The 288,358-nt window shown below is 41.8% G+C and overlaps 17 protein-coding genes and 3 long non-coding RNA genes across 31 annotated transcripts; 11 read left to right on the top strand and 9 right to left on the bottom strand.

Moving 5' to 3' along the window:
• Window positions 1-6,769: 6,769 nt before the first annotated feature.
• Window positions 6,770-9,577, bottom strand: LOC125374723 (vegetative cell wall protein gp1-like). Its single transcript, XM_048385995.1, has 3 exons — window positions 9,517-9,577; window positions 7,968-8,392; window positions 6,770-6,853 (listed from the first exon to the last, which is right to left on the bottom strand). Exons 1-3 carry the CDS (start codon window positions 9,575-9,577, stop codon window positions 6,770-6,772), a joined length of 570 nt encoding a protein of 189 aa, XP_048241952.1.
• A 3,616-nt stretch (window positions 9,578-13,193) lies between these two features.
• Window positions 13,194-15,749, bottom strand: LOC124127090 (thrombomodulin-like). Its single transcript, XM_048391845.1, has 4 exons — window positions 15,451-15,749; window positions 14,438-14,560; window positions 13,829-13,993; window positions 13,194-13,402 (listed from the first exon to the last, which is right to left on the bottom strand). Exons 1-4 carry the CDS (start codon window positions 15,515-15,517, stop codon window positions 13,293-13,295), a joined length of 465 nt encoding a protein of 154 aa, XP_048247802.1. The 5' UTR covers window positions 15,518-15,749; the 3' UTR covers window positions 13,194-13,292.
• A 3,933-nt stretch (window positions 15,750-19,682) lies between these two features.
• On the top strand, window positions 19,683-43,285 carry LOC124131082. Its single transcript, XM_048390274.1, has 8 exons — window positions 19,683-19,852; window positions 31,314-31,504; window positions 32,217-32,325; window positions 33,381-33,500; window positions 39,323-39,495; window positions 39,870-40,149; window positions 41,062-41,220; window positions 42,881-43,285. Exons 1-5 carry the CDS (start codon window positions 19,756-19,758, stop codon window positions 39,355-39,357), a joined length of 552 nt encoding a protein of 183 aa, XP_048246231.1. The 5' UTR covers window positions 19,683-19,755; the 3' UTR covers window positions 39,358-39,495; window positions 39,870-40,149; window positions 41,062-41,220; window positions 42,881-43,285.
• LOC125374720 (repetitive proline-rich cell wall protein 2-like) lies at window positions 39,430-42,948 on the top strand. The gene is made up of 5 exons (XM_048385989.1): window positions 39,430-39,495; window positions 39,870-40,149; window positions 41,062-41,210; window positions 41,528-42,581; window positions 42,881-42,948. Exons 1-5 carry the CDS (start codon window positions 39,430-39,432, stop codon window positions 42,946-42,948), a joined length of 1,617 nt encoding a protein of 538 aa, XP_048241946.1.
• A 12,358-nt stretch (window positions 43,286-55,643) lies between the features above and the next one.
• LOC124131080 lies at window positions 55,644-68,276 on the top strand. Its single transcript, XM_046494173.2, has 3 exons — window positions 55,644-55,901; window positions 64,945-64,987; window positions 65,626-68,276. The coding sequence occupies exons 1-3, from the start codon at window positions 55,858-55,860 to the stop codon at window positions 67,210-67,212; spliced, it is 1,674 nt and encodes a 557-aa protein (XP_046350129.1). The 5' UTR covers window positions 55,644-55,857; the 3' UTR covers window positions 67,213-68,276.
• A 13,805-nt stretch (window positions 68,277-82,081) lies between these two features.
• On the top strand, window positions 82,082-84,904 carry LOC125377810. 2 transcript variants are annotated; one of them, XR_007219832.1, is made up of 3 exons: window positions 82,082-82,501; window positions 83,064-83,156; window positions 83,462-84,904. It is a non-coding gene; the product is annotated as an uncharacterized LOC125377810 (long non-coding RNA). The 2 variants fall into 2 exon arrangements; XR_007219831.1 differs by having other exon boundaries at window positions 82,082-82,505.
• A 1,543-nt stretch (window positions 84,905-86,447) lies between these two features.
• LOC124131166 lies at window positions 86,448-88,317 on the bottom strand. The gene is made up of 2 exons (XR_007219830.1): window positions 88,155-88,317; window positions 86,448-87,218 (listed from the first exon to the last, which is right to left on the bottom strand). It is a non-coding gene; the product is annotated as an uncharacterized LOC124131166 (long non-coding RNA).
• A 5,316-nt stretch (window positions 88,318-93,633) lies between these two features.
• Window positions 93,634-100,290, bottom strand: LOC124131164 (alkali-sensitive linkage protein 1-like). Of its 2 annotated transcripts, none has more exons than XM_048391844.1 (3): window positions 100,219-100,290; window positions 95,989-96,127; window positions 93,634-94,372 (listed from the first exon to the last, which is right to left on the bottom strand). In XM_048391844.1, the coding sequence occupies exons 2-3, from the start codon at window positions 96,114-96,116 to the stop codon at window positions 93,706-93,708; spliced, it is 795 nt and encodes a 264-aa protein (XP_048247801.1). In that variant the 5' UTR covers window positions 96,117-96,127; window positions 100,219-100,290; the 3' UTR covers window positions 93,634-93,705. The 2 variants fall into 2 exon arrangements, with proteins under 2 accessions (XP_048247801.1, XP_046350222.1); XM_046494266.2 differs by lacking the exon at window positions 100,219-100,290 and adding an exon at window positions 96,347-96,418.
• Window positions 100,291-103,200: 2,910 nt separating this feature from the next.
• On the top strand, window positions 103,201-104,873 carry LOC124131163 (von Willebrand factor C domain-containing protein 2-like). The gene is made up of 2 exons (XM_046494265.2): window positions 103,201-103,508; window positions 104,677-104,873. The coding sequence occupies exons 1-2, from the start codon at window positions 103,280-103,282 to the stop codon at window positions 104,820-104,822; spliced, it is 375 nt and encodes a 124-aa protein (XP_046350221.2). The 5' UTR covers window positions 103,201-103,279; the 3' UTR covers window positions 104,823-104,873.
• A 4,805-nt stretch (window positions 104,874-109,678) lies between these two features.
• LOC124131162 (von Willebrand factor C domain-containing protein 2-like) lies at window positions 109,679-110,863 on the top strand. The gene is made up of 2 exons (XM_046494264.2): window positions 109,679-110,034; window positions 110,691-110,863. The coding sequence occupies exons 1-2, from the start codon at window positions 109,761-109,763 to the stop codon at window positions 110,834-110,836; spliced, it is 420 nt and encodes a 139-aa protein (XP_046350220.2). The 5' UTR covers window positions 109,679-109,760; the 3' UTR covers window positions 110,837-110,863.
• A 1,332-nt stretch (window positions 110,864-112,195) lies between these two features.
• On the bottom strand, window positions 112,196-114,262 carry LOC124131161 (von Willebrand factor C domain-containing protein 2-like). Its single transcript, XM_046494263.2, has 2 exons — window positions 113,894-114,262; window positions 112,196-112,437 (listed from the first exon to the last, which is right to left on the bottom strand). Exons 1-2 carry the CDS (start codon window positions 114,183-114,185, stop codon window positions 112,265-112,267), a joined length of 465 nt encoding a protein of 154 aa, XP_046350219.2. The 5' UTR covers window positions 114,186-114,262; the 3' UTR covers window positions 112,196-112,264.
• Window positions 114,263-129,087: 14,825 nt separating this feature from the next.
• LOC124131079 (von Willebrand factor C domain-containing protein 2-like) lies at window positions 129,088-132,902 on the top strand. 2 transcript variants are annotated; one of them, XM_046494170.2, is made up of 2 exons: window positions 129,088-129,384; window positions 132,722-132,902. In XM_046494170.2, exons 1-2 carry the CDS (start codon window positions 129,114-129,116, stop codon window positions 132,865-132,867), a joined length of 417 nt encoding a protein of 138 aa, XP_046350126.2. In that variant the 5' UTR covers window positions 129,088-129,113; the 3' UTR covers window positions 132,868-132,902. The 2 variants fall into 2 exon arrangements, with proteins under 2 accessions (XP_046350126.2, XP_046350128.2); XM_046494172.2 differs by lacking the exon at window positions 129,088-129,384 and adding an exon at window positions 130,136-130,427.
• A 1,313-nt stretch (window positions 132,903-134,215) lies between these two features.
• LOC125377809 lies at window positions 134,216-136,967 on the bottom strand. The gene is made up of 2 exons (XR_007219829.1): window positions 135,213-136,967; window positions 134,216-134,395 (listed from the first exon to the last, which is right to left on the bottom strand). It is a non-coding gene; the product is annotated as an uncharacterized LOC125377809 (long non-coding RNA).
• A 519-nt stretch (window positions 136,968-137,486) lies between these two features.
• On the bottom strand, window positions 137,487-142,400 carry LOC124131159 (von Willebrand factor C domain-containing protein 2-like). 3 transcript variants are annotated; one of them, XM_048391842.1, is made up of 2 exons: window positions 142,081-142,400; window positions 137,487-137,667 (listed from the first exon to the last, which is right to left on the bottom strand). In XM_048391842.1, the coding sequence occupies exons 1-2, from the start codon at window positions 142,367-142,369 to the stop codon at window positions 137,528-137,530; spliced, it is 429 nt and encodes a 142-aa protein (XP_048247799.1). In that variant the 5' UTR covers window positions 142,370-142,400; the 3' UTR covers window positions 137,487-137,527. The 3 variants fall into 3 exon arrangements, with proteins under 3 accessions (XP_048247799.1, XP_048247800.1, XP_046350217.2); XM_048391843.1 differs by lacking the exon at window positions 142,081-142,400 and adding an exon at window positions 139,247-139,539; XM_046494261.2 differs by lacking the exon at window positions 137,487-137,667 and adding an exon at window positions 140,241-140,424 and having other exon boundaries at window positions 142,081-142,399.
• A 1,956-nt stretch (window positions 142,401-144,356) lies between these two features.
• LOC124129938 (von Willebrand factor C domain-containing protein 2-like) lies at window positions 144,357-145,394 on the bottom strand. The gene is made up of 2 exons (XM_046493294.2): window positions 145,075-145,394; window positions 144,357-144,529 (listed from the first exon to the last, which is right to left on the bottom strand). Exons 1-2 carry the CDS (start codon window positions 145,319-145,321, stop codon window positions 144,402-144,404), a joined length of 375 nt encoding a protein of 124 aa, XP_046349250.2. The 5' UTR covers window positions 145,322-145,394; the 3' UTR covers window positions 144,357-144,401.
• A 3,078-nt stretch (window positions 145,395-148,472) lies between these two features.
• Window positions 148,473-198,853, top strand: LOC124131078 (golgin subfamily A member 4-like). 2 transcript variants are annotated; one of them, XM_046494169.2, is made up of 24 exons: window positions 148,473-148,667; window positions 153,888-154,100; window positions 156,331-156,594; window positions 156,780-156,827; window positions 157,217-157,372; window positions 158,722-158,862; window positions 159,739-159,879; window positions 161,457-161,694; window positions 162,631-162,809; window positions 164,779-164,898; window positions 165,627-165,806; window positions 167,693-167,800; window positions 168,132-172,536; window positions 174,104-174,234; window positions 175,237-175,434; window positions 177,953-177,997; window positions 183,872-183,996; window positions 184,218-184,368; window positions 184,965-185,033; window positions 185,440-185,556; window positions 186,468-186,515; window positions 188,024-188,110; window positions 188,881-188,911; window positions 192,535-198,853. In XM_046494169.2, exons 1-23 carry the CDS (start codon window positions 148,587-148,589, stop codon window positions 188,884-188,886), a joined length of 7,251 nt encoding a protein of 2,416 aa, XP_046350125.2. In that variant the 5' UTR covers window positions 148,473-148,586; the 3' UTR covers window positions 188,887-188,911; window positions 192,535-198,853. The 2 variants fall into 2 exon arrangements, with proteins under 2 accessions (XP_046350125.2, XP_046350124.2); XM_046494168.2 differs by lacking the exon at window positions 188,881-188,911.
• A 71-nt stretch (window positions 198,854-198,924) lies between these two features.
• LOC124131077 (RNA-binding protein 45-like) lies at window positions 198,925-223,030 on the bottom strand. 6 transcript variants are annotated; one of them, XR_007219505.1, is made up of 14 exons: window positions 222,838-223,030; window positions 219,595-219,692; window positions 218,887-219,012; window positions 217,775-217,898; window positions 216,916-217,002; window positions 213,584-213,883; window positions 212,968-213,141; window positions 212,347-212,488; window positions 212,152-212,188; window positions 211,128-211,368; window positions 209,900-210,083; window positions 201,557-201,623; window positions 199,500-200,391; window positions 198,925-199,426 (listed from the first exon to the last, which is right to left on the bottom strand). XR_007219505.1 is itself a non-coding variant. In XM_046494167.2 (12 exons), the coding sequence occupies exons 1-11, from the start codon at window positions 222,998-223,000 to the stop codon at window positions 209,917-209,919; spliced, it is 1,659 nt and encodes a 552-aa protein (XP_046350123.1). In that variant the 5' UTR covers window positions 223,001-223,029; the 3' UTR covers window positions 206,224-206,981; window positions 209,900-209,916. The 6 variants fall into 6 exon arrangements, 1 of the variants encoding a protein (XP_046350123.1); XR_007219510.1 differs by having other exon boundaries at window positions 199,573-200,391; XR_007219512.1 differs by having other exon boundaries at window positions 198,925-199,937; window positions 200,011-200,391.
• Window positions 223,031-223,219: 189 nt separating this feature from the next.
• LOC124131076 (cell division cycle protein 123-like) lies at window positions 223,220-228,679 on the top strand. Its single transcript, XM_046494165.2, has 3 exons — window positions 223,220-223,297; window positions 225,678-226,577; window positions 228,199-228,679. Exons 2-3 carry the CDS (start codon window positions 225,683-225,685, stop codon window positions 228,381-228,383), a joined length of 1,080 nt encoding a protein of 359 aa, XP_046350121.2. The 5' UTR covers window positions 223,220-223,297; window positions 225,678-225,682; the 3' UTR covers window positions 228,384-228,679.
• Window positions 228,680-244,709: 16,030 nt separating this feature from the next.
• Window positions 244,710-253,422, top strand: LOC124131157 (helix-loop-helix protein 13-like). Its single transcript, XM_046494257.2, has 2 exons — window positions 244,710-245,435; window positions 251,737-253,422. The coding sequence occupies exons 1-2, from the start codon at window positions 244,940-244,942 to the stop codon at window positions 251,844-251,846; spliced, it is 606 nt and encodes a 201-aa protein (XP_046350213.1). The 5' UTR covers window positions 244,710-244,939; the 3' UTR covers window positions 251,847-253,422.
• Window positions 253,423-265,197: 11,775 nt separating this feature from the next.
• Window positions 265,198-266,085, top strand: LOC124131114. The gene has a single exon (XM_046494208.2). The coding sequence runs from the start codon at window positions 265,198-265,200 to the stop codon at window positions 266,083-266,085; it is 888 nt and encodes a 295-aa protein (XP_046350164.2).
• The last annotated feature ends 22,273 nt before the right edge of the window (window positions 266,086-288,358 follow it).

The raw sequence follows: 288,358 nt of genomic DNA, 5'->3' as shown, positions 1-288,358 counted from the left end.
ATTACAGGCATGTCGGGATGTCACCGTTTCTAATCTTTCGAGTAGAATTTTCTCAAAAAGCTTACAAAGGCAAGATGTAAGCGTAATACCTCAATAATTGACAGAGTTTGATTTATCTATTTTACCCTTATAAATAGATATAATTACCCCGTGTCTATAGGCTGCGGGTGTGTACTGAAGTCAAAGAATAGCATTGAATGATAGTGCTAACTTCCGTACTAGCAGCTCACCACCAAACATCACATGTTCCGTATTAATATTGTCGGGGCTAGGTGATTTGTTCCTCCTCAGATTCGGTATATATCTAGTGACTTCCTGAACTGATATTTCAGCACATAGTACATTATCAACACATGAGTTAGATTCATTACATTCATTTCATAGTCAATACCATCTTTAAAGTCTTGATCGAACTGTTCAGAGTCCTATGGTTTTGCTAGATAAGTATAGTACCTACCCCAAAGCTGACATATGTCAGATGTGTGTGTTAAATTACGGTCATCATATGTAGGTTTATCAACTCCAACTTCTCACAGACTTAAATAACGTATTCACATCAGTCTCACAAGTTTGTTTTTCTAATCAGAACAAAATTTCCTGGAATAGGCCTACTTTGACTGTGGAGCGACGTCGGAATTCTCACCCTACCTGCTTGTATGATGTATAAGGAAATTATACAAACCCATCCTACACCAAACCCACCCACACCAACCCCCCACCCCTTGGTTTATCCTCGGATACCCATCTCCGCCTTGCAACTCGCATGTTATAATGGTCTTGGTGTAGTCCATCCTGTTTCCAGTAAGGCTTTAGATGAGCCTTGAAACTAACTTCTTGTATAGACTGACTACTGGCACCAATCATACATTTACTGATCCTTGTATTAAATGATTCAATTTCATTATGTGTATCTATTGTCTATCCATTCATTCTCGGTAAATTGAATTATGAATAAAATAGTTTTATTGTGAATTGTTTACATATGAAGGAGCACGCGTGGCAAATGAATTTAAGATTTGCTTTTCATCTCACAGGCTAAACGACTATCAGTATTTGTATCTTTACTTAGCCCTGTACTCCAAGCTTTAAGATGAGTACTAGATATCGTTTATCAACTGACAACATAACAATCATCAGTTACAGTGGGTATCAGTTCATCCTTTTATTTCCAGAACCTAATTTAGACCCTAACCAAGTGTTAAAACTCACCCAAAACCCGTCAAGATCCGATGAGAATTGGTCTTCGGCAATCCATGCTTGTTGTAAGAGGCGACGAAGGGGATCGTCTTCATATACCCATTGCGTGGATCGATGCTGATGATGTCAATCACTGGATTGACTTTCAAATGTTAATAGTTCCTACGTCACAAAGTCCATTTGGAACGTGCAAGATTACGTCCTCTTTCCTGACCCACAGATGTCCATTATTTAGGAGATGAGTAAAATAATAGATGTTAAGGGATCTTCAAGAAGCGTTTTGCTGATATTTGAACATCAACAATGATTAGACCAATGGCTGAATTAATTGTAAGGTCAAGATGAAGCTAATACAAACATTTGGTAAATATTTTATCTATTTATTTTGTTGGATTCCTCTCGAACTTACGGCAAAGACTCAATTTACCATCGCCTATGTACTTGATCAATGAGTACATAACTTGCAAGTGTAAGAAAGAAAAGAAGGTTGTTGTCAGTCATAAGAACATATCCTGTGATATTCTTTAGAATATGAGAAAGTAACTTTAACATGGGACATGTCCTGTGGCCTAAAAGTATCTTCTGTCACAGCATTTTGTATATTTCATGTTGTTATCGTAAATAATTGAATGTTTGAATGTTTGATTTCATCTTGAACATGAAGATTCAAATTTGGATATACGCTATTGTTTCAAGAACATTGAAGTTAATTGTTCGAACGATGAGGATTGAATGAGGTAGTTTTTTCTCAGGTCTCTGCTCTTAGGAATATTCCACAATATCGCTACATATGACACCGTGAATCACTGTCACACACTGTACTCATTTTGGAAAGGACCCATTGATCCAGTGTGATGAACCAGGAGGCTGCCATACCGCCTCAGTACTAAAGGAAATAACTTAAATGCTCAAAATAATCGTATTCTTAATCTGAGTTGAACGATATGAGTTTAAAAAATTATAAACTGAGGGACAATAGAGAGAATACCGAGTTTGGTTTTATAAAATTGAAAATTGAACAAAAAAATGTTTATTAAATTTGGTTATGTGTATTTAACATCACTAATTCCTGCAATTTGTAATACGTAATCTGTAGCTGGGTAATTTTGAGTGAACATAAATTGGTTCAATGAAGACTGGGATGACCGACATTTGTGCCGAAAATGTTGGAGATACTGGCACAGTGCACGACACGAAAGGAAAGTTCTATTGGAAAGTTTTAAAAAAAGGTCAACGCCTGAGAATATTTTACCAATCTCGATTATCCAACAAATCAGGTCCCATTGGGCGTTGTCACTCTCAATCTTAATGCATATATGTAAAGATGACACATATTACCTTATATGTAGGGTCGACACAATAGGGTATCTCAGCCTGTGGGAAAGACGCTTTAATCCCGTTATATTTCACGTTATATACTAGTATTGCATATATGATTCACGTTTTTTTTGTATATATGAACATTCTAAAAGAATGAAAATGACAAGCTCACTCAGCATGAGACGTATATAAACTGCCTCATTTGGGGCACTTGTCCGCACCACAGAGTTTACAATTATATGTCAACGTATGCATATATCATGCATATATGATGTGCATACATATTGTTCTATGGTTCTAAGAGGTTTTCAGTGTAACATTCATGTGTTGCTTTCATTACTGTTAAACAATATACTGTAAATGTCGCTAAATATCTAAGCAAGGGTACCATGATTCCGTGACGGATGACTTCGGCTTGATTACTTTTATTAAACCGCCTGTAGATTATCTCCTTTATTTTAAGACAGAAACGTTAGTTCGTCCATCTTTGGCATGCGTATTGTCAGTTGTCCGTTGTCTGTCCGTGAAATGTCGATTAAACCAGATGCCAGGTCTGCAGACAGACGTTTATCACAAAGAGCTTGCGAGTCCAGAGTTCACATGGTAAAGCGTGTACCAGAATGACTTAAGGGATTATTTCAGTGCTTGCTGAACATGGCGAGGGGACACGTCAAAGCAACCAAGGAGGCCGTCGGGAACAGTCATTAACCAATCACCATGTGGATCGGAAGCGACATATTAATTCAGCTGTATTGTTTGTTTGTTGTTTAACGCTGCACTCAACATTATTCCAGCTATATGACGGCGGTCTGTAAATAATCGAGTCTGGATCAGACAATCCAGTGATTGATGTCATGAGTATCGATCCACGCAATTGGGATAAGATGACATGCATCAACCAAGTCAGTGAGCCTGACCACCCGATCCCGTTGTCGCCTCTTACGACAAGCATAGTCGCCTTTTTTTCGGCAAGCATGGCTTCCTGAAGACATTTTTAACCCGGATCGTCACGGATATTCTCCTTAAAGTTTCGCCATCGGTTCGTTGATCGTTGATAGGATATGACTATATATACTGAACCGCAAAAGAAACGTCACCATGGATAGATATTTGAGAAACCTTATTTGTGGAAACACTGTAAACATATTTTGGGACATATTAAAAAGATGAAAATTGGCAAAACTGATGATCAAGGTTGAAGTTAAAGTGTCAAATGTTCTTAAAGTGAAACACAACACTAGTCTCTGAGAAAATGGCATCACAAGTCAGTATCTCGTGTGTCCGCCATGTGCATTTATGTCTGTCGTGCAACTTCGATACATGGAATGGATGAGGCGGTTGATGAAGGCGATAGGCATTTGAGCCCACACTCTGAGGAACGCCTGACGCAGTTCAGCTGCAGTTGTCGGCTTTGGTCGGACGTCATTCAGCCGTCTTTGAATCTCGTCCCACAGGTGCTCAATGGGATTTAAATCAAGACTGAAGGCAGGCCACCTCATGGTTCTGACGCCATTCTGCTGGAAAAAGTCTCTTGTTGCTCTCGCAGTGTGGGCACGGGCGCTATCATGCTGAAACCCGTGGTTGCGGCGACGTGCCAAGTGAGGTATGGCGAGTGGTCTCAAGATTTGATCAATGTACCGAGCTGCTGTGACACCATTGCCTCACCCTGTATCGACCCTCTGTGCCGACCCTCTGTGCGAGACCAATTCCACCCCACGCCATAATGCTCGGACCACCCCACGAGTCTCTCTACACAACACAAGCATCCGAATACCGTTCCCCACGGCGTGGTCAGACTCTCTCTCTCTGCCGGCTCTCGTCTGAGAAGAGGACTCTTCTCCACTGCTGGTAGCGCCAATGCTGGTGCTGTGTTGCCCACTGAAGACGGTCCCGGCGATGACGTGGTGTCGGAATGGGTCCTCGGTGTGGCCTGTGACAGAGGAGGTGTCTGCTCGTCAATCGTCGACGCACGGTGTCCGCACTAATATGTCGCTGGTGTGTCCCCATGGTCTGTCGAGCAGTTTCCTTTCCGCAACAGTAACAAAGCGAAGATGCTATCGCACAATCTGACGATCCTGACGTCGGGTGGTGACCCTTGATCTTCCACTATGTGGTCATCTGTAGTGTTGGTGGTCTGATACCGTTGCTGGAGCCTTATATGGTCCTGACGTGGACTTGAAATGCATTGGCTATTTGCCGGGCGGTTTGTCCAGCTTGCAATCATCCAAGGGCTTGGTGTCGCTGATTTCTTGTCAATCTTGGCATGTGGTAGCAATTGAATTCAAGAATTTCAAGAAATGGGGGAACGCATGTGCATTTCAATTTGCACGGAACTCACGTGCTTCGGGTTACCACGGCCGTTGCCGTGATGCGTTTTATTGTCATCTGCTTTGTTTTTATCATCAAATCGCATTTTTCCGGACAAGGTAATGTTAAATTTTAGAAACTTTGACAAAAACTACCCAGATATTTAAATGACAACTTTTCATGCAATGTTACTGGGGTGACGTTTCTTTTGCGGTTCAGTACATTAGGCACACATATGATTCTCCTTTATCATTATCGTTTTTTGACAAAATGGCGACAATGAAAGAACACGACATTTTGTAATGTCAAAATATGTGGCGTTGTCGCATTGTCGCGCCATTTAAAATGTGTCAAAAAGGCTTTACACTGTGTCACAACGCCAATGGGACATTGCTACATATGCCTATTGACGTGTCGTCATTCAATCCATTACTGGTGCAAATGTGTAGTCCCTGACCTTAGCTGAACATGTGCAGAAATGGTTACACTCCTTTTTCAAATAGAAAGGTACTCTTCTTTACTCCAGTGATTCCGAGTAAGTGAGTATGGTTTTACGCCGCTTTTAGCAATATCCCGGCAGGGGACACTAGAATTAGGCTTCACATATTGTACCCATATCGGGAATCGAACCCGGGTCTTCGGCGTGACGTACGAACGCTTTAACCACTAGGCTAAAACACACACACACACACACACACACACACACACACACACACACACACACACACACACACACACACACACCGTATTCTGAAACAAAGTATCAATGACATGGTTACAATGTGTGAAGCCCATTTCCGGTGTCCCCGGCAGTGATATTGCTGTAACACGTAAGCTGTGTAAAGCCACACTCACTCACTCACTCACTCACTCACTCACTCTGGTTCAAATATTTTCTAGACGTTTTCTGGAGACCTCCTAACATCTGTTATTAACTCATTTCCTAACTAATGAACATTCTGTGAGTCAGAAAAGGGGACTTCATTGAACTCGGGACTGCTTCCAGACTCTTTACTGAGAAGTGTGAGCGAGTGAGTTAGAATTTTAACTCACATCGGCAATATTTCAGCCATATCGTGACTATCAAGGGTTAAACATAATAAATACATTACATAAAAACGAAGGACAGTAAAATTACTAGACTTATCACAGAAATATACTTGCGTTTGCAAGCATGTCTGACGCAAGCATATCTGACACCATCTTCTTCGGAATTCAGTTGATACCGGCTTCAACTGATGTAATGTTGCTGGTTGATGACAATGACATTATCTATGAACGTTCTTGCGCACCTTAAAGCTGTAAATTCCAGTTCAGTGAGTGAGTGAGTGGGTGAGTGAGTGAGTGAGTGGTTGGGTGAGAGAGTGAATGAGTGAGTGAGGTTTTACGCCGTTCTTAGCAATATTCCAGCAATATCAGGGCGGAGGACACCAGGAACGGGCTTCACAAATTGTACCCATGTGGTGAATTGAACCCGCGTGGAGGCGAACGCTTTAACCACTAGGCTATCTGATCGACCTCCAAGTTAAGATGCAAATACTGACTGATAGTCATCTAACCTGTGTTTAAGATTATAATATTGTGAATTCATTTTGCCACCAGGGCCAGGGATGTTAGTGTTCCTTCCACTGACACACCCCAACACAGTACAAGGAAATATGCAAACACATCACAATTAAAAATATTTAATTAATACTCCAGATGACCCGAGAATGAAGAAATATTGATTGTAATCATTTGATAATGTTAATTTAGGGTGAGTGAGTATGGTTTTACGCCCCTTTTAGCAATATTCCAGCAATATAACCAGAAATCGGCTTGACACATTGTACCCATGTCGGGAATCGAACCCGGGTCTTCGGCGTGAAAGGCGAACGCTTTAACCACTAGGCTACCCGACCGCCCCGTTACATTTAGAATAACTGGGCGAGCAGGAGCTGGGTTATCAGACTTTGATAGAAGTGTTGCTGTTGCTGTTGCTGTTGCTGTTGTTGTTGTTGAGGTTGTTGAGGTTGTTGAACAGGCAGGGCTGTAAAACATCAAATGTCAAATAAAAACATATTTGTGGCTTATTTATACTAGTTATTTGCAGTGTATGGACTTTTTATACCGAGAACACTTCTATGCCGGCAATACCATTCCGCATCACCTTAAGCCAACAAGCACTGGGATTAAAGTGTTTATTGGTTGGACATCCACCCACACAAAATTTCTATCCCAGTTAATAGTTTGTTCAGTGACATTACTTACGGAGTAAGTGAGTGAGTTGGGTTTAACGCCGAGTTTAACATTATTCCAGTTATATCACGGCGTGTCAGCTTAATGTGGGAGGAAAGCCCGAAGGAATGCAGGTCTCAGACGTTTACCACTTCGGTGAAACCCACGAGCACAGGTATGGTGCTGACAAACCTAGAAACATAATTGGGGCGAACCCACAATCATAGGTTTCTGGCGTGCCCAAGGGACGCAACTCTGCACAGCGAATCGCGGCGCCTTAGACGACTGGGCCACCCGTGCCCCCCATTACTAACGGAAACAGGTCTTGTTGTCGAATGATGGCAGGGCCACGTTGGGGTTGCAGAGACAGGTGAATGAGCCTGGGTTGTCGACACATCTCCCACTGGAGACATACCTGCGGAGATATGGCTCATAACTCACCCCAAAGAGGTTTTTTTTGTTCGAACACTCGTCAATATCTGAAACAAGTGAAGTTTTATTTTGAATTTCAGTCACAATAGTAAAACCTAACGTATCCCCTTATTGTTGGTGGAAATGATAAAGAATGTGTTATACTAAGTTGCGTGACATAACCTATATCATCCCTCTGCTTCGTGTTAAACTATTCATTCTAATTAGGCAAATAATTAATTAACATTGATTGACATTGTAGTTAGCAATAACGCCTTTTGTCAAAGAGCCTTGTATTTCAATATTGTAAAAGAAAGACAATCAGTCAGGTCCCATTTAGTAACCACGGGTCCTCATTCTAGTCGGCTATTACGACATACGTACAGATACGTACCTCGTTAGTATGGTAAGTACTTTGCGTAGCTCTCTAGCGCGCAATATACATAATTGAAATGCGTTGTGTTTGTGTTATTTCTTGGTTATTAGTTGTGTGAAATATAATTACTGAAGCAAACATTCGGGTCGGCGACAGTCAACTGGAAACCGGCAGTACAGTTGCAGGCGGGGGAAGGTACAGTTGGTGGCAGGATACAGTTGCAGGCTGGGGAAGGTACAGTTGGTGGCAGGATACAGTTGCAGGCGGGGGAAGGTACAGTTTGTGGCAGGATACAGTTGCAGGCTGGGGAAGGTACAGTTGGTGGCAGGATACAGTTGCAGGCGGGGGAAGGTACAGTTGGTGGCTGGATACAGTTGCAGGCTGGGGAAGGTACAGTTGGTGGCAGGATACAGTTGCAGGCGGGGGGAGGTACAGTTGGTGGCAGGATACAGTTGCAGGCTGGGGAAGGTACAGTTGGTGGCAGGATACAGTTGCAGGCTGGGGAAGGTACAGTTGGTGGCTGGATATAGCTGCAATTGACGCAGCCAAGAGTGCCGCATTGGACTGTCAACCACAGGAGGTACAATCTTAACTCAATTTGCAACCATGTTTCGTGACGACAAAACTTTCAAGATGACTCAACAGCAATATTTGGATCGCCACTATGCCTATCACTTAACAGTCAGTGACAATAAAGGGAGACGAAAGACGTAGGCGACACCCAACATTCTGTTTTTTGACGTCATAATGCCTTTGGCGGCTGTTTCCCGTGACATGGGCAGTTACCGCCAGATTCAAACATTAGTTCCCTGAGAACGGGAAGACATAGTTGGAACAATGCGGGTTTGAAATGAAACCCGAAGACATGAAATTTGTGAAACCCAGGCGAACGGGGAAAAAACAGGCGAGCGAGCCTGCACGGTTGCTGTTTCATTCCTTCTCGGCCTCGGTCTTCAAAGGGTTGTTTGGATAATGAAAATGCATGAATTTCGCTAAATGTCCTGTGCACGTCGTCACACGTGAGCAGAAAGGGAATTCCTTCGACTGTAATGTTGGATTTCCCGACATTCCGCAGTAATAAAAGCAGTACGCCTCGGTGGGCGTGTATTTATTTCTTACATTCGTAGGGAAATAAATGCAGTAACACGTGACCAATTCAGCTTATCAGAATGCAAGAATTCCTGTGAAAACAACGAGCATGTAATTATTATGGTGTGAGCTCACAAATATACATTGAACTACATAGGGAAGTTTTGAAAATTATGCTTTTGAATTAAGCTTAGGTTTCATATGCCTAATGATCATGAACATATGTTCTTTTTCCATTCGTCAATGTTTATCAATTGGTGTGTGTATGTAATGCATGGAGTATGAAAGGTTCAGTATCCTTATCCAAATTGAGTTCCTGAAAGGTGTATTTGTACAGATATCTGCAATTAACTAGCCTATAGTAAGAAGTGAGTGAGTTGGATTTCACGCCGCTTTTAGCAATAGTCCAGCAATATCACGACGGGGGACACCAGAAATGGGCTTCACGCATTGTACCCATGTCGGGAATGGAACCCGGGTCTTCGGCGTGACGAGCGAACGCTTTAACCAGTGGTTTACCCGACCGCCCCTCTATAGTAAGGATTCGTGTGTAAATTGCCATGACAAAGTATGACGCGAGGAGTCACGTGTTTACTTACGATGAGGCGCAGTTGTCGGCTGCATGTACACCGTGAAGACAATGTAGAATAAGAAGTGCATTGTGTAGAGGGGCGAGTGTCAGTGAACAGTGCATCTAAGGTAGACAGTCACGGGGGTTATATAGCTGCCCCGTCGCACTCCTATCACCGGAAAATGTTTTGTTTACATTCTTCTCGTTATGAGACATCGCGTATATCAATGGCTGTCAAAATATTATACAGAACAATAGTGATAGTCAATGGCTGTCAAATTACCATACAGAACAATAGTAATATATCCACAGTTATGTGTGTACAAAAGTCATTCGTAAATATGGCTGAGACTGTCCCAAGGTTAGGTTTTTTTTAACTACAGGTCACTTATTGAAAAAACGTCCAGAAAGGTAAATGACAGTCACGTGACTCAGTGACCGACACAAGGGTCAGGTCATGGAAAAACAGATTCTCATTATTTTATCGGTATTCACAATTTCACATATACATGTGACTTTTTATATATCTTTGAATGGTATAGTCCCTTTTGCGATCTCTAGCCCGTTTTTATGTTTCGTTTAATTATCGTTTATTCTTTTAAAAGTTCTCAAACTGGTTTAAAAAAAAATCTATTATAGTTTAGTTATTAGTCTGAAAGGTTCTTATGCAGTATCAGTGTATGTATTATTAATGCATAACCTTGCGTGTGTCTGTTTGTACAAGTTGGGACTATTCCTCTCGTCCGACGTGTCTTAGTGTTATCCCCTTAAAACCGAGAACCAGGGTAACAACAAGAACCATCTTTAAACGTCAGTATGGTTGGACGCGGCCGATGATCGAACCACCGACCTTCTGCTCCAAAGTTAGTCAATGCGGAGTGGGTCAGTATCAACTAGTATTGATATGTATTGTTGGCGAAAGGGAAGGGGTAGGGTAGGGGGTGGGCGGTGTGTCCTGCCTCACCGGTGGCCCCGTCACAAATTGGGATTTGCATCGGACATCATTTTGGTCACTGATGTGTCGAATTTAGAAACGTCCTCCACATGTCCACCATCAAACTTTTTCGAATGCCTTCAAAAGACCTTGAAATGCTGTAAATAAAGCGACAAAACCCTTTCCATATCCGGGGGCACGGATGGCCCAGTCGTCTAACGCGCCGCGATTCGCTGTGCAGAGTTGCGTCCCTTGGGCACGCCAGAATCCTATGATTGTGGGTTCGAATCCCGATTCGCCACGATTATGTTTCTAGGTTTGTCAGCACCATACCCGTGCTCATGGGTTTCATCAAAGTGGTAAACGTCTGAGACCTGCATCACTTCGGGCTTTCCTCCCACGTTAAGCTAACTACGTGATATAACTGTAATACTGTTAAAATCGGCGTTAAACCCAACTCACTCACTCACTCAGTTTCCATATCCCACAGAAATATCTGCTTTGGGCAGAGTCGATTGTACGAGCATAGTGATGATACAAGATGTTCGCTAAAAGGTGAGCGTATCCTGCCCCACCGGTGGCACCCTTCAAACACACATGCAAAGGCAAGTCAAAAACACGGGAACAACCATGGTACAAGTGAAAATAAGGAATTGCATCGGACATCATTATTGTCACTGATGCGTCAAATTTGGACCCTCAAAAACCTCTTAAGCAAGAGTCGTATGACGCTCGAAGGAAGAACATGCTCGATTGTCCCTAGAATGTGGGCACCAAAGGCGAGACTAACAGGAACAATGCTATATAGGGAAAACTATTAACTATTGGAAACCTGAATATAAAACGTCAAGGCCTGTGAATATTTTACTTGTCTCGGTTATCCGTCAAAAACAGATTCCATTCGGCGTTGTCACTCTGAATCTGAGTAGCATAGATCTAAACATAAAAAAGGAGAGACGATGTTTGGTTTCACGACCTACTGAAATATTACCTTATTATTTTTGTATACACGAGATATGCCTTCGTTAATTTTTTTAATCTCGCGGTTGCGGCCTAGGATATCATATGGTCCGATATATGACGTACTGTATTTCCTCTATTAGACGCCCGGCCGTCTATTAATTTCGTGAGATCCGTTGACCTGGTGTGTATAAGAGACCTAGCTTACACATGTATATTAGAGACCCAGCGCCTGATGGAGGAAATATCGATACGGTATTCAGTTCTTATGGGTGATCGGCGGTCATCTTATTAAGGATCGATATGTAGGCTATGGATGTAAGTGCGAAAAGGCTTAATATATTTAAAAGAGCTTTCTGTAGCTAAAAGGAAAAGTTTTGAACCAATGAAAATCAAGCATTCCTCAATATCATGGTAGAATGTAGGATGACTGATACTTGGACCGTCTGTAAAAGATTTCCAGTACTCCAAGACATAAACGATAGTTTGTCCATCTTGGGCTTAAGCATTGTCAGTTTTCTGTTGATCCCCATAATGTTGATTAAATTAAATGTGTTGTCCAAGGCGATACCAAGTCGGTACACAAAGATGTTGCTACTCCAAAGTCGACATAGTGAGTGTGTGAGTGAGTATGGTTTTAAGCCAGCAATATCACGGTGGGGGGACACCAGAAATGGGCTTCACACATTGTAACCATGACGGGAATCGAACCCGGGTCTTCGGCGTGACGAGCGAACGCTATAACCATTAGGCTACCCGTGTGCCGGAATTGCATAAAGGATTTCTACGAACGGAAGCCAAAGTGTCAGTACGACAATTATTCATTTTGGCCATTCTTTTTGTCTCATTACATGCTATATTTTGGTTTATTTTTAACAGGGGTGGCAATGCGAGGTCAGGGTAAAAGAAATTCATGTTGTCGCAATGTCATCCCATTTAAAATGTGTAAAAAGGATTTAAACTGTCACTGTATGACAACGTGACAATGCGACATACTTAGTATTCACCATGTCACCTATTGGCATCGTTGGTACGAACGTGTAGTGTAGTTTATTAAATAGTGTGCAGTAATGGTTATACTCCTCTAAAGGTCCTCTGTTTTACTGAAATTAGTCTGAAAGCCAGTGTCCATGGCAACAGGCTAGGTGTTGCTTTTTACATAATGAAACAAATCATTTCGTTACAACATTCAAGGCCTCAGTAAAGCCTTCCAAACGTTTATGGTAGGCATTTGGAGGACATTCAAAATAAATTTGACACTTCGGGAATAATTATGTCCGATGCTATTCCCTATGTTTACTTGTACCACATGCACCTTCCTGTGTGTTTTTTCAGGTTAGCAAATGACTAGCCTTTGCGTGTGTTTGTGGCGGGTGACACAGGCTGGGCTCCCCTTTTCTCGAACACCTGGTATCAGCACTATTTAATATTTATAGTGTGTTTAACATTAAGTCATCTTAATTCATTCTCCCACCAGGGCCAGGTATACCAGTGTTCCTTCCATTGGAGACCCATGAAGATCCGGGGTAGAATAGGTCTTCAGCAACCCATGCTTGCCGTAAGACATGACTATGCTTGTCGTAAGAGGCGACTAACGGGGTCGGGTAGTCAGGCTCGCTGACTAGGTTGATGCATATCATTGATCTTAATTGTGTTTATCGATGCTCATGACATTAATCAATGATTGTCTGGTCCAGACTTGATTATTTACAGACCGTCGTCATATAGCTGCAATATTGCTGCGTGCGGCGTTAACCAACCAACCAACCACTGGGATACTCTAATACAGTACAAGGAAATATGCAAACGGATCACAACAAACATATTTTATTAAAAATTCAATTTACACGAGAATATATAATTATAGAAGCTTCAAGATACATGCAGTAATCATTTTATGATGTTACATGTTATAATTCAGACTGGGTGAGCAGGAGCGTGGATATCAGACGTTGATAGAACTGTTGTTGCTGTAGTTGTTGTTGCTGTTGCTGTTGTTGAGGTTGTTGAAAAGGCAGTGCTGTAAAACATCAAATGTCAAATCAAAACATATTTGTGGCTCATGTGGAATCTAGGAAGCTATTTGCAGTGAATGGACTTTTCATAAATAGAACACTTCTATGCCAGGCAATGCTATTTCGCATCACTCCATGCCAACAAACACTGGGGTTAAAGTGTTTATTGGAGGGACAGCCACACACACCCTGCCAAATATATATAATTGAGTGAGTGAGTATGGTTTTACGCCGCTTTTAGCAATATTCCAGCAATATCACGGCGGGGGACACCAGAAATGGGCTTCACACATTGTACCCATGTCGGGAATCGAAATATATATAAATAATATAATATTATAATATAAATATTAACCAATATATATTGGTTAATATTTTTATTCAATGACATGGACTGAAGTCCGATGTGAGAAGCACATGACATTACTTACGGAAACAGGTCTTGTTGTCGAATGATGGCAGGGCCACGTTGGGGTTGCACGTACATTCATATGAGCCTGGCTTGTCGACACATCTCCCACTCGAGACATACCTGCGGAGATATGGCTCATAACTCACCCCACAGAGGTAATTGAAGTAATAACACTCGTCAATATCTGAAACAAAGGAATTTAATTTTAATTTGAGTTGTATTTTGAGTTTACAAACACAAAAGCTAAACGTAACGTTTCCCTGTATTGTGGTCAGGAACATTAAAGAATGTGTAATACATATAATGCGTGGAATAAAAAGTATCATCCCTCTGCTTCGAGTCAAAATATTCAATCTAATTAGACAAATAATTAATTAATATTCTTTGACACTGTTGTTAGCAATAACGCCTTTTGTCATAAAGCTTTGTACATTTACATTGTAGAAGAAACACAATCAGTCAGGTCCCAATTTGTAACCACCGGTCCTCATTCTAGTCGGCTATTACGACATACGTACCTTGCTATTATGGTAAGTAGAACCTAAAGCGCAACATACATAATTGGAATGCAATTTTAATGTGTTTGTATTATTTCTTTGTTATTTGTTAAATGTTAAATATAACTTACTGATGCAAACATTCGGGTCGGTGAGGGTCAACTGGAAACCGGCAGTACAGTTGCACGTGGGGACAACTACAGTTGGTGGCAGGACGCAGGCACCATTGAGGCAGCCAACAGTGTCGCACAGGGCTGTCAACAGGTGATACAATCTTAGCTCACTTTGCAACCATGGTTCTTGTCGACAACACTTGTACTTTCAATACGTTCTTATGCGATCAGTTCATAAAACGTTATGATATGTATTACGATTCACAAATGAGCATTCAATTATAATAAAGATGTACATATTAATTTCTTTCACTCACACATTTACTTATATATAACACATAAATATATTCTAATTATATATATATATATATATATATATATATATATATATATATATATATATATATATATCGCAAGTTTAAGGAAAGAAGATGACAATATATAGATAACTTAATTTTGTTCATATCATTGAAGTTCATACGAATACTTTGAGGTGAAACGTATAGACACACAATATATCACATTTTGATAAATATTATCTTTCGATGACAATTTATTGATAGTGTTATTAATATCAATAATATTACATTCATGAATATATGGCATGTAGTATGAAGAGCTCATTATCTCTGTCAAAACTATGAGTTCCTATCTATCTATCTATCTATCTATCTATCTATCGATCGATCTATCTATCTATCTATCTATCTATCTATCTATCTATCTATCTATCGATCTATCTATCTATCTATCTATCTATCTATCTATGTCCGTGTGTGTGTACATATCCATATCTATCCTAGCCTATAGTAGGGAAGTCCTGAGACAACACATTGAGTGAGTGAGTGAGTGAGTTTCACGCCGCTTTTAGCAATATTCCAGCAATATCACGGCGGGGGATACTAGAATTGGGCTTCACAAATTGTACCCATGTCGGGAATCGAACCCGGGTCTTCGGCGTGACGAGACAACACATTGGCGTGTAAATGCCCACTACAGTGTATGGTGTGAGATGCCCGACGTTTACTTACCCTGAGCAGATGTCGGCTGCATGTACACCGTGAAGACAATGGCAAGGATAGAGTATAACGAGTGCATGGTGAAGAGCAGAGAGTATCAGTGAACAGTGCATCTATGGTAGACAATCAGGGAGTTATATAGCTGCCCTGTCGCAGTCCGAACAACAGAATATGTTTTTTTTACATTCTTCACATTATTGAACATCAGATATGTCCATAACTTTCAAATAATAATAAAGAACAATAGTAATATATCCACAGCAATGTGTAGACATCCATCATTCCTTGAAAGAAATACGGCTGTCATTACGCCAAGGTTTGGCTTTCTTTACTTGAAGAGTAATAAAAAACTGTCCAGTGAGGTAGATGACCGCCACGTGACTCAGTGACTGACCTCCCGTTCACACTTCATGTAGGAAGGGATGTTATGAGGGCCTGAGGATATACAAACCACGTTATTGATAGTCCAACGAGGTGAGGTTAAATGGGGTTTAACGTCGCGTCCAAGATTGTTGCACTTATATAGCGACGTGCAGGTACGTGTGTGTGTTTGTGTGGCCTCTTGTACTAGTCCGGACTGGTGCCGATTTATAGTACTAGCTCACTGAGATACCATGCCGCAGTTTAACATGAATACCCCACTCAGACACAGTATACTGACTCCGAGCAGACCAGTCCTTGTTTTAGCCCCTTAATGCCGAGCCAGACAGGGTAACAACAAGTACCATCTTTTAACGTCTTTTGGTATGACGCGGCCGGGGATCGAACCCCGGACCTTCCGCTCTCCGGGCGGACGCTCTACCACTAGACCACGGAGGTGGTCGATATGGTCTAACGAATATGCTAGCCAACAATTGTTTTATTGTCTCCCAAAGTCGACTTGTGACTAAAAACGTTATCACAAAAGACTGGCTGTAGAGATTATCAGCTGAGTGTGTTTTAACTTCTTTGAGAGGAATTTAGAAGTTGGAGTACTATGTAAGAATACGATATATAGATGAACAACTTCTTTATTACAATTAGGAGCGACGTTACCGTTATCAAGCAAGTGATGTACAGAGTATGGTTGACAAGTGTATATACAGGATAGGAGGCAGTGTTTATACAGTTGTGTAGGTTTAAGATGCAGTTACACTGCTGGAGAGGAGAAGCCTGTTATGTAAACAGAAGGTTAAAACATATTGGCCCGTGAAGCCAGTAATAAAATCAACAAAAGGATTATGACTAATTTGGGTCTTTGATGAGCTGGTGGTACGCCGGTTGTATGTAGTAGCCTTGGTCACGGATGATTGGTGGTTGGAGTCTTTTGATGTTGATTGCTTTTTGTAGTTTTCTGATTTTGAAGTCTTTGAGGTTGGTGGTGAGGCCTTTGACTTTGTCCACTGGATGCTGTGGCTTGGGTTGTCACGGATATGGTCTGATAGAGCTGATTTTGAGTCCACACTTGTAGCATTTTCTCCTATTTTGAGATATCCATTCATCCGGCCGTTCCATACAATGGCTCAATATTTTTACAATATGATTGGGAAGAATATCGTATATAGAATAAGGGAATTAAACATTGAATGATAAAAAACAATGATTTGGTAAATTTAACAGAACTTGTCAAAGTTTTCGTCCTGACGCAATATCAGGCAAAACGACAACAGTATTTATCGGCATTTCTGACTTATTTCTCTTGGTTACAATGAGGTGAGGTGAAATGGGGTTTAACGTCGCGTCCACGATTATTGCACTGGTACAGTGACGTGCATGCACGTGTGTGTGTGTGTGTGCCTGCTTGTACCAGCCACGACTTATATCGATTTATAGTGCTAGCCCACTGAGATGCCTTGCCGCAGTTTAACATGAATACCCCACTCAGACACAGTATACTGACTCCGAGCCGACCAGTCCTTGTTTTCATTAACCCCTTAATGCCGAGCGCAAGACAGGGTAACAACAAGTACCATCTTTTAATGTCTTTTGGTATAACGCGGCCGGGGATCGAACCCCTGACTTTCCGCTCGATCACCAGTTATGATGTCATACAACATATGCTATTCGTATTTGGTAATTTGTTTGAGGTGAAGTTCGGGTGAAAAAAATAGTAATAATTATTTGAGTTTCTTTAATTTATGGAATTGGAACTACTTTGTTTTGTGTAAGTGTGAAGAATATACCTGCAATTGGGTCACAGCATCCCAATGTATCCGGCAAGGTAAACCGCCTAAAATGTGCGTCATAGTAAAATGTGCATCCATTAAACTTAAACAAAATACGAATGTCTAAGAAATGAATTTCATATTGTGTTGGATACTGGAGTGTGAACTCTTTGAACCCAGCAAGTTAAAGGGGCACTGATCTCTAGCTTCTTCTGGGGTTCGATTTGCTCGCTAACGCAACTGAGCGTGACAAGAGACTGGGCTACCGTCTGTAAATAAACTTCGAGGCAATATTTGTTTTACGCATTTTTGAACACTGATTGGTAACCAGTGATATATAAAGATTTCAACAAAGGGCGCATGTTAATTAATTTCTTCAGCCTAAACATACATACAAAAAGAACGGCGGAAGCTCATCGGAAGTCGTCATTTGGAAATACCCCTGATGGTGATAGTTTAATAATAAAAAAGGTATCCCTGCAGTGAAAGAAATTTCGGATTTCGGATTGCGTGGATAATACCATTACTAGTCCCTTGTTGTCATCCACGTTTTCTGGTATAACCCTACACTTGTGTATTTGTCGTCATTCACTTGATGCTCAGTTAATGAATTTATTACAGGTAAAATTAGTGGTAGCACCACTCAGATTACCTGATAAAGGTTCCCATTTGGTATTCTTGTGTCTGGTTAATTAATTATTCTAAATCCGGGTTTGAAGTGAGTTGAAATATGTGTTATGTAATATGCACGTGGCAGCCCAGCAAGAGATGACTGATCAGATGATTTACTTTTTTGTAAATCAACGGATCATTCCGAGCCATCAAAGGATTAACAGAATCTTGCACAGTGGATATATCAAAGTAAGTGTTTACATGTCTAGATTTACTGAAGCAAAGGGAATACATTCATATCATGGCGTGAAGTGCCGATGTAAAACCAACATACATGTACTTTGTTTAAAGGGTTAACCAATAATACGTTTTTTGAGTTTTCATTGTTATCAAACTCAAAGGATTTTTTAAGAACCATGGATATTATGAAAATAGTTGTATAGGTGGGCTTTCTCAGCTGACCTTTGAGACTTGGCACCTATGTGAAACACCTGAAACAAACAATTGATCAGTTGAGAAACGACCACGGGTTATCATATACCGGAACGATATATATATTTTAAAATATTTGATTGTTACATAGAGACGTGATATGGAATACCTTTCTTTGTACAGCTGCAGACGTGTGGGATATTGTTCCTCTATGTGGATATTCACGGATACATTCTTCGAACAAGGAAGCTACCTAAATTTATACATATAAATTTGGTAGGTTGTAATTATGATATTTGTATTTTGCTTTCCTTCATTTGCTGTAACATGGAACATATTCATTCTGGTTCCTCTACGTCTTGGTTGGGAAATTATTCGATGCGTGATAGACGTTGTTTTCACAAGTCTTTTCCTTAGTAAGCGTGTATATATTACAGTCAATTTATGAAAAGTGAGTCTCTCAGGCAGTTTATAAAATATCTAAATATTTCACTTGTTTTGACTTAAACATCTGTCCATCTTTTTGACAGATTAACTAAAAATGATTTAGACGGTCAAAAGGGCTTAATTATGCTAGGATTAGAAGTCAAACAATATAGAAATGTACTTCTAACATTTTCAGTCTCTTGGTGATGATATAAAACATAAAAATGTTTGGAATTCGTTATCATAATAATACCGATTGACATATTTTTTCAGTCAATTTGATAATAACTGAATATTTAGGCGTTTAATAAATTTCCTAAGTGAAAATTTTGCACATTTTGACTGTAAAAATATAAACACGATAAAATAAGCAATGCTCAGGTAAAATATTTACTTTGTATCAAAAGTAAAAATAGTGTACCAAGCCAGTGACTTATCAAACCTTCGTCACCATTACCGATGCTACCCACAAAGATACCCACATTTCCTTATTATTTCCAAAACTGTATTTCATTTTGTAAATCAATGTGACCATACGCCCTTATACTATAAGAGAGTGATAATGCGCTTACGAATGGCGCAGCACAGATTGCGAACTAGTCTAGATCCGGGTACTCACGGGAAAAAAAACAAAGGCAACAACCAGTCCCAGGGAATTGCTTTCGATCAGTGCCAAGTATTTGAACTGAGATGGATCGGATTAATGAAAGTCCATTCATCCGTTTCAAAGGCCAAGGCCATATCGCCATCCCGCCTCGTCAACACGATGAACACACTCGCACACTTGGTCGTTTTCACAGGTACGTTTACTGTAACATGTACTTTATATAAACACTCTGTAATATATTATCATTTAGCATGTTAACGTTCATGTCGACCTGTATACAAGTTATGATCATTGTGCTTGTGTAACTAACAGTCAAAATCTCCTTCTGAAGCGAATCCGTGAAGATCCGGGATAGAATTCCCACACTTGCCGTAAAGGCGACTATGCTTGTCGTAAAAGGCGACAAGCGGGATCGGGTAGTCAGGCTCGCTGACTTGGATGATGCATGTCATCGATCCCAATTGCGTAGATCGATGCCCATAATATCGATCACCAGATTGTCTGGTCCAGACTTTATTATTTACAGACCGCCGCCATAGCTGGAATATTGCTGAGTGCGGCGGTAAACAACCAACCAACCAACCTTCTGAAGCGATCGGGACGCCATTAAACTTTCAGCCTTATGTACTTGTTCAGGTGTAAATACATAATTACAGTGTACATTGTACGTCATTTCGTTGGAGGGGAGGGGGTGCAATGGGTTAAAGCCGTGTGTGGATGGGTGTTGGTATTGGGACATATGTCGAGGAGGGGAGGGGTATTGAAATGTGAAGGGGATGGAGGTTAACGTTTGTTTTGTTAACGCCGCACTCCAGCTATATGGCGGCGGTCTGTAAATAATCGAGTCTGGACCAGACAATCCAGTGATTGACATCATAACTATCGAAGTCAGCGAGCCTGACCACTCGATCCCGTTAGTCGCCTCTAAGGACAGGCATGGTCGCTTTTTAGGAGGTTTAACGAGAACTGTTGGATTGGCATTCTAGGAGTTGCTGAGTAAATAAAAAAACATCCAACTTTATGGATAACAACTTCTGGTTTATTGCATTTAGCGACGTTTCGAAGTAGATTGTTACGTCGCTATCCAGCTTGATTACAGTATACGAATCCAGATCAAACGTCGCTAAATGCAAGAAACCAGCTGTTATCCAGAGAGTTCTGTTTTCTTATCTAACGAGGACGATACCCGTGAAGATCCGGGGTTGAATAGGTCTTCAGCAATCCATGCTTGCCGTAAATGGCGACGATGCATTTCGGAAAAGGCGACTAACGGGATCGGTCAGTAATTCTCGCTGATTTTGTTGATGCATGTCATCGTATCCTAGTTGCGTAGATCGATGCTCATGATGTCAATCACAGGATTGTCTGGTCCAGACTCGATTATTTAGAGACCGTCCTCTTATAGCTGGAATATTGCTGAATGCGGCGTTAAACAGCAAACAAACAAACTAACTAACGAGGACGTTATAACTGAGTATTATATCAGGTCATGCCGAGAATGTCACCGTATTGTTGTGTAACGTGTTGAAAGACACGTATGTCGTCGCCCGCTCTGTCCCATACACGTGTGGTTCACATTTGCTCCACTGAATAATCGTTGAACAATAGATAATTGGAGTAATCGTTAACGAAAAAGGCTTGTACAGATTTGTTGGATATCCGTCCACGTACACAAACTGTAGTATACGCTTTCAGAATGAATATATATATCACGCTCAGCATGTCAAACAAGGTCCGATCAAAACGATTCGTGTCAGAGTGTTTACGAACTTTCGTGGCGGAGTCACACCCTGGGGTCTGACATATTTCTATCTCACCCACAACGGGTTTACATTCCTGGCTTTGCAAATAAACCTGAAATCAGATCTGTCTTAAACAAGCAGATTTGAGCGGAAGACCTCGTGTGACTGTATGCCTAACATGCGCTGAACAGTCGGATAAACAACAACGTTGAGTTCTTTATTAAAATTCCTGCTGATAAAATTTAATTATTTACAAAAAAACCTTTCCCATAAGCATTTATTAACTTCTTCAACGTAACATGATGTTATTGTGCCATCCAATAAGTGCTTTATGGGTTGACAACTCGTATATTGTTTATCAGGTCATTTATCAGTTATCAGTTCCTTATTCAGTTGACAGATCCGGTCGCAGGGTGACGGGTCCTTTATTGGTAAAAAACGACACCTTAAATGGATATTACAACTTCTTTAATTACTGTAAAGGCGACGTTTCGGTATAGATCCTTATACCCTTGTCTAGCAAGGCTTTGTCAGTCGTTAACCCGTTTATAAAAGTATTGTCGGATATGCTAGAAAAATACTTTTTGCCCAACAAGATTTTTAAACAAGATAGAATGTCTAACAGACTGTTGCCATTGACATATCGAGTAACTACCCATCTCCTACCTACCGTGTGTAGTATTTCAGTCACAATGATTTCTATCGACAATTTTGCAGGAGCAAAATTCGAACGAAAATAGCAAGTTCAGATATATTACAATAATTCTGAAAAGAACTAAAGAAATATGCGACTGTAATAATAATGTAGTCTGTAGGAATTCACGGGTCGGTGTGAGGTCATCACCTCGGGACAGGTGTAAGGTTATTGCCCGCGGCTGAAGGCCGTTTCATCCATGCGTGACAACACATCTTTTGAGTTTATCATCACTTTACCTGTACTTTTTCAGGCTAATCACAGTGTCAATGGGGAAAGGCTAGATTAGGTAGACTTGCTTTATCTTGATATATGCTATGTTGTTTCGTATTTATGAAATGAAGCCGGAACAACGCATTTCTTGCCTTTCCGAGAGTACTTGAGTTACAAGTCCTTGACCCGGCGTTAGCCACTTAACTGTTCCGTTATTTGACATCTACGCCGCCTATAATAGTGTTGCCAGCTTCTGTATCAGGTGTCAGCTCAGTTCATAATTGTCATGTTTCATCTCACATAATTAATCTTTATTAGTCTTGTCAGTTCCTTTATAATACGTCAGCTCCTCTGTCAGGTGGCAGCTACTCTATCAACAAATATTGTCCGCTACTTTATAGGTTATCAGTTCCTCCATCATTCGTAAGGTCCTTTATCAGTCATCAGCTCCTTATCAGTTGTTAGCTACTGATAAAGGAGCTGATGATTGATCAAGGAGATGATGACTGATAAAGAAGCTAACAACTAATAAAGAAGCTGATGATTGATAAAGAAGCAAAGAAATGATAAAGAAGCTAACAACTGATAAAGGAGCTGATGGTTGATACAGTAGCTAACAACTGATAAAGGAGCTGATGACGAATAAAGAAGCTAACAACTGATAAAGGAGCTGATGACTGATTAAGAAGCTAACAACTGATAAAGGAGCTGATGACTGATACAGTAGCTAACAACTGATAAAGGAGCTGATGACTGATAAAGAAGCTAACAACTGATAAAGGAGCTGATGGTTGATACAGTAGCTAACAACTGATAAAGGAGCTGATGACGAATAAAGAAGCTAACAACTGATAAAGGAGCTGATGACTGATACAGTAGCTAACAATTGATAAAGGAGCTGGCGACTGATAAAGGAGCTGACTACGGATAAAGGAGCTGATGACTGATAAAGAAGCTAACAACTGATAAAGGAGCTGATGACTGATACAGTAGCTAACAACTGATAAAGGAGCTGGCGACTGATAAAGGAGCTGACTACGGATAAAGGAGCTGATGACTGATAAAGAAGCTAACAACTGATAAAGGAGCTGATGACTGATAAAGAAGCTAACAACTGATAAAGGAGCTGATGACTGATACAGTAGCTAACAACTAATAAAGGAGCTGATGACTGATACAGTAGCTAACAATTGATAAAGGAACTGATGACTGATAAAGGAGCTGATGATTGATGAAGGAGCAACCAAATGATAAAGGATCTGATGATTGATCATGGAAATGATGACTGATAAAGAAGCTAACAACTAATAAAGGAGCTGATGACTGATAAAGAAGCTAACAACTGATAAAGGAACTGATGACTGATACAGTAGCTAACAATTGATAAAGGAGCTGATGACTGATAAAGGAGCTGATGATTGATGAAGGAGCAACCAAATGATAAAGGATCTGATGATTGATCATGGAAATGATGATTGATAAAGAAGCTAACAACTAATAAAGGAGCTGATGACTGATACAGTAGCTAACAACTGATAAAGGAGCTTATGACTGATACAGTAGCTAACAATTGATAAAGGAGCTGATGATTGATGAAGGAGCAACCAAATGATAAAGGATCTGATGATTGATCATGGAGATGATGACTGTTAAAGAAGCTAACAAATGATAAAGGAGCTGATGACTGATAAAGAAGCTAATGATTGATCAAGGAGATGATGACTGAAAAAGAACCTAACAACTAATAAAGGAGCTTATGATTGCTCAAGAAGATGATGACTGATAAAGAAGCTAACAAATGATAAAGGAGCTGATGACTGATACGAGAGCAACCAAATGATAAAGGAGCTGATGATTGATAAAGGAGCTGATGACTGATACAGTAGCTAACAATTGATAAAGGAGCTGGCGACTGATAAAGGAGCTGACTACGGATAAAGGAGCTGATGACTGATAAAGAAGCTAACAACTGATAAAGGAGCTGATGACTGATACAGTAGCTAACAACTGATAAAGGAGCTGGCGACTGATAAAGGAGCTGACTACGGATAAAGGAGCTGATGACTGATAAAGAAGCTAACAACTGATAAAGGAGCTGATGACTGATAAAGAAGCTAACAACTGATAAAGGAGCTGATGACTGATACAGTAGCTAACAACTAATAAAGGAGCTGATGACTGATACAGTAGCTAACAATTGATAAAGGAACTGATGACTGATAAAGGAGCTGATGATTGATGAAGGAGCAACCAAATGATAAAGGATCTGATGATTGATCATGGAAATGATGACTGATAAAGAAGCTAACAACTAATAAAGGAGCTGATGACTGATAAAGAAGCTAACAACTGATAAAGGAACTGATGACTGATACAGTAGCTAACAATTGATAAAGGAGCTGATGACTGATAAAGGAGCTGATGATTGATTAAGGAGCAACCAAATGATAAAGGATCTGATGATTGATCATGGAAATGATGATTGATAAAGAAGCTAACAACTAATAAAGGAGCTGATGACTGATACAGTAGCTGACAACTGATAAAGGAGCTTATGACTGATACAGTAGCTAACAATTGATAAAGGAGCTGATGATTGATGAAGGAGCAACCAAATGATAAAGGATCTGATGATTGATCATGGAGATGATGACTGTTAAAGAAGCTAACAAATGATAAAGGAGCTGATGACTGATAAAGAAGCTAATGATTGATCAAGGAGATGATGACTGAAAAAGAACCTAACAACTAATAAAGGAGCTTATGATTGCTCAAGAAGATGATGACTGATAAAGAAGCTAACAAATGATAAAGGAGCTGATGACTGATACGAGAGCAACCAAATGATAAAGGAGCTGATGATTGATAAAGGAGCTGATGATTGATCATGGAGGTGATGACTGATAAAGAAGGAAACAACTGATAAAGGTGATGACGATTGATAAAGAAGCTAACAACTGATATAGGAGCTAATGATTGATCAAGGAGATGATGACTGATAGAGAAGCTAACAACTGATAAAGGAGCTGATGACTGATAAAGAAGCTAACAACTAGTAAAGGAGCTGATGACTGATAAAGGAGCTGACTACTGATAAAGGAGCTGATGACTGATAAAGAAGCTAACAACTGATTAAGGAGCTGATGACTGATAAAGGAGCTGATGATTAATGAAGGAGCAACCAAATGATAAAGGATCTGATGATTGATCATGGAGCTGATGACTGATAAAGAAGCTAACAACTAATGAAGGAGCTCATGACTGATAAAGGAGCTGATGACTGATAAAAGAGCTGATGACTGATACAGTAGCTAACAACTGATAAAGGAGCTGGCGACTGATAAAGAAGCTAACAACTGATAAAGGAGCTGATGACTGATAAAGAAGCTAACAACTGATAAAGGAGCTGATGATTGATACAGTAGCTAACAACTGATAAAGGAGCTGGGGATTGATGAAGGAGCAACCAAATGATAAAGGATCTGATGATTGATCATGGAAATGATGACTGATCAAGAAGCTAACAACTAATGAAGGAGCTGATGATTGATCATGGAGATGATGACTGATAAAGAAGCTAACAACTGATAAAGGAGCTGATGATTGATAAAGAAGCTAACAACTAATGAACGAGCTGATGACTGATAAAGAAGCAAACAACTGATAAAGGTGCTGATGATTGATCAAGGAGGTGATGACGGATAAAGAAGGTAACAACTGATAAAGGAGCTGATGATTGATCATGGAGATGATGACTGATAAAGAAGCTAACAACTGATAAAGGAGCTGATGACTGATAAAATAGCTGATGATTGATAAAGGAGCTGATGATTGATATAGGAGATGATGATTGATCATGGAGATGATGACTGATAAAGAAGCTTACAACTGATAAAGGAGCTGATGATTGATAAAGAAGCTAACAACTAATGAAGGAGCTGATGATTGATCATGGAGATGATGACTGATAAAGAAGCTAACAACTTATGAAGGAGCTGATGACTGATAAAGAAGCAAACAACTGATAAAGGTGCTGATCATTGATCAAGGAGGTGATGACTGATAAAGAAGGTAACAACTGAAAAAGGAGCTGATGATTGATTAAGGAGCTGATGATTGATCAAGGAGATGATGACTGATAACGAAGGTAACAACTGAGAAAGGAGCTGATGACTGATAAAGAAGCAAAGAAATGATAAAGGTGCGGATGACTGATCAAGGAGCTGATGACTGATAAAGGAGCTGATGATTGATAAAGAAGCTAACAACTAATGAAGGAGCTGATGATTGATCATGGAGATGATGACTGATAAAGAAGCTAACAACTGATAAAGGTGCTGATGATTGATCAAGGAGGTGATGACTGATAAAGAAGGTAACAACTGCTAAAGGAGCTGATGACTGATAAAGAAGCTAACAACTAATAAAGGAGCTGATGACTGATAAAGAAGCAAAGAAATGATAAAGGTGCGGATGACTGATCAAGGAGCTGATGACTGATAAAGGAGCGGATGATTGATCAAGGAGCTGATGACTGATTAAGAAGCTCACAACTGATAAAGGAGTTGATGACTGATACAGTAGCTAACAACTGATAAAGGAGCTGATGATTGATAAATAAGCTAAAAACTGATAAAGGAGCTGATGATTGATAAAGGAGCTGATGACTGATAAAGGAGCTGATGACTGATAAAAGAGCTGATGACTGATAAAGGAGCTGATGATTGATGAAGGGGCTGATGACTGATAAAGGAGCTGAATCCTGATAAAGATGCTCATAACTAAATAAGGAGCTGATGACTGATACAGTCGCCAGCTCCTTTATCAGTTGTTAGCTACTGTATCAGTCATCAGCTCCTTTATCAGTTGTTAGTTTCTTTATCATTTGGTTGTTCCTTTATCAGTCATCAGCTTCTTTATCAGTTGTTAGCTGCTGTATCAGCCATCAGCTCCTTTATCAGTTGTTAGCTTCTTTATCAGCCATCAGCTCCTTTATCAGCTGTTAGCTACTGTATCAACCATCAGCTCCTTTATCAGTTGTTAGCTTCTATATAAGTCACCATCTCCTTTATCAGTTGTTAGCTTCTTTATCAGTCATCAGCTCCCTTATCAGTTGTTAGCTTCTTTATCAGTCGCCAGCTCCTTTATCAGTTGTTAGCTTCTATATCAGTCACCATCTCCTTTATCAGTTGTTAGCTTCTTTATCAGTCATCAGCTCCTTTATCAGTTGTTAGCTTCTTTATCAGCCATCAGCTCCTTTATCAGTTGTTAGCTACTGTATCAACCATCAGCTCCTTTATCAGTTGTTAGCTTCTATATCAGTCACCATCTCCTTTATCAGATGTTAGCTTCTTTATCAGTCATCAGCTCCTTTATCAGTTGTTAGCTTCTTTATCAGTCGCCAGCTCCTTTATCAGTTGTTAGCTACTGTATCAACCATCAGCTCCTTTATCAGTTGTTAGCTACTGTATCAACCATCAGCTCCTTTATCAGTTGTTAGCTTCTATATCAGTCACCATCTCCTTTATCAGATGTTAGCTTCTTTATCAGTCATCAGCTCCTTTATCAGTTGTTAGCTTCTTTATCAGTCGCCAGCTCCTTTATCAGTTGTTAGCTACTGTATCAACCATCAGCTCCTTTATCAGTTGTTAGCTACTGTATCAACCATCAGCTCCTTTATCAGTTGTTAGCTTCTATATCAGTCACCATCTCCTTTATCAGTCATCATCTCCTTGATCAATCATCAGCTCCTTCATCAGTCATCAGCTTCTTTATCAGTCATAAGCGCCTTTATGATTTGTTGGCTCCTTTATCAGTCATTAGCCCCTTTATCAGTCATCAGCTCTTTTATCAGTCATCAGCTCCTTTATCAGTTGTTATCTTTTTTATCAGTCATAATCTCCTTGATCAGTCATCAGCTCCTTTATCAATTGTTAGATACTGTATCAGTCATCAGCACCTTTATCATTTTTGGCTTCTTTATCAGTCATCAGCTCCTTTATTAGTTGTTAGCTTCTTTATCAGTCATCATCTCCATGATCAATCATCAGATCCTTTATCATTTGAATGCTCCTTCATCAATCATCAGCTCCTTTATCAGTCATCAGCTCCTTTATCAATTGTTAGCTACTGTATCAGTCATCAGCTCCTTTATCAGTTGTTAGCTTCTTTATCAGTCATCAGCTCCTTTATCAGTTGTTAGCTTCTTTATCAGTCATCAGCTCCTTTATCAGTTGTTAGCTTCTTTATCAGTCATCAGCTCCTTTATTAGTTGTTAGCTACTGTATCAGTCATCAGCTCCTTTATCAGTTGTCAGCTCCTTTATCAGTCATCAGCTCCTTTATCAATTGTTAGCTACTGTATCAGTCATCAGCTCCTTTATCAGTTGTTAGCTTCTTTATCAGTCATCAGCTCCTTTATTAGTTGTTAGCTTCTTTATCAGTCATCATTTCCATGATCAATCATCAGATCCTTTATCATTTGGTTGCTCCTTCATCAATCATCAGCTACTGTATCAACCATCAGCTCCTTTATCAATTGTTAGCTACTGTATCAGTCATCAGCTCCTTTATCAGTTGTTAGCTCCTTTATCAGTCATCAGCTCCTTTATCAGTTGTTAGCTTCTTTATCAGTCATCAGCTCCTTTATCCGTAGTCAGCTCCTTTATCATTCGTTTGCTTCTTTATCAGTCATCATTTCCATGATCAATCATCAGATCCTTTATCATTTGGTTGCTCCTTCATCAATCATCAGCTACTGTACCAACCATCAGCTCCTTTATCAGTTGTTAGCTACTGTGTCAGTCATCAGCTCCTTTATCAGTTGTTAGCTTCTTTATCAGTTTATCAGCTCCTTTATCAGTTGTTACCTTCTTCATCAGTCATCATCTCCTTGATCAATCATTAGCTCCTTTATTAGTTGTTAGGTTCTTTATAAATCGTCAGCACCTTTGTCAGTTGTTTGCTTCTTTATCAGTCATCAGCTCCTTTATTAGTTGTTAGCTTCTTTATCAGTCATCAGCTCCTTTATAAGTTGTTAGCTTCTTTATCAGTCATCAGCTCCTTTATCAGTTGTTAGCTTCTTTATCAGTCTTCATCTCCTTTATCAATCATCAGCTCCTTTATCAGTTCTTAGCTTCTTTATCAGTCATCAGCTCCTTTATTAGTTGTTAGCTTCTTTATCAGTCATCATTTCCATGATCAATCATCAGATCCTTTATCATTTGGTTGCTCCTTCATCAATCATCAGCTACTGTATCAACCATCAGCTCCTTTATCAATTGTTAGCTACTGTATCAGTCATCAGCTCCTTTATCAGTTGTTAGCTTCTTTATCAGTCATCAGCTCCTTTATCAGTTGTTAGCTTCTTTATCAGTCATCAGCTCCTTTATCCGTAGTCAGCTCCTTTATCATTCGTTTGCTTCTTTATCAGTCATCATTTCCATGATCAATCATCAGATCCTTTATCATTTGGTTGCTCCTTCATCAATCATCAGCTACTGTACCAACCATCAGCTCCTTTATCAGTTGTTAGCTACTGCGTCAGTCATCAGCTCCTTTATCAGTTGTTAGCTTCTTTATCAGTTTATCAGCTCCTTTATCAGTTGTTACCTTCTTCATCAGTCATCATCTCCTTGATCAATCATTAGCTCCTTTATTAGTTGTTAGGTTCTTTATAAATCGTCAGCACCTTTGTCAGTTGTTTGCTTCTTTATCAGTCATCAACTCCTTTCTCAGTTGTTACCTTCTTTATCAGTCATCATCTCCTTGATCAATCATCAGCTCCTTAATCAATCATCAGCTCCTTTTTCAGTTGTTACCTTCTTTATCAGTCTTCATCTCCTTTATCAATCATCAGCTCCTTTATCATTTGTTAGCTTCTTTATCAATCATCAGCTCCTTTATCAGTCATCAGCTTCTTTATCAGTCATCAGCTCCTTTATCAGTCATTGGCTCCTTATCAGTTGTTAGCTGTTATATGGTAGTGTAATTGATTGTTAAACAATGATTGAAACTGTCGTTTCTGTGAAAGTTCATTGCATTGTATTTTGACAATGATTAGTTGTCAGGAATAATTATTATTCTCGTCATTGTCATTTCCACTGCTCTCACATTTGATACTGCCATTGAATATTGCACTACCACTCCATTGTGTCCGGCCACTGTAGTTGCTGTGCAGTAATTTGTATTGATTTGAAAACCTAGTGAATTGTGTGATCCAACGGTTGATTGTATATTCATGGTTTCACACTAAGTTCTTTTACGTACATATTTCTGGGTTAAGATATTGTTTTAATTTGGGAATCAACACGCAACATAGCACCTTTATCAGTTTTCAGCCCTTTATCAGTTATCAGCTCATTCAAGAATTTTGTTACTTTTTTTATCATTTATCAGCTCCTTTATAATAATGTCACCTTCCTTATCATATGTCACCCCCTTAATCAGTTATCAGTTCCATTATCAGATATCGGGTCCTTTATCAGTTGCCAGCATCTGTATTAGTTGTCATTCCTTTTTCAGCTGTTACCTTCTTCATTAGTTATCGGTTCCTGTATCAGAAATAAGTGAAGCCCATTTCTGGTGTCCCCCACCGTGATATTGCTGGAATATTGCTAAAAGCGGCGTAAAACCATACTCACTCACTCACTGTATCAGATGTCAGCTCTTTTATCAGTTATCAGTTCCTTTTTCAGGCGTGAGTGTTTATGTCGAAGTAACGTGATGGGGTGATATACCAATGATGAAAGTAAATGCGAATCTTTAATCACAAGATCTCAGCTCGCATACGAGTTGCGCGCCCTGGGCCCCGTTCCACAAAGCGATATTAGTGCTAAGATGATCGTAACTCCCATTCTTTAGCATAGGCTTACGACAGTCGCAGCGCTATGATCGCTTTGTGGAACGGGGCCCTGGTCTCTCCGGTGACTCGTGCCCCGATATAAAGATTTGTTACAAATGAATCATTCAAGTTTTGAAACAGTACTTTCACGCCACCTTTTTCAGTTACTGCTACAGTTGTCATAGCTGCGGGGGACTCGTCATTTATCCGGACAACTCTTCAGGAGCATTTTTCACAGGCAAGGCATCACGTGAGCAATCCAGGTTATAAACTCAAAAGCAGAGAATTCATTTTAAACGAATTCAAGAAGTATGGCCTGGAGACTCACGAGCACAACTTCACGGGGGAAAATGAGGTAAGATGTATTTGGGTTACGATAATAACATGTCCTTCACCTATCTACGTGGGTGCCATACCCGTCCTGAAAATAACTGGCAAAATGAGACGTGCAATATTGTACCTGAAGCCACGTCTGAATTCTGATTTGGAAAAAAAGATTAGAACCCCATACACTTTCTTCGTAAGAGGCGACTTGCAAGAAGAGCACGTGGTGAAAATGTGTCATCTGACTGATCATACGTGGACCTTTCTTCATGCTATCAACCACTGGTTTGTTTAATAACATTATTAGTCAGCAGTTGTGATGAAATGAAGTAATAGTGCTGATGGCTGCCTATGATGATTCGAAAGGTTATAACCTCAAAGTAACTTGTTAATTCAACGTCACGATAACGGGGATCCCATTAATATTAATTCAGGGTGTAAGTCTAATTCACTAGCACCAGCACAGGTACAGTGCTAAAACTTCAAGGATAATAATTGGGGTATCGGAATAATTTTGGACAGATTATGTTGTGATAATTAAGATGGGGAACTGTTTGTTTAAGGCGGTGTGCAAAATTGCCTCCCTTTGATCCCACATCTGCCCTGATTTGAGCCCCATACCCTGAAACTGGCGTTAGTTCCCACTCACTCACTCACTCACTCACTCACTCACCCAAACCACTCACTCACTCACTCACTCACTCACTCACTCATCTGATACCAACGTTACCGTGTTCATGCAGGTTGCCGCTGTCAATGTTATCGGTATCCATAGGGGTGCGACGTTCAACACAAGGGATGACAAGGTCTTCGGTATTGGCGCTCACTACGACACCATGCGCAACACGACAGGTGAATAAAGATTGCCAATTTAGCACTATAAAACAAAATCACGACATGAACACCAGAGATGGGCTTCCCTCATTGTAAACATGTAAGGAATCGAACCTTGGCCATCGTCGTGATGAGCGAACGCTTTAATCACTAGGATGCAACATGCCGATGTTGATGATGCAATAACCGCATTCATGGAATCAAATTCCCAACTCCTAATCTTGTCAAGAGGGGGCTTAGATCTTTGATTTGAATATCATAGATCTTGATGTCTGCTGCAGCTTCTCGTTGCAGCTGATCTTACCAGTACATCCCAGAACAGAGCTAGAGCAACCTCGGTCAGACAACCGACTATGATAATTTTTATTTCCAAAGGTGGTCAACCATCCAAATTGGTTTCTTATAGGAACTCGTGAAGGTCAAGGTAAAAGACAACAAACGGGATCGGGTGGTCAGGCTCGCTGACACAGTGGATGCATGTCATCGTATCCCAGTTGTGTTGATCAATGCCCATTGTGTCATTGTGTCAATCCACTTCCAGTTCAATTTGGCCCCACTGTGCAGAGTTGCGTCCCTTAGGGCACGCAAAAAACCGAGTCTCTTTTTATGGAACAAATTTATACCCAGTTACAGATTACTTTTAACAAACTGTTGCAGGAACGTGTGATGGTTTAATGGACATAATCAACTTTAACAGTTCTTTCAAATTTCCGGTTACTAAAAACAAAACTCGGTATACTTTCTTTTGCCTCTCAGTTTGTATGTGTTTTGTCCAGTTAAGATCCGGTTGGCACTTGTCTTCAGCAGCCCATGCTTGTCATAAGAGGCGAATAACGGGATCGGGCGGTCCGGCTTGCTGACTTAGTTGATGCATGTCATTGTATCCCAATTGCGTGGATCGATAAAGGATTGTCTGGTCCAGACTTGATTATTTACAGACCGAGGTCACCTAGCTGGAATATTGCTGAGTTCGGCGTTACAATACAATCAATCAATATTACAGAAATACAATATCTGTTTATATCAGAAGAGTAAATGATGTTTGTTACATTGGTTTCTGTTGTCTTTACAAGGTGTGGATGACAACGGAAGTGCAATGGCTGCCCTGCTGATTGCTGCAAAGGCTTTGTCTACAAGTCAGAGGGACTATACTATCATGTTCATGGCATTTGACCTTGAGGAGTGGGAGGAAGGTCAGTACTCGCTATACACCCTGTCTGACTGAAACATTGTATTATAGTTATATAGACTCCCAACATCTTCTCTAGCTTAAACATTGTAGTAGTGTTACCCAGAGGTCCTACACTATCCAGCTAAAACATTGTAGTAGTGTTTTCAGAGGCTTCAGACTGTCTGGCTGTCTGAAATATTTAAGAGTGTTATACAGAGACCCTGCACTGTCTAGCTGTCTGAAAGATTCTAGTAGTGTTATATAGAGACCCTGCACTGTCTAGCTGTCTAAAAGATTCTAGTAGTGTTGTACAGAGGCCCCACACTGTCTAGCTGTCTGAAAGATTCTAGTAGTGTTATATAGAGACCCTGCATTGTCTAGCTGTCTAAAAGATTCTAGTAGTATTGTACAGAGGCCCCACACTGTCTAGCTGTCTGAAACATTTTACGAATGTTGTACAGAGGCCCCACGCTGTCTAGCTGTCTGAAAGATTTTACGAGTGTTATATAGAGGCCCCACACTGTCTAGCTGTCTGAAACATTTTACGAGTGTTATACAGAGGCCCCACACTGTCTAGCTGTCTGAAAGATTCTAGTAGTGTTATATAGAGGCCCCACACTGTCTAGCTGTCTGAAAGATTATAGTAGTGTTATATAGAGGCCCCACACTGTCTAGCTGTCTGAAAGATTCTAGTAGTGTTATATAGAGACCCTGCACTGTCTAGCTGTCTAATAGATTCTAGTAGTGTTGTACAGAGGCCCCACACTGTCTAGCTGTCTGAAAGATTCTAGTAGTGTTATATAGAGGCCCCACACTGTCTAGCTGTCTGAAAGATTTTACGAGTGTTATATAGAGGCCCCACACTTTCTAGTTGAAACATTGTAGTAGTGTTATATAGAGGCCCTAAACCGTCTCGCTGAAACATTGTAGTAGTGTTCTATAGAGGCCCTACACTATCTAGTTGAAACATTGTAGTAGTGTTCTATAGAGGCCCCACACTATAGAGCTGAAACATTGGGGTAGTGTTATATGGAGGCCCCACACTGTCTAGCTGAAACATTGTAGTAGTGTAATATATAGGCCCCACACTCTCTAGCTGAAACATTGGGGTAGTGTTATATAGAGGCCCCGCACTGTCTGGCTGCCTGAAACATTTTAGTGTTACCCAGAGGCCCTGCACTGTCTAGCTGAAACATTGTAGTAGTGTTATACAGAGGCCCCACACTGTCTACCTGAAACATTGTAGTAGTGTTATACAGAGGCCCCACACTATCTAGTTGAAACATTGTAGTAGTGTTATATAGAGGCCCCATCATGTTTAGCTGAAACATTCTAGTAGTGTTATACAGAGACCCCATACTGTCTACCTGAAACATTGCAGTAGCGTTATACAGAGGCCCCACACTGTCTAGCTAAAACATTGTAGTAGTGTAATATAGAGGCCCCACAGTGTCTAGCTAAAACATTGTAGTAGTGTAAAATAGAGGCCCCACAGTGTCTAGCTGAAACATTGTAGTAGTGTTATATAGAGGCCCCACACTGTCTAACTGAAACATTCTAGTAGTGTTATACAGAGACCCCATACTGTCTACCTGAAACATTGTAGTAGTGTTATACAGAGGACCCATGCTGTCTAACTGAAACATTCTAGTAGTGTTATACAGAGACCCTAAACTGTCTAGATGAAACATTTTAGTAGTGTTATACAAAGGACCCACACCATCTAGCTGAAACATTGTAGTAGCGTTATACAGAGGACCTACACTGTCTACCTGAAACATTGTAGTAGTGTTATACAGAGGACCCACGGTGTCTAGCTGAAACATTGTAGTAGCGTTAAACAGAGGACCCACAATTCTAGCTGAAACATTGTAGTAGTGTTATATAGAGGCTCTAAACCGTCTCGCTGAAACATTGTAGTAGTGTTCTATAGAGGCCCCACACTATCTAGTTGAAACATTGTAGTAGTGTTCTATAGAGGCCCCACACTATCGAGCTGAAACATTGGGGTAGTGTTATATGGAGGCCCCACACTGTCTAGCTGAAACATTGTAGTAGTGTTATATATAGGCCCCACACTCTCTAGCTGAAACATTGGGGTAGTGTTATATAGAGGCCCCGCACTGTCTGGCTGCCTGAAACATTTTAGTGTTACCCAGAGGCCCTGCACTGTCTAGCTGAAACATTGTAGTAGTGTTATACAGAGGCCCCACACTGTCTACCTGAAACATTGTAGTAGTGTTATACAGAGGCCCCACACTATCTAGTTGAAACATTGTAGTAGTGTTATATAGAGGCCCCATCATGTTTAGCTGAAACATTCTAGTAGTGTTATACAGAGACCCCATACTGTCTACCTGAAACATTGCAGTAGCGTTATACAGAGGCCCCACACTGTCTAGCTAAAACATTGTAGTAGTGTAATATAGAGGCCCCACAGTGTCTAGCTAAAACATTGTAGTAGTGTAAAATAGAGGCCCCACAGTGTCTAGCTGAAACATTGTAGTAGTGTTATATAGAGGCCCCACACTGTCTAACTGAAACATTCTAGTAGTGTTATACAGAGACCCCATACTGTCTACCTGAAACATTGTAGTAGTGTTATACAGAGGACCCATGCTGTCTAACTGAAACATTCTAGTAGTGTTATACAGAGACCCCATACTGTCTAGATGAAACATTGTAGTAGTGTTATACAAAGGACCCACACCATCTAGCTGAAACATTGTAGTAGCGTTATACAGAGGACCTACACTGTCTACCTGAAACATTGTAGTAGTGTTATACAGAGGACCCACGGTGTCTAGCTGAAACATTGTAGTAGCGTTAAACAGAGGACCCACAATTCTAGCTGAAACATTGTAGTAGCGTTATACAGAGGCCCCAGAGTGTCTAGCTAAAACATTGTAGTAGTGTAATATAGAGGCCCCACAGTGTCTAGCTGAAACATTGTAGTAGTGTTATACAGAGGCCCCACAGTGTCTAACTGAAACATTGTAGTAGTGTTATATGGAGGCCCCACACTGTCTAGCTGAAACATTGTAGTAGTGTAATATATAGGCCCCACACTCTCTAGCTGAAACATTGGGGTAGTGTTATATAGAGGCCCCGCACTGTCTGACTGAAACATTGAACTGGTGTTATTATGAGGCCCACACTGTCTGGCTGCCTGAAACATTTTAGTATTACCCAGAGGCCCTGCTCTGTCTAGCTGAAACGTTGTAGCAGTGTTATACAGAGGCCCCACACTGTCTAGTTGAAAAAATTGTAGTAGTGTTATACAGAGGCCCCACACTGTCTAGCTGAAACATTCTAGTAGCGTTATACAGAGGCCCCACACTGTCTAGCTGAAACAGTGTAGTAGTGTTATACAGAGGCCCCACACTGTCTCGCTGAAACATTCTAGTAGTGTTATACAGAGGCCCCACACTGTCTACCTGAAACATTGTAGTAGTGTTATTCAGAGGCCCCACACTGTCTAGCTGAACCATTGTAGTAGTGTTATACAGACGCCCCCACTGTCTAGCTGAAACATTGTAGTAGTGTTATACAGAGGCCCCACACTGTCTAGCTGAAACATTGTAGTAGTGTAATATAGAGGCCCAACAGTGTCTAGCTAAAACATTGTAGTAGTGTAATAGACAGTCCCCACAGTGTCTAGCTGAAACATTCTAGTAGTGTTATACAGAGACCCCATACTGTCTAGCTGAAACATTGTAGTAGTGTTATATAGAGGCCCCACACTGTCTAGCTGAAACATTGAAGTGGTGTTATTATGTGGCCCACACTGTCTGGCTGCCTGAAACATTTTAGTGTTACCCAGAGGCCCTGCTCTGTCTAGCTGAAACGTTGTAGCAGTGTTATATATAGACCCTACACTGTCTAGCTGAAACATTGTAGTAGTGTTAAACAGAGGCCCCACACTGTCTACCTGAAACATTGTAGTAGTGTAATACAGAGGCCCCACAGTGTCTAGCTAAAACATTGTAGTAGTGTAATATAGAGGCCCCACACTGTCTAGCTGAAACATTGTAGTAGCGTTATACAGAGGCCCCACACTGTCTAGCTTAACATTGTAGTAGTGTAATATAGAGGCCCCACAGTGTCTAGCTAAAACATTGTAGTAGTGTAATATAGAGGCCCAACAGTGTCTGGCTGAAACATTGTAGTAGTGTTATATAGAGGCCCCACACTGTCTAACTGAAACATTCTAGTAGTGTTATACAGAGGACCCACGCTGTCTAACTGAAACATTGTAGTAGTGTTATACAGAGACCCCATACTGTCTAGCTGAAACATTGTAGTAGCGTTATACAGAGGACCCACACTGTCTACCTGAAACATTGTAGTAGCGTTATTCAGAGGACCCACAGTGTCTAGCTAAAACATTGTAGTAGCGTTATACAGAGGACCCACACTGTCTACCTGAAACATTGTAGTAGCGTTAAACAGAGGACCCACAATTCTAGCTGAAACATTGTAGTAGCGTTATACAGAGGTTCCAGAGTGTCTAGCTAAAACATTGTAGTAGTGTAATATAGACGCCCCACAGTGTCTAGCTGAAACATTGTAGTAGTGTTATACAGAGGCCCCACAGTGTCTACCTGAAACATTGAAGTGGTGTTATTATGTGGCCCACACTGTCTGGCTGCCTGAAACATTTAAGTGTTACCCAGAGGCCCTGCTCTGTCTAGCTGAAACGCTGTAGCAGTGTTATATATGGCCCTACACTGTCTAGCTGAAACATTGTAGTAGCGTTATACATAGACCCCATACTGTCTACCTGAAACATTGTAGTAGTGTTATACAGAGGCCCTACACTGTCTAACTGAAACATTGTAGTAGTGTTATACAGAGGCCCCACACTGTCTAGCTGAAACATTGTAGTAGTGTAATACAGAGGCCCCACAGTGTCTAGCTGAAACATTCTAGTAGTGTTATACATAGACCCCATACTGTCTACCTGAAACATTGTAGTAGTGTTATACAGAGGCCCTACACTGTCTAACTGAAACATTGTAGTAGCGTTATACAGAGGCCCCACACTGTCTAGCTGAAACATTGTAATTAGCGTTATACAGAGGCCCCACACTGTCTAGCTGAAACATTGTAGTAGTGTAATACAGAGGCCCCACAGTGTCTAGCTGAAACATTCTAGTAGTGTTATACATAGGACCCACACTGTCTAACTGAAACATTCTAGTAGTGTTATACAGAGACCCCATACTGTCTACCTGAAACATTGTAGTAGTGTTATACAGAGGACCCACACTATCTGTGCTGAAACATTGTAGTAGTGTGATACAGAGGCCCCACACTGTCTAACTGAAACATTTTAGTAGTGTTATACATAGACCCCATACTGTCTAGATGAAACATTGTAGTAGTGTTATACAGAGGACCCACACCATCTAGCTGAAACATTGTAGAAGTGTTATACAGAGGACCCACACCATCTAGCTGAAACATTGTAGTAGTGTTATACAGAGGACCCACACCATCTAGCTGAAACATTGTAGTAGTGTTATACAGAGGACCCACACTGTCTAGCTGAAACATTGTAGTAGCGTTATACAGAGGACCCACACCATCTAGCTGAAACATTGTAGTAGCGTTATACAGAGGACCCACACTGTCTACCTGAACATTGGAGTAGCATTAAACAGAAGACCCACAATTCTACCTGAAACATTGTAGTAGCGTTACACAGAGGACCCACACTATCTAGCTGAAACATTGTAGTAGTGTTATACTAAGATTCAGCAGCCCGTCAGCAGCAGAAGACGATATTATTTCTTTACCTAGTATTTTGGGGGTGATTAACATTGAAGTGGTTAACATCAGATGCGGACAAAGCGTGTTCTGAAACTGGGTGTTGAAGTGAAGCCTTCATCACCTCCTGGATCCCTACCTACTGGGCAACACCCCCAGAATTTGCCGGCTTCATCGTCATGGACACAATCATGAACTTCAACGAGACCCAGGAGACTCAGGCTCTGCCACACCTTCTAAGCTTGGTGAGAACATAACTCAGGCCTAGTGTTCCAGACGCCTGCTCAGTTTTCTGGTTGGGCAACACTCTAAGCAGCTAAATATGTATTGTTCACTTCTCTAAATCAGTTTTTACAAGAAGTACTTGCTCGTGTTTGAATCCGCTGTGCAGAGTAGTCAGGAGCAAGTTATCATGGGTTCGAATCCCGGTTTGCACTGATTGTTTGTTCATGTTTATCAGCACCATTGCCGTCCTCGTAGTGCATCAAAGTGGTAAAACCTGCAACACACCAGGCTTTCCTCACAGATTAAACTGACACGCCGTGATATAACTGGAATACTGTTCCAAGCGGCATCCAACTCACTCACTCAGCTCATAAAATGCATTCCTTTGTTACAGCTGTTTCCTAACACCACACTGAGCATCGCCTCTGATAACCACCAGGGGGACTTTCTAGCTTGCATCTCACGTGGCTACGATGCTCCTTTGGTCCGAGTATTTGAAGAGGCGTTCAAGCAATCGGGAGAGGCGAAGTTTGAGCTGGAGGTTTTCGTCATTAAATCCTTGCAGGAGAAGATGCTATCGGCTGTTGATGCCCAAACCTACTCAGTATTGCTCCGAAGTGACCATGCGCGGTTCTGGAAAAAGGGAATAACAGCAATATTCCTGACGGACACAGGTAGGACAACACCAGGATGGGTTAGAAGCTTCATGCGTGAAAAATGAACCTTGTGCGATGATTCTTGTCATCATTTCTGGAATATTTCGAATTTATTTTTTGTGCAAATTGTCCCGGTTATTACTGATAGGGAGGGACATGCAATCCCTTTACATCTGGTGTCATCACTGATTTTCAGTGATCCATTCATATAATTTACACCGCTATTTTGTGTGTGTGTGTGTTGATGATGATGTTGGAGATTTAACAAGCGCTTCCTGAGGCTTCCTTCCGATTTCTGGTGTGTGTGTGTGTGTGTGTGTGTGTGTGTGTGTGTGTGTGTGTGTGTGCAACTAGCTTGTAAAAACATCTTACAAATCGGACAACAAACACGTCAAAAATATCATTGCCACAAACGATACAGAAAAAATAAAATCACGATGCCTGTTTATTTATCATGCCTATGAAAGAAGAAAGTATTATTAAACACTGTTTAAAATGATGTATATTGCCACTACCATACTTGTAAATTGTTATTTGTACATGGGCCCATGGCCCACATACCGAATTCAGTATTGATTGATTGACTGACAAAGCACAGCTCTACTCTTGTCATGCGACGGCGGCATCTGAACGAACCAGAAAATCAAGTGATGACCAGACATCCAGTCACAATCAGTTGCCTTGTAAATTCAAGGATTTGTTCCATAATCCAAGGCCACCAGATCCATAACATTTCTATGGGTTGGTATCACCAGTAAACACTGCAATAACATTTCGTACACAATAGAGTATACACACGGTGGAACACAAATTTATAATTGAATAACATTGGATGTCTTGGACATGATGTAAGTGGGGATCTAAGATACCCATAAACGTTGTAACGACTATTGGTATACAGCATTAGTTTTTGATACTCTTTTGCTTCAGGGAACTACCGAGGGTATATGAGTACTTGCTACCATCAACAATGTGACAACATGAGTCGCATAACGGACGACATGATCATGTCAGTTGCCAAGACAGCTCGCGCCCTCGTAGCAACCGGAAACAAAATGGCGCCTCCCCTTCCTGGTGACGTTGGATCAGGTAATTCATAAATGAAAGATGATAATTTGTTTGTTTACCAATAAAACTCCGCAAAGGAGTGTGAATTGGTCTTTAGAAATCTGTGCTTGCCATAAGAGGCGACTAACGGGATCGGGTGGTAAGGCTCCCTGACTTGGTTGATGCATGTCATCGTATCCCAATTGTGTGGATCGATGCTCATGATGTCAATCTCTGGATTGTCTGGTCCAGATTCCATTTTTACAGACCGCGGAATAGCTGGAATATTGCTGAGTGCGACGTTAAACAAAAAACAAACAAATCATTGCTTGTGGTCAAATTTGGGTAGGGTTCGTTCCGAAAGCATCACTCGTTAACCGTTCAATATGCCTTCATCAAAATTTGCATACACATCACGCAAGTACTGAAAGGTTTATTTTCTCAATGGTGTATCTTTTGCCTTCCCAAGGCATCTACCATCCCTCCTACCATCCTCCCACCTACCATCCTCCCACCTACCATCCCCACCTACCATCCTCCCATCTACCATCCTCCCACCTACCATCCTCCCACCAACCATCCTCCCACCTACCATCCTCCCACCTACCATCCTCCAACCTACCATCCTCCCACCAACCATCCTCCCACCTACCATCCTCCCACCTACCATCCTCCAACCTACCATCCTCCCACCAACCATCCTCCCACCTACCATCCTCCCACCAACCATCCTCCCACCAACCATCCTCCCACCTACCATCCTCCCACCAACCATCCTCCCACCTACCATCCTCCCATCTACCATCCTCCCACCTACCATCCTCCCACCTACCATCCTCCCATCTACCATCCTCCCACCAACCATCCTCCAACCTACCATCCTCCCACCAACCATCCTCCAACCTACCATCCTCCCACCAACCATCCTCCCACCAACCATCCTCGCACCAACCATCCTCCCACCCACCATCCTCCCACCAACCATCCTCCCACCAACCATCCTCCCACCTACCATCGTCCCATCTACCATCCTCCCACCAACCACCCTCCCACCAACCAACCTCGCACCAACCATCCTCCCACCCACCATCCTCCCGCCAACAATCCTACCACTTACCATCCTCCCACCAACCATCTTCCCATCTACCATCCTACCACCTACCATCCTCGCACCAACCATCCTCCCACCTACCATCCCCACCTACCATCCTCCCACCTACCATCCCCACCTACCATCCTCTATCTACCATCCCTCCCATCTACCATCCCTCCCACCTACCACCAACCATCCCCCACCTACCATTCTCTCACCTACCATCCTCCTACCTACCATCCTCCCACCTACCACCTACCATTCTCCCACCTACCATCCTCCTACCTACCATCCTCCCACCCTACCACCTGCCATTCCCCCCCCCCACACACACACACACACACCTACCACCCTACCACCTACCATCCCCCACACACACACCTACCATCCTCCCACCTACCACCACGCCCCCCCCCCCCCCACACACACACACCTACCATCCTCCCACCCTGCCACCTACCATCCCCCCCCCCCCCCCCCCCCCCCCCCCCACACACACACACACCTACCATCCTCCCACCTACCACCCTACCACCCACCATCCTCCCAGCTACCATCCTCCTGCCTCTTTACCTCAAAAGAACTTTAATTCAGACATTTGACTTTCAGCCGAACGCTTTGGGATGTCCAGTCTCTTGTGGCTTCTTGTGATCATCCCGGGGTTGGCCTACATATAGAAATATCTACATGACGCCATGTTGTCATAAGTGCAGTACCTGTGTTATGCTCGCAGAGGTCGTCCCAATTGCCTATATCGATGCTTTATGGTGTCAAACACTGGATTATCTGGTCCTGGCTCGATTATTTACAGACCGCCGTCAGGTAGCTGAAATATTGCAGAGTGCGGCGTTAAACAACAAACCGTCAAACAATTTTGAAAGAGAGGCCCTTTCTCTTTTCCACAGTACTATGATCGTGGGGTTCGAATCCCAGATTTCCTCCGATTATCACCCCTGTTTTAACCAAACCGTCAAAAACGGAAATACTATTCGAAGCGGGTTATAAACTCCAAACTCTTATGCTGGCGAAACCGCATTATCGGTGGTTCGAGAAGGGAGCTAACTCCGTTTGCCTAATCGAATGTTCGAGGTGGGCCCACATTCGAAACTAAACGCACTTGTTGTTGAGAATATATACTACGTAAACAAACCCGCATAACGAACTCATAATTTGTCTATTTAAAATATAATTGGATTAAAATGTACAAATAAGATGGCAATACAGCAGAACTCACTTCTACGAACATCGCCAAACTAGGTCGTGGGGTTATTAATATTCATGAGTTATTCCTTTTATGGAACAAGTTCTCGGAAACGTCTGAGGCTTGTATCATGTCCGAGATCAATTCAAGTGTAGACATATGTTCAGGCTTATATCGCCACCAATACTTATGATTAGATTGATGTGTTATACTGGAAAAGGTAGAATGAGTGGTATTGCCTCTGTAATTTTAATTTGAAGTAGATTTATGTTTCTTGCTTGGTAGCTATTTTTGTAAAACTAGTGTGGTCAGCTATGACGCAGTTATTCAAACTTCAAAGACTTTTGTGCCTTTTATGGAATTAATGTCACACGAAATGATTTATAAAGATATTTCCCATCAATATTACAAAATATGAATAATATAAAATGTCACATAATGACAAACGTGAGCCCAATAGCCTAAATGACTTCGTCAACCTTAAGAAACCCAGCGATTTAAAAATGTGGGCCCACCTGTTTCGATCACTATAAGACGGGAACAATGTGGGCCCACATTTTAGAAAATGGTTATAAGTAAGCAAAGCTAATGAAGCTAGCGATTTTTTTAATGTGGTCCCTCCTTTTGCAATCACTATGACGGAAGAACGTCTACCCACTAGGCAATATACAAATGTGGGCCCACTTGTTTCGATCACCATATATGACGGGAACAATGTGGGCCCACATTTGAGAAAATGATTATCAATATTTAAGTAGAATTTCGCGATTAATAAATGTGGTCCCTCCTGTTGCAATCAATATGACGGAAGAACGTCTGCCAACATTTAGGGATTGATTATCAGAACTAACGAAACAACCTCACGAAGCTAGGCGAAATACAAATGTGGGCCCACTTGTTTCGAACACCATAGATGACGGGAAAAATGTGGGCCCACATTTTGGAAAATGGTTATCACCACTAAACCAATCTTAGAAGATGTACTGATGGAAACATAAATATATAATGCATTCAAACATTTAATTACCTTACGTTTTAATAAGCTGGGCATTTAATAGCTGGACCAACAACGTGCAGCGTGGGTGACGCCATTTCTCGCAAATACGAAAACAACGGAGATAGCTCCCGTTTGAAATTAGAGTGACCTCCCTTTCCCAATATGAACCACTGATAATGCGGTTTCGCCCTTATTCTTGTCGTAGTTATTGTATTTCTATTTCTAAGACTCGAAATAAAATCAGCTGAAACAGATCACAGAAATGTTTTGTTTGATGAATAAAATACGACCTGAGGAAACATGCATTTGATCCATACAAGTACGTATACTTGTAACGGTGATACTAGTATGTGGCAAACCTTACGTGGCCCTTTCGATATTGCAACATCGTTTGTGCAACGGTCTCTTCCTGAATGAGACTAGGGCAGTGACACATTGCAAAACAACATCCCAGCCAAACCCACTCCGATTGATGGACCTGGTCAGTACCGTCTGATTCGTTTACATCAGGGGCGATCGGGTAGCCTAGTGGTTAAAGCGTTCGCTCGTCACGCCGAAGACCCTGGTTCGATTCCCGACATGGGTAAAATGTGTGAAGCCCATTTCTGGTGTACCCCGCCGTGATATTGCTGGAATATTGCTAAAAGCGGCGTAAAACCATACTCACTCACTTACTCTGAGATGCCATGGATCCTCGTGTTCGACAGTGACCTCATCCCCCTGCAGATTTCTTGCTTACTCCGGATTATATTGGGGGTCGTCTCCAAAGCAAAGAGTAAATAAGTAAAGGTTCCCACAATTAGATAGAATGACATAACCAACACGAGCGTGTACGGTTCATTTTCATTACAATATCCAACCTGGCAAGGTGTATATATTTTGAATGTTGTAACCATGATCAAACAACGTTTGTTCAAAAGACGTATGACGTTCTTTGAAATCTTCTTAAAAAGAGTATGATCCATTGTACCTCGACATTTGTGAAATGTAGACACCAAAGGCTGGCGCTGCTGGAATATTGCTCGATATAAAGGGAAGATTGACAACAGAAACGCATGTGGCGTTGTGTTCGTCTTGTCATACAGTCTTGTGGAGATGTTTTGTGCATGCACTAAAATTTAGGGGCTATTCACATAAGACGGGTACATTTCAAGTGTAATTGAGTATTAGACATCACTGTCGTATTTCTTTAAGTGCAGAAAGTATTTCGAGCAGATTTCTTTGTTTGTCAGTCAATTCGTGTCCAACGCCTTGCGAAAACACCGGCATTGTTTGTGTTGACAAAGGAGAGCATGCATGGGGAAGCACTTCCCGCTTTCCGCATGCTATTAGCGTTGAATGACATGGAGCTGCTCAACGTTGACTCTTTTTATTTGGGACGGGTTTTTTCCTTCAGGGAACCGGTTATGTTTAAATATAACTAGGAACCTTCTGAATAATACGAATACTCTTGTCCTTCACCACGTCGTGTCGTGTATGGTATTGCGTAACACCGTACTGACGTGACAAGTTTACTCTCTCTATATGCAGTAGTAGTATTGGTGGTTACAGTTGTTGTGGTTACAGTAGGCGTAGTTCTAGACATTACCTGGTATTGTTTGTTTGTTGTTTAACGCCGCACACAGCAATATTCCAGCTATATGACTGCGTCTGTAAATAATCGAGTCTGGACCAGCAAAGCCATTGATTGATATCATGAGCATCCATCCACGCAATTGGGATACGATGACATGTATATCAACCAAGTCAGCGAGTCTGACCACCCGATCCCATTATTCGCATCTTACGACAAGCATGGGTTGCTGAAGACCAGCCTCAACCCGGATTTTCACTTGAGTGAGTGAGTGAGTTGGGTTTAACGCCGCTTTTAACATTATTCCACTCATATCGCGGCGTGTCAGCTTAATGTGGGAGGAAAGCCCGAAGTGATGCAGCTCTCAGGCGTTTACCACTTCGGTGAAACCCACGAGCACGGGTATGGTGCTGACAAACCTAGAAACATAATTAAGGCGAACCGGGATTCGAACCCACAATCATAGGTTTCTGGCGTTCCCAAGGGACGCAACTCTGCACAGCGAATCGCGGCGCCTTAGACGACTGGGCCACCCGTGACCCCTGATCTTCACTGGACAAAAAAACACATAAATTGAGGGGCTAAAGAAAGCATACCGAGTTGTTTTATGTAATTGGACGTTTGAAAGAACTGTTGTTAAATGTGCTAATGTCTATCTAACCATCACACGTTCCCCCGACAGTTTGTAAAAATTAATCTGTAGATGGGTACCATTGTATAAAAATAAATTTGTTCCATAAAGAGAGGCTCGGTTTCTTGCCTGCCCAAGGGACGCAACTCTGCACAGTGTGACCAAATTGAACCGGAAGTGGATGCCAACAGGGTATTATGGTCCAGATCCTCAACTTTGTAACAGTACATATCTGAAAAAAAGTAAAACCATGGGATTGAACGGGGTTTTTTTACATCTACAATTTATTTTGTAAGTGTTAATCGGCATATATACCAGAGAGTCTATATAATATCTTAACACTTGCTGAACACAAGCCAAACGTAGACAATGTGCTGCACCGTACTGTGTCAGCCCATCAAGTTTACCGCCTATTTCACAGTACCTGCTAAAACATTAGGTGAAACTAATGAAATAAATGTGGCTCTGCCTTGTATCATGAGGGGAATCGAACCCAGGTAATACTGTTTAACCAATAGTCTATACCATACCGTCCGAAGCAGAGGATTGAAATTTAGAGTTATGTCCCTTAGCATGAGGGTCCGCTTGATGGTATTCATTGCTGTTTGTTTGGAGAATTATTCGTAAACTGCGCTGATTCTTTCTCTGCCAACAGCAAATCTAGACTTAAATAAGTACTTCTTAATTCTCCAGTCATACAACACCAGTTAAACGGGATGAACCAGGCTGGGTCTTATCCTTGTAAAAAATCAACAGAATTATTTTTTTCTGAGCTTTAGGCTCTCGGCCCATAATACAAACAAGAAGGAAAAAAATAAATGTTAAAAAAGGCTGGAGTACAGTTCACTTTATGTTACGGGGATAGATGTTTTGTTCCTAATCTTTAATACTTGACAAAGAAAGTTAATCAAACATTTAATAATATGGATATTGTCCGTTGACATAAGTCTTACAAAGGGTTCAGTTGTTGGTGTATTGATGAGATGATTGTGAAGTATTCCCTTCTTGGTTGGGAAACGCTGTCACATCATACATGCACTTCATACTCAACACAATCAAGTTGTCTCGCACCGCAGAATGAAACAGAGGCGTTCTTCATATGGAGTCGTATGAAGGCCACATTCAATATCAAGTCTGAAGTTATTACACCGAAACATGGTTATTATTTTCCCTTGATAAGGGCTAAGGTCAGAGGTTAAAAAATTGTCTACATTTAGTAAATATTTAAACTGAGAATAATATCTGCATTATGATGAATGGTGGATGAGTGATGTGTAATTAAAAGAAGCAGTCATAAAATCTCTGTTTGACGATAAACCTTAATGAGTCGCAGCCAAAACCATATCAAATTGAAATATTTTTTTTAATAAGACGCTCAAGTATTTTTACCATTATCATCAAGAGTTTTAATCCTTTTATGCGCTTGGTAGGGAAATCTATGCTGTGGTGGGGCGGTCGGGTAGCCTAGTGGTTAAAGCGTTCGCTCGTCACGCCGAAGACCCGGGTTCGATTCCCGACATGGGTACAATGTGTGAAGCCCATTTCTGGTGTCCCCCGCCGTGATATTGCTGGAATATTGCTAAAAGCGTCGTAAAACCATACTCACTCACTCAATCACTATGCTGTGGTAGCTTAATCGATTTGCACTGTATGTACAGTGATATTGCGTGGAAACTGTGCCACACTTTCCAGAAATATTTCGCAATGATGATACAAAAAGTGGTTCCCCATATCCCAGATCCATAGCACAAAATAGGTGTGATCATATCATAGAAAATGTTAAAAAGATCATGATGACTAATATATCCAAAATGTGTCTGGTAGTTATTAATTGAGAATTCTGCTTTTTTTGCTTATCCTGCTTAATATGTTTCAGCCTTTGTCCATGACGATGTAGTTTTTGTTTGTTGTTTAACGCCGCACTCAGCAATATTCCAGCTAAAATCGACATAGTGTGATATCAATTGCTCTTCGTTCGTTAAATACCCGAGATGCAAAAAGCACTTTTTTATGCCACCAAACTCACTGTAAACGATGACGCCCCTTCACCAAACGCATTTAAATTGTCTTGTATGTCATACCAGACTCCATCTTTTCTCAGATTAAGTTCTTTGTTTCAATGGAAACATTACTCTTTTGACAAGATTTCAGTGATCGCATTTCACTAATAATTAGTGTTCGCCAATAGAGAAGGGGTTGGTGATTTCAATGATGCGTTTTCATGGATACTTCAACATCTCAGGTGAAACTAGTGTTTTATAAACATAATGGTAATACCAATGCTTGTGTGTTTAAATATTACCTACATTCGAGCAAGCATTATGTGAACAGTTACATTTTAGCAAGCATGAAGTGTTTTGCATTCACTCTTATTACTGAGAGGAAAAATGACCAAACCTTTTCCTCAATTATGAGAAAACTCTGTAAAGTAAATTCCATTGTACGATTCCGACTATATCATGAGCACCAGGTTATCGCGATAAGTTGGGCGAATCCTGCCGGACCGGTTGCACAGGTCACATACACATGCAAAGGCAAGCCAAGTATTCACCTGAACAAACACGGAAACAAGTCAACATGTGGAACTGCATTGGATATCATATGTGTCACCGGAATGTCCTCCACATTTTGAAAGCTTTTAAAATTTCTAAGGCATTGAATGTTGTAACCCTGATCAAACAACCAATGAGCAAGGGTCCTATGACGCTCTTTGAACTCTTCATACAACGCCCGGATGCGCCTCTGAGCATTTTATTAATGGTGTGAAGAATCATATCGTTATCCGACACTTGAGAGGCACAAAAGAAAAACATCGAGGTACTGTACGGGAATTGACCTACAGACTTGCTCGGCGGAGTGGTCTGTTCACCACACCTGGGTCTCAGCCATCACTTGAGTGAGTGAGTGAGTGAGTGAGTGAGTGAGTGAGTTGGGTTTAACACCGCTTTTAACAGTATTCCAGTTATATCGCGGCATGTCAGCTTAATGTGGGAGGAACGCCCGAAGTGAAGCAGGTCTCAGACATTTACCACTTCGGTGAAACCCACGAGCACGGGTATGGTGCTGACAAACCTAGAAACATAATCGGGGCGAACCGGGATTCGAACCCACAATCAGAGGTTTCTGGCGTGCCCCAGGAACGCAACACTGCATAGCGAATCGCAGCGCCCTAGACTACCGGGCCATCCGTGCCCCCCTCAGCCATCACGACATGTTCTCATTTGAACAAGGTCAAGATCGTGACCTCCGTATAGTAATACCATTCACGACAGGTGAATGTCAAAGTGAATGTCAGTCAGGACCACGCGGTGCTGGAGTCGGAACTGTTCAGGCGTTAGCAGATTCCTACCAAGGGTGTTCATAAATGGTCAGAATTCACCACACCCTCAGCTCCCTCGAAAGTACAAAATGCTTTTGGTAAATTGGAATGTCCAAAAGTGACGCGACGTCGAGACTTTTTTCTTTTTCATTTCATGATTCACTAACACCTTCCCGTATCGGTGCCAGAACTATAATATTTTGTTATACTCTGGGACCCAAAGGTATTAATAAAAATGCATCACGTGTGAAACTAATGTTATGGCACTTGATAAAACTATTTTCTTTTGCAACTAATGTTATAGTTGGGATAACTCTTTCTTAGTAAAGAACAAATTCTGGTACTCATTTGGGACTGAAATATGACCCAACAGTCGAGGCACGATCTCTCGCAGCTGTTATAAGGTTAAAAATGCATCTCAAAAACATTAGAAAATGGTAACCGTTATAGCTGCAATGAGGAGTTGCATTAGATATAGTTTGTGACAGAACTTTTAGTTTGAAAGGAATCAATAGATAAAAGACATTTCACATTTATCACAAGTGTATTTTGGACATTTCATAATTATCAATGGATTGGTTCCTGGTTATCGTCCATTAGTTAATGAAACAATTAGGGAGTTTCAAGGTATATTTCATTTGGAGCTTCCGGATGCGTGTCACAAAATCAATAGAGAGATCTGGCACGTAGGCTTCTGTATTTTGACACACATGAGTTCATGGTCAGATCTAACTTTTAACGAATCAAAATGAGGTATTGTGACATGTGACAAAGACAGGGCAGGCCCGAACACTATAAAATGATACCTTCAACATTAGGAGTGAAGAGCGCGGTTTGCAATCGATTGAGTCGAATCCCGATCGTTCTAAGTTTCCCCCATTTAATGACGAGTCTGGCCGGTCTGATCCTGTCCTGTATTGATAGATGGGCTGAGAGTAAGTAAAACTATGTGAGTATAAAACTGGAGTCGCGTTTCTTTATCATGCGTGTGTGAATGCTGATAGAGACAACTTGGAGTAAGTGTCGTTAGACCAATCACTCCTTGACGGAGCCGAGCCGCGGCGGACAAGGCGAGTGGCAATGTCTTGGCGTAATTGACCACGAGGACCAGGAACGGCAGTACATTTAGTAACTGTATTAGGGTCGCTCTGGACGCCTGAAAGCAGTTACGACACAACCAATCAATGTCTGACCTAAACCAACCAACCCTAGGGTGTACAGTATCGCGTATACATATTAACAAGATTTCCTTACGACATCGATGTGACATTTGGGGATAGGGCATTTAGGTAAGAAGTGGGCATCCCTGGTGAGCACCAGTTGTGCTCCTCTCCTTGCTGATCTCTTTCTTTATGAATATTTATCAGAAAGTCTGCTCGGATTGGCAAATTCGGCCAAGAAGTTGAACTATAACTTAAGATATCGTTCATCTATATTTAAGACCGCACACAAAGATTCCAAGAGGCAACAAACTGTCCACAAGAATGTATGGCAATATTCCACATGTCCCCGTGTTTGTTTAAGAGAATATTGGCTTGCCTTTACATGTGTTTGTGACGGGTACCACCGGAATGGCACGATACAATCAGCTTGTCCCGAACACCTGTTGTTTGTTTGTTTGTTTGTTTGTTTGTTTGTTGTTTAACGTCGCACTCAGAAATATTCCAATCATATGAATTCGGTCTGTAAATAATCGCGTCTGGGCCAGATATTCCAGTGATTGATATCATGAGCATCGATCCACGCAATTGGGTTACGATGACATGCATCAACCAAGTCAGCGAGCCTGACCACCTGATCACGTTAGTCGCCTCTTACCACAAGCATAGTCGCCCTTTATGGCAAGCATGGGTTGCCAATTAATATACACATGATATAGTCGGAATTGTACAACGGGCTCTACTTTTAGTCTCTGGTATGGGGGTTACATTGTGCACAAATATATTGCATCACGTCATTTATTCTGTGACGTCAACGTATTTTCAATTGTGTATCTGATGTATTCGACAAAATAACGCTTCCAACTGGGTCAATTTTAACAGGAGGCAAATTGTTTTCAGCTTTGATCTTGTAAATATATAAACGTGTTCCACAATGTTGAAGAAACCCTTACAAATGTTTGTTTTGTTTGTTTGTTGTTTAACGCCGATCTCAGCAATATTCCAGCCATATGACGGCTATCTGTAATTAATTGAGGCTGGACCAGACAATCCAGTGATTGTTATCATGAGCACCGACCCACGCAATTGGGATACGATGACGTGCCTCAACCAAGTCAGCGAGTCTGACCACCCGATCCCGTTAGTCGCTTCTTACGACAAGCATAGTCGCCTTTTACAGCAAGCATGGGTTGCTGAAGACCTATCCTACCCCGGATCTTCACGGGTCCATTACACATTTGCTCATTTTGTGGACATACCTAAATATATGGCAAAGTTCTACCTACAAACCCACTTTTCCATGCAAACCTAAACAAACCATTTCTCAGGAACAACGTTTAATGTCTCGCTGGCCCATACAAATCGTTGACCCCTTAAACCAGTTTCCTACCGACAGTGACCCTCTAGGGGGGCCCATGGGTCAAGTGTTAGTTGCAGACCAACGAGGGGGGTCCATGGGTCAAGTGTTAATGGCTGAGAGGTTTGTTCGCCTGACCGAAATACCTGAATACTGTACAGTACCTATAATAGATTTCAACGAAGGCCGCCACGCAGCCTATGTCCTCATTGATCTCCCTACCACACCTATACTTTCCGCGATCTGTGACGGTATTGGAGAGTCTTGTCACGGATTGTTACCAGATTTCACGCTTCATTGACCCTGTCTATGTGGTCAGCGTGAGTCATCGCTGCCTTTGTACAGTAGCATAATTACACAAACAGAAGAATACGCGCACAAGTATACGCTACGGCAAGAATGATAATCAGAAAGTCGATCTAGAGTAAGACTATAACCTCTTTTTACTTTCGGGGCGGTCGGGTAGCCTAGTGGTTAAAGCGTTCGCTCGTCACGCCGAAGACCCGGGTTCGATTCCCGACATGGGTACAATGTGTGAAGCCCATTTCTGGTGTCCCCCGCCGTGATATTGCTGGAATATTGCTAAAAGTGGCGTAAAACCATACTCACTCACTCACTCTTTTTACTTTCATGGCCAAGTTAACTACTGACTGATATTATGTGAAAATCGAACTGACAAATGTGGACCGGAGCTCTGATTGACCCGTATTGATCTTTTGAAAAAAACAGCAATTTTACTGTCACAATGTGACGTCACGTGTTGATCACGAGACGAACAATCGCAAATTTAGCGAATTAAATTAGAATATCGGCGAATGTAGAGATTATTTTAGTCTCTGACAACAGAAGCCATTTCAGGCATGGTCATAACGCTCTCGTATACTGTAATGTCTGTGTAGTTGGTTACGAATGTGGGCTAGTAAAAGCAGAGGACATATATGGCCTCGAGTAAAGGGAAGTAACTCTGTTAGAAGCTTGAGTAACTCTATGTTTGTTTCGGGTGGTGGGCTTAAGCTCCCACGGGAACTATTTTCCTGAAAACAAATCTTTCTTGTAATAATACATTTGGAACACTTTCGTGATGGACTCAATCGGAATTTTGCAAGTTAAACCTGATTAAATTGTTTGATTGGCATTTGTAGAAGTTGGTAAGTAATAGCAAAGACAAGATATTTTATGTATGAGAACTTCTTTATTTATTATGATGCGACGTTTCGGTAAAGATCCCAATACCGTTGTCAAGCAAGAGTATACCGAATCTATACCGAAACGTCGCACCAAAATAGAATAAGGAAGTTGTCATACATAAAATATCTTGTCTTTACAGTTAAGCATGTATACCGCCGCGTGCAATGGAGTCAACGCACGCCATCAGGTAACGAACGCATGTTACTTATCCAACAACCAAACTCGACTCTACGTAAAAGGTCGCAATCTTAATTGAATCTATACTGAACCGCAAAAGAAACGTCACCCTAAGGAACATTGCATGAAAAGTTGTCATCTGGGTAGTTTTTTGTCGAGGTTTCTAAAATTTAACATTACATTGTCCGAAAAAATGAAATTTGATGATAAAAAAACAAAACAGATGACAATAAAACCGATCGCCCAAACAGATCACGGCAATGGCCATGGTAACCCGATGCACGTGAGTTCCGTGCAAATTGAAATGCACATGCGTTCCCCCATTTCTTGCCCTATAAAAATCCACCCAGATCGGATAACATTCATTCGTTATTGAATTGCTACCACATGCCAAGATTGACAAGAAATCAGCGACACCAAGGTCTTAGACGATTACAAGCTGGACAAACCGCCCGGCAAGTAGCCAATGCATTTCAAGTCCACGTAATGACCATATACAGGCTACAGACCACCAACATTTGACACATGGTGCCGTACATGAAGTCACCCAACCTCTGCCTTGCAATAGCTTGACGCTTTTCAATGTTTATGTGTTTATGTTTTATTGTGGACATATATAATGAAATATAGTTGGGGAGGTGCAATTATTGCTCTTATAGCCACCTATGTGTGCGTGTACGTCTCTCATACATATCCCCCACTCCCAGTGGGTACTACCCACACCATGATACGTTAATCCGAATATGTTAATCCGGACATGTGTTTATCGTAACGATTCCATTGAAATATGTGCCGTCAGGGATAATGGAATTTCACTGTATTAGTTATAGAAAAAAATTTAATATCATAAATTGTTTTATACTCCTAAATACAGGAGATATTATTTTCTCCGAATCTTTATGTTAAGAATACATACATACTTCGTTACAAGTTAAAACTGATGTCAAAAGGACTTACTACAATTTAACCTAGATATTCTCTGTGTACTGCGTAGCGGTGGGGTAGCATCGTGGTTAAAGCGTTCGCTAGTCACGCCGAAGACCAGGGTTTTATTCCCACATTGGTACAATGTGTGAACCCACTCCCGGTGCCCCACGCCATGATATTGATGGAAAATTACTGAAAGAGGCGTAACACACTCACTCACTCTATGTACTTCGTCCACTCTCAACGTACGTGACGGTCACTGCGTATACAACCATGTATTTTGTATCCAAAACAACCACGGAGGGCCGAGGTGCAACAACATTAACCGATATTTATATGCGTGCTTGTAGATCTCACGCTATGATACAAATACGTCATTACATAGTCAGGCTCCAAGGTGGACATTAACCTTCAATACACGGCAATAAATTCAACTTTTCGAACTAAAGGGATATGAGAACCAATGCGACACTTTTCATATCACGTCATTCACAGCCATTGAACTGTCCGTATGAAAAGGTTTGATTCATAGCTTATGATCCATTAAATGCGCAAAATCTCTATTATCTAACAACAATAATATACTCCATAAAAAGGCGTGCTAGAATATTTCTTTGTCAGTTAACCCGTCAGCTCTGAAAGGAAGGCTAAACACACACCGACAATGATAAGCACCGAAGACGACAGCCCATGATCATCGTCTTCCTTTCATGTATAGACCGACGCTATTGATTGGACTTCAGTCGAGGTAACAACGAAATACAGCCACTCAGAGACGGCGTACTGTTCCAAGGTGAATGGCTGTCAGTAACTGATGAATCGATGGCAATAGGTCGCCAAAGTCAGTGTTGATTTGAGTACTTGACGAAAGTGGTTCTTCTACTCAGATGTATTGTACGGAAGTTTTTAAGACGAAGTGTGTTGCTGTAGGTTTTTAAACTTCGAGAATGATGTTTGAAACAACAGCAAGGTGCTGGAGACATGACAGGCGTTAGAGGAGACTTGTAATGGGCTGCAAGACAGGTGCGTTGTTCAGCTGACCGCGGGCACACAGACATGGCTGACGTCCGAACCTCCACTCCAAACTCCAGCAGCGCAGGGTAAGATGTGACACTTAGCTCTGTCAGCTCGCTGATTCCCGTGACACTAAGTGCATGTGTAACAACGTGAGTTGTGTAATATGAATGAATTATGCAGAATGGCTGTCCTCGTCCACTTGTCAAATGGGGCTATCTACATTGTCATTCTACTTGTCAAACAGGGCTATCTACATTGTCATTCTACATCTCAAAGGTGGCTATCTAAATTGTCATTCTACTTGTCAAACAGGGCTATCTAACTTTTAATTCTACTTGTCAAAGATGGCTATCTAAATTCTCCTTCTACTTGTCAAACGGGGATATCTAAGTTGTCCTTCTACATGTCAATCAGGGCTATCTAAATTGTCATTCTTCTTGTCAAACAGGGCTATCTAAGTTGTCATCCTACATGTCGAAGAGGGCTATCTAAATTGTCATTCTACTTGTCAAACATGGCTGTCTAAATTCTCATTCTACTTGTAAAACGGGGATATCTAAGTTGTCCTTCTACATGTCAAACATGGCTATCTCAATTGTTATTATACTAGGCAAACATAGTTATCTAAATTTGTCATTCTACTTGTCAAACAGGACTATCTAAGTTGTCATTCTACTTGTCAAACATGGCTCTCAATGTTGCCATTCTTCTTGTCGAAATAGCTGTCATTTTCTTCTCTCACAGCGAAATTCTACTTTTTAAACATGGTTATCTAACTTGCCATGCTGTTTACCAAACAGAGCTATCTAAATTGCCCTTACTAGTTGTCAAGTGTGGCTGTCTAAGATGAATTTGTTCTTATCTAAAAATAGTTAATAGCACATGATGTAATTCTTCACCTATGATAGTCTACTTATCAAACATCAGTTGTCGTTTCATGCATTGATATCCAAGGTATTCCAGTCACCGCCAGAGATGAGCATGTTAAGTCAAAGAATCAGACTCGTAAATTAAGATCATTTTATTTGTGAAACACAAATACTAATGAATGCGAGTTCACATCTCAACTATTTATATCCATGATATTTCACATATCAACATTGATACTCATGCGAGTTCACATCTCAACTATTTATATCCATGGGATTTCACACATCAACCATTAATACCTTCACATATCAACCATTTATACCCATGGGATTTCACATATCAACCATTAATACCTTAACATCTCAACCATTTATATCCATGGGATTTCACATATCAACCATTAATACCTTCACATATCAACCATTTATATCCATGGGATTTCACATACCAACCATTAATACCTTCACATCTCAACCATTTATATCCATGGGAATTCACATATCAACCATTAATACCTTCACATATCAACCATTTATATCCATGGGATTTCACATATCAATGATACCCATGTGAGTTCACATATCAACCATTCATATCCATGAGATTTCGCATATTAACAACTGACATCACAATCAAAACAGATAAAGGCACAGGCCCATTCTTCTGACACTGACGTATTTCAGATCCTGATTGGCAACGGTTTATGTGTGACTATCGGTTAATAGTTTTCTATTACTACAGATTTAGCTGTTATTATTGACTTTCTCTCCAGATGGAAAATGCATCTTTAACACACAATTTCGCTGAGAGTCATTTAATTGCCTTACTTAGTGCAAAGTCGCTGCAGGGAATCTGTGCATTATGCAATCTAGAAAACTCCTCTCACGACCTGATCAATATAAAAGTAATGTATAATGACACCTCAACATTAATAGAGTTCCATTTTCGATTTCCTTGAGCAATTCTGGATAGATTTTACGGTTTCTACGTAGAACGACAATGCTGAGTCGTATACTCAAGAACGGCGGTATTCAACATGACATCCATTACATGCAGCACGATAGTCACCGCCGTACTCGTGGACAGAACTGATCATTATTCCACTCCCAGTCGCTCAGCCATCGTTGTATAATACGATGACAAAGCACCATTCCGACACCAGGTGACTGAACTTCTTATCTCAATAGCTGAACGTCTTGTCCTTACAAGGAGTAGGTGTTGTTAGCTCAGCCATCATGTAGATGTCAGTATGATGTATTTCAACTTTTGTGTATGTGGCAGGTCATACACTACACATTTAACATATATATCTTCAGGTACATGATGTTTTATGTCATGTTAGATCATTACTCGTGTCATCTTCCCGAGGCAAGGGAATTAACTGACTGAAAAAGTCCTGTTTCCACCCTTGCCGTACTACACTTAAATTATGGAGTTATATTTTGGCTGGATTAACGAGTCTATGTATCGTCCAATCATATCGCGTAACGATTCGTCACTCGGTTCGTTAACAGTTTGGGTCTCTACGCTCTATTTCGGTCGGCTGTAGGATTTGCAAATATGTACCGCCAACTTGGGATCGACAGATAAGTTTCGAATCTGTTGTTTTAAACCAAGGTGCTCATGTGATTACATGCACTTCGTGAGTAAAGATCCTGTTAAAATGGAGTATATGGACTTTTAGAGTCAGGTAACTCCCTTGCCTCAGGAAGATGTGCTGGTATAGAAAGGTTTTCGCAATGTATACATATTTGAGTCACACTTGTGCAATTTATATTCATTTTAATAACGGAGGTAGGACACATATAGATAGTAAATGACTACACCCTAAGTACCATGTCAATGAGACATGAGGTGTGGTAGTGCGCTCGGTGGACGGTACTGTACATTGAACAGTGAGTGAGTTTGGTTTAACACCGCTTTTAACAGTACTCCAGTTATATCGCGGCGTGTCAGCTTAATGTGGGAGGAAAGCCCGAAGTGATGCAGGTCTCAGACGTTTACCACTTCGGTGAAACCCACGAGCACGGGTATGGTGCTGACAAACCTAGAAACATAAACGGGGCGAACCGGGATTCGAACCCACAATCATAGGTTTCTGGCGTGCCCAAGTGACGCAACTCTGCACAACGAATCGCGGCGTCTTAGACGACTGGGCCACCCGTGCCCCCGTACTTTGAACAGTCAGTCACTGCCACGATACGCAGTCTGCTCGGTGTTGTGGACTGTATTCAGTGTGATTATATGTCCCTCGAGGAAAGAACATGATTACAGTTCGCTTCATTGTATTGAACTGGGTAGTCTCGTGGAACAGAATATATTGTAATGCTACTCCCATCATCAGACCACATCCTTGATTGATCCCAGAATGGTTTCACGAACCACGAATCAGTTCTTGTGTGTAAAGAATCTCGCGGTTACAGGGGTATATAGTTGTACAGGAAATATATCAAAGCTTCAAAAAAATACACTTGAGCCGATAAGAATATTCAGTGTTTATTCATGTTGATGATTGCTAAAAATGAAACAATCAAGAAATGGATATTCGATGGTAGTGTGTCTGATACCAGTGTCATGGTTGTGTTTGGGATCTTAAGTTTGAATTGTTTCGGCGATTGTGTTTTGATCATGTTTGTTAGTTTTTGCAGATTATTACAGAATTGTGTCATGATGGGTCTGCTAGCACTGCGATAGACATGAAAAGCAAAACGTCAATGCTAACGGGGAAGCATCGCCCACCAACTCACCAACTCACTCAACCATTCACTCACTCACGCATCCACTCACTCCACCATCCACTCACTCACTCAATTCAGCAACCCATGTTTGCCGTAAAAGGAGACTATGCTTGTCAGGATCAGGTGGTCAGGCTCGTTGACTTGGTTGATGCATGTCGACGTATCCCAATTGCGTGGATCGATGCTCATGATGTCAATCACTGGATTGTCTGGTCCAGACTTGATTATTTACAGACCACCGCCATATAGCTGCAATGTTGCTGAGTGCGGCATAAAACAACAAACAAATCTCACCCATCCACTCACTCATACATCCACTCACTCACCCATCCACTGTCTCTACCAACCACCCACTTTCACCCTCACACACTCGCTTATTTCACACCTTCCTGACACGTTGACCTTCCCTATCACTATGGGTGACATGTCCTAACGGGGAAGGTAATACGCAGGCACCGCCCGTGGGAGACATAATCGATAATTGGCCAGAGTTATTGATCTACAACCTGTTTGATTGATCAGCTGTCAACACTGGGGAAGTTAAGTAGCGACAAGGCATTTCTGTTTTTAATCTTCTTATAGTATTTGACGGTGACGAGTTCATGATCGACGAGACGGGGTGCAGCGGCCATTATGTCGTTAGGAAGCTATCGCAGCCAGCAAATAAGTTCAGAGTTTCTGACATAACCTGAGGCGGAAAACAAACGATACCACTCAGTTGATTGTCTCAAATCAAAAACAATAATTTCGCGTGATACACAAATGCTGATGGGTATCTTAGAAAAGTTATCTTCAAAATCAACATTTCAAACCTGAAAGGGTCATCTGGTTGCAAGTTCATTTCATACACTAGTTTTCATTGAACCAATTTATTTTAACATAAGGGGCGGTCGGGTAGCCTAGTGGTTAAAGCGTTGGCTCGTCACGCCGAAGACCCGGGTTCGATTCCCGACATGGGTACAATGTGTGAAGCCCATTTCTGGTGTCCGCCGCCGTGATATTGCTGGAATATTGCTAAAAGCGGCGTAAAACCATGCTCACTCACTCACTCACTATTTTAACATAAAATTACTTATTTACATAGGATTGCATAAGATTACTTTCAACAAACTGTTGCAGGAATGAGTGATGGGTAAATAGACATAATCGAATTTAACAAAAAAATTCAATTACATAAAACATCAACATGCTGTGCTTCCTTTAGCTCCTCGGTCTAGCATTGTAATGACAGATATGTTGGTGAGTTGCGCCATTCTAAGCTTTACAGCTCACAATTAAATCACATTTGTTGAAGTGGACCTAAGCTATTTATAGTGAAGGAAAATTATTTATAGTGAGTGAGTGTTGTTTCACGCTGCTTTATGCAACAGTACAGCAACATCACAGCGGGAGACACCCGAAATGAGCCTCACACATTGTACCCATGAATTGAACACGGGCCTTCGGCATGACGATTGAACACATTAACCACAAGGCTACCCCGCCGTTCATGACAGGACAGTATTTCGCTGAACCTTTGAACCCCAAGGGGAGACAATCGTAGGGTTCTGGTGATTTCGGAGCCTCAAGGGAGACAATCATAGGGTTCTGGGGATCTCGGAGCCTCAAGGGAGACAATCATAGGGTTCTGGGGATTTCGGAGCCTCAGCGGAGACAATCATAGGGTTCTGGGGATCTCGAAGCCTCAAGGGAGACAATCATGGGCTTCTCGGGAACTCTGAATCCCCAGGGGCGAAAATCATAGGGTTCTGGGGATCTCGTAGCCTCCAGGGGAGACAATCATAGGGTTCTGGAGATCTCGGAGCCTCAAGGGAGACAATCATAGGCTTCTGGGGATCTCGGAGCCTCCAGGGGAGACAATCATAGGGTTCTGGGGACCTCTGAACCCCCAGGGAAGACAACCATATGGTTCTGGGTAGCCAGAGCTAGAATACCGAAGGTAGTTATTGGGACTGTCGTCTCTTGGCGTGACTTCAGTGTACTGAGTGGCATTGTGTTGATGACAGTGCAGGGAGAGTTGTTTGTGAGCTAATACTGGTGAACCCAGAGCACCACACATGTGTACATGTCAACGACACCAACACCAAATCAGAGCTTCATACCCATAGTGAAGTGTTCACGGTTCGCGTGACAGGATTGGTCCAACAGTTTGTTCAGGGTAGTCCACGTGTGCACAGTGCTGCGGGGAAACATTATGTGGCTTCACATGTTTGTAAAGACGGGCAGATGAAAGGAACCGTGGCAGGTGTGGACACAATATGATTTACTTACTTGTATTAATAAACGTATGCGTACGGTGACTGAAAACAATCAACACGTAGCATATGGATATGATGGTGTTATCAGCCGGCAATATACTACCTTTCATGTATTATACATGGAATAAAATATTTGACTGTAACACCCAGAAGACAGCTGGCTGTATGAAGCCTTTTGTCAGTCTATCTATCGTGCTGTCCCGCCAGGGCGTCAAAGAGACTAACTACAACAAGATTTTCTACTTAAGCATATTGTGTCCTTCTTAATCACAGGGTCTACCGAACTGATTCTCTGCTAAACGTTTATTCTTAAAGACTTATATCAAGAAAGTTCACAGGTGCAAACTGTATATCTATCGACACGCCATGCCTGTCTCCCAGTCCCTGAACCATTATATTTTCCTTTCCTCCCAGCCCTTACTAAAATGTTAATTTCACAAATGAAGCAAGTCTAGATTTGTTCATAGGTTCCCATCTCACTGGAACTCCTATTCAATTTAAATGTAGTTGCTTGTTTCTATCAAAGTTATATATTTTCATAGACTAAGACTTTGTCTACGCCGTCCCTAACGCGGACGATACGGTTGACAGTGAAATCGTTAGGATTGGAACATGTCTTGAACAACGAATTAATGGACTAATGTCTTTTTAACGACGACCTCCAGAAAAGGAAATATTTTCGTAGTCACAGAATACGTGCGTCTTGCAAATATCAAGATCGACTTAAGAATCATCTATAGTTAGCTTCGTCATAATGAACGCTGTTCGGCTATACATTTCAAAGGCAATAAATCTTGAGGACACATCAAAATAGAGCGATTAAAGTCGGCGAGTCCGCTTGTTGCAGTGTCACGGTATAGAAGTCAGTCGGAGACCCGTCAATGTTATCCATCGACTTCAGTGAAAACATGTTTACTATTACACACCTCAATCATGTAAACACCATGTGATCATGTAATGTGCAATGTTCTTTTACGGTGGAGGTTAGTGAGTTTTATGGGGCCCCACAGGGCTGTAGACAAGAAAACAGGGATTCTAAGCTATGAATACTGACTCCAAACTGTGAATACTGACTCCAACCTGTGAATACTGACTCCAAAATGTGAATATTCACTCCAAGCTGTGTCCTACTGATTTAAAGGAATAACCAGGCGAGGCATTGGTATTGGGTTGGATCGATTCTTAAAGAGTGACTATATGCGTTTACCGTCAGGAGTCCTGTTCTAGCCAAGGCCAAGACGTTTCAATTAGTGACATAGTGGGCAACTGACACATTGTAACTGTTTGTTTATTTGTTTCTTGTTTAACGCCGCACTCAGCAATATTCCAGCTATATGACGGCGGTCTGTAAATAGTCGAGTCTGGACCAGACAATCCAGTGATTGATATCATGAGCATCGATCCACGCAATTGGGATACGATGACATGCATCAACCAAGTCAGTGAGCCTGACCACCCGATCCCGTTAGTCGCCTCTTACGACAAGCATAGTCTCCTTTATGGTCAGCATGGGTTGCTGAAGACCTATTCTACCCCGGATCTTCACGGGTCGTTCTGGTATTGACATAAACTATGACGAGTAAGGAGACGAATGAAGTGTGTTTTATTTGTTTGAATAAAAAATGATACGAACCTATCTCCTTGTTAGAGATCTGAACAACCGGGCAAAAGAAAATATAAACTTGAAAATTGGATTTTTACAAATAAATTACAAATATTATCAAAACGTTACTGGGCTGATAACAGTCAACGAAACACTATAAAGGTCCAAAACACAACTATGATACCCTTATCAAATACATCCCCATCGAATAACCATTTCTTGTTTGTTTTATTTTTACCCACCATCAAACATGGTGTCCGATAGTTTGGGAGAGTTGTCTTCATGCTAAAAGCGTCTGCGGACTATTTGACATCTGATGTAATAAAGGTAGCTGTCAGTGTCCTTAATCCGTCCTTAATGTACACGGACAGGTAATACACACATTAAAAACAACAACAAATCCCCAAATCGCTAATGTTTCACTAAATCCTCGACAGGGTTCGAACGTACCAGTCAAGCCAGCGCCCTCTAACCTATGACGCCCCAACGTCCTATTTACCTGGACAGTCTCAATACTTGTTGCTTTGTAGGTGATAACAACTATAGTAATGAAGTAAAGAAAACTGATGAAAAGAGACGACTATTTTCGATACACATGAGATACTACAGATTTTTAAAAAAAATAAAAAATGTCAAAACCCTGTTCCTACCCATAATAAATCACTGCTAAAAGCAGAGTCGATTGTACCTTTCCGACTATATCATGAGCATGCGTCCATGAATCACCATGAAATAGTGATGTCACCATGTGTCCGACAAAAGGCGAGCGTATCCTGGTGGTGGTGGATTACTTGTGGGGGTGGGGGTGTAACAGGTCAGGGTGGAGTGACGTTGTCATGGTACGTATGAATGTCTCATCCGGACGTTATTGGTCCACGTGAAGAACCGTTTTATGCACACCCTTCATAAAACCTATTTTCTTGAGGACTGGAATAACGTTCATCGCGTGTTTGTATGACCCACTACCAGCGCATTAAAACGGCCAGTCCCGGACGGGCCTGACACTGACAAGGACTAAATCCCCCGCAGGGATACAATAACGTCCGACAATTGGGGGGATTTTCTCACAGTAACAATACGTCTGGAAATCAGACTGACAGCTTTCTCCTATATTCCTTCCATAGAATAGGATATTGTTGATTGTTCCACTCACAGGGACATCCACTCTTCTGGTTCATGGGGGTGAAATGTTGTTTTGTAGCCCAGTTCGACAACAAATCATTGTACCCAAGGTGGGGTGAAATGGGCTCTACCGTCACGATTATTGCACTTCAATAGCGACGTACACGTACGTGTGCATGTGCTTGACCACTGAGACACCATGCCCAATTTTGACAAGAAAACTCCACTCAGAGTATGCTGAAGCGACCAGTCCTTCCTTTATCCCCTCAACGCCGAGCACCAGGCAGGAAAACAAGAACCATCTTCTAACGTCTTTTGATATGACGCTAGCTGGGATAGAGCCGCCGACCTTCCGGTCTCCGGGCAGACGCTCTGTCAACACCTCCCCCTACCACCAACCCCCACAGAGCGAAAGAGAAACCATATCACGGTAAAATGTGGAGGTGTGAGTTTTATGTAACCTTTATTTATGGCTACGTATTGTACCCGATGTTTACGTCGAATAAATACAAATAATCTTTCATATTTGTTTCAGGTCCATAAAGATGGGCCGTGCACTGCAAGCAGAGAAACTCCAGGTAACTTTTAACATTGTCCTTTGATTTTGAAGTATGTACCGTTATTTTGGTGTGTCTTACACAGCTTGGTAAACCCTTGGGGATATCGGGAATGAATTCCCTAGCAACCTTGTCCCTAGCAACCAACAGGCTTGTAAGAGGCGAGTAAACGGATAGGGTGGTCAGTCCCGCTGACTTGGTTGACGACTGTCATCCTATCCTAGTTGCGTAGATCTATGCTCATGATATCAATCACTGGATTATCTGGTCCTGACTCGATTATTTACAAACCGCCGTCATTAACTGGAATATTCCTTATATTTAGTGCGGCGTTAAACAACAACAAACACACACCAAGCATGGTACTGTCACGAAAACGCACACCTTTTGCAAGAATGGATTGCTGAAAACCTTTTCTACCCCGGATTTTCACGGGTTTAGTATACCATGTTTTCACAGTGCTGCGACAAGGGATGTGGAAAAATAGGCGTTTGTAAGCAGTCTGCAGGTTTTAACAAAAATACATCTTCAGTTTAACATAACTGGTATCTGTAGTTAAGTTCCCGATATTTTTGTATGTTATCGTTGACATGATGTAAGATCTATTTTGTGCATTCGTTACAAGAGGGTTCGTTATATCCCGCGTTCGACTGTTTCAGCTGCGTCTGCTGATGATTGAGGACAGATACAGAGGTCAAGTGATGACCCACCAGGTGGACGCGTTCGAGGAGAAAGTGAACATGAGTTTCAAAAACTTTGACATCGACACCCTGGTAAATATGATACGTATTCTCAGAGGCCGCACTGATCCGCCACGTGTCATCGGTTCATTGGATAAGCTTCACAATGCTATGATCCAGGAAGCCAATAAAAACACAGTTGCCCGCAATCGCGAGGCTCGAATTCGAAATACCAAACCAAATATTGATGACAATTGTGTGAAATATTTCATGTGGTTTTTCGAATATGTGGACTACCTTCGTGACCTGAAAGTAAATTTCACAGACAGGATATTCCAGCCATTGTTCAAATATTTCTATGAGGGTTCCGATAGAGATGGTGACAAAAGAAGGGGCTCCTCGTCGACGTTGTCATTTTCAAAGTTTAGTCAGTTTTCCTCTGACAGTGGTGACAGTGGGGAGAATTTCGACAACAACGACGACCTAGACGATAGTGTCGCCACAGCTCGCAATAGGGCGCAGGAGAAAACAGCACTGATGATGCTGAGCAATGAATTCACGGACATCAAAACTCTGTACGATACAACCGAAGTCGACAAAGTGGCGAAAAGTCTTTCTTTAGTGAAAGAGCAAATGGAGTTTCTTCTAGACAATGAGGATTCCTTGGACTCTGACCTTTACAGCCACGAAAGTGAAAACTGTGTGTATCATTTGACCTTGGACAGCGCCACCGTGACCTTGATTCGGTTTGTCCCGGACATTCTGGCCAAGCTCCAGAAGTCCGCCCGTTTAGCCAGACGGTGGCTTCAGTTGGATAGCGTGAGAACAAAAGACTTGAACAAAAAGCTGGAGAAGATTCTTGAACTGGAAAAGAAGCTGAATCAGCGAGTTTCCTTTCTAGACGAGGACATTCTAAGGAACGAGGCGGAACTGGAGAAGGAGATGATGGAGCTACAGAATCTTCTCAAGAGGGAAGACAGGTCCAACGATTTGAGTCTGACAATCTTCGACCTTGACGATAGGATAGGGAAGCTCCACAACAAACTGGAAGGTCTGCGGAAGGAGAGAGACCGGATGACGGGGCGGGTCATGGATACCGTTCAGACCAGGAACAAACGGCATTACGATGAACTGAAGGTACGATACGAGTCCAACAAGCTTCAGCGTTACATGACTGAGCGGATGCTGGGGACCCTCCGGTACCACCGGGACATTGTAGAACAGGATATGAGGGTGGAACTCAGCATTAAACCGAGCATCATCCACAACACCAATAGTCTCCAGGACCACTGCGAGCGGCTGGAGCAGATCCTCACCCACGAGAAGAATGAGAAACATACGATAAAGACTGCCCTGGTTCCCATCGGCGAAGACAAGAGGTTTATATCTCAGCGGTTGCTTCAGAAGCGAATGTCGGAGCCACAACCTGACTTCACAATGGCGGATTATATTGGCACCAGGAGGAAATATCACAATGGGCAGGCGTTCTATGTGAAAACACATCGTCCACTCCCACCCGGGGCCAGACACGTTCGCACCTACAGACCCAGCACGCCGGACTGGTGACCTGTGACCTGTGACCTGTGACGTGTTGACAGACAATAATGACGTCACCATTGTTAGTGATGATGTCATAATACATCTACATTGAATAAGTGTTGCTCATACAACGGTTACCTAAAGACAAAGGGTCTGTAAAGATGTAACGATATTTGTCACCTCATGACTTGTGTAATATTGTATTTGTTTTTTGGACAACCACGACTAGAGGACATCATGTTTGTTCCACACTCTTAGTTTAGGAGATGTTTTCACCACATTGGTCCAGAAACCATCAGCATTTTACTCCACACACGAAAGCGTCAACAACAGCATACCTTATTGTACGAATTCAAAATATTTTTCAATCCGTAAGTGTGAGAACAATAGTTTAACATATTTCAGACGTTACCCACTGATCATGACAGTGCTGAACATGAATATATCGATGGCCTCACCCATCTTCTAATGACCTAAACTGTTCGCATACCAACAGTTTCCTTTAGCACCACCATACCAATATTATTCAAACAGTATACCAATACCAATAGAAAATATCTTTCATTTGGTCAAAATCAAATAAAAATGCTAAAATACTAAGTCGTGGTTATAACGCTTACCCTGACAAAATGGTTGCTCTTGAAATGATCACTACAAAACAAAAGTTAACTGTTCGTTGACTCCCTCCAAACGGAGCAACTCTTCATTTGAAAGAGGTCAATGGTTAGCGCGATTAAATGACGATAAACACAACACCCATATGTAATGATTTGAATATACAGCTTTTTTATATATACTACACTGTAATTGATAGGGATATCGGGAAGCAGGAAATGACGTTTTCCGTTACAGTCAGCAGTGCACGTGACGTTCTCAGCAGTGCACGTGACCAACATGACATGGGCGTGCTCGCTCTAGGTGCACAGGTCACTAAAGAAATCACTGCAGACTTGACAACATGTTACATTGAGCTCTGCAAATGGATTCTTTCCATCAACAGCGTGTGTCACATTACATTCCTATAACAACGACGTATGCATTATAGTGAAATCGATGCTAATCTGTAAATAGCTGTAAATAAAAAGTGTTCTTGCCTGTAAACATCATTCGTTTATTACTTTATATTATTATACTGATCACAATGGAAGGACGTGACGGACCGTCCATGGAGGGTAGCTTATTGTGAAGATACTGGAATATAGTACTCCACGCGGTGACTTATATTGTTGATAGGAGGCATTGTTAAACACATCAGTGGTTGTTACTCTGAAAATCACATTACACTCCGAAAAGTTATTCCAAAATCAGTGGGGGTACTGGTGGCACTGGCCAGTTGTCTAATGCGCGGCAAGTCGCTGTGCCCATGTTATCCTAGCCTGCACTGGACAAGCAATGAGATAACGCGAACAAGAGAGCACAGGGAGGGCGAGCGAGTCTGACAGTGATGCGAGAAGAGAGGTAAATCACCGTTATGACGCGTAGATCGACGTAAGCCCAAATTGATGACGTCATATGATGACGTAACTGGAAAACTGCACGAGCCGAGGTTGTGTTTATAAACAAACGCACATGGTATGGCGGTGCCAACAATAAAACAATTTAGCTGTTAACGCTAAATGCGATTATGTTTCCAAGTTTGTTCTCGTGATACCCGAGCTCGTGGGTTTCACCGAAGTGGTAAACGTCTTCGGGCTCTCCTCTCTGATAAAGCTGACACGCCGTGATATAACTGGAATACTGTACAGGGCGGCGTTAATAATAACTCTCTCATTTGCATCACTGGCAAATAGTACCCGCTTGATATTCTTGGAATCACCATTGGTCGATGGTGAAAACCTTTGGAGCTAACGAATTTAACCCGACATGCACCGACGTAGATTGTCGTCATGGATGTTACTGATCTTGGAATATACTCAAGTTGTTTGAGTACGTCGCCTTATCCGTGTGAAGTGTTTGATCAGAGAACACCATTGTGCAGTGGATACACCTGCCTCAAGCGTCTAGAAGGGGTACAGAGTTGCGTCCCTTAGATGTCCCGATCATGACCCTTGGGCTGTCAGCGCCAGACGTAAAATCCCTGGCCTCATTTAAGTAACGAATGTCTGGGACATCACAATTCACTCCTGTATATTCTCCACGGGACCTGACACTAGACTATGACATCCTATATGCTTATAGTGATTCATGTCAGAAATAGCCGCCTCCGTGGTCTAGTGGATATAACGTCCGCCCGGAGAGCGGATGGTCCGGGGTTCGATCCCCAGCCGAGTCATACATACCAAAAGACGTTAAGTCCTAGTACTTGTTGTTTCCCTGCCTGGCGCTCGGCATTAAGGGGCTAAGACAAGGACTGGTCGGCTCGAAATCAGTATACTGTATTCATTAAGTGCGGCATTGCACTATAAAATTGGCATTAGTCCAGACTAGTACAAACACACACACACACACGCACACGCACACGCACACGCACACACAAACACGCACGTGCATGCACGTCGCTATTATTTACAGGCTTGCCGTAACAGCATCCCTGTTATGGTAGGCGAACAGCTCTGTATGTATGACCTAACATCACGTCACCTAAATGGAAGTGGAAACATATGTGGGAATTATATATAAAACATAACATGGTTTAAGTCGGAGAAATCACTCAAATCTGTCGGGGATCGTTGACTCAACTTCCAGAATCAACAAATTATCATGATTTCTCCCTCACTTAAACCACTTCTGATTTGGAAAATTTAATGTTTTAGTGATTACAGGCGTATATAATAGACACATTAAAACTCAGCTTCTAAAAATACATGTGCGCTGATACATTACTGATTTGTATCATTGGATGTTTGCTTACACATATGTTTTGTATGCAATAACGAAACAAGGAGAATCTGTTCATTTCGGAAGGGCACGCCCCGCAGGTGCGAGTTGATTCTAATTCCGGAATCAACAGATGTTACGGTTGATTTATTGTGTCTCTATAATTTGGCATAATGACCTATAGCTGCGTCAGCTTTACTTGTATAAAACGCACGTTCAGAATATCAAATGACATAAATGCAACAAGAATAACGTGAGGTCGAAGAAATGAAAAAAAGAAAGAAAGTAAAATGTCAAGCATTTGGGGAAGTCTCTATGACCAACTCACCAAATCACCCACTTGTCCATCAACCCCCAGACTAAAACCTCTCACTCGCTCGCTCGATGCTCCGAAGTTGGGTATTTTGTACCCAACCAAAATTAATTAAGTGCTAACATTGATGTATTTACTACCGAGATTTTCCAGATTGTGAAATATGCTATGATCTTAAAATCCTAACCTCTGTAATAAAATATAGAGAACGTAGCTCCGTATTTAGAGTCCCAGTAAAGCCATACTGATAAGACGATTGATCAGTGACAGTCGATCGACCTGTGTACATTTGATAGAGCGGTTAACCGCCGAAACAGTCTAGCTAGAGTAAGCTCCCCTTGTTGTCAATGTAAACTGATAGCAAATATTGCCCTGAAATACACAGGTTGTGCAATAAAACTGCTGTGTTGACATCACGTGGGGAATTGCTGACGAGGGTGTTCCTAGAAGATATAAAAGCTGGTAGAAACGTCACCCATCTTCAGTATTGCTATCCCAAACCGAGAGAGATTGTTGTCGGGATTCCGCCCGGTAGCCGTCTTGTCGGGGTGATACTCGAGCAACATGTCGCCTACTTCGAAAATGATCATCAAGAGATACCACCGCTTACTTCGCCATTAGAATGCTTCCATGCATTCTGACAAGCACCATGTGACCTCGTCACAAACCCTGGTCTGAGGCGTGACATCCCCACAGCGACCGCGCAGCCACCCCTCGGGGTGCTAGGCGGTGGGGGTGGAGCGCCGAGGGCCCCTTCTGTCACAGGACTTGTGGGTGAAGTATGTACATATTCTCACCCCATACTTGTCACTGACGGGGCCGTGTTTTCAACGAAATGCGGTATATGTGTCCTCGGAAATTTCGGGAGGAAATATGTGCTTGTAAGTAAGTATATAGGAATGAAGGAAGAGAGTGTATGGATGTCAACTTCTTTATAGGAATTAATACTATTAATACTATTCATACTATATGTATTTATTTCATATGCGTATTCATATTGCAAGTACTTCCATGGCAACCTTTGTGTGTTTTTGATGCATTATTGCCCTGAAAGATGTCACTGAGTTCGTATTGTCTACATTTGTGTGTGTTAATGAATAAATATGATTAAATTAATGAGCAGCATGTGAAGTTATTGTTGACTTACTTATAATCCTGGCCGAAATATGGTCCCTTGGTTACTATGAATACTTGTTTCCTGGACCACAACAGGGAAATGCTTCCTATTTCCTGGAAACGAGGAACGGTTTAGTGCAGCATCGTCCCCAGACAACACTGAGAAGTGCTCCAATCTCATTAAAATCAGATCTTAGTTTTTGCTACCGCTAACATGGGATGTCCTCAGATCTTTGTTTAGCATAGCGAGAATTAAGATCTGATTTGATTGAGATTGAGAAGTGCTCCAGCTGTCTACCTCGGGTTTGTTTCGTACACCCGGTGGCACTACCCGATATACATACGACGCTCATTCACCCACTGCTCTCTACCGGGGAGCGGACGGTCGGGGGGTCGATCTACTGCTGAGTCGTACCAAAATAAGTTAAAATATGCTACTTGTTGTTACCCTGCATTAAGGGGATAAAACTAGGATTGGGAGGCTCGGGGGCAGTACACTGTGTATGAGTGGGGTATTCATGTCAAGCTGCGGCATGTTATCTTAGTGTGCAAGGATATATAAAATCTGGACAATCACGCACGGTCACACACACGGACACACACACACACACACACACACACACACACACACACACACACACACACACACACACACACACACACACACACGCACGCACGCACGCACACGCACACATCCATACACACGAAACGCATACATACACACACACACACACACACACACACACACACACACACACACACACACACACACCTACACATACACACAATTTTATCAAGGTGGATAGATGACACTGCTTAAAAGTGTCTGTGTGATGCGGATCTGTGGCGGATCAAGAAAGATCCAGTTTCATACAAAACGGAGAAGTAGAAACACTACAGCCATGTGTATTACTATAACACACAACCAGGAGAGGTAAACATTGAACCTTTTTCTATTTAATGCAGGTAAAACGCGTAGAACGTCAAACGGTGGTGCACAGTCATCATCAAAGCTGCATTATTGATTCGAGAGTAATTATATCAACAATCGTAAATTTAATTGCATATCAGAATACCTATATGCTATTAAAATACCTAGCAAAGTATATTCATTAAAATTAATTATCTATAACGATGACGTCACTGGGAGGCTGCTGACCAGAGTACCGCACACCAGGGGCTCATTGGATACAGGCAGAATATATTAGAATTTGAGTGGACATGTAACTATATAGAGATGGCTGATTCGCTCAGGTCATTCACATTTTTCATGGTATTCATGAAGCAAGTCAAAAGCATCTTTGTTGTTTAACACTCAGTAATATTCCAGCCATATGAAGGCGGCCTGTAAATAATCGAATCTGGATCAGACAATCCAGTGGTTGAGGTTAATGAGCATCGATCCACGCAAATGGGATACGATGACAAACATCAACCAAGTCAGCGAGCCTGACCACCCGATCCCGTTAGTCGCCTCTTTCTACAAGCGCTGTCGCCTTTTACGGCAAGCATTGGTTGCTTGGCACGCTAGAAACCTATGATTGTGGGTACGAATCCCAGTTCGCCCCGATTATGTTTCTAGGTTTGTCAGCACTATACCCGTGCTCGTGGGTTTCACCGAAGTGGTAAACGTCTGACACCCTCATCACTTCGGGCTCTCCTCTCTGATAAAGCTGACACGCCGTGATATAATTGGAATACTGTACAAGGCGGCGTTAATAAAAACTCTCTCATTTTCATCACGGGCAAATAACCGCCTCCGTGGTCTAGTGGTAGAGCGTCCGCCCGGTGAGCGGAAGGTCCGGGGTTCGATCCCCGACCGCGTCATACCAAAAGACGTTAAAAGATGGTACTTGTTGTAACTCTGTCCGGCGCTCGGCATTAAGGGGCTAAAACAAGGACTGGTCGGCTCGGAGTCAGTATACTGTGTCTGAGTGGGGTATTCATGTTAAACTGCGGCATGGTATCTCAGTGAGCTAGCACTATAAATCGGCATCAGTCCGGACTAGTACAAGCAGCCACACAAACAAACACACACACGTACAGGCACGTCGCTATATAAGTGCAATGATTTTGGACGCGACGTTAAACCCCATTTCACCTCACCTCACTGGCAAATAGTAGCTGCTTGATATTCCTGGAATCACCATTGGCCGATGGTGAAAACCTTTGGAGCTAACGAATTTAACCCGACATGCTCCGACGTAGTTTGTCGTCATGGATGTTACTGATCTGGGAATATACTCAAGCTGTTTGAGTACGTCGCCTTATCCGTGTGAAGTGATTGATCAGAGAACATCAACATTGTGCAGTTAATACACCTGCCTCTTGAGTCGAGAGGGGGTACAGAGTTGCGTCCCTTAGATGTCCCGATCATGACCCTTTTGCTGTTAGCGCCAGACGTAAAATCCCTGGCCTCACTCAAGTAACAAATGTCTGGGACATCACAATTCACTCATGTATTTTCGTCACGGGACCTGATACTAGAGTATAACATCCTATATGCCCATGGTGATTCATGTCAGAAATAACCGTCTCCGTGGTCTAGTGGATAGAGCATCCGCCCGGAGAGCGGATGGTCCGGGGTTCGATCCCCAGCCGAGTCATACATACGAAAAGTATTTAAATCCTAGTACTTGTTGTTTCCCTGCCCGGCGCTCGGCATTAAGGGGCGAAAACAAGGACTGGTCGGCTAGAAATCAGTATACTGTATTCGTTAACTGCGGCATTGTATCTCAGCTAGTTAGCACTATAAAATTGGCATTAGTCCAGACTAGTACACACGCACACAAACACAAACACAAACACAAACAGGCACGTGCATGCCCGTCGCTATCATTTACAAGCTTGCCGTAACGGCATCCCTGGAACTACACGAGTAGACTACCAAAAGACGCTGACACGTGTCGTTACCCCGACTGTCGCTCGGCATTAAACAAGGAGTAGTTGGTGGGCGAACAGCTCTGTCTGTATTACCGAACATCACGTGATATAACTGGAAGTGGAAACATATATCATGCAAAACTGAATTATATAGGAATTGCATACAAAACAACATGGTTTAAGTCGGAGAAATCACTCGAATCTGTTGGGGCTCGTTGACTCAACTTCCAAAATCAACAAATAGTAACTGCGGCCTTGTATCTCAGCTAGTTAGCACTATAAAATTGGCATTAGTTGAGACTAGTACAAACAGACACGCACACGCACACGCACACGCACACGCACACGCACACGAACACGAACACGCACACGCACACACACATGCACACAAACACGCACGTGAATGCACGTCACTATCATTTACAAGCTTTCCGGAACAGCATCTATGGAACCATACGAGTAGACTACCAAAAGACGCTGATACTCCTTAAACAAGGAGGAGCGGGGATGAAGGAAAGGAATAAAAAAACACACATACACACCTAGCATGCACGCACGCACATACACCCCGCGCACACACCACGCACCCCACCCGCCCACACACACGCCATCCATACACACACATACCCCCAGCCCCCTAACATCACGTGACCTGACTGGAAGTGAAAACATATATCATGCAAAACTTTAGAGGAATTATATAGGAATTATATATAAAACATAACATGGTTTAAGTCGGAGAAATCACTCGAATCTGTCGGGGCTCGTTGACTCAACTTCCAGAATAAACAAATCCTAACTGCGGCCTTGTATCTCAGCTAGTTAGCACTATAAAATTGGCATTAGTTCAGACTAGTACAAACAGACACACGCACACGCATTTGCACACGCACACAAACACGCACGTGCATGCACGTCACTATTGTTTACAAGCTCTCCGTAACGGCATCCCTGGAACCATACGAGTAGACTACCAAAAGACGCTGATACTTGTTTTTTTACCCTGACTGGCGCTCGGCATTAAACAAGGAGGAGCGGGGATGAAAAAAAGGAATAAAAAAACACAGATACACAACTAGCATGCACGAACGCACACACACACCCCGCGCACACACCACGCACCCCACCCACCCCCACACACGCCATCCATACACACACATACCCCCAGCCCCCTAACATCACGTGACCTGACTGGAAGTGGAAACATATATCATGCAAAACTGTAGAGGAATTATATAGGAATTATATATGAAACATAACATGGTTTAAGTCGGAGAAATCACTTGAATCTGTCGGGGCTCCTTGACTCAACTTCCTGAATCAACAAATTCTCATGATTTCTCCCTCACTTAAACCACTTCTGGTGTGGAAATGTCCTAGCGATTACAGGCGTATATAAAAGATACATTAAAACTCAGCTTCTAAAAATACATGTGCGCTGATACACTACCGATTTGTGGCATGGCGTGTTTGCTAATACATATTGTTTGTACAATGAGGATCTGTTGATTTCGGAAGAAGAACGAGCCCCGCCGGTGCGAGTTGATTCTAATTCAGATAACAACAGATGTTACGGTTGATGTATTATGTCTCTGTAATTTTGCATAATGACCTATAGTTTACTTGTTTAACACGCACGTTCAGAATATCCAGTGAAATAACCACAACAAGAATAACGCGACGTCGTCTTTTTGGAAAAAATAGAAATAAAGCATTTGGGGAAGTCTCTATGACCAGCTCACCAAATCACCCACTTGTCCATCAACCCCCTAACATAAACCTCTCCCCGCCTGCTCGATGCCCCGAAGTTGGGTATTTTGTACCCAACCAAACTTAATAAAGTGGTAACGTTGATGTATTTACCCCCGAGTTTTTCCAGATTGTGAAATATAAGTGAGCTATGATCTTAAAATTCTAACCTCTGTATCAAGATATAGAGAACGCAGCTCCGTATTTAGAGTCCCAGTAAGGCAATACTGATAAGACGATTGATCAGTGACAGTCGATCGACCTGTGTACATTTGGTAGAGCGGTTAACCGCCGAAACAGTCTAGCTAGAGTAAGCTCCCCTTGTTGTCAATGTAAACTGATAGCAACATATTGTCATGTAATACACAGGTTGTGCAATAAAACTGCTGCGTTGACATCACGTGGGGAATTGCTGACGAGGGTGTTCCTAGAAGATATAAAAGCTGGTAGAAACGTCACCCATCTTCAGTATTGCTATCCCAAACCGAGAGAGATTGTTGTCGGGATTCCGCCCGGTAGCCGTCTTGTCGGGGTGATACTCAAGCAACATGTCGCCTACTTCGAAAATGATCATCAAGAGATACCACCGCTTACTTCGCCATTAGAATGCTTCCATGCATTCTGACAAGCACCATGTGACCTCGTCACAAACCCTGGTCTGAGGCGTGACATCCCCACAGCGACCGCGCAGCCACCCCTCGGGGTGCTAGGCGGTGGTGGTGGAGCGCCAAGGGCCCCTTCTGTCACAGGACTTGTGGGTGAAGTATGTACATATTCTGACCCCATACTTGTCACTGACGGGGCCGTGTTTTCAACGAGATACGGTATATGTGTACTCGGATATGTCGGGAGGAAATATGTACTTGTAAGTATATAGGAATTAAGGAAGAGAATTTATGGATGTCAACTTCTTTATAGGAATTAATACTATTCATACTATATATATTTCATATGCGTTTTCATATTGCAAGTACTTCCATGGCAACCTTTGTGTGTTGTTGATGCATTATTGCCCTGAAAGATGTCACTGAGTTCGTATTGTCTACATTCGTGTGTGTCAATGAATAAATATGATTAAATTAATGAGCAGCCTATGAAGTTATTGTTGACTTACTTATAATCCTGGCCGAAATATGGTCCCTTGATTACTATGAATACTTGTTCCCTGGACCACAACAGGTAAACGCTTCCTGTTTCCTGGAATCGAGGAACGGTTTAGTGCAGCATCGTCCCCAGACAATACTGAGAAGTGCTCCCGCCCTCTACCTCGGGTTTGTTTCGTAACCGGGGGCACGACCCGATATAGATACGACGCTCATTCACCCACTGCTCTCTACCGGGGAGCGGACGGTCGGGGTTCCATCTGCTGCTGTCATTTCAAAAGAAGTTAAAATATGCTACTTGTTGTTACCCTGCATTAAGGGGATAAAACAAGGATTGGGAGGCTCGGAGGCAGTACATTGTGTGTGAGTGGGGTATTCATGTTTAGCTGCGGCATGTTATCTAATTATAAGTGAGCTAGGATATATAAAATCTGGACAATCACGCAAGGTCACACACACGGATACACACACGCACGCACGCACGCACGCACGCACGCACACACACACTCACACGCACGCACGCACGCACACACATACACCCACACGCACACGCACACACATACACGAAACGCATACACACAAACGAATACACACAAACGCATACACACACACACATACACACACTATTTTATGAAGGTGGATAGATGACACTGCTTAAAAGTGTCTGTGTGTTCGGATCTGTGGCGGATCCAGAAAGATCCAGTTTGATACAAAACGGAGAAAACGGAGAAATAGAAACCATACAGCCATGTGTATTACTATAACACACAACTAGGAGAGGTTAACACGTGTTTCATAACTTGACAAAGCTGTCATTGAACCTTTTCTATTTAATGCAGGTAAAACGCGTAGAACATCAAACGGGGGTGCACAGTCATCATCAAAGCTGCATTATTGACTCGAGAATATTTATATCAACAATCGTAAATTTCCCTGTTGCTAATCAGGATACCTATATGCTATCAATACCTAGCAAAGCATATTCATTAAAATGCTTGTATTCATAATACATAATAATAATAAAAATAAATTTCTATAACGATGACGTCACTTGGAGGCTGCTTGCCAGAGTACCGCACCCCAGGGGCTCATTGGATACAGGCAGAATATATAAGAATTTGAGTGGACATGTAACTATATGGAGATGGCTGCTTTGCTCAGGTCATTCACATTTTTCATGGTATTCATGAAGCAAGTCAAAAGCATGTTTGTTTGTTTGTTTGTTGTTTAACGCCGCACTCAGCAATATTCCAGCCATATGAAGGCGACCTGTTAATATTCGAATATGGATCAGACAATCCAGTGATTAACGCCATGAGCATCGGTCCACGCAAATGGGATACGATGACATACATCAACCAAGTCAGCTAGCCTGATCACCCGATCCCGTTAGTCGCCTCTTTCTACAAGCATTGTCGCCTTTTACGGCAAGCATGGGTTGCTGAAGACCTGTGCTACCCCGGGTCTAAAAGGCATGTAACCGAGGTATTATAACGTCTTGGTTGGAAGAACGCCGAAATCTTGTGGGTCGGAGTTCATGGGATTTATTCTGTCTACAGTTCAGTCGGGGATATGAAGATCCTATGTCAGCTCAGCTGAGTTGAGACATGTGTACCAAATGTGTACTGACATTCTGTTACTAGTGATTTAAAAATGGTGTTTGTCGTCGCTTTATTAGCATATTAACGGTTTGATTTGTGCAGATGAATTATAAATATCAAAATTAGAGAAGTGGTAAATATTTAAGACTTATTTAATTGCTATAAATATATATTTGGGTGATCATCTAGTTCTCTCAGATAACCGACCGCCTCCGTGGTTTAGTGCTAGAGTTTCCGCCAGGAGAGCGCAAGGTCTGGGGTTCGATCCCCGGCCGCGTCATAGCAAAAGACGTTAAATTATGGTACTTGTTGTTACCCTGTCTGGCACTCGGCATTATGGGGTTAAAGCAAGGACTGGTTGGCTTGGAGTCAGTATACTGTGTCTGAGTGGAGTATTCTTGTTAAACTGCGGCATGGTATCTCAGTGGGCTAGCACTATAAATCGGCATCAGTCCAGACTAGTACAAGCAGCGACACACACACACACACACACACACACACACACACACACACACACACACACACACACACACACACACACACACACACACACACGCACACACACGCACACACACACGTGCATGCGCATCGCTATATAAGGGCAATAATCTTGGACGCGACGTTAAACCGAATTTCACCTCACCTCACCTCTAAGATAACCCTACATATACCTCTGTGTTATGCCAGAGCCGTGTCACACACCTTCGTTCCATTGACAAGAGATAACTAAAATGAAATACTCGGTACTTGAAAAATATCAATAAATATTCACAACTATGTGATCGTTAATATACCACAATTCTAAAACGCAAAGATATATGAGATTCGAACGAATTATTTCGTGATTTGTAAAAGAAAACTCTCGAAGAAATATAGATAAGACATTGTTAATGAGAACTTAATGTAGTAAATACTATGGGATTTAATTGACCCTAATGGCGTACATATAGTCTGGTGTATTAAACCTGTAAGAGACTAGTATAATACTCCCACACGATTTAATAAGTTTAATACCAACTTTACCAAAGCCATTTATGTTATATCCAGCACACATATTGTACTCAGCTATACGTTCTTACATTACTTAACAAGATTGTAATTGAATACACAATGCCATTTAGAAAGTGGTCAAATGTAACAAATGTTATATTTGGGATTACACTTTCTTAGTAAAGTACACATTCTCGTACATTTTGGGGACTCAACCCAAAAAAGTACGAGAATCTGTACTTTACTAAGAAAGTATTATCCAAAATATAAAATTTGTTATAAGATTGTAATTCTTCCTTTTTTACAGCTTAAACTTGAACACCCTTTGAACATTGAAGCTTGTTTGTTGTTTACCGTCGCACTAAGGAATATTCCACCTTTATGACTGCTGCTCGTACATAATCTAGACTTCACATGGCAAACCATTATTGATAATGTAAGCATTGATCCACACGGTTGAGGTACGATGGTACCAGGTTACCGAGTCTGTTATCTTACGACAAGCATAGTCTACATGGGAATCACGGGGTTTGAATATTAACTTGGTCTCACTATGTCGTTGCTATATGCTTAATTAGAAATACTTCTATATATCTCTGGACATGGTGGATATGATATTCCTTCATAATTTAATTGTAATTATTTCATATAAAATATGTGTGCTATATGTTAAGGCTGTCCTGAAAAGGAGGGGTTCAGTCATGAAATAAATGAGTATAAAGAGATGTCCATCAAAGCATTGAAAAGACAATGTCAAATTTGCTACACTTAGCTGAACATGTCTAAGAAATTCAATGTTGAAATTAATGAAATCGACGACCCACCATACATTACATATCCAATACAGAAGGCATCTCCTGGTGTCAAATTTGCAACACTAAGCTGAACATGTCTTAGAAATTCATTGTTGAAATTAATTAAATCCCAAATTCACATTCGTCTAGTCAGTTTTCTTGAAGTAATTTTAATATCTTATTTAAAAATTAACAATTTGCAAATTTAAGATAAACAGATGGGAATGATTGAGTTGGATGGCTTGCCAAAATGGGTGGGACCAAAGATGTATTTTTCCACCACTGCTAGCCCACTGAGATCCCATGCCGCAGTTTAACATGAACACCCCGCTCAGACAGAGTTTACTGACTCCGAGCCGACCAGTCCTTGTTTTACCCCCTGTGTCCCGAGAGCCATGCACGGTAACAACAAATACCATCTTTTAACGCTTTTTGGTATAACGTGGCCAGGAGATCGAAGCCTCTACCTTCCGCTCTCCGGGCAGACGCGCTTCCACCTGTGGAGGCATAAGGAAATTCATACCAAAAAAAATAGTTTTTCCATTTGATATATTTTCAGTTACTTTCAAAACTCACGTTGGTTTTAACGCTGCTTCGGGCAGTATTTCAGTTAAATCAGGCATCACTGAATGGCTTCTCACACCATTAAACCATTGATGACGTCGGTTGATTGCTGCAGTTCATTCTGAACCAAGAATTCACTGTTCATTCTGAACGTGTATTTTAACAAGTAAAACTGACGCAACTATAGGCCTTTATGGATAATTATAGAGAAATTATATACCAAGCATAACATGGTTTAAGTCGGAGAAATCACTCGAATCTGTCATGATCATCGACTCGTTAATTCCATTTCCAGAATCAACAGATCCTCATGCTTTGTCCACTGGTTAAACCGCTACCTGTGTGTCAAGAGTCTAGCGACTGCAGGCGTAAAATATATTTTACAGAAAATATGACTAAGCTTTAAAAAAAACATGTGAGCTGGTATATTACAGAGTTGTGTCATGACGAGTTTGTTTACAAATATGTTTTAAATAAATGGGCAAAAACGTCAATGCAGTTTGGGGAAGCTTCTATCACCAACTCACCAAATCACCTCCCCTTCGAATTCCTAACACAACCTCTCACTCGCGCACTCGATGCCCCAAAGTTGGGTTTTACCTAGGAAAGCAAAATCAACAAAATCGTAACATTGATATACACCGAGTTAACTTTCCAGATTGTGAAATAGATGTTTATAGTGTTTTGGGTTCTAAAACTAGATTGACAATTGACAATGTAGCTCGTATACAGTCTCAGTGAACCAATAGTGATAAGATCATTGATCAATGAATGCTGATCGACCAATGTTCCTTTGATGAAGCGGTTAACCGCTGAAACAGTCTAACTAGAGTAAGCTCCCCTTGTTATCAAGTGTTGCAATACACAAGTTGTGCAATAAAACTGCTGTGTTGACATTCGTTCCTGATTAAGCAAACATGACGTGGGGAATTGCTGACGAGGGTGTTCCTAGAAGATATAAAAGCTGGTGGAAACGTCACCCATCTTCAGTATTGCTATCCCAAACCGAGAGAGATTGTTGTCGGGATTCCGCCCGGTAGCCGTCTTGTCGGGGTGATACTCGAGCAACATGTCGCCTACTTCGAAAATGATTATCAAGAGATACAACCGCTTACTTCGCCATTAGAATGCTTCCATGCATTCTGACAAGCACCATGTGACCTCATCACAAACCCCGGTCTGAGGCGTGACACCCCCACAGCGACCGCGCAGCCGCCCCTCGGGGTGCTAGGCGGTGGGGGTGGAGCGCCGAGGGCCCCTTCTGTCACAGGACTTGTGGGTGAAGTATGTACATATTCTCACCCCATACTTGTCACTGACGGGGCCGTGTTTTCAACGAGATGCGGTATATGTGTACTCGGAAACTTCGGGAGGAAATATGTACTTGTAAGTAAGTATGTAGGAATAATTACTATTCATATTAAATGTATTTCATATGCATAAATAAAATTTGTAGTTCATATTCAAATGTATTTCATTTCAACATGTCCTGGTATGTATATATACAAATAATGTTTTTTGTTCCTTTTTGAGTCATATTCACATCATACGTATTCATATAATGTGAATTTCATATTCACATTAAATATTTTATATTCACATCAAATATATTTCATATCCATATAATGTGCATTTCTAATTCACATTAAATATTTTATATTCACATTAAATATATTTCATATCCATTTAATGTATATTTCATATTCATATAATGTGTGTTTCATATTTATATATGCATATTATATGTGATGGTTAGTATATATGGTAGCATATTATATAGTTCATATGAATAAATTGAGGAACAGAAAATATATACCTATCAGTTGATTATGTCATGTTTGATTTTCATGCGTTAGCGATATTACGTGATTTTATTTCTTAAAAATAAATATACATGTAATTTGATTTAGCATTTACATTTTTTTTAATCTGCTGATGGGTATCGTAGACATCTTACACGACCATTCCAGGAGATAAAATGAAAAATGTTGAATCATTGAGGAACACACCAAATAAACCCTGGGCTGTGAATTATGTTAACGTAAGTACAATTGTTTACAGTTACATTTCATTGTCTATATCAGTGTTAATTGGTGGGGATTTTTTTGCTTTAAATGAATGCGAAGAATGTAGATCAATTTATATAAATCTATGTTCGTACCACGTTTTGTATTCAACCTGGTTCTTGATGTCTCTGAATGAATGTTAAAATTTGTTTCCATCAGACACTTGCATTATACATTATTGTTTGAATATTGATAAAGCCTTATCTCCAAATGAATGTTTCTCGTCATATAGTATCTTTCAAATACCTGCTCGAGATTTATTAAGTTGTTTGTATTTCAGGGAAGTGGAAGTGAACACCAAAGAAAGAAGATTCTGGCATTCAATAATTTCGAAAAGTGTATAAATTTTCAATTATCTAAAAATATTAAAATGTCAACACAAATGTGTCTTGGAGTTCTTTGCTGAATGGTGACTTCGCATGACTGAAAGTTGAAGTATACTATATGGAGTTGATTAGAGACCGACCATTTAATATTCAAGGGGGTGGGGACCTGGAACTTTTCTATGGAGATTACATTTTTTTCGGTCACAGCTACAAAAGCAGATATATGATTTTATTTAACTCTATGACCTTGAAGATAAGCACCTTGCAACTAGATCTATGTCATTTTTTGTGGCAGGCATTTTTTTCACCAGTCTGAACCGTAATTATTTTTGTCAAGAATTTTCGGTGACAATATATTTTTTCGATAAAATTCCAGGACCCGAACCTCCCCCGAAAATATCCTATGGTCAACCCCTTACAATCTCTGCCATTCTTATTTTGTTTCCGGCAGTACTTGCCTAAAGGGTAATGGTGTCTGACTTTGTTATAGTCATATCTATCTAGTTAACAGCTCAGTGGTGTTTTTACGTTTTGAACATTGTCAGTAAAACACGATCAAACTGTTAACTGGGCTATTCGACGCCCTGGTATTAAACATTGGTAAAAGGTATCTCGAATCATACACAATCACGTGACTAAAGCATATTCTAAAACATTTCCGGAACATGTTTGGGGTTGTTTTTACGACATTTTAGTAGGGAATGGTCACAACGTATTTCATCCTTCAAGTTGTAACAACGTTATTTCACGTCGTTGTGACAACGTCCATTGTAGTACACGGAATAACGTTGTAGGAACGCATTATTATAACGTTCCCTCAACGTAAAAATACAACGTTCCCACAACGTAAAATACACCGTCATCACAACGTTGTGACGACGTGAATATGACGTAACACAACGTTAGGCCATGACGTTGTGACAACATAAATGGGAGTCCACAGAATAACGTTATACTGACGTAACATCCCCAACGTTACCACAACGTAAACACAACGTTGTCACAACGTTGTCACAACGTTGTCACAGCGTGAAATTGTTAGCTTGGAGCTTAGAAAAAATACATTTCAAACACGGTAGGGGTCATGTGTTTGCAGATTCATTTCTTAACCCGGTCTTCATTGAACCAATTTATTATTGTACAAAATTGCCAAGCCACAGATACCTTTAAAGAAACTGTTGCTGAAATTAGTGATCTTTCTCCTTTTTTCAATTTTCTGCTACATGAAAAACAAAATCGGTTCACTTTCTTTTGCCCTTCAGTTTATATTGCATGTCATTCCATGGTACTGAATTGGCTAAACAATAATTTTCGCGTGTGTTGCAGTAATGCGCTGGATGATATCATGGACTTCGTATTGCTGTCTACAGTTTTTTGTGCGTTATTTATTAAATAAACCCTCTGTGAAGTTGTTATTTTTTACTTATTTATTAATAAAAGGTGACTCGGTTGATGTATGCCATTGTATCCCAATTACGTAGATCGATGGTCATGATATCAATCACAAGATTGTCCAGACTCGGATCATTTACAAACCGCCGTCATATAGCTGGAAAATGCTGAGTGCGGCGTTAAACAACAAACAAACCAAAGAAAACCAATTGCGTGGATCGATGCTCATGATGTCAGTCACTGGATTGTCTGGTCCAGACTCGATAATTTACAGACCGTTGTTATATATCTGACCTAAATATATATTTTTGCATTTATGGAGGTATAAACGTGAAAACCGATGTGCACACTTTGCGTAAATCCGCTACCTTACGCATACCGATTTTAACTTTTATACCTTCATAAACGCAAGGGGCGGTCGGGTAGCCTAGTGGTTGAAGCGTTCACTTGTCACGCCGAAGACCCGGGTTCAATTCCAAACATAGGTACAATGTGTGAAGCCCATTTGTGATGCCCCCCGCCGTGATATTGCGGGAATATTGATAAAAGAAGCGTAAAAACCATACTCATTCACTCACTCATTAACGCAAACATTATTCAATTCAATTCAGATCTGATTTTAATGAGATTGATACAGAACGTAGACCACTAGTAAATATACGAACAGCCATGTCATTTACTAACAAGACGACATCTTTTCATTTCAGAACGCTTGGATGACTTATTATAGGTAATCCGATACATGTACAAATTGACAAAAACAGGGAGCGATTATTAATATGCAAGATACTATTCGTCTCTATTTTTATTGAAAATTTGTGTATTGTCCGTTTATTGACAGCCTATTTGTAATCAATAAAATTAAATTCATTCACGTATACCCACACTAGTCCAGCGGATAAGCCCTCATTTTAGGGGTTATTGTTCAAATCGTGATAAAAGCATGAAACTTTGCACAAATATTCTTTGACAGAATTCCCTTCAATTAAGATCAAGACCCCATTCGGGTCCCGCTTTAATGCGCGGACATAAATATCTGAAAATGTTATTTTGATTTTTTCAATAATAAATTACATAAAATCCACACTTACTTTTGTCGATTTATGATCTTTAAACTCTACATTTCCTTACACAAATTCTTGTTTTTTTTATGTTGATGAGTGAGTGAGTGAGTTGGGTTTAGCGCTGCTTTTAACATTATTCCAGTTATATCACGGCGTGTCAGCTTAATGTGGGAGGAAAGCCCGAAGTGATGCAGGTCTCAGACGTTTACCGCGTCGGTGAAACCCACGAGCACGGGTATGGTGCTGACAAGCCTAGAAACATAATCGGGGCGAACCGGGATTCGAACCCACAATCATAGGTTTCTGGCGTACCCAAGGGACGCATCTCGGCACAGCGAGTCGCGGCGCCTTAGACGACTGGGCCACCCTAGCCCCCTTATCTTGATGATATTAAGCAGATATTTCATGTTTTCTTTAAAAACGTAATTCTGACAGATTCAGCAATACGAGTCTAAAAACGTAAATAATTGCATATAACATTCGGAATTTTTCCAGAATTATATTAATGTTACATAGAAATCATAAAATCAAATCAAGGCATTATAGTGTCATAACCCTGTATACGAAATCTAGACAGTATTTGGGTCATATTAAACTCTACACCCCCGGCAGTGAGTTGTACACGTGTCCTAGATACGTCAACTCAGATATGTTTGGTTTCAGCAGGTTGACAGCCGATGTGAGATAGTCAGTATCAGGCTGTCGGGTGATGTACCACGCATACCGGTATATGAATGGCGCCGCTTCAAGTCTAGGTACTATCTGCTTCATGTAATCCAGTTCTTTTTGCACAGACATTGTCTTCGGACAGGAAAACTCTGTCAGCCATATTTGTTTACCGTACCGATTGTACAGAGACTCCAGATAGCGCATGTCGTTATCCGGGTCACAATTGTATGTGTGCGCAGCCAGGAAGTCAACCCGGCAGCCATTACATGCCTTGAAAAACTCGTCCAGCCAATCGGTGGGTTCCTTGAAGCAAAGATGCCAGCCATTGCATCGAGCAGGGGCGGGGCTTACGAGCAGTTTGTCCTGCCCAAGTTTTTCGATTTCTGGCCAATGAGAAGCAGCAAGTTGAGGAGTGACATTTGATTGGTCGCGTTCATTTGGTTCGTTATATCCCAGGATGTAGTTAAACGAGTGAGATATATGCTGGGTGTAGTTAATCTGGAAACTCCAAACCATTGGAACGAACTCCCCCCTCGGAGTGCAGCCCTCGTGGATAAAGTCGATATAGTTCGTTCTCCAGTTGTACCTGCAACATAATATTATGTTATAGAGGCAAGGACACTACAACAGCGGAGGGGCGGTCGGGTAGCCTAGTGGTTAAAGCTTTCGCTCGTCACGCCGAAGACCCGGGTTTGATTCCCGACATGGGTTCAATGTGTGAAGCCCATTTCTGGTGTCCCCCGCCGAGATATTGCTATAATATTGCTAAAAGCGGCGTAAAACCAAACTCACTCACTCACTCACTTACAACCCCAGAGGGTAGGGGATTTGTGTCACCTTACCTTACACAAACGGCTTACAGAGTGGTGGAGTAATTTAGTGGTCAAGTCGTGCGCTTGTTACGAGGATAAATTGAGTTCAATTGGTGCAATGTGTGAAGCATGTGCCACCCCAACAAACACCCTTCATGAATAGTGCATAATTCAAATATGAAATGTCAACGCCAGATTATAACCAGTCTCGATTATCCACAGATTTCTTTAGAGTGAGTGAGTATGGTTTTACGCCGCTTTTAGCAATATTCCAGCAATATCACGGCGGGGGACACCAGAAATGGGCTTCACACATTGTACCCATGTCGGGAATCGACCCCGGGTTTTCGGCATGACGAGCAAACGCTTTAACCACTAGGCTACCCGACCGCCCCTTGATTTCATTGGAAGGAAAAGACAAAATAGCGCACGACCAGATACCAGTCGATCAGAAACAAACAAGCCACAACGGTGGCTCGACAATCGCGGGAATTGAAACTTGCCGTGAAAAGATTAAGAAAGAAGTCGAGTATTTCTAGTTCGGGAAAGTGACATCAAAATCATTTTTCAGACGAGATAAATCGCAAATATAAATTCCAATGTGTAATTGCATAAAGGCATGACGTATAACACCCTGAAGACGTATCGGGACTGTAGTCTGAATAGTAAAGGTGTTGATTGTGGATCTATAAAGAACGCTGCTATCTTACCACCATGACGACTCCGTTAACGCGTACGTGTCGTTACAGAGGAACACGTGGTTGTTGACGCCGTACCCTCTCTTCGTTGATGCTGCTGCCAGTGTAAACAGAAGGAATTATACAACAATAAACATGCTGACAACGACGCGAATCCAACCAGTCGCAAGGTCAACAGATCAGATAAGTCAGGTTTAGCAGCTGATAGGAGTGCACAACAAGACTCGAGAAATCTACACGAAATAACCAGCGGAACCTGAGATCCTAACATGGATGGAATTCACCCCTGTAAATCGTGTCGCTGTAAACATTGTGTGACAATAGTATGAGGATATGTTTTTATGTAAAAAAAAGTACGCTCTAAACTGCATAAGGCCCGTGAAGACGCCGGGGTAAAATAGGTCTTCAGCAACCCATGCTTGCCAAAAGGTAACTATGCTTGTCATAAGAGGCGACTAACGGGATCGGTGACTTGGTTGATGCATGTCATCGATCCCTGTTGCGTGGATCGATGCTCATGATATTAATCACTGGATTGTCTGGTCCAGACTCGATTATTTACAGACCGCCGTCATATAGCTGGAATATTGCTGAGTGCGGCGTTAAACAACAAACCAACCAACCAACCAACTTAACTGCAAAAGTATTTCGTATCAATTTTCTGTCCAAAATCAACAGCTTATTAATCAATATGACGTACGATAAGGAATGTTGCTCCCATTGGGAAATATCATATTATAAAACTTTAAATATTGTTATGAAAACTATCAGATATGTTCAAATGGACAGCTAACCATTTTTCTTTCATACACTTGCAATTTTGGAAATTACGCCTAAATTTTTGTTCTATCATTATTAGTTTGTCCCATACACATTTGCTTGGGTTAAAGACCTGCACGTGTTCGAGTAACCCTCAGATCAGCCTTTTCGACTCATGGCATACTTACTACTTCGTGTTGTGTTCAAAATAGGCAAATATTCAATGAACACATCTGATACTCCTCATAACAAAAGGTTTTCAGATATCACACATACTATATCTATGACCTCGATCGATATTATTTACCATCCAACTCGATGTGTAATTTTAACTACATGAAGAATATATGCACCATATTCTGTTTTATCCTGAAAACGACATGGTATATAAGTACAGTCGATAAGAAAATGAGGCCACAAGTCTGTTAATTATGATACGCTTAGTTGTACTTTCATGGGGTTTTTAAGGGCGGTGGGGTAGCCTAGTGGTTAAAGCGTTCGCTCGTCACGCCTAAGACACGGGTTCGATTCCCGACATGGGTATAATGTGTGGTATCCCCCGCTGTGATATTGCTGGAATGTTGCTGAAAGCGACTTTAAAGAATACTCATGGTTTTTTTTAAACAGAAACTAATGAGTAAGTTTGGCTTAACGTCGCATTGAACAGTATTTCAGTTAAATCACGGTGTGTTGCGATGAAAGAGGACACCCAGAAGTGATACAAGTCAAAGACATTTACCACTTTGGTGAAATTTACACGCGCGGTTGGTGCTGACAAGCTAGAAACATGGCCAGAGCAATGGGATTGATGGGATTAATTCGTACCCATCATCATAGTTTTCCGGGATGCAATTACTTAGGTGACATAGTTACCTTCCTATTATCCTGCAAATGACTTTAAGTCAGCGTCAGAGACAGCGTCAGAGGAAAGCCAAGGGGTCACAGATGGAAGACCTTTACAACGTTGGTGACACCCAGGAGCACATATATGGTGCTGGCATACCAATGATGATAATCAGAGAGAATGTATGGAATGTCTCCCAAAGCTGCGATGACTCTTGCGAACACAATCAGGAATCTGTCCTAGTTTTCGATGGCAATGGCTATGAAAATAGCTCTCCTTCTGTATCTTGGACACAACCAGGGCAGCAGTAGGGCAGGTGTGCCTGATGCTATGTGAGCATGATCTACAAATTTAAAGTGATACACATGAACATTAGACACTGTTCAGGTCTCTTTAGAAAGGATTAGCTTTTTGGTCGGGGTTCCATGCTCAGTGTCGGCCACGAAGGCCATATGTCGTCGGTAAAAACTGCGGGAATTCTGTTATTGCTAAATTCATATTGATCTTGAAACTACGAAATCTGTTATTTATAAAGTAAGGGTAATCTGCATATGCATGTAGACATGAAGAAATAGATACATTAACAATAATATTTTAAGGACCAAATACATGCATTTATAATTGATATGCCTAACATAAAATTGTATTATGGTTACGATACGAATAATTCTCCTTGCAAACAAATACATTGACTTGTTTCTGTAATAACATATAAGCAGAAACATATGTGTTTGTTAATCCTGATCATAATCGGTCATCAGTGACAAATCAAGAAGCCGCAAGCCATTGGCTAGAAATCGAGCGTCATGCTTCTTGTGAGTCCAGCTCCTTCCGGTTGTAATGGCGAAAGTAACTGCAACTCGATGAAGAGATGGATTTTTAAAGCGTGTCAAGGCTGCCGTGTTGATTTCATTGCCGCACATACATACTCCTGTAATGAAGACCGTGATATGAGATACTTTGAGAAGATGTACAATCGATAAAAGAAGAAGGTGTGGCTCACGGAGTCTGGTTGTCCACACACGTCCCACTCACACATCCTGAACTACATGAAACAGATCCTTCCGCGCCTGGAAAACGCTCACTTTGTTTACCGATACGCATGGTTCATCAAGTGCTGGAAGAATGATGGCTTCCTGTTACAACTTTATTCGTCCACGTCGAAACTGACAGCGCTGGGTCAGTACTACAACAACTTCCATCACAACTTGCCCAACAGGAAACAGTGTGCAACCATAGCGAAGCCATGACATGTATTGTGCACCGAATAAAACAGTCTGGGCCTTCAAATTATTTTTTCAAAACATCTTTTGTCCATAAACGGTATCTATAAAGGTTGAGTGAGTGAGGGAGTTGGGTTTAACGCCGCTTGTGATGAGCCCGAAGTGATGCAGGTCTCAGACGTTTACCACTTCGGTGAAACCCACGAGCACGGGCATGGTGCTGACAAACCTAGAAACATAATTGGGGCGAACCGGGATTAGAACCCACTCTGCACAGAGAATCGCGGCGCCTTAAACGACTTGGCCGCACGGTTGAGAATATAGGTTGAGAAAGGATTCTAACCCAAAATTATTTTTAGAAATCATAAATCACACATTACTTGTGTCTCCTTCTACGCCATCGTTGTGATACAAGTCTTCAGAACATATTCTGAGTACAGCCTATCCCAGATGGCATATTCACAGTTTATGTATTTATCTGAAGGCTGAAAAGTACATGGCAATATCTCGGCTGTAAATATGCTCCAGCCGCGGATCCTATAGAACCAGACATAGAAGGAAAACCTTCATGTCTTCAGATTTCATAAAAACAGTTTACTGTATCAGTCTACGTTTTCTGTGCCAGTTTTGTAAATACACATTGAGATACATTTATGACAACGTTATAAGATTGTTACATGTTATTGATACATAATAATATATTCAAACCGAATGTAGGTATAGGCCATCAGACACTTCTTATCAACAAAACAAAGTAATAACAGATATTTAGTTTTCGATTGTCGAACATGTTATGGCCACAAATGTCTTTATGCGTTCAAATGTGCAATACAATAGGAACATGAAGTAATGTGATCTATAGCAAGATTACAGGAGGAATATTGCCATGGAAACATAAATTTCCCCTACGTAAGTGTAAGATCTGCATCTATGGAAATCTATGTAAAACGATGATAACGAAACAGCCTTCATGTGTATCCATCTCGCCACGTTTGTACAGACCTTGGATGCAGATATTGACTATACCTTTACCACAGTCAAGTCGGACAGGGTTGTGACAAACATTGTTCACTTCACGTGGTACGGTGGATCCGCGAGAAGTAACGTCCCCAGGTTCATCAAACCAGATGCCATTCTCTTCTGGTAGGACAAGGTACCAAAGGGCGACTACTGGAGAGAAACCTACACCAGGGTCCAGGGACTGAAGCTGATGTACAGGGCAGCATCCGAGGTCCATCTGTGGGTGTTGAGCACTTCACGGATATAGTACGTCTAGAAGCTGTGTTGGAATATGGCGGAATGGATGCAATTCCCTATTTTTACATGTACCATATGTACCCGTCTTTTTTCAGCTGAACAATTGACTTGCCTTTGCATGTGTTTGTGATGGTGGGACAGGGTATGCCCACCTTTCGCGAACACCTGGTATCACTACTGTTTGATAGTGATTCATAAACACATGCTCATAATATATTCGGAATCGTACAACCGACTCTGCTTTATGCAGAGATTTCTATTGGATATGGAAAGGGTTTTGTCGCTTTATTAATTATTGAGATTTGGACGTAATTGTTGTCAAACATCTGGACCCTCTCCTCTACTGTGACGTCAGTATGGGTTATGAATCCCATTACCATCTATGCAAAGCTGTTATTGCCAAACCGTTGGCAGAGTTCTTACGGCCTTGGCCCCGAGGATATGCAACAATTGATGAGGGAGTATGGGTTTACTATTCAGTGCGACTTCCGGCCAGGCTGGCCAGGGCATATCCCCATATAATTTGCACATAGCAGGAGTTCATAAGTTTAATGAGCTGTCGCATGTCTTACCAAGATGGGAACCTATACGACAGGGGCGGGAATAAGTATGTTGTTCATCTGTGGATTCGGTACCACCCAGAGGAACACAGTCCAGCTGATGTCACGACACGGAGCACCACAGTCGGCCAGGTGTTCCGCTACATCTAGTGCGGGACTGAAGCATCAAACAGGAACACAGCCCAGCAGATGTCACGACACGGAACACCACAGTCGGGCAGGTGTTCGCTACATCTAGTGCGGGACTGAAGCATCAAACAGGAACACAGCCCAGCAGATGTCACGACACGGAACACCACAGTCGGGCAGGTGTTCCGCTACATCTAGTGCGGGACTGGGGAATCAAACAGGAACACTTGTACTGTATTCTCAAGGGTATATTCAGTAAAAGAATATTGACAAAATTCAAGTCTTTAACTTTCATAACATTGCGTTTAATGAGGTCGCAGGCAAGATCACAGATATAAAAACATGTCCGAATTTGAGTACCACAGTATTACTAGTTCCCAACAAAACGTTTTAAGTGAGAGATTGATTTATGAACATGGCACTATTTTGAGTCTGTAAGTGCACAAAGGAAAATGAGTAAAAAGGTGTGTTGCTGATTATATTAAATATATCAAGTGTTGTGTGTTTCTAGATCTCTTGGCGATGACTATTTGATGTCATTGCATTCATAAATGACAATATAATTCACCGCCGTCAGGTAACTACATATTTAATAAACTGATACCATTTTAATTGTGATATTGTGTGCATTTTTTCTATAAATTACAATATATGACCAATAAATAGAACCGTTTATGAAAAAAAATGGATTTATATAAAGATAATTTGAAGATCCAAACTCTTTTTCAACCCTTTATTCGGTGCACAATACATGTCATGGCTTCTTATGTTGCACACTGTTTCCTGTTCGGTTACTTGTGGCGGAAGTTGTTGTAGTACTGACCCAGCGCTGTCAGTTTCGACGCGGACGAATCCAGTTGTAACAGATCGGTAGCAGTGGTCAGGAAGCCATCATCCTTCCAGCGCGTGATGAACCATGCGTATCGGTAAACAAAGTGAGCGTTTTCCAGGCGCGGAAGGATCTGTTTCATGTAGTTCAGGATGTGTGAGTGGGACGTGTGTGGACAACCAAACTCCGTGAGCCAGACCTTCTTCTTGTATCGATTGTACATCTTCTCCAAGTATCTCATATCATGGTCTGCATTACAGGAGTATGTATGTGCGGCGATGAAATCAACACGGCAGCCTTGACACGCTTTAAAAAATTCATCCAACCATAGAGTGGAATTCATGTTGCAGTTACTGCCGCCATTACAACCGGAAGGAGATGGACTCACAAGAAGTTTGTTTTGAGCATGACGCTCGATTTCTGGCCAGTGTCTTGCGGCCTCTTGGGGAGATACATTCGACTGGTCTTTTTGGTTCGGCTCATTAAACCCAAGGACATATTTGGCCGAGGATGGTATATTCAAGTTGTTGCTGCCTGTAGAATTCCAACCCCATATCATTGGCACATATTCCTTGGATTGGTGGCACCCATGCCTCACCACTTCGTCCGGTGTGGGTTTCCAGTCATACCTGAAGGTAGAGGATAAATGTTATTATTACACAATATTTATACATTGAAGTGATTCCATGTCATTGGATTGGCTAACCAACTAATCAATATTCCCATTCACTGAAACAAATTGGACCACGCCAACTGCCTGACTACTGGGGCGCGATGTAAGCCTCGAAGCGCTTGCGCACTCTTCCAAAATGGCGGCGCAACAAATGGTTGTCTTGCCATGTAATAGAAGAGGCTCAAAGACGAACTGATGAAATCTATGACTACTTTGAAGATGTGGAGCAGACGAAAGATGTTGCTATGTTAGCTGCCTTTGATCATTTCCCAGGTGATCCAGTCAAAAATTTCTTGTTCCACTGTCAGATTCAGACGCCATTTTGGTTTGAGAACGAAGCGACCTCAGGCAGCGATTGTTGCGCTTGCAAGCGGCTGAAAGTTAGCGCATAGTTGTATGGCGAATCGCTGTGTTCGCTCGTCACGCCCAAGACGCGAGTTGAAATCCCCACATGGGTACAATGTGTGCAACCTATTTCTGGTGTGATATGGCTGGAATACTGCCAAAAGTGGAGAAAACCTCACAGAGGCCTCCATATAACACCCGAAGACATTGTGGGGAATATAACATTAGGAGAGGGCCTTGGCCTTCTCTATCCATAATACGTTTGCCAGTTCATTACTCAGTTTACTGAATTCTTTGTGGTGCAGTTAGTAACAAGAACAGGCCATTTTGAAGCAGGTCAGTGAAACATACGGTTTTCTGGTCCATATACTCATGTTTTAAAAGCACCAACACAATCAAACTAAACGTATTCTGAGCGTCACTGTATCACGCATCATTACAATCTTGTTTCGGGTTATATTCATGCATCAGCGTCTTCTTAGACTAACATTTAGTCTCTGAAATCTTATATTACACAATATCCTTCTTGACTCTAAAAATAAAAAAATTTCCCTATGCTGATTTAGAGCTAGCTTGAGCTGGCTAGACTTGCTTTTGTATGCATTTCTAGATTATTATTTTTTCATAAAATAAATATATTCCACGGTCATGGTGCAGGACTAGCGTATTCTGTGAGTGTTTTCTGTTAGTTAGTACTATGTCTATCATGTCAAGTTGAATATTGAATGTTCTCACGTGACCATGTCAATGTCCTCATCCGAGACCTCATTAAACAAAGCTATTTCATTGGCTGCTCCAAATTATATCGTGGTCTTGACCTTCTCACACGACAGGAAGGTCCCACAGGAAGGTCGAGGACATCCTCACCTGTGTCTCGTACGCATGGTTTTCTCATGGTAAGGTTTAAATGAAGATGTAACTTTTTCTTTTTGACTTGTATATTGTTACAAATGTGAATGGACACAATGCAGTCTGATGTGATTAAATCGAAACAAATAGTATTTGCTAGAGACAGAACTGTTTCCTCAATCCTAGAATATTCTAGCTACCTTCACATTCACGATGAAAGGTACTAACAGTGAAGCGTTCTCGTTTAATACTATCAGTTTGTACTGTTTTGACAGTATTTGCTTACAGAACGATTTAATATTGAATTCACCTAGCATTACGGTGATGACTTGGCATTGATGAATTATGACGTGTTTATAAAAAATAAACTGTACCTACCACCAGGTGGCGTCTGACAAGGTGTTCTCGTCATTACAGTTGAAGTTGACATAGTTCATTCCAAACCCTTTCTTCGGCGTCGAACAAGCTGTTCCTAACAGTAATAAGAGCACGACACAACCCAACATCTTGCTCAAACCTGTTGAAACATGGCACATTAATTGTCTCTGTGATGACAGATTGTAACCATATATGGAGAAAAGGGCTTGTCAATGCATTTGTCAATGGATGACACTTATTTTGATTGAGGTCAGAAGGAATAGTAGCGGCAAAGTTCAAGGACCTATTCAGCACTGTCCAAGAAACAATTTAATAATTCAAATGCCTATTGTAAGAAAGAACAAATATATATATTTACAGTGGTGGCTAACGTCCCTTAGATCAGCTCTACTGCAGTGACTGTCTTTCATTTCCCGATGAACGTCAGTATGTCACGTGATGATGATTACATAATCAGTAACTACTTTATAAACGGAGGTCGAACATGCACGGTTCACGATCCCGAAATTCTTTAGATTGCACAAATTCACCAAAAACGTATAATATATAAATGTTCAGGTAATATATGTAATGTCTGGTTCACGCAGGGAATATACATAATCCATACATTTTTCATGTGATATACGTATCCCCTGATTCAACAACACTTTTTTTAGACATATTCCCTGAAACTATTTCATTCATGGTTGTCTGAAGAATTATTCTCTCAAGTGTCAATATAACATCGTTAATGGGTTTATCAAAAGAAAGGGTTTTTAAAAAACATATGCACATGTATGTAGCCTGGTTGATGGAACAATCTGTCAACACAGTAATCGAAACAGCGTTAGTATAGGCGTGACAGCGTCCCTAACACTGAATAGGAGAAGGTAGACACAATTTTGTGGATGACAACTTCTTTAAAACTGTAAAAAGCGATGTTTCGGTATCGATCCTTATACCGCTGTCAAGAATGAAGGAATGAGGGACAAAGTACAGAACAGTATTAAAGAAGTTGTTATCCATAAAATTGTGTCTGCCTTGTCACCCGTCAGCTTCTGGGTAATGCCTGTCAAACAAGTTAATGAATACGAGGACACTAACTTATGTAACAACACATGGTCATAATTCATAGTTGTTAGAAAGTACAAACAAATCATACGCGTTGTTTTGGCGATATTCAAGGTATAAAGTTGCTGACAGTATGTACTCCCTCACATTTCTAAAATGGAGGGGCGGTCGGGTAGCCTAGTAGTTAAAGCGTTCGCTCATCACGCCGAAGACCCGGGTTCGATTCCCGACATGGGTACAATGTGTGAAGCCCATTCCCGCCGTGATATTGCTGGAATATTGCTAAAAGCGGCGTAAAACCAAACTCACTCAATGGAATTTGAGGAGGATTTTCGAAAGAACCTGGACATGCACTATGATGACAACAAAAGCGTCTTGATACCTAAAGATGTGCAGTTTGAATCCAACTGTGGTGGACAAGGTTTTACATGATGTAACTGTGTTGGTACCAAGAAATGCCAGACCAACGGGAGTAGATGATTCAATGTAATTCTCGTTGCCACACAAGCCTGTGTCAATGTGTCAATAAAAACTAAATAACAGAGATATTATTGGTCGCATGTTGATAACTTTTGATAACTTGCCTCTTCCTGCAAGGGTGACATTATTACGTTTGAAGAAGTTGGTACTGATGTATGCTAATTATATATGAAATCATTTGTCATTTCTTATTAATTATTATTGTTACTGTTACTTGAGAGAATAATTCTTCTAACAAACAGGAATGAAGTAGTTTTAGGGAACATGTCTAAAAACATTGTTAAATCCCCTCAATATGTATACTACCTGAAATCTTTTAGGGATTATGTATATTCCCTGCGTGTATCATACATTACACATATTCCCTAACAATGTCAGGGATTATACATAGTTCCTGATTTGACAGATCCACTGTAACACAGCGCACTGTTTAAGAGAACCTCTGTTCAGGCAATGACTGATCCAGATTCGAGCCGAGGAAGATAATACAGTAAACTACGGATATAACGAACACGCTTATAACGCACTTACGGATATAACGAACTTACATTTTTGGTCCCAACTATTTGCTGTAGTTATGCTGTATATATGCTTATAACGAACTACGGTTATAGCGAACTAAAATTAGTAGTCCCTTTGAGTTCGTTATAACCGTACTTTACTGTATTTATGTCAGGACACTGAAACGTCTATTTGTAGTTACAACAGAGATAACACGACATACCAAAAGACATGTCTCAGTTCTACACGATGCTCCATTGCCTCTGGAAATACCTCGACGTTGCCATACGCGTTGATGAACATTAGCAGCAGTACAGCGGCCATTTTGTTACTTGCCAGTCTAAGGGAGGTCACTCACAATCGAATATTAGGGACGTAGTAAACAACATTACAGTTCGCGTTATGTAATCATTTAATCTTCGAACAAGTATTATTAGAGGATTGTGTTTAAGTTATATATTCGATGGCGTTATTTCAGTTACAACTTTGCTCGCTGATCGACTGTCTCCATCTGCTGATGATCGTCAACAAATACCACTTAAGTCCTTAAATATACACTAAACAATCATTTTTAAAGAGGAACTTGGAATTGACGATTGTAGCAACAACCATTTAAAATGTACAATATTCACAATGAACGAGGCAGACAGTTTATACAATGGCGATTGCCCGCCACTCGTACAATCGGCATACACAATACATGTAATACGTCTCAGTTTCTCAGGTGTAGCTTGTAGAGCTACTTTAAGAAAGGATCCACAGCCTAGCCCCTTCCTATCTGCGTGTGGATCTTCTCTAAGAATGGATCCACAGCATAGCCCCTGTACCTAGCTGCGTGTAGACCTACTCTAAGAATGGATCCACAGCCTAGCCCCTTCCATAGCTGCGTGTGGACCTATTCTAATAATGGATCCACATCCTAGTCCCTTCCCTAGCTGCGTGTGGACCTATTCTAAGAATGGATCCACATCCTAGTCCCTTCCCTAGCTGCGTGTGGACCTATTCTAAGAATAGATCCACATCCTAGCCCCTTTCCTAGCTGCGTGTGGACCTATTCTAAGAATGGATCCACAGCATAGCCCCTGTACCTAGCTGCGTGTGGACCTACTCTAAGAATGGATCCACATCCTAGTCCCTTTCCTAGCTGCGTGTAGACCTTCTCTAAGAATGGATCCACAGCCTAGCCCCTTTCCTAGCTGCGTGTGGATCTTCTCTAAGAATGGATCCACAGCCTAGCCCCTTTCCTAGCTGCGTGTGGATCTTCTCTAAGAATGGATCCACAGCCTAGACCCTTTCTAGCTGCGTGTAGACCTACTCTAAGAATGGATCCACCGTCTGGCCCCTGTACCTAGTTGCGTGTGGACCTACTCTAAGAATGGATCCACCGTCTGGCCCCTGTACCTAGTTGCGTGTGGAACTACTCTAAGAATGGATCCACCGTCTGGCCCCTGTACCTAGTTGCGTGTGGACCTACTCTAAGAATGGATCCACTGTCTGGCCCCTGTACCTAGCTGCGTGTAGACCTACTCTAAGAATGGATCCACAGCCTAGCTCCTTTCCTAGCTGCATGTAGGCCTATTCTAAGAATGAATCCACAGCCTAGCTCCTTTCCTAGCTGCATGTAGGCCTATTCTAAGAATGGATCCACAGCCTAGCTCCTTTCCTAGCTGCATGTAGGCCTATTCTAAGAATGGATCCACAGCCTAGCTCCTTTCCTAGCTGCATGTAGGCCTATTCTAAGAATGGATCCACAGCCTAGCTCCTTTCCTAGCTGCATGTAGGCCTATTCTAAGAATGAATCCACAGCCTAGCTCCTTTCCTAGCTGCATGTAGGCCTATTCTAAGAATGGATCCACAGCCTAGCTCCTTTCCTAGCTGCATGTAGGCCTATTCTAAGAATGGATCCACAGCCTAGCTCCTTTCCTAGCTGCATGTAGGCCTATTCTAAGAATGGATCCACAGCCTAGCTCCTTTCCTAGCTGCATGTAGGCCTATTCTAAGAATGGATCCACAGCCTAGCTCCTTTCCTAGCTGCATGTAGGCCTATTCTAAGAATGGATCCACAGCCTAGCTCCTAGCCTAGCTGCATGTAGGCCTATTCTAAGAATGGAGTCTCGGCCCCTCCTAGCCGGATTCCCACTCCTGGTGTGCCAGTACATACTGGCCAGGTAGGCAGTTCACATTCTCGGTTACACCTACCTCACAGCTGTCGTGGTTTTGTCTGAGATAATGAGCAGGGAGCTGCTTATAACTATGTGAGATTAGTATTCCAAGGACTTGGGCCTGTATCGTTAACTACCAGGATCCCCTGTCTGACCTTTGTCTCTAGATCTCTTCACAGTAACCATGCCATTGGCTTTCATCAGAGAGATACACGCCATTACTGTGGACTTTCCCCAAACACTAAACTAACACGCCCAGGTATAACTGGGCTATTGTTAAAAGCGAGGTTCACAAAAGTGCCCTTCAAAATCCTTCATTGGGCCATTGGCGATATCTTGCTGTGTATTTGGCGATATCTGGTAGTTGGCATATAGTGGTCTTAACTAATATATTATTGGTTTCGTACTCTTTTAATTAAAATATGTACTACTTTGATTATTAACTTGACTTAGTGTAACAGCCATTTGTTTTACGGATATGACTACTCGAATGTCCGCTCTGTTAGGTGATTGTGTTAAAAAAAATAATCAATGGCTGATGTCAAACATAAAGTTGAGTGATCTAGATTTATATGTCAGTGTAATTTATTATTGAACGATGTTGTAATTGTTTTACCCAGTTTTTGTTGGCATTCAGGAGAAGTTCATAGAATAGAAAATATCATGCAAGAAATGACAATGTACCTACTCAGTGTTTTGCCACTCTTGTAGATATTGTATCAGATTGTGATGCTGATGAGAATTGTGACATTGTCAATTTTGATGGCATTGCTGACTTTGCTAGACCTAGGCTAAACAATTATGAAGATTTAGCTGGCTTAGATCTTATTTTAGGTCATTTGTCATCTGAGCAAACGGTTCTGTGTCAAAGTAAATTCAGGAGTTTGCTCTCTTGTTCACGGATGTATCCAGCCATACAGATTTAGTCTGTCATGATGTAGATGTAGGTGGCGCTATCGGATGAAGCCAATCAAGCTTGAAGCCCTGAAGGAGGAAGTTCAATAAAATTAGTGAATCACGTCATTTTGACTGGAGTTCACCTTGCAGTCTTGTGCCGAAACCTCGTGGTAGTTACCATTGCTGTACTGACATGAATCGGGTGAACGCTATTTCTAAAACTGACTCTTACCCAATACCAAGAAAAGATGACAGCATCAGCAGAATCGGTCAAGCCAAGTAACATCAGCAAGTTTGACTATTGAAGGTGTATTGGCAGATTCCCTGACTGACTCCAGATGGACTTTGTCAATACAAAGTGATGCCATTTGGGCTAAAGAACGCTCCAGCCACCTCCCGGTGTCTCATCAATGGCATTACGGCCAATCGTGAAGGTGTCACAGCCTACATTGATGGTGTCATCAACCATTCCATGGAGCGGGACGCAGACCTCAAGAGGATCAGCACCTTCTTCGAGTTTCACAGAAGTTCCCAGACACAAAAAGGAAGTTGTGAGATTTCTCAGTATGGATGGGTTCTACCTAAAATATTGTCAGACATTTCTCACATGTGGTCGCCGCTCTCACTAACTTGCAGGGCAAAAGGGTAAAATTTGTTTGGAACAGCAATTGTCAGGCTGCTTTTGAGTTATTCTCATGAATTCTCGCGTTCTCCAATCACCAAATGTTGAAAAACCTTTCAGATTGGCAGTAGATGCTAGCATGACTTTGGTGCTGATGCTGGCGCTGTCCTGATACAGGAGGATGCACCAGGCTTTGATCATCCCGTTTGTTATTATTTACGAAAATGTAACAGACATCAGATTATTCCACTATTGATAAAGAAACTCTTGCACTGTCGTTAGCTTCGCAACAAAAGAAGTGTATTTGGATACTACTTTGTTTTTATTCAAGTGTACATTGTTCACAGTCTACTGACCTTTATTCGTAAAATGAAGAACAAAAATCAATGCCTAATGACCTGCGCTCCTCTTAGCGGGAATTATATTTAGACATCAAGCATATTAAAGGCAAATACAACATTATTGCTAATGCATTATCACGAGTAGATTGAGGTTGATCAGTTTTGACTGCAGATATGGTTTGTATATTTGTGACAATTTTTCACGTGTATTGTTTACTATTATTTACCGTTCTTATCAGTTTTTGTACTTTTTGCGAATGGGGAAAGTCTCACATGGCAGTGTAATGTATTGTTGAACAATGTTGTAATTGTATTACATTGTTTATGTTGAGATTCATTAGAAACTCATAGCACTGTGTTTTAATTGGTTAGTTGTCAGGAATGTAGTGCTATATAATGTAAGCAGTGGTGTGGAATTTACTATATTTGGATGTGTTTTTTTGTAGTAAGTGTAGATTCTTCTGGAGTAGTTAGACTAATCCAGCACTGTATGGAAGCTTCAAGGAGGTATTTAGACGATATAAGGGGGCAAGGGTGTGCCTCATTTCATCTTACATTTCCTCTCACATTACATCAAGACTAGAGGATGTGTGAAGACCACTGAAGCTTGACCACTGTTGCTGCTAGGTGAATATTATTATCACTCATTGTTTGCTATCACCACTGCTATTATATTTTACACTGCCATTGAATTTAGCATTGTCACTTTATTGTGTACTGCCATTGTAATTGCTGTGCAGTAATTCAAATTGATTTGTATACCTAAGTTTATTTTTTTATACAATTGTTAATTGTATAACATTTGTTTGTTGTTTGATGGTTTCAGACCGAATTCTTGTAGGTATAGATGTCTGGGTTTACTTATTGTTTCAATTAGGAATTCGACACATGACACCTAGATACGTATGTGTACCCGTGGTTCCGTGTAGCATGGTGACATCTCGCTAACTCTATATCCCATGATTACCAGCTGGTTAGTGACAGAGAATCGGAGTCAAACGGCGGTGTGCAGAAAAGCTGCATGTACTGTGTCACGTAATTAGCAACAGTTAGAATATGGACTATTTGGATAAGACTCATTGCTCGTCTTACCTACAGGGTAAGAATATCTATTTCTACCTTATCTCGAAATAATTAAAAAATATGCGCTCAGGTACACCTGTCAGCGTCACAATTCCCACAATATTGCGTCCAAGCATTTCGACAATGCTGAACAGAACAACCCAATCCAAACCACAATGATCTACATGCTGGCACTTGTTGCCATACCAACGGTTGTCATGGCAGCAGATTACTGCATGTTTCTCGGGAAGCAGTACGCAATAGACGAGCAGTTCCATCCGTCTCCGTGCCAGGTGTGTCTGTGCGTGGCGCCGTCTGTGGCCTGCACAACCTTTGATTGTCCACCCGTCATGTGTGTGGACAGTGTCCAGAAGAAGGGGGAATGTTGTCGCACGTGTCCCAATGGTGAGTAGCAGTGAGTTAGTGAGGGAGGGGATAGGTGTGTATGTAGGTTTTTGTATAGCAAGCGTCATCATGAACACAGCTTTCTTTCAGAAGGGTTGGGAGTGTAATTCAAATATAAAAATGCAATATTAATTCAAATACTGGAAACAACTTGTGCTTGTGTCCAAAAACATTTGTCTAATAATTGTTATTTCTGTTGAAATTATGTCAGCCTATGATTCAGTTTAAACGTGAGTGATATGTTTAAAACAAGTGCGCCCTGCACCCCTATCCATGCATATATGGGTTGGCTGTGTGAGCGAGTGGTGTGAGTGAGTAAAAGATCTGCTTGAAGGGCGTGTTCTAACAATACAGGTGAGGTGAAATGGGGTTTAACGTCGCGTCCAAGATTATTGCACTTATATAGCGACGTGCATGTACGTGTGTGTGTTTGTGTGGCTGCTTGTACTAGTCCGGACTGATGCCGATTTATAGTGCTAGCTCATTGAGATACCATGCCGCAGTTTAACATGAATATCCCACTCAGACACAGTATACTGACTCCGAGCCGACCAGTCCTTGTTTTATGTTGAGCGCCAGACAGGGTAACAACACGTACCATCTTTTAACGCCTTTTGGTATGACGCGGCCGGGGATCGAAACCCGGACCTTCCGCTCTCCGGGGGGACGCTCTACCACTAGACCACGGAGGCGGTAAACAATACAGGAATGAGTTGTCCTAGTTAAAGATGGCGAGTATAATGTGAATGTTGTTTTACGCCGCGATTATCAATCTTCGATCTCTTTCTTGAGTATGGATATGGAGTGTAATGAAACGCCAGTAGCCAATGGCAGTCAGTGCACCACAGTTAGTCAAGCCAGAGCACCACAGTTAGGCATGTCACAGCATGTGTGTGGTAGCTTTGTGGTCAAGCCTTCACTCGTCACGCCGAACACCCTGGTTCCATTATCCACATATGTAGAATATGTGTAGCGTATTTGATATTGTTGGAAAATTGCTGAAAGTGGCGTAAAACCATACTCACTCACTTACTCAAAGCACATTAGCGCCTAAGGGGATGCAACTAAGGAAGTTGGGCAATACCTGACATCTGGTTAATTGTGTACCATCGTCCCCCGACCTCAGCCGCTCCAAACAATTGATCTGTTAACTGACCTTCTCCTCCAGGTCACAACTGCCAACATGGCGGCCACGTCATCAAGCACGGCGAGGTGTACAGGCTAGGAAACGGAACTCAGTGTCAGTGCAACATCAACCCGTACCAGCACAGCCCTAATGCCCAGGGCACCTTTACTGATGCTCTGTGCGATTAACATTTAACCCTGATAATATGATGATGATAATAATAACAAATAGCTGTCATTGGTCATTGGTCATTTGTTTTGTTGATCACCAGTATGGTCCAACCTACGTCTACCCACGCTTCTTACTGCTCAACTGACTGACTGACTGAGTATGGTTTTACGCCGCTTTTAGCAATATTCCAGCAATATCACGGCGGTGGACACCAGAAATGGCCTTACACAATGTACCCATGTCGGGAATCGAACCCGGGTCTTCGGCGTGACGAGCCAACGCTTTAACCACTAGGCTACCCGACCGCCCCTCTTACTGCTCAAGGGGCGGTGGGCTGGTCTAGTGGTTAAAGCGTTCGCTGAAGACCTGGGTTCGATTTCTCAGATGGGTACAATGTGTGAAGCCCATTTCTGGTGTTGCCCGCCGTGATGTTGCTGGACTATTGCTAAATGCGGCATATAACCATACTTACTCACTCTTACTGCTCAAAACGTTACAGCTTTAAATTCGCTTAGTGTTTTGTTTGTTTGTTTGTTTGTTTGTTTAACGCAGCACTCAGAACGTTTCCAACTGTATGACGGTGGTCTGTAGATGATCGAGTCTGGACCAGACAATCCAGCAATTGACATGAGCATCGATCTGCGCTATCTACGCAACTGACCACCCAATCCCGGTCTCCCCTCAGCATGGGTTGCAGAATATCTTAGTCAAAAGCAATTGTCAAATTATAGATCAGACTGATATAATCTGTTTGTCCTCGGGACATGCACATGTTCGAACCTACACCGACGCTCAGTCTCTGAAAATATATAATTTTGATAGAAACAAACAACTCCATTTAAATTGAAAATGCTTCATTTAGGACTATAGCTTTACAGTAAGGGCTGGACGGAAGGGAACATTTTTTAGGCTGAGGGACTTGAGACTGACCAGTATAAGACGTAATTATGGAAGGGAAGTAATCGCTGTGGGAGACACCGCTACCGTAAAGATTCTAAGGATGAGGAATGTTACCACGAGATTCAGATACTCGTTCCTACTACAAAGGCCAACAAAGGTTACTAACCCTTAATTTGTGTTCAAGTTTAATGCATTATTCGGGATACTCTGGGTGGACCAATCATCTGAATGAAAGACATCAACTGTTCTTTGTGATCTATTTTGTGAGGGTTCGTTTGCTTTCAGTGTAAAACTGAAATCGCGGTTTGTTGCTTGTGAAACAACCCGACGATTATACATATACTATGGACATGAGCTCGTTAGATTTGTTTAACGCCACTTTGAACAGTATTTCACTTATGACATGGCGTCTTCGCTTCATGAAGATGAAGACCCGAAGAAATGCAGATCCAGTTTGGTTTTACCACTTTGGTGAAACTCACGAAGACGGGTATGGTGCTGACAAACACATATACATAATCGGGGCGTCTGGGATTGGAACCACCGGTCATGTTTTTCTGGCATGCCTAAGCGATGCAACTGTGAACAGCAATATATAAAAAATAAATTAAAAAAATATGAATTTGAAATGCATATAATATGAATATGGCACACATATCAGTAAACAGACACATTATTCCCACATACTTACTAGTAGATATTCCCCCGGAGTTTCCGAGTACACATATGGGGCATCTCGTTGAAAACACGGCCCCGTCAGTGACAAGTATGGGGTGAGAATGTGTACATACTTCACCCACAAGTCCTGTGACAGAAGGGGCCCTCGGCGCTCCATCCCCACCGCCTAGCACCCCGAGGGGTGGCTGCGCGGTCGCTGTGGGGATGTCAAGCCTCAGACCGGGGTTTGTGACGAGGTCACATGCTGCTTGTCAGAATGCATGGAAGCATTCTAATGGCGAAGTAAGCGTTGGTATCTCTTGATGATCAATTTCGAAGTAGGCGACATGTTGCTCGAGTATCACCCCGACAAGACGGCTACCGGGCGGAATCCCGACAACAATCTCTCTCGGTTTGGGATAGCAATACTGAAGATAGGTGACGTTTCTACCATCTTCCCGGGGCAACGGAGTTAACTGACTGTAGATCCAGTTTCCACACTTGTCGGACTAAGCTGGAATTTCGTGGCTCGATCGTAGCACCACCAGTGGCTTTTACGAGTTGTGTCCCTTCTTTGTCCCTCCCATTGACCAATCAGATTCCATCTAGCATATTACTTGCATTTGCTTCAAACAAAATGTTGGCACCCAGTCAAGTCGGGCTGTGATCGATAAACAAGATCTGTATTGTAATAAAACAGATTTTATTTCGCGAAGTGCATAATATTACTGGATTACAAACACGAGAGGTTTTCGAACATTTATGTCGAGGACCATTTGACAGTATACATGCCTTGTAAATCCTGAAATCCTGCACGGCAGTTAAGGAATCGGATGTCGATTTCGTTAAGCGATTTTAATTGGACTGTGCACTCGTAAGCCAAGTCAAAACATATCAGCCAAGTTCGGCAAGGGTTGAAACTGGACTTTTACAGTCAGTTAACTCCCTTGACTCCGGAAGATGCGTTTCTACCAGCTTTTATGCCTTATAGGAACATCCTCGTCAGCAATTACACTCGTGATGTTTGCTTAAACAGTTTCTACACAGCAGTTCTATTGCGCAACCTGCGTATTATATTACCCCTTAAACCATATTCTGATCTCAGTTCACATTGACAACACGGGGAGCTTACTCGTGTTAGATTATTTAGGCGGTTAACCGTTTTATCAAAGGTATGTAGGTCGATCAGCTGTGATCAATGATCTTATCAGGGCTTTGTTGGAAATCTTAATGCGAGCAGAACATGAAAAGTGGTTTCTTGGTTCGTCTGCCTTGAGTGTAGTCACTTACTATAAATATTTAGGTCTTATGTTCTCCTCTAGATTGTCATGGTCTAAGGCATGTAAGCAACTAGCTGTTCAAGCGTCGAAAGCCATTATTGCATCTTTATAATTTATTCAGGAAAAATAGTCGCGTGTCTTTTTCCACAGCATGTACTATTTCTGAAGGCAAAATTATGCCTATACTTTTGTACAGGTTCTGAAATATGGGGTGCTAAGTGTTACGTTGCAATTGAAAAAGTTCACACTTCATATTTATAATGTTTTCTACGTGTTGGTAAGTTTGCCTTTAAACAGGTCAATCCTTGGTGAAACAGGCCGTAGTAATATTATTGTAGCCAGCCAATTAAGGGTAATTAAGTATTGGATTAAATTACTGAGAATGATGCCTGATAGATACCCATATCAGTGTTACAAAATGTTAGAGTTATTTGATGATAATGGTAAAAATAATTGGGTTTCAGATGTGAGAAATCTATTATTTATTAGTGGCTTTTCATATGTATGGATTTCTCAAGATGTGGGAGATCCACATTTATTTTTATATTCATTTAAGCAAAGACTGAAGAATATAATTTGTCAACAGTGGCACTAAAGTATTTCTGAATCACTTTATTACAATTACAGCAAAGTAAAATCATTGTTACAAACTGAAAGATATTTAACTTGTTTAAATGACAAAAGTTTAATCAGAGCTTATTGTAAACTTAGAATTTCATTGCTCTATTTTAATGTAAATGTATGTCGCAGGTCTAAAGACGGTGAAACTCTATTTTTACAAACCGTTTATCCGGAGAAGTAAAGGATGAATACCATGTCTTACTTATATGTGAAACGTGTTCCCATTTAAGGTAAAAAATTCTTCCCATGTTGCAAGTTATTTTTAAATGATAAATCTGCTAAACTGCTAAAACCTGATATGATCCATGCTGTTTCTGATTTTTTAAACATGTCTTTATAATGAGGAATGTGTAACTTGATTTAAAATCTAATCATGTACGTCACGTGACAAATATTAATATCCAATCTGCATTGTACTATGGGCCTTGATGCCTAAATTACTGAATAATGTGTCTAAATGCGAGCTAATTTGTCTGTAGTCTTTAAGACTTAATTATATTATCTAATTAGGCAGTATGTTGATAATGTCAGGCATTGTAGCTTTGTACTATCAGGAACAAGTGTTGTCCAATCTTCTAAGGCGCCCCTTCGAGGGAGCTGCGTCCCTTACTCGTGCCAGAATCCTATAATCGAGGGTTTGAATTCAAGATGTCCCGATTCCCCCGTTTTGTTATCTCATGAGTTTCACCAAACTAGAAAAAAACGTCTAAAACCTGCAGCACTTCTAGCTTTCCTATAAAAAATTACATACCTTGACATAACTTGAATAATGTTCAAAACATAGAAGAGCCCGCTTTGTTGATAATAGAACAGTTCATTCTATTGGTACATAGAACATCCCGGATGTTGATACATAGAACACCCCGGATGTTGGTGCAGAGAACACCGTGTATATTGATACATAGAACTCCCTGATTATTGATTGATACATAGAGCACATTGTATAGTGATGCATAGAACTCCCTGTATATTGATACACAGAACACCCCGTATATTAATGTATAAAACTCCCCGTTATGTTAACATTGGGGAATAAAAACTAAGTACACGTCGTACGCCTACTATTAAGCAGGGTAATCGTGAAAGGAGACTCTTAACTTTTGATAGAATTGTTGTAATGTTAAGGGGCCCAGTTCTAGTATTTTAATTCTTATACGCTGGTATAGTTGGATATAATAACATCTGGAACCCTAATCTTCAGATGATATCACTCCGTTACTTATACTACTGAAAGAAGTTAAGGACTACCCAATTCTTTCATATTACTATATGACTATAGTAATATGAAACAACCGGTCCTCCTTAACTTATTTTCAGTGGTATAACTAAGTGCCAGATCAGAACTGACACGCCTTATATGTCACGTGGCCATCTAACATACGTGTTATACCAACTCTCGCGACCTATATCTTGAAATCAAGATAAAGAATTTCACAGCGAAACCGTCATTTCTAAAGTTGGCCGTCCTTTCTGACCTGCTGCCCCAAGACTGGACAGATGATCAGAGTCTTCCTCCTCCTCCTCGGCCTGGTGAGCTCGGGCCTGACAGCCGTCATCAGCACCACCCCTCTCATCCTTACTACTATGCCAAACACATGCGAGCACCGGGGCATATACTACAAGATTGGACAGCATTTCAGTCCAACACCGTGTGAGAGGTGTTTCTGTGGAACTTCCGGTCAAGCAGTCTGCGCATACATGGACTGCGCACTTGCCTTGTGTGTTGATGCTGTGAAACAACCAGATCAGTGCTGTTCAACCTGTCCAAATGGTTCGTTAACTTACCTATCAATAACTTTCCCAAATAGAAATGTTTACCTGAATCCTGACCCTCCATCATGTCAATCTCTTTAAATCAGGTGAATCCTGCCTCTCCATCGGATGAATCCCAAGAACTATCCCAGAAACATTTTAACCTGAAGCACATGAAGCACCATCTTCAAAATAATTTACAGCTGCAGTTACAGCTTTCTATTCAGGCCTACCAAGGAAACCCCATAGAGAGCAACCAAACTATGGAATATGTAACAGAAAATATCTACACAAATAATAAACAAGCCACAATCCCGATAAGTTTGCCTCGTTATGATTAAAACCCGCCACATTTTCAATGGAGAGACGCATGCGCACTCGGTTTGTTGCGGTCTGCTTATTTTACTGTGTTTGATTCCATTGAAAAAGTGGCGGGTTTTAATCATTACGAAGCACACTTTAAGGGAATTGTGTCCTGTTTGTTATTTGTAATTTGTGTGAAGTGTGTACATACACCATAGTTCAGTTGCTCTTCTGGTTTCTTTGGAATGCCTGTTATGTATCTTCCGAAAATGCTTCAACTGTTATTTTATCAATTGTACATCATGTCGTGTTGCTGCCGTAATGTGCTAGTCATGCATCTGCTTCGCATACTCTCCATGTTTTGTCTTCCAGGCTGGAACTGCAAGCACGGTGACGTCACCATCAAGATGGGCGATGTTTATCACCCTGACCCTGCGACTTCGTGTCAGTGCAACAATGGTCCATCCCACATGGGATTCGGGAACATGGTCCTTAAGGCAGAATGCACCTCGGTGTGAATAAATATAGATTTGTATCACTTTTAACCGTTTTCTAGAAATGAATAGTGAGTTTAAATCACAGTTGTTCGTCTGTCAAAGTGTGAGAGAGAGTCTCATGGGCTTTAAGGGAAGTCCAGCCCCATCATTGTGGACAGAATGACGCTTGTACTATTGTCAACCAAATGGGTAAAGAACCCGGATGTTCTGCATGACGAGTCGTCATTTTATCCATCTATACTCCCCTACCTCCCCTTCCTACATCGATGTGTACCCATGTAAGGAATCAAATCTGGTTAATCGTCAGCGAAACAGAACTATTAAACCACATGATTACCCCGCCGTTCATCGTCTATCGAGGTCATGTAGTTTTTCCTGAATATGTCACTCCTAGGTTCGTCTGGACTGGTGTGATTCAGATACGAGAATGTAGGATATTGTAGTGCTCTGGTTTTGGCCTTCTGACCTTCTGACTTCTGGCCTTCTGGCCTTCTGATCTTCTGGCCTTCTGACCTTCTGGCTTCTGGTCTTCTGGCCTTCTGACCGTCTGGCCTTCTGGCCTTCTGGCAAATATATCTTTATGTTTTGTAGTTCTCCTGTTGTTGTGGCCATGTAGGCCCACTCGCGACATACAGCCGGCTAAAGGCAAAATGCACGACAGACATGAAGCCAATTGTCCGTGAGGAACGATCGAGTCTTCGACTTCAAACTTATTAATATTCAATCTAACAGCCATCTCGCGTTCAGAGAAACAAGTCCACGCCAGCATTATTCTCTTTCTTCATATACACCATAATCTTATTTTTCTGGTCTCCCGTGAAGATCCGGGTTAGAATTGGTCTTCAGCAACCCATGCTTGAAATCGAAGACTAAATGGGATCGGGAGGTCAGGCTCGCATACTTGGTTGATGCATGTTATCGTATCCCAATTGCGCAGATATAGACCTGTTAAGCTCCGGGGTAGAATAGGTCTTCAGCAACCCATGCTTGCCGTAAAAAAACCGACAATACGCTTGTCGTAAGAGGCAACTAACAGGATCAGGTGGTCAGACTCGATGACTTGGTTGATGTATGTCATTGTATCCTGATTGAGTGGGTCGGTGCTCATGATGTCAATTACTGGATTGTCTGGTCCAGATTCGATTATTTACAGACCGCCGTCATATAGCTTGAATATTGCTGATTGAGGCGTTAAACAGCAAACAAACAAAGCGTAGATATATGCTCATGATCTCAATCACTGGATTGTCTGGTCCAAATTCGATTATTAACACACTGCCTTCATATGCCTGGAACATAGCTCAGTGCGGCGTTAAACAACAAACAAAACAGTGAAAAAGTGGATCAATACTTAAAAAAGAACAAATAACAAGCAAGTAATTTGACTCAAATAAAACTTTTTTTCAAGAATCGGTGGGGTTCGCGTCTGGGGCAGTCAGATAAAAGTAGCTACACCACGTTGACGGCCTTGACGTCAGTAGCCCTATGCAAACACAGAGCTTCGTGTCCATGCGGGCCGAACAGGTACGAGAAGTCAGTAGAACAGCTGCACACAGTGTTGGGGTCCGGCTGGTACTTCTCCCCGGCTTTGATGATTACGTCCTTATATTTACAGTTGTTTCCTACAAGAAGATCACTGTAAACCACAAGCACATCACAAGACAGGGACACTAAACAATTCTACCATGACGCTGAAGAATGCTTGATTCTGTTTGGCCATCATTACATTAAAATTTGGTACCTCAAAACTACAAGACGATCACTGTAAACCACAAACACAGCACAAGACATGGAATCTAAACAATTCTACCATGACGCTGAAGAATGCTTGATTCTGTTTGGCCCACATAACATTAATACTTGGTATCTAATTCCATTAGATACCTAAAAACTACAAGACGATCACTGTAAACCACAAACACAGCACAAGACATGGAATCTAAACAATTCTACCATGACGCTGAAGAATGCTTGATTCTGTTTGGCCCACATAACATTAAGATTTGGTATCTAATTCCATTAGATTCCTCAAAACACAAGCCTTTTCACGCATAGGCTTTTCGAGTGAATACATCAATCTATCGATAACCTACACATCGATGCATATAAAAATGGTTTCTGATAACCCATTAGACCTTAATTGTCTGATATCAGGTGTTTATAGAGAACACCTACTGAAGAATGGCGCGTCACAGGTACTGAACAATGGCGCGTCACGCGAACTGAACAATGGTGCGTCTCAACTACTGAACAATCGCGTGTCGCACCTACTGAACGATGGCGCGTCACACGTACTGAACAATTGCGCGTCACACGAACTGAACAATGTTGCGTCACACGAACTGAACAATGGTGCGTCACACGTACTGAACAATATCACGTCACACCTACTGAACGATGGCGCGTCACACTTACTGAACAATGGCGCGTCACACTTACTTAACAATGGTGCGTCACACCTACTTAACAATGGTGCGTCACACGTACTGAACAATGTTGCGTCACACGAACTGAACAATGGTGCGTCACACGTACTGAAACAATGGTGCGTCCCACGTACTGAACAATGGTGCGTCACACGTACTGAACGATGGCGCGTCAGGTGTACTGAACGTCACACGTACTGAACGATGGTGCGTCACACGTACTGAACGATGGTGCGTCACACGTACTGAACAATGCCATGTCACGCGTACTGAACAATGGTGCGTCACACGTACTGAACAATGGTGCGTCACGCGTACTGAACAATGGTGCGTCACACGTACTGAACAATGGTGCGTCACGCGTACTGAACAATGGTACGTCACACGTACTGAACAATGGTGCGTCACGCGTACTGAACAATGGCGCGTCACGCGAAATGAACAAGGGGGCGTCACACGTACTGAACAATAGTGCGTCACATGTACTGAACGATGGCGCGTCACGCGTACTGAACAATGGCGCGTCTCACGTATTGAACAGTGGTGCGTCACACGTACTGAACGATGGCGCGTCACACCTACTGAACAATGGTGCGTCACACGTACTGAACAATGTTGCGTCACACGTACTGAACAATGGCGCATCACTCACCATCTGGGCAGGTCTGGCAGCACTGGCTAGGTTTCCGCACAGGGTTGACGCACATGGGAGGCGCACAGTCAATAGCCATGCACATCCTCCTCCCGCCGTCAGTGCACGTGCAGGGGGAACATGGGCTGGTATTCATGTGTTCCCCAATCTTGTACGTGTTACCTTTGTATACACAGCCCGCTACATCTTCGGAAACCTCGTCAACACCATTCTCATGGCCGATCACTGCGCCCTCTATTACAAAAGGGAATAGTCCCAAAAGAAGAACACAAACGTATGACCCAAATACCATATTACTTTTGTCAGTCTGCAGAGATTGTGTCTTCTTCTACTCGGATTGTACGGGAGTCTCAAATATCTTCTTATCAGAATTGGATCACGTGATTTTTCACACGTACTTGAGTCATCATTTTTCATTGGATAATATATATATATATATATATATATATATATATATATATTACAAATACGTTTAATGTATCAACATGACTGCTTAGGTTGCATTTAATTTAATATATATATATATATATATATATATATATATATATATATATATATATATATATATATATATTACAAATACGTTTAATGTATCAACATGACTGCTTAGGTTGCATTTAATACCTAAAACTGTCATTTATGTCAACAGTATTACATTGTGTTTGGACATCATACATTATTGCATCAAAATAATTATTTTCCTCCAGTTGACTTATATTTTTGTTTGTTCATAACATTCATTTTTGACATTATACCTTTTATGTGTGCTTTTTTGTATTTTAACACTCTCCTCATGTCAATAAACTACAACAGCATCTGTTTGATAAATATATGGGAATACTGTTAGGATACAACAATGATAAGTATACTTTAGCTTCCGGAGTTAAATCGCTAAGTGGTGCAAATATTCACCAATGGTAATAATCTATCAAACATATTTGATTCGAGACCCTTTCCACATAAATGGAGAAAATTAATAACACACTGCTAAAAGAGTTTGTGTAACTGTTCCAGTGATAGTGCTCTTACCCTTTTCGCGAACAACTGGCGACAAAAATTGAAAGCATTAATTTGTGTGTCAAAATATACGTAACAGTTCAGTTAAGTGTACATATTTGACATACAACTTCCTTTCATTTAAACAAAATATTATGCTCACATATGTGTTCAAAATGTCTCGTAAACACTTGCAATTCCTGTTCTTCTTCTCAGATAACCAGAAAATCTTTCTATAAAACGATCCTGCGAGATGTTCTATTGAATACTTGTAAAGCGTTTAATACAATGATACATTCAAAACTCCATCAAATCAAAGTCTACTGCTTCCATCTGCAACAAGAATACACACTCTTCTAAAAAAGAAACGCAAAGCCAGATTTGTGTGTGGTAAGAAAATACATTTATACGAGGAACCGTTCAAGGTATTGAGCCAAAATGTTGTGGAGAGAACACTTATCGGTACATAGGAAAAGTTTGAGGTGAAGGTCAGCCAACATCAATAACGCGTATGTTCCCCGTTGGAACAGATATCAGCCTGACATCTCCTGCCCATGGAAGAGACGAGTATGCGGATCACATCCTGGGGAATGGTTGCCCACTCGGCCTGCAACGCAAAAGCCAACTGCTGCAACGTCTGGGGTTGTTGTTGACGTCGACGTAGCAGTCTATCCAATTCCTCCCACAGGTGCTCTATCGGGTTCAAATCCGGGGACCTGGAGGCCCAGGGGAGAACATCAACGTTTTTGTTGTGTGGACAGGATCTTGTGATCCATGCTGGCGATGGTTGTCCTGCTAAAATACACCGTTGTCGTTGGCTGCAGTTGGGAGGACGTGAGGTAGGATAATTTCGTTGATGTATTGTTGAGCCGTAAGACTGCCCTGGTTATGAACCAAACTTGCCCTGCCATGATGAGAGATACCCGCCCACATCATAACGCTTCCCCCACTTAACCTGTCCACTGCCTGTCCGCAGTTCTCCCCAACGTATGTAGACCCGTGCTCTTCCATCCCCTCGACGGAGGAGAAATCTTGATTCTTTGCTGAACCAGATATATTTCCGTCGCAGTTGAGACCATACCCTGTGTTGACGACACCAATACAGTCGTTGTTGACTCCATATGACGCGTCGAACTGGACGTCTTGCTCGTAGACCTGTTGCTCTTAAGCGGTTTCGTACGGTCTGGTCGGAGATTATGCGCAGTTCGGGTCTTTGGGGAGCGTTTGAGGCGGCCGTAGTCGTCCTTTCACGTAGGTAACGATCTCGGCGGGGGTGGTTACTCTTGCTCGTCCTGACCTTGGCCTGTCACGTGTTGACCATACTTATCAATGCCACGTCATACGTCCTGAACAATGCCACGTTACACGTACAGAACAATGCCACGTCACAGATACTGAACAAAGCCACGTCACAGGTACTGAACAATGCCACGTCACAGGTACTGAACAATGCCACGTTACACGTACTGAACAATGCCACGTTACACGTCCTGAACAATGTCGCGTCATACGTCCTGAACAATGCCACGTCACACGTACTGAACAATGCCCTGTTACACGTACTGAACAATGCCACGTTACACGTCCTGAACAATGGCGCGTCACACGTACTGAACAATGCTACGTCACACGTACTGAACAATGCCACGTTACACGTACTGAACAATGCCACCTTACACGTCCTGAACAATGTCGCGTCATACGTCCTGAACAATGCCACGTCACACGTACTGGACAATGCCACGTCACACGTACTGAACAATGCCACGTCACGCGTACTGAACAATGCCACGTCACACGTCCTGAACAATGCCACGTCACACGTACTGAACAATGCCACGTCACACGTACTGAACAATGCCACGTTACACGTCCTGAAAAATGTCGCGTCACACGTACTGAACAATGGCGCATCACTCATCATCTGGGCAGGTCAGGCAGCGCTGGTTTGGCTCCCGAACAGGGTTGACGCAAAACGGTCATGCACACTCATCATCCCACTACCAGTGCACCCGCAGGGCGACATGTTATTGTCTTCATGTATTCCCCGATCTTGTAGGTGTTCCTTTGTATACACAACCGGTCACATCTTCGGGAACCTCTAGCGCTAGCGGAGTGAGTGAGTGAGTTGGGTTTAACGCCGCTTTTAACAGTATTCCAGTCATATTACGGCGTGTCAGCTTAATGTGGGAGGAAAGCCCCAAGTGATGCAGGTCTCAGACATTTACCACTTCGGAGAAACCCACGAGCGCGGGTATGGTGCTGACAAACCTAGAAACATAATCGGGGCGAACCGGGATTCGAACTCACAATCATAGGTTTCTGGCGTGCCCCAGGGACGCAACTCTGCACAGCGAATCGCGGCGCCTTGGCCACCCGTGCCTCCTCTAGCGCTAGCGGAACTTCCACACCATCATCATGGCTGATCATTGCCCCCTCTATTACATAGGGAAATAGTCCAAAAGAAGGGTGCAGACAGTTGACCCAAATGTCATCTTCTTCCACTCAGATTGATAGCAGTGTGTAGGAGGGTATCTCAAATATTTCCTTATCGTAAATGGAACACGTGATTGTTCACACGCACTTTGGTCATCATAATTTAATCTTCACTTGGTACAACACATACATATTAAAATACTATTTGGTATAAACATGATTGCTCAGGTTGCATTTAATACGCAAAAGTCATTTTTTTAATTTCTAAATTGTTCAATGAAAATCAATAGTTTCCTCCAGTCATCTTATGCCTTTTTCTTTGTTCATATTATTCAGGGGCGGTCGGGTAGCCTAGTGGTTAAAGCGTTCGCTCGTCACGCCGAAGACTCGGGTTCGATTCCCGAATGGGTACAATGTGTGAAGCCCATTTCTGGTGTCCCCCGCCGTGATATTGCTGGAATATTGCTAAAAGCGGCGTAAAACCATATTCACTCACTCACTCATATTATACACCTTTACCCTTGATGTGTATATGTTGTCTTTTAACACTTTCCTGATGGCGGGCTCTCATATTCATACATTATTCTAGCATTTGTTTGACAAATATATTGAAATAGTGTTATAATAAAAATAATGATACGGAAGCTTCCAATGAACAATAAACGGGGTAAAGGCAAATAATCACCCCCAGAAAATATCATCTTTGTACTCATTACCTATAAAACATCTCTGAGTCAAGATCTTTTCCACCGGTGAGATGGAGATGCCCAGTAATATATGGCTTATCGAGTTTGTGTTACATTAATAATAATACCCTTACACCTGGTGTCACCACTGATTTTCAATGATGTATTGGGCATTATTCACCGTTATTTTTCTTTTAACTCCTAATGGAATCTGTTTCTGCGGATAATCAAATATATTCCATATTTGAGGCACGGGTGGCCCAGTCGTCTAAGGCGCCGCGATTCGCTGTGCAGAGTTGCGACACTTGGGCACGCCAGGAATCTTTGATTTAGGGTTCGAATCCCGGTTCGGCCCGAATTTATTTCTAGGTTTGTCAGCGCAATACTCGTGCTTGTAGGTTTCACCGAAGTGGTAAACGTCTGAGACCTGGATTACTTTGGGTTTTCCTCCCACACGGTGACACGCCGGGATATAACGGAAATACAGCTAAAATCGGCGTTAAATCAAACTTACTCACTCTTTCCCCCTCAGACGACATGGTATGGTTAGAGGCATTGCTCTCACTTGTGGTCGTGGCTCATGTTTGTGTCCGCAGCTGTTTGACGGCAGGTCGTAAATAATCCAGTCTGAATCAGACAATTCAGTGACTGAATGGGTGGGTGGTTGTCTGTGTCTCTCTCTGTGTGTGTGTGTGGGTGGGTGGGTGGGTGTGGGTGTCATGTACAACCCGATAGTTGGTCAATAATTGCCAAATGTAATCGTCATACAACATGTGTCATAGAATAATGCGCTCTCTCATTAGGCTTCACCTAATTCCTATTATCGGATCTTCAAAAGGTCAACTGAGTACGAAGTAAATCACCAGAGAGATCTATAGATAAGAAACACTTCCATAAATGGAACGTCTCAATATTCAACTCACTTCTGCTGCAATGATCGGAACACTCGTGTCGTCTGCCGTACTCCTGGCGCTTGCCGTCTACTCCGAGTCTGCGTCACTTCCGGTGGTGCCAGTTGCAGTTGCAGTTGACGAATGTGTGTATCAAAATAAGACTTATAAGATTGGTGAACGGACCGACAACGCGTGCATGCCCTGCACGTGCACGCAAGGTGGCCGTATGTCTTGCATGGCTATCGACTGTTTCTTCCCTTCCCTCTGCGTCGACCCTATTCGGAAGCCGGGGCACTGCTGTCAGACTTGTCCAAACGGTATGTATCCACATGTTTCTGTCCAGATATTATGTTAACTTCATAGACTGTATGTTTGGGTGCTTCTTATACCGACATGACATGGTGTTGATAAAGTCTTGATACTATTCTTTATAAAATTTTACATTTGCTATTGGAGGTCTGTAAAGTTGTGATTATTATGAAATAGGTATGAAAGAGTGTTTATGAAAGTTTGATATTTGTTTTTGTAACATTGCTCAAGACACACCTGACCTTAATTCATTCCATACGATGAAGAACATTTAGGACAAACCTTCGTTATCTGTGCTTTGTTAGCTGTCTTTCAATAATCAACAGCTGTTATGTTATAGTACCATGTGTTACTGTCACTGGGGATCTATTTAAAACAACCTTATACACGAGTTCAACTTCAAACTAGTTATTTAAAAATGTGGTTTAAAAATAAACTACGGCTATTTTTTGTGACTATTTCTAAACTACGGGGCAAAAGAAAGTTTTCACCCACTTCACTTGACCAAACGCCAAAAACAAAGACATATGTGAGATTTATGATGATTAATTTATAAACAAATCATTTTCCATGAATTAGAATGAAAATGCATTGTAATGCCGATATTGCATTCTCCGCAATACACAAAGAAAGAGTCAAGGGGTCCAAATTAAAAATTACACAAATCAGAGTTCATTGAAAAAGTGCATGAAGAGTCCATTGATGACACAGTAGTCAGGTAACATGTCATCAATAGCGAATGTGACCACCCTGGGCATCCATGCACGCCAACATACGCCTCCTCATTGACGTCGTCCGTCGACGGATAACGTCAACAGGAATCCTGTTCCATAAGTTCAATAGAGTCTGTTCAAGTTCCTGTCGGTTCGCTGGAGGCGGTACATGTTGTCTCAGCTGACGATCAAGATGATCCCAGAGATGTTCAATGGGGTTCATGTCTGGAGAACAAGGTGGCCAGGGCAATACGTTGACGTTAACGTTGTTCAGGTAGTCTTGAACAATTCGGGCGGTGTGAGGCCTTGCGTTGTCTTGTTGCAAAATTAATCCTCTTGGCTGATGTTGAATAAAGGGCACCACAACAGGTCTCAACACTTCATCCCTGTATCGCTGAGCATTCAGGTTTCCTCGGATGATAACCAGTTGTAATCTGGCCACAAATGCCACCGCATACCATGACGCCTCCACCTCCAAACGGGTGAACTTCTCTAATGCAGTTTGGCGCCAGTCGCTCTCCCCTTCGTCGAAAAACTCGAATTCTGCCATCGTTCCTGAACAGACAGAACTGACTTTCATCTGTAAAAGCACTCTCGCCTAGTCACGTCGCTGCCACCGACGTACGGTCCGTGCCCATTGCAGTCTGCGTTGACGGTGTAGACGGGTCAAGGCCATTGCACGGAAGGGTCGGTAGACTCGTATACCAGCCGTACGAAGCCGTCGAAGGACTGTTTGTCTGCTGATGGCATGCCCTAGTGCTGTTTCCGCTGTTTACGTCGCCGTCACACATCTGTTTCGGAGTTGAATCTGCCGGATGTAGCGGTCTCCGGCCGGTGTTGTCACTCTCGGTCTTCCCGATCTTGCCCGGTCTTGAGTCTGTCCTGTCTGTTGGTAGCGGATTATCAACTTGCTGATGGTGGTCTGGGAGCAGTTGAAGGTTCTGGCTAACTGACGTTGAGTAGCCCCCATATTGGCCATACCGATCGCTCTGTCTCGTTGCGCTTGTGTAAGTCTGGGCATATTCTTGGTGGTGTTTTTGCTTACTGAATGCCTGCTCTGTCCAACGTCGGTATTTATGCCACAATCACGCACGTGCATTTGGACCAATGTTTCAAAATCACGTTTTGCACGTTTTCAACAATGCATGATTTGGGGAGCTGCGTTCGAAAATCTGCGTTGTGGTTGTGTTCATGTTGCATTTGGGCGAATGTTTTCTGCGGGGGTTCAAACCTGTACCAGCTTTTTTGCTTTTTATGCAACTATTTTTAAAGTGAAAACTTTCTTTTGCCTGGTAGTTTACAAAGTAATCCCTACAATTGAAGATGGTATGTTGATTTCCAAGAACACGACTTTGTTGAGTAAAAGCAGTGCAATCAAAACACAACATTGTGCGAGTGGGTGATTAAGGGAAGTTCTCACGTTGCAATTGGTAGCAACGACTTGCAGTTGCGAATGAGTTGTATCGTCCGTACCGATTCTTACCAATGCACATGCAACATGTTGCAACCGTATTGGTAAAAACTTGTCTTCTTTCGTCAAATTGTAAGCAATCCATCAATTAAAGCACCAGAGTTACCATACGTGGTTTATGGTGTTAGTCATGTCAGAAAATATGGTGAGGTGAGGTGAAATGGGGTTTAACGTCACGTCCTAGATTATTGCACATATATGACGACGTGTGTGTGTTTGTGTGGCTGCTTGTACTAGTCCGGACTGATGCCGATTTAAACAAGTATGGAGTAGTGTGCGCCTTTTAAATTGTATTTTGAAAGCAAAGAGGGATGAGGGAGGAACACCTTTTATTTATTTCCCGTCCAGAATACCAACAAATATAAATGGACACACATTAAACTCGGCTTTTTCAGAATTTGTCAGTTAGCAAGCATGAAGTCTGCTTCTTTTTTGCTTTTTACCCAAAGTGGGCTAGATAGAATAGTAAGTAGATGACCATAGGATATGAAAATCCCTTCAACTTTTCAACAGCATAGATCTGACAAAGATCTGTATGGCTTTAACATACGTAATTGAATGGTATCATATTTACACATTCATAAAAAGAGAGACTGCCTAAGCTTACGGTATTAAAATGCCTTTTGTGTAAATCCGTGAAAATCCGTGGTAGAATAGGTCTTCAGCAACCCATGCTTACCGTAAAAGGTGACTATGCTTGTCTTCAAAGGCGACTAACGGGATCGGGTTGTCAGGCCCGCTGACTTGGTGGATGCATGTCATCGATCCCAATTGCATGGATCGATGCTCATGATATTAATCACTGGATTGTCTGGTCCAGACTCGATTATTTACAGACCGCCGTCATATAGCTGGAATATTGCTGAGTGCGGCGTTAAACAACAAACCAAACCAAAAAAACAATTACGTGGATCGATGCTCATGATATTAATCACTGGATTGTCTGGTCCAGACTCGGTCATTTACAGACTGCCGTCATATAGCTGGAATATTGCTGAGTGCGGCGTTAAACAGAAAACCAACCAACCAACCAACCAACAACACCCGTCATAGAAAACTGACCTGCAACTCTGAACATGAAAGTCTTTCTGACAGTTTTGACACATACAGTCGGCTCCTCTGGGGGTGTGGGGGCGGTCGGGTAGCCCAGTGGTTAAAGCGTTCGCTCGTCACGCCGAAGACCCGGGTTCGATTCTCGACATGGGTACAATGTGTGAAGCCCATTCTGGTGTCCCCCGCCGTGATATTGCTGGAATATTGCTAAAAGCGGCGTAAAACCATACACACTCACTCACTCACTCACTCACTCACCCTGGGGTTGTGGCGTACCTTCGCGTAGGTGACGTAATCGTTAGTTAAGCACCGTGATGTTGCACCTATTATCTGACCTTCACATGTGAATAAATCCCGTAGATAAGAAATTCTAGTATAAATGTAACATCTCAACAGTATCGCTCACGTCTCGCTCACAATGATGGGAACACTCGTGCCGTCTGCCGTACTCCTAGCTCTTGTCGTTTACTCTGAGTCTGCATCACTTCCGGTGGTGGCAGTTGCAGTTGACAAATGTGTCCATCAAAATAAGACTTACATGGTTGGTGAAAAGACCGACGATGTGTGCTCTCCCTGCGAGTGCACGCCAAGCGGTCGTATGGCTTGCCTGATGATTGATTGTTTGTACCCTCGGGCCGGGACGGTGTTGTCCAACTTTTTTTTTTTTTGTAATGTTTTTGAGAATGAAAATCATATTATATTTCAATGTCCTAGGTATGAAGGTTTTTCTAGAGGAGTTGAGAAAAAAGAATAAATCATTTGTTACTATAAATATGTTGTGTACATCAGATCAATGTGAGATTTTATATTATTTCTCCGGATTTCTATATACCATTTTCAGTATCAGAGGGGATGTCTAGTATTTTTACAGTTATCACTATTTGAAATGTTTCAGGGTTCACTGTACTAAGAAAAGAAAACAACTAACTGAAGTGTCTGGAAAATCTTAGTTTGTCAGATTTATATAACACTTTATATAATCCCATCACTGTCAGTATGCCATCTGTTTCTATATTTATATTGAGGTTAATTAGCTAATAGAGCGCATCCAAAATATATTGTAACTATGGGTCATGTGGCCTTCTTTACTGAATAAAATTCTGTCTGTCTGATTGTTTCTACCCTCTCTGTGTCGATTCTGTGACCGAGTCAGGACGGTGTTGTTCGACTTGTCCAAACGGTATGTATCCACATGTTTCTGTCCAGATATCATGTTCAACTTTATAGACTGTATGTTGGGCTGCTTTTCATAGCGACATGACGGTTTGAAATAGTGTTGATACAGTTTTGATAATATTCTTTATAAAATTTGCCTCTCGATTAGGGCTGGGACAGGTAACGCGGGTACCCGGGTCGGGTGGGTACTGAGTAGGACCCGGGTACCAACATGACTACCCGTACCCGTGGTTAGTCATGTGATATATTGTTTAATGACAAAAATTATCCAGAACTCTATGGTAACACTACAAGTCACTTATGTTCGCATTTCGTTTTGACTATGCACCCATTCTTGCTGACTTTTCATATGGTTCAGACCCGTGAAGATCAGGGTAGAATAGGTCTTCAGCAACCCATGCTTGTCGTAAAAGGTGACTATGCTTGTCGTAAAAGGCGATTAACGGGATCGGGTGGTCAGACTCGCTGACTTAGTTGATGCATGTCATCGTATCCCAATTGCGTGGATCGATGCTCAGGATATCAATCACTGGATTGTCTGGCCCAAACTCGATTATTTACAGATCGCCGTCATATAGCTGGAATATTGCTGAGTGCGGCGTTAAACAACAAACAAACAAACAAACAAATCATATGGTTGAATCAAGATATAACTTAAGTCAACTTCAGTGTATGTATGACCAGATTGTTTACTACCAGGGCTATGGTAAAAAGGATTCCCTAGCAGATATGTTGTACCTATCTCTTGAGACCTACACAGAGTACCCCGGTAGGGTCGGGTAATAGAGGTGTGGGTACCCGGGTCGTAAATCTGGACTCGTCCCAGTCCTACTCACGATAAGATTTTTTCTCAAATCATTCCATACGATGTCAGAAAAAACATTGCACGCAAACCATCGTTGTCTTTGTCTTTTCAGCAATAATTAAGTTTCAAAACAGCTGTTATGTTGAGTACCATGTATTCTACCGTGCGTTATTGTTAGTGGGGAGTTGTTTAAAGCACATGGTACATGTGTTCAACTTCAAACTGCTGATATTAATTATGTTGTGAAATGAAATAGTTCAACTCTCTTTCAATGTTACTACAAACTGTTACCCCAACAATAGAGGATGGCGTGTTCGCAAGGGCAAGCCAGTTGGTAAAAGTTTAAATAGGGTTTTAATTTTGTCACTGGTGCTTCAAATATGGAAATGTCCTCCACACGTCTGTCATAACACTGTTTGAAAACGTTTCTGTGGCCAAGCAAGTTGTGAGCTTGATCAAACACCTCTTGAGCATAAGTAGTATGACGCTCTTTGAAATTTTCGTAGAAAGAGGATGTTCGATTGCATAAAGCAGAGTCGATTTACGATTCCGACTATATCATGAGCATGTGTTTATGAATCACTATCAAACAGTAATGATACCAGGCGTTCGCGAAAAGGTGAGCGTATACTGCCCACCTGTCACAAACACATGCAAAGGCAAGTCAATTGTTCACCCGCAAAAAATATGGGAACATATGGTACAAATCAAAATAGGGAATTACATCGGACATCATTTTTGTCACTGACGCCTCAAATTTGGAAATGTCCTCTTTTTGAAACTTTGAATTTTTTTAACTTTTTGAAAGCCTCTAATGTTGTAACCTTGGAAATCTTGGTAGAAAAAGCATGCTCGATTGTATCTCATACGTTGCGGAATGTAAACACCAAAGGCTGGAGCTGCTGGAATATTGCTCGACATGAAGGGAGAGTTGACTATTGGAAAGTTGAAGTCATCCCTCTTATCATAATTCTTGTGGAGAGTGTTTTGTCACCCTGAATCTTTATGCATAGATCTAAATATGAAACAGATAAGGCGGTCTCACTAGTCTCCTTTATTTCTAGTTCCGGTAGGTAAATCAGTGGCAGGGAATTTGCCATTTGATTGCTATTGAACGATATCAGATCATCGATATACCTAAAACTTAAGTTAAACTTCTTGGCCAAATTTACCTTGTTTTGACTTTGGCAATCCGAACAGAAATTCCGATTTATATATTCATTCATAAAGCAACAGATCAAGAAATGGAGCAGAATTGGTGCCCATGGGGATGCCTACTTCTTGCCTAAATGTCTTGCCCGCAGATGTTATGAATGAGGAAGTCCAGGATTTCACATATATTTTTCTCAGTAAACTTCAGATGCCATATGCTTTCATTTTTCACAAATTGTCCTGAACCTCTGAATATAATTACGTCAGTGTATCGGTGTATACCACGTTTTGTAACAAAAGCCCCATGGATCAAGGAATGAAGATTTTCCTTAACTTTGTCATTTGGGATAGTGGTGTACAAAGTTGAAGAATCAAATGTTTTGATAGAATGGAACTTGGTTCTTTTCTGAGAATGCAAAACATGAAGCAAATCCTTTGAGTGTTTGAGAATCCATATGGTTTTGGTCCACATACCTATTAGTCATACATACATATTAGTCTCAAATACCTTCTGTGAACGTAAAGAAAGTCCTTCCTGTGAACATAAAGTATGATTGTATTAAGGATTATGGCCAGTCTTCGAGACAGGGATTTGGTGGTACATTTGCTGGACCGAGCAATGTATCTCTCTTTGTACGGATTTTTAGGGAGCTTTGGAATCAAGTATAAAAGAGGAATGGACATGTCTTCAGGTTTTAGAGGCAAGTCAAAAGTTGACAGTACTGATTTATGGTTTTGGCAGATTTCTTCCTGAGTTAGCATACTGGCCTTATTTGATATCTCATTTATACCAAGTTCTTTGATCAAACAGTTAATGTAGTGATACATACATATAATGGTTATGTTAATTTAGGCCTTGTCAGTGGGTACAACTTCAAACCTTTCATGTAGGGAAGCCATACTTTGGATAACAGCTGGCTGGGACAGAATGGGTTTATTCCAATTCCGTTTCCTCTTTTTAAGTTTGTGCATTCTACCACTGACAACATCACGCACTAACTTAACCCATTCTGAAAGACATTCAACAGGTTTCTCTTTTCTGTTGGCCCATTTATGGGCATATTCTTCGACAGCATCCATAATGATTTTAAAGTTGTGATCCCAATTGGTAGGACTGACGAAGGTTGTTATTGTAAACAATAGGGAAATCACCTGTGATTATATGACCTGCAGGTTGATAGCAGTATAATAAGCCTTGGTAGCCACAAGTAGTGGAATTTACGTCACATGGGCTGCCAAGTCCACGTTCTGCAATACGTTCCTATAATTGAACAACCTGGATGAAATTGTGTTCGTATAGGAAAATGAAATTGTTGAGGGTTCCTTAAAAAATTAGAAATACTGTGGGACATTTTGGGAAACTGATCTTTGTCTGAGAATGTTACGTAAATTTAAGGCATCAATTCCCTTATTTTGCAGATTTCAAATTCAAGAAATTGCGGTCGTTGTCTGATTTAGTGGAGTCTGTTTCTGGTTTGGCCAACCGTTTTAAAGCAGGCTTGATATGCTGGAATAGTATCGACACGAAGGAAAAGTTTACTGTGGGAAAGTTAAGTTCTCCCTCGTGTCACACAGTCTTGTGGAGTGTTTGTTTTCACTCTGAATCTTTATGCAGAGATATTAAATATGAAACAGTTCCGGCGTTTTCCGTTATCAGATCATCCATACACCTGAAGCTCAAGTTACTCATCTTGGCCAAATTCCTTTGTTTTAATTTCGCCATTCCGAGCAGAAATTCCGCTTCTTGGGCATAAAGAAACAGATCAGGAAGAGGAGGAGGACAATTGGTGCTCATGGGGATGCTTATTTCCTACCTAATGTCTAACCCAACAATAAAAATCACACAGATGTTATCAATGAACAGATATGTAACTACATTGTATGTCTATAAAGGTTTTGTTTCAAATACCTCATGGATGAAGGAATGACGTTTTCCCGTAAGTTGTCGTGTCGGATAATGATGTACAAAGTTGAAAAATCAAGTGTTTTGACAGAATAGAACGTGGTTGTTTTCTGAAACAAGCAAATCCTTTGAGTTTTTAAATCCACATTGTAATAATTCTACTTGTTTCAAATGCTTCTGTGAATACCAAGAAAATACTTCCTTCATTGTATTAAAGATTATGGTTAATATTTGAAAAAAGTATTCCACCAAACGACACGCAACGCTTGCCTGACGTGTTGTGTCAATCATGTCGGACAGGAAGCGACGAGATGACATTCGCAAATAGACGATAGTTACCCCTCAGGAACTTAGTGCTGGGCCTTCAGAACACCCGTCGTTTTCCCCCATAATTTTCTCCTCGGAACATTCACTGAATATCAGATTGGTTCCATTATTAATGCGCTAGTTCGTGTTAAGTTTTTTCTTGAAGATACGGGGAAGAATAGGTCTTCAGCAACCCATGCTTGCCGTAAAAGGTGACTATGCTTGTCGTAAAAGGCGACTAACGGGATCGGGTGGTCAGACTCGCTGACGTGGTCATCGTATCCCAATTGCGTGGATCGATGGTCATGATGTCAATCACTGAATTGTCTAATGCATACTCGATTCTTTACCGACCGCCGTCATATAACTGGAATATTGCAACCAGCCTGTTTCCAATAGGTCAATTTTGTCCTCCCAAAATAACTCTGATACATGTATATTGTGACAAAAAGATTCATGCACATAAAAATGTTCATAGGTGTACGATAACTAGGTTCTATGATTAAGGAAACTATGCATGTTAGAGCCTGAAGCAAGTAGATCAATAGGATTAATATTTTTGGATGATTCATTATAACTTTACATAATCAAATATTCATTCACAATCAATCCTTGAATGGTCACAGTATGAATATGTGGGTGTGGTATATGTGTTTCGTACATCATCCTCTGGCAAAATCCCTCATATATATTTCCTCAGCTTGGTTGGTAATCATAGAGTCTGCTTCAATTGGATTTGTTTATTGGCAAGAACAATGACTGACGCCCCGATGCCCAAGAAACAATTTCTACAGTTTTGCCTAAACTGTTTACATGAGCGTTTAAGAAGATGACCACGGGGATTGATAGTCTCAAGCTTCACTTTACATACTTGTCATGTAAAATGTGCCATAAAATAGACCCGTGAAGATTCCAGGGTAGAAAAGGTCTTCAGCAACCCATGCTTGCCGTAAAAAGTGACTATGCTTGTCGTAAAAGGCGACTAACGGGATCGGGTGGTCAGGCTCGCTGACTTGGTTGACGCATGTCATCGATCCCAATTGCGTGGATGGATGCTCATGATATTAATCACTGGATTATCTGGTCCAGACTCGATTATTTACAGACCGGCGTCATATAGCTGGAATATTGCTGAGTGCTGCGTTAAACAACAAACCAACCAACCAAAGCCATAAAATAATGGCTGTGTAAGTACATCTAATTCAAACTATCTGATCTAGATAAGGTCACATGTTTTCGATGTATATCACAAGAGAAACTTATAGATAAGAAAGCGATATAAGTGTAACGTCTCAACACTATCTCTCACTTCTCGCTCACAATGATCGGAACAGTCGTCTCGTCTGCCGTGCTCTTGGCTCTTGTCGTTTACTCCGAGTCTGCATCACTTCCGGTGGTGGCAGTTGCAGTTGACAAATGTGTCCATCAAAATAAGACGTACATGGTTGGTGAAAAGACCGACAGCGCGTGTATGCCCTGCGAGTGCACGCCTAGCGGCCGTATGGCCTGCCTGGTTATTGATTGTTTCTTCGCCCCTCCATGTGTCGACCATGTGACGAAGCCGGGGCAGTGCTGTGCGACTTGTCCAAACGGTATTTAACCACTTATTTCTGTCAAGATATCGTGTTCTACTTTATAGACTGGAGGGGTGGTCGGTTGGCCTAGTGGTTAAAGAGTTCGCTCGTCACGCTGAAGACCCGGGTTCGATTCCCGACATGGGTACAATGTGTGAAGCCCATTTCTGGTGTCCCCCGCCGTGATGTTGTTGGAATATTGCTAGAAGCGGCGTAAAACCATACTCACACACTCACTTATAGACTGGAAGTTATAGAATGGTTGTGTGATAAAGCTGCTACAAATATTAATGCTTTGAAATAGTGTTGACGCATAGTTTTGAAGAACGCATTTGGTCGTGATAATTATTTTCTCAAATCAAACCGTCGTTATTTGTGCTTTGTCAGCCATAATTACAGATTTCAATAATCAACTTCTAGAATGCCAATCAAGCAGTTAGTTATAAATGTCTGTGGTATATTGCTGGAATTGATGGAATTAGTGGCGTAAAACAATATTCACTCACTCTCTATGAAGTTGCGTTGCATTGATGTCCTCTCATACGGCTATGCCAGAACTGTAAGCAGTGCTTAGCTCTTCACTTGATGGTGAACATGGTCTTATGCCTTCACAAGAATTGGCAATCATTTGGTAATATGTCATTGTGACGGTTTAGTGTTGTGTACAAAAAACGTAAAAAACGTATGTCGAACAGTTTGTAGCCACATGTTACTTCCAGCCATTCCTCTATCTTATCTGCTTTAATATAGGTCACGTGACCAATCCTGTCCTCGTGGGTTGTGAGTCCGGCAGCAAGTTTCAGTCATGCTTTTTTTTTTTCTATCCGTCTGCTTCCTTCCACTGTTCACTAGTGAGGCTGCTTCCATAGCAACCAATAATGACATTTGTGTCATTGGAAACAAAACGTATCATGCGGGAGAGGCCATTAGTGACAACCCCTGTAGACCATGCAGGTGCGGAGGGGGTAATGCCATCTCCTGTATGATAGTGGACTGTGCCATGCCTATGTGTGTGGATCCTACCAGAAAGGATGGCAAGTGTTGTCAGTATTGCCCCAATGGTAAGAAATATTGTCAAGGATCCGTTTCCATCTCGTGATAGGGCTGTCATCCCCATGTTCTCGGGTTTCGCCAAATGATGCATGTCATCGTATCCCAATTGCTTGGATTGATGCTCATGATGTCAATCACTGGATTGTCTGGTCCAGACTCGATTATTTACAGACCGCTCATATAGCTGGAATATTGCTGAGTGCGGCGTTAAACAACAACCAACCAACCAAATGGGCAATCGTCAACGACCTGCTAGACTTTCTCACATAGTAAGCTGTGACGCTGGAATGTAACATTATTCCTGTTTAAAGGAGTATTTTACTAAATGTAGACTCATGTGACAGAGAATGTCAAGATCAATGACGTTGATTACTTGAAGTTGTCATCGGACGTTCTTTTAAAACTATAAAATGCGTTATTTAAACTTCCTGAATTACATCACATTACATTGTTGTCTCGACAAAATATGGATCATTTAGATTTCAAACTCCGATACACTAAAAATAACAACATACCTTGTTCCTGTTCATTGTCATTTTGAATATACAGTAAACTACGGTTATAACGAACACGCTTATAACGAACTGACGGATATAACGAATTCATTGTTTTGTCCTGGCCATTTGCTGTATATATGCTGTATGGATGCTTATAACGAACTACGGTTATAACGAACTAAAATTGGCCGTCCCTTTGAGTTCGTTTTAACCGTAGTTTAATGTACCGTTAGATGACGCCAATGGAGACTTCAACGCCTGAACAGGGCTTGTCATTCGAAGTCTGAACAAGAACAAATACAATCTAAAACCCCTTCTAGCCACCCACTTCGAAGAATGGTAGGTTACGACGATTATTGCATGGGGTTCGACATGCGTGTAGGCCCTGTAGTCTATCCGATCTGTACTGTCTATGTCTGTGTTGCATGCATGTAGGGCCTGTAGTCTATCCGATCTGTACTGTCTATGTCTGTGTTGCATGCGTGTAGGGCCTGTAGTCTATCCGATCTGTACTGTCTATGTCTGTGTTGCATGCGTGTAGGCCCTGTAGTCTATCCGATCTGTACTGTCTATGTCTGTGTTGCATGCGTGTAGGGCCTGTAGTCTATCCGATCTGTACTGTCTATGTCTGTGCTGCATGCGTGTAGGGCCTGTAGTCTATCCGATCTGTACTGTCTATGTCTGTGTTGCATGCGTGTAGGGCCTGTAGTCTATCCGATCTGTACTGTCTATGTCTGTGTTGCATGCGTGTAGGCCCTGTAGTCTATCCGATCTGTACTGTCTATGTCTGTGTTGCATGCGTGTAGGGCCTGTAGTCTATCCGATCTGTACTGTCTATGTCTGTGTTGCATGCGAGTAGGGCCTGTAGTCTATCCGATCTGTACTGTCTATGTCTGTGTTGCATGCGTGTAGGGCCTGTAGTCTATCCGATCTGTACTGTCTATGTCTGTGTTGCATGCGTGTAGGCCCTGTAGTCTATCCGATCTGTACTGTCTATGTCTGTGTTGCATGCGTGTAGGCCCTGTAGTCTATCCGATCTGTACTGTCTATGTCTGTGTTGCATGCGTGTAGGGCCTGTAGTCTATCCGATCTGTACTGTCTATGTCTGTGTTGCATGCGTGTAGGGCCTGTAGTCTATCCGATCTGTACTGTCTATGTCTGTGTTGCATGCGTGTAGGGCCTGTAGTCTATCCGATCTGTACTGTCTATGTCTGTGTTGCATGCGTGTAGGGCCTGTAGTCTATCCGATCTGTACTGTCTATGTCTGTGTTGCATGCGTGTAGGGCCTGTAGTCTATCCGATCTGTACTGTCTATGTCTGTGCTGCATGCGTGTAGGGCCTGTAGTCTATCCGATCTGTACTGTCTATGTCTGTGCTGCATGCGTGTAGGGCCTGTAGTCTATCCGATCTGTACTGTCTATGTCTGTGCTGCATGCGTGTAGGGCCTGTAGTCTATCCGATCTGTACTGTCTATGTCTGTGCTGCATGCGTGTAGGGCCTGTAGTCTATCCGATCTGTACTGTCTATGTCTGTGTTGCATGCGTGTAGGGCCTGTAGTCTATCCGATCTGTACTGTCTATGTCTGTGCTGCATGCGTGTAGGGCCTGTAGTCTATCCGATCTGTACTGTCTATGTCTGTGCTGCATGCGTGTAGGGCCTGTAGTCTATCCGATCTGTACTGTCTATGTCTGTGCTGCATGCGTGTAGGGCCTGTAGTCTATCCGATCTCTACTGTCTATGTCTGTGCTGCATGCGTGTAGGGCCTGTAGTCTATCCGATCTGTACTGTCTATGTCTGTGTTTCAGGACGGAACTGCAAGTTTGGCGATCACATTATCAAGGAGGGGGAAACGTACAAGCCAGACACTAAGACCGAGTGTAAATGCAACACCCACGTATTCGGGATGGCCTCCCTGAAAGCTGTGTGTGCCACGACTGCCTCCATCGCCTAATGTGCCAAAGTTCAGAAATAAATGTATGACTAACAGGTGTGGTCATTTCGGGTCCTTTGTTATTCTTCTGATGTAACCATGTTTGTTTTGTTTGTTTATTTGTTGTTTAACGCAGCACTCAGCAATATTCCAGCTATATGACGGCAGTCTGTATGTAATCGAGTCTGGACCAGATAATCCAGTGATTAATATCATGAGCATCCATCCACGCAATTGGGATCGATGACATGCGTCAACCAAGTCAGCGAGCCTGATCACCCGATCCCGTTAGTCGCCTTTTACGACAAGCATAGTCACTTTTTACGACAAGCATGGGTTGCTGAAGACCTTTTCTACCCCGGAATCTTCACGGGTCTATTTTATGGTACATTTTACATGACAAGTATGTAAAGTGAAGCTTGAGACTATCAATCCCCGTGGTCATCTTCTTAAATGTAAATGTATGACTAACAGGTGTGGTCATTTCGGGTCCTTTGTTATTTTTCTGATGTAACCATGTTTGTTTTGATCGTTAATTTGTTGTTTAACGCAGCACTCAGCAATATTCCAGCTATATGACGCCAGTCTGTAAGTAATCGAGTCTTGACCAGTTAATTCAGTGACTGATATCATGAGCATCGATCCTGTCAAATTTGGATCGATGACATGCATCAACCTAGTCAGCGAGCCTGACCACCCGATTCCGTTAGTCACCTCTTACGACAAGCATAGTCGCCTTTTTACTACAAGCATGAGTTGCTGAAGACCTATTCTCGGATCTACACCCTGACCTTCACGGATGTAAAATGCGTGACACCTATCACAGATACCCATCGTCATATGGTCTGAGAGTCAAACAAAACTCACTCACTCACTCCTGTATTCAAGGACGCACAGAAAGAAAGAAGAAATGTCATTTTTAACAAAATCAATTCAAAACATTTCTTGTAAACAATAAACCAGGTCACTGTCACGGTACTCCTTTTCTTAGCTTATTTCGGGGGCACGGGTGGCCCAGTCGTCTAAGACGCCGCGATTCGCTGTGCAGAGTTGCGTCCATAGGGAACGCCAGAAACCTATGATTGTGGGTTCGAATCCCGGTTCGCCCCCGATTATGTTTCTAGGTTTGTCAGCACCATATTCGAAGTGGTAAACGTCTGAGACCTGCATCACTTCAGGCTTTCCTCCCACATTAAGCTGACACGCCGAGATATAACTGGAATACTGTTAAAAGCGGCGTTAAACCAAACTCACTCACTCACTCACTCACTCACTCACTTATCACTCTTATTTCGACCCACACTGGAACCCAATGAGTTCAAGACCCCACAGATACGGAGGATGGCAAACATCGACCCAACAAACAGCATGGCTTCCGTTACTTTATTGTCACCAATGCGTGCTATACATTAGGTGTGGGTGGTGTTACAGACAGCTCGGTAGGCGGGGCCGTACTGCTTGGGGACGAACTCACACCGACAGGTCACACCCCCCTCCGTGTACACCTCCCCCTACTTCAGCACCTTGTCGCCATGTTGACAGTTTAGACCTGTAAAAAGGCGAAAAAAACTTGTGTTTATAATCGTAAGAAATCTGTGCTGAGGCAAGTCAATTAGCAGCCTGAAAAAACACAGAAACACGTAGTCATAAATACAAAAAAGTTCACCGTCATTGTTCGTTTCGTACTGCAACTGAGATAGCGTTTGAAACGGGGACCATTGGGCAGATATCACGGAACAGTCCCACAGTAATAATTCACTCTCACTCACTCACTCACTCACTCACTCACTCACTCACTCACTCACTCACTCACTCACTCACTCACTCACCCACCCAACTCACTCACTCACTCACCCGACCACTCACTCACTCACTCAGCAGTGGGCACTCTTTTCTATGCAGCCTACATCATTCCCTAGCATACAGCTCAGATCACTTTTAAGACATTGGGCTATGGGGGAAGATGACTCACTTGACATTTGTGTTAAGCCACTCAATTTGCGTTGAACCACTCACTCACTCTCACTTTGGCCCGGTGAACATTATCTTATACCTTCACGAGAATTGGCAATCATTGGGTCATATGGCATTATGGCGGCCTTCCCGGGTAGAATAGGTCTTCAGCAACCCATGCTTGCTGTAAAAGGCGACAACGCTTGTCGTGCGAGGCGGCTAACGGGATCGGGTGGTCAGGCTCGCTGGCTTGGTTGATGCATGTCATCGGTCCCAACCACGTGGATGGATGCTCATGTTGTCAATCAGCTAGAATATTGCTGAGTGCAGCGTTAAACAACAATCCAAACCAAACCACTCACTCTCAGCCATACTCAATAACTCGCTTACTGTCTTAATACGGCAATTCTTACCATCCGGGCACTCCTGACAACACTGGGATGACAGGTAGACCGGGTTGACACAATGTGTCGGCGAACAGGTGATGTACACACAGTTGACCGAGCGGCCCTCGGCACAGACACAGGGCTGACATGTACTCTTCATGAAAGTCTCCCCGATGGCAAAGGCCTTGCTTCCATAATAGCAGGTAGTCGTGGTGTCGAGGGTCGTCAATGGAGAGCCAATGCAGATTGCGATTATTCCACAACAAACTACCCACGTTGCTTTCTGCATGTTTCCAATGGCGTATGTAGTTTACAACAATCTTGTGTTGCAATGGTCTACTTAGATAACAACGTATGAGCAATGTGTTGACGTTTTGAATGCCATAAATAAAATGCCATAAATGAAATTCAAAATGTGATGGGTGAATTTCTTAAACATTTGAGTCCAAACATTTAAGTCGACACATAGATAATTCTTGGCCACAGATATAAAATGCCTTATACGACTTGAGCTGAAATACCCGGAATCCTGACAAGCTGGGCCGAGTTGCTGGCAAGCAATGTTACCAGCCATGATTAGCAGCCATTTGTCCGCACTATCAACGATTGGCTTTACAAGAATCAACTGCTATGGTTAGAAGTCCTTCACAGGTAGCCATGAAAAACATCAACGCCAAGCTGAATAATAACCCGTGTCAATCCTTGAAATGTCTGGTCCAGACTCGACTATTTACAACCGCCGCTATATAGCTGGAATATTGCGGAGTGCGGCGTTAAACACAATACTAACAAACAATCTCAGGTGAAGACGTGGACCACATATACGTATGGAAGCTGGACAGCGACATCATCTCAATGTGTTTTATGCTTACTATGGCTTCGGCAGCACATCAGACTCTGCCACGACTATTTAACAACAAGGGGCCATACTAATCTTATTGCTGCGGTTGAGTCGCCCAGTGGCCTGTGTTCGATTCCCCACATGGATAAAACGTGTGACACTCATCCCAGATACCCATCATCATATGACCTCACCCATCATCATATGGCCTCACCGATCATCATATTGCCTCAACCATCATCATATGGCCTCACCCATCATCATGTGGTCTCACACATCATCATATAACCTCACCCATCATCATATTGCCCCAACCATCATCATATGGCCTCACCCATCATCATATGACCTCACCCATCATCATGTGGTCTCACACATCATCATATGACCTCACCCATCATCATGTGGCCTCACCCATCATCATATCGCCTCACCCATCATCATATGGTCTCGACCATCATCTTGTGGTCTCACACATCATCATATGGTCTCGACCATCATCATGTGGTCTTACACATCATCATATGGTCTCGACCATCATCATGTGGTCTTACACATCATCATATGGTCTCGACCATCATCATGTGGTCTTACACATCATCATATGGTCTCGACCATCATCATGTGGTCTCACACATCATCATGTGACCTCACCCATCATCATATGGTCTCGACCATCATCATGTGGTCTTACACATCATCATATGGTCTCGACCATCATCATGTGGTCTCACACATCATCATGTGACCTCACCCATCATCATATGGCCTCACCCATCATCATATGACCTCACCCATCATCATATGGTCTCGACCATCATCTTGTGGTCTTATACATCATCATATGGTCTCGACCATCATCATGTGGTCTTACACATCATGTGGCCTTACCCATCATCATATGACCTCGCCCATCATAATGTGGTCTCATACATCATGTGGCCTTACCCATCATCATATGGCCTGGCCACTCATCATATGGCCTCACCCATCATCATGTGGTCTCACCCATCATCATGTGGTCTATCCATCATAATGTGGCCTCACCCATCATCATGTGGTCTCACCCATCATCATGTGGTCTATCCATCATAATGTGGCCTCACCCATCATCATGTGGTCTCACCCATCATCATGTGGTCTCGACCATCATCGTGTGGTCTATCCATCATCATATGGCCTGACCACACATCATATGGCCTCACCCACCATCATGTGGTCTCACACATCATATGGCCTCACCCATCATTATATGACCTGACATTTGCTAAAGCAGCACCAGACAATACTCACTCACTAATATTTCGAAACATTACTTTAGTAGTTCAACATCTGATCTGACGACGATGTCGAGCAATAAATCTGTCACTGTTCTCCTTTTCCGACCCAGTTTAGAATCTAATGACGGTGTTAAAGCCCCACAAATACGGAGGATGGCAAACATCGACCCAACAAACAACATGGCTTCCGTTACTTTATTGTCACCAAAGCGTGCAATACATTAGGTGTGGGTTGTGTTACAGACAGCTCGGTAGGCGGGGCCGTACTGCTGGGGGACGAACTCACACCGACACGTCACACCCCCCTCCGTGTACACCTCCCCCTCCTTCAGCACCTTGTCGCCATGTTGACAGTTTAGACCTGTAAAAAAACCGACAAAACTTTGTTTATAATCGTAAGAAATCTGTGCTGAGGCAAGTCAATTAGCATCCTGAAAAAAACAGGTACAAGTCACACTAGGATTCTGCATCGGAGATTTTTGGTCACTTTAGTGTCAAATTTGTAAATGTCCCCCATGTGTGTCTACCATACATCGTCTTGAAAGCATTACTTAGGCCTTGAACGTTGGAAAGTTTATCAAACAACTATTGAACAAGAGTATGATGGGTTTTAAATTATTAACATACACCCACCAAATGGTCAATATAACGTTTTTAAGACGTCGACTTTAAGATTCATCTTTCATGTGTATAACAATGGCATGTTTCAACAAACGCCTGGTACACGTCTAAATAAAACCGACAAAAGCCTTTCAATGATCTTAAGAAATCTCATCTTCTCTAAACAAGGGGATTAACTGACCATAAAAGTCCAGTTTCAACCCTTGCCGATCTAGGCTGTAATTTCCAGGCTCGATTCTAGCGACACCAGTAGCTAGTACGAGTTATGTCCCTTCTATGTCCCTCCTATTGACCAATCAGAGTCCACCTCTCATAACACATGCATGTTGATCCAAACAAAATGGCGGCGGCCAATCAAGACGATTTGATCAATTTCATTAACAATTAATAATCACTGCCTCAGAGACACCCCGTGCATATGGATTGTCGCACAACACTTTGATTAAAAACATGGAAAAGATTTAGAAAATATCTGTCGACGCCAGTTGACGGTTCGCATGCTTTCGAAAACCTGCAATCGACCGAATGTTGTTACGAACACGATGACGATTTCGTTGCGTGATTTTGATTGGACTATGCAAATACTCGTTAGTCAAGCCAAGATATAACTAAGAAAGTCAAGGTTACTTCGGCAAAGGTGGAAACTATTATAGTCAGTTAACTCCCTTGCCGCGGGAAGATGAGCAAGTCTCTGAAAGCAGAATCCTCGGGTTCCACCCCGCATTTCAGTGGGGGCACGGGTGGCCCAGTCGTCTAAGGCGCCGCGATTCGCTGTGCAGAGTTGCGTCCCTTTGGCACGCCAGAAACCTGTGATTGTGGGTTCGAATCCCGGTTCGCCCCGATTATGTTTCTAGGTTTGTCAGCACCATACCCGTGCTCGTGGGTTTCACCGAAGTGGTAAATGTCTGAGACCAGCATCACTTCGGGCTTTCCTCTCACATTAAGCTGACACGCCGTGATATAACTGGAATACTGTTAAAAGCGGCGTAAAACCAAACTCACACACTCAGTCACTCAATAACAGTGGGCAGAGGTGGCCCAGTCGTCTAAGGCGCCACAATTCGCTGTTTAGAGAGTTGCGTCCCCTGGACACGCCAGAAACCTATGATTTTGGATTTGAATCCCGGTTCGCCCCAATTATGTTTCTGGGTTTGTCAGCACCATACCCGTGCTCGTGGGTTTCCCCAAAGTGGTAAACGTCTGAGACCTGCATCACTTCGGGTTTTACTCCCACATCAAGCTGACACGCCGCGATATGACTGGAATGCTATTGAAAGTAGGTTTGAACCCACTCAATCACTCACTAACACTGATCTTACCATCGGGGCACTCCTGACAGCACTGGGATGATAGGTAGGCTGGGTTGACACAATGTGTCGGCGAACAGTTGATGTACACACAGCTGATTGAGCGACCTTCAACACACACGCAAGGCTGACACGCGCTCTTCAAGAAAGTCTCCCCGATGGCGATGGCCTTGGTTGCGTAATGACAGGTAGTCGCGGGGTCTAGGGTCGTCAATGGAGAGCCGAGGCAGGTTGTGATAATACCACAACACACTACCCATGTTACTATCTGCATGTTTCCAATGTCGTATGTAGTTTACAATAACCTTGTGTTGCAATGGTCTACATAGATAACAACATATGACACATGTGTTGACGCTCTGAATGATATACATAAGAATAATGGAAGCTCTTTTGATATAAGTGTGATGGTTGGATTTCTTAGATATTTGGGGGCGGTCGGGTAGCCTAGTGGTTAAAGCGTTCGCTCGCCACGCCTAAGACCCGGGTTCGATTCCCGACATGGGTACAATGTGTGAAGCCCATTTCTTGTGTCCCCCGCCGTGATATTGCTGGAATATTGCTAAAAGCGGCGTAAAACCATACTCACTCACTCACTCACTCACTCACTCACTCAATCACTCACTCACTCACTCACTCACCCACTCACCCACTCACCCACCCTTAGATATTTGAGTAGATGTAGTTACAAGCTATACTTAGCAGCCATTTTATCCAAACTATTCCCGATCGGCGTTTACAAGAATTAACAGCAATGGTAAGAAGTACCTAAAAGGGAGCCATTAAAACATCTACAACAATCACCTTGGTGAACCCCGTGAAGATCCGGGTTACAATTGTCTTTAGATACCCATGCTTGTCGTAAGAGGTGACTAACGGGATCAGGTTGTCATACTCGTTGACTTGGTTGATGCATGTCATGGTAGTCCAATTGCGCAGATCGATGCTCATGATGTCAATCATTAAATTGTCCGGTCCAGACTCGAATATTTACAACCGACAGCGGTGAAGACCAACAGATACTTTATTGTCACCAATGCGTGCAATACATTAGGTGTGGGTGGTGTTACAGACAGCTCGGTAGGCGGGGCCGTACTGCTGGGGGACGAACTCACGTCGACAGGTCAAACCCCCCTCCTTGTACACCTCCCCCTCCTTCAGCACCTTGTCGCCATGTTGACAGTTTAGACCTGGAACAAGCATCATTTCCTCAGCACCTGGGAGGTGAACATTTCGCGAAACTTTCGTCGCATTTTGTAATTCATCGGAACAGACACACTTAGAACGGATATTTAGCAAATACAAAGGACGTATTTAGGTAATACTGTCCTAACTACGTCAATTATTAAGCTTGTTAGTGTTTCCGCGTTACCTAGATTGAATTTGCATATTAGCAATGACATTTTATAAACATTAGGTAAGGACATCGCAATGTGCCGAGTTGACGTGCCGGGATCCCCTGATAGTGGGTTGAAGCTGACCCCAATGAAATGTTTCTCGTGCATCAGCGCGCCCTTTTTAATCCTGTGTCTGCCATGTGTATTGCAAATACAACAAATTCTAATTTTCCGCGCCATATGAAGCTGACTCTGCAGAGGAAGTAACTGCAGCATCTTCCTGAGGCAAGAGAGTTGACTGACTTTAAAAGTCCAGTTTCCACCCTTACCGAACTAGGCTGGAATTTCTGGGCTCGATCGTAGCGCCATCAGTTGCTGTTAGGAGTTATGTCCCTTCTATGCCTCTCCTATGGACCAATCAGATTCCACCTCTCGTGTCACTTGCATTTGCTTCAAACAAAATGGCGGCGCCCAGTCAAGACGATCTGATCGACAATCTAGATTTATATTGTGATAAAACGGTTCTTACTTCGCGTAGCGCATCAAATCACGTGAGCACCTTAATTAAAAACATGAAAAGATTTGGAGTATATCTGTTAACAATGAGTTGGCGGTGCACATGTTTTGCAAATCCTGCAATCGACCGAACTCTGCATGACAGTTTTCGAACCGGACTTCGATTTCGTTGCGCGATTCTGATTGGACTATGCATAGACTCGTTAGTCCAGCCAAAGTCTAACTCTATAATACCAGCCTAGTTCGACAAGGGGACTTTTATAGTCAGTTAACTCTCTTGCCTCGGGAAGATGTAACTGCAGTTGTCCGCGTCGGGTCGAATCCTGCGCTGATGTGAGCAAGCCGAGAAGGCGTTGCCAACTGTGAATCGAGAGTCCCGACGACAGGTCTGCCTGCACCAGAGTTTGGAACAAGATCCAAAGTGTCAGCGGAACGAGGAGGAGGACTCGACGTGTGTCGAATAGACCCCAGATGAACTGAAGGGCTTGGGAGGGAATCAACGCCGACTTCTCTGAGGCGATTTGCCAACCGAGTTGCTGAATAACCCGGAGAGTAAATCCGATCTGGTCGTGAAGCAACCGAGACGAGGGGTCGCTCATCAGGCAGTCGTCTGGGTGCGAACTGAAGAGGATCCCCCGCTGGTGTAGGAACGTCCCTAGGGGCTTGGTGACACGAGTGAAAGGCCACGGGGCCGTAGATTATCCATGCTTGACAAGTGATTTTGTATAAAAGAGCCGAGTCCCATGGTTTCCCATGTGTGTCTTTTGGTATTCTTAGTGGGGAATTAGTAAAAGATGCTCTTCCTCGTCACATTGTTTCCAATACAAAATATAAAACTGTCCCATCTCCAACCTCACGTTTCAGAAAAATGTTCCAGGAAAACATTCATTTATGGGCAAGGGGCAAGAAACAACTCATTTTACAATGGCGTTGAACACCACTCACTCACTCACTCACTTATCCACACCCAATAACTCTTAACGCAACTCTTACCATCGGGGCACTCCCCACAGCACTGGGATGACGAGTAGGTTGGGTTGACACAATGTGTCGGCGCACAATTGATGTACACACAGTTGACAGAGGGGCCATAATTTTCTTCAGCACAAACACAGGGCTGGCACTCGTTCTTCATGAAAGTCTCCCCGATGGCGAAGGCCTTGTTGCCATACTGGCAGCTACCCCGGGGGTCAGCGGTCGTCAATGGAGAACCGAAGCAGGTTGCGATAATTATCAATAATCCAAAACTAGCGGCCCACGTTGCTATCTGCATGTCGTCCATGTCGCGTGTAGGTTACTACAGATTTGTGTTGTGATAGTCTACATAGATAATGGAGAATACAAACTGTGAAGTGGAACCAGTGCATTGTCTTGAATACCCTGTAACTGTATGTGGTAAAGTAGGAGGTACCCGTACTCCCTGTGACTGTAGATGTTGAAGTAGCGGGTACCCGTACTCCCTGTGACTGTAGATGTTGAAGTAGCGGGTACCCGTACTCCCTGTGTCTGTAGATGTTGAAGTAGCAGGTACCCGTACTCCCTGTGACTATAGATGTTGAAGTAGCAGGTACCCGTACTCCCCGTGACTGTATGTGTTGAAGTAGGAGGTACCTGTACTCCCTGTGACTGTAGATGTTGAAGTAGCAGGTACCCGTACTCCCTGTGTCTGTAGATGTTGAAGTAGCAGGTACCCGTACTCCCTGTGACTGTAGGTGTTGAAGTAGTAGGTACCCGTACTCCCTCTGACTGTAGATGTTAAAGTAGGAGGTACCTGTACTCCCTGTGACTGTAGATGTTAAAGTAGGAGGTACCCGTACTCCCTGTGAGTGTAGATGTTGAAGTAGGAGGTACCCGTACTCCCTGTGACTGTAGATGTTAAAGTAGGAGGTACCCGTACTCCCTGTGACTGTAGATGTTAAAGTAGGAGGTACCCGTACTCCCTGTGACTGTATGTGTTGAAGTAGGAGGTACCCGTACTCCCTCTGACTGTAGATGTTAAAGTAGGAGGTACCCGTACTCCCTGTGACTGTAGATGTTAAAGTAGGAGGTACCCGTACTCCCTGTGACTGTATGTGTTGAAGTAGGAGGTACCCGTACTCCCTCTGACTGTAGATGTTAAAGTAGGAGGTACCCGTACTCCCTGTGACTGTAGATGTTAAAGTAGGAGGTACCCGTACTCCCTGTGACTGTAGATGTTAAAGTAGGAGGTACCCGTACTCCCTGTGACTGCAGATATTGAAGTAGGAGGTACCCGTACTCCCTGTGACTGTAGATGTTGAAGTAGCAGGTACCCGTACTCCCTGTGACTGTAGATGTTAAAGTAGGAGGTACCCGTACTCCCTGTGACTGTAGATGTTGAAGTAGGAGGTACCCGTACTCCCTGTGACTGTAGATGTTGAAGTAGCAGGTACCCGTACTCCCTGTGACTGTATGTGTTGAAGTAGCAGGTAACCGTACTCCTTGTGACTGTATGTGTTGAAGTAGGAGGTACCCGCACTCCCTGTGACTGTAGGTGTTGAAGCAACAGGTGCCCGTACTCCCTGTGACTGTAGATGTTGAAGTAGCAGGTACCCGTACACCCTGTGACTGTATGTGTTGAAGTAGCAGGTACCCGTACTCCCTGTAACTGTTTGTGTTGAAGTAGCAGGTATCCGTACTCGTTGTGACGACAGGTGTTCAATTAGCAGGTACCTTCGAATTCGATCCCTAGATTGCGATCGGGAAAAAATCTTAAACCATCTAGTCTAGTTCGGGTCACGGTCGAAGGAACATATTTTCTCATCTAGTTGGTTGGTTCGTGTTCACAGCCAAAAGAAGATCATTTTGAAGTATGTCAGGCGGCAAGGCTAATTTTATACGAATGTCACTCTAAACTGAGACCCGTGAAGATCCGGGGTAGAATAGGTCTTCAGCAACCCAAGCTTGCCGTAAAAGGTGACTATGCTTGTCGTAAAAGGCGACTAACGGGATCGGGTGGTCAGGCTCGCTGACTTGGTTTATACATGTCATCATATCCCAATTTCGTGGATCATGCTCGATGCTCATGATGTCAATCACTGGATTGTCTGGTCCAGACTCGATTATTTACAGAGCGCCGTCATAATGTTGGAATATTGCTGTGTGCGGCGTTAAATAACAAACAAAACGAACAAAACCATATTCTTTTCAAAATTATATGTCACCAACATGTCGATAAAGAAGGTTGTATTGCAATTATTTGTTGACTCCTTCCAGGTAAACTACGTAAGAAAAAAAGTAATAACACCACATATTCTGATTTTTTTAATCAGCAGGAATGTGGACTTTTTTTGCTGCTACACGCAAATGGCATCCACGGTTTCTGGTGGGTACGATTTTACATCCGGGCAGTTGCAGGTGAGCCCACCAATCATAGTCTCTTGTCCGGCAGGAATCACCTGGTTACCATGGCGACAGTTAGGACCTGTTGTAAAACGCACATGATAATGTTACAATATTAGCATAATATCACAAAAGCACAATATATAAAGTTAGTAGCGAATATTGTTTCGGAGACAATGATGGCAAACCCAATTATAGTAAAGGATTAGAAATGATCCTTTGTTTAGTCAACGTGTATTTTGGACCAGAACAGCTTCTGAAGATAGGAGATAATCTACCGATCATCATCTTTGTTATCAGTTGCTACACATATAGGATATGACTTTATAAGTATACTGAATAATTCGACCCCTGAAGATCCGGGGTAGAATAGGTATTCATCATCCCATGCTTGTCGTAAAAGGAGACTATGCTTGTTTTAAGAGGGGACTAACGGGAGCGGGGGGTCAGACTCGCTGACTTGGTTCATGCATGTCATCGGATCCCATCTCCGTGGATCGATGCTCATATCAATCACTGGATTGTCTGGCCCCAGCACGATTATTTACAGTCCGCCACCATATAGCTTGAATATTGCTAAGTGCGACGTTGAACAACAAACAAACAAAACTACATGCAAAAACTCACCATTTGGACAAACAGTACAACACTCCCCCGCTGTCCGGAAGGGGTCCACGCATGCGCTGTCCTGACACATGAGCGCGACGCACGAGATACCCTGATTGACATCGCACACACAGGGCTCACATTCGTTCTTCATGAACTTCTGACCAGGGTGGAAGAACTGAACACCGTACTGACAACCTTGGACGGGTGACCCTTCAGTCGGAGCGGCGTTCAGAAGGAGGCCAAGCAAGACGGCACCAAGCCACATGTCTACACGGCAATCAGGCTGGGTTGTTTGTCGAGATGTTAGTGTACAGGATTGGACTGATAAGAGTCAACAATGCACCTCGTAAAACTGGTTTCTTTACGTTGTTATATCAGTGTAATGGGCTTATTTGAATACTACTCAACCTTTGATAGGGACATTTCTATCATTCCATGAGACATAAGAAGTACATGAAAGTATATTATACACGCACTTGACTATTCAAGTTCCGTTAATCCGACATTGTTGGTTGCATATGATTATGTCGGATTAACGAGTATGTCGGATAAACGAAATTAGGTAGTATCAACGTTCGTGATCGAAAATCGGACTACTACATGATAGCTAACGATTCAAACACGTTGTAATAAAACAAAAGAAAAAAGGGGAATATGTATATGTATAGTCTTGCACTTAAATTTATATAGCGACGTGCATGCAAGTGTGTGTGTGGCTGCTTGAACTATCTAGTCCGAGTATCTAGACTAATGCCGAGTTATAGTGCTAGCCCACTGAGATACCATGCCGCAGTTTAACATGAATATCCCACTCAAACAATGTATACTGAATCCGAGCCGACAAGTCCTTGCATTAGCCCCTTATGCCGAGCGCCAGACAAGGTAACAACAAGTACCATCTTTTAACGAACCGAACCCCTGACCTTCCGCTCTCCGGGCGGACGCTCTACCACTGGACAACGGAGGCGGTCACAGTGGGAGACATATGTGATTATCCTTATCAAAAGATGAGTAGTATATAAGATAAGGCTGTCATTACGTATAGTTGAAAACGTTATTCATACATAAATCCACAGGAACCACAATGGGTAAAAAGTACAGCAAAACTTTGATAACATATCGTCCAGTAAATATGCAAAGAAAACTATATTCCAGCAATATTCTCGATAAATTTCGAAGCTGGTAAAAAATATATATGTATGATATATGCAGCTCGTTTAATATTCTTCATGCACCTCTTGTGACGTCATCCTATTGTTCTCCAGTCGCGTTAATTCTCATATACTGTGATGTTACAATATCCCTGGGATTATAGCAAATGTAACGTCTCCGTGGTACCGGAATGATGTAAAACAAACGACAAAATTAATGTCTTGTCTATTTTTCAAAGGAGCGAACTTGAAACTAGCGCTAATAAATCACGAAGCTTCTAAGGATCTCTTCTTTTCAAGTACACGCACGACAGCAAGACCTAGTGTACGTCCGTTTCCTAAGATCCATAAAAAGTGTGTTGGGAACACAATATTGTTGATAATGCAGTTTCAGATTTGTTTTCGGCTATATGTCAGATAAAAAAACTTCTCGAGTGTTTATCAGATTCAAAACATTCGGTGGTTTGATTATTGTGGGGAAACATGTTCATCCATTTTGTTCATCCATATTCTGATTCCCCTCCCTGTCACAATACTCTAAAGAATTGGCACCTGGGTGATGGGAAAAGATTAAGCTGGTGACGTAATGGGAACGTGCAGGTTGCATAATGTTTTTTCAGTAAGCCAGAACCTCATCGCCATGAGGTTGATAGGGTTATACGAGCCATAATGACAAAGGAATCAGTATATGCGAAAATAATGTAACGGGAACCATTTCACTTGTTTGAAACAAAAGATCATCTTGTTTTGGTACACAAAACTGTTCAAATACATATCCTTGATATCTGGGATGATACATATTTATCGAAAGGCACGCAAACATTTCAAAATTTACCAATCATGTTTCTTCGCAAATTTGCATATTCAAACCCTTGTGGACGTTGAAAGAAATCGGAAGTTTTAGCACCTATTATAATTAAAAGATGTGTTTGAAAATATGTTATGATCAGGTATTTAGGGTATCATCTGAAAATGTCTGAAAATCAGGTCACAGCATTCATGATTTACAATGGTGCTTGTGCATGCGACAAAGGATCAGTGTCAGATGAAATAAACGCCCAAAGTTAACTCATGTCAGGCAACCCAGGCAAATCCGGCAGATGCATGCCTTTCCTACTGCATTTTCTTTTGATTTAATGGTGCAAAATCCTTTTTGTGATGCCTCAGCTATGTTGCCATGGTTTAGAACTACTGGGTTAAGTCCTGAAATACATTATACCTCAATACCAAATACCGAAGTCTCAAAATATAGATCAATCAGATCTGTGGAGGCCGCTATTCCCTTACCGTGGAAGAAAGGTAGTAACGTAAATAACGTCATATTGTATTGTGTCCACAGATACACCTATGTTCCAAGATTGAAAGAATCTACTAAATAACATGTAAGTAATGACCACTAAATGAAAACCTGTAAATAACGACCAGGTGGTCGTTGTTGAGAGGTAGTTAGAATGTGAAAGGTGCAGCGCTCTACTAGTTGCAGTGTCTGAGAAAATGTACAAAGTTGAAAGATAAAATAAATCAAATAACGAATAACTTTAAGAAAAGAAAAAAGTAAAAATAGCAAAAAGCACCCTATATATCCAGTCTAACTTCGTTTTCAAGATTTTTATACAATAAGTGGCGATATGTAGGATATTGACCCTTTATGTCCAAAATCATTTTTTTACATTAAGGATTGTTTGCCCTACTCTTATGTAACATTGTTTTCATTAAGAGTTTACACTAACCCTCAATGAAAATATGTTTTTCGTTTTGAGTATTTCTTACATACGGCTTGTACCAGAGCCTCCATTCCAAGAGATAAGTTGATCTTAAAGACGCTGAATCACATATCATCCATAGCTATTAAATAATTGTGTATAACATGTTTTTAACCACAGTCAGCCCCAGTGACAAATATAAAATGAGCCTCGCGATTCATGAAGGCCATTTAGGCCCTAAACTATTGAGTGAAGCACCTCATAAATATCCTAGACCTCCTCCTCAGGTGGAAACATCTTGAAGCGCCTCTACAATGCCTTCATCACGTGAGTCTGTCGCTACACGCATCCTGTGTCGCAAAATCTACTGATAGCTGATCATGTTGTTTCCTTGCTTAATACTCCATACGTGATATATGGTGGCTCATGTCCATGATTTAATAACCAGAGTGTGTAGAAAACCTTCATTTTCTTACTGTTTCATTTCCTGCATCAATTCCTACATTTTCATATCACGTCCGTACTTTTTCTCCCGTTCGTATTTTGTCAGAAACCCGGAAGACGTGTCGGGCAGGCGCAGTGACTACTTCTTGATTTTAGCAGACATCTCTGTCCGAATAATCACGAACTAGGCCAATAACTGCCATATTTATGTCTTTACTCGCGTAGAAGCGAGATGTTTAAAAATTTGAAGAGTAAGATTGAGCAAAAGGTAGCTCAGTTGCCTCTACGGAATACCGTGACGGGAGTGTTGAAGGTAAATGACTGTAAACAGGCAGGAACTAGACTTGGTCTAACCGGCCTGGCAATGTGAAGGCGGAAGTGTCAGCTGTTGCTGTGGCTGTTTGTGTCGGATCTAATATGTTTGACTGATACCCTGATAGTGTTACATCACGAAGTGCAGTGGTGTGTGCCCCGGAGAAACCCGCAGCAGATTCCATGTTTCAGTAGTATCATAACACTAGTATGCTGCATCCGGCATCGTCCGGCCATGTTCCTCATCTGCCCTCGTCATGATAATCTCTTCTGTGTTGAAATACCAGCATCCTCGCATGTTTTCGTTATTTTGAATTATGTAGGAAAAATATATTTCGTCTTCTCTATGGCACTGTACAAAGTGTCAATGAGTTAATTAAAGTAAACCTCCGAGATCAGATATATATGCACATATTTCCCAGAAAAATTAACTCCAAAACATGACATTTGTTACCTGTGTACAGATATCACATGCCTCAATGAAAGGCCCAACACAGTTTTTGTCCAAAAATAGATTCATTGGATTAGCGTCCTGATTACTTTACTCGGTTTGTCAGCACTGTGCCAATCTGGGTCAAAATCTTTCAAATTTACTAGCCCAAACCTCATGTAAGGTCTGTTTTGGTGTTATCGTTTTTGTTTTTTATCATATCTCTTTATTAGACTCAACAGAATTTTACTGAGCCGGGCTTCGGACTAGTGGCTAAAATTACAGACTGCCATACCCGTCCTCGTGGGTGTCCCCAAAATGAATCACGTCTGAGACATGCATCATGTCATGCTTTCCTTTCACATGAAGCTGACACGCCATGATATAGGTTAACTGGAATACTGTTCTAAGTGGCACTAAACCCAACTCACTCACTCATGGGATAGGGGGGCACGGGTGGCCCAGTCGTCTAAGGCGCTGCGATTCACTGTGCAGAGTTGCGTCCCTTAGGCACGCCAGAAACCTATGATTGTTGGTTCGAATCCCGGTTCGCCCCGATTGTGTTTCTAGGTTTGTCAGCACCATATCCGTGCTCGTGGGTTTCACCGAAGTGGTAACCGTCTGAGACCTGCATCACTTCGGGCTTTCCTCCCACATTAAGCTGACACGCCGTGATATAACTTTAATACTATTAAAAGCAGCGTTAAACCAAACTCACTCACTCACTCACTCACTCACTCGTGGGATAAGACTGAGTAAGGATGGAATCAAATCTCAATACACGTTGCTATCATAGGACAACTAAGTTAGGAACCAGTCCTTGATGAAACAATCTCAATTGCAATTCCAGACGCATCAGTGATTTATTAAACCTAAGAGCAAAATTTCACTGTGTGTGAATTGTCGACATAAAACTGCAAGTGCCAAGAGTTGCCAGGTTCATTAGTTCATATTACAGGCACAAGTCTGATCTGCATTGAGCATGCTGAGCAAGATGATGTCAGGTTTAAAAACATGAAGTGACATGGTACTCTGTGCACAAATATAGCAGTATATACCATGATATACAGTACAGGATATAATCTTTTTTCATTCCAAGTGCAAATATAATTATGCATATTCAGGAAGTTGATCAGGTGTAAGTAAATAAAACCATGACAAACTGAAATTGATGGTGCCTGATATTTGATTAGCCGATAATGGTCAAAAGCAATCACCATCAGCATGATCAGGTGTGGCAATGGAACATCTACAGAAACGTCCATTATTTACCCTCTGTAGTGTTCACAGTTGGCAGCATTAGAAATTGGCAGTAGTTCTGTATTCCTTGCCAAACTGCCCAATAGTTAAGGTATCATAAGGACTAGTAGAAATCTGCCATTATTAAGGGTTTGGCTGTATGTTTGTTCATCTTTATAAGGACTAGTGGGCTAAAACTGCTAGTTTTCCTTACTGGTTGGGGGAGGGGGACGTCCTCTCGGTTTTCTCCCATCTAATGATCTTGCCTATAATATTCAAATTGAGAGAATCCCAAAATCATCCTATATCTGAAATAAAAAAAGTAATATTAGAGTTATGACAAGGGTTCCGTAACCATGTTAACTGTCATACTTAATTTCAAAGACTGCCCCGTGTGTCTTTTCTGGAATGAAGATTGTTGGCCATGCTAACCATTGCTAACAGTGACATTCAGTTTCGGTAGGTTGAAGAGTATGAACCACCACCAAATACATTCTAGTTTGTGTTTTAATGTCCTTTCAAGTATTTGCGTTATCTGGTGCAATTAAGTTTTAGCAGTAACCACGGTAACAAAAATAATGGACATTGTCCTAAATTGTTTTCAGAGTCACACCCCCTAAATTTTGACTGATATGTTGAACATATTCATTTTGTTATCAACTTGTCAAACTATATTCTTATAAGAAGTCAAAAGGCTATTTTAAAATCCTATTGCAGGGATGGAAAATAACCAAGAACATATACACCCGAATAGTGATAACATATAGCAATACCCCAAAATGTTTCAAATTCTACTTACGTTTATCATGTTAATAGGATACCGTTAACATTAACAAGTCTGGTCCGGACTTGCTGTCTATTCCATTGCTGATATTACCTTTATCTGTTCATTGTACATGTGATATGGTATTATCAGTTTTGTTATTGATTTTCTGTTTCATCACTGCCACCAGACAATTTCAAAATACAAACAATATGCATCACCAAGGCTTTGACAAACTGAATTTGCAGTACCGTATTAAACATGTTTCTCTCCACACGATTGCAATGTATGGTGTGTGAGAGGTCATTCACAATTAGTTAGGGGAGGCCAGACAATGAATAAGGCCAGGCCAAATTAAATCTTGTTTCAGAGAACTTTAGATTAATTAAAATTAATCATATTTTAAATGTTGTCATGAAATAGATGTTTTATCATTTGTAAGCAAAAGTCATGAAAATACAATAAAAAAATGTTTGTGTTTAGGGAAAAAGATTTTTCTTACATACTTGTAAAACAAAATCCAGCAGTAGAAATTGGCACTAGTCCTATAGTCCTTGCCAAACTGCCGAATAGTATCCTAAGGACTAGCAGAAATTTGCCATTTTTAAGGGTTTTGCTATATATGTTATCATTATAAGGACTAGTGGACTAAAACTGTTAGTTTCTACCGCTGACATCTGATCTGATTTTGATGAAAGTGAGGTAATGTAAACATGTCATAACCTTGTTTTGTTTACTTAAAGGATTAATTGTTAACAAACACACATCAATATTTTACATGTGCTACATTTAGGGTAACACAATGTAAGACAAGTCGTCACATCTTGTACAGTCCATTCTGCAAAATGTTTGCAAAATCCACACAATTAGATAAACATATGTCTTAAAATAGTTATCTTTCATTGAGAAAATATTCCATTTATATATTTATCCTTTGTTTGCCATGGTTGTACAGCACCAGATGTCAACAAAGCCTAATTAGGAGCTAGAGATACGGTCAGTTCGATGTGTAAAGATGTATTATCATACTCCTTGCTGTAAGATATGTATATAATTTTGCAGAAAAATTTGAAAGTACATTGAAAGGCTTCCATCAGGCTAGTCTGTCTGATTTCAGAATAAGCACATTTGTACACAAACAAGGAAAGCCTGGTCATGTGATATGCAAATTAGTTTATGGCAGTGGTGTAATGCTAAGCTTTCTCTGTACCGGAGTGAGGCCACATTCCACACGGCAACGACAATCGCAGCACTGCGACTACTAGTTACAGCTGTCAGGGTCCCTACCATTAATATCAATCATCTCCAGTGGGAGAGCATCTGCCCAGAGAGCAGAAGGTCCGGGGTTCGATTCCCAGACGCGTCATACCAAAAAACATTGAAAGACAGTACTTGTTGTTACCCTTCCTGGTGCTCAGCATTAAGGGGATAAAACAGGGACTGGTTGGCTTGGAGTCTGTATAGTATGTCTGAGCTTGCACATGCTAAGTGAAATAATATTAGATGTTAAATTCTTCTTTTTTAGCATTGTTTAAGCCTGCTGTAAACCTTATTTCACTAGCCCTCAGAATTTGTAGCTAGTCTTACATTTTCTTTCACAATGTTCAGTTTATTCAGTTCCGATTTTTAGCAAAATTTAACATTGAGAATTGGATCAGAATGATAGCCCTCAAATGCTACTTGTCTCTGAGGACTGCCGGTGCGATCGGGTAGCCTAGTGGTTAAAGCGTTCTCTCATCACGCCAAAGACCCATGTTCGATTCCTGACATGGGTACAATATGTGAAGCCCAATCCTAGAATATTGCTAGAAGCGACATGAAACCAGCATGAAACCATACTCACTCACTATGAGGACTGCTATCATTGGATATTTACTTGCCCTCAGCTCAATTTAGTTGTCTCGGGAAAGCAGACTAGCATGAATTTCGAAAGACTGTCTATGGAAATATTGCCTGTGCATTAAGCTGACACACTATGGTACGACTGTAACCCTATCTCTATGATGTCAGTCTACAGCACAGATGGTGATCACATTGATTAGGATGCTGTATATGCACAGGGTGGTGTCCACATGCTGGGACGACCATGTTTTCCTACATGAGGAACATTCATACCTCCAACTATAATAAGAGCAGGCAGAAAATAAAGGTATTATATAATGATTTTACTATGATGCTTATTGTGATTAGTGAATGGGGATAGGGATTTCATGTGATTTGATGTGGGAGTCCAGATCTTACCATGCTTACTGCTTGTGTTGATGGAGAAGTGGATATAATTCATGTGTCTGACGGTCAGGTGTTCATTGTGTACCACTTGAGATTTTCTGTTAAATATTGATTAGTTTTGACTAATCATTTGCTGATGATGAATTTTCATATTCTCAACACCATTGAGGATCATTAGGTCAGATTTGATGACTCCGTTGTTTTTGTGTCGTCCTGCCTCGAGTGATTGACTCAGCATGCTCAGGGCGCTTGCTTTCAGTCACTAGTTTGTCGGTATTTCCAGCATGCCAGGATATGGCTGGATTATTGCTGACTGCAGCATTAAGAGTGAGGGAGTCAGTGAGTATGATTTTATGCCACTTTTATCAATATTCCAGCAATATCATGGCAGGGGACACACATTGTACCCATGTCGGGAAACGAACCCAGGTCTTCAGCGTGACAAGTGAACGCTTTGACCTCTAGGCTACCCGACCGCCCCTGCAGCATTAAGAACATCCACTTACTTGACCTGATTTTGTTGATATGACTGCTTACGTTGTATGGTGTTTTTATTTCAGAATGATAACGAAGACACTCCAGGGAAACCACTGGCAGAGAGCACACCTCAGAAAGGCAGTGGTCAGGATAGAGGTGGGGGAGGGGATGGCCCCGCCCTGCTGGATCTGAGTGGGCAAGATGGGGCTGTAGCATCCCCACCCCAGGAGGGGGTCCCCACAGGGCAGTTGGTGGAGATCCCCCTGGAGTCTACTAACAATGACAGTCATTACGAGGTAGGAGACGAAGTTTGATTAAATTTTGTTTTAGCTGTTTCTTTCATTTTTTTTTCATTTTTTTTTTTGAGGGGCCACGGGTCGCCCAGTCATGTAAGGTTCCGTGATTCACTATGCAGAGTTGCATCCCTTGGATATGCCAGAAACCTATGATTGTGGGTATGAATCCCGGTTCACCCCAATTTTGTTTCTAGGTTTGTCAGCACCATACTGTACTTCGGGCTTTTCTCCCCACATTAAGCCAATCAGTACATATTGTAATGCTGGAGTCATGATGTGTACTGTGATCCTGAACCTGCATCAATTGCATGGCCCAACTCCACAGGGCGCACCTCCATATGACCCACCTCCACATGACACAGCTCCACACATGACCCAGCTCCACATGACCCAGCTCCACATGACCCAGCTCCACATGACCCAGCTCCACACATGACCCAGTTCCACATGACCCAGTTCCACATGACCCAGCTCCACATGACCCAGTTCCACATGACCCAGTTCCACATGACCCAGTTCCACAAAACCCAGTTCCACAAGACCCAGTTCCACCTGATCCAGTTCCACATGACCCAGTTCCACATGGCACAGTTCCACATGACCCAGTTCCACATGACCCAGTTCCACATGACCCAGTTCCACAAAACCCAGTTCCACATGACCCAGTTCCACATGACCCAGTTCCACATGGCACAGTTCCACCTGACCCAGTTCCACATGGCACAGTTCCACATGGCACAGTTCCACCTGACCCAGTTCCACATGACACAGTTCCACATGGCACAGTTCCACCTGACCCAGTTCCACATGGCACAGTTCCACATGACCCAGTTCCACATGACACAGTTCCACCTGACCCAGTTCCACATGGCACAGTTCCACATGGCACAGTTCCACATGACACAGTTCCACCTGACCCAGTTCCACATGGCACAGTTCCACATGACCCAGTTCCACATGACACAGTTCCACCTGACCCAGTTCCACATGGCACAGTTCCACATGACCCAGTTCCACATGACACAGTTCCACAGGACCCACCTCCACATGACCCAGTTCCACATGACCCAGTGCCACATGACCTAGCTCCACATGACTCAGCTCCATATGACCCAGTTCCATATGGCATAGCTCCACATGGCCCAACTCAACGATACAACAAAGTCATGATAGGATAGGATACGTATCATGATACATAGGTCACGATATCACGATACACATATTTTCGTCAAATCGTGTAAGAGACTTCTTACTATAAATATTTCAGAACAGGTTCAAAAGGAAAAGATAGCTGTAGTAGAGGTGCGCGGTATTACCAGCATACCGGTATACCATGTTTTTTGTTAGCTGTGGTACTTACTGGTAAACTTCCTTACTATACCGGTACTTCGGCAAATTCCAAAGGCCGTGTAGGTTACGGAAATTTCCGATGATGAATATTACGTTTCTTCATAGTTTAAGTAATATTTTTATGTACGTGTGTTACAAACAACTAATCATGCTAATATATAGTAAAGGACGTCAGATTTAATAAATTTCGATAGAAAGTTATGTTTTATTTGAATTTCCCGTGCAAATCCCGTCTCGAGAGTGAACTGCATCTCCGCTTGGTAACAAAATGGCAGACTTCAAAGGCTTTTCTCTCTTTGTTCAAATACCATGGTATGTACCGTGGTAATTGAGCAGATACAGCTGTAGCCACACGTTCGTAGCGGCTATTATTAGTAGTGAAAATGAAACGCTAATTGCAACACATTTTGTGATATGTTGTGACAAAACTCTGAGCTTATTAAACGAGTAGTAAGTAATTTATGTTTACAAGTGCAACGTCTTGTATCGATACAGAAAAAAACATATCATATATTGTATCGTCGCTTGAAATCTTACAATGTGCCAGTGCAGCGATGTATCATTTCCGCATTACAAGGGTTTGTTGCCGTCAACAAGTTTGCGTTAAAGTCGTATGACTAGTTAAGTACACTCTAATTTTGTGATGGTAAGGTAACCAGATAGGTATTAGAAGAAGAAGAAGAAGAAGAAGATAGGTATAAGGCCAGGTATGGTAAAAAAAGATGGATATGGAATTAAAACATGAATCAATACATGGTAAGCATATCTTGTATCATATTGTCAGATGGAAATTCCGGATGTATCGATAAATCGGTCTTATTGTCCACCTCGTTATGACTAAGTTGAAAGTAACGTTGATGTTTTCATGATTTGCATCCAGACTGCCTCCGACTTCGGTTCCGTCCAGGGCGATGATACTCCGAGAGGCCCAAGGTCAAGGACATCGTCAATCAGCTCTGTCGCCAGTGACAGCTCCTTCTTCACTAATGTCAGCTTCTCACATCCACAATATGTTCCGTCGGACATCGAGAGCGAGATCGAGGAGACCTCTGTGAACCTTGATGCCATTAGCAAGGAGGAACTGTATACTTACGTCAAGAAGTACGAGAGACGAGTGATCAAATACAAGACCAAGTACATGGAGGTTGGTCGTGACGCTAGCGATAAAGCTGTAGAGCCACAGTTTGATGAGTTGATCAGTTGTTATTGTCTGATATTGACTGTCAGAAATGAAAATTGCAAGTGATTCCATGGCATAAATCGAAAAACAGATGTGTAAATGTCCGCCTTGATCAGCAGTTGATTTATAAATGTCCGTCAATGTTTCAGCTGGCAACTGTGTACAAGGAATCCATGCAGGACAGAGAGAAAGTGAAGGTACCACATCCCATTATAAAGCTGTTGTGTAGTAGTAGCAGCAGTAGTAGCAGCAGTAGTAGTAGTAGTAGTAGTAGCAGTAGTAGTAGTAGCAGCAGCAGCAGCAGCAGCAGCAGCAGCAGTAGTAGTTTGGCCTGATCACTGGTTCTAATACCAGATTCACTGACTGATCCTTGCTTTGTCAGCACAATAAATATGTATGTTTGTTTCTCCAACAATACTTACTCAATACTTGCGATACTTTCCTTCCTCATTTGGCCTGCAAGTTGTGATTTGTCTGAAATATGGTAGGGGCCTTCATCTGTCTCACAGGAGAATGGGGTCCTGTCTAAGTAGTTGTAAGAGAGTGGTCAGGTGACTTGGTTGATTCCGGATCAATGTTTGCACAGAAAACCCTGGCCACGTCTCAGGACCGAGCGTTCCGACGGATCTCGGAGCTGAAGGAGCAGATACAGCTGGACCAGCTGGCCAAGCGGGACCTAGAGCAGAACTACCGACTCCTCCTGGAGGAGAAGGAGGAGTTTGTCAAGGTGCTCCAGATGCAGGTACGCTCAAACACACAATACTTGCAGGTACGCTCGAACACACAATACTTGAAGGTACGCTCAAACACACAATACTTGAAGGTACGCTCAAACACACAATACTTGCAGGAATGCTCAAACACACAATACTTGCAGGTATGCTCAAACACACAATACTTGCAGGTACACTCAAACACACAATACTTGCACATACGCTCAAACACACAATACATGCAGGTAAGCTCAAACACAATACTTGCAGGTACGCTCAAACATACAATACTTGCAGGTACATTCAAACACAAATCTTGCAGGTATGCTTAAACACACAAAACATGCAGTTACGCTCAAACACAATACTTGCAGGTACGCTCAAACACACAATACTTGAAGGTACGCTCAAACACACAATACTTGCAGGTACGCTCGAACACACAATACTTGAAGGTACGCTCAAACACACAATACTTGCAGGTATGCTCAAACACACAATATTTGCAGGTACGCTCAAACACACAATACTTGCAGGTACACTCAAACACACAATACTTGCAGGTACGCTCAAACACACAATACTTGCACATACGCTCAAACACACAATACATGCAGGTAAGCTCAAACACAATACTTGCAGGTACGCTCAAACATACAATACTTGCAGGTACATTCAAACACAAATCTTGCAGGTATGCTTAAACACACAAAACATGCAGTTACGCTCAAACACAATACTTGCAGGTACGCTCAAACACACAATACTTGCAGGTACGCTCAAACATACAATACTTGCAGGAACACTCAAACACAAGACATGCAGGTACGTTCAAACACACAAAACATGCAGGTACGCTCAAACACAATACTTGCAGGTACGCTCAAACACAATACTTGCAAGTACGCTCAAACACAATACATGCAGGTACTCTCAAACACAATACATGCAGGTACACTCAAACACAATACTTGCAAGTACGCTCAAACACAATACATGCAGGTACACACAAACACAATACATGCAGGTACACTCAAACACAATACTTGCAGGTACACTCAAACAGCACAGGCAGGTTTGCTGTGTCACCTGCATCTCACTCACTCACTCACTCACATGGTTAAATTGTCATTTGTCTATTCAATGCATAGCAAAGCTCTTTGGCAAACCTCAAACGATTCCATATATAATTGACCCATGTTGAAATATATAACAATTTTCGTATGTATTTTATTTTATTTTGTATTTTACTGATATTTATATAAATTCATGTCAAATTTATGCTGGCTTTGCTACTGCTAAAATGTTAATAATCACTTGTTTCAAATAATTCCTTGCTGCATTCAAACAAACAGAAGCATTTTTCAACATGTTGCAGGTGAAACTGTTGAAGGAAGGCAAGGAGATTCCACCCGAGCTGCAGGAGAAACTCTCCCCAAAGACAAGCGCAGCAGTTGTACCCCCTGGTTCCCCAGACACACCCGGGGGAACAGATGAAGTGAGCATACTGAAGAAGAAGGTCAGTGGATTTCCCCAGTAGTGATGCTGACTAGGTACAGATCCTGAAGATCCGGGGTAGCATTGGTATTCAGCAAAACATGTTTGTCGTAAGAGGCGACTAACGGAATCGGGTGGTCAGGCTCGCTAACTTGGTTGATACATGTCCCAATATCCCGTTTGCTAAGCGATGCTCATGATGTCAGTCACTGGTTTGTCTAGTCCAGAGTCAAACCATGCTTGTCATCAGTGTCCGAAAGAGCTGCATGGCACCTGCCCATGGCTGGTAACTTTTCTGTCGGGCTGCAGGAAATTTTCCTCTCCCTGCCCGACTGTCTGGCAGATAATTTTAAGATTACTTATGTATTCAGTTTTATTATAACTCCTTGAGCTTTTTTTCAACTGAATCAAGACATGATTTGTCTCTAAGGTTTTGCTATATTTTAATATTGATAATGCCTGAATGCTGGGAGGTAACTTTCAAGATGGGCAGGCAACACTTATGGGTCACCTGAGTTTTAAAATTATTTCAGACACTGCTTGCCATAAGAGGTGACTAATGGGATCGGGTGGTCAGACTTGCTGGCTTGTTTCATGCATGTCATTGGTTCCAATTGCGTAGGTCGATGCTCATGATGTCAATTCCTGCATTGTCTAGTCCAGAGTTGATTATTTACAGACCACCGTCATATGGAAGGAATATTGCTGAGTGTGGTGTTAAACGACAAACAAACAAAACTGACTTGGTTTTAGTAAATGTATTGTTCAGGATTACAGTTTACCAGGCAGACAATTGATTGATGTAGCATATGTCAAAATTATTTACTTCACCAGTGAAAATACCCCCCTCTGTGGGAATCATTCATTCTTTTACAATAAGTCCTAATGGCCCTTGTAGATGCATCGCCTGGAGGGTTTGCTGACTCGGTGCAAGGAAACCATTAAATCCGGTAAGGAGAAGAACCTGGTCCTGGCCACGGAGAAGGAGGAGCTGGAGAGGAAGATGGATGACTTGCAGAGGGAGAATGAGAGAATCAAGGTCAGTCGACAGTCACTCGTTTCAGAACTCAGTGTAGTCTTTTCTATGGCCAACCAGACACTTTGTTGCGATACAATTCAGATTTCTGTAGTTGGGTGGCGATACAATTGATAAACTGACTCTTGAAGCTCTTGAGGTTTACTCCTGTCGATGATTTATCTAGTGCTGCTCAGAGGGTGATATTTGGTCTTAAGTCTGCAGCAGTAATAGTGAAAATCCAGTGTCAATTCAAAATTTTCCAATTCCTCACTATTTAAGAAAATAAAAACAGTAAAAGAATTAATTTTTGAGCATTATCTCTATTGTTTTCCAATTTGCCTGCCAAGGGCACTTTGGGGAATCCTGGATATCCCGCTTAACAACTGTTGGCTCAACTTAACATATTTAGTAGATTTATGTCAATTAATAAAACAGTTGCTTAAGACAAGCAAGATGTTCTATTTTACAATTTATGTTTAAACCATTTTACATGTCACTTATATACTTGTATTGGTTTGTGTTGGTGTATGAGCTAGTGACAGGATGCTGATATTGTAACAGTGTAAAACTGGAACAAAAGAATCCTTTTTCACGTTACTGTCGTAGCGCTAAGATTGTTGCATATCCCAGTCTTTTTTCACTCACTATAGTCTCAGTGTTAAGGTTTGTGGGACACTGGAAGTTCTGCCTGCCGTTAGTTATGATTCGGACAATAATGGGTTGGAATAGGTCTTCAGCAACCCATGCTTGCCGTAAAAGGCGACTAACAGGATCGGGTGGTCAGGCTCGCTGACTTGCTTGATGCATGTCATTATTACCCAATTGCGTAGACCCGTGAAGATTCCGGGGTAAAATAGGTCTTCAGCAACCCATGCTTGCCGTAAAAGGCGACTATGCTTGTTGTAAAAGGCGACTAACGGGATCGGGTGGTCAGGCTCGCTGACTTGGTTGATGCATGTCATCGATCCCATCGTGGATCGATGCTCATGATATTAATCACTGGATTGTCTGGTCCAGACTCAATTATTTACAGATCGCCGTCATATAGCTGGAATATTGCTGAGTGCGGTGTTAAACAACAAACCAACCAACCAACCCAATTGCGTAGATCGATGCTGATGCACTGGATTGTCTTGTCCAGACTCTGCTTTTTACTGACTGCCCTCATATTGCTGGAATAATGCTGATTGCGGCATTAACCAACAAACAAACAAACAAAAACATATCCCAGTCTTTTTTTTACTTTTTAGTGTTAGTGTTAAGGGTTGTGGGACTGCCATTAGCTATAATTCAGACGTAGGTAGCTGTACAAATATGAGGTTCTTCTTCGCTACTTTGACTGTCAGATTTTGTTGAAGTTTTATGACATAATCAGAAAGATTATTTCACTTATTTTTCACAAATTCTATGACCTCCTAGACATACTCCCCCTTAGCAAGGCTGGTGTTGGATCCACCTTGTATATGACGAAACAAGGGTCAAGGTCAGTCTCGGGGTCAAGGTTAGGGATTGGTTTTGGGTCAAGGTCAGGTTAGGTTTAGGGTTTTACAGGTTTCGAACTTGTGTCTCGTTGATAAATAGCTGTTGCCCTTCCCTAGACTGGTGGAGGAGGCACGCCAGATGTGACGAAGCTGCAGGGTCAGATCAAGCAGGCGCGGAAGCTGATCCAGCAGCTGGAGACCGATCGCGAGCTGGCCATTGCAGAAGTCAAGAAGCAGGTGCATGAGGAGCTAGAGAGGAAGGACGAGGAACTCCGGGAGGTCAAGAGTCAGGCCCAGGTGTGGCAGGGCGAGAACACCGACCTGAAGGAGAAGTCTGAGAGGCTGGAGAAACAAGGTACGTCATTCAGGGATGCTGGAATGACAGTAGTAATTCATACTTTTATGCAAAACAGTTACCATGGTAATTGCATGCCTGAAATGTATCTATGGTAACGCATAAATATGGCGCAGTAGTTAATAAGTACCAGTCAACAGATATTTAAAATCATTTCGATTTTAAAAATTACTGTCTCAAAACTGTTAATCAGGAAACTAGTGCATCACCATGGCATGTTGGGAGCTGTGTTATGTGATGCTTGTCATTGTATCCTGCATATGCACTGACCCTGATGTTACAGTAATCCCCAGTACAGTAGAACACGGATATAACAAACCCGGATATAGCGAACAAACGGATACAACGAACTGTTAAAAAATCCTCGAATTATCTCCTATATAATATCATATCAAATTTACAGATATAACGAACCCTCTACAACGAACTAACGGATACAGCGAACTGATATCTGATCACCGACGAGCCAATCTATCACTAATTACTAACGTGTATAGGGAACTGAGAAATCTCACTCTGTGTCAAGTGTCACTGACAATTGGCTGTACGCAATCAGTGGCAAATCAACACAATGGCGGCAAATCAATTCAATCAGCGGTGACTGATCAACCTTGTTAAATTTGCATTGTGTTAATCTTACCTGTACATGTAATCTTGTCTGTAAAACAAACATTAAACATATACATTTTACGAGATTGTGTCCAAGTGTCAGTTCACTTGCATATACTATCATGGCGTGTAACGTGTATTGTGTTTTGTCTTATCCAAGATGGCGGACTTTTCCGAGCGAAAACGTGTATAACGAACAACGGATATCACTAACTGATTTCTCTGGTCCCTTGTGGTACGTTATATCCTTGTTCTACTCTTGCAAGGGAGGGCCATCCATGCATTAATTCCTACTTTACAGTATGTTAATCCTGAAATCTACTGCAGTGCAAGAACAGCTGGACAAATCAAGGGAGATAATCCGGCGGATGAAGGAGGAGAAGGCGCACCTGAAGACGGAGATGCAAGAGAGACTGGAGGCCTCGGAGCAGAGTCTGGAGGAGGAGAAGGAGACGTTGGTCCAGGAGCTGTCCCGGGGAAAGTCCGCCGCCATCTCGCTCATGCAGGTACATCTCACACTGAATGTCTCATAGGTTGGTCTTGCTCCCCAGTGACAGCAAAACCACATTATCGGTGGTTCATACCAAGCTTGGGGGCACGGGTGGCCCAGTCGTCTAAGGCGCCGCGATTCGCTGTGCAGAGTTGCGTCCCTTGGGCATGTCAGAAACCTATGATTGTGGGTTTGAATCCCGGTTTGCCCTGATTATGTTTCTAGGTTTGTCAGCACCAAACCCGTGCTTGTGGGTTTCACCGAAGGGGTAAATGTCTTAGACCTGCATCACTTAGGGCTTTCCTCCCACATTAAGCTGACACGTCGTGATATAACTGTAATACTGTTAAAAGCGGCGTTAAACCCAACTCACTCACTCATACCAAGCTCCTCACAGTGAAAGCAGAGCCCTCTATACTATCGCTGCAACAGTATTTTGTGTATTTATGATTAAATAAAGACATATTTATTCGTAAGAATTGATTCAATATGTTTTGATGTTTAAACTGCCAAAGACACAAAAAATATTGAACAGTAACATGTCCCATGTTATATGCCATAGGTCATGTTCTCTTCATAAGGTGCTGTCAATGGCCAGAGACTTTATGCAATACTCTGATTGATTATTATGTAATCTGTTAACTCTTACTTTTCGTTTGATAATGATAATTATCATACCTCCATGTCAGAATAATGAGATCTGATTGGTCCACGAAATCTTGATAAAATACAATGTATCCCACCTTGGAGGGAACTAAATTTCCTACTCAGGGTACATGGGGAGTCATGTATCCCACCTTGGAGGGAACTAAATTTCCTACTCAGGGTACATGGGGAGTCATGTATCCCACCTTGGAGGGGAATAAATTTCCTACTCTGGGTAAATGGGGAGTCATGTATCCCACCTTGGAGGGGAATAAATTTCCTACTCAGGGTAACATTGGGAGTCATGTATCCTGCCTTGGATGAGAATAAATTTCCTACTCAGGGTACATGGGGAGTCATGTATCCCGCCTTGGAGGGGAATAAATTTCCTACTTAGGGTACATGGGGAGTCATGTATCCCGCCTTGGAGGAGAATAAATTTCCTACTTAGGGTACATGGGGAGTCATGTATCCCGCCTTGGAGGGGAATAAATTTCCTACTCAGGGTACATGGGGATTCATGTATCCCGCCTTGGAAGGGAATAAATTTCCTACTTAGGGTACATGGGGATTCATGTATCCCGCCTTGGAGGGGAATAAATTTCCTACACAAGGTACATGGGGAGTCATGTATCCCGCCTTGGAAGGGAATAAATTTCCTACTCAGGGTACATGGAGATTCATGTATCCCGCCTTGGAAGGGAATAAATTTCCTACACAAGGTACATGGGGAGTCATGTATCCCGCCTTGGAAGGGAATAAATTTCCTACTCAGGGTACATGGGGAGTCATGTATCCCACCTTGGAGGGGAATATTTTTCCTACTCAGGGTACATGGGGAGTCATGTATCCCACCTTAGAGGGGAATATATTTCCTACTCAGGGTACATGGGGAGTCATGTATCCCACCTTAGAGGGGAATATATTTCCTACTCAGGGTACATGGGGAGTCATGTATCCCACCTTAGAGGGGAATATATTTCCTACTCAGGGTACATGGGGAGTCATGTATCCCACCTTGGAGGGGAATAAATTTCCTACTCAGGGTACATGGGGAGTCATGTATCCCACCTTGGAGGGGAATAAATTTCCTACTCAAGGTACATGGAGAGTCATGTACCCCTCATTAGGTGGTACCAAAACCTAACGCGAGATGCATAAAACCCCAACACCCCATGTGATCCTGCTACAACTTATATTGTACCATTTAATTTCCCTAATCCATCAAAGTAAGAGCAACTGGTCTAAAAAGTAGATGGATACAGTTTTTGTTTAATATTCTTATCAGAAACCAAAAAATAAGAAATAGTCGTGTAAGCCATAAATGTTATCTGTTGTAGCAAGAGACGGAGAAGGTGATGCACGAGAAGATTGAGGCCAGTGTGGGAGAGAGAGACGGCATCTGGCAACTCAAGATGGCTGACCAAGAGAAGGCCCACCAGGAGGTGCTGGAGGTCAAGGTCAGTGTGGGCTGATCGTGTTGCCATATATTCAACTGGACTACTTGCACAAAGGGGGCATGGTCCATGGTGCTGCAACTAAGCCGAATTATTTTTTTTGCCTTTTAGTGGTTCCTTTAATCTGAGGATTGTTATTTGAAGTCTTTCAATGACCAATCAGAACATGGTAGGATTTAGGAGATATATTTACTATGCTATTGGGGGAGGGGTCGGCTAGCTAGTGGTTAAATTGTTCGCTCGTCATGCCAAAGACCTGGGTTCAAATCCCCAAATGTGTGAAACCAAAAGTAATTTCTTGAGCCTATTCTTAAGATCCTTCCTGCAGTTGGGTGAGGTGAAATGGGGTTTAATTTTTCCAAGATTATTGCACTTATATAGCGAAGTGCATGCAAGTATGTGTCTGTGGCTGCTTGTACTAGTCCGGACTGATGCCAATTGATAGTGCTAGCTCACTGAGAAACCATGCTGCAGTTTAACATGAATACCCCACTCAGACACAGTATACTGACTCTGAGCCGACCAGTCCTTGTTTTAGCCCCTTAATTCCGAGCACCAGACAAGGTAACAACAAGTACCATCTTTTAACGTCTTTTGGTATGACGCGGCCAGGGTTCGAACATTATTATTATAATTCTACTCACCTCTGTCTGTGGTTCCCAATTCCCCATGCTGGATGTTTGATGTGACTAAACTGATGGCTGCAGGAAGAAGTGTTGTTGGTTTTGCAGGAGAGGGAGAAGGAGCTGGCGGTGACACAGCTGCAGGAGGAGTTACGGCGGAGGCTTCATGAGAAGGAGGAGGAGATGGGGCTGGCAGTGGAGGAGCGAGAGCTGCAGAAGATGGCCACCGTCTCCGAGATCGACACTCAGAAAGACCAGCTGCACCTCCAGATCGACAGACTTAACTCAGTGAGTGTAATACTCAATGTGGTCAGTGTCTGACTGAACTCAGTGAGTGTATGACTCAACATGACCAGTGTTTGACTTAACTCAGTGAGTGTATGACTCAACTTGATAAGTGTTTGACTTAGCTCAGTGAGTGTATGACTCAACTTGGTCAGTGTTAGACTTTACTCGTTGAGTGTATGACTCAACTTGGTCAGTGTTAGACTTTACTCGTTGAGTGTATGACTCAACTTGGTCAGTGTTAGACTTTACTCGTTGAGTGTATGACTCAACTTGATAAGTGTTTGACTTAGCTCAGTGAGTGTATGACTCAACTTGGTCAGTGTTAGACTTTACTCAGTGAGTGTATGACTCAACTTGATAAGTGTTTGACTTAACTCAGTGAGCATATGACTCAACTTGGTCAGTGTTAGACTTTACTCGTTGAGTGTATGACTCAACTTGATAAGTGTTTGACTTAGCTCAGTGAGTGTATGACTCAACTTGGTCAGTGTTAGACTTTACTCGTTGAGTGTATGACTCAACTTGATAAGTGTTTGACTTAACTCGGTGAGCGTATAACTCAACTTGGTCAGTGTTTGACTTAACTTAGTGAGTGTTTGACTTAACTTGATACGTGTTTGACTTAACTCGGTGAGCGTGTGGCTCAACTTGGTCAGTGTTAGACTTTACTCGTTGAGTGTATGACTCAACTTGGTCAGTGTTAGACTTTACTCGTTGAGTGTATGACTCAACTTGATAAGTGTTTGACTTAGCTCAGTGAGTGTATGACTCAACTTGGTCAGTGTTAGACTTTACTCAGTGAGTGTATGACTCAACTTGATAAGTGTTTGACTTAACTCGGTGAGCGTATAACTCAACTTGGTCAGTGTTTGACTTAACTTAGTGAGTGTTTGACTTAACTTGATACGTGTTTGACTTAACTCGGTGAGCATGTGGCTCAACTTGGTGAGTGTTTGACTTGAGTCAATGTTTGAGTTGATTCAGTAAATGTTTGACTCAACTTGTGTTTTAGTGTTTTACTTTGCTGTGCGAGTTCCAAACTCAACTTGGTCAGCGTTTAACTTAACTCAGTCTTTGACTTTATTCAGTGATTGTTTGACTTGACTTGGTCAGTGTTTTACTCAACTGTGAGTGTTTTCTAATTGGTATGAATGTATGAATCGACTTGGTGACTGTGACTTATTACCGTTAATTTTTTTCACAACATGGCAAGTCTGTAACTTGACTTAGTCATTGTTTGACACGACTTGGTGAGTGCCACTTAAACTCAGGAGTGTTTGATTGTCCTCTGTGAGTGTTTGACTTGACTCATTGAGTGTCTGATTTGTTTGACTCTGTGGGTAAGTCGGTGAGTGTGACCCAACTTGGCCAGATTTTGAATTGACTCAAAGGATGTTTGCTAGGGCTGGGACGATATCGATACAACAACTGTGCGATCCGATACGTATCACGATAACTTGTTCACAAACCGATACGTATCACGATACTTGTAAGTGCTCTTATCTGTGTAAGCCATCTTTTTCATAGACAGGATAGTCAAATAACTGGCACACTGATGATTTACAGCTGGCAGTGTCAAGTATGACACATCAGATTTACTTTTTCACTACTAATTAGTGTTAAGTGTAACAACCATTAAAGTAAAACATTTAAGGTATGAATCGATATTTTGTACTTAGTGTGTGACTAAGATCGATACATGTATCGGGAAGTAAAATATCACGATTCACCGATGCATCGGTGCACCACTAATGGTGGCGATAGATTGGTGTAACTTTATTAGTTCTATAGTTTCTGAAACATACTGACTGTAAATGACCTTACCTTCTTGCCACTCGTCCAAGAGTTTCCTCATGCAGTGGCAGTAATCCCATGTCTCTGTGTAGGAGAAGATCGAGCTGGAGAACCAGGTGAGCAAGCTCCAGGATGACATGGCAACCGCTGCAGCCAGCTTCACCCAGCAGATGGAGGAGATGACGAGCAAACATAATCAGGTACTGCAGTCACACACCTGTCAGGTAAAGTCACACAATTCTAATGGGTAAAGTCATACACCTCTGTCAAGAAACTCACACCGCTGTTAGGTAAATTCACACACCTGTTAGGTAAAGTTACACAATTCTAATGGGTAAAGTCACACATCTATCTGGTAATGGCACACAATCCTATCCGATAAAGTCATACAATTCTATTGAGTAAAGTCACACAGTTCTATCGGATAAGGTCACACAATTATATCAGGTGAATTGACACGCCTCTGTCAATAATCAGTAACCATGATGTCAGATTCCATATGACCTCACCTCAATCTTCGTGTCCTTGCAGGCCCTGGCAGGCTCGAACACGGAGCTGGAGTCTTACTACCAGGCCCAGCTGCAGGCCGTGAAGGGGCAGCAGCAGCAACTGCTCCAAGACAAGAAGACCGAGCTGGAGTCGCTGGAGCAAGACCTGAAGGAGGTCAAGGCCGCCATGGAGGAGAAGGAGTGTGAGCTGGAGGGTCGGACCGGCGACTACGAGAAAGAGATCGCCAAGCTGCAGACTGACCTTGCCGAGAAGGAGGAGGAGAATGTGAAAGTTAAGAAAGAACTGGAGAATGTCCGACTTGAGTTTGAGGACGTAAGGACATCATTGACACAACAGATATCCAATTTGCAATCCACGGTTGATGGCTTGGAGTTGTGTAAGAAGGAGCTTGAAGAGAGCAGTGTGAAGTTAAAGGATGAGTTTGATTCTTTTAGGACGGAGAGTGAGAATCATGTGCAGGAGCTGACATCACAGAGAGAGAAGCTTGAAGTTCAGCAAGCTCAGTTGGTTGAAAAGTGTCAGCAGATGAGTTCAGACCAAGTTGACTTTTCGAAATCTTTAGATGAGAAGGCATCTTTGGCTGAAACAGAGAAAGCAGACTTGTTGAATCAGATCGAGAGTAAAAATCAGGAACTTGCAAGTTTGCTACATCAAATAGAGGCACTGCAGAATGAGAAAGGACAGGTGGTTGAAGATTTCAAGCAGAAACTGGATGCATCCGAGTCAGAAAAGCAGCAGACGACTGACGCTGTTACAGCTTCTCTGTCGCAGCTGCAAACAGTGGAGAATCGGGTTCGGGAGTTGGAGGAGGAGGTGGCGACGAAGGGGGAACAGTTGAAACAGCTAGAAGCTGACAAGGAGTTGATCCTTCTGGAACGAAGTGACATCGAGGCTCGAGGTTCCGAGAAGGATGTGTACATCGGGCAGCTGAAGGAGACGGTGAAGTCCCTGGAGGAATGCCAAGCTGATATCGAGAGGGAGAAATCAAACATGGAAGAAAAACTGACGTCACTAGAGTCTGTTTTGGATGAACTGGGTAAAGCGAAAACTGAGCTGACAGAAAAGTTGGAGGAAAGTAAACAGACGTTTAGCCAACAGGCTTCCCAGGAGAAGGAAACCTTAGAGGAAAGGATTGCTGCACTAGAGAAGGATCTCAGTGAATATGTCCAGAAGTCAGTAGACTATGAGAAAACATTATGTTCAAAGGATGATGAGATTCTAGCACTGAGAACAGTCATTGATGACAACACAGGATTTATCAAATCTTTAGAAGGTAAACAAGAACAAACAGAACAGATTCTTCTCAAGAAGGATGAAGAAATAAAGGCTGTAGAAGGAAAGCTTGCTCAGACTGCGGAGAAGTTCAATCAGCTGAGATCTGAGGCGAAGGGGAAGATCAAGGAGTTGAAGGAGACGGCGGAACAGACGAAACAGAAACATCAGGAGGAGAACGCCCAGAAGCAGAAGGACTGGGAGGAGAAGGTGAACATGATGAACATCGACAAGACAAACATGGAGAAGCAGTATACCAACCAGATCCAGTCCTTGGAACAGAGGCTGGCTGCGGAGAAGGAGAACATGCAGAAGCTGGAGGACGGCTTCCGGAAACAGTTCGAGGAGAAACAGGCCAAGTTCAAGGAGACCATGGGGAAGATCAAGGAGAGGTTTGAGGAGAAGCTGAAGGAGAAGGATGGGGAAGTTGAGGCCAAGATCCAGGAGCTCACCCAGCAGAAGGAACTCGGGATGGAAGACGTCACCAAGAGTCTTGAGGTCATGCGCGAACAGCAGCTCCGGGACCAAGCAGAGCGACACCAAGCTGCCATTCAGGAAGTAGTGGAGGAGTGGAAGTGTAAACTTGAAAATGTTCAGGATGAATTTGATACAAAATTTCAAAGGAATTCGGAGGAGAATGAGCAGAAGAAAAGTGAAATTGAATCCATACATTCCTCCAAACTGACAGCAATGTCACAGTCATTTGAAGCACAGGTGAAGTCCCTTCAAGAAGATATTGAGAGGTATAGGACAGAACTTGCTGATCTCAAATCAGACAGAGATGAAAAGATGCAAGAGTTGGTGGAGTTAAGGCAACAATTGAGTGAGCAGGATACCAAGATTAGTGATCTCGTGTCAGCTCTGGAGACAGAGAAACAGTCAAGCCAAAGTGTGTGTGAATCAACTGTGAGTGAATATTCAGGGAAGGTTGGTCAGATGGAATCTGTGATTAGTGAACTCAATGAGAAACTATCTGAGGTTCAGGAAAAACATACACAAGAAATTCAAGAGAAGGATGTGCAGCTACAAGACCACCAAGGGCGGTTAACACAGCTCCAGACAGAGAACTCTTCAATGGAGGAGATGCTTAAAGCACTGAATGAAACTGCTCAGAGTAAAGATGACCAAATACAGTCTTTGAGCGAAGAATGTGAATCTCTGAAGTCTGGGCAGACTCAAGTTCAGGAAGTTAAAGTACAGTTATCAGAATTAGAGAATAATTTTAAGAACTTGCAACAGGACAAGGCATCACAGGAATCAGCAGGCGAACTTCTGAAGGAGGAACATACAAGGATCGTGCAAGATTATGAAAGTCGGATTTCTGAAATGGTTGCAAATGATGGTGAACTACAAACAAGATTAAAAGAACTCAATGGCAAAGTGTCCAGTACAGAGGAGAGGCTGCAAGAATGTATTCAGAGTTATGAGAGTCAGCTTGAGGAGTATCGCGGAAAGTTACAGCGACAGGAAGTTGCTGTTAAAGAGGAGGTAACTCTTCTGAAGCAACAGTTGCACGATGCACAGAACAATGCACAGTTGACTTCAGCAGAGTTGCAGACATCTCTGCAGCAAAAAGTGCAGGAAAATGAAGAGAGGTTTGTTAATCAGGCAGCTAAACATCGAGAGGAGATGGAAAAGGTGGAGACGTCATGGCAGGATAAGATGAAGGAGATTAAGCAGAAATATGTGACAAAACTCAAGGAGATTCAGGGAGGAAACAAGGAAAAGATTGCTGGGCTAGAGGACAAGTTGAAGAAGGAGGTCCATAGTAAAGAAGAAGTATCCTCCGAGTTGTCTCATGCAAACACACGTCTGCTGCAACTTCAGGAAGCTGGAGGGACTTCTAGGGATACCATTGTTGATCTGGAACAAAAACTGGATGAAATGACAAGGACTTTGAATGATAAGGAAAGTGACCTTGAAACAGTGAGGCAGAGTCTATTGTCGACAGAGAACCGGCTTCAGGAACTGGAGTCTGAGAAGGATCAACTGAGCCAAGAAATCTCCCAGGTTACTTCATCTCTGCAGGTAAAAGATGAAGAGATGATGAAACTAAGGAGAGACTTGGAGGAGAAAGAGAACCTTGTGAAAGAAATAGAACAAAGTCAACAGTCTTCCAGTGAGGAACTAAGTCAAACAGTTCTTGTAAAGCAGAAATCTATTTCAGAGAAGGAATTAGTGATACAAACTCTTGAAGATTCTCTGAAGCAGGGTGAGGCCAGGGTGGCCGACCTTGAGGCAGAGAATCAGCAGCTGAAGCAAAGTGTGTCAGACATGGAACAGAAATGTTCTGAGTTGACTTCCACATTAGAGATTTTACGACAGAGTGAACAAGCCACAGGGGAGGCTGAGACTAAGTTGAATGAAAGTTTGTTGGAGCGAGAACGATTAAAAGAAGAGAGTGACAAGCAAATGAAGGAATTGACAGACAAACACAGTGAAGAAATCAAACAGTTCAGCTCAAGACAAGATACAGAAAATAATACCAAGGTTTCAGAATACAAGAAAAAAGCTGAAGCTTACTTGGCTCAGATGAAAAAGCAGATGATTGATGAGAGGGAAGAATTAGCGGCCAGAGCTAAAGAAAAAATATCGTCTTTACAAACTGTGATTGAAAATTTGAAAATAAGTCTTGATGAAGAGAAGTCTGAGAAACAAAAGGCTTCAAAAGAGTTTACACAGCAGACGGAACAATTAGAATCCTCCCATCTCAAAGTAGTGCAAGAAAAAGATAAGGAAATTGAAGAAACTATTCAAAAACTTGAAATGTCAGATAAAATGAAAAGTGATTTGATGACAAATATTGAACAGTTAAACACTGAAAATAACACACTGAGTGACAAAATGTCTGCAACTTTGAAAGAAAAGGGTGAAATGAAAACTGAACTTGAAGGTCAAATCAAAAAGTTGGAATCACAAATCAAGAAACTGGAAAAGAAGTTACAGCTGTTAAGAAAAGAAAAAGAGGAAGAGATTGATTCAATGACAAAGTTACATGCACATGAGATGGAGAAGATGGAAAAGGATAAAGTCGAAGATCGAAGGTCGACTGAGGAAGATCATGCTGTGAAGATCAAACAGCTGGTTAGAGAGTTCAACTCCAAGTTAGCTGAAAAAGAGAATCTATTTGAAGAAACGTTGAATGAAGCTGTCAGTAAGTTTGTACATGTTGGTAGATCTCAAGGTTCATACTTTTGGAGTTTTTTCACCAGTCTTTTTCACAAGATTCAAAAAAGCTTCTTTGGCAACATGAAATGCATGATATGTAAAACACTGTTCCAAGCTGCATTAGGCCATCTTCCTGAGTCAAGGGAGTTAACTGACTATAAAAGTCCAGTTTCCACCCTTGCCGAACTAGGCTGGTGTTATGGAGTTACATTTTGGCTGGGCTAACGAGTCTATGCATAGTCCAATCGTAAACTGTCATGCAGATTTCGGCCAATTGCACGATTTGCAAAGCAAGTGCACGGCCAACTCATTATCAACAGATATTTCCCTATTATTTTCATGTTTTTAATCAAGGTGCTCGCGTGATTTGATGCACTTCGCGATGTAAGACCCGTTTTATAACAATATAGATCTTGATTATCGATCAGATCGTCTTGATTCGGCACCGCCATTTTGTTTGAAGCAAATCGAGTGATACGAGAGATGGAATCTGATTGGTCCATAGGAGAGGCATAGAAGGGACATAACTCGTAATAGCCACTGGGGGCGCTATGATTGAGGCCAGGAATTCAAGCCTAGTTCGGCAAGGGTGTGAACTGGACTTTTGTAGTCAGTTAGCTCACTTGCCTCGGGAAGATGCATTAGACTCCAGTTGTAGGTAACAGACACTAAATGGGAAGAAATTCACTCCTTCTTTGGTATCTAAAGGAATCTTTGAAAATTCTGCTTTTGTGTTTATTATTTATGGCTGCATAACTTGAGTCCTATCTTAGATCTGAGTCCTACTTGTCTTCATTATTATAATGTTTGTGGCCATAGCAAGACCAACACCAAGGATCTGAATCCTACCTTGGATGTGAGTCCTACCCAGGATCTAAGTCCTATCTTGGATGTGAGTCACACCTTGGATCTAAGTCCTATCTTGGATGTGAGTCACACCTTGGATCTGAGTCTTACCATGGTCCTATCATATTCACTTGACCAACTAGTAATAACATATTTGAACACACCCTACACAAAGCCTACAAATCTACATCCCTCGGGTTTCCTTTAGCATGAGACCAACTGACGCGAGCTACCTATCTTGGATGTGAGTCACACCTTGGATCTAAGTCCTATCTTGGATGTGAGTCACACCTTGCATCTAAGTCCTATCTTGGATGTGAGTCACACCTTGGATCTAAGTCCTATCTTGGATGTGAGTCACACCTTGGATCTAAGTCCTATCTTGGATGTGAGTCACACCTTGGATCTAAGTCCTATCTTGGATGTGAGTCACACCTTGGATCTAAGTCCTATCTTGGATGTGAGTCACACCTTGGATCTGAGTCCTACCATGGACAAGAGTCCTATCATATTAACTTGTCAAACTAGTAATAACATATTTGAACACACCCTACACATAGCCTACAAATCTACCCCTCGGGTTTCCTTTAGCATGAGACCAACTGACGCGAGCTAACAAAGAAGTGCAAATGTGTATCATTCCTACCTATCAGGCTAAATGCCAGTGAATTGCGTCACTAGCAGTGAGAGGGTGAGATGTGTTTCAGACAAGAGTCACAGGGGGGAGCAGCAGATCGTCCACGAGCATCACGAGCAGGTGGAGGAGCTGTACAAGGATCTCCACGAAGCTCAGGAGAGATCGGAGCAGATGCAGCAGGATCATGAGGAGGCTCTGCAGGTACTGTTCTCAGTTGGGTCACCGTTGGTCAGTGTCGCATCTTAACCATCACATTGTGGCAATTTTGCTGGACCTTGTTAGTATGTAAATCTTAGAGGACAAGGATCAGTACGAGAGCTTTTTAAATATTTACCTCAATGTCTAATGTGCAGCGATGGGGCGGTCGGGTAGCCTAGTGGTTAAAGCGTTCGCTCATCACGCCGAAGACGTGTGAAGCCCATTTGTGGTGTCCCCCGCCGTGATATTGCTGGAATATTGCTAAAAGCGGCGTAAAACCTCACTCACTCACTAATGTGCAGCGTCATTCCATTGATGAAGTCATACAGTGCTTTGACATTACTCAACAAGGTTACAATGTAGTGATATCATTGTTTAAAGATTGTTGTGGTGCTACTCTCTTTAACTTTTGCCGTCTGTGATGCTGTGTTGTGAAACTACTTGCCGTGAAGATCTGGAGTAGAATAGATCTTCAGCAACCCATGCTTGCCATAAAAGGTGATTGTGCTTGTCGTAAGAGGCGACTAACGGGATCAGGTGGTCAGGCTCGCTGACATGGTTGATGCATGTTATCGTATCCCAAAGGGTTCGATGCTCATGATATCAGTCACTTGATTGTCTGGTCCAGATTCAATTATTTACAGACCGCTGTCATAGCTGGAATACTGCTAACTGTGACGTTAAACAACAAACAAATAAATGTTAAATTACTTCTGATATATGACAGTTCGAGTTGCTGAGAAACAACAAAGTCATACCAGCAGACATCCTTAAATCTTTTATAATTATACTTCAAATATAACCTATCTATCTTCAACCATCTTTTGCAAAACTCACAATGCTGCCCTTGGCCTCTGACTTTCTTCAATAAACCATTTTTAAAGCACAGCACCATGCTAGATAAGATAAAGATCATTTTCGGTTTCTGAGACACCTCTAAAGGCATGAAAGTTTGTGAAGTATTGGTGCGTCGTCAGACTGTGAACCTGCAATTTGTCTCTGTAGGAACGTGAAGGAGAGATGACTGAGCAGTTGACTGCCCTTAAGTCAGAGTTATCTGCCCTTAAGCAACAACACCAGGTAGAGCTGTCTGAAATGGAAGAGAGGCTAAGGAAGTCACATGATAAGACTCTTCAAGACCGTGAAACATTCCATAAAGAGGAAGTTTCAGCTTTGACCCGAGAATGGAACCACGAGAGAAAGGTAGGGGAGGTGACTCTTGTAAGAGTTACAATACACCCACTAATATGTTCTTTGTCCCTTTCCTTGCTGCTAGGACCTCCAAAACATTTCCTTGTGATGTGAGAGTGGAATTTTGTCTTTTGGCAAGCTAGATCCCAAGCTAGATGGCGAGCTAGATCCCAAGCTAGATGGCGAGCTAGATCCCTGCGACATCATGGCTCCCACTTGATGTAACACGCATTGCCTGAATGTAGGTTGTCGTAGGTTGTGTTCTAGGAAACAATTTTATGTTGTACGTAAGTTGTTTTGTTGATGGATGATTCATTACGTAGATATTTCTGAAACATCAACCTGTGACGATTTGTTGCCATTTGTATGAAAATAGCAGTAAATTTTGATTTTACAATCAAAATATGATATCTCATATCAAAACCTTCAGCTCATAATAATCTGAATTATTGTGAAAACTTCAGATTTTTCCAATCAGGAATCAGATTTTACACTCTGTTTCAGAGTTTAAGGGTTGTCAATTCTAGATGTTGGATATGTTTGATTATATCAGTGAAAGGAGGTTGTGTTAAACCTTTGGCATCTTATATGCTTAGAGTTAGTGGTAGGACAATACACCAATGCATCGGTGGATCGTGATTTTTAGCTTCTCGATACAAGTATAGATCAGGGTTACACACTGTTAAAAATATCGATTCTGACCTTAAATGTTTGCTTCAATAACTGTTCCACTAAACACTAATCAGTAGTGCAAGTTAATAGTGAAAACATAAATATTTTCATTTGTTGTGCCATACTTGATACTGCCAACTGTAAATCGTCAGTGTGCCAGGTATTTGGCCATCCTGTCTATGAAAAATATAAGTTACACGCCACAGATAAGAGCACATGCAAGTATCGTGATACGTATCGGATCGTGAGTAAGGTATCGTGATACGTATCGGATCTCACAGTTGGTGTATCGTCCCAGCCCTGCTCTGAGTATCTAGAAGCTTGTAACGCTATACTGTTTTCCCACAGTGAGTATGAAAGTGTTTGTGTTCGAGTAGAAGCACTGTGTGTAGGTGCTGTTGTTGACACACACTATGTTGTAGTGCACAGATTGGAATATTATTACAACCAGAAGTTGGTTTCCATTTGGAGAAGTGAAAAAAATAAAATGTTATGATCCATCAGTATACTGTGTCTGAGCGTGGTATGGTTTCTCAGTGGGCTAGCACTATAAAATCGGCATTAGTCCGGACTAGTACAAGCATCCACTCACATTCGTGCTTACACATCGCTATATGAGTGCAGTAACCTTGGACAACGTTAAACCCCATTTCACATCACCTCACCTCACCTTAAGGGGATTCCAGGTAAGAATATAAGTCCCCCAAATCAATGCTTGTCATAAGAGCCACCAAAATGGACCGATTGTCACACACAGTGACTTGGTTGATTGCATTTCATTGATGCTCATAATATCAATCACTGGATTGTCAGGTTGATGGTCTGGTCCTGACTCGATTATAACAGCTGTCATATAGCTGGAATATTGCTGAGTGCGGGGTTATTCAACAAACAAACTTTATTCAACACGGTGGGGTGATCAACATGTCATGATCCCCACAATTTCATGAAGAAGATCATCCATCATCCTGTTCCTTGGAGTTAGTCCAACAATCAAGCAGAGCACAATGTATTCATTTGCTGTAGAAGTTAGAACAAGCTGCATTGTATCACACTCTCATCGAAATCAGCATCATATAGCTCTCGTTTCATTTCTGTATATGCATGACAGCAGTTGCAAGCAAATTTGGCCCAATCCTGGCATCACTATCAACCTTTATCCAATTATTTATGCCTATGGACATCTCATTGACTAAATCATAAATCTAATGAAGTTTATTACAGCTCAAAACCTTCCATCAATCAAAGAACAAACTTTCATGAAATTGTAAATGCAGTTTATTGCAGTCTCACCTATAATTTTTTAATCTGCTACCTTGAACTTCTATTTTGGAATCAGTTAAAAGTGTTGAAACAGATCGGAAGTTTTTGGTCTCAGTTAAGTGGATGTCGGTATTATCGGATGCTTAAAACATCTCGGTGAGCAGGGCCCAGTATCTTCAGCCTGGAGTCGTCCAGTGCAAGTCTCGGTTACATGAAGGGCGGTGGAGTAGCCTCATGGTTAAAGCGTTCGCTCAGCGATTCCCAACATGGGGACAATGTGTGAAGCCCATTTCTGGTGTCCCCTGCCGTGATATTGCTGGAATAATGCTATAAGCGGCGTAAAACCACACACGAACAATCGAACGAACGAGGAATAAAACAATGAGTTAATGCATGACTCAACTCTGGATTCTCACCAACCCGAATGTAACAGAATGTTTTATATTAACTGTGATTGTTTGTCAGGATGATTTCTGTGGCAGTGTAGTAAGTCTCATGCCCTGGAGAATGTTTTGTGCTCCGATATTTGTTTTGTGCTCCGAGAGCTGTGTTTTGTTGTTGTCCTATTACTAGCGTTGTGTTTGTTGCTTTCTAGTCTGACCGTCAACTCGCACCGTTCGATCCCATGGCACAACCACAGGTACTTTATTTTACAATTTATACATCAATTTATTTACCATCTCATTGTTTTGTTTTCATCACTGTATTCAGCAAATGTTCGTTCACCATTCATTTCTGCCTGTTGAACTTGTTGACAATATTGCTTAGCCAGATGAACATGTTTACGAGGTGAGACTTTTTTTTTTCAATTGGTTTACAAATTACTGACCAAAAATTAATGAGAAGTTGGGTTAATATATACTCAAAAGCACTTTCTTTGTTTTATACTGTCTAATTTTTATGTACACATTCAACACACAAAAAATGTGTATACGTGTAGCAGGGTGTGGAGTCATCCCACAGATGACATCAGGTTAACCTCTTCGGTCATGTGGACAAGGCGTCCGACCTCTGATCATAAGGTCTGTGGTTCCAATCCCATCACAGGACTCGGAAATTTTATTGCTGCTACATTGGCACCCAACGTGGGGCTGAGCACGTTCATATTAAATTTGAGCAAAATAAACCTCAGTACCCTACTATGAGGCCCGGGATATGCCTTCTGTTGACGGGGGAGTATGTAGCAGGGCGTGGAGTCATCCCACAGATGACATCCTTACAAGCTGACAAGGTTAACCTCTTCGGTCATGTGGACAAGGCGTCCAACCTCTTATCAGAAGGTCCGTGGTTTGAATCCCATCACGGGACTCGGAAATTTTATGGCCGCTACATACGGTATCGATGGCATCATGGTATAGGTTAAAGGAAGAGACAAGTCTAACAATGCACACATTGCAACAGGGCCCACTTGCACAAAGCAATCTTAGCGCTAAGATCATCTTAACTCCTATACACTAATATAGTCTTAAGATAGTCTTAGCGCTAAGATTGTTTTTTGCAAGTGGGCCCTGATATCAGATAACTATTTAAGACCAAAACATTTAATCTGAAATTTTATATGTACAGTGGAATCTGTTCAATTTGGACCGGTAAAAAGGTCTGGTTTAAACCGTGTCTGTTTACACAGTGTACAAAGAGTTGGACTGAAGACAAAACAAAATGCAACGATCATTCATCTTTATTCACACGCACATTGTACATGAAATATTGACATGGGCTGGCATTAAATACACATTAAAACATTCCATACTTGCAAAAGTCATTGAAAACGGACTGCTGATGTTCCTGAAGATTGTTTTTTAAAGTCATGTCCTCAGTCACAGTTTCGAGGTGAGGTACCGGTACGTGGTTAACTTACGAGCTGTGTTTACCGTTACTTATTGACATGCTCAAGACACTGAGTTAATCAAATTAAAATGAGTTTCTCATTAACAGGAGAGTAAATTTTAATTATCTTAGTGGACAACAAAGTATTAAGATCCATGGGATTACATGCAGGAGTAGCATTGTTGTTTTAGCTCACAATGACTGAGCTTACATCATACTGAGAGGGGGGCACGGGTGGCCCAATCGTCTAAGGCGCCGCGATTCGCTGTGCAGAGTTGCGTCCCTTGGGCACGTCAGAAACCTATGATTGTGGGTTCGAATCCCAATTCACCCCGATTATGTTTCTAGGTACATAGAAATTGATTATGTTTCTAGGTTTGTCAGCACCATACCCGTGCTCGTGGGTTTCACCGAAGTGGTAAATGTCTGAGACCTGCATCACTTCGGGCTTTCCTCCCACATTAAGCTGACACGCCGCGATATAACTGGAATACTGTTAAAAGCTGCGTTAAACTCAACTCACTCACTCACTCACTCACTCACTCACTCACTCACTCACTCACTCATGCTGAGAGAACATCCAATCTGGTCCTGTCAGATTTAGACAACTTCTTTTCAATAGTAAATTGTTGGTAGGAACGTAATTTCAGTCCAAAGTCTGCAGTGTAAAGAGTCTGAATGAGAGAGTTGTAGGTCAGTTTGAGTAATGATAATTTATTAAGGAACTTGAGAGGACCAGAGAAAAAGACCGATTTGGACCGGAGAAAAGTCTGATATGGACCAGAGAAAGAGTCCGATTTTGACAAATTCCACTGTACTTTTTTTCCCAACTGACGAAGATTTTCACTAAAAATATAATCTGTAAACCAGGAAATGAAAAATGTCTTTTGTACATGGATTTGTTTGACATGACTAAACTTGCTTGAGAGTGACTTTCTAAATATTCTGGTTGTTTTTACCTGTGATTAATTTAGTATGACCGTGAGACCACTAACCACTTTGCATGAGTCATCCAAATACTTACTGAATATGACATTCCTCAAAACTGTAATCAATATTTCATGTGTTTTGACGAGTTGCATGTGTTCATGTCGTCATGTCTGCTCCTGGATGGTTTCTCCACACCCTGTCCTCCATGCATCAGTATCATGTACAATAGAAGCTCATCCAGCAGGAGATCCAAGACTGTCCCCCGTCATATAGAGGCCAGGCGGTGGTGATACCGTGGATCATGGACATTGCCACCTGGTGGCACATGGATGTTACGGGCATCAGTGGCCAGGGATCCGTCCCAACTGATGGATGTGTGGCTTGCCCATTGGGGACCGACCATTTCAGATTCGGGGGAGTTGGGGCTGTGATTTTGTATTGAAATCAGATATTTCTTTCAGTTACAGCTAGAAAACCCGATTTTTGATATTAAGTTATGAGCCTGAGTTATTAAGAAAAACACTGCAACAATGTAATTTTTGTGGGAGGCAATGTCTTCATGTTTCAAATGTCTTAAGAGTTTTCAAGAATTTTCGGGGGCGTTTTTTCAACTGTCTGAAGAATAAAAAAAATTCAAGAATTTTCGGGGGCAATGTGGGAGGGGAGGGATACATCCCAGGACACCTTACCACCCCTCCATCCGCAGCATGCCATGACACATTTTGACTGATTGAAAGGGGATAGTTGTGAAATGACCTGTAGAATATCTCTATCTTGGTTTCAAATAGTGCCTAACGCTTATTCATTTGGGGGGCCATTCATTCAAAAAAATACATCACTTGAAATAGTAAGCAATAATAGTCAAATGTTACAAATAAAGTATTAAATGTTACCAATAGAGGTAAAAATAGGAAACAAATAGATGGCATATAAAAGAAAAAAACAATGTGTACTAATGAACGTCCATGCACACCAAACACTATTATTAGACCATGTGCCTTCACTGGCCATGGAGGGGGCACGGTAGGCCCAGTTGTTTAAGGCATCGCAATTCGCTGTGGAGAGTTGCGTTCCTTGGGCATGCCTATCCCGATTCAACTCTTTTTTATGTCTGGGTTTGTCAGCACCATCCCCGTGCTCATGGGTTTCGCCAAAGTGGTAAACGTCTGAGACCTGCATCACTTCTGGCTTTCCTCCCACATTAAGCTGACACACTGTGATAAGCAGCATTAAACCCAAACTCATTTACTCACTCACTCCTGACCATAGACAACTATTAGAGGATTTATGGAGGTAATGAGTTCCACATTTTAGGCTGTTTTCTGTCAGTATGAATTTCATTGAAAAGCACTTAAGCACTCATCAAGTCAACATGCTAATTGGGGGGCACGGGTGGGCCAGTCGTCTAAGGCGCCGCGATTCGCTGTGCAGAGTTGCGTCCCTTGTGCGCGCCAGAAACCTATGATTGTGGGTTCGAATCCCGGTTCGCCCCGATTATGTTTCTAGGTTTGTCAGCACCATACCCGTGCTCGTGGGTTTCACCAAAGTGGTAAACGTCAGAGACCTGCATCACTTCGGGCTTTCCTCCCACATTAAGCTGACACGCCGTGATATAACTGGAATACTGTTAAAAGCGGCGTTAAACCCAACTCACTCACCCAACATGCTAATTAGGAGATAAACATACTGTGTTTCAATGTAGAGCTAGGTTACCTGTAGGTTATCCATGGTAAATTGAATTTGGAACAGAACACACAGCTGTTTCAATCAGAGGGGGTTTATTGTGAATTGACATTTCTGATTGACCAATCAAAATCAAATATTTTCCAAACTCATAGTAGAATAAGTCTTATGCTTGCCTCCTTTACCTCCAAGGCTCTCTTTACAGCTTGCTTCTCTACTTCTGCTTTAACTATAATTGCATGTTATATTTTCATTAAAAAATTCCATATACTAATTTCTTCAGAATTCACAGTCATGATTAGACATGTTTGAAGCTGTGATGATTACATTATGATCTTGTCTGCATGGTAAGACTGCAGTTTAAGTTGGAGTGAAATAGTTGTGAAATCCACAAATATAGACTAACTGTACTGGCTGCATATCTCATTTAAATTTTACATGGTCGGTGGGGTAGCCAAGTGGTTAAAACATTCACTTGTCAAACTGAAGACCCGGGTTCCATTCCCACATGGGTACATGTGAAGCCTATCCTGGTGTCCCCACCCCCTTGATATTGCTGAAACATTGCTGAAATATTGCTGAAAGCAGCGTAAAACCATACTCACCCGATACATTTTACATGTTTACAGTTTATGCTTTTGTTTTCCCTGTATATCACATTGTCTGTTATTAAAAAGTGCAAATAATTTTTCTTTACTAATCAAATAAGTGAAATTAACGTTATGTTATACATTATAACAACAACAATTGGGGCCGAGTTGTTTCCATGTTCTTTAGATCCACCTCAGTGCAGGATAGTTGTTTACATGTTCTATAGATCAACTGTGTTCATTTTGTTTTATTAGTCTGGCTAAAACATATCTAAAAGCTTTGTTAAGATCAACTCACTCATTCATAGTGCTAAGTGTTGCTTACTGGGCTATGGGAAGAACCGTAAAGACAGAACAAAATCTTGTTTTCGGCAATACAGTGGTCCCTCGCTACAACGCTACCAATGGGGTCCAAATAATTGGTGGGCGTTATAGACGATGAGCCGTTTAACCGAGGCCGAGGCGGGGGAACGCGCTCGGCCAATCTCACGATCTTCGCCTTGTCTCGCACATTGCAATGATACAAGTTGTTTACCGTTCATAGTGTGAAAATATATATCCATTATGTTTTCGCCGTTTGTTATTATTTACAAGCCTTAACTGTGGTAGTAACAGACGCTATGAGTGAAGAGCCAATCACAATTCATTACACAAGTACAGAGTGTTTCACTGGCATTGATTGGTCATCTTGCTTAAAATATGGAAAACGAGAGTTTTGACCAGCACTATGCGCATTCATACACATTCATACAAATATAGACACACATTCAAGCCAGATTAATTGGTTTGATGCGGTTACTTGATCCGAATCAATAGGAATGACCGCCGTGTTGTGACAGCAACTACATGTGAGTTGACATGGCGCCTCAAATTGGATTGCCCACTAATTAAGAAAATAAACTTTGCTTGTGGTTCTCTTTTATTGCATGCATGCGCTTCTAAAATCAAAGGATGTATAGTGTGAAAAGTTAACTAGTAGAACAATTGTATTTCCGGGACTTGCCGCGGATGTTTTCAAACAGATTATTAGAACTCCATTCAGCGAAAAATGGTTGATTATGCAATGAGAAGCATTATGTGCAAATGAACAACGAACAACAATACAATCATGTCTGTGTAAAACTCTCAGTATTAAAAGTGTACATAAATTTTGGGAGCCATGCGTTACCGCGCGTAGTAACCGAGGTAGCGCTTTATCGAAGAGCACAATAGCGCGGGATCACTGTATAACATGTGGTCTAAGTATTTAGACATACACAAGGAAAATTCTGTCTTGTATGATATCAAACCAGATACACTCGAGAGCTCTACATATATATTTGAAATATCTCAGAATCAATTCACTGGCCTGGACAGAAAAATGATAGAGATATCGTCTGATATTATGACAATCCTGTCATTTGTTCATCAGTTGTGTGGATTTGCTTCAAAATGTTATGACTTAGAGATGCAAGATTCATGTTATCAATGACCTTGACCTCCAGGAACTGGTGCAGCAGAACCAGCTGGCCCTGACGGCGATCCAGAGCGGCTCCTCCAGTGGTGACCTTCTACGTCAACAGATCATCCTGCTAAACAAGCAAGTGGAGGATCTGAGAGAGAAACACAAGTAAGGAGGGTGATCTTTGTAGAAACTGTCATCTCACGAAACTTCTCGAATGACATTGTCTGTCCCGATGTTTGTTTACAAACAACAAAGGGAGGTAACTCTAGTTTACTAAATCACTTCCAGTAGGACACTAGACATGTGGGCATATCTCACATGCTGCCACTGACCTTCACTACCTACAATGATATCTGCTGTCACATAACACTGTGTGTATGTTGCAGACTGGAACTGGCGGAGCTGGCAGCCCAAGCGGAGATGAGTCAGCTCCACAAGCCACTGGTGGCACCGCCCAAGATCAAGTCTCTGGACATCACCGATCCCAACCTCCCAGCCGAGGTGGAGAACCTGGAGCTCTATAATGAAGACCTGCAGGTAGGTCTCACTGGGGATGGGGACAAAGGTTCCTGTAGGTAGGCACGGGTACCTGTATGTAGGTCTCACAGGGGATGGGAACTGGGGTAGGTGTCACAGGGGATGGGGGGGACAGGGGTAGCTGCAAGTAGGTCTCACAGGGGATGGGGGGGACAGGGGTAGCTGCAGGTAGGTCTCACTGGGGATGGGGACAAAGGTTCCTGTAGGTAGGCACGGGTACCTGTATGTAGGTCTCACAGGGGATGGGGACAGGGGTAGCTGCAGGTAGGTGTCACAGGGGATGGGGGGAACAGGGGTAGCTGCAGGTAGGTCTCACTGGGGAGGGGGACAAGGGCACCTGCAGGTAGGTCGGTCTTACTGGGAATGGGAACAGGGGCACCTGCAGGTAGGTCTCACCGGGGAGGGGGACAAGTGCACCTGCAGGTAGGTCGGTCTTACTGGGAATGGGAACAGGGGCACCTGCAGGTAGGTCTCACCGGGGAGGGGGACAATGGCACCTGCAAGTCTTGTAGGGAGTGGGGAGGAAGAGCACAGACACAAGCAGAGGTAAAGGCTATTGACTGGTTCTGATCTGTATGTATTGTATGATGTTGCAGGCCCAGGTCTCCCATCTAAACAATGAGCTGTCCCACACTCGGCTGAGGGAGAAGGAGCTCCACCAGAGAGTAAGTCATGTGACCACCTGGGCCCACTTGCACAAAGCGATCTTAGCGCTACGACTATTGTAAGCCTATGTTAAAGTATGGGAGTTACGATCATCTTTGCGCTAAGATCGCTTTGTGCAAGTGGGCCCTGGTCTACACAGAAATACTGATCACCTCGGTACCTCAATACTCCCCTGCCTTGCATCCACAAGACTCCAAGACGTCTCAGCCATTCATTAACAAGATAGTATATGTGATAACATCATGACACATACAATCAGATAGCAATACATAAACAGTTATAGATTTCAATAACCTTCACTCATACAAGTTTAGTTTACTGGTGGTAAGGAATTTCCGTCATGTGTCTGTGCGTTATGTGCCTTCCGTCATGGGCTTGACTTTATTGAATGACCTGTAATTCCAGATTGACATCCTGGAACATCGGCTCCAGAACCCCCACGGTGACGACACCCCTCCCCTCAGCCCTGCAGGGTCCTACTCCTCCGACGGACCCCTGCTGCGGGAACCTACTGAGTTTGAGGTAGCTATGGTAACAAATGTGTTCAGCCAATAGAATTGAGATAATACACCTGATACCCAGGCTGTACAGCAAACATTGTAGTGAGTGAGTGAGTTGGGTTTAACGCCGCTTTTAACATTATTCCAGTTATATCACGACGTGGCAAACATTGTAAATCAGGACAGTAACAGTCCTTGTGAAATGTCAGGATTAATAACAATAATGATGGAGTAATACCGATTTCTATAAGCATGTAAGCATTCCTGGCTGTCATCATCCAGAGGGCTGTGTTTCAGGCTCATGGCATCCGGGCCATTCTTTTGGAATCAGATCTTTTACTCCAATGTGATACCTGTCTGAATGAAAATCTGACTACACATTCATAGAAGGTTGAGTCAGGTGGAAACTGCAAACGTGGGTTTTTGAGCCAATCACATGTCAGCTTTCGAAGACAATTTGGCCTCATTTTTCTACAGCTTTAAATCAGAAAATTTGATCTTAGCAAACAAAGGGCACCACAAAACACAAATATACCCTTCATGGTATACTCTTTGATAGGTGTAGATGACATAGTACTCACGAACAACATGGATCCATGACAATATAATTGCATGGCTTTATTGTCTTTGCATTTGGAACTTCTTGAGCAGCTTCATTTTTAAGTGACAGAAATAATATATGCTTGCCTGAAAGTTTTGCTCACCCCTACCGAGCATTTAGAAGCCTTGACTCTGATTAGTTCATGAGAAAGTTCAAATAGCATGGCCTCCTGTAGAGGTGTCAGATAATTGGGAAGGTATCGTATTGGAGTCAAAGATCTAATCTTCGGAGATTGGGTATCTGGACTGAGGTTTTTCTCTGTATTTCTAACATTTCAAATTGTTCTCCTTCTAGAATGTTATACATGTTAAACCGTTCTGCTTTTCTTCCAGTATTTGAGAAACATCCTCTATGAATACATGATGGGGAAGGAAACAAAGGTAGGTCTACAGTGAGATGTTCTCATACTCCATCATAGAAGCAACTATATTGAGAACACATGTGACTTCTGGGTTGGAATTGATCGTCAGCAACCTATGCTGGTCATAACAGGCGACATGATGGATCAGGTGGTCAATCTTCTTGACCTTGTTGATGGTGTGTCAACGTACCCCGACAACATGGATCGGGGGGTCAAGCTTCTTGATGGCGTGTCAACGTACCCCGACAACATGGATCGTGGGGTCAAGCTTCTTGACCTTGTTGATGGCGTGTCAACGTACCCTGACCACAAGGATCGTGGGGTCAAGCTTCTTGACCTTGTTGATGGCGTGTCAACGTACCCCAACAACAAGGATCGGGGGGTCAAGCTTCTTGACCTTGTTGATGGCATGTCAACGTACCCCTACAACAAGGATCAGGTGGTCAAGCTTCTTGACGTTGTTGATGGCGTGTCAACGTACCCCGACAACAAGGATCGGGGGGTCAAGCTTCTTGACCTTGTTGATGGCATGTCAACGTACCCCGACAACAAGGATCAGGTGGTCAAGCTTCTTGACCTTGTTCATGGCATGTCAACGTACCCCAACAACAAGGATCGGGGGGTCAAGCTTCTTGACCTTGTTGATGGCATGTCAACGTACCCCGACAACAAGGATCGGGTGGTCAAGCTTCTTGACCTTGTTGATGGCATGTCAACGTACCCCAACAACAAGGATCGGGGGGTCAAGCTTCTTGACCTTGTTGATGGCGTGTCAACGTACCCCAACAACAAGGATCAGGTGGTCACTGTCATATACATGTAGCTGGAATATTGCTAAGTGCGGCGTTAAACAACAAGCACACCTCATAGCAACAATGATTATATGTGTCAATAAATGATGTTTGCAATTGTGAAGAAAAGTGCAGTTTTTAATTGAATATTTTCTGTAAATATTTGCATATACACACAATAATTACCAAAATGAAACAATCAAGTAGTTTCATTTTTGGAATAAGTTTCTTAAAATTGTTCTCAAAATCTTAAACATCCAAATCATAGAAATACAGACGGAAAGGACAACCAATTACAATTTATGACTGTGAAGCCAATGAGCAAAGATAGATGATACCATCCCAATCGATTCCCAACATATCAAATCCCATGGAAAAAGGAAATCTTCGAAAGCTGCAAACTGACAGACTTGATCTCCAGTCCCTGGACACGAGACTCGAATTATTATTTGAAGTGTAAGTGAGTGAATGAGTTTGATTTTACGCCGCTTTTAGCAATATTCCAGCAATTTTACGGTGGGGGACACCAGAAATGGGCTTCACACGTTGTACCCATGTCGGGAATCGAACCCGGCATGACGAGCGAACGCTTTAACAACTAGGCTACCCGACCGCCCCTATTATTTAAAGATGTATATCTAGACATAGCTAGACTAGTTATGCATGCAGACAGACACTGATTTCCTGCTGGGAGAAGTATCACAGCTATCAGTATCCATTGTGTTTTGTGTTCCAGACCCTTGCCAAAGTTATTGCTACGGTTGTGAAATTTTCTGATGAACAAACTCATAATATTATTGCAAGAAATGAAGGCAAACTGACTGTAAGTATTACTCCCGATCCCTGCATATAGTATACTAACACTAGTACCGTGAAGATTCCGGGGTAGAATAGGTCTTCAGCAGCCCATGCTTGCCGTAAAAGGCGACTATGCTTGACTCAATTATTTACAGATTACTGTTATATAGCTGCAATATTGCTGAGTGCAGGATTCAACAGCAAACAATCACAAGTTAACACTAAATAAACTATCCACGGTTAAACAAGATTCATGAAAATGTTTTCAAATTTCTGTAGAAATAGAGTAGAATAGGTCTTCAGCAACCCAGGCTTGCTGTAAAAGGTGACAATCGGGATCATAAGAGGCGACTAACGGGATTGGTTGGTCAGGCTTGCTGACTTGGTTGATGCACATCATCGTATCACAATTGCGTGGATCGATGCTCATGATGTCCATCACTGGATTGTCTTGTCCAGACTCGATTATATACAGACCGTCTTCATATAGTTCGAATATTGCTAAGTGCAGCGTTAAACAACAAACCAACAAACCAGGCAGCCATGACAGCTGGAACAGTGCTGACTGCCACAGAAAACAACGAACAATATTAGGAGACGGCAAAGAAGAATTTGTATTTGACTTAACAAATGAAAATATGACGCTTATGTTCTGAGCAAAGAATTTATTTTATTTGAGCCTGTGTGTATTAATGGCTGTATATCGGCTATGAGCTTGGCTGGTTGTGTTTGCCTGTATCTGTTTGCCTGTATCTGCTCCTGCTAACACTAACTACCCCCACTTTGACTCCACAGACTTAACACAGACAAGCTGGTGGTGATGTTGGTTGGTTTCTGTTTTCGATGTTTGAATTTTTCTCATTTCTTCATATAACTGAAATGCTTCACAAAATCATATAATTCTAGCTAATGACAGTCACGCTGTTATTAACTGTACCAAAGTTTTGGAAATCATCAAATCAGTGGCTCCTTCCTCAAACACATACACTTGCTTGTACTCAATGTTTTGAAGAGGTTTTTATTGAAGTCCAGACATATGAATGCTTTTACTCTGAAGGATTATATTGAAGAAAGTATGACCAACCTGTAATGCAGCGATAGAAACTGACAGTTTTAGTCCTCTCGTCCTTATAATGATAACATAGCAAAACTCTTAAAAAGGGCAAATTACCAATAGTCCTTATGATACCTTAACTTTTGGACAGTTTGGCAGGGACTACAGGACTAGTGCCAATTTCTAACACTGTAATAACATTTCGTTTGTATAAAAGACAAAAATTAAATTTGTTTCCATTCATCAGCACAAATGTTGTCAAAAAATCATTGTTTGGATTTCGTTATCCCAATAACTTGTAAGTAAGACAAATCAGGCTGAAACATGCAGTGTAAAACCTCTCTTCCTCCATGTGCTTGAAGTGCCATGTAGGATACAGTGCGTCACCAGGAAGGTTGGATGTCTGTATATCGTGATTCTAGTCTGACTTATATGTGTTTGTGAAGCATTCAAGTTCTGGGGTTCATTCTCCTTTGTTGGGCGGAGGTTGTTGTGAGTGTCGTGGCCTGGTTCACAAACTGCTGACTCATGGGTTGCGCAAGTACCACAAGGATGTCTATATGCTGAACAAAACAACTTAGGGATCATGAATATTTGGGGGGATATTTTTTATGAAGTTGTATGCACAGTCTTCACTGCAAAAAATATCCCCAAAAATGTTCAAGACCCTAACTTTTTTTTGTTCAGTAAAGGATTCTGCCCTTGGCAGGCATCGTGGAAAACTTGTATTTGACCTTGTATTCTATCACTGCGTTCAGCGCAGTGTTGTAAACTAGGTACTGAGGTCTGTGTTTGTTCATTTCTCCTGTTGTCTGTTAAAATACAAGTCAGCAATGCAAAGCCATAACATTGATAATAACATTATTAAGGCTAAAAGAAATTATAGTCTTGGTTCTCAGGCACTGCCTGCATCATCATTAAGTCTGCTGCACGTTTCGTTTTTATTTCCATTTTCCCCCAAAATACAAAAATCCTAATACTTAAAACAATGAGATCCAATATAGAACAGAGTTACTTCCCTTTACATGCGCACTGCTTTATGCACATCTTGTGTTCTGGTCATGGCGGCAATAGGAGTTTGTGTACTTGTTTATATAGGGGGCCCTTTCCCAGGTTGACTGTACACAAATGTTTATTTGGTTACCGGAACATACTCGAGTTTTAACAAGCAAAAAACAAAAATGGCTTGCATGCACTATAATTTCTAGAGTCATTGCCTGAGAACCAATTCGTTTATTTATTTTTAAGCCTAAAATGAATTGGGAAATTTTGATTCGAATTTTGGGAAATTGTACTGCCATTTGCTGAAGACTTCGGAGCAGGTCTAGACAAACCCCTGTACCATCAAACATAAATTAGGGCTGAGCCTGCTAGCCAGTGTCTAATGTTAAGGGCTAGTAGAATAACAGGTTGTACTCAGTACCAACAGGCTCTAGGGATAGAATGTCCTTTCCTTTTTTTCAAGTGAACCAGGGCTACACAGAAAGACTTTTTTTGGATTATATGTGCCAAGAAGTACATTTGATCCTCCATGTATCTAATTTAGAACATTTGCCCTTTCCTTTTCTTTGAGATTGATTACATCCTTTTCTACTTCTGAATCCCCAGTTTTTTTCGAAAGAAGGAAACATAGTTTCTCCTGATGCATGTTTTCCGTTTGCTTTTTTGCATTGCTGTATTTTTTACGTATGACATTAAAATATGATACTAAAGTGGTATTGTCTATACTGTCGTACCCTGTTGGGACAGGTCGACAGCCCCCCCATAGGCCTGAGGTCTAACTAAACTTGGGATAGGGCGGTCAGGCTCTGTAACCTGGGTGACTGCATGGCATCACACCCCAGTGGCTACTGTCATTGCTGTACTATCGACGACTGATTTTATTTCTGTTATATGGCTGCTTCATTGCTGACACAGACTCACTCACTCTACTGTCAGGTGGCCAGATGCCATATCTAGTGCCCTAGTGTCAGGTTGCCAGATGCAATATCTAGTGCCCTAGTGTCAGGTGGCCAGATGCCATATCTAGTGCCCTAGTGTCAGGTGGCCAGATGCCATATCTAGTGCCCTGGTGTCAGGTGGCCAGATGCCATATCTAGTGCCCTGGTGTCAGGTGGCCAGATGCCATATCTAGTGCCCTAGTGTCAGGTGGCCAGATGCCATATCTAGATCCTAGGGGAAATATTGTCATGCAATGGTGAACATGTTAATCCTAGGGGAATATTGTCATGCAATGGTGAACATGTTGATCCTAGGGGAAATATCGTCATGCAACAGTGAACATATAGATCCTAGGGGAAATATTATTATGCAATGGTGAACATCTAGATCCTTAGGAAAATATTGTCATGCAATGGTGAACATGTTGGTGAGCCAGTGTGGTGGTGGTGTTGAACTGACATGGCGACTGATCTTATTTGTTTTGACATAGTTGAACTGTCTGTATAATCTCAATCACAAGAGAGATGTATTGAACTTCAGTTGTTCTCAGTGCCAGCTAGGCAGTACTGACTTCAGTTATAGCATAAAAATCATTGATGTTTCTTCAATCAAAGTTGATTCAACTAGTGTCTGTTTATGCCATCCTGAAACAATATTTGTCACATGCACAAAGACTGATTGATTTGACCCACATTATGAAAGGTAGAATACTATTCTCTCCACAACATGTTCTGTAGTGTATGTTGTATGAAAGGGGAAAACTGAGTACTATTGTCTTCACAACATGTTCTGTAATGTATATTGTAGCACTATTTTCTATAATTGTTTTTGTTATTTATTCAATTATGAAAGAATAAAAAAATAAGAGCTGTGGCAATTTTGCCATCTAGTTATCACATGTCAAATTTTCTCTGTAAAGATCCTGTTAATTGTGTAACTAGAGGGCAGGACTAATGCAGTAGTTAAGCACTTGTTTCTAAAACCTCTTTTTTTTGACAGATTAATAATTAAATTTAAAGTGGTCGCTGTTAACATAGTTTGTATAGATTTCTTTGAAGTCTAAAGTTATATTTTATATCTGATTTTGAAGTAATCAGAATCATTTTTGTGGAATCAACCTTTAGAAAAATATTTTGTGTCCAGAGTGGTTAATATGTTGAAAATGGTTTATGCCTTACAAAATATAAAATTCAGTTTATAGTTTTTCAGTAACTTCACTCCTATACTACATATTACTGTAGGCAATCCCACATGCATCACTTTCATGCTCTTTGTTGTGTTGGTTTCAGAAGTTAGATATACACCAATTACATGTTGTGGTGTTATCAACCTGTGAAATTGGCGACGGGCTTAGAGCTTGACAGATAAACTATAATCATATGAAAGAATCAGGTGATCCTAACCTTTTTTGGAGTGACATGAACAATGTTTGATGTTTGCCTTCTGTGTTTCAGTCGTGGCTGTCTCCGTGAGGTCATCTGAGTTCCTTGTATCGTGACAGGCAGCGCTCCTCATCCCAATATCTGTGATATACGCATCGTATGCATGGAGAACCACCTCAGTACCTGCAGTACAGATACTGTAACCAGCCAGATCAGTGATGTCTGTGAGTGACTGTGATCTGTGTTGTCGTCTGCTGTTGACTGACCGGATTGATGGCATCTGTGATTGTCTTTGTTGGGCGTCTGTGAGTGTGTGTTGTCGTCTGCTGTCTACTGGCCAGATTGATGGCATCTGTGATTGTCTGTGTTGGGCGTCTGTGAGTGTGTGTTGTCGTCTGCTGTCAACTGGCCAGATTGATGGTATCTGTGATTGTCTTTGTTGGGCGTCTGTGATGCTGTGTTATCGTCTGCTTTTGACTGACCAAATTGATGGCATCTATGATTGTCTGTGTTGGGCGTCTGTGATGGCGTGTTGTCGTCTGCTGTCGCCTGGCCAGATTGATGGCATCTGTGATTGTCTGTGTTGGGCGTCTGTGATGATGTGTTGTCGTCTGCTGTCGACTGGCCAGATTGATGGCATCTATGATTGTCTGTGTTGGGCGTCTGTGATGCTGTGTTATCGTCTGCTTTTGACTGACCGAATTGATGGCATCTGTGATTGTCTGTGTTGGGCGTCTATGATGGTGTGTTGTGTTGTCATCTGCTGTCGCCTGGCCAGATTGGTGGCATCTGTGATTGTCTGTGTTGGGCGTCTGTGAGTGTGTGTTGTCGTCTGCTGTCGACTGGCCAAATTGATGGCATCTGTGATTGTCTGTGTTGGGCGTCTGTGATGGCGTGTTGTCGTCTGCTGTCTACTGGCCAGATTGATGGCATCTGTGATTGTCTGTGTTGGGCGTCTGTGATGCTGTGTTATCGTCTGCTTTTGACTGACCGAATTGATGGCATCTGTGATTGTCTGTGTTGGGCGTCTGTGATGGTGTGTTGTGTTGTCGTCTGCTGTCACCTGGCCAGATTGATGGCATCTGTGATTGTCTGTGTTTGGCGTCTATGACTGTGTGTTGTCGTCTGCTGTCTACTGGCCAGATTGATGGCATCTGTGATTGTCTGTGTTGGGCGTCTGTGAGTGTGTGTTGTCGTCTGCTGTCTACTGGCCAGATTGATGGCATCTGTGATTGTCTGTGTTGGGCATCTGTGATGGTGTGTTGTCGTCTGCTGTCACCTCGCCAGACTGATGGCATCTGTGATTGTCTGTGTTGGGCGTCTGTGATGGCGTGTTGTCGTCTGCTGTCGACTGGCCAGATTGATGGCATCTATGATTGTCTGTGTTGAGCGTCTGTGATGGTGTGTTGTCGTCTGCTGTCTACTGGCCAGATTGATGGCATCTGTGATTGTCTGTGTTGGGCGTCTGTGATGGTGTGTTGTCGTCTGCTGTCGACTCGCCTGATTGATGGCATCTGTGATTGTCTGTGTTGGGCGTCTGTGATGGTGTGTTGTCGTCTGCTGTCGCCTGGCCTGATTGATGGCATCTGTGATTGTCTGTGTTGGGCGTCTGTGAGTGTGTGTTGTCGTCTGCTGTCTACTGGCCAGATTGATGGCATCTGTGATTGTCTGTGTTGGGCGTCTGTGATGGTGTGTTGTCGTCTGCTGTCGACTCGCCTGATTGATGGCATCTGTGATTGTCTGTGTTGGGCGTCTGTGATGGTGTGTTGTCGTCTGCTGTCGACTCGCCATACTGATGGCATCTGTGATTGTCTGTGCTGGTTGTATGTGACGGTTATCTGCTGTAAAATAGATGACATCTGTGATTGTCTGTGTTAATCATCAGCCAGTGTGATGACGTGTGTTGATCATCTGTGATTGACTGTTGATCAAGGGCTGTGTAGAATTGACAATTAATGACTTGTTTATCACCAGACATTTAGGTGTTCACAGTCATGTTACTGTGACCGTTCGGACATACAAATATATAAGCATTACAACTGGACTTCTGGCTGGACTCTTCGGGCTTGGTCAGCTCAACTGGACTGACCACCCAGGTCAACTCTCTGCTTAAACACCTCCAAAACAACAGCCATGATCAAAGTGAAACAAGGGGAGGTAATCCCAACACCACAAAGAAGTTCAGAGCTGCATCTTGAGTAATTTACTGTTGATCTGGTGTGTTTGTATAAAATTATTTAGAAAACTTTTTTATAGGAAAAGGGGTTAATTCAATCTTTAGTTAGCACCATATAAGAATTCCATGTTGCAAACATTTCTTTACAGTTGAATCCAAGCAAGGTAGATTGTGTGGATTTTCATGACAAACAGTTTTTGTGCACTTATTTGTTTTGGCTTAAGATTCTTTTTGAAACTTTATTTCTGGTATAACTGTTCACTATTATCTCTGTAACCATAGTGATAGTGCTTTCAAGAATTCCTTGCCAAAAATTAGCAATCAAATTTCTCCAACCAGTTGTAGCTACAATTTACCATTGCTGACATATACCGTATTCACCGTATTAAGAACCCTGCTGCAATCATCGCCCCCTGAGCAACTTTAGACCATTCTGTAAGTAATTTTTATAAGTGCCCCGACTAAGATCGATTACATTGCAGTCTATATTTTCTTGTGTGTCATACAGATTTAGTTACGGAAAAGATCAGTGCAAAAGTGGTATATAATTACCAAGCAATTATTATCAAAACTGTTTTAGCTTCTCCGATGTTTGAACCAAGTTTGTTCACTCCGATCACTGACAACAACTTTAATTCTGTATGGTTTTAATAAGTGCCCCTGTTTTCCCAATTTTCTTTGCACAAGGGTGTTTATTACGGTAATATGGTAACTTGATTTGTTTTATATGTAATTAGATGTCATGTACAGGGTACTGGAGTCATATATATATGTAGTATATTCAGAGATGTACATACATGGTTGATATCTGTTGTTGATATCAGTAAACAATGACACCCTCATACATGACGGATTACCACTAGGAATTGGGATGAGTAAAGATTAGCTTTAAGTGTTGTTTGTTTTAAACATTTTATTTGTTTTTGTATGGTGTCTAGACATAAATGCTTTTTTTTAAGGGAAATAGATTCAAATGTAATTTGAACGTAGACCCATATTTATAAAAATATTTATGTTTTAGCTAACCTGTATCCAAACATAGCATTGTAGAGATGATTTTGGACTTAAACCTGTTTTGTGCTGTGTTTGGAGATGCTAAGCTGATTGTCTTGATCAAATAAAAAAATGGTTGTGAAGTTTTAGAAACCTATGACGGTAGCACGGTTAGTGCTACAAATGGCAGTATCATATATGATTCAGAGAAATTCCTACAAGCCATCTATCAGTTGTCATAGTTACCATGGAGGCACCGTCCCCTGAGAATACTGCTTCCCTCTGACACAAACTTGCCAAAGTAGGTTTTTTCTTGTCATGAAATCACTTCACACCTCACCAATATTTTAAGAAGTAAAATCACTCTCCCTTTTTATTCTATTCAATGTGCTAAATAAGGTATTTTTTTCACAATTCTCCCTAAAACAGTCATCATGACTGATGGCCTCATACCAGGTAGCTGCTGATCACTGGATCACCAGGCATCGGTACCACGCTGCCAGTACCAGGCTGCCAGTACCAGCCATCGGTACCACGCTGCCAGTACCAGCCATCGGTACCACGCTGCCAGTACCAGCCATCGGTACCACGCTGCCAGTACCAGGCTTCAGTTTTTTATTTCTCGTCATTTTGACATCATCTGGTGGTGTTCTATATATTGACATCATCTGGTGGTGTTCTATATTTTGACATCATCTGGTGGTGTTCTATATATTGACATCATCTGGTGGTGTTCTATATATTGACATCATCTGGTGGTGTTCTATATATTGACATCATCTGGTGGTGTTCTATATTTTGACATCATCTGGTGGTGTTCTACATATAGACATCATCTGGTGGTGTTCTATATATTGACATCATCTGGTGGTGTTCTACATATTGACATCATCTGGTGGTGTTCTATATATTGACATCATCTGGTGGTGTTCTATATATTGACATCATCTGGTGGTGTTCTACATATTGACATCATCTGGTGGTGTTCTATATATTGACATCATCTGGTGGTGTTCTATATATTGACATCATCTGGTGGTGTTCTATATATTGACATCATCTGGTGGTGTTCTATATATTGACATCATCTGGTGGTCTTCTACATATTGACATCATCTGGTGGTCTTCTATATATTGACATCATCTGGTGGTCTTCTATATATTGACATCATCTGGTGGTGTTCTATATATTGACATCATCTGGTGGTGTTCTATATATTGACATCATCTGGTGGTGTTCTATATATTGACATCATCTGGTGGTGTTCTATATATTGACATCATCTGGTGGTGTTCTACATATTGACAGACTGGGGATGAAGTATATCTTTGTATCTGTTTTTTCGCAGTATGGCTGCAGTGCTTGTTACCAAATGTTCTGCTCAGTGCAATATGTTGGTTTTTTTCTGTTCAATATTATCTTTCTGTCTTATGAATCATGATTATTATTAATAGTTATGCATGTTAATGATTATGTTTATATTGCTGACCAAATGTGTGTGAATGATAGCTGAAGGGAATGACTATTTGAATATCTTGCCAATTGATTTGTTTTAACTAATAGATTAGTTTATTTGGTAGTCATGTAGTTTTGTGTGTTAAGAGGAATGACATATGCTTTACATGTGTGTTGCATTGTGCTTATTGCATTGTATTTATTCAAAATATCAAACATAGCAATAAGAACACACAAATGGCCAATAAAACTGAATGATGTTTCTTGAATGAAAGCTCTACACCCTGAATTTATTACTTTGCTTTTCACCTAACAGTGTTTTATTTTATAGGAAAAGCATTTCAAAAAATGATCCTGATAGTTTACTGTTTATAAATGTATCATGTTACAGTTGCCATGACAACATAATTATGAGATCTTCATCTTTTCTTGTTTCACTTATATCTGCCTTACTGCACATAATTTACTATAATGGTGGTTCATCAGTTAATTCCATGTAACCTGCAAGATAGCTCCACTGTGACATCATCTGACTATAATGCAATGCTTCATTCCACTGAAATACAGTGAAACCTCTTTATTCCGGACACTACCAGTTCGGAAACCTCGACTTTCAGACGATCGTCATGGGAACATCAATCTGTATATATATCAACATTACTTAGATTCCTTAATCTGGATAATTTCGCGAAGAAAGGTACTGGATTAACGAGGTTTGACTGTACAATGAATGTGAAACTGGACACATTGGATATATCCACTGTATTTTTTCAGTATGTCTACTCACACTGATATTCCTATCGCACATCAAATATTATTCACAATTCAAACAATTTGCATATGGTCAAGACGTTAAATTCTAAAACCTTCAAAAAACTCATCCAAGTCATGTGATGCCTAGATCTTAACGTCACATGTACTTGGTGACAGTTGATATTAACAGAGCATTTAGAAGATTCATACCATAGTCCAATACTCATTTCCACTGCTTGGGTCAAAATGGAGACACCATTGTATATCTGTGTATCAAAGATTAATTGGTTGCAAAACTATCAAAGACACCCGTATCTTTTGCTTGTAATACAAAACTCAAAAGAAGTTAAAGATCACCTGACTAACTATAGTCATATAAAAAAATGGGTGTGCTTTAACTTCTTTTGTGTAATATTAATATTAATATATAATTTATATATAATGAAACATCCACCGTTGTGTCTAGGGACAAAGTATGATTGTCATATGAGGTGGCTTTGATGATCGGGTTAGGTTCATTGCGTGCCATCGTACCCCAACTGCATGGATCAGTGGATTGTCTGGTCCTGACATGATAACTTACAAGCCGCCATCAAATGGCTGGAATTTTGAAGTGTGCTTGATTCACCTAACCTTATAGAATTATCCCATATTCTTAGCCTCAACTTGAACAACTTCTTCATACTTTTATATGACTCATTCATTCTTCAGGACTTGGCTTCATAAATATGGACAAAATCTTGTGGCTTTTTCCTCTCTGCTGGGGTCTTGGAAAGTGAGAGATTTGTGCAGGTGTGTGGGTTATCTCCCCTTGTTGGTGCTATGGAGACAACATGGTGGTGGCCTGCCTATCAGATATGGTTATTTGTATATATTGTTCCTGCACAGCAGTTATTGAATTATTTTCTGGGTGTTTGCTATGTGATACGAACCCTTCAAGAGGTGCATGATTCAGAGTATTGTATATATGGGAACATGATGATAAAACTTACCAATAAACCATAATCAATATTTCCATGTGTTTTGTTCTTGAGCAGAATCGGCAATCAATGCTTACAATATAGAAATGAGACATAAAAGAAAAAATGGTCGAACAGATTTATTACGTTCCACTTTCTGTGGTACAAACAAGCATATTGTGGACAGGAATTCACGTTCTTTTAGAGACCAGATGCTTTTGGAGTTAGGCTGGAATGATGCTAAAACCTCACTGTCACCACTGGGGATACCAATTTCAGGACAACATTATGACCACAAGGCTACATCACTGCATCATGCTTTTGGACCTTATAGTAGTTGATCATATACACTAGGAAAGATAAATTAATTTTCTGTTTTTAATTTTTTTTCACATAAATGATATACAGGCTTTCAAAATCAAGTATACTACCCAAAAGAAGTTACAGAACACCCGAGTTTTGCATCTGGCTATAGTTAATCTGCCATGGCTGTGGGTACTGCAACACAAACTCTTCCAGTAGTGGGTGTTCTTTAACTTGTTTTGAGTAGTATAAATCTATTAAGAACGCAAGTCTAGTCGACAAAGATATAATTGTCACACCAACATACATATATGACCAGAAGACCTGTTGTATCCTGATGTCCGTACCGACATAACTACTGACTTGTCTGGCCAGTCAGATCATGTGTCAGCAAGACCTGTTGTATCCTGATGTCCATACCGGCATAACTACTGACTTGTCTGGCCAGTCAGATCATGTGTCAGCAAGACCTGTTGTATCCTGATGTCCGTACCGGCATAACTACTGACTTGTCTGGCCAGTCAGATCATGTGTCAGCAAGACCTGTTGTGTCCTGATGTCCGTACCGGCATAACTACTGACTTGTCTGGCCAGTCAGATCATGTGTCAGCAAGACCTGTTCTGTCCTGATGTCCATACCGGCATAACTACTGACTTGTCTGGCCAGTCAGATCATGTGTCAGCAAGACCTGTTGTATCCTGATGTCCGTACCGGCATAACTACTGACTTGTCTGGCCAGTCAGATCATGTGTCAGCAAGACCTGTTCTGTCCTGATGTCCGTACTGGCATAACTACCGACTTGTCTGGCCAGTCAGATCATGTGTCAGCAAGACCTGTTCTGTCCTGATGTCCGTACTGGCATAACTACTGACTTGTCTGGCCAGTCAGATCATGTGTCAGCAAGACGTTATGATTATTTCTTAATGTCACAATTGCATGCTTTCAGGAGCTCCCATCTACTGAACTCTCCATGTCTGGTTCATCTCTCTTGTCTTCTTGTAGAATCTGCAACAACCAATCCATCAGTGCAATGCCTTACATGACCACTGGCAGGTATATGTAGGTATTGTTACCACTGTCATGGCAAAACGTAGGGTAGTCATTCTGAATAATTTGGCAACAGCATCCGCACGGATCCAATCATCTTCGGTGGCTGACTGGAGAGGTTCGGGTCGTGCTATTTATTAACAGCAGACATTTTGACCACTGGAACCTGTTTTTGGTCTGTGTCTTCAGATCCTATGCCAGAGTCTCAGGCAATATCCTCACCTTGATTGACGTGTCTTGCTGAAACAGGGACAATGAATCAATCTAAAATCCGATCTTAGTTCTAGCTACCACGAAACAAAGTTCTGAGGACATCCCATTCAGGTCACATAAGAACGACCATTCATCCGACTAATCAGAGCGTCGCTTACCAGATCAGGACATGACTGTTAGGATGAGCTTTGTCATCATGCAACCTCGAAAAGATCAAAACAGGGTGACAGTCTGTATGACTGATGATGTCAATCTTGTGTCTATCTCTCGTTTCAATGGGACAAATATTTGAAACAGAAGAGACTTTCCATCTCCAGCGGGAAGCACTGCCATACAATCTCAGCCATTTATAAGACATTACAGAATTTCCTCTTCAGTTTTCAAATTTTGAACCAATGTGCTGTCAGAACTAGTGCTGTAGAGCTAGAGAAAGCTGCTATCTGATTGGCTATTATTTACTTCTTGTTACAGTCATTTCATTGATCGGTCAAAGTTCGGGTAATGTCGTCCTGACAGGACCTGTAAAGGGATGCGTTCAGATCTTTGTGTAGCAGTAGGGAGAACTAAGATCTGATTAAAATGACATTGATGATGTTATGTAACATTGTTAAATTTTGTTAAGGAATGACCATTTAATATTTGCGTGGGGCATGGGGCTGTGATATTATTTCAAATGCTGTTTCCAGATTACAATTTTATTCTCTGAATGGACGAACAAGACAATTTGTGTCAAACCAACAACATTTTTTTTTAAGAAATCCAGTGTTAAGTTTACCAAGGCAAAATGATACTTTCTCAGGGAAATCTTTCTCTCTTTCTTGCTCAGCCCCCTGACAGGAACTTGTTGAGGCTGCTCTGGGAATTACCTGATTTACATAGAGATTACTACACGAGAGTCTGTCACATACCATATATCGTACCAGTTGTGGGTATGAGTTAATGAACACCCTAGCTCAAGATCACAGACCACAGTCTCTACCAAAGAAAATCCTAATGAGTGAGTATGGTTTTACGCCGCTTTTAGCAATATTCCAGCAATATAACGGCAGGGGACACCAGAAATGGGCTTCACACATTGTACCCATGTCGCGAATCGAACCCGGGTTTTCAGCGTGACAAGCGAACACTTTAACCACTACGCTACCCGACCGCCCCTAAAATCCTAATGACAAATTTTGATTGAAATAAATACCTTCATGCTGATGAATGACATCGAATGCTCACTTGCTTCACTTGATGCTGGGAGAGTTAGTACACAACTGAAAGGAAAGAAATATATTCTCATAATGCAGTTGTATAAATTAATCTCTTTACATGTTTAAGCGAGTTACTTGCCCAATATTTCAACCTCCCCTACCTACATTGTATGCAACATAACATCTACAAGTAACACTGACATCTGTCGAGTTTGCAAAGAATGAAGTCATGCATTGAGAATTAACATCTTTCAGGCCTTGTCCAAGAAAGCGATCTTGTCCTACAGAAGATGTCTACATTGATAAACTGTTCAGTTCTTGTAATTTAGTTAAATCATATCTTTACTTAACAAAAAAAAGTTAGCGATCATGAATATTTTTGGGGACATTTTTTTGTAGTGAGGTCTACATATATTTCATAAAAATATCCCTAAAAATATCCATGATCCCTAACTTCTTTTGTTCAGTATGTATATATATATATATATATATTGCAGTCTCTTCACTATACCACCATACTCACACCTAAACAATAACAAATGAGCACTAAACGTCTGTAACATACAACAAGAGATCAAAGCAGTCACTTACTCCGACTTCTGCATCACAACAAAGTAAGCATGTTTCATGATTAGTTAGTGAGTTCCAAATTAACGTCACATCGGCAATATTTCAGCCATATCGCTCATGATTAAAACATAACATTCAGTATCATACAAATAACTCTCCTTAATTCTTATCGCGCATCATAACTCAATTTTGCTAAGGATATTTGCCGCTCATCACTAAATATACTATTCAAAAAAGTCAAGTGTCACCCATTTCTTTCATTTTACCATAATTAATCTGTCATGGCATGACAGATTAACTACAGTATTATGAAAGGATTGGGGGGATCCTTAATTTCTTTAAAGTAGTATATGTCCTCTATAAATCCTGATCTGACAAACATGAGGTCATTCCGTATGTCACAATCAATGTCAAGCGTGTCCTCAATGAGGTTGTCGCGTTCTACGACTATCGTAAGCTGTTGTCAAGACGTAGGAATAATAAGGACACTTAATTTTTTTAAGGAATAGGGGGCACGGGTGGCCCAGTCGTCTAAGGCACCGCGATTCGCTGTGCAGAGCTGCGTCCCTTGGGCACGGCAGAAACCTATGATTGTGGGTTCGAATCCCGGTTCACCCCGATTATATTTCTAGGTTTGTCAGCACCATACCCGTGCTCGTGGGTTTCACCGAACTGGTAAACATCTGAGACCTGCATCAGTTCGGGCTTTCCTCCCATATTAAACTGACAAGCCACGATATAACTGGAATACTGTTAAAAGCGGCATTAAACCCAACTCACTCGCTCACTCTTTAAGGAATGCTCGGTTTACAACCCCAGAAAAGTAGGCACAAAAATTGCCATGATTGCCAGACATATCTGATGTTAGAATCACTGAAGATCATAAAAATATAGCATTATATTTCCAGCATGAAGTTCCGAGTATGTTTCATTCAATGCTTCAGCTAATTCTGACTGATCTCACATTAATTGATTGGTTATCCTTAGCAAAGATTGAGTAACATGACTGATCTCCTTGTCATCACACAGTATCAATACATCAAGTATTCCTTTATTTCACGTCACATTTATCTTGCGAAGAGAGAAATCATCCGACAATACAATGCTGACGTCACAGAACATATTGTTTCTAAAATATAGTTAAGTTATTTGAAGTACGCTACTTGTACGTTTTGCCTACTAAATATCACATTGCTAATCAGCTGATATAAAATATAATCCACAAAAAAAACTTCTGAGTGTGTCGCATTGGGACTTTTTGCACAACTGAATTCTGCAAGTTAATTTACTTAATATCAACAGGGAATAATATTTTGCGAGAATGAATGCATATCTTTAGTCCTATTGCAGAGGAATTTCAGTTACTGATCATGAAAATAAGGTACAAAGAATCAGAAGGCTACCAAAAGATATAAACACATAGTTAAAGGGATGTCTTCCAAAACTATGTTTGTCAGTGTCAGCAGAAAGACAAGGTGTCTTGCTACAGCAAGAAACAATCCACTGTCACTTGCTCACAATTTCTCTCCCCCACAAGAAAATGCCCTGAGTGAAACAACACATGGACTACCCGTGAAGCAGTCAGTTACTCGGTCGTCCTCCGTGTTGTCCTGCTGCTGATGTCAGTTGCTCCTTGTCCTCGCTGTCAGTAACACCGTCGTCAACATCTTCTCGCGTTACACGTACTTCTATATCTATACGTTTGAAACAGGTACTCTCTGCTGATGGTAGCACAAAGTCAATACGTGTTTTCAACATGCTGACTTTAAGAGGAACTAAACTTTCTTCACTGGAACACTAATGACTATGACGACATTTGACTTGTCTTCAAACCTATGTCTACATTCCTAGATTTATCAAGGCAAACTGATAAACTAACAGCTAATGTCTTACACTTGGAGTGCCATTTAAAGGACATTTATCCCAAGAGGAGATTGGACTGTGATTTGTGAACCAGTACTATTGTACAGCGACTGGTCCAGTGATCTTTCCTGTGGGACAGTTCTATTGTACAGCTACTGGTCCAGTGATCTGTGGGACAGTTCTATTGTACAACTACTGGTCCAGTGATCTGTGGGACAGTTCTATTGTACAGCTACTGGTCCAGTGATCTTTCCTGTGGGACAGTTCTATTGTGCAACTAATGATCCAGTAATCTGTGGGACAGTACTATTGTACAGCTACTGGTCCAGTGATTTGTAGGACAGTTCTATTGTACAACTACTGGTCCAGTGATCTTTCCTGTGGGACAGTTCTATAACACAGCTACTGGTCCAGTAATTTGTGAACCAGTACTATTGTACAGCGACTGGTCCAGTGATCTTTCCTGTGGGACAGTTCTATTGTACAGCTACTGGTCCAGTGATCTGTGGGACAGTTCTATTGTACAACTACTGGTCCAGTGATCTGTGGGACAGTTCTATTGTACAGCTACTGGTCCAGTGATCTTTCCTATGGGACAGTTCTATTGTGCAACTAATGATCCAGTAATCTGTGGGACAGTACTATTGTACAGCTACTGGTCCAGTGATTTGTAGGACAGTTCTATTGTACAGCTACTGGTCCAGTGATCTGTGGGACAGTTCAATTGTACAGCTACTGGTCCAGTGATCTGTGGGACAGTTCTATAACACAGCTACTGGTCCAGTGATTTGTGGGACAGTTCTATTGTTCAGCTACTGGTCCAGTGATCTGTGGGACAGTTCTATAACACAGCTACTGGTCCAGTAATTTGTGGGACAGTTCTATTGTACAGCTACTGGTCCAGTGATTTGTGGGACAGTTCAATTGTACAGCTACTGGTCCAGTGATCTGTGGGACAGTTCAATTGTACAGCTACTGGTCCAGTGATCTGTGGGACAGTTCTATAACACAGCTACTGGTCCAGTGATTTGTGGGACAGTTCTATTGTTCAGCTACTGGTCCAGTGATCTGTGGGACAGTCCTATAACACAGCTACTGGTCCAGTAATTTGTGGGACAGTTCTATTGTACAGCTACTGGTCCAGTGATTTGTGGGACAGTTCAATTGTACAGCTACTGGTCCAGTGATCTGTGGGATAGTTCTATTGTACAGCTACTGGTCCAGTGATTTGTGGGACAGTTCAATTGTACAGCTACTGGTCCAGTGATCTTTACTGTGGGACAGTTCTGTTGTACAACTACTGGTCCAGTGATCTGTGGGACAGTTCAATTGTACAGCTACTGGTCCAGTGATCTGTGGGACAGTTCTATAACACAGCTACTGGTCCAGTGATTTGTGGGACAGTTCTATTGTTCAGCTACTGGTCCAGTGATCTGTGGGACAGTTCTATAACACAGCTACTGGTCCAGTGATTTGTGGGACAGTTCTATTGTACAGCTACTGGTCCAGTGATCTTTACTGTGGGACAGTTCTATTGTACAACTACTGGTCCAGTGATCTGTGGGACAGTTCTATTGTACAGCTACTGGTCCAGTGATCTTTACTGTGGGACAAGGCCCCGTTTCACAAAGGCACCATTGTGCTACGACCGTCAAATGTCTGTTAAAGATAATAACACACAGTCACAGTGGTACAGCGGTACACAAGTTGTCTGTGCTGGTGATCTATTCTGCTCTGTAATATCCAAGAGATTTTGTATTGTGATATGGACAAAGGGAGACAAGCATGTGGTACCAGGGACCTATTCTGCCTCGGGCTCTCCAACTGTTGTAAATCTGTTAAAGTCTATATGACAGTCGTAGTGGTACAATCCGTTGTAAAACGGAGCCCTGCACTACCATACAGCTGTTGACCCACTGATCTTTACTGAGGGACAGTTTTACTCTACAGCTTATGTCTTTTACCCGAAGATCTTACACTGTCCTGGCAACACACGTCAAAAAAGGTTGGTTTGTTGTTTAACGCCGCACTAAGCCATATTCCAGCTATATGACGGCGGTCTGTAAATAATCGAGTCTGAGCCAGACAATCCAGTGATTGATATCATGCGCATCAATCCACGCAATTGGGATACGATGACATGCATCAACCACATGCCGTTAGTCCCCTTTTACGACAAGCATTGTCCCGTCAAGAAAGGAGTCAAGTTAAGATGTCGCTGAAGCAGTCAGATTCTTTATCACATTTATTATCTCTTTAGAAAGGATTTTACATGACAATAGTTTAACATGTGACAACACTATGCCAAGTATGCATGATAAGATGACTTCTACATTAAGACAAACTGGACACAGGGCGGGGGTGTGCGGCTCTAAAACTCATGTATTGATAAACAATAAAAGCAATGAGGCATTAAGTGAGACAGAAGACTGCTGTTAGTACCTCCAGCCCCAAAACAACATTCCTACACAGGACAATTAACACCATAATGAAAAACAATGATTTATGAATAAAAGTATATGTCAACACTGTTCTTGTTGTAAATCCCTTTGCTTCAAGAACGCAACCAGAGCAATCCTCGTGGGACAATGAGAACTTAGACTTCCAAATACTCATTATTTGTTGTGATCATGTCCAACTGACGTAATAGATTTAGCTGTCAAATGTGTAGAAAATTACAAATATGTTCAACATGTTCAATGTCTGAGCTGTTATTAAACCTACAACTCAGGGTGAAAACAACCAAAATAACGTTTGAACAAGAACGGGTTCACAGATGTTAAACAGTCAACCAAACACGTGAATGTCACAACTATTGACAAAGGTGATCTCGGGCTATTTGTCGAAAATGTTCACAGTTATCAGGTCAGTACTGTGATTGGTCAATTGTTTTCCGTTTTCACTGTCAAGTGTTCTGTGATTGGTCGACTTCTCAAAGTCACAGGCGCATGTCTGTTCGTTGGTGACGTCCGTTTCAAGGTCAGTCAACTGTTAAGAAATTGACATGGTATTAACATTGACATACTTGTTCACAGATCATGAAAATGGCCACTGCAAGGCTGAAGAAAAACATTAGTATTCAGGTACCAGGTTATCAGAGAAAGCAGCCAGCATTAAAGCAGTTTTACTTATTTCTAAAATTTGACATCCATGTAGGATATTAGGCACGAAATAGCGCCACAAAGAATTCAGAAGTCACTACATGTGAACCAATTGTTGTAATTTCCTTAGCCTTATCATTAGATTTTCATCCCATCTCACATGGTCAGAACCGTCTGAACCTGGCTACCAGTGCAATTGCTTTCTTGTGGACATTCAGCACCAGACCTGCACTCATGGGCATTAAAATAAGAGGTGATTGTCTACGGTCTGCGTCAGTGTAGGTTTTAAGTTTTAACCTGTGAAGCTGACCCGTCGTGTCAAGATGTAAATGAATTAAAAAGACCACATACAAGCTGGGGATCTATTCTGCCTCGAGATCTCCATGGGATTCACTTTGCATTACTCTTCCTCGACAGAGGGACATTTTCAGTACTGGGGACTTATTCTACCTCGGGATCTCCATGGGATTCACTTTGCATTACTCTTCCTCGACAGAGGGACATTTTCAGTACTGGGGACTTATTCTACCTCGGGATCTCCATGGGATTCACTTTGCATTACACTTCCTCGACAGAGGGACATTTTCAGTACTGGGGACTTATTCTACCTCAGGATCTCCATGGGATTCACTTTGCATTACACTTCCTCGACAGAGGGACATTTTCAGTACTGGGGACTTATTCTACCTCGGGATCTCCATGGGATTCACTTTGCATTACACTTCCTCAATAGAGGGACATTTTCAGTACTGGGGACTTATTCTACCTCGGGATCTCCATGGGATTCACTTTGCATTACACTTCCTCGACAGAGGGACATTTTCAGTACTGGGGACTTATTCTACCTCGGGATCTCCATGGGATTCACTTTGCATTACACTTCCTCAATAGAGGGACATTTTCAGTACTGGGGACCTATTCTACCTCGGGATCTCCATGGGATTCACTTTGCATTACACTTCCTCAATAGAGGGACATTTTCAGTACTGGGTACCTATTCTACCTCGGGATCTCCATGGGATTCACTTTGCATTACACTTCCTCGACAGAGGGACATTTTCAGTACTGGGTACCTTTTCAGTCTTGGGATCTCCATGGGATTCACTTTGCCTTACACTTCCTCAATAGAGGGACATTTTCAGTACTGGGTACCTATTCTACCTCGGGATCTCCATGGGATTCACTTTGCATTACACTTCCTCGACAGAGGGACATTTTCAGTACTGGGTACCTTTTCCCTCTTGGGATCTCCATGGGATTCCAGGGTTAGAAACTAACAGTTTTTGTCCACTAGTCCTTATAATGATAACATATAGCAAAACCCTTAAAATAGGCCAATTTCTACTAGTCCTTAGGATACCTTTACTATTGGGCAGTTTGGTAAGGACTACAGGACTAGTGCCAATTTCTGCCGCTGGATTCACTTTGCATTACACTTCCTCGACAGCTGGACACAAATTTTCAGTACTGGGGACCTATTCTGCCCTGTAATTGGTAGTCTGGACCAAGGGAGACAAGCATGTGATATGGGACCTATTCTACCCTGTGACCTTATGGGATTCAACATGACCTGACTGGCGGAAATAGTCCCCCTAACAATCTCACAACACTGAAAACAATAGAGGGGGAAACCAGATCTCACAATTCCATTTCTAATAATTTTATCCCCATCCAATCAATAAGCAGTGTAGTTTTCAAATATCTAACTACGTCAAGAGGAGTGAGTGAGTGAGTGATTACAGCTAAATCAATTGCTCATGAGAAATGTCCCAGCTATTTACAGAGAGACCTATGAAGATGGATGAAAATCTAATGACCTCCTCCCACTGGCCGACAGATCAACAAGGCAAACACTGCTAGAGAAGCTCCGGACTGGGAGACAGGGAGTGAGGGAACCTGCCACCAATGTCCTCACACTAGTTACCAGTCATCATCACCAATAAAACATGTTAGGAAAGTTCAATAGAAAATCCTTTCAGACACACAAAAGAAGATTTTAGTTATTGTTTTGTTGAAGACATGAAATTCAAAGACAAAGATCAAAGTGTCTGTGGTAATTGTTAAGTCACACGTCAAGGATAGACATTGCTCCCAGGGATTCAAAAATGCTTGTAAATATCATTGTTGACCGTCATCAAAGTTTTGCCAGTACAAACATGCCAACAGCTGTAATAACCTACATCCATAATTCTACATCCATATTTCTCAAATGCACATTTTGTATTTACCCTGAAAACCAGCAATTTCAACGAAAGTTTCTGTCAATTTTACCCTCGAACTGTTTGATTGGCATTCTAGACGTTGGCGAGTTTGTATCTTAATGTTAGCCCCCATTCAGCATTAACTATCAGTGAGTGTGTGAGTTTGACTTTACGCCGCTTTCAGCAATATTCCAGCAATATTCCAGCAATATCCGGCAGGGACATCGGAAATGGGCTTCACACATTGTACCCATGTCGGGATTCAAACCCGGGTCTTCAGGATGACAAGCAAACACTTTAACCACTAGGCTAACTATCAGTAGAGGAAGCATGTACAGTATGCAACTTTAGTATGTGTGGCCCATTAGTTCAAAGCCAGGTCTAGTGAACTGTCTTTTAGTCTTGTATACTAAGCTAATGAAAGTCAATACATCAATGGGATAATCTACCGGCAAAACAATTGTCAAGTGACAAATTCCGGGTTTAAGACTCAAAGATTGATGGCACAGAGAGCATCTAACATCATCAAGGACTTTTGAACCCCTGCTGCAATAACCCAGAATGATAGTATCCCTCCAGACTCGCAATAACCCATCCCTCTCACCTTGCAAAACGCCCACATCAGTATCTGGCTTTCTTCGCTGGACCCTCCCCTGCTCCCTCGTTCTTGGGAGGCTCGGCCTCTAGCACCTTGAGCCTCTGTCCAGTGAGGTGCTGACCATGCAGCACCTGGATAGCCTTCATAGCGGCCTCCTTGCTGCCAAACTTGGCGTAACCATAGTTACGTCCTAATAGAGATACACAGTTTACATTGGTATGGTATAGACAACAACTGTAGCATGGAGCAACATTCAGATGCACAAATATTACAGCTGAGTGAAATTTATAAAACCTTTTTGTAGCAATAGTTTTGCAAGGTCTCAACCGTCTGTGACAATCTAATGTGTGATTGAGTATGTTTTATTGGGGTTTTTAGCAATATTCCAACAATATCTTGACGGGGGATACCAGAAATGGGCTTCACAAATTGTACCCATGTCAGGCTTCACAAATTGTACCCATGTTGGGAATCGAACCCGGGTCTTCGGCGGGATGAGCGGACAGTGTGCGTGGCTCATCAGACAACTGAGCACAACATTCAGTCCAGTGTTTGAATTAAGCACCTGCCTGTAGGTAGATCCATAGATCGTAGTCCCATAGTATGAGAGAGATATATGGTTCCTTATGTACAAACAGCCTCTTAACATACTTCACAACTTACACATTAATTTCTATAGCTAGCACAATCACTCCCTGTCGATATTTTATATAGCCACTCTACAACTCAAGCTACTTTCTGTGTAGTTTGAAGGATTGTACTAGCATACATTCTAAGAACATGCAGGGCCGTGGTCATCATAAAGCAACTTGTGGAAGACGTCACATCTCAACAACAACAAAAATAATCAACTGAAGATATTTTGCAGAAAGGCTGCAGCTTCTAAAGTCTGTTGGTCCTGATGGCGTCCTGGCAATTTGAATTGTTGAGTAAGTGATTACCACTTGAATTAGTCATGAGTGAGTGAGTATGGTTTACGCCGCTTTTAGCAATACTCCAGCATTATCACAGCAGAGGACACCAGGAATGGGCTTCACATATTGTACCCACATCGGGAATCGAACCCGGGTATTTAGCGTGACGAGCAAACGCTTTAACCACTAGGCTACCCGACCGCCCCGAATTAGTCATGAAGAAACAGTCTAAGTAATGGAAAGATAAGTGCAAGCTAAGGACTGGTACCAAGCATAATCATAACAAAATCATTTTTTGAAAACTGAAAGAGACCACCCACCTGCCAGCAAGTAAACATCAATCAGATTGCCAAATCTGCAGAAGGCATCTCGCAGAATCTTCTCAGATACAGACGAGGGCTGACATACGATGAACAGCCTCTGTGCTACGGGCGTGTCTTCTGGTTGGAGGGGTTTGGGAGGGGGGAGGGCGATGTTGCAGTACCCCACCCTCTCCATGGAGCTCTCTGCATTGAGGACCTGGTGTGGGTTGATCCCGGCCTTCTCCAGCAACATGGCCGCCTACAATAGTCAGTGTTACCATAGTAACATTATGCTCACAGGATATAGTACCAATACACAGATGTTATACAGTACTGTGTGCTGTTGTACAAAACAACCTTAGCGCTACGACTCTGGTAAGTCTATGTGAAGGTATGAGAGTTACGATCACCTTAGCGCTAAGATCGCTTTGTACAACAGCACCCTTGCATATTTAAAGGCAATGATCCCAGTTTTCAAGGGTAAGATCCTCGGACCCAAATGTTCTTTCAAACCTATATTTATTACCACATTCTTACTTTTTTTCATTGTCAGAAAAGTTGACGTTTGTCATGTTAGGCACCATGAAGAATGGAAAAAGTTAAAAAAAATATCTATTGTGTCCAGTAATACTCTGATGTAATAATCTTGCTATCTGAAAGTGCTGGCAAAAAATCCAGAAGATTTAGATGGATAAGAAAAAAAGAACACTTTTTGGGAATATATCATGATGGCGAAAGAGTGAGTGAGTTGGGTTCATCGCCACTTTTAACAGCATTCCAGTCATGTAATGGAGTGTCAGGTTGTTGGAGGAAAGCTTGAAGTCATGCAGGTCTCAGACGTTTACCACTTTGGTGGAACCCACGAGAACGGGTATGGTGCTGACAGACATAGCACCCATCATGCAACTCTACACAGGAAAATGCAGTGCCTAACGACTGGGTCTCTCGTGCCCCAAGAGCAAATACTGGTAGATCTTTACTATTGCCATATGTGTTGTGTGTCGAGTCATATCTCTCATGTCGTGGCTAGTCTAATACTGACCTGATGTCGGACATCGGGGCCATCTCTTGACCTTGACCTAAAGGAACAGAAACGAATATGAGGAGAATGTTATGGAAGACAAATCATGTTTCACTGATACAACACCAACAGGGAGGGATTATTATTAGCCGGTATGTTTGGTAACTTGGTAACTTGGTATCTTTGTCATACTTGAATCAACGTCAACTGACTCACCCTGAAAAACTGTTTCCTGGGGATCCCCCTCCATCAGCAAAGGACACTCGGAGCTGACTGCCAATAGGGTACTCGAAGCCGTCCAGCTTGTCCCGGGCATAGGATGCACACTGGGGGTTGGAGTAGCGTGCATACCCAATACCTGCAACACAGGGATATATAGTACCGTACAGTACCTGTGACACTGGGATATATAGCAGTGTACAGTATCTGCAACAGAGATGTATAGTACTGTACAGTACTTGCAATACAGGGATATATAGTAGTGTACAGTATCTGCAACACTGGGATATATAGAACTGTACACTATCTGCAACACAGGGATATATGGTATGGTACTGTACCATGTACCTGCAACACTGGGACATATAGTACCGTACAGTACCTGCGACACAGGGATAATTAATAATACTGTACAATGCCTCCAACACAGGGATATATAGTACTGTGCAGATCCTGCAACAGGGATATATAGTACTGTACAACACCTGCAACACAGGATATATGGATGTATTCAATACCTGTACATTTGAAATGTTTCACCTGTTGCGAAAAGTCATAGTAATCAAAACCAGGGAGGCTCCCAAAATATTGCAATTTGTAGAGCAACGATTGTCCTACCTGTTGACTCATTGAAGTCACAATACTCCAGTCCGGGGACGAGGCTGAAGAGCACGGACAGGTAGCGCTGGGGCAGACCTATCGCAGCAACGATCTGCAGCTTGACGCACGGTGAAGAGATGGGGTAGTTGTCCAGGATGTCAAGCGGACCCATCTGATTTGGCGTCATCGTGACTGCGGAGGAAAGATTCTGTCTAAGCTAGTCCATTTTGGCATGTTTGGTGGGAGTACCGATATCAAAGCACCGGGTAATTGGCATCCCACATTTAACCCTAGGCAGAGTCTAAATTGGGCACTATTAAATATGGTTCGAGATGGGTGGCACTTGAACATAATACAAACAGTTATTTCAAATAATTCTTCACATCCTAACAACTGCGCAATACAGTGAAATTTTCATATTCAAGTCTGCGGATTAAGAATATCCAATTGTAATTTCATGCTGAAAATGTTTCAATCAATTAGTCAATAAAAGATGTTATATCCTAAAAACTGGGCAATGAGAGAACTAAATTACACTAATATTATACCAAATTTAGACTAGTAACAAAGTTCCTGAGGTCATTTACTGACATAACATGCAACTCCACCCAAAGGGAAAAGCCCATCTACTCACAGTCTCGTCCTCCAAGAGGTCCACCAAGACCACCACCGAGACCACCGCCATGACCACCTCCAAGACCACCGCCAACACCACCTCCAAGACCACCGCCTAGACCTCCGCCTAGACCTCCACCTAGACCGCCCAGACCACCCATACCGCCGCCGCCATGCCCGCCGCCATGCCCACCGCCATGACCGCCGCCATGACCTCCGCCGTGCCCACCATGATCTCGATGGTCACGATGGCCTCCACCACCGCCATGTCGGTTGTAGCTGCCACCACCATAGTCATCATCGTACGACCTCTTCGACCCTGCGATAAGAAAAAATACATTTGAAAACTACTTTTATTGTTCCACCATGGTGGTCATTGTAAGGCTCTATTGACCCAGAAATACAACAAACAGATCTAAGAAGTCTAACTTCATGTATAATGCCACATTGTGGCTATCAGAGAGTGGGTGAATAGCGCCACAGCAAGCAATGTTTCAGCTATATCACAGCAGTCTGTATATAATCATATCTGCACCAGACAAAGCATATCATGGAACAAGCATCAACATCCAAATCATCAGGGTACATGGACTTGCATCAAGATCCACAGCATCAGGGTACATGGGCAAGCATCAAGATCCACAGCATCAGGGTACATGACCAAGCACCGAGATCCACAGCATCAGGGTACATGACCAAGTACCGAGATCCACATCATCAGGGTACATGACCAAGCACCGAGATCCACATCATCAGTGTAAATGGACATGAATCAAGATCCACATCATTAGGGTACATGACCAAGCACCGAGATCCACATCATTAGGGCTCATGACCATGCATCAAGATCCACATCATCAGGGTACATGAACAAACATCAAGATCCATGTAATAACGGTACATGAACAAGCATCAAGATCCACATCATCAGGGTACATGAACAAGCATCAAGATCCACATCATCAGGGTACATGGACATGAATCAAGATCCACATCATCAGGGTACATGAACAAGCATCAAGATCCACATCATCAGGGTACATGGGCAAGCACCGAGATCCACATCATCAGGGTACATGACCAAGCACCGAGATCCACATCATCAGTGTACATGGACATGAATCAAGATCCACAGCATCAGGGTACATGACCAAGCACCGAGATCCACATCATCAGTGTACTTGGACATGAATCAAGATCCACATCATTAGGGTACATGACCAAGCACCGAGATCCACATCATCAGGGTACATGACCAAGCACCGAGATCCACATCATCAGTGTACATGGACATGAATCAAGATCCACAGCATCAGGGTACATGACCAAGCACCGAGATCCACAGCATCAGGGTACATGACCAAGTACCGAGATCCACATCATCAGGGTACATGACCAAGCACTGAGATCCACATCATCAGTGTACTTGGACATGAATCAAGATCCACATCATTAGGGTACATGACCAAGCACCGAGATCCACATCATCAGGGTACATGACCAAGCACCGAGATCCACATCATCAGTGTACATGGACATGAATCAAGATCCACAGCATCAGGGTACATGACCAAGCACCGAGATCCACAGCATCAGGGTACATGACCAAGTACCGAGATCCACATCATCAGGGTACATGACCAAGCACTGAGATCCACATCATCAGTGTACTTGGACATGAATCAAGATCCACATCATTAGGGTACATGACCAAGCACCGAGATCAACATCATTGGGGCTCATGACCATGCATCATGATCCACATCATCAGGGTACATGAACAAGCATCAAGATCCACATCATCAGGGTATATGGACAAGCATCATGATCCACATCATCAGGGTACATGACCATGCATCGAGATCCATGTAATAACGGTACATGAACAAGCTTCAAGATCCACATCATCAGGCTACATGGACAAGCATCAAGATCCACATCATCTGGGTACATGAACAAACATCAAGATCCACATCATCAGGGTATATGGACAAGCATCAATATCCACATCATCAGGGTACATGGACAAGCATCAAGATCCACATCATCTGGGTACATGGAAAAGCATCAAGATCCACATCATCAGTGTACATAGACAAGCATCAAGATCAGACTTTAATGTGATTGGCCTGCAGATATATGACATATGAAAGGCAGGTGGCTACATTCTCCATACATGAGTTTGTTCATTGTTTTAACACCCCACTCAGCAATATTCCTGACTGTGACCTGTATATCATCCAGTCTGGACCAGAAAATCCAGTCACTGATTTAATTAGCACCGGGGTATGTTTAAGTCAATGAGCCGGATTACTGGATCCACACTGTCGCCTATAATTCCAGGCACAGATTGTAGGAGACCAACTCTAACATGGGATCCCCACAGGGCTACTTCAAGCATGCTGATACCGTATTTCTTGAGTATAGTTTTTAAAAAAAAACCAGCTGGGTAGAAGGGGGTGTTCATAATACACGCCATAATGAGTTTTGACATTTCTTTCCCCAAACGCAAAGACACTACCATGAGCATGTAACACCGGAAATACCATGTCAACAAATCCATACTGAAGTACGCAAATTAATCCTGTAATTACACTGTCTGGTTATAAAAAGTGTTCATTGTATATCTGGACTTACGTTTGTAACTTATTTCATTAATTGTATTCAAAATTCCTTTTAATATTGTTTAAATTAATTTAGGCGAAATCCTATGTGAAGCAATCGGAAAATCGCACAACTCACTGTTATTAACCGCAACCACGGTCGGATTACCGCTATTGACGCCTTGAAACAAACTTCAGTTGACAGTGATCGACTACATATATCATAAATGCCATACTTTGACTTGTTAAAAGTCATACTTGTTGTAGTTTGACAATTCTATGTCAACATGTTGTCCTCGCGATAACGTGCGCGGGAGCCTCGATGGTGACTGGTAAAACTGGTAAAAAATAACTGGCAAAAGCGATCAGCTGCACCGAAGTGCTATGCTGAGGGTTATCATTATTTGAAATATATTTAGTAAAAGCCGCAACTAAAATAACAAGATACTGGAATCTTAATCCCTGAATGTAAAACAATGCCTAGCAGAAAAAAAAATACAATTTAAACGGTAAATAAACATGTCTGGAGATTTTTTATCTCAAATTTCAAATTTCTACTGACCAAGTTTCTTATCACCTGTTTGTTTACAGGAATTCGCTAAAGGGGTATGATGTAAAAAAATTTCTGCGCATAATATAATTTCTTTTCCAAAATACTGAATCCGCTAGAGGGGGTGCGCATAACAGTTGGGAGCACAAGAAAATACGGTATTTGACACAGGCAAGGCAAGTGTTTGTGATAACCCACCTCTGTTCTGGTCATAGTAGAATTCTGGGTCGTCCATCTCTCGGACGCCTTTGGGGCGGGGAGGTTCAGCAAACATTGCCTTGTAACCTACAAGTGAAAATGTTCAAAATGAGTTTTTGTTTGTTTGTTGTTTAACGCCAATCAGCAATATGGATATGATGACATGCATCAACCAGTCAGAGAGCCTGAACATCTGATCTCGTCTGTCACCTCTTACCACAAGCATAGGTTGCTGAATACCTATTCTAACCCGGATGTTCTATATGAGGAAGGGAGGAAGTTAAAACCATGGAATATGTTAAGCAGTATCCACGCCAACATTCAAATAGGCTTAATTACACAATGACAAATTCAGAAATTGCAAAAAATTCTAATCTTAATCAAATTCCCACTTTTATAATGTTAAACATATACCCATAATATACACAATGGGCAAATTGACCACAATAGACACATATCCTGTCTGGAACAAGCTAAAAGCATGCTTACATGTGATAAATAGAGTGCAACTGCAGCCCATATTATCATTATAATAATGATTATCATTCTCAGTCATATTATGATAAAGTAAGAATCTTCTGATTGGCATTTGAAAATCTGGGCCCACTTCCACAAAGCAATCTTAGCACTACGACTATTGTAAGCCTCTGTTAAAGTATGGGAGTTACAATCATCTTCTCACTAAGATCGCTTTGTGCAACTGGGCCCTGGACTGTGCCTTCTGTACTGTGTATGTGTCATGGGAATTATCTCCCTTTGGATATGTGAAAAGATGTGGGAGAATAACTCAGTTATTCTTAATTATGTTTAAAGAAATGCGAGTTAATTATCAGTGATGAGGGTGTAACCCAGGTCTTACTCTTGTCACATTCCTCGAAGGCCTTGGCCGCATGATAGGGACGGAAATACTTGACATAGCCAAAACCTTTACTTTCACCGCCCTTGTTCCGGAGAACATTCACATAGTCAATGTCTCCATATTGCTGAAACAAAACAGGAAAGTTTACAATCTGAGTGAGTGAGTGAGTGAGTGAGTGAGTGAGTGAGTGAGTGGATTGATGGGTGGTCGAGCGAGCGAGTGTGTTTTGGGTGGGTGGGTAGGTGGGAGGGACATAACCACAGCACTTGTAATATATACTTGTAATATAGCAGTTTGGACAAGTGGTCAAACGTGTGATCACACAGAGGTATGATGTCACACTATCAGACAGGTTACGATGTCAAGCATGTCAGCATTGCATTCAATGCAATAATGTTATACTAAGGGCTCTCTCTACCATTTATCTACATATTGGTCCTGTTATTAGTGAACTGCAAGTCACCTCGGCCATAAGTTATAACTACAATGACTTGAATTGGGAAGTGTTTAATTCCTATTTGGGAATTTGTAATGACATTTGCTGCATACAAGGGGCATAACATGGCCTCTGATTAGATCCAGATAATTCCCTGGATCCGCATCACTGTGGTACGATGACACTCAATCAACAATGACACATTTTGCAATGGTAACCTATTCTGCACCAGTATCCCAACAGGGAGACAAGCATGACGTAATGGGGACCTATTCTGCCTCAGAATCCCAACAGGAAAGCAAGCATGATGTAATGGGGACCTATTCTACCAGGGAGACCAGCATGACGTAATGGGGACCTATTCTACCCCAGAATCCCAACAGGGAGACAAGCATGATGTAATGGGGACCTATTCTACCCCAGAATCCCAACAGGGAGACAAGCATGACGTAATGGGGACCTATTCTGCCCCAGAATCCCAACAAGGAGACAAGCATGACGTAATGGAGACCTATTCTGCCCCAGAATCCCAACAGGGAGACCAGCATGGCATAATGGGGACCTATTCTACCAGGGAGACAAGTGTTGGGTTTGAGGAATCCATCCTGCCCAGGAATCCCCAACTCTCCCTCCTACATCATGATGTCACCAAGTGTATGCAACCCTGCCAACTCACGCTGAACTCTGTCCGCAGGTCATCTTCTTTGAAGGATTTTGGAATAACAACAAATAATCGAAGAATTCTCTCCTCCTCTTTGGGGTCGCGAATAGATCCTTCTCTTTTACTATTTGCAATGACAACCTGAAAGATAAGGAAACAAAGTAAACACCTTGAAAACTGGACATATCATGACATAGGTAACTAGAACATTGAAAACATCTCGAGCTCGCAAAGAAACCTACAGCAAAGAGATGCAAATATATCGTTGCAGCACCTTGAACTGGTGGGCCATCATTAGCATCTGAGTCCTTCAGACAAGATTCCCTAAGAAAAACTGCATAACGTATTAGCTTGACTATGTAACAACAATCATAAGATATGTTCTTCCTTATAGCTTTATTTATCAATTATGAAAGATAGTAAGTATGGTAAGTAAAGTGAGTGAGTGGGTCAGTTGGGTTACTTCTGCTTTGAACAGTATTTTATGTTCTATCACAGTGGGTCAGCTTGACAAGGGAGGAAAGCCCGAAGTGATCCAAACCACTTTGGGGAAACCCACAAGCACCTAGAAACAGAATGAGGGCGAACTAGGATTCAAACCGACGACCATAGGTTTCTAAAGTGCCCAAGGAACGCAACACTGAACAGCATATTGCGGCACTTAAGACGACTGGGTCACCCATGCCACCTGGTAAGTAAAGACAATATGTTTGTATTTCCTACCTTGAGTGGTCGAGGCTGCCCCTCTATGTTTCTTCCATTCATCTCCTCCATCGCCAAGGCTGCCTCCGAAGTACGACTGAATGTGATGTAGGCAATTCCTGCAGACAAGAAAAACATAACCGGTACTCCATTACTTCTAGTTCTAGAAATAATCCATAATTTTTATAAAAAGGTGAAACCACAATAAACATTGCCTTGGAGACTGACTAGAGTTTTATACAGAGTACTCGTTAACTACCTTTTATAGTCATAAAATCAATAAGAATTCGACATGGTAAATTTGGTATTAAAGGTCATGGAATGTCCGGTTATCCAAGATATTTGTGATCCTAACTATACACAATCACATATCACAAATATCCTAACTAAAGTAACTGAACCTGACCACCCAATCCATTTGGTCACCTCATACGAGCAGCATAGGTTGCTAGGGACCAATTGTAACCCGGAATTCCCCCAGACACAATGGAAAGGAAATACTTGTGTGAAGTTAAAACACTAAAAGTTGGGAAAACATAATTTGAAAGCTACAAGTATTGTGTATGCCTACAATGTTGGTACATACCCAAAGGTTCCACTGGATATTACAACCAAAGAATTCCCAAGGTATCCAATTTATGCTCTAGTGTTTTTCTATATATTCCCAATGTAAGGGTAAATTGAAGTTTTGGTGTTTTTTCAATGTATGTGATAAAACTACACTATATTTTATGAGATTGCGAATCTGATGACAAAAGCTCACAACAACATGAACTATAAGGACAATTCTTAATCGACAATTGTTATTGTCAAATATTTCACGTAAATATAGTGAGTGAGTGAGTTTGGTTTTACGCCACTTTTAGCAATATTCCAGCAATATCACAGCAGAGGACACCAGAAATGGGCTTCACACATTGTACCCATGTGGGGAATCGAGCCCAGATCTTCGGTGACGAGCGAACGCTTTAACCACTAGGCTACCCGACCGCCCCTCATGTAAATGTACCGGTAACTTACTGCGTTCCTTTTACGCATCATTAGATTCTAAAATGATATAAAATGACAATTTGATGATTTCGTGATTGTACAGTACATATGTAAACATGGTAAGATACAGTCTTATTTTTGGTTGTTCAACATAAAAGAGAGTGTATTTCAGCTATATGACGGCGGTCTGTAAATAAATCGAGTCTGGACCAGGCAATCCAGTGATTGTCATCATGAGCATCGATCTACACAATTGGTATACGATGACACACATCAACCAAGTCAGCGAGCCTGACCACCTCTTACGACAAGCATAGTCACCTTTTACGGCAAGCATGGGTTGCTGAAGACCTATTCCACCCCGGATCTTCACGGAATGCAAGTCAATACATCTACTGAGTGAGTGAATCATGTTCCGGGGTGTGAAACCACAGAGTGAGTGTCTCCTAAGGAAAATAAAAGTGTGATCGTAACATTTTAACACATGCTGGACAGATTAAGTTTAATCATCAGTTTCACTCAAGCTACCAACATAGAAGGTGTACACAACTTCAGCATGTGAATTTGTAAAGAGATATGAACATCACACTTTTTGATAATTATGTGTGATACTTTGCAACATATGATAACCAATGTTTCGTGCGATTTACCGGATAATGAAATTTGCAGCAGCATTAACTTACATGCTAAGCTGATAGTGGACCATTAAACATATAATTTTACCACAATGCATGTACCTATACTTAAATTAGAAAAGGAATCTGTCAAATACACTTAACAATATTTAAATATTTATTTATGTGAATTTTGCAAGATAGAGAAAGAAACTTGATGCATGTATTTTGAGAGTGTGAATATGTGTTTGAATTCTGGCAAAACTTTTTCATATAGTTTTTACAAGATTCAATGTATGTTTTGGTGAAATAAGTGCAAAACCTGCAAATAATCATATTATTATGTTACCTAAGAGACACATTTTTATTTCTAGTTTAAAGAAAAGGAAACCCTCAATGGACGTTTTTAAACAAGTATTAAAAGATGCTATTTATTTGGAATATCTGTCAGCAAAAACTAATAATAAGCTTTGCACTTATAACAGAAAGTGGAAATTGTATTGTGGTTTACATGATGCCTTGAATCTTACATAGATTGCTGACTGTGTGTTATTATTGATTGTTTCCAATCACTTTGACTCTATTGCAAAAGAAAAACTGCAATGTTTCTCCAAGATAAAAAAAATAAAATGATTACAATATTATAATTCGGTACTGTTTATTCTTTAATTATTAGCTTATCTTTCTATGATTGCTCATAAATATGATGTTAACAACTTTCATGCCAGAACATCATAAGAAATAGCTGCGATGTTTTTCATGCCAGAACATCTTGCTCGATCCTACATGATCAAGGCCTATCCTCCAAATATGTGGTGTCAAAATGTTAATAATGCTATATATCACTGTGTATGTAACCACTGAAACTGGAATAAAAATGATTGGAAAAAAAAAAAATATTCAACTATTTGTATGATAACATAACAGTCAACATGTTCAATAATGAAAACTAAGCATTAAAGCTTCTTGAAGTCTTCTTCTTCATGGGTCCTGGTCTCAGTGAAATAAGTCGACACATTAGCTCTAACTATATTAACCAGGTTAACCATGATTATGTTAATGAAATAGGAACACATAAATTCCAATTTGGGATTTTTTATGTACATTTGGTGCAGACTTGGGGCCAAAACAGGCCTAGATAATTCCCTGTCTTCTCCAATTTCATTATCCGACATCTACTGGTTGATACAACAAAGATACAACAGAACCTTGGGGACAAGGTGTTAGAAAGATGTCCACGATATTCTGTAAATTGCAATTGCACTGACGAAGCTAGAAAAGTATTTTTAAGAACGTTATGAAGACGTGAATAGTTGAAAATGTGAAGCTGCCATTGGATATCAAATAGTGAAAGTGAAGTACTAAGTCTGCATGATCATGACGATATCGCAGCTATTTCGGGGACGCTATTTCTTACGATCGATGCCGACACAATGAGCCCATTCTTTCTTCAATTCGTCTTCAAATTCTAGTGCAAGGAAGAACGCAGAAAACATCATATGACTTCTAAATGCCACACTCATAGATATGGAAACTGAGAAAATGTTTATTTCGAGGGAATTATCATTTTAGCATAAAGATTTATCTTCTATTAATGGTTTGACGGAGTTATCTGCCCTTGGTCGTGGTCTCATGCGAAGTTTTTTCTGCAGTTTCATACCTTTTTCTTCATTTGTGCGCCTATCTTTCACGATCCAAAGGTCCTTGATAGTTCCATATGTAGCAAAAGTTTTCTTAAGCATTTCATCTGTGGCGCCTTTGCCACACATGATAAACAAACGCGTATTTGGTGCATCTTCGTGGTTGTACGCCATCTTGGACATTTAGTGGCTTGAGTTATGTGTAACGGTAATTACCAATAACAGAATATCTGGAAGGTTTCGATAATAAAGCACAATACCGTAGTGTATATAACGTTATTATTTTATTCGAAGAGCTATCGTCTCTTGAGTGTATCTTTTAATTATATAAACAAACAATGATAGCAATATCATATTTTAAACAAGATCACAAACAGATTACTCCCAGCCACGTGATCTATTAGACGCTGAGCTATAAATAGCCCTAAACACGGAAACTATATAACATAAACAAGATCATCGTATTCTGGTTCTGAACAGGTAGCGTATCTAACTGATTTAGTCTCATTATACATTTTCTCAGGACATTCTCACACTTATCCAGAAAAAATACATTTCTCTCGTTGAATATGTCAAAGATCTAGCCAGTAACCAGGAATTGATCGTGTTTGTATTCAGTCAGTATTCCCAGGAATGCGTTGCTGTGCACGCACATTTTTTTTTATCCCATCAAAGATGTAGATCTATATGGATCTATATACGTCTTTGGACCCCTGTATCCCACTTCGGCCGTGTAGGATACACCATCGGCCTATAAAAAAATATTTGGGATGTGTATGTGCCGTCACCAACATGTTTTCTGATATGCATAACGGGTTAATGCTCCAAGAAAGTCTCCGCCCTTAGGAGTACTTGGACCGATTAAGGTTCTGGGATGGACTGTCTTTTTCGTTTGTTTGTTTGGAATGGTCACGTCAGCCGGAATGGGGTTACATTTTAATATTGCTGACTGGTTTTCGTCTTGGGAGAAATGTGAGCATGCATTCACGTTTCTCCCAAAGAAACAAGCAAACAGACTCACAGTTTAAGATAAATACACACACACACACACACACACACACACACACACACACACACACACACACACACACATATATAGTGAAATAACAATGTGTAATCACACATATTAAAAAACCCAAAGAAACACAAAAAATAAAATATATATTTATATATATTCATTTTTTATAAGGTCACAATATAGTTGTAAGTAGAAATGCTCGTCCACCTGATTTACATATACGACTGATGGACTGACTGAATATTGAAATGATAATATAGACCGTGTATAGATCAACAATGTTGATAAAAATATGTGTGAATGCAGAGATGAATTGCGTGCTTACACATGTGCATATAGGGACACTGATAGTGTTTATGTGGATAAAAATATGTGAATATTGTCTGTTTATGTGATCAATTATTGTTAGTTTTCATCATTCTTTTTTCTGTATGTATCATGTACATGGTGTCAACGAAATCTTGTGTCGTTTAAGCCAGTTTGGTGGCCATTTGGCGCCGTGCCGGTTTTGTCAGATCCATTTATAGCATACAGTTTAGTGAATTTCGCACTCTGAATGTACTTATTTGTATTATTATACGGACAGTGTGAAACACTGCATATGTGAATATTGCACTTTATCGTTTCTAAATTATTCGATATTTTTCATCCATGAATTCAATTTATTGTATCTAAAGCATATTCTGCTTCAAGACCCTGATAAGGAACTCTTTGTCCTTGAATTTAAAACTTTGTATTAATTGTGCTTCCTGGCCCGCTTTGGTTAAAAGTCACGTGGAGACCGAGATTATTTAGAGATTTGTTTGTTTCACGAATTGTTTCACATACATGTATATAGTTTGTCGTTCATGGTCTACGTTTTCAAAGTAACACCATCCCCCCGATTATCCGGTTTTCACCCGTACCGCTCTTGACTAAGGTTATTGATACCCACAACCAATCTGCATGTAAGACCAGATGACACTGTAATCATTGGACGCCCTGACCCGTGAAAATCCGGGGTAGAATAGGTCTCCAGCAACACATACTTGTCGTAAAAGGCGTCTATGCTTGTCGTAAGAGGCGACTAACGGGATCGGGTGGTCAGGGTCGCTGACTTGGTTGATACATGTCATCGTATCCCAATTGCGCGGATAGATGCTCATGATGTCAATCACTGGACTGTCTGACCCAGACTCGATTATTTACAGACTGCCGTCATATAGCTGGAATAATGCCGAGTGCGGCGTTAAACAACAAACAAACATTAGACGACCTATGATGTAGGCGACTTTGGTAGTATTGGCACATTCGTGTAAGATAAGTAAATATCTATATCATATCATCCTAAGTTATTCAGTGTATTATGTCTACATTCTGTGATGATAAATACAATGGACCCAATAGCTATGCTAAAATGGATTGGACGTCTATTTTTAGCGTCTTTCCATTCTAATGGGGCAGAAAACCAAGAAAGGGATCGTATGGGCCCAGGGTATATATAGCAAAATAGAATCGAGATGTGTATATGACATGCTTGAAGCTATGTCTATCACAATAGAATCGAGATATTTATATGACACGATCGAAGGTATATATATAATGAATCGGGATATGTGTATCACATGTTTGTAGCAATGTATATCAAAATAGAATCGACCTATGTGTATCACATGCTTGTAGCAATGTATATCAAAATAGAATCGAGCTATTTATTTGATGTGGTTATAGATATTATGACTTGTTCTCGTCGGTGTATGGGTGAAGCAGTGGCGAGGTGACGTTAAATCATGACTGACTCTCAAATTCTCGTGGATAATAAAATCGAGGATGATGTCATATTAATGTGTTTATTTTGTTCAGGTTCAATGGCGTCGCTGGCGGAGCAACTAAGAAACTGCAAGTTAAAGAAAGTAACAGAACCCATTAAAGATTTCTCCAGTCCCAAAACAGCCGGCTACATTAGTCAAGAGGAGATAACTCTCTACCAAAACTCTGTCCTTGATGTTAATACTGAGAAATGGATGCACATTCTTAAAGAGCTGACCTTTCCGACAGAGTTATGTCCCTTGAAAATCGAAGAAGCGAGACTCTTTGTACAAATATTTGAAGACTGCTACAGGAATCTTGATTCTGAACAAATCTGTGACGTCAACTGGAGAGATACGTTAACGTCAGACGGAAAAATAATAATTGAAGACGTCACTCAGCGTTTGGAATCGGTCATGAACAAATTTACAGCAAGAGATGGTTTTGCTTTTGTGAAGACGTCAAGCAGGAGCGCCAAGGATGCGCCGATGGTCCAACGTCGATTCAAAGATGTGTATCACAAGTATTTAATGGAATTACCAGAAGACAAACAGAAAAATGAAAATATCCAAATTACGTGCCTTCTCAAAGCTGGATTTGAAGGCCTCAAAGTTAAAACTGCTGAAGAAGTGGTTGATATGATCTTGAGGAGTGAACGTATCTACCAAGATATGTTGCTAGCTCTGGAAATCAAAGGCAGATTTGAAGAGAACTTTGTCGTGAGGAAATTCGTTGATATTGATGTTGATATGGAGTTTAGGGGTTTTGTGTTCGGGGGAGAGCTTGTAGCCTTGTCGCAGTACAACTATCTGATTTTCTCGCAGAGGCTCCTAGACACGAGGGACCATCTCAAGGATATTCTTTGCAAATATTTTAATGACAAGGTACGGCCGATGATGAAAGAAGGGGAATTTCCAACAGCATACATAATCGATTTTGCAGTTTGTGAAAACGGTAAGCACACACATATACAAACACTGTTCGGCCTTGCATTATCGGTTCATGTCCGGATCAACCTATTGTGAGATAGAATACCGGATTCCCAATATTATGCTAAGCGCCCACGGTCTGTGTCACTTTCGGTGTGCCTCCCACGTGATGACGAAACGCCGTGATATAATTGTTATATTGTTCAATGCAGCGTTGATATTACATGACATCGAACAGTGTTGTCGAACGGTGTATTAGAGCCCAAGGGATGAATGAGGTTGAAATACTGGCAGGAGGATCAAAGCAACCACCAACAGATAATTTTAATTCTATGGGACGCAACTCTGCCAAGAGAATTGCGAATTTAGACCATTTGTCCATCCGTCATCGCTGGTTCAAACCGAACCACTGGCATCTATAGGGTTGTCACATTCTGTCTGTGGCGTGAGGTAATATGGGTGAAACATCGCTTTCAAGACTGCTTCCCTGATACAGCGACTTGGATACCCGTGAACATCCGGGTTAGAATAGGTCTTCAGCAAACCATGCTTGCCGTAAAACGACTATGCTTGTCGTAATAGGCGCTTAACGGGTGGTCAGGCTCGCTGACTTGGTTGGTGCGTGTCATATCCCAATTGCGTGGATCGATGCTCATGATGTCAATCACTGGATTGTCTGGTCCAGATTCGATAATTTACAGCTTATTTACGTCATATAGCTCGAATACTGCTGAGTGCGGCATTAAACAACAAAGAACAAAAACACACAAACACGTATATGGCGTTGTTGCGGCTTTTTATCATTATCCGGATAAATTACGGCTTAATAGAGCTTGTCCACTGAGAATGCTGCATTTTAACATGGATGCCCTAATCAGACCCAATATATATAAGGACTCCGAGACGGCCTGTCCTCTTTTTATTCCGTTAAACCGATGAACAACTAACAAGTACCATCGATTAACGTCTTTTGGTATGACGCGGCCAGTGCCAGGGGCAGCGGACAGAACCACCGATCGTTCGTTCAAGAAAGACGGTCTATCCATGACACCCAGGAGGCGGTCTCATTCTGTCAGTGAATCTAGTCGGGTGTATAAATAGTTTTTTTATTTTACCTTCATTACGATACTTGTTTCTGATTGGTTATTGAATGGACAGTTTTTCCCATGTACCCCGCTAACAGATAAGGTTTTACTTTCATATACCCCACTAGGAAATGCCGAATCTCTTACTTTTGCGAATACAGTAATATCATTCAATTATCTCACAAGTGAACACCTATCAAATGCAGTATAGCGGATCTAATCGAGAATATCCGATTGCAATGCAAGGGCGATAACTCTGGTCGTGTTTATATCATCCTTGAAACGGTTCGCGAGCAATGCTGACGAAGACATGTTAGATACATGGGCTACAATTATGCCGTTAAGTCCACACAGGCCCATCTGTCGTTGCTTAAATAGCTCTAGATTAATCCAAATGGCGAGTTTCAGAAATGCACTATCCTAATATATCTTGCGTAAAGATAATTTGGAAAGTGCATTTCTGACACTCATACTATATTAATTGATCTAGAAATCCACTGTACCAGACACTACACACCCACTAAAGTACAACATACTATGACTGTTTTCTGTGTTATCCAGGTGACAAGCTGTGGGTGATCGAGATTAACCCTTTCGCCGAGACGACGGACGGCGGCTTGTTCAGTTGGCAGCACGAGCGCCATCTGCTGGAGGGAAAAGAAGGATTTCAGTTCCGGATTGTGGAGCGACCTAAACCTGGGGCCAAGGCGATGTTACCCCAGAGCGTCAAGGCGTTGTTGAAATAGGGGGAGGGGTGTGGAACTGGGACAAAGGCGTTGTTACCCCAGAACGTCAAGGCGTTGTTGAAATAGGAGGAGGGGTGTGGAACTGGGGCCAAGGCGTTGTTGAAATAGAGGGAGGGGTGCGGAACTGGGACCAAGTCGTTGTTGAAATAGAGGGAGGGGTGTGGAACTGGGCCCAAGGCGTTGTTGAAATAGAGGGAGGGGTGTGGAACTGGGCCCAAGGCGTTGTTGAAATAGAGGGAGGGGTGTGGAACTGGGACCAAGGCTATGTTACCCCAGAGCGTCAAGGCGTTGTTGAAATAGGGGGGGGGGGGGGGGGGGGGGTAGGGGGTTGTAAAACTGGGACCAAGGCGTTGTTGAAATAGAGGGAGGGGTGTGGAACTTGGACCAAGGCTATGTTGCCCCAGAGCGTCAAGGCGTCGTTGAAATAGGGGGGGTTGTAAAACTGGGACCAAGGCGTTGTTGAAATAGAGGGAGGGGTGTGGAACTGGGCCCAAGGCGTTGTTGAAATAGAGGGAGGGGTGTGGAACTGGGACCAAGGCTATGTTACCCCAGAGCGTCAAGGCGTTGTTGAAATAGGGGGGGGGGGGGGGGGTTGTAAAACTGGGACCAAGGCGTTGTTGAAATAGAGGGAGGGGTGTGGAACTGGGCCCAAGGCGTTGTTGAAATAGAGGGAGGGGTGTGGAACTGGGACCAAGGCGTTGTTGAAATAGGGGGAGGGGTGTGGAACTGGGACCAAGGCTATGTTACCCCAGAGCGTCAAGGCGTTGTTGAAATAGGGGGGGGGGGGGGTTGTAAAACTGGGACCAAGGCGTTGTTGAAAGAGAGGGAGGGGTGTGGAACTGGGCCCAAGGCGTTGTTGAAATAGAGGGAGGGGTGTGGAACTGGGCCCAAGGCGTTGTTGAAATAGAGGGAGGGGTGTGGAACTGGGACCAAGGCGTTGTTGAAATAGGGGGAGGGGTGTGGAACTGGGACCAAGGCGTTGTTGAAATAGAGGGAGGGGTGTGGAACTGGGACCAAGGCTATGTTACCCCAGAGCGTCAAGGCGTTGATGAAATAGAGGGAGGGGTGTGGAACTGGGGCCAAGGCGTTGTTGAAATAGAGGGAGGGGTGTGGAACTGGGACCAAGGCGTTGTTGAAATAGAGGGAGGGGTGTGGAACTGGGACCAAGGCTATGTTACCCCAGAGCGTCAAGGCGTTGTTGAAATAGGGGGGGGGGGGGGGTTGTAAAACTGGGACCAAGGCGTTGTTGAAATAGAGGGAGGGGTGTGGAACTGGGCCCAAGGCGTTGTTGAAATAGAGGGAGGGGTGTGGAACTGGGCCCAAGGCGTTGTTGAAATAGAGGGAGGGGTGTGGAACTGGGACCAAGGCGTTGTTGAAATAGGGGGAGGGGTGTGGAACTGGGACCAAGGCGTTGTTGAAATAGAGGGAGGGGTGTGGAACTGGGACCAAGGCTATGTTACCCCAGAGCGTCAAGGCGTTGATGAAATAGAGGGAGGGGTGTGGAACTGGGGCCAAGGCGTTGTTGAAATAGAGGGAGGGGTGTGGAACTGGGACCAAGGCGTTGTTGAAATAGAGGGAGGGGTGTGGAACTGGGACCAAGGCTATGTTACCCCAGAGCGTCAAGGCGTTGTTGAAATAGGGGGGGGGGGGGGGGGGTTGTAAAACTGGGACCAAGGCGTTGTTGAAATAGAGGGAGGGGTGTGGAACTGGGCCCAAGGCGTTGTTGAAATAGAGGGAGGGGTGTGGAACTGGGACCAAGGCGTTGTTGAAATAGGGGGAGGGGTGTGGAACTGGGACCAAGGCGTTGTTGAAATAGAGGGAGGGGTGTGGAACTGGGACCAAGGCTATGTTACCCCAGAGCGTCAAGGCGTTGATGAAATAGAGGGAGGGGTGTGGAACTGGGGCCAAGGCGTTGTTGAAATAGAGGGAGGGGTGTGGAACTGGGCCCAAGGCGTTGTTGAAATAGAGGGAGGGGTGTGGAACTGGGACCAAGGCTATGTTACCCCAGAGCGTCAAGGCGTTGTTGAAATAGGGGGGGGGGGGGGGGGGTTGTAAAACTGGGACCAAGGCGTTGTTGAAATAGAGGGAGGGGTGTGGAACTGGGCCCAAGGCGTTGTTGAAATAGAGGGAGGGGTGTGGAACTGGGACCAAGGCGTTGTTGAAATAGGGGGAGGGGTGTGGAACTGGGACCAAGGCGTTGTTGAAATAGAGGGAGGGGTGTGGAACTGGGACCAAGGCTATGTTACCCCAGAGCGTCAAGGCGTTGATGAAATAGAGGGAGGGGTGTGGAACTGGGGCCAAGGCGTTGTTGAAATAGAGGGAGGGGTGTGGAACTGGGACCAAGGCGTTGTTGAAATAGAGGGAGGGGTGTGGAACTGGGACCAAGGCGTTGTTGAAATAGGGGGAGGGGTGTGGAACTGGGACCAAGGCGTTGTTGAAATAGAGGGAGGGGTGTGGAACTGGGACCAAGGCTATGTTACCCCAGAGCGTCAAGGCGTTGATGAAATAGAGGGAGGGGTGTGGAACTGGGGCCAAGGCGTTGTTGAAATAGAGGGAGGGGTGTGGAACTGGGGCCAAGGCGTTGTTGAAATAGAGGGAGGGGTGTGGAACTGGGACCAAGGCTATGTTACCCCAGAGCGTCAAGGCGTTGATGAAATAGAGGGAGGGGTGTGGAACTGGGGCCAAGGCGTTGTTGAAATAGAGGGAGGGGTGTGGAACTGGGACCAAGGCGTTGTTGAAATAGAGGGAGGGGTGTGGAACTGGGACCAAGGCGTTGTTGAAATAGGGGGAGGGGTGTGGAACTGGGACCAAGGCGTTGTTGAAATAGAGGGAGGGGTGTGGAACTGGGACCAAGGCTATGTTACCCCAGAGCGTCAAGGCGTTGATGAAATAGAGGGAGGGGTGTGGAACTGGGGCCAAGGCGTTGTTGAAATAGAGGGAGGGGTGTGGAACTGGGGCCAAGGCGTTGATGAAATAGAGGGAGGGGTGTGGGACTGGGACCAAGGCTATGTTACCCCAGAGCGTCAAGGCGTTGATGAAATAGAGGGAGGGGTGTGGAACCGGGGCCAAGGCGTTGATGAAATAGAGGGAGGGGTGTGGAACTTGGACCAAGGCTATGTTACCCCAGAGCGTCAAGGCGTTGTTGAAATAGAGGGAGGGGTGTGGAACTGGGGCCAAGGCGTTGATGAAATAGAGGGAGGGGTGTGGAACTGGGACCAAGGCGTTGTTGAAATAGGGGGAGGGTGTAAAACTGGGACCAAGGCGTTGATGAAATAGAGGGAGGGGTGTGGAACTGGGACCAAGGCGTTGTTGAAATAGGGGGAGGGTGTAAAACTGGGACCAAGGCGTTGATGAAATAGAGGGAGGGGTGTGGAACTGGGACCAAGGCGTTGTTGAAATAGGGGGAGGGTGTAAAACTGGGACCAAGGCTATGTTACCCCAGAGCGTCAAGGCGTTGTTGAAATACAGGGAGGGTGTAGAACTGGGACCAAGGCGTTGTTGAAAAAGAGGGAGGGGTGTGGAACTGGGACCAAGGCTATGTTACCCCAGAGCGTCAAGGCGTTGTTGAAATAGGGGGAGGGTGTAAAACTGGGACCAAGGCTATGTTACCCCAGAACGTCAAGGCAATGTTGAAGTGAACATTGTATGGATTGCTGACTCTAGTATTGTGTTAATGTTTCATGTTATATTTTACCATTTGTACATCTGATGTAACTCCACCGTCCCAGCTTTCAGCTCTGTATGTTTGCCAGTATATTGTCCTGCACTTTTCACGAATATTAACCAATTATTCAGATCTGAAATATTAGTTTTATATTTCCTTTATGAGATGACAATAAAACGGGTATTTTCACAGACTGTACCCTTGTTATAATTCAATAAGTCAATTAATTAAGGAAGTGAAGTTTTTAACGCTCCGGTCAGTAATTTTCCACATGTCAAAACGATCTGTAAAGTATCGTTAAGATCCAGGTGAGATTGTGTCTTCCAGCAACCCATGCTTGTCTAAGAAGCGACTAACGGGGGTGGCCCGGCTCGCTAACTTGGTTGACGCATGTCATCGTATGCTCATGATGTCAATATTGCTGGAATATTGCCAAGCACGGCGTAAAACAAAACACAAATTATTTGTATGTATGTATGTATGTATGTATGTATGTATGTATGTATGTATGTATGTATGTGAGCGTGCGTGCGTGCGTGCGTAAATACTCGCGCGCAGACCGCACCAAAAGGTGGATCGAACCTGTGTAGTTTATTCATCGCGGTTGTTGGAACATATGCCCCGTTCGACATGTCAACCACTGGGTCACATGACCTTTCAAACGTTTCGTGGGCGGATATTAAAGACTAGGCTTCGGAGCTTTACACCTCTATCGTATGCTTGTCGTAAGACATTCGTCACCACTCGCCTCTTTCCGTAACCTGCAAGAATCGCTATTCGGCTTGTCCCGGAATAACACGAGTTGGTCACGAATGGTCGTAAGAGACGACTAACGGGATCGGGTGGTCAGACTCGCTGACTTGGTTGATGCATGTCATCGTAACCTAATTGTGTGGATCGATGCTCATGATGTCAATCACTGGATTGTCTGGTCCAGATTCGATTATTTACAGACCGCCGTCATACAGTTGTACTATTGCTGAGTGCGGCTTTAAACAACAAACAAACAACAATTTTCTTTTGCCGGGCAGTTTAAATGCGGTATACTGTATCACATTATTTATCGAAACAACAAATTCAAACGGGAAACAAATCTCTACAAATCACTATGCGAATATTACTTTAAATACCGGTGAATGTATTAGCCGACAGCGAGGACACCCGACACACGCTGTATCGATCACAAGAACCGCTCCGTTCTGTGCAGACTGGGCTGGTGCCACGAGAACGTTCTTGCCTGAGTAGAATTCGCTGCGATACACGCTGCTCCTTGGACACATTGAATGTAGGAGTCACACGTATAGATGTAGGAGCATGTCGCGCATATGGGAGCGGACATTATGTTGTATATATTTATTGATTTAAAATCAAATAATTAAATTTCTCATTGTGACAGAACCGTCACGCCATTCTTTGGATCAGGCTGCAGTCGGTGGTGCAGTGTGTAGAGGGGAATGTGCGAGTAACTTTCCATTCCTGAATAATTATGGAGCCGAGCCATAATAATGTTTATCATAGTGTCACATGTTATATACACTTCATACTAAAACACGTACACGAACAATACAATATGACATCCGACCAGGTATGGCCTACGAGACACTTAGACATAAAAGCAAATTATAACGTCATGATCTGGATAAGGTAAAATAAGACATATACTAACACAATGTTTAAAATTAAGGTTGGGTTATGAACACGCACACACACGCCAAATTACTTATAAAGTCACGCACGCAATCATACACAAACACGTAGATACCAACACACCAACCACACACACACACACTAACACACAAATACACGCACGCACACACACATACCATACGTACATTATACCACACACACACACACAAACACATACCATACGTACATTATAACCCACACACACACACACACACACACACACACACACACACACACACACACACACACACACCCAACACAGAGGTGAGGTGCATTTATCCTCACCGACACTCAACATAAACATTACAAGTATAACATTGATCATAAGTAGAAATACTACTATTCGCAGGCATAATGACATACATGCAGAAAAGCGCACACAGAATCAAATGAGTGCCAAGCGTCTTTGGAACATTTGATCAATTAGCTTACAAAGAGTATAACACCCGTGTTCACATCTGAGTAATGTTATAAATTTCTCGGTTGAAGATAAGTTTTTGAAATCTGGCATACATTCACACATAGCGTTCATTACATCATAACGTAAATCACCATACATGTTACAATCAATTAAGAAGTGGACCTTAGTCTCTACTATACACACTTAAAACTACACACTAAAACACATTTAGAACCATAAATGGTGCATTGCAAAGATCAGGGCAGAGAACAATCAGGTCCATTACCCCAAAAAATAATGGAGCGCTCAACACGGCCTGTGTTAGGGATTCATTGGCGAGCAAATGTGTGTGTGTGTGTGGGGGGGGGGGGGGGGGGGGGGGGGGGGTCGTCCTCGTTTCTTACCCAAGCATTGGCAAGTTTACATGGGATGTGTTCTTGGTAGTGCACCTCCACACACTCACATGCACCTGGATCCGTGTTTGCACTGCATGTATGGTTCATATGCTATATGATCTTACGTCCCTATTGTATCGTTGCATGGTCCTAAATGGGACCTTTAAACATGTGTTTACTACTTGTAGTTTAAAGAAGCCGATGTTGTGTTTACATAAATTCTTCTCGGTATGCGAAAAAGCTTAAAGTGTTCATTCATATGAGCTAATTTATCTTTAGGTTAGACTAACATCTAGTCTCTGAAATGAGTAAAAAGGAGCCTATGAGACTTTCTTCGTTTTCAGAACTGATGCTGCAGTAATCTAGACTTGCCCACTATTACTTGCATGAAACACGGAGACTGTCTTTATATTTGGCTGTTTTTACTTATATTTCCATTACTCTTTTGACAAGTTCCCTTGAATTAATCCTGCTTCGCGGAAAGTGATTTTCTCAATTTTTCTTGTTTTGGGGTTCAGTCCGATCTTCTGTGTAACATCCTTCAGACTTGTATATACATGTATATAGTTGGCATATATCAGTTGGTCAGGTATAGAGTTATAGAAACATCCAGAATTGGCCGATTGATAGTGAAAACATATTAATGAAAAGGTTTTAATGTTTTTAACCAAAACATTTAAACCATTATAAACCATTAGCATCTAACAAGCAATAGAGGCTTAACCTTGGAAAACAATTTGGGAAAAAACGATAAGAACTTGTCTTATTGTCCAATAATATTTATCACGTGCCAGTTCAACACCACAGATTGATTTGATTTTGAAAATTTTGAAAATCAGACACAATGGTACCTGACCATGATGACATGTTAACGGTGCCATTGTTATCAGACTAACTGTAAATGCATGTGAAATAAACATGCGTAAGAAAAATACTTCAATTTTGCGAATAAGACAAGAGAAAAATCCGTCGTGTCGTCTCTCGTCATTGATGTAATCTGAGGGGCAACAGAAAGTATATCGATTTTTTGTTTTTGATTTAATTTGAAATTGAAATTGAAAGTAATCTGTGGCCGGGGAATTTGGTGTAAAAATATGTTGGTTCAATAAAGACGGGGGTAAGAAATGAACTTACAAGCCCATGACCTTTACACTGTTGGTAATGCAAATTTGTACCGAAAAAGCAAATTTATTGATTTTAAAAGATAAGATGTCTACGATACCTACCAGTAGCTGTGTATAATGCGAAAACATATTTTTCATTTTTAAATTTTTTAAATCAAATTATATTTTTTTTAAATAAACCATGTGTAAGTTTTTTTTAGTGCTCTCTAAGCGCCAGTACAGTTAAATTCTTGGATAACTTAAGATATTTTCAACTGAAAATCAAACATATGATAAAATGAACTGACAGGTAGAGTTTCTTTGGCTCCTCAGTCGATGTACTGGTCCTCTGATAACGGGCGATTGTATATTTTCTATTTTCTAACAATGTCTCTGGTTGTTTTGTTTAAGTGCTGTCTTTGTTACATTTTATGAAAAGTACTGATCAAGTCTTCATATTTGCATGGAAGATTTTCTTCCAACATATTTTTGCTTGAATGATTTAATAACTCGATGCAAAGATTCAATTCAAACCTGAAATGCGATGCAGACAAAAACTGATACAAATTAACCTTCGTGACGCTGTTTAAATGTTTATGCTTGTGAGGGGGCCGTCACAATTAGTCAGCTTCTCCAGTGACTTGGGAGATAACAGAGGCTTCTGAAGCACCCACCCTCTTCAACCCAGTACCCCCGGGCGTGGTTAAGCGCGGCATCCGGCTCCCCCCACCCCCACCCCCGCTTCCCCCTACGACCGCCAGGCACTACCGTCACATAGCCTGTTCGGATACAATACTGTTACTTGGTGTTTTTTATTGTTTCCATTTACTCTTACGCCTTCCTAATATTTGGATTTTTTAAACTTTTAAAACTTTATTTGTATTTTATTATCTTAGTTGTTTTATCTATCGTATTTCTTTTTCTATTAGTTTAATTTTATTTTTACATGTTTGAATAATTATTTATGTGGGGGTAATTCGATTCATTTAAATAATTTGAGTCATTTCACCACTTAACAAAAACAAAATCCAAAACAGTATGCAAGAAAAGGACTTTATGAGATTTATTTGAGTCGAGAAAATACGCCGTGCAATATGAACCCTGGGATGAACCGGAGAGAATGATACCAACCCACCCCTACCCCCTCCTTCCCCCATAAAAAAACATGCGACAAAATAAAACCTGATATGCTCAGTAGAATATCTTTGTTTGTTGTGTGCGAATATGTTTGTTGTGTGCGAACATCTTTGTTTGTTTGTGCCCGAATATCTTTGTTTGCTGGTGTGCGAATATCTTTGGTCTGTGCGAAATTCTTTGTTTGTTTGTGTGCGAATATCTTAGTTTGTGTGTTTGTTGTGTGCGAATATCTTTGTTTGTTGTGTGCAAACATCTTTGTTGTGTGTGAATATCTTTGTTTGTTGTGTGTGAATATCTTTGTTTGTTTTGTGAGAATATCTTTGTTGTGTGCGAATATCTTTCTTTGTTGTGTGCGAATATCTTTGTTTGTGTGTGGATATTTGTGTTTGTTAGAGTGTGAATATCTTTGTTTGTGTGCGAATATCTTTGTTTGAGTGCGAATATTTTTGTTTGTTTTTGTGCGAATATCTTTGTTGTGTGCGAATTTCTTTGTGTGTTTGTTGTGTGCGAATATCTTTGTGTGCTAATATCTTTCTTTGTTGTGCGAATATATTTGATGTATCTTTGATGAAATGGGGTTTAACGTCACGTTCAAGAGAATACCCCACTCAGACACAGTATACTGACTCCTTGTTTTAGCCCCTTAATGCTGAGCAGGCAGGGTAACAATTATACCATCTTTTAACGTCTTTTGGTATGACGCGGCCGGGGATCAAACTCCGGACCTTCCGTTCTCCGGGAGGACGCTCTACCACTAGACCACGGACTCGGTCCCGTATCCATAGAAAATAAATGTACATTCATTTCTTAGGTTAGATTTTTGGATAACAAAAGGGTTTTGAATTAAATAACATTGTGATTATGACAGTATGCGTTGGGGAGATAGTGCAGTCTTAAATAATTATAGCAGCACATATTAGTAACTGCTCCAAGCAGTGACGTAGCCACCGCGCAGCACAAACGCACGTGCTTACACTTCGAATTCCCTGCAATATATATCTGCAACAGAGAGATCACAAAGATATCCCTACCACGTTCAGGGACCCGTGAAGATCCGGGGTAGATTAGGTCTTCAGCAACCCATGCTTGTCGTAAAAGGCGACTATGCTTGTAGTAAGAGATGACTAACGGGATCGGGTGGTCAGGCTCGCTGACTTGGTTGATGCATGTCATTGTATGCCAGCTGCGTTGGTCGATGCTCATGGTGTCAATTACTAGATTGTCTGGTCAAGACTCGATTATTTACAGACCGCCGTCATATAGCTGTAATATTGCTGAGTGCGGCGTTAAACAACAAATAAAACACATAAGCTCGGCACATAGAATGTATACTACTCAAAAGAAGTTAAAGAACATCCGATTCTTTCATATGAATATGGTTAATCTGTCATGCAATATAGAATTTACGAAAATGTGCATCTGTTTCAATAAATCGTTCATGGGTGTAAATTGTATTGATATTCATCATCATGTTCTTGTATAGTTATACAACTGGTACGCTGACGTTGTGAGAATCAAGCAGTTCAACAAAGATGCAAGATACGTTTCTTGGAAATCTTTTTCTTCATCTGTAAGAGACGACCGTTTAATCATCACATGTATCAAAGCGCGTGTCAAAATGGCATTTTTTTAACTAAGCTCGTTCTACCTAATTTGCACAGTTTCTTGTCCGCACTGGTGCTACCTATATTCTAAAATGCCGGGCATTGGATTTAAATAAAAAAATAAAAACATTATGAAAAGTAACTAGGCTGGATTGTCGTCAGATACTCTTTGATAGATGTATGTAATAGCTCCTATGATACCCGTATCAAACACAAAAGCATCGAATAACCATTTCGATGTTGTTGTTTTTAATTTTTAGCCACTAGCAAACATGGGTGCATATTTTCTTTTGCCTGTCAGTATATAACGATGAGGTTGACTGTTAAAACTGAGATGTCCAACACGAAATGAGACTTTGTGTTACCTTAACGCCGATTTGATCAATGATATTGGCATGTCTGTATTACATAATCATATTTTGTCAATGCCGTCTTAATTAAGTGTCAGATTGCCATATTGCCGTATCATTGTCATATGACAATATTCCCTCGTAAGAGAGGAGGCGTCCTTCACAGGATCCAGTGATAATCATATCGCCCCCCATCGGCACGCCCCCAACTGTCACACACATTGGTCAAGGCACGTGGCGCTGCTTGACCTTCGCCACCATGATGCGATGTAAGGAGCTGTCTCGTTATCGCTAACAAAACAGCGACATGAGCTCAACACAGCGCCTGTAGTCTTGACGAGTGTCATGTATTGTTCCGTGCAATGGTTGTGACATCTTCACAATAAGGTGAAGGTTAACGCGTTGTTCGCGTTAATTGAGGACGTAACGGTACTATTGAGGTGTCCTTACTTGACGATGTCAATACGTAGATACGATGTACAGTGGACTGGTTTTAGATGATATTGTTAAAAGAAAAGTATTAAACCATTCGAGATATTTATTTTTTTTTTTTGACTTTAATATGGAATTAATCTTGAGGGAAAAGCTAGATTGATGACTAAAACCCTCTGTTTCAGAACAAGCCAACACTTGGTCGAATATGAAATATTATCTGTGTGGGTCACCAAGAAATATTCTGACGTGAAACTAGTAATGGGAAGATTTTGCTATTGGTTGGACCAGGACTGATTGTAAAAGTTATATGTTAAACACCAGTGTCTAACTTCCATTGCTGCAATAGTGACCATACCATAATCTTTCACTCACTCACTCACTCTGACAACTGTGCGTATAAAGATATGCCAGTATCTACACATTTTTAATAAAACAATAGTTTTTATATCAAACTATAACTTAATTTGTTTTAGAAAAGAATAAGTATAGCAAGCAAAAGAACGTCAATATAGTGTCGGCAGTAATTTTAGCATACAGTATGACCCGTATTTTGTTTGTCCTGCGCCATGGCTGTGGAACTATTTTTTTGTACTAAAGGTGGAGGCAAGTCTAGATCAAACTAAACCAGAGGAAGTACGGTTCTACTAAAAAAATACAATTGTTTAAAAGAAATGGGTTTTTTATAGACTAAGTGCTAGTCTAGAATTTTGTTCTGTCAGTAGTAAGCGTCGACGTTAACGTCAGTATTACAAGCACTACCTAGGCCCAGAACGACGATTATTGTCAGTACTTCGAGTTGCTAGGATTGGAACTGATTGACTGGTGCTAATTAGTTTGGTACCAACATTACTGGTGTTCGTAACTTTGTTTTATAAACGCTGGCTATGCCTGAAAGTCATGCCACTGCACTGTAAACTCCGGGGCTCATAATCTCAAAACGATTTCTGTTCGGGTCAAAAGATCGATCCCAACAAGCAAAAAGAAACAAAACAAGGAAACTAAAAAACTAAATACGATTTTATGATATACACAACTTCGTTTGGTGCCCAGTGATGGATATATACTAGCCACACAAAGAAACTGTGTATACAATAAAATCATATTCACAGTTTCTTTTGGGCCCGTTATTTGTTGCAGGTAGGACAATGTTTGCTATGTATAGATAATATTGTCTGCAATAAATGATATGACATGACATAAGATCAAGTATGACTAAAATCAATGACAGTTAGAGACATTGTGTTCAGTAACAACATGTCCGTTTCATCACGGCGTGTCTGCTTGATGAGGGAGGAAAGCCCGAGGTAATGCAGGGCTCAGACGTTTACCACTTTGATGAAACCCACGAACACGGGGATGGTGCTGACAAACCTAGGAACATAATCAGGCTGAATGTGGGATTCGAACCGGGTAAAATTTCAGCTGGAAAGAATGTGTATAACACTAAGAGACAAAATATCTGTAAATCAAATCAAATATCAAAATAAATCTAAATTCATCAATGCTTGTTTGTTTGTTGTTGCACTTAGCAGTGTACCAGCTATATGATGGCCGTCTGTACATTATCAAGTCTTGAACAGCCAATCCAGTGATTGACATCATGTGCACCTATTTACGCAATAAGGATGCGATCACATGCATCAACCAAGTCAGCGAGCCTGACCACCCGATCCCGTTAGTCGCCTCTTACAAGCCCGGGTCATAGAGCCTGACCACCCGATCCCGTTAGTCGCCTCTTACAAGCACGGGTCATAGAGCCTGACCACCCGATCCCGTTAGTCGCCTCTTACAAGCACGGGTCATAGAGCCTGACCACCCGATCCCGTTAGTCGCCTCTTACAAGCCCGGGTCATAGAGCCTGACCACCCGATCCCGTTAGTCGCCTCTTACAAGCACGGGTCATAGAGCCTGACCACCCGATCCCGTTAGTCGCCTCTTACAAGCCCGGGTCATAGAGCCTGACCACCCGATCCCGTTAGTCGCCTCTTACAAGCCCGGGTCATAGAGCCTGACCACCCGATCCCGTTAGTCGCCTCTTACCATCACGGGTTGTTGAAGACCAATTCTAACTCGGATCTTCACGGGTCCTCATCGATAATTGAAAATGCAGTGAGCAACGTTGATGATATAAGCTATCGAAAGAATTAACGGAACGGGCCATATAAAAATACTCATTTGTTTCTCAAAACTTTCTAAATAAATGGGTATAGGTTGGTTGAATTTAATTTCATTATTACCCAGCCACATCATCTTAACTTCAAAACTGATAACAATGGCATGCAATGAATATCCTGATTTGCAAAATCACGCCAGTTTTTCCGGTTATGATAACGTGTCTCGTAATTTCAGGCTGAATAGAGGCTGAGTGCAGGCTGAGCTGAGGAGGGACTGTGAGTGAGTGAGTTGGGTTTAACGCCGCTTTTAACAGTATTCCAGTTATATCACGGCGTGCCAGCTTAATGTGGGAGGAAAGCCCGAAGTGATGCAGGTCTCAGACGTTTACCACTTCGGTGAAACCCACGAGCACGGGTATGGTGCTGACAAACCTAGAAACATAATCGGGGCGAACCGGGATACGATCCCACAATCATAGGATCCTGGCGTGCCCAAGGGACGCAACTCTGCACAGCGAATCGCGGCGCCTTAGACGGCTGGGCCACCCATGCCCCCGGAGGGACTTAGAATGAAATGGGGCTGACAGATTTATTACATACATGCTCTGGGGTTTGGAGGAAAGGGGCGGATCTTTGTCACACACTTTGGAAACTGTACTTACGAGACATTTGGATTCCACAAACAAATCTGTAAATGAATTAGTGAATGAATGTTGATTTACGCCGCAGTCAGCAATAATTCGACTTTATCACAGCGTCCTGTCAATAATAAAGTCTGAACCAAACAAACCATCAATTGTATCATCATCCTTTATTGTCTAGTGTAACATATCACATTATATCAGTATGTGTGTGTACCCCTTAATGTCGTCGATACTGCAATACTGGCTAGAAATAAGGAAGATTTACTAAAGAGGCTAAATGCCTTTGAACAATTACAGTAACTTACGGAAACGTAGAATTGATAAGGCAAATTGTAAAATAATTATATTTGTTGGACGCAAGACGGATTATTAATCTTCGTTTTTTGAACAACATATGTCTGGAAAACATATATTCGTGTAACTATCTAGGTATTATTTAGACAGTTTATTTAGTAATTTAGGCATCAAGGCCAACAGTACAATGCAGATTGGATATTAACATTTGTCACGTGATGTACATGGTTAGATTTTAAATCAAGTTACACATTCCTCATTATAAAGACATGTTTTAAGAATACAGAATACAGAAACAGCATGGATCATATCAGGATTTCCGGATTTGAGCAGATTTATCATTAACTGACGGTCTTTAAAAATACCTTGCAACATGGGGAGAATTTACAGCTTAAATGGGAACACGTTTCACATATAAGTAAGCCTGACATGGTATTCATCCTCCGGATGAAAAGTTTATACAAACAGAGTTCACAATATCACCGTCTTTGGACCTGCGACATACATTTACATTAAAATTGTGCAAAGAAATTCTAAGGTTACAATAAGCTAGGTATTATACAAGGTAGTGTACATTCAGTGTAACGAAAATAAGGTATATGTGAAAAAGACTCTCAAGCAATAAATTGTATATTATCCAAACCTAGATATTACAATGTATCATGTGAATGTCAGTTGAGACGACTTAATACCCTTGTAGTTCCTAGTATGGGTGTGTAGCATGGCGTTTCAAATATTTAACAATGTTTGAAAACATCCACCCCTGTTTCACCCCTTTGTATATGTAGTAGCGAGATAGTAAGACAACCTTAGTACATTGGTGTGATGAACAGAGTTATCGCTTTTGGTCAAGGATTCTATCAGCTTTAAGTCAAGGATTCTATCAGCTTTTGGTCAAGGATTCTATCAGCTTTTGGTCAAGGATTCTATCAGCTTTAAGTCAAGGATTCTATCAGCTTTTGGTCAAGGATTCTATCAGCTTTTGGTCAAGGATTCTATCAGCTTTTGGTCAAGGATTCTATCAGTTTTTGATCAAGGATTCTATCAGCTTTTGATCAAGGATTCTATCAGCTTTTGGTCAAGGATTCTATCAGCTTTAAGTCAAGGATTCTATAAGCTTTTGGTCAAGGATTCTATCAGCTTTTGGTCAAGGATTCTTACTGATAATTATTTGCAACTGTCATCCATTGTTTTTAGATGCTTCTTAAACATCCCGATATTCATTACATCAATAATAAATGACAAAATATGACCGAACATATTGCATTGTCTGTAAATCCTCAGCAGTGGCGGGTCAAAGGGGGTGGGGGGCGCTTTTTAACAAATGCATACCCAGCCCAGCCCAGCCCAGCCCACCCCATCCCACCCCAACCAAACAGTCTTGCTTGACAACGGCATAAGGATCTGTACCGAAACGTCGCCTTTACAGTATGAAAGAAGTTGTTATCCATGAATTGTGTCTACTTTGTCGCACCCAAACAATTAAAAAATGTTACCTACCATGATAACATATTGAATTTGTTGTTAAAGTAAATTAATAATGGTTTTCATATGGTGTTTGTGATTTTTCCCCGCACCTCTCCGTGTGCTATCACGTATAGCCTTGAGGTGAATAAGCGCTACGTTCTGCCATTCTTTTATGATATTTATTAAAACATAATGGAGATATAGTGCACTGGTAGTCGAGGATGTGGTAGCTTGAACAACGATGTGGTGGCACGAGGACGTGCAGTCAGCCGCGTGACACATTGTGACAACACGATCTCGTCATTTCTTTAAAAAAAATATATTATTTTTTTTAAATCTGCTCGGCTGGAAACTACAACTTTTAAACACAGTTTGTTACACGAAGAAAAATGAAAAAAAACCGCTAATTTTTTAACACCATGAGTCAGGTCGTTAGAGGGGAGGATCTCTCTAAGTACTTGATAACAGTACTGAAAACACATACGTTTCCTTATTATTCCATGCAAATGCTTCCAACAGATTTTCTGGCGCGTGCCATAAAGAAAATTTCCTGTCAAAATTCGGCTGACCAGATTATCTCAATACCAAGGTGACACCATGCCAGCGCGAGCGTAGCGCGTGGCCATCTCAGAGCGAGGCGCATCCGTAGTCCCTCAGCGGTTTGCCCCCACCCCAGGGTCCCCACGCCCTACCGTTTGTAAGAGGATTTGGCTGAAAAGTGTTGTAACAAAATGGGGGACAATTGTCCTCGTGTTTAGGAACACTAGTAGACACCTTGGGGCGAGCGATAAAGACCTTTTCATACACAGAACATCTTGATCGGACAGAGGGGATTTGAAAGCCGTCGGGCAGGGATTGGCGGCATAATTAGCATCCAGTTGGTATTGACATGTTGTGATGGGGAGAAAGTGCATCTGTATATAAAGCAGACTCGGGCTGCTTGATCAATTACAAGGAATATTGGTTTGTTGGCATTTAAGTCCATTACAGGGCTCAATAGCTTTGTGAAGACCTGGAATTAGTGCGAGTCAGCTGATCGTCACACACAGATCCACTGTTTGGAAGGAAGTCTTTGATAGGCATAGGGAGGCTTGGAAGGAGTAAAGCTTTGAAAGTAGATACTGAAAGTTTTTTTTCATCTGAACTGTATTAATTTGAGTACATTTCTACCTGTCCATCTGAACAGTTTGGGTCTGGACACAGTGGTGAACCAGCTTTAATTATTTTGTAGTTATATTGCGAGACTTTTTTAATCCAAGTACCATGATGGCTCAGTCGTGTTCGTACTACGTGCAACCCGATGTGAACGCCCTCGACGGCGAGGACAACTACAACAACTACAGCTACGACGATGGTTACGCCCAGTACCACCCCGACACCCCCGATTACCCAGCATGCGCTTACGCCGCGCGTAACCCCCGGGAGATTGGCGAGGGGGGATACGATGATGAAAATATGTGTCTCTCCCAGGGTCCGGGGATGCCGCCCGATTCACCCCCCTTCCAGAGATATGCGGCCAATGTACGCGAACGCAAACGCATGTTGAATATCAACTCTGCTTTTGAGGAACTCCGACTTCACGTTCCGACATTTCCGTTCGAGAAGCGCCTGTCCAAGATAGACACCCTCCGACTCGCCATTGCCTACATAGCCCTACTCAGGGACATCCTAATGTCACGTGCGGACCCCCTGGAGTTCGTGGAGAAGAGTCTGAGACAAGGGACGGACGGACACAGCGAGGCAATATGGAACACAAGCGGTAAATACAGTTTTAACATACATAATTCAAATTAATGGCATATAATAGAGTGAGTGAGTGAGTATGGTTTTACGCCGCTTTTAGCAATATTCCAGCAATATCACGGCGGGGGACACCAGAAATGGGCTTCACACATTCTACCCATGTCGGGAATCGAACCCGGGTCTTCGTCGTGACGAGCGAACGCTTAAACCACCGGGCTACCCGACCGCCCCCGCCTATAATAGAGAGTTTACTTTATTACTTAATAGTTACATTTAGTAAACTACAATATGGTTTATTGAAGTGTTTCTTAATCTGTAAATTTGAAGAGCGGCGGGGAGCCAAGTGATTACAAAGTTTGCTCGTTACGCCGAATGCCCGGGTTCGAATCTCATAATGGCAAAAATGGTGATGCCCATTTCTGATGTGATAGTGATGTAATATTACCAAAGGCGACGTAAAACAATTCTCACTTAGTCTGTTCGTTATATGAATAGACCTGAATAAGAAATCGGAACCTCTTTCAATGCTATTACAAAATATCACTGTCACCTACAGTAGCATATGTATACTACACTGCAGGACAAAAGAAAATATACACCCATGTTTGAAGGTGGCTAAAATGAAACAAAGAGGACATGGTTATTCGATGGAGACGTATGTGATACAGGTATCATAGTTGTTTTAGAACTTAAGTCTGCAGTGTTTCGGCGACAGTTTTCAGCCACGTATAACGTTTTTATAACGTTTGTAATTTGTTTTTGTCAAATCCATTTTGTATACTTTCTTTAGTTATTGGGGGCGGTCGGGTAGCCTAGTGGTTAAAGCGTTCGCTTGTCACGCCGAAGACCCGGGCTCGATTCCCGACATGGGTACACTGTGTGAAGCCCATTTCTGGTGTCCCCCGCCGTGATATTGCTGGAATATTGCTAAAAGCGGCGTAAAACCATACTCACTCACTCACTTGAGTTATTGTCAGGCAGTTTAAAGAAATATCGCTGTCACCGCAAGTAGCATATCTATATTACTCCATAAGAATGTTTTTTGAATATTGAAAGATACTTTGGTAAAGGATCGATAACACCTTCATGAATATACTTTGTTTTCAAAATGCAGTTAAACAAAAACTAAATAACTTTACTTATATTGCACGAGACGATTCCCATATAGTGTTTTGTTTCTGCTTGAAACTATTAATCTTAGTATTTCATCAGCGTTTATATTCGCATATGCTATTTCAGTTATACGAGGTATTACCACTGCTGATCATTGGCCATGTTAAATGTCAACACTGTATACGTAAATCTTTAAAATATGTTCGTATGTATAAGTAAATTAATTTAATACATGTTTATACATGCTGATATTGCTCTTGTTTACCTGTGTTCTATATAAATCAGAAATAAGAGTTGTTGTTTGTGGCATCCCCCGTGAGGTCATTGACACGCGTGACAGGGAAGTATCAAAATGTATTTACTCTATTAAATTCTCACAATAATCCTTATTAATCTTTATCAAATATATCTCTATAAAAATTACTGATATTACAAATGGTAAAATCAAAGCACCTACTCTATTAAGCTTAAATTACTAGTATCCTTAAAAATCAAACTTATTTTCTTTTCTCGAAAAACGTTTCATCATTTTACTCTATCCAAAATACATGAATAAAATCGAATTAAAATAAAATTGAAGTTTCTACACACACACGGAAATGGAGCACATTCTGATTTCTCTTGCATTCGGAAGTAGAGAAATACAACCCTCAATGGTAGTCTACATCTGATAATGTTTATATCCATTTTATTAAGTGAAAGGGATATGTATTATATACATATTCAAAATTAATTAAGATTTTTTCCTACCATTAAAACGCCAAATAAAACATCTCAAGCACACCTGTACATTCGGTTGTTTCTGTGTTAAACAGCTTTAAATATATCTTTTTTGATCAATTATAACAAAATATTTAAGTAAGTAACTTAACTAGGCAAAATGGGCGATTTTATAAAGTGAAAGGGATATGTATTTCTACAGATACAAACTTGATTAAGTTTTTTGTCCTATCACTCATACACTGCATAAATATGGTAATAAATGAAGTACTCTAATTAGATTATGTACTTTATGTCTTCATCGAATGAATATAATTACATAAAATAAACACATGATAGGGCAACAGCAATCTTCTAAGTTGCTTTAAAAAATCGACACGTATATCTTCTAAATGAGTCATTATATACCACGCTAAAAATAACGAAAATCCTTCTCCAGCCCCTGAAGTGTATAGAATATATCCCTTATGTCGTGGACATTACTCTGTTGTGCAACATCTCTGTATATGCAGTGGAAAATTCGTATTTCAGCAATTTTAACAATAGGAATCTGTAGATGTGTATTGTGTTTCGTATGGTAAGACATTCAACAAACAGGCAGTGAATATTTGAGTCAAACTATTTGAAGAAGATCGGTGTAATACCTGAATATTAAATATACAAAACACGCGTCTAAACTGTATACATGTGATTGTTTTAGATCAAACATACACCTTCAGTAAACATATAATTGTAAATTATATAGCTAAGTTATTTTATTACTGGGTTTGCGGATTGGCTGATGCATAATTTTCCAAATGTGGCATAAAATTAATATTTTGTGTTTTTTGTCCGGCCGAATGTGTTCACATATTTCAGTCATGAAAAAACTTCAAAGCACATGGGTAGAGGAAGGAACATGGCGTTTTTTATGCGATCACTTACAATAATATCTGAATTATTTCTTTTTTTTATTTAAGTCACCGAATAATATTATTTGTTAACTATAAAATTTTTAAAAAGTAATAGAAAAGGAAGCCATAGGATATTAAAATCATTTTAGATAAAAATATTTACAGTTTTATTTACTTCTACTAACAAAGATATATTCAGGGTTTTACACGACCAAGAAATATGCGTCTAGACAAAAAACTTTGCGTGTGAAATCTCGACGCACAATACTATTCATTGTACCAATTTTTTACAAGATATATAAAGGTCCTGTAATTACAATAATTATCAAACGTTACAGTACACTTCCCCATTTCATTACTTTACAAGACCCTAATATTTTCTGTAAGGACTCTTAAAATTTATTATCGGGGATCCTCTGGACCTCTCGTTTTGTAAGGTAAAAAAACAAGATATTATTTTTGCTTTTTATTCAAGTATTCATTACCCAAATTGATAAGTATTGTTTAAAATGGTTCAGTTTTATGGGTTTTTTTCAAATTTAACATTCAAACATTAAAAGTGTCTCCAAATAAAATTGTATAAAATCAGTTGTTATAATGACATAGCTTATGTTTATTCATCATCCGGTTTGAATAATAATCGTGTGTTTCCTTGTTGTTTAACGCCGCACTCAGCAATATTCCAGCTAAATATATATGACGCGTTCCCATCAATAAATATATCAACGACAGACATCTATGCACTAAAATGATAACGAGAATTGTGACCAGATGAAAATTAATTGTTCATCATAAACGAATATTACATATGGCTGAATTTGTCTGACCTCGAAGTTACTTGTTAGTACAGACCCGTTTCTCAATTATATCCTCCTGTTTAAAGGGAAGTGCGACGAAAGTGAGACCAAATATGTTATCAATGTGCCACGCTTTGCACACAATCCATGTATGTCCGTGGTAGAAAAGGATAAAGGATTATGAAACAATCCACCTTTCAATCAACCTTTATTCTCATAGTAACTACACACGGTGATACAATAGCACAGGTAACATACCCGCTATGTGTTACATAAACCTGATGACAAGGCGGTATGACGGAAAACACGAGGAACTGTCTCGTGTTGACAGTTTAAACTGCAATTGTATAAATTTAAAGTTTTTTTCAGTACCTTTTAATTTCGATGAACATAAAAGTTGTTGAAAAAGTTGTATTCTGATCTTTCTCTTTCGAGGGCGTTAGATTTAAACAGAGAATGAAATTCGTCTCCGATATCTGTTGAATTGCAGGGACGGCACTTTCTCTCCTCTCGGGAAAAACCATGCTATCTTTCAGATTCCAGCTAGATTAAGGTTTGGTGTTCTAAATTGAAATACAGGATATGAAATCATTTTTGGGAGATGTGAATATTTTTCGAGGGCTGCGAATTTTTAATGAAGAATTGACCGTCAAGTACTGTTCCACGATTGGAAGAACAGATCTTTCAATGTTATATTTATATTTGATGAAATCCATGAGGTGTTTAAGTCCTGGGGCGTATGGAATATGAATGGGTAAATATTAAATCAAAGACAGTCATCTACACTTAATTGTAATTTGCCGGGTGAAAATGTATTTTTTAACCAAAGACGAACATTTGATAACATATTCACATACGTATTATGTATTATATATTGATATCTTTATCTTTTCGTACATGGAAAGGCCACATGCCCATTTTAAATACAAAATATATTAATGTGCTGTGCTGTGCACACGATATGCATGTACAGTGGCTGTCCGGAAACCACGCCTACAGGTCAATAGTTACGTGAAACGAAATATATACTACATAAAACCTTCATTTATCCGGAAATTCGGATCCGGATCCAGACACTGAATTTCAATAACCAACAGTGAGAAATACACATTATTGTGTCCGACTTTCCGGACAACGGCCACGCTGCCCCTGGTAGGAGGCTACTGATACAATACACAGCTTAACCCAACATACTAAAATATATAATCTAAGATATATATCAGGTATATAAACATAAACTGGTATATATCATGCATTATATGTACACAATATTTATATATCGACCGATAAACCCTGAAATAGGTAGTGGTATTAAGTACATAATTTATTCATGTTTTAACATTGTACAGTGGAGACATCAGAGTGGGAAAGTACACCGCCGGGCCACACTTGAAAACTGCATCTGACTCAAAAAATATAAACATTATCAAAACGTTACTTTGGGCTGAAAACAGTCACCGAAACACTGCAAACTTAAGGTCGTAAATGGGAAATCGTCCCATGCAATATAAACAAAGTTATTTTGCTTTTGTTTAACTGCATTTTGAAAATAAATATATATTCAAAGTCAAAGTCAAAGTCAAAAGTAGTTTTATTTTTACAAAAGGCCTCCGGCCCATATACAAGAGAGAGTTGCGCATGTAGACACAACCATAAATGTTACACATTGGGATATACACGTTGTTTAATTAATTCATTTCTTTAGGCTAATGCATGCTTATTATATAGAGAAAGGTTTAACATATGAGATTCGTTCTTTGTCGTCAGAATAACTACAAAGGCGTGTATGGGTGACATTGCTATAAAATAATCCTTCATATATTTCTTTCGGAGATCATTGTAAAATTTCATGAAGGCGTTATCGATAGTTTACCAAAGGTATCGTTCAATATTTAAAAAAAACCCACGTTTTTATGGAGTAGTATAGATATTATATGCGGTGACAACGATATTTTGTTTTAAACTGCCTGGCAATAACTAAATAAAGTATACCTATGAAAATTGGATTTGACCAAAAAAATTACAGCCGTTATAAAAACGTTAAACTAGGCTGAAAACTGTCGCCGAAACACTGCAGACTTTAGTTCCAAAACAACTATGAAACCCATGTCAAATACATCATAATCGAATAACCATTTCCTCTGTGTTTCATTTTTAGCCACCATGAGACATGAGTTGAAATAAGAATAAAAATAAAATGATATCTTTAGCTGTCGGTCTAACGGAAGAAAGAAACGAAATCAAAAACGTTATCTTTTAATGAAAGCCCAAATCTCTTCCTTTTCTATTATTAGCTGCTTATAAGAGAATTTCATAATTGAAATAAGTACCAACAAAAAACAATATTCTCATTATTTTTAACGCATACGTCATTTGGGGTAGGCTGATCTGTAACGTAATTAAATAAAACAACGCCTTTTCATAAATATTACAAAAAATCATATCCATGTTTCCTTTGATTGATTTTCAAGTGCGCTTTAGTATATAATAACTGGTAAGATAGAATTTTAAATACAGACTTTGTCTCAGGTCTAGATTTCTCCACGCAACAGAGAATTTTAATTTATTGCTGGGGCATCCAAATATTCAAGCACCTCCTTCGTGGATAACACTCTGTGTGTCAGTATACGGGTGGGGTATTCACGTTAACAATGCGGCATGGTATTTCTCAGGGGGCTAGCACGTCGCTGAAAAAGTGCAGTAATCTTGAACGCGACGTAAACTCTATTTCACCTCACCTCCAAATCCAAGATATTCCTTCTTCCATTCACACATACACCATTTCTCTCCTCAGATCTCACCGCGCGGCTGTCGTGGGTGAAGTGGGAGAGCCTTGGGGTGCGACGCCGGCCCTTCCTTTCGTCCCTCCCCTCAACAGCCCGAGGCACCCCCGGGGAGGACTGATGACTGCCAGGGTACAATACTGAGGGGTGTGCGTGGGAAGACATGATATTGGGAACAAAGTCACTGTCAACGTGTGGAGAGATTCTCCACTGAAACTTCATAGCTCTTGTTTTCATGATACGATTGTATATATACTCACCGTCAAAAGAAACGCGAACCATAGAAACATATAGAGTATGATCGTTAAGAGTGAGTGAGTTAAAGTTTTACGTCACATCGGCAATATTTCAGCCATATCGTGACGAGTGATCGTTAAGAAGTGATGTTTCCAATGTGTACCAATTGATGACAAAACTAACAAGCAGTCACGTGTTACTAAAGTGTCTCTATTCTTATCGCGATATGATGCACGTGATTTCCAAACTTTACACGCTAATCCTGCACCAGACAAATAGAGCATCTCGAGTCATGGATCTATGACGTCACATGTGACGCGTTCGTGACGTCGGTTCACACAACACACATCGCTTGTGCGTCGAACCAATCTAATATCTCTTGAATTTGAGTAATTCTTGGATATATTATCCAACATGTATGGTATTCGCGTTTCTTTTGTCGGTGAGTATATATCAAATTGTTGGCTGAAATAATGCCGATGCGACGTTAACTTTTAACTCACTCACTCATAGCTCCTTTAAACATATGAACTCTGACGGGTTTAGCTTCGAGACAAAGCTATATACTGAAAAGAAGAGGTTGAATTCAACAAATTTCAAAATGCAAAACCAAATACCGAGTTTATGTGTATGTGTGCGCGCGCGCGCGTGTGATGTGTGTGTGCGTGCGTGCGCGTCGCGGGAACTGCTTGTGTACCGCCAACAACACGTGCGTGGAACAAACAACAGGGAACAAACACGAAGTTCTTGTTGCCACCACGATCAAATATAAGTGCCAAAGACTGACCCATGGATTCTCTAGAACTCTTCGAGGCCTCCACGCCATGACCTACGCGTGCAACAAGTGACATCCTCGACCAACTCGTGTCATTCCGAGACATGCCGTCTTGCAGATTACGGAAAGGTGCACGTTTTGACGAATGATCATGTATTTCATTTTAAAAAACAACAACATTCTTATGTGGTTGCAGAATATGCACATACCCCTCTCGTCACTTGTTGCCGGGGAGCATTGTGGAGATGGGAAAATAATTAACTTGCGTGTGTTCTCAGTGTCTTGGACACTAGTTTCAGTCTGACTTTATTATTTTTCGAATGAAAGGACGGAAAATTACGAAAATAATGCCGCTGATTTTGATCGGAACTGAGTCTCGGTTCCACCGTCAGCAAAAGCTAGAGACCGTTCACGCATCGTTCTAAAAGGTCGGTCCTAACTGGGACCCGCTGAGGATTTGCGACAGTCCTAGCGCTAATATCACTTCTTTGAACTGGAGCCGAAATGAAGATGTCATGTTGAGAGCATGTTTATGAGTGATCTCAATTAACAAGTGCAATATATTTTGAATTAAGTGTTCTTTTTTTAATTATTATTTTATTTTTATTTGTTTCCCAGTACACAAAATGTTCATTCAATTTGTTGATGCATGTGGATATTTATTGCAATTGTTAAATAAATACTTACAACGATTGTACGTCTTAACTTGATTTGTGTGTAAGAGTTTGTGGCAGTGTTGTCACGACCCCGAGTGTACAGTACATTCACCCTTGGCACCCACTCATCCGATAGTAGGAGACCAGATGGTGGAAACACATAGAGCTGAAACACAAGTGTCAAAGCATGTGGTGTCACCCTGGGCAAGTGACTTAGTTCAAGTGTGCATTTGTTCACCCACACCTTGTCCTGACCGCCACACCTTGTCCTGACCCCCACACATTGTCCTGACCCCTACACCTTTTCCCGACCGCCACACCTAGTTCTGACCCCCACACTGAGTCCTGAACCTCAACCCTTGTCCTGACCCCCACAGCTTGTCCTGACCCCAACACCTTGTCCTGAACCTCAACCCTTGTCCTGACCCCCACACCTTGTCCTGACCCCTACACTTTGTCCTGACCCCCACACCTTGTCCTGACCCCCACACCTTGTCCTGACCCCCACACCTTGTCCTGACCCCCACACCATGTCCTGACCCCTACACTTTGTCCTGACCCCAACTCCTTGTCCCGACCACCACACCTTGTCCTGACCCCTACGCTTTGTCCTGACCCCCACTCCTTGTCCTGACACCTACACCTTGGTCTGACCCCTACACTTTGTCCTGACCCCAACTCCTTGTCCTGACCCCCACACCATGTCCTGACCACCACACCTTGTCCTGACCCCTACACTTTGTCCTGACCCCAACACCTTGTCCTGACCCCAACACCTTGTCCTGACCTCAACACCCCCACACCATGTCCTGACCCCCACACTTTGTCCTGACCCCGACACCTTGTCCTGACACCCACACTTTGTCCTGACCCCTACACCATGTCCTGACCCCTACACTTTGTCCTGACCCCCACTTTGTCTTGACCTCCACACCTTGTCCTGACCCTCACACCATGTCCTGACCCCTACACTTTTTCCTGACCCCCACACTTTGTCCTGACACCCACACTTTGTCCTGAACCTCAACCCTTGTCCTGACCCCCACAGCTTGTCCTGACCCCAACACCTTGTCCTGAACCTCAACCCTTGTCCTGACCCCTACACTTTGTCCTGACCCCCACTCCTTGTCCCGACCACCACACCTTGTCCTGACCCCTACACTTTGTCCTGACCCCCACTCCTTGTCCCGACCACCACACCTTGTCCTGACCCCTACACTTTGTCCTGACCTCAACACCCCTACACCATATCCTGACCCCTACACTTTGTCCTGACCCCCACACTTTGTCCTGACCCCCACACCTTGTCCTGACCCCCACACTTTGTCCTGACACCAACACTTTGTCCTGAACCTCAACCCTTGTCCTGACCCCCACTCCTTGTCCCGACCACCACACCTTGTCCTGACCCCTACACTTTGTCCTGACCTCAACACCCCCACACCATATCCTGACCCCTACACTTTGTCCTGACCCCCACACTTTGTCCTGACCCCCACACCTTGTCCTGACCCCCACACTTTGTCCTGACCCCCACACCATGTCCTGACCCCTACACTTTGTCCTGACCCCTACTTTGTCCTGACCTCCACACCTTGTCCTGACCCTCACACCATGTCCTTAACCCTACACTTTGTCCTGACCCCCATACTTTGTCCTGACCCCGACACCTTGTACTGACCCCCACATCTTGTTCTAAACCCCACACCTTTTCTGACCCCCACACTTTGTCCTGACCCCCACATCTTGTCCTGACCCCCAGATCTTGTTCTAAACTCCACACCTTGTCCTGACCCCCACATCTTGTCCTGACCCCAAGATCTTGTTCTAAACCCCACACCTTTTCCTGACCCCCACACTTTGTCCTGACCCCAATATCTTGTCCTGACCCCCACACCTTATTCAGACCACACCTTGTCCTGACCCCATTCCTTGTTCTGACCACATCTTGTCCTGACCCCCACACCTTGTCCTGACCCCCACACTTTGTCCTGACCCCAATATCTTGTCCTGACCCCCACACCTTATTCTGACCACACCTTGTCCTGACCCCATTCCTTGTTCTGACCACATCTTGTCCTGACCCCCACACCTTGTCCTGACCCCCACACCTTGTCCTGACCCCCACGCCTTGTTCTGACCTGCACCTTGTCTGAACTCTCATGCCTTGTCTGGACCCTAATGCCTCGTCTCAACTCTTGCACCTTGTCTTGACCCCAAAGCCTCGTCTGAACCATCAGGCATTGTCTGGACCCACATACCTTATCCCTGTCTTAGGAGAATCACATCTAACAATCAGGCTAGCTGTGTGTTATCACACCCCGTCCAAACAGAACATTGATGTGTTTGTTGAAACTTGTTTGAAGCTGCACACAGCAATATTTCTGCTATATGACAAATAATTAAGAAAGGACCAGACAATCCAGTGACTGACATCATGATTCAAGCTATTGGAATAGCTGATGTGCAATCAACCGAGTCGCCAAACCTGATCCATTCAGTTGCCTTTAACAAGCATTCCGTAGAGGGGAATGTCCGAGTAGCTCTCTATTCCTTAAAAATAATGGAGCGTTCAAACAATAGAATGACGTCACAGATGTGTTTTAATGTTGAGGACTAACCTGGAATCCCCACAGGGCCATTGATCATGCAGTCCACCATTGCTTTAGTTTGTTGTTTAACGCAGCACTCAGCATATTCTAGCTACATGACGGTGGTGGGGGCACGGGTGGCCCAGTCGTCTAAGGCACCGCGATTCGCTGTGCAGAGTTGTGTCCCTTGGGCACGCCAGAAACCTATGATTGTGGGTTTGAATCCCGGTTCACCCTGATTATGTTTCTAGGTTTGTCAGCACCATACCCATGCTCGTGGGTTTCACCAAAGTGGTAAACGTCTGAGACAGACATTACTTCGGGCTTTCCTCCCACATTAAGCTGACACACTGTGATATAACTGGAATACTGTTAAAAGCGGCGTTAAACCCAACTCACTCACTCACTCACATGACGATGGTCTGTAAAATAATCAAGTCTGAACCAGACAATCCAGTGATTGACATCATGAGCTTCGATCGACACAATTAGGATACGATGACATGCATCAACCAAGTCACCGAGTCTGACTATCCGATTCCCGTTCATCGCCTCTTACAACAAGCATAGTTGCCTTTTAGGCAAGCAGAGTCGTCTCTTACGACAAGCATAGCCGCCGTTTACAGCAAGTATAGTCACCTTTTACGGGAAGCATACTCGCCTCTAAGACAAGCATAGTCGCCTTTTACGGCCAGCACAGTCGCCTTTTACGGGAAGCATGGGTTGCTGCAGGCCACTGCTTTAGTCTGGTCCATTTTCTTTACAGGAAAATGGTGATACTGGTATATCTGGAATACTGGTTACTAAAGCATTCAAATGTGTGTTTCTAGTTGCCTAACGCCTCACAGTGGCCTGTAAATACTGGAGTTGGGACCAGACGATCAAGTGATGAATATTCTGCACAACTTTACACGCCAACAATGTGGAAGTTAACAAAAACAATAACAAGGCAGAATAATAATTGTTATTCTTTATTTACAAGGTTTTATTTATCAGAATAAATATCACATTTTCACACATAGATGTATTCATACCTTCATTGAAATATCAAACATGACATATTCCCGCAGTAACATTGTGCTCCCTATACCAGTCCCAGACGATTATTCCGGATCGCACGGAATGATTTGCAAACGACGTGACTTACAACAGATTTGCAGAAAACTCTCGGAATGCCTTTTTTAAAATCAATCAATACACTATTTTTCATTAATTTCAACCTTTTCTACAGAATTTTGCACTCGAGTGATGCCCAACCGTGCGATTGATACACAGAACAATATGAATCCTACAATACAAAATTTTATATAAATATTTCTCACTTTTAAATGTTCTTGTGACTACATAAAGTTGACATATTAAACCAAACCTAAATTTCTAAAAGCAAGAGATTAACATTTGAAAATAAAATAAACAATTTCGTATTAACTTTTTTTTATGGGAAATGGTTGGGTTTTTTTCTCAGAAATTTGGTAATTTTACTGTAGAATTTGTCTGGGACTGATAGTCTGATATACAACAAAAGCAGACCTTTGTGTCCATCAACACAATTCTGCACAACACTGGTCAAGTTGTGTAACATAGATACAGGTAATATCACTTAAGTGGTATCAAACAAGGATCTAAAATTAGAAATAGAAACACTGATATGTGAAAACAATGTGTCTCACCATAGTACATTCTCGAATATCCAATTATATGATGGCGGTCTGTAAAAAATAGAGTCTGGACCAGACAATCCAGTGATTGGCATTATGAGCATCGATCTATGCAATTGGGATACGATGACATGCATCAACCAAGTCAGCGAGCCTGACCACCCGATCCCTTTAGTCGCCTCTTACAGCAAGCATGGGTTGGTGTGAATAGGTCCAGGTGAGGTGAGGTGAAATTGGGTTTAACGTCGCATCCAAGATTATTCACTTATATAGCGACGTGCATGCACGTATGTGTGTGTGTGGCTGCTTGTACTTGTCCGGACTGATGCCGATTTATAGTGCTAGCACACTGAGATACCATGCTGCAGTTTAACGTGAATACCCCACTCAGACACAGTATACTGACTCCGAGCCGACCAGTCCTTGTTTTAGCCCCTTAATGCTGAGCGCCAGACAGGGTAGCAACAAGTACCATCTTTTAACATCTTTTGGTATGACACGGCCAGGGAACAAACCCAGGACCTTCCGCTCTCCGGGCGGACGCTCTACCACTAGACCACGGAGGCAGTCGAATAGGTGCAGGTATTGATAAAGATACAACATACAGGACAATAGAGGGTGATGATTGTTTGGGCACAAAATGACCATCAATACCTAAAATAATATATCAAAACAAAAATAATTTAGACAATACCTTTTCAACCACATGTTCTGTTGTTTGTCAACAATGGTAACATAGTAATACAAAATCCATCATAATATTCAGTTAGAAACTAGATTACATTTGTTGTCATCGTACAAAAGACATATCAGGCATGTTTTTTATCATTTAGTTAAAATAAAACAACACTGAAGAAACAATGGGAAGTGGAGGGAAGTAACCCCTTGACTCGACATGTCATCCTTCTACATACTCACTTCAATTTTTCAACAATGTGACATATTATCAAGAGATCACACATTAAATGTCCTAACATACTGACACACTTTGAAAATGCATATTTACTTTTTTGTCATATTTAGCAAAATGTCCCTCGTTCAATGTGTTTCGAGATGTACTGCCAAATTGTTTTCTTGTCCTTAAATTGAGTTAAAGTCAGTGTGTTTCATAATATTCGTCCTTATAGTTTTGGAAACTTTTCAGGGCAACAAACAGCATGTCTGATAATAGCACAAACGTGTTCTTGCACAGGACCATGTTACGATAAAAATATAAAAAAGTCGCAAAGAAAATCAGACGAGGCCAAATTGAAACGAGGGACATTTTGTTAAATATGACAAAAAAGTAAATATGCATTTTCAAAGTGAATTGGCCTCGTCTATGATTTTTTGTGTGACTTTTTTATATTTTATTGTTACATGGTCCTGTGGTTCTTGTAAGACGGAATACCAAGATCAGACATGTCAAGTATCAAAGAGAAATCACAAGATGCAGAAATAATATGTATTTGACAATTTAGCATCCAAAATAGTCCTATTCATGTTTTGGATGAGCTTAACATGACATTTCATCAGTCAGTAGTACTAGTCCTATCAATATCTAATGATAAGAAAATAACCTCATGCATGACCCTCTATTCAAACTGTGCTTGAGACTCTTCGAAAAGTAAGCAGTGAGACGTGATCGCTCCGGGTTTCAACAGACCCTGCAGATAATCAAGGTCACTATTTGTGTTAACGCCAGAATAAAACACCACACCACAGAGGGAGGGATGTTCTTCGCATGCACCTTACATCTTTCATCTAGCACTCACTCTCGTCACCGGAGGTACCTGGCAGCCCAGAAATAAGGTGACGGTTGTTGTTCTTAATCTCCAAGCATACATATCAAAGTACCTCGTCTCCCATCTTCCCGCGGCAAGAGCGTTAACTGACTTTAAAAGTCCAGTTTCCAGCCTTGCCGAAATAGGCCGGAATTCCTGGGCTCGATTGTAGAGCCACAAGTGGCTATTACGAGTTATGTCCATTCTATGCCTCCCCCATATGGACCAATCAGATTCCACCTCTCGTATCACATGCATTTGCTTCAAACAAAATGGTGGCGCCCAGTCAAGACGAGCTGATCGACCATCAAGATCTATTTTGTGATAAAACGTTTCTCATTTCGCGAAGTACATCAAATCACGTGAGCACCTTGATTAAAAACATGAAAAGATTTGGAAAATATCTGTTGATGAGTTGGCGATGCACAGGCTTTGCAAATCCTGCAATCGACCGAACTTTGCATGACAGTTTACGAACCAGATTTCGATTTCGGTTCGCGATTTTGATTGGACTATGCATAGACTCGTTAGCCCAGCCAAAATCTAACTCCATAATCCCAGCCTAGTTCGGGAAGATGCTCATCTCCTGGCATTGTGCAAGGTTTGTTCCTGCTGTGCCGGCAGATAATTCAGATTAATTAGAATTAAAAGGGGGTAATCCGAATTATCCGTCATGCCTTGCTGCACTGCCGGCACCAGCCAGGTACTAATTAGTTATGATGAAAAGTGTTCACGAAATCTGTTCACAAACGTCAAGGATGAACTTTCCTGATATGATTTAAAGTGTCATATGTAATTGTGAAAAATTAATGTACTTGAGTGAATACTTTTTTTCAAACATGTGTAAAGGAGTAAGAACATCTAGAAGTACATCATTGTTTCATTTCATAATGGCAAATGTACAAGTGAATGTTCAGTTTATTCCAAATTCTCAAGGTAGTCAGAGCCTTTGTTACCAAGGTCATAAATTTAGGGTTAAGAGTAGACGAGCTGCCAAGGTACACTGGAGATGTTGCAAGGCCTCACAATCCTCCAACAGAAAGTTGAAGCTCTCGACCTAGAACTTCGACCCAGATCTGTGTTTACAGACTTTGAGAATGCTGTGAAACATGTGTTTGCCTGTGAACTTAAAGGTTGCTTTTTTCATTTCCGACAGGCAGTTTGGCACAATGCTCGGAAGTGTGGTCTGCAAACTGCCTTTGCAAACAATCCCGATGTTAACCTTCTTGTGAGACGAGCATCAGCCCTCCCTCACCTCAGACCTTGTGATATAGATGACAATTGGTGTAATGCCCTAGAATCAGCCAACACCAAAGATCCTACCATCCTGTAATTTGCTGATTATGTGACTGAACAGTGGGTCGAGGGAGAGGATAGAAATATTTGGAACCATTTTGACACCTTGGGTCCCAGGACCACTAACCATGTAAAGGGGTGGCACTCCAGAATCAACAAAATGAAAACCAACCGTCCCAACATTAACCAATTTATCCGTTTGATTCAATCTGAACAAACGATGACGGAAGTTACAATAAACCAATTGGAATCGGGTGGTAGAAAACAACCCAACCGCCAACTGGAACATGAACTCGATCGCCTAAAAATGTGCCTGGTTTCTGGGACAAAATCTGTAATAGAATACGGACATTCCGTTTCCCATCTTGTTGGGTTGTAAATCATTTTATGTCTGAAATCAATCAATTGAAGAAATTTATAAATTGTGTTCAGTGCTCCTATTCCACTGGACCAGAACTTGCACGACCGCACGACAGCAAAAACAGAATGATCTAGAATATTCTCAGAAAGAAACTGTGAGAGAGACAACTTCTAGGAAGCAAATCCTACTTGTGGTGGATACTAAGGTAACTTGATAACTACTCTGTAACTTTCCAAAAACAATTCGTGCAAAATTATCCGTGAAACTAGCATTCGTGTCCTTGTCCAATTTCTTTTCATAAAGATTTTTAAAAATATTTTTTTTTTAAATTACAAAATAGCAAAAGGCACCACTTCAGCATGTGACTGATAGATTCGCCAAGTTTCGATCAAATACACTGATGCCCCGGAAAAGGAAATGATTACGGACAGACAGACGAACAGACAGACTGGCTGATCACTATATCCCCCCGCATTATATGCCGGGGGGATAAAATGGTAAATTTATAACATTTTTCACTAATATGATTTTATTTCACTAAATATACTTAAATCCTTGCCAATTTGTACATGCATATTGTTTTACTAGGTAACCAGCATGTATAATGACTACAAGTTTCTGGTACAGCACTACAGAAACTCCACACAGGGGTGAAAGGAGGAGTGAGTGGAGGAGTGAGACGGATCTCATCTGAGGGTCAGGCAGATCTAAACAGAGGAGGAAGGAATTGGTGAACCAAGACATATGACTTGACCCAGATGAGGCGGATCTTGTCTACCGGCGAAGTAAATATCAACAGTATCTTGATAAGAAGTGACTTGACCCAGTTGAGGCAGATCCTGTCTGGATTTACTGCAAATACGACACTTCCAATAAAAAATTACACTATTTTTATTTTATTTCAGTACCATTATATATCATTGGGTGTGTCTTGACCAAATCACCGGTCGATTCCAAGAAAACGTGTGTACAGCTGATTGCTGTTTCCGGCTTAGTTTACGAGAAAATACACAAGGTAATCTTAATCCCTGGATATAAAACAATGCCTAGCAGAACAAAAAATACTATTTAAACGGTAAATCAACATATCTGGTGATTTTTTATCTCAAATTCACCCGTTCGTTTGCCGGACTTTGCTGAAGGGGAACGGTGTATTTTCGAGTTACGCAAACAACTGGCAGAACGGGGCGTGAGGGTACCAAATAATTGGCCAAGGAAAAGCTTGCTGCAGTTGTTACAAGAAAATCAACAACAACGGCCAGTAGCAGCGACGGTGACCTCGTCTGACAGTTACGGTCCGAGTGCCATCTCGTCTCCGGCGGCTTCACTTCCGGGGGTGTTCGAAGCCAGCATATATCACAACAGTAATCCAGATGCCCTCGTTAGTGGGACCACGCTACCCAACAGTGTCGTGTCGGACTTCATGGATAATGGAACCAATTCCGTGTCGCCTGTACCTGTTTACAACGGGAACTTGCCGAGTTAAAAAACATGATAGCGAACATGACCAGTCATCACACAGTGCCCACCGATCACGTGGCTACAAGCCTACCGGATCACCACAGCCATGATGTGCCGTCGGATTCTTTGCCCCACATTCACTCTGTTGCTCCAGCGCTCAAGAAGAAGATCAAAGACGGCAAGTATTGCAACCAGGCATTGTTATTGATACCCAACAAAGACACTCTAGACGCAAGAATGCCGAATATGATGGCAATGTATACCAATTAAAAGAGGATGCTAGGTTAAATCGTACACTCACTCTGGCAGAATTCATCCAGGCCTTTGGCATTTATAAGGACATTCTTTGCAACACCAATAATGCAAAACGTAAACAATTGGACGGACATGACCAAACTGTCATTGAACTGGCCATCCAGTTACACCTACATGTTAAAACTACAATAGATGGCATTACTACAATGTCAGTTTCTATACCATGTACATTGTACAATATCTGAGATATGAATGTATATATTTTACTTTAGCTGGAATATGTGCAGAATACAGAATTTTGCATCTTTAATTTCAAAGATTTCTTGGGGAGATGACTCCCCACTCCCCATGTGGTCAGGGTTGCATCCCCTTTCGCTGATCTAACATCTCTCTGTTTTGGGGAAGTGTGAGATTTAGTATCTCGATAGCACTAAAATATCCCAGGAATATCCCTGTTTGTATGATTATTAAGATAAATTTCCTTTTTTTTAAGGTGCAACAAGTACAAGGAATTTTGTCAAGACATGCCAGGAAGAGATCAATTTTAAAACTTTACCAGAAAAGGACATTCCGGAACTCCTAAACAGACTTGCAGAGGAAAGGGAGAGGAGGGGGGAAAAGGGGTATGCTCAAAATTGAAAAGTGTGCTGGCCGAGGAGCAAAGTCAGTGTCCAGTTGGTTTAACCTCGGTTTGCCGGTTATCTCCCAAAACCCCTACATCCCATTTCCCCTACAACCCAGTGCCCTACAATTAGTTAAAATAACACGCGGCATTTACCTGTCTGGCATTATGAACTCACCTAAAGGAGAGATTAATGTCTGGAGTAGAGGTAGTAGAAACAAGTATTTGTCACAGAGTGACGAAATATCCCCCGCCTGTACACCATAGTACCAAATATGAAGACAATCCAGCGATTAGTTCTTGAGATATTGTGGCAACACCGTTTTCCAACTCCAAAAACAGATTTGCCTGCTGTGACCTTGAAAATGGGGTCAAGGTCACCAAATCTGACAGGTGTATGCGGTGTCTGTATATACACTATAGTTCCAAATATGAAGACAATCCAGCGATTAGTTCTTGAGATATCGCGGCAACACCGTTTTCTAACTCCAAAAGCAGATTTGCCTGCTGTGACCTTGAAAATGGGGTCAAGGTCACCAAAACCGACTGGTGTCTGCGGTGTCTGTATATACACCATAGTTCCAAATATGAAGACAATCCAGTGTTTAGTTCTTGAGATATCGCGGCAACACCGTTTTCCAACTCCAAAAGCAGATTTGCCTGCTGTGACCTTGAAAATGGGATCAAGGTCACCAAAACCGACTGGTGTCTGCGGAGTCTGTATATACACCATAGTTCCAAATATGAAGACAATCCAGTGTTTAGTTCTTGAGATATCGCGGCAACACCGTTTTCCAACTCTAAAAGCAGATTTGTCTGCTGTGACCTTGAAAATGGGATCAAGGTCACCAAAACCGACTGGTGTCTGCGGAGTCTGTATATACACCATAGTTCCAAATATGAAGACAATCTAGTGTTTAGTTCTTGAGATATCGCGGCATCACCGTTTTCCAACTCCAAAAGCAGATTTGCCTGCTGTGACCTTGAAAATGGGATCAAGGTCACCAAAACCGACTGGTGTCTGCGGAGTCTGTATATACACCATAGTTCCAAATATGAAGACAATCCAGTGTTTAGTTCTTGAGATATCGCGGCAACACCGTTTTCCAACTCTAAAAGCAGATTTGTCTGCTGTGACCTTGAAAATGGGATCAAGGTCACCAAAACCGACTGGTGTCTGCGGAGTCTGTATATACACCATAGTTCCAAATATGAAGACAATCCAGTGTTTAGTTCTTGAGATATCGCGGCAACAAACAGGTGGGACATACGGACGGACGTACGTACGGACGGTCGTGAATACTATATCCCCCGCTTCGCGCTTTCGCGCGGCGGGGGATAATGAAAGGGGTAGAGCTTTAGGGGATAAGGGGACTAAAAAAAAAAGAATTAATTTTAATAAGAGAATTTTTTGAAATTACAAAAATAACAATAGGAAGAAACAATTATTACACTGAGAAACTGAGATGAGACGATTTACAGTTGAGATGGCTAGGTTTAGTATATAGATACTTGAAACTGACTAGCATGACATCAACATGGCTGGTCTTCGCAATGTTGAGTGTGTTATGTCACAGAGAGGAAAGCCCCAAGTCCTATTTGATGGTTATCTTCACACTAAGAACATCGAGAGACTCACTAGCGTACACTGGAAGTGTGTCAAGTCCACATGTAGAGGAAGACTCACGACAGTAGGAACCGTGATGAGGAATGCTACAGAGCATAACCATGCCCCTGAGGATAGCCAGAAGGTCCGGTTTATGAGCACCCTGAGGAAGAGAGCGAGAGTCAACCCCGATGCACACCCTCTACAACGACAAACTCTCCAACTTGAACAACGACGAGACAGGAATGATGCCATCCTTCCCCACCATGAGCAGCGCGTGGTACCGGCACAGACAGAAGACGATTCCTGTTTTGCCACAGACAAGATCGGAGGTGGATCTTCAGGATTCCTGGACGCAGACAGCAGATGGACGACCCTTCCTCCTGTTTGCTGACGGTGATGATGACAAGATTCTGGCGTTTGGCAGTCTAGAGAGTCTCGAGGCCTTGCAGTCATCTGAGATTCTATACATGGGTGGAACGTTCACTGCCTGCCCTGGACTGTGGAATCAAGTGTACATCATCCATGCAAGACTCGGAGCCACGACCTATCCCCTCATCTTCGCCTTACTCCCCGACCGTCAGACAGACACCTACTCAAGACTTTTCATGCTACTCAAGGATGAAGTTCAACAGAGACTAAACAGACCACTTGCCCCGTCATGCATCCAGACAGACTTTGAGATGGCTGCTATTCGTGCTGTCCAAGTCGTGTTTCCTACTGCCGATGTGAAGGGATGTTTCTTCCTTTACTGCCAGGCGATATGGAGGAAGGTCCAGCATCTGGGACTAGCTGTTGCGTATCGAGAAGATCCTGAAGTCTGCAAGTGGATAAGAAGAGCAGCTGGCCTACCCCTACTCCCAAAGAACAAGATCCAGGACACGTGGGTTGACGCAATGGACAACACACCAGATGTACCAAGAGCTGTCGCCTTCAACGACTACATCCTCACTACCTGGGTCGACCACGGAGCACGATTCCCCCTACCACTGTGGAACCATCACAGTACAACAGGTCCCAGGATGAACAACAACCTGGAAGGCTTTCATAACCGACTCAACCGAGGTCTCCCTCACTGACATCCCAACATCTACCGATTTGTGGAGGTAGTCAGGAAGGTGGAACAGGCAGAACGAGCTAAGATTTTACGGTTGACTTTGGAGCAGCTCCAAGAGGCAGGAAGAGAGTGTTCAGAGAGGTGGAGAACCGTCTCTGCAGCCTGAAGGACGAGTTGAATAGAGAGGTGAAATCCCCAATGCAGTTTTTAGATGCGGTTGGCCATCTCCTCAGGCTGGGATAAAGAGTGAATTGAACATTTGAGATGAAATTTATTATAATGTCAATGTATTATGAATTTTGAAAAATGAACATTTTGTTATAATGTATTATGAATTTTGAATAATATCGTAATCGTAATTAAATATTTATCTCAATCTATTCGTGTTTCTTGGGTTGTTCCATTGTATGAAATAGGTAACAGACTAGGGATTAGCAGTGCCATGGACCGTGAACTTTGTTGTCTTAAGCTGTAGGGGAAATGGGATGTAGGGGTTTTGGGAGGTTACCGGTTTGCTGGCACCCTGAATGTTATGATAAGAGATTAAATGTGCCAGCAATTCAGATGTTTATCTAAAGGATTATAGGGACCAGTGAACCCTGCTTCATTAACGGTGACACGAATTGGTGAACACTTTTCAGTATAATCAGTGTCAAACGTGAGTTTCATATCATGTTGAACGAATTTATAAATCATTTAATCAACTACGGCTATAAAATGACGAACCAGGAACCAGTTGCAGTTTGTACTCCAAGCGAGCAACACCTCCCAAGCCAGCACAGAGCATTGCCTGATAGCCAGCCAAGGAGAAATCCATCATCGGTAATTATCACGTTATCCTTTCAGCCTTATTCACATACTCTTAAAATCACTCTCATCGTTTGTTTGTTTGTTGTTTAACGCCGAACCTAGCAATATTCCAGCTATAGGACAGCGGTCTGTAAATAATCGAGTCTTGGCCAAGCGAGCAACACCTCCCAAGCCAGCACAGAGCATTGCCCGATAGCCAGCCAAGGAAACTCCATCATCGGTAATTATCACGTTATCATTTCATCCTTATTCACCTACATCACTCTCACCGAATTAATCACAAAACCCCTAAATCCTTAATAACAACAACACTCAACTCTTATAAATAACCAACACCTTATCCTCCCCCATATCCCTAACACAGCTCGCACTCATTTCTACTCGCTACCCACGCCCACCACTCAAACACACCCTTTGACCCAACTCCTAAAAACAAAAAAACAGCTAATCCCCCCTTCTTCTTAACACAACGCACGCTCTTTCCTACTCACCACCCACGCCCACCACTCACATACCTCCACTCCTTCGACTAAATATCTCCTAATCCCCGCTTTCCACTTGTCTCACCTAATCCCAGCCTTCCAGCAACAAAATAAATCTTTAATAATTAATCCATTTCACAAACCCTCCTACTAAAACCAACAACAAATAACAACCGCAACCTCCTCCGCCTGCTAAACACAACTCACCAAGTAAAAACAACAAACCAACTCACCTCCCCAAAACACCACTCCCACTCCACCACCACCCACCACAACACACGCTCTCCAACTCTCCAAACAACATGACTGACACCCGCAACGCCACACTCGCAGACATGCCAGCTCCTAACTCACCCACGCCTGCGGAAGCGCACAACACTTCCGGGAGGTCACTCGAAAACATCGTCCCGACCGAGTATGGCGAAAACACGACACACACCACCCCCACCAAACCAGCTAACTCGCCACCTCAAAACACCAAAAAACGCAAACTCGACACATCCACTCCACCTCCATCGCCCACGCCCTCCCCGGCCGCCTTCCTCACCACCTTCGCCCTCTACTTCTTCTCAGCAGGCTCAGGCACCACTCTCTCACTAGAACTTTCGGCAGATAAAATAGGACTTTGGTTTAAAAGAGAAAAAATAAACTACAACAATATTAAAAAAGCCAACAAAGGATACCAGATAATCTTCCCTAACCGAGAATCTTACAACGCAGCAAATAAAATAACTCAAATATTCCACGTCACAGTAATCAAACAAACACCTAATTGGCAACAATATACACGAGGCGTAATTAGGGTTAACCCAAGGGAAACAACTGAGGACTTACAATTATACTCTCTAGAAGCTAACATAAACCAAGACCAAAACCCTCAACCCCTAATCACCAGCACGCGTAGAATAACCTCAACTAGAAACGGAAAAACGGTCCCAACCTCCATTGTCATAATCAACTTCAAAAAGACCGCTAAATTCCCTGAAGCCCCCAAACACATATCCTTCGGAGCCCACACCAACTTAGAAGTCAAACCCTATATAAAGCAGGTTAAGCAATGTACAAAGTGCCTCAAATACAACCACACTGCCTCCCAATGCACATACCGTAAAACTAAATGTAAAAAATGCGCACAAACAGACTGCCCAGGCACATGCACACCCTGGTGCATCCACTGCAAATCCACCCAACACACTTCACTCTCAAACCAATGCCCATACAGACACACACTCACCCAGCAGGCCAACAAACACATAAACATAGATACGGCTAAAATCCAAACACGAAAATTTGCTACACCTGCATCTAAACCACTCCTCCCTACACCACACCCAAACACCATCCCACAAACAAACACCACACCCATAACCGACAGCTCTGTCTGGGGCCCCTACCGAGAAACCGCACCCACCTCACACATACAAGCAGCCACTCAACCAACCACGAACCCTCCCACATCTCACATAGCCAAAACATCAACCCCCGCATGCAAAACAAACCTCAAAATGACCACCACAACACGACCCTCATCCAAGCACCCTACAGCCCATATGGTAACAACGCTCTCCCACAAGCAAGCACAACAACAAAACACAAACACTAAGAAATCATCAGCTACACCCATCCAACAAACACCTTCACAATCCTCCACATCACATGCCTCCCCCATGGAAACTCAATCAGCTAAACCTAATCTAACCGATGACGAAGATTTCTCCACTACTGAGGAAACAATAGACACTACTCCAACTAAAACAAACCAAACTCCCCAACCAGCCAACACCCAAAACCTAAATAACCTCACCTTACTCCTAGCATACATGTATAGTCAAAACTCACCAAAAGCTAGCATGAAATCCTTCTACAAAGTAGCTTTCAATCTAAAATTAACCGATCTTCCCTTCTTCCTCTTTAACCTCCATCTAAAAGAACTCACCGAATAAAATAAAAAATAAAAAATAAATCATCAATCACCCGAACCCAATATTCGAAGGACTAAATATTTTTCAGTGGAACGCCAACGGACTCACCTCCCACGGCCATGAACTAAAAACTAAATTTAAACTAAATAAAGGCCCTCACATTGCTTGTATACAGGAAACCAAATTCTCAAAAAAATCCAAATTCACACTACCTAACTACAACTCAGTTAGAACTGACAGAGCTAAACCGAAAACAAGAAGAGCCGCAGGAGGACTAATCATATTTATCAGGGAAGATATAAATTACGAAGAAATAAAAATAGACACGCCAAACCTAGAAGCCAACGGCATTAAAATCACATTAAATAACCGAAACATAAACATCATAAATATTTACCACTGGGCGGAACAAAAAGTCCAACCTGAGGATCTGAACAAACTACTCCAAATAAGCGATAAATCTACTATATTCCTAGGAGACTTTAACGCTCACCATCCTACATGGAGCATAGGTGATAAAATAGATAATCATGGCAAATTAATCTCCGAATGGATAGAAACAAACGACCTAGTACTCCTTAATAGCAACCAACCCACGAGGTACGATCAGATAAACCAAAAAATGTCGGCTATCGACCTAACCATATGCACCGCAGATCTAGCCCAAAGTACTCAATGGGAAGTGCACGACGTCCCGCTAGATAGTGACCACTTCCCCATAAACATAACTATAGGAAATACAAACGTACCAATCCAAACAGAAAACCAAGAACCAAAATTCCATTACAATAAAGCTAACTGGGACCAATTCCAAGATATCTGCAACGAAGCTAACTTAAACGAAATAGAAAATAATGATCCAGAAACCTATTGTAAAAACCTAACAGACTATATAATAAACGCAGCCAAAACCTCCACCCCCTTCAAAACATCTAAGACAGGCAAACCGACGGTACCATGGTGGAATGAGGAAATAGAACAGACTAGACGAAAACGTAAATCAGCCTTCAATAAAGCAAAACGCGACTACAAATATTTAAACATAGCCCACGAACTAAACCACCAGGTTCAAAAACTAGTCCAAATAGCCAAAAGTAGAGACTGGAAAAAATTCTGCGAAGGTATAAATAACCGTACAGATGCCAGAATGGTCTGGCGCAAAATCCACGCCATTAGAGGCTTAAAACGACATAAGAAAACCCCTAACATTGACAACTCAACCAACCCCGCCCAAAAAGCAAATAATCTCGCCAACCACTTTTCGGCCGTTAGCAGTAACACCAACTTCAGTAAAAAATTCCAAGATAAACTTAAAACAGAAAACAAACCCACAAAAGAACCAAACAATAACAATCTAGAAATAAATCAACCCTACACAATGGAGGAGCTCCTCTACGTAATCCAAAACAGGAAAAAGGGCACAGCCCCAGGATTAGACCTAACTTCTTACCAAATAATTAAAAAACTCCCCCTAAAACTACTCCAGGCACTACTCAAACTATACAATCTCATCTACCTAAACGGACAGGTTCCTACTCCCTGGAAACAGGCCCTAGTCATACCAATCCCTAAACCTAATAAACCAGCTAATCAAGCCAACTCATATAGACCAATATCCCTAACTTCAAACTTATGTAAAGTAATGGAATCAATGGCTAAAAATAGATTACAACATTACTTAACCCAAAATAACATCATAAACCCAGATCAAAGCGGTTTCACTCAACCCTAGATAACCTCGCCCGACTAGAACAAGATATTAAGACAGGACAACTAAATAAACAATATACCACAGGCATCTTCTTAGACTTCTCTAAAGCCTTCGACATGGTATGGCACGATGGGCTAATACAAAAACTTAAAAAAATAGGACTCAAAGGTCAGATAATAAACTACATCCAGGACTTTCTAAACAATCGTAAAATAACCGTGGGTATAGACCAAACTCTATCGGACCAATGTCCCCTAGAAAATGGTACTCCACAGGGCAGTATCCTCAGCCCCACCCTCTTCAATATAATGATAAACGATCTATTCGAGGGCCTATCCCCTAAAGTAAACACATCAAAATTCGCGGATGATGGAGCCATCTGGATCCGCACTAAAAGCATGAACATGGTCCAAAATTTACTCCAAAAATCTCTTAATAAAATACAACAATGGGCTGACAAATGGGGCTTCTCCCTTAACTCAGAAAAAACAACAGGAATAGTATTCAAACATAAAAACATGAAACCCGCCTCCCCAAGCCTCCAGCTAAACAACCAAACAATCAAATTTCAAAAACAAACCAAATTCTTAGGACTTATTTTCGATGAACATCTCACCTGGGATGCTCACATCCAAAACCTAACAACTAAATGCAGTAAAGACCTAAACACCCTAAGATGCCTAACTGGCTCTAACTGGGGAGCATCCAAAGATACCCTCCTCTCTCTCTACATATCACTAATTAGATCAAAACTAGACTACGGCTGCGCCATATACAACACCCTAAACAACTCTCTATCTAAAAAACTTGACTCAATACAATATCAGGCTCTCAAACTAATTACACGCACCCAACATGGCACCTCCTACACCTCACTTCAGGCCTTAACAGGAGAAATGCCACTAAATCTACGCAGGGAACAGCTAAGCTTAAATTTCTGGGCCGCGTCCCAATCAAACCCTCTCATCCAAAACTTAATAAACCAAAACATCAGCCCCAAAAACCAAGCTCTAGCTCGTAAACACCCCTTACTTACCCCAATATCCCAAAGAATAACAAACTACCTAAATGAACACCAAATTAAAAATCTTAAACAAAACTGCAAACAATCAAATATCTTCACCCCTAAACTTAAAATACCCAAAATAGACACAACACTAGCTAGCCAAATAAATAAACAAACCGACCCAAACATAGCTAAAACTACCACACTAGCATACATACACGAAAATTGGCCAAATTGGTGTCACATTTACACGGACGGATCCTCAGATCCGACCTCCAAACACACAGGTTTCGGAGTCCATACCACACAACCAACTAAAACCACACAATCTTTCCGACTCCCAAACAACCAATCAATATTCACGGCAGAACTAATGGGCATGGCCTCAGCCCTCCATAATCAAGAATCCAAAAACCACAAAAAAATCCTAATACTTACCGACTCCCTAAGTGGACTGCAAGCCCTCCAAAACAAAAATACCCAAAACCGACCTAAATTAATAAATCAAATACTTAAAAGCTCCAACGACCTAACTAAGGCAGGCAAACAAATAACCTTCTTGTGGATACCCGCCCACGTAGGAATATACGGTAATGAAAACGCAGATAAAGCAGCTAAACTATCCCTCAAAATCCCAGAAATAAGCTTAAACTTACCCATCTCAAAATCAGAAATTAAAAGTGTAAACAAGCAAAAAATCACAAAAAAATGGCATAACCTATATCTAAACTCAAATAGCCAAATCAAAAAAGTGCTCAGCAAACCACTAACCAAACCAAAAATTCTCCATCCATCCAAAAAAATCGACAGAGTAATCACTAAACTCCAAACAGGACACACCAACCTAAATAACCACCTAAAAAAATTTAAAAAACACACTACAGGTAACTGCCCACACTGCAAACAACCAGAAACCCCAGAACACGCACTCATCCACTGCACACACTACCTAACACATCGAACCGCATTACAAACCACCCTCAATCTAAACAAGGCTCTAACTCTAGAAGCAATACTAAACCCACAAAATAAACTAGAAAACTTCAAGGCCTTAGGCGTATTCTTAATAAAAACGGAACTAATAAAACGCATCTAAAAACACAATAACCTACCAAATCAAAATCACATAAACAAACAAACATCCACCATACCCAGCTCCCTTAGTTCTCCTCCCCAATCCCATCGGCATCTATTCCAAATCTCAAAATTCCCAAATTCTATATAAGCAACCCCTAAAACCCCCCTCTTGGGTTGCACAGACCACCTTCGCCCCTTTCGGAAACACATTAAATGGCCTGGCCGGGCCCGTGTGCGAAATACGCATCAGTCGGAAAGCGCACGTTAAATCTCCAAAGTAAGTAAGTAAGTAAGGAAAGGGTGTCAAAATGGCTAATGCACAGGTTCAAGTGAGATTTGTTGAAAATAAGCATGGTGGACAGAATTTGGTGTATAATGGTTACAGATTCCGTAGAAAAAGCAGAAGAAATACAATTCACTGGCGTTGCTGTATGAAAGATTGTACAACATCATCACCACATACCGCAACAACCACAACCACCCAGGTGACTGTCATGACGTCGTAATTTAAGACTTTCGTGCAAATTTAAAAGTCCGAGCAGACCGCAAACCAATCCCTGCACTCTACCAGGAGGAACTTACTGGTAAGTTTATGAGTATCATATACTTGATAATTTATCAAAATAATTACATTCCAAAATAAATTCCTTACCTAATATTATTATCAATTTTTATAGTTATATTTTATAATTTTTCTTCATGTCTACGTTCCTCAGAAAATGACGACCTCATCAGCAGAGTACCGACGTACTACAGTGTTCAAGCCAGCCTGTACCGGTCCAGGGCCAAGAACTTCCCTAAACTTCCTGAGACAGCTGCAGACCTCCAGTTGCCACCAGAGTTCACCCAGACAACCTTACCCAAAGCGACATTGTTTCAGTAAAGTGGCTGGTTCCTGCAAGGGAGACAAACTCTGCTGTTTAACTTTCCACTGGAGGTGTATCTCGAGAAATATATGTCCGAGCCTTCATGATCAACAAGAGTCTATGTTGTTCAATGGCGTATGGCCGGGAGACCCAAACACAGACCTCAAGGACAATCACCTACTTGATCATGACGACTGCTGTCGTCCCATGAAGTCAGCAGAACCAAGAGGTCGAAATCCCATGAAAAGGTGGGAATGATCAATGCAAGAATATCAAGTTTAAACACAACTTACAAAAACGAAGAGCCCCTTAAAACATTTCTCAACAAAGCTGTCAGCAAGACCCTCAATATTCACTATGCACTCCTTGATGAGGTACAACTGGCACAAAAGGGCCTGCTAATAATCCACTGAAGTCCCTTTGTGGAAGCATGATTACTGAAGACATATACAACCCATACTTTTGCAATGCAACAAGTAGAGATGAAACGTAGCAAAGTATATTCCGTCACTTTAGAAATAGTTATCAATAAACATTTATCTGTTCATTGACCTCTTTATGCTGTAGGCTTATAGGTACTTCACACATGAACGGATAACGTGTATGTTTATCAATGTAACAGGTTTAAATGTATTGCCTATCTTATGTACAAACTACTAAATTGGTACTATCTTTTTCAGGAATCATGGCCTCCTTTATCAAGAGAAAACGCTGTGAAGACTGTGGAAACTCTTTTTCCTCTTCTTCGAAATACAAGCGACACAAAGGCACTTGTCCGAGTACAGAACCTGAACCTCCATCTCAAGACAGCTCTGACGATGATGAGGAGGTATACTTTGATGAAGATGAGATCGACGTTCTGCTTCAGAGTTTTCAACCGAGAAAACCTCAACAAGCTGAATCCTCTCAACCTGCCTCACCGGAAGTGAAACCATTTTTTAAGGCACTCATCTTATGGACATGTTTCTTCCTCTGCATTTGGCAGTCTGTATTTTACATTTCCTCAAATGCCATTGCAGTCCTCCTGCAATACCTTCATGCCCTTCTCGCCGTTGCCGCTCAGCATTACAAGTTCCTTGCTGTTGTAGTACCGATGTTCCCAAGTACTATTTTCCTGCTCAAGAAATTACTCAGAATTGACGACAATAACTTTTCCCACTATGTTGTATGCCCAGCATGCTATAGCATATATAGATATTCTGACTGTGTTTCTGTTTTCGAAGGAGAAGAAGTCAGTATGACTTGTCCAAACGTCTCCCAACCTAATCACCCAATGAGACATTATTGCCAGCCTTGTGGTGCACAACTGTTACAAAGTATGACCCTTTCCTCTGGCAAGAAGAAGCTTGTACCACATAAGAACTGTTATTTTAAATCTCTGAAAGATTCACTTTTTAACTTTTTATCAAGACCCGGTTTTGAGGAGAAATGTGAACAATGGCGTGACAGGGTCGTTAGTAATGGTACTTTGTACGACGTGTATGATGGTCGTATCTGGAAGAGCTTCAGTGAGACAGGAGAAGAGAAACTATGGCCTTATGCTTAATTTAGACTGGTTTCAGCCATTCAAACACGTCAAATACTCTGTAAGTGTAATGTATTTAGTCATCGTCAATCTACCTCGAGAAGAACGTTACAAACGTGAGAATGTCATCATTGTTGGTATTATACCGCACATGAAGAAAGAACCCCCTACAAACAGTTTTGTACAACCTTTAGTTGATAAGCTTCTTGAAGCATGGACAACAGGTTTTTCATTCAAATCTAAGATATTTCGCTTGGCCTTAATGTGCATTGGATGTGATATCCCTGCTTGCCGAAAGTTATGTGGCTTTCTGGGACATGCAGCCGTCAAAGGGTGTTCTCGGTGCAAGAAGTTCGGCAAAAGAGACTACAGCGGTTTTGACAGAACTCAGTGGATACCTCCACCCATGAACAGCATATACAAGAAATCAGACACATCACAAGTGCCAGAACCAAGACAGATAGAGAAGCACTTGCGAGTTCTTCTGGAACAAGATACTCCGTCTTTTCTGAGCTGCCATACCTTGATCTGATCAAAATGTCTGTTGTGGACCCTATGCACAATTTGTTTCTGGGGACATCAAAACATATGTTGCATGTGTGGTAGTTGGGCTAAAAATAGATCGTAATTTATCGGGTAGTATGGTGGCAAGTTTAATTTTCATGTACGGTACAGGTTGTAAATTATAGGCCTTTGTAGTGCTTCAGCAGGGCTGGTGGAAGTCGTTATCTTGTAGTCAATTAATCTATTTATTACTCACCTTTGGCAGTAAAATTCCATTGGAATTCCCTGTGACGGTTGCGAGGTCCGCATGTCTTCCTACTGTAGCGTGTTTCCGGTTCTATAGGTGGCGCCGAGCACGCTATGTTAGGAATTATCATTTGACCAATGAGAAGCTTAGAAGATTGTATGACCCGTGACCTATGAATATGGTTAGCTCCGTGGGTATAAAAGCCTGATACGACCGAGATTAGTTGTCTGAAGTTTCGGGTATCCCGACAAGTAAGTCCACAACACCCACTACGGGGGAACATCCCTCTAGGCAATAAGGTTTTCTTTACGACTAGTTTTAGGTGTAGGTTTAGTTTATGTGGTAGTCGGGTGGGGGAGAAGTAGTTGTAGGAAAAACATGTAGAAATAAGGATTTAGATAGATTGGAGAGTAAGAAATAAGTTAAAATGTAGGTTTTGTAAGGTATTTATTTAGTATAGTTATTGGAATAGTGGTGTGGGGGAGAAGTAGGTGTAGGAGAAAATAGGCAGTAAATTAGGCAGTTAACGATAAAGACATTTAGGCTAATAGTAAAAGTTTAACTGTGTGTGAGTGCTTTCTTTTTGTATTTTTCTGATTTACTGTTAATTTGTACATTTTGTTAAGTTTAATAAATCATTTAATTTATGATTTTGTCTTAGTTTTGTTTTAGCAAAGTTGAGAACCTGACCAACCATAGAACCTCGAGAGAGTACACTGTTCATGACTGATCACAGGAGAACACAACGCAAAGTCCGAAATTATATGAACAGGGTTCGAACTTAGTACTCTCCGATTACAATCCTGTCACTGGGCAGCCCGCCAGAGGGCGCCTATGACACATGTATGGAGAGACACTGGTGTACTAACTGACAAGGACTTAGACGCTTTCCAAACAAAGGTGGATGCAGTTAACTGTCCAAGTGACATTGGTCGCTTCCCACATCAGATTTCCTCCGGTTTTGCAGGGTTTAGTGTAGACCAGTTTAAAAACTGGACTTTACTGTTTTCTGTGTGCACTGAAGGATGTTATTTCTGACGATCGTTTAGAATGTTGGAGAAATTTTGTATTGGCCTGTAGATATTTGTGTTGCCGAGTATTAACTGAAAATGACATAAAAATGGCAGATTTATTACTGATGCGCTTCTGTGAGAATTTTGAGCGATTATATGGCTGTGACAGAGTTACCCCCAACATGCACTTGCATGGTCATCTGATTGAGTGTGTTCAGGACTTTGGACCCATTTACTCGTTTTGGCTGTTCAGTTTTGAACGGTTTAATGGTATGCTGGGCGACTACACAACTAACAAGAAAAGCGTAGAACTGCAGCTGATGAGACGTTTCGTAAGCCATTCTCATCTCCTTGGATTGGTCTTAGATGACGAGTTTCACTTTGGAGACACCCTTGAGCCGATCATCGCCACTGTTACAGCCAACATTAAAGTGGGTACTCTTGGCAAGATTAATTCAAGTGAATGCTTGCAGCTCCGACAGATGTCATCCCGACTTCATCACATTGAAAACTTTCAGTGGACTGACATTGACAGGTTCACTTATTCAAAATACAAAGTCTGTGGCCTCACTGAAAATGATGAACACTGTCTTCAAGAAATGTACAAAGCCCTCTATGGGGAAACAGTTGAGACTTTGCCGGCCGTTAGGGAAATAAAAACTCTATATCTTGGATCAGAAGTCTTTGGATCTGCCAAGTCTCAAAGTGTGAGATCTTCTTACATCACTGCCTACTGGACAGACGGGGACAGGAAAAATGGTTGGGGGGTTTCTCCGAGACCTGGAAAGGTATTGAGATACCTTCAGCACTCAGCAAGAGTTGACGGCATGGAAAAGAGACACATCCTTGCAGAAGTTCAATGGTATCGAGAACTTGAAGAAAAACTAAAAAACCCATTGTGGTCGACCAGTGGAAGCCTGGCACTCTTCGATGTATGTTGACTCTGGTCCATCTTCGTTTATGCCTATTCAACCATTTAAGGGCAAATTCGTCAAGATTGAGGGACAAATAGGTACCAGGACTGTTACATTTGTGTCACCAAGGGACAGATTTGTGTGTGTGTAATTTATTGGTTTATTGTTTCTATTTATATTGTTGTTGGATAGTTTTGCTTTAAATAGAAATCTTAACTGTACATACAATTGTATGTATATTTTAGTTCTTGTATGTGTATTATTGTAGATATTATTGTATATATGTCATGACGACTACTGTCGTCCCATGAAGTCAGCAAAGACAAGAGGTCGAAATTCAAGAAAAAGGTGGGAATGATGATTGCAAGAATATCAAGTTTAAACACAACTTACAAAAATGAAGAGCCCCTTAAAACATTTCTCAACAAAGCTGTCAGCAAGACCCTCCATATCCACCATGCACTCCTTGATGAGGTACAACTGGCACAATAGGGCCTGCTAATAATCCACTGAAGTCCTTTGAGGAAGCATGATTACTGAAGACATATACAACCCATACTTTTGCAATGCAACAAGTAGAGATGAATTTGAAACGTAGCAAAGTTACTAATGTGAGGGAGTTGGGTTTGACACCGCTTTTAACAGTATTCCAGTTATATCACGGCGTGTCAGCTTAATGTGGGAGGAAAGTCCAAAGTGATGCAGGTCTCAGCCGTTTTACCACTTCGGTGAAACCCACGAGCACGGGTATGGTGCTGACAAACCTAGAAACATAATTTGGGCGAACAATCAACTCTGCACAGCAAATCACGGCGCCTTAGACAACTGGGCCACCAGTGCCCCCACAAAGTAACTAAAGAGGGATCCTTGTCAAAATGTATGGTAAAGGCTGAACATGAATTTTTAGCAAGTGACAATGTATCCCGACTTCGGACATGCCAGAAGAAGACTTTAACAAGTTGTAAAGTGAAGAAACGAAAACGACTTTTGCATGATACCATGTCCAATCCTAACCCAAAATTTCAATCTGAAACAAGTGCTTTAATCATGTTAATGGGATATTCCACATTTTGCAAATTAAGGGTATTCTGGGTGGTCCCTCTCACGGAGACGGGCAGGGATACAGGTCTCTGTGAGAACAAAACATGTATTGCTGAAGCCCTTTGCAAACATGAGAGTATATATCCTCTTTAAAATGTAGGGGAACATGAAACAGTGACTAAGTGATAGATCAAAGCTAAGTGTTGAAGACCGACATCGTTAGCAAGATTATTTGTTTGTAAAACTTCACACAACACATCCTATAGTTTGCATGTGACTCATGCACTAGCGCCACACACAAGCGGAGGGTGTCATTCCTGACTTTGACACATTCAAGGAAGGTTGATTAATCTCTGTGGACCATTATTTCTGTCAATGTTATTGATTCCGCTTATCATACAGTTGTGACTTACTCCATTGTTTGTGTATGTACTAGAAATTGGGGGGGTCTACAATAAGCAGAGCATCTACGGTCTTTTAGCATGCTGGAAACTGGCAGAAGTCAACGTGCTGTGGCCAAAACCACACATACTTCCATCATCCTGGCAAACACAGGCAATATGTTATCCTTGATGTGAGCAAAGTGCAATATATATTTTAATAATATTGTCCTCATTCCATTTCCACACAAACTAATTTGCGCATTTCGGTTGTTAGACAGGCCAATACCCATCACTATTGATCACAATATCACATTTTGACACCCTACAAAGTCTCACATATAATTTTGATATCAGATACACTTTAAGCCATACAATTACAGTGGTCACCGTTTGTGACGTCACAGGAAACAGCTGATCATGTTTTTGCAAATGGCGAACGGAATAACTCACCGTTAGAGTTGTTTATTTGCCTCTTTCAATAAAGGTAGACACTTGTTCACTATCAATTTATGAACTTTGCAAACGTACGTAATAGCTATTGGCGATTTCATCTGTGGATTATATATCATAGCTGTGGATTTCATATATTGTTACATGTAAAGATTGTGGAGTTTATGAAGAACGATAATCCTTGAACATTCAACTGAAAACTTATTATCGGAAGTAGTAACATGCATAACATTTTTTTAATAATGACAATATTGGTGTATAATAATAACTTTATTGATACTTTCTAACAATAATGGCTCTAGTCGTGGCAACTTCCAAACTTTCGGGAAGTTGAAATCTATCGGACTGTCATTAAGGCGATGTTTCTGACAGATCACGATCTGAAAAATACTATCATGAAAGTGTATCCCGTGGATAAGCCGACCCCTTTCTACAGAATATTTTTTCTGGTCCTCAAAATTCGGCTTATCTGCGGACATGTACGGTAATAGTTGCTGTTATATATAACAGCCAAAGCAAAATGTCGCATTTTTGCACTTCATCATGTTCCACCTGGCCCACCTGGGCCCACTGGCACAAAGCAATCTTAGCCCTACGCTGATCTTAAGCCTATGCGTAAGTACGGCTTTTACGATCACCTTAGTGCTAAGATCCCTTTGCGGAACAGGCCCCTGGAAATTATGGAGCCTGTAGCCCTGTTAAATAAAAAAAGAAAAAGAATGCAAAGCAATGGAAAACAGCGACGTTCAATCTGCTGAGGAGGATGAAAAAGAGGAGCAGGAAATAACAAAATACAGGCTGTCAAAGCAGAAAATTACGTAAGTTTGACTTCAGTTCTGAGGGGTAGGGGTATGCTCCGTGGTATCATTTGTTTGCAACTTTAGAGTTTTCTTTGTCCTCAAGTTCAGTCTAATCTATGTATATGTTGCTTTAATAATGTCAACTTTGTCAAATTAACAACATCTGGATGAGGTGAGCTCTTTTAAGTCTCAAGCTGACATTATACTTTAGGTTAGTAGTGACGTGTTTAGCTTTACATAGTCACTTTTACAATTTATAGATGTTCCTAGTCACTTTTACAATTTATAGATGTTCCTAGTCACTTTTACAATTTATAGATGTTCCTAGTCACTTTTACAATTTATGGATGTTCCTAATCACCCAGTTTTTTTCAACAGGCTACCATCTCGGAGGACCAAGGGCCACTTGCCAAGCGTTGAATGCCGGACACGTCAGAAGACAAAGACACTGGAGCTTCGCAGTCCAAGCAGTCTGTGCAGAGACCGTCACATTCAACATGCATCACCATCAGCACAAGCTCAATCCCCATCAATGTCGCCATCAAGAGCTCTACTGGCATCACCATCAGCACGAGCTCAATCCCCATCAAGACCTCTACTGGCATCACCATCAGCACGAGCTCAAACCCCATCAATGTCGCCATCAAGAGCTCTACTGGCATCACCATCAGCACGAGCTCAATCCCCATCAATGTCGCCATCAAGAGCTCTACTGGCATCACCATCAGCACGAGCTCAATCCCCATCAATGTCGCCATCAAGAGCACTACTGGCATCACCATCAGTACGAGCTCAATCCCCATCAATGTCGCCATCAAGAGCTCTACTGGCATCACCATCAGCACGAGCTCAATCCCCATCAATGTCGCCATCAAGAGCACTACTGGCATCACCATCAGTACGAGCTCAATCCCCATCAATGTCGCCATCAAGAGCTCTACTGGCACCACCATCAGCACGAGCTCAATCCCCATCAATGTCGCCATCAAGAGCACTACTGGCATCACCATCAGCACGAGCTCAATCCCCATCAATGTCGCCATCAAGAGCTCTACTGGCATCACCATCAGTACGAGCTCAATCCCCATCAATGTCGCCATCAAGAGCTCTACTGGCACCACCATCAGCACGAGCTCAATCCCCATCAATGTCGCCATCAAGAGCACTACTGGCATCACCATCAGCACGAGCTCAATCCCCATCAATGTCGCCATCAAGAGCTCTACTGGCATCACCATCAGCACGAGCTCAATCCCCATCAATGTCGCCATCAAGAGCTCTACTGGCATCACCATCAGTACGAGCTCAATCCCCATCAATGTCGCCATCAAGAGCTCTACTGGCACCACCATCAGCACGAGCTCAATCCCCATCAATGTCGCCATCAAGAGCACTACTGGCACCACCATCAGCACGAGCTCAATCCCCATCAATGTCGCCATCAAGAGCACTACTGGCATCACCATCAGCACGAGCTCAATCCCCATCAATGTCGCCATCAAGAGCTCTACTGGCATCACCATCAGCACGAGCTCAATCCCCATCAATGTCGCCATCAAGAGCACTACTGGCATCACCATCAGTACGAGCTCAATCCCCATCAATGTTGCCATCAAGATCACATTCACCATCTTCATTGCCAGAGATAGTATCTACTACATTCAGAGAGAGGACGGCAATATAGTGATCTTACCAAACACCATCCACTGTCACTGGCAAGTATGACTTGTTTTCAGCATATCACTAGTACATGTATATACTATAAAACAATGAAGAAACCACTGACCTTTCTAAAATTGTACATACAACAATGACGTGAAGTAATATTATTGCCATAGTATCTATATTGCAGTGCAAGTGCATTAAGTTTTAAACTATTGACTTGTATTTTTCAGAAATATTAGTTAAATGCAAAAACATTTATTGAACTGTTAGGAGTGCCTAGTAATCTAAATTTGTTCATATTGTAGTTAACATGGTTAACAAAGGTGGACAAGGTTGATCACAAAATAAATCAAGTTCTCATGCGTTTTGATACTGACGCTTTAAAAGAAGATGTTCCCATTTCCGGAAGGTGTGGTCTTGCCGGTGTCCACAATGGAAGAGCTTAATGTATTGGAAGATTTCATAGAGAAGCCATCCAATCAGAAATCACTTGTAAGTGTCTTGAAACATACTTAGTGGTAGTCGTGTAATATCCACAAAATTCTTGAATCTACTCGTGTTACCAATTATGGAACATCAGATTTTACACTCATGACACATGGGAAGATTCCATCATTATAGTTTAATACTTTCTTTGCATTCTTCCTGTTTCACAAGAAAGTAAAAATTTACAATGTGAACTTTTTTATCTGTCATTTTTTATTATTGTCAACTATATTGTCTACCTTTTGGTTAGAATGTGAACATTGTATTTTTAGGTGAGAAAGCTGTCAACCATCGGTGGAGTACACCTTCAGAATGCTGTCAGGAGGACTCTGAAGGAGACCTTGTCTGATCAACTGTCTCTGCTGCAATTTAACTGGCTAGGAAAAGGCTATGTCAAAGGGGGCCAAGGAAAATGAGCCTTCAGCGTCCTTCGCTTCAAACTTGTGATCTGCAGTGAGTACTGTGATCTCTATTTGTGTGGACAAAGTTGTTTTGGCAATTAGAATTCCTTTTTGTAAAAAATGCCTTTTTGTACTTTGCTCCCATACAAATTAAACAATAATAGAACAAACTATTTTTAATGTGCTTAAACTTAAAATTTTGGGGATTTTCACTTGTTAGTGAGGATTTCAAAAATATGAATATTGTTGAGTCTGTACTGTTACCTTACAAATTCAATGCTACTATTCAACCATTGATCAAACTGAACCTGCACAATGTCAATGCCATAAAGATATAATACATAATCTAAGAAAATCTTAAATTTTAAAACCTCAAGTCTATTACAATCGATTTTGTTTGCATGCATGCCATAATTAAATATTCAAGAAAGTGTTTAAAGGAAATCATTTTTATACTGTCGGATATATTTTCATTGATGGAACAAAAAGGCAAATCACAATGCACAATTTGAAATTATTCTTTTTAATTTTATGTGTATTTATCTTCCTTTGCAGAAGCACTCTGAATGAATAAGGAAATCTAAAATGCTTCAGACAGCGATACTGAGAAATGGATCAAGGAATGGCTGAGAGGTGCCTCAGACCAGAATGGTGATAGGTGTCGACGGGCATCTGCTCAATCATCTGCCATCACTGCTGCTACTACAGGCCCTGATGAAGAAGTAGAGTAGCCTAGAGGTTAAAGAGTTTTCAGATGCCATGCTGTTTTTGACAAATCTTTCATATTGTTCATGTATGCCTTGCTTAATAACTTTTTTTTACAATTTTAGTTACAAAAAAATTCATCAGTAACTTGAACATAATTTAACATATAGTTTAGACTTACAACTGGAAGAGGGCCATCCGTATCCACGGTGATGGACTACTTCACACATTGGATAACCCCTACCCACCCATACCTAATCAACTGGATGACTTGTACCCTAAAAAGTGTATTCGTACACAATGAATTTTCTTATAATTTTAAACATTATTTGCTTCTATTGATCTGATGTTATCATGAAACTGTCGAAGATTATATTTGTTACTAATCTGTTTTTTATTAATCATTTAGTATACTCACAGGTATTTACAGCTTCTTTGAGAGGCATTTAGAAGTTGGAGTACTAAGTAAGGATGAACAAATTGTTATAAAGAAGGTACAGATAATAAACTACAGCCCAGAGCACGATCTCTTTGTTGTTTTCAAATGTATAACACCAGACTGAATCTGACATTGACTTTTCTCACCAGCTTTCATACCATATTTATTAAACGTTTTTTCCCCAAAATGTATACTACAAATTAACAGACAGTTTATTTGCATGAAGGCCATCAGACCCATAGTACAAAAAGGTTTACAAGTACCATTTTACAGAGAGTTATTTCTTGTTTATCTTCCCTTAGTTTAACGTTTAGTTTGATCTCATCATTGTGTACATTTACTAATAGTTATTATCTTCTATATTTTTAACTGTAAATATTCTTTAAAAAATGAATAATCATGTCTGAGACATGATAGAGATGAAAATATGGTACATATTTGCAACAATGTTTTTGAACATCTATAAAATGTCTAAGTAACAGTGAGTGTACCTTTTCAAGTGAATATTTCAAAAGCGAGTGAGAAAAATGTTGGTATCGCATGGGCAATTTGGCTGCCATATCGAGATAAGATCAACAGTGAACAAAGCACAGCACTATGGCTTTAAAACTATAATAAAAGGTCTCATGTCCATGCAAGCGTGAAATTTCAAAAGCAAGATCCACTTATTTACCATGTTTTTCCTGAATCTTCTTAACCACATTATTGTCAAAAGAGACAGAGAATTCAGAGACAAATGATTTCATTGGATTTATCAAAAAGGACAAGATCAGGTTTGTTGGCCTGGATACGTCTGAGGCTGTATACGGGCACCGAAAACAATATGGTGGACGATCAAGTTTCAATATATACGATCCTTTTACCTGGCAGAACATCATCTGCAAATCCTCATTGCATGTTAACCAAGTGAAAGTCGTCAATCACGACTAACAAATTGATCGTCCAGACTTTGATGGTTTGGCACATCCGCTCGACTGATCTGCATCAGTCAACTGCCTGTCATCATGCTTTCGCTTCTTGTCTGAGGTTACGTATCTTAGCATTGTGAGGATAAATCTGAATGTGCAGAAATCATTCTGCTTTACTATCACATCCAAAGACAGGAGAAGGACCAAGAAGGGCTACACAGCCATCACAATATGATGGAGGATTTCTGTCGGAAAACTGGTCTAAAACTGAATGTGCGGAAATCATTCTGCTTTACTATCACATCCAAAGACAGGAGAAGGACCAAGAAGGGCTACACAGCCATCACAATATGATGTGTGGCATAACCCAAGGGAAGAAATCTGAATGTGAGGAAATCATTCTGCTTTACTATCACATCCAAAGACAGGAGATGGACCAAGAAGGGCTACACAGCCATCACAATATGATGGAGGATTTCTGTCGGAAAACTGGTCTAAAACTGAATGTGCGGAAATCATTCTGCTTTACTATCACATCCAAAGACAGGAGAAGCACCAAGAAGGGCTACACAGCCATCACAATATGATGTGTGGCATAACCCAAGGGAAGAAATCTGAATGTGAGGAAATCATTCTGCTTTACTATCACATCAAGAGACAGGAGAAGGACCAAGAAGGGCTACACAGCCATCACAATTTGATGTGTGGCATAACACAAGAGAGGATTCTGAATGTGAGGAAATCATTCTGCTTTACTATCACATCCAAAGACAGGAGAAGCACCAAGAAGGGCTACACAGCCATCACAATATGATGGAGGATTTCTGTTGGGAGACTTGTCTAAAACTAAATGTGAGGAAATCATTCTGCTTTACTATCACATCCAAAGACAGGAGAAGGACCAAGAAGGGCTACACAGCCATCACAATGTGATGGAGGATTTCTGTCGGGAGACTGGTCTAAAACTAAATGTGAGGAAATCATTCTGCTTTACTATCACATCCAAAGACAGGAGAAGCACCAAGAAGGGCTACTCAGCCATCACAATATGATGTGTGGCATAACCCAAGAGAGGAAATCTGAATGTGAGGAAATCATTCTGCTTTACTATCACATCCAAAGACAGGAGAAGGACCAAGAAGGGCTACACAGCCATCACAATATGATGTGTGGCATAACCCAAGGGAAGAAATCTGAATGTGAGGAAATCATTCTGCTTTACTATCACATCCAAAGACAGGAGAAGCACCAAGAACGGCTACACAGCCATCACAATGTGATGGAGGATTTCTGTCGGAAGACTGGTCTAAAACTAAATGTGACGAAATCATTCTGCTTTACTATCACATCCAAAGACAGGAGAAGGACCAAGAAGGGCTACACAGCCATCACAATATGATGTGTGGCACAACCCAAGGGAAGAAGTCTGAATGTGAGGAAATCATTCTGCTTTACTATCACATCCAAAGACAGGAGAAGGACCAAGAAGGGCTACACAGCCATCACAATGTGATGGAGGATTTCTGTCGGAAGACTGGTCTAAAACTAAATGTGAGGAAATCATTCTGCTTTACTATCACATCCAAAGACAGGAGAAGGACCAAGAAGGGCTACACAGCCATCACAATTTGATGTGTGGCATAACCCAAGAGAGGATTCTGAATGTGAGGAAATCATTCTGCTTTACTATCACATCCAAAGACAGGAGAAGCACCAAGAAGGGCTACACAGCCATCACAATGTGATGGAGGATTTCTGTCGGGAGACTGGTCTAAAACTAAATGTGAGGAAATCATTCTGCTCTACTATCACATCCAAAGACAGGAGAAGCACCAAGAAGGGCTACACAGCCATCACAATATGATGTGTGGCATAACCCAAGAGAGGAAATCTGAATGTGAGGAAATCATTCTGCTTTACTATCACATCCAAAGACAGGAGAAGGACCAAGAAGGGCTACACAGCCATCACAATGTGATGGAGGATTTCTGTCGGAAGACTGGTCTAAACTAAATGTGACGAAATCATTCTGCTTTACTATCACATCCAAAGACAGGAGAAGGACCAAGAAGGGCTACACAGCCATCACAATATGATGTGTGGCCCAACCCAAGGGAAGAAATCTGAATGTGAGGAAATCATTCTGCTTTACTATCACATCCAAAGACAGGAGAAGGACCAAGAAGGGCTACACAGCCATCACAATGTGATGGAGGATTTCTGTCGGAAGACTGGTCTAAAACTAAATGTGAGGAAATCATTCTGCTTTACTATCACATCCAAAGACAGGAGAAGGACCAAGAAGGGCTACACAGCCATCACAATATGATGTGTGGCATAACCCAAGGGAAGAAATCTGAATGTGAGGAAATCATTCTGCTTTACTATCACATCCAAAGAGAGGAGAAGCACCAAGAAGGGCTACACAGCCATCACAATGTGATGGAGGATTTCTGTCGGGAGACTGGTCTTAAACTAAATGTGAGGAAATCATTCTGCTTTACTATCACATCCAAAGACAGGAGAAGCACCAAGAAGGGCTACACAGCCATCACAATGTGATGGAGGATTTCTGTCGGAAAACTGGTCTAAAACTAAATGTGCGGAAATCATTCTGCTTTACTATCACAGGACCACAGCCATCACAATATGATGTGTGGCATAACCCAAGGGAAGAAATCTGAATGTGAGGAAATCATTCTGCTTTACTATCACATCCAAAGACAGGAGAAGCACCAAGAAGGGCTACACAGCCATCACAATGTGATGGAGGATTTCTGTCGGGAGACTGGTCTAAAACTAAATGTGAGGAAATCATTCTGCTTTACTATCACATCCAAAGACAGGAGAAGCACCAAGAACGGCTACACAGCCATCACAATGTGATGGAGGATTTCTGTCGGGAGACTGGTCTCAAACTAAATGTGAGGAAATCATTCT

Source organism: Haliotis rufescens, unplaced genomic scaffold (assembly GCF_023055435.1).
Source record: "Haliotis rufescens isolate VD_foot unplaced genomic scaffold, xgHalRufe1.0.p SCAF_10, whole genome shotgun sequence".
Lineage (NCBI taxonomy): Eukaryota > Metazoa > Mollusca > Gastropoda > Lepetellida > Haliotidae > Haliotis > Haliotis rufescens.
Note: the sequence above shows the minus strand (reverse complement) of the source record. Positions and strands in the feature narration are given on the sequence as shown.

Coding starts and splice junctions, on each gene's coding strand:
- LOC125374723 (XM_048385995.1), bottom strand. CDS start 9,577: ATGCACTTCTTATTCTACATTGTCTTCACGGTGTACATGCAGCCGACA. Junction 8,393..9,516: donor GCCGACAACTGCGCCTCATC/GTAAGTAAACAC, acceptor TGTGGTTGACAG/TCCAATGCGGCACTCTTGGC. Junction 6,854..7,967: donor TGACTGTCGCCGACCCGAAT/GTTTGCTTCAGT, acceptor GATGTTTTACAG/CCCTGCCTGTTCAACAACCT.
- LOC124127090 (XM_048391845.1), bottom strand. CDS start 15,517: ATGCACTCGTTATACTCTATCCTTGCCATTGTCTTCACGGTGTACATG. Junction 14,561..15,450: donor GCAGCCGACATCTGCTCAGG/GTAAGTAAACGT, acceptor ACCTGTTGACAG/CCCTGTGCGACACTGTTGGC. Junction 13,994..14,437: donor CGACCCGAATGTTTGCATCA/GTAAGTTATATT, acceptor CCTTTGTTTCAG/ATATTGACGAGTGTTATTAC.
- LOC124131082 (XM_048390274.1), top strand. CDS start 19,756: ATGAAAGTCCATTCATCCGTTTCAAAGGCCAAGGCCATATCGCCATCC. Junction 32,326..33,380: donor CACCATGCGCAACACGACAG/GTGAATAAAGAT, acceptor TGTCTTTACAAG/GTGTGGATGACAACGGAAGT. Junction 33,501..39,322: donor CCTTGAGGAGTGGGAGGAAG/GTCAGTACTCGC, acceptor GGTTAACATCAG/ATGCGGACAAAGCGTGTTCT.
- LOC125374720 (XM_048385989.1), top strand. CDS start 39,430: ATGGACACAATCATGAACTTCAACGAGACCCAGGAGACTCAGGCTCTG. Junction 41,211..41,527: donor CGCCTCCCCTTCCTGGTGAC/GTTGGATCAGGT, acceptor AAATTTGGGTAG/GGTTCGTTCCGAAAGCATCA. Junction 42,582..42,880: donor ATCCTCCCACCCTACCACCT/GCCATTCCCCCC, acceptor TTTGACTTTCAG/CCGAACGCTTTGGGATGTCC.
- LOC124131080 (XM_046494173.2), top strand. CDS start 55,858: ATGGCTGACGTCCGAACCTCCACTCCAAACTCCAGCAGCGCAGG. Junction 55,902..64,944: donor CCAAACTCCAGCAGCGCAGG/GTAAGATGTGAC, acceptor TATTTGTTTCAG/GTCCATAAAGATGGGCCGTG. Junction 64,988..65,625: donor TGCAAGCAGAGAAACTCCAG/GTAACTTTTAAC, acceptor CGACTGTTTCAG/CTGCGTCTGCTGATGATTGA.
- LOC124131164 (XM_046494266.2), bottom strand. CDS start 96,398: ATGAAAGACAGTCACTGCAGTAGAGCTGATCTAAGGGACGTTAGCCAC. Junction 96,128..96,346: donor AAGGGACGTTAGCCACCACT/GTAAATATATAT, acceptor ATGTTTCAACAG/GTTTGAGCAAGATGTTGGGT. Junction 94,373..95,988: donor TTGTCAGACGCCACCTGGTG/GTAGGTACAGTT, acceptor CTCTACCTTCAG/GTATGACTGGAAACCCACAC.
- LOC124131163 (XM_046494265.2), top strand. CDS start 103,280: ATGATCTACATGCTGGCACTTGTTGCCATACCAACGGTTGTCATGGCA. Junction 103,509..104,676: donor TTGTCGCACGTGTCCCAATG/GTGAGTAGCAGT, acceptor CTTCTCCTCCAG/GTCACAACTGCCAACATGGC.
- LOC124131162 (XM_046494264.2), top strand. CDS start 109,761: ATGATCAGAGTCTTCCTCCTCCTCCTCGGCCTGGTGAGCTCGGGCCTG. Junction 110,035..110,690: donor CTGTTCAACCTGTCCAAATG/GTTCGTTAACTT, acceptor TTTGTCTTCCAG/GCTGGAACTGCAAGCACGGT.
- LOC124131161 (XM_046494263.2), bottom strand. CDS start 114,185: ATGGTATTTGGGTCATACGTTTGTGTTCTTCTTTTGGGACTATTCCCT. Junction 112,438..113,893: donor CTGCCAGACCTGCCCAGATG/GTGAGTGATGCG, acceptor ATCTTCTTGTAG/GAAACAACTGTAAATATAAG.
- LOC124131079 (XM_046494170.2), top strand. CDS start 129,114: ATGATCGGAACAGTCGTCTCGTCTGCCGTGCTCTTGGCTCTTGTCGTT. Junction 129,385..132,721: donor CTGTGCGACTTGTCCAAACG/GTATTTAACCAC, acceptor TCTGTGTTTCAG/GACGGAACTGCAAGTTTGGC.
- LOC124131159 (XM_048391842.1), bottom strand. CDS start 142,369: ATGGACGACATGCAGATAGCAACGTGGGCCGCTAGTTTTGGATTATTG. Junction 137,668..142,080: donor CTGTGGGGAGTGCCCCGATG/GTAAGAGTTGCG, acceptor GTTTTTTTACAG/GTCTAAACTGTCAACATGGC.
- LOC124129938 (XM_046493294.2), bottom strand. CDS start 145,321: ATGTGGCTTGGTGCCGTCTTGCTTGGCCTCCTTCTGAACGCCGCTCCG. Junction 144,530..145,074: donor TTGTACTGTTTGTCCAAATG/GTGAGTTTTTGC, acceptor GTTTTACAACAG/GTCCTAACTGTCGCCATGGT.
- LOC124131078 (XM_046494168.2), top strand. CDS start 148,587: ATGTTTAAAAATTTGAAGAGTAAGATTGAGCAAAAGGTAGCTCAGTTG. Junction 167,801..168,131: donor TGACGAGCAAACATAATCAG/GTACTGCAGTCA, acceptor GTGTCCTTGCAG/GCCCTGGCAGGCTCGAACAC. Junction 185,557..186,467: donor GGGAACCTACTGAGTTTGAG/GTAGCTATGGTA, acceptor CTTTTCTTCCAG/TATTTGAGAAACATCCTCTA.
- LOC124131077 (XM_046494167.2), bottom strand. CDS start 223,000: ATGTCCAAGATGGCGTACAACCACGAAGATGCACCAAATACGCGTTTG. Junction 219,693..222,837: donor GCGCACAAATGAAGAAAAAG/GTATGAAACTGC, acceptor TCTTGTCTGCAG/GAATTGCCTACATCACATTC. Junction 219,013..219,594: donor GGCAGCCTCGACCACTCAAG/GTAGGAAATACA, acceptor CTTATCTTTCAG/GTTGTCATTGCAAATAGTAA.
- LOC124131076 (XM_046494165.2), top strand. CDS start 225,683: ATGGCGTCGCTGGCGGAGCAACTAAGAAACTGCAAGTTAAAGAAAGTA. Junction 226,578..228,198: donor TTTTGCAGTTTGTGAAAACG/GTAAGCACACAC, acceptor TGTGTTATCCAG/GTGACAAGCTGTGGGTGATC.
- LOC124131157 (XM_046494257.2), top strand. CDS start 244,940: ATGATGGCTCAGTCGTGTTCGTACTACGTGCAACCCGATGTGAACGCC. Junction 245,436..251,736: donor GGCAATATGGAACACAAGCG/GTAAATACAGTT, acceptor TTCTCTCCTCAG/ATCTCACCGCGCGGCTGTCG.
- LOC124131114 (XM_046494208.2), top strand. CDS start 265,198: ATGCACACCCTCTACAACGACAAACTCTCCAACTTGAACAACGACGAG.